The 288,358-nt window shown below is 41.9% G+C and overlaps 4 protein-coding genes and 1 long non-coding RNA gene across 9 annotated transcripts; 1 reads left to right on the top strand and 4 right to left on the bottom strand.

The window, feature by feature from the left end:
• Positions 1 to 14,489: 14,489 nt before the first annotated feature.
• LOC147599734 (uncharacterized) lies at positions 14,490 to 17,233 on the bottom strand. The gene is made up of 2 exons (XR_015259403.1): positions 16,564 to 17,233; positions 14,490 to 14,951 (listed from the first exon to the last, which is right to left on the bottom strand). It is a non-coding gene; the product is annotated as an uncharacterized LOC147599734 (long non-coding RNA).
• Positions 17,234 to 17,355: 122 nt separating this feature from the next.
• Positions 17,356 to 25,225, bottom strand: LOC104482502 (uncharacterized). Its single transcript, XM_086754893.1, has 7 exons — positions 25,204 to 25,225; positions 24,411 to 24,539; positions 22,288 to 22,416; positions 21,843 to 21,971; positions 21,012 to 21,137; positions 18,516 to 18,644; positions 17,356 to 17,469 (listed from the first exon to the last, which is right to left on the bottom strand). Exons 1-7 carry the CDS (start codon positions 25,223 to 25,225, stop codon positions 17,390 to 17,392), a joined length of 744 nt encoding a protein of 247 aa, XP_086611019.1. The 3' UTR covers positions 17,356 to 17,389.
• Positions 25,226 to 34,448: 9,223 nt separating this feature from the next.
• On the bottom strand, positions 34,449 to 184,827 carry LOC104473870 (multiple epidermal growth factor-like domains protein 6). Its single transcript, XM_086754894.1, has 23 exons — positions 184,661 to 184,827; positions 183,896 to 184,005; positions 99,808 to 99,930; positions 81,133 to 81,255; positions 74,613 to 74,738; positions 70,289 to 70,411; positions 67,545 to 67,667; positions 65,304 to 65,441; positions 63,153 to 63,275; positions 62,464 to 62,582; positions 61,404 to 61,545; positions 58,934 to 59,065; positions 56,667 to 56,795; positions 56,191 to 56,319; positions 55,199 to 55,333; positions 54,053 to 54,187; positions 52,359 to 52,490; positions 51,164 to 51,292; positions 49,413 to 49,544; positions 45,876 to 46,004; positions 40,562 to 40,690; positions 35,739 to 35,867; positions 34,449 to 34,552 (listed from the first exon to the last, which is right to left on the bottom strand). Exons 1-23 carry the CDS (start codon positions 184,825 to 184,827, stop codon positions 34,449 to 34,451), a joined length of 2,961 nt encoding a protein of 986 aa, XP_086611020.1.
• A 41,698-nt stretch (positions 184,828 to 226,525) lies between these two features.
• GOLIM4 (golgi integral membrane protein 4) lies at positions 226,526 to 258,791 on the top strand. Of its 4 annotated transcripts, none has more exons than XM_086754968.1 (16): positions 226,526 to 227,213; positions 240,543 to 240,617; positions 241,852 to 241,901; positions 242,641 to 242,694; positions 243,206 to 243,356; positions 244,679 to 244,761; positions 245,272 to 245,355; positions 248,153 to 248,320; positions 249,116 to 249,448; positions 250,686 to 250,915; positions 252,082 to 252,161; positions 252,614 to 252,726; positions 253,876 to 254,043; positions 254,770 to 254,838; positions 256,467 to 256,547; positions 256,884 to 258,791. In XM_086754968.1, exons 1-16 carry the CDS (start codon positions 227,027 to 227,029, stop codon positions 257,040 to 257,042), a joined length of 2,085 nt encoding a protein of 694 aa, XP_086611094.1. In that variant the 5' UTR covers positions 226,526 to 227,026; the 3' UTR covers positions 257,043 to 258,791. The 4 variants fall into 4 exon arrangements, with proteins under 4 accessions (XP_086611094.1, XP_010127282.2, XP_086611096.1 ...); XM_010128980.2 differs by having other exon boundaries at positions 256,887 to 258,791; XM_086754970.1 differs by lacking the exon at positions 245,272 to 245,355.
• Positions 258,792 to 275,312: 16,521 nt separating this feature from the next.
• LOC104486319 (uncharacterized) lies at positions 275,313 to 286,136 on the bottom strand. 2 transcript variants are annotated; one of them, XM_086754948.1, is made up of 7 exons: positions 286,008 to 286,136; positions 280,960 to 281,110; positions 280,237 to 280,330; positions 279,586 to 279,647; positions 279,011 to 279,153; positions 277,655 to 277,852; positions 275,313 to 275,669 (listed from the first exon to the last, which is right to left on the bottom strand). In XM_086754948.1, exons 1-7 carry the CDS (start codon positions 286,031 to 286,033, stop codon positions 275,558 to 275,560), a joined length of 786 nt encoding a protein of 261 aa, XP_086611074.1. In that variant the 5' UTR covers positions 286,034 to 286,136; the 3' UTR covers positions 275,313 to 275,557. The 2 variants fall into 2 exon arrangements, with proteins under 2 accessions (XP_086611074.1, XP_086611073.1); XM_086754947.1 differs by having other exon boundaries at positions 279,529 to 279,647.
• Positions 286,137 to 288,358: the final 2,222 nt, after the last annotated feature.

Below are 288,358 nucleotides of genomic sequence, written 5' to 3' on the forward strand. Positions count from 1 at the left end.
TATGCAGTCTAGAGACATCTAAAAGTAAGATAACTTTATAGCAAAATGAATATAAATCTGTCCTGCTAAAAGATTTTAAGGACTCTTTTGTGTTCAGGTGAAACATTATCAATGTGCTGTGTGTGGCTGTATTTATACAGTTTGCTTTTCATATTGCCATTAGAAAACCCTGTGCACATTCTTTCCATGTAAAATAATTTTCTAAAATAACTTAGTCCAACAGTTACACCTAGTCTGAGTATCAAAGATTTTTTTTTCCTTTATTTTTAATGTTTTGATTATAAGTGAGTAAATGAGCATATGTGCAATTATATTTTGGGTGCAATAGCTTCAGTCGCCACATTTTGGCATTTTATTTTATTAGCTAAAAGCTCACATATGGTTTCCATGTTTCCAATCTGGCTTTAAGGATGCAATGGCTGAATTAAGCAATGTTTCTCCTCACTCCAATTCCCTTAGATATACTTAAAAAGTCCATTCAGATTATAAAAAAAAGTAAATTAAGGTTTATAATATTCAGAAGGTGGGCCATGGTAGTGACTAATACAGTGCTATCTTGTAAGTGCCCTTGCACCCTGCAGAAACTGTTAAAAGCCATGTTTCATAGTTTAAAATATTAAATCACTTCTATGATCCTGTGGGGCAGAGTCACGCCTGAACGCCAAAATATTTCTTTTACGAACAATGATGCCATTATATCAGCGCAGGGACTGCTAGATAATGGGTCACCCCACGTGGCCGCCGGGATTTGCAGGTCTTCCAGCACCTCCTGACGTTGGACCCAGGGGATCTGGGGAGGACTTTGAGAGTCTCCATTCAACTCGGTCTGACAAAGCCTAGAAAAACGATCCAAGGGAAGGATCATGGGGTCATTTGATGTATAGCCATGAGGGTGAAACTCTTCAGTAGGGCCTGTACAGGACAAGGGGTAATGGTTTCAAAATAGAGGCAAGCAGATTTAGATTAGATATTAGGAAAAACTTTTTTAGAGTGAGGGTGGTAAAACACTGGCCCAGGTTGCCCAGAGAGGTGGTGGATGCCCCATCCCTGGAAACATTCAAGGCCAGGTTGGACGGGGCTCTGAGCAACCTGATCTGGTTGGAGATGTCCCTGCTCCTTGCAGGGGGGTGGGACTGGATGGCCTTTGAAGGTCCCTTCCAACTCTAACCGTTCTATGATTCTGTGACTCTATATATGTTAAGCTTGAGAAGAATTGAAAAGGTGCTTGTTTTGACATGGAAGATGTGCTAGCTATCTCCCAATGCACAAAGTGTGGTTATGAACAGGGTAATGAACAACTCTGTATCCCATGGGGAAAGAAAACGCCTGCGTTTGCAGCAGAGGTGATGTGGTTGGATGTTAGGCAAAGCTTCCCAACTGCAAAGGTTGGAGCACGTACTTAATGAAAAGAATGAAGTTAGTGAGTCCCTTGAGAAGAGGTTTCCAATAACTGTGCAGGCAAACACATGTCAGGGATGGTCTTGGCATCAGCGCAGCAGCTTGGCTATGCAACCTCCCAAAGCCCGATGTGAGGTGTTCAGAGACTGAAGTACTGCGACCCAATTGGTATTGCATCTTACAGACATAAGGAAAAATGGCTGGGCAGATACTGAGCTCAAATCTTTACCAGTTATCACTGCTAGGGTGGAACTGGTCTCCACCTTCAGTACTTACCTGAGTTTTTATTGACCAGTAAACAATCTGCCTGAAAAAAGACCGAAGGATCAGAAATACAGACCTGCTTCTCCAGATCTTCAAGTTTCCATCTAAATTCATCCTAATCCAGCAAAACATGTAAGTTTGAACACAAACCGTATCCATAGGTACACTTAAGTATGGGATTAAACAGTTTTCTGAATAGGGTCCCTATGTTACTAAGACATTGGCTGCTAGTCTTGGCTCTTTTTTCAGCTAAATCGAGATGGGAAAAGGTTTCCACGCTGGGATAAAGCCAAGTTCTTTTTCTCTCCCTTTCTCTTTTTTTTTTTTTTTTTTCTCTCCAGTAGAACAAGATAGATGCCTGACAACTGTTTCTATCTTGCTGGTTTCCTGAACTTAAAATCTTTGAGTGTGGGAAATTCAAGACCAAATCTCTCCTCAGATGCATTCAGCTGAGGCTTGTAGTCCCCGTTGCCACAACATGTGAGCTATCCTGACCACTGGGCTATTGAAAGCAGCAGCATTCTTGTGATTTGGGTAAATGACAGACTGAGAAGTGGAGACAGTGGAAGGTACGGTCTAAGTTCATCTGTTCCTCCACAGAGCTTTGGTGTTGACAAATTAAGTTTCTAAAATTCTACTTTAATTGAAGGTTCCTAACCAACTCTAAATATTCAACTAATATTTTAAAGAGTGGCCACTATTTCTTTTTTCAGTTCTTCAGCGATACTAAACTCCCATAACTGCCTGGAGTCATGGAGAAGAAGGTGACTTCAGCTTTTCAGAAAATCAGCTTTATGTATCATGTTTGTGAACAGAATTACTGTCTGCGATCACTTCTAAAGATGTAGATCTTGGAAGGCTTCCCTTCTTAGTACCAGTGAAATGAAATAATCAAAACATTGAGAGTTTGGAGAACAAGTGAATATTGTGTTGAAAAATTCCACATAGTGCCTGGACTGGTCCACACGGACATGCAATCTGCAAGATCAAGAGATGCTTCAGCCCTTCTGCTGACACTTGAAAAAACCATTACAAGGCTTAAGGAGGAAAACAAAGTAATGGAAACATCCGCTTTAAAGGAACGTTTCCAATCACTGGTACTCCATTCATTACAGGCCTGAGTGGTTCCAGAGACAACAGAAAACTATGCATTGTTGCAATGCCAAGAACAAGAGAGGCAATATGGATGTTGTGTTGCTTCTCACTCATGGCAATCTGAACATTTCCATGCCCTTCCTATCTTGCCCAGCTATGTTCATCGGTGAGGAGGTTACTGTCATCGTCTCACTCACGACCAAATGCGCGGTGACAAGCAGCGGGTGGTGGAGGGATTTTGGGGCTCTTCCAGCCAGACACAGGTTGGGTTGGGGCGCTGGTACTGAATCTACATCTGCTAGCGCAGCCCCAAGAGCAACATAAGGCATTTGCTCAAGAGCAGGCAGACACTGGGCAGGATTTCTGCCTAATGCACTATCAAGCTAAAAAGCTTTTATGGGAGGTAGAGTTTTTTTATGGGAGGTAAAAACACAGCAGTCATTTAATTAACAATACCTCAAAGTCTTTCCTTTAGAGAACCACATGGCTGAAGTTTTCCCCACTGTGATAACCTTGTTAAAATTGGGACAATATTATTTAATCTGTGCTCTGCAAGCCAGACTTTTGCTGTTTCCCCAGTGTCACTGCAGCGTGGCGGTTGCCTACAGTAGAGCACAGAATCTCCAGAACGGTGAATATTTGAAAATGTCACCAAATGTTACAGGTATCACAAGAGCACTTTCAAAAACTTCATCTCAAGGCCCATGAAACACACAGTAACGAAGCTCTTCACTTTTCAGAAAGTGAAGCAGCAGCACTTCATCAGAGCTTGCTTCCAACCTGTGTCTAATGGAGGGGAGCATGCCTCATTTCTGATTAGTACCCAAGGGACTTCTGCTCAAAATACTCACTGCTTCACCAGGTAAGGCAAAAATAACTCTACATTGTCCAATATTACCTGTGTTGAGTTCAACAGGCCAATGGACCACAACCAGGAATAGGACAACAGCTGCCACAGCCCCGTGTAAAGTCCGCTGCAGTCTACTGGAGCCATCGACTTCTGTTGAGTTTTGACCAAGCCAGAATGGGTTAAGAAATGGGTATGTGTGGTGAAATTGAGCAACTTGTATTGTTTTGGCACTACATATATTCTAAATTAATGATCTTGGCTGAGATAGGCTTTTAGGCTTTTTTTGTGATCTTTCCTTTTTGGCCTCTTGTAACTTAAGCCTACCCCAAAATTTATGGAAAGAATATATATATGCATTTTATGCCACACGGTGAAGATTAGCATTTGCAAAGACTATTTTTGTTGTGCTATTTTGCATCTTGCTGCAGTTTTCTAGCTCTCTTAAATGTAAAAATAAACAAATATCCATACATCTGGGAGCAGATTTCCAAGAGGAGCTCAGCGCCAGCTTTTTTTTTTCCTTTTCTGAGTGCTCAGCACCCACGATAGGGCCAGATTTTAAAGCCAGTTCAGCTAAACCAGGGCCAGGTTTCCACAGAAACACGGAGATCTGGAGGCTCCCATCGTGACAAATATGCACAGATTCATCGTTTAACTCATCCTCCCACCCAGGAATGATAAAAAGACATAGTAATATAGCAGTAATAACATCAGCTATCGATAACAACAGCAACGAACCCTACGATGGACGCGTAAACAGCTGGAAGGAATGTTGGCTGTGGATGGCGATTGCTCAAGTCCCCAGTGAAGACCTGAGTGTTTGCTTATGTTCTTGCTTGGCAAGATACGGCACTATCAAGATACTATTTAGTGTTTGAGTAAGAGTATCATTTCTGACATGCCACTGATTCCTTGAAACATAAGAAAGCCATTGGGAAGAGAGATATGCCGTTGGTAACTGCTCCTCCTTGCCGATTTACTGGGCCTGACGCTGATTTATGAAGTGCAGCGCTGGACAGGATGTTGCCAGTTGGGGCTGTATATAGCGTATCAGCTGCAGAATTTAGGGACGACCTACGTCCTGCAGGGAAATGGCTCTGCACTGGAGGGAAGATGATCTGAGCAGGTGTTTTCCATCTCCAGCTTCTATGGTGAAGTGAGTCTTCCAGTTTGATGGCTGCCAAGTGCATATCTAATTGGACAGGAGAGCTAGTTGGGTGAGCAAAGTGGGGAAGTCCTGCCCTTACTCATACGCATAGCCTGATTAATTTCTTTCTGCTACAACCCCTCCTGTTTTGCGTTTCCTTTCCACAAACAGTTGAGTGAACCGAGTTAATGGAAAAGCAATTCCGTGGCCTCATGCAAAGGAGTTATTGGAAATTATTTTTGCACACACAAATACTTGTGCTGGCAATCAGGGGACAATAATGTCCTGTGCCAGATAAGCTGCGTGGTCAGATGTTGGGTACCTGATCAACACCTGAGAATCAAACACAGGAGTAGAGAACAGTCATGCCAAAAAACACCTATTGGTTGAGAAATGAATGAGAAAAATAATAATGTTATAAAATAACAATTACATAGATCATCCTCTTTGTAATAAATTGTATAGCATAGTTAGAACCAACACTCACTGTGCGTGACTGCTTTGCACGCCACACCTTTTTCCCAAGACTTTTTTTCCAGCATTTTTAAAAAAAATATATATAGATACATAAAAAACCAACCCCCACTTACTTGCTTACTGTTTGTAACACTCTACAACTTTAAAAATTCTTCCTCCCCAGTGCAAACACACTTCCTCAGAAAGGCAGCAGCAGAGCCCCGCTAAGATGCTTAAGAGGAGGTCAAGAAAAAAGCCATTTACCAGGGGAATCTCTCTCACTCCTTAATACATTTTTATTACTACCTACACACACAGTGCTCTCTCAGAGGCTAGATGAATAAATATGCCTCTTTTGAGCAAACATTTATAATGCTATTTGAACATGGGGGAAAGAACAATTTCAGCTTAAAAATGATACCAGCACCATGTTTACATTTTTTTTTCCCAAGCTGCAGTTAAAATGAAAATATCCAGACAGACATTCAGCATGAGGCTTGGGAAAGCATGTTTCTTTTGGCCACTTGCACTACAGAATTTCACCTAAAAATGAAATACAAAAGATTGGGGTTGGGGGAAAAAAAAAATACAAAAGAAAGATTTGTTTGTAGATGAATTACTCTGTGCAGATCCATCCAAAAACATCAATGTGATTGTTCATTAATAATAGACTTGGAAGATACTTAGCAATGTTTCTCTTCCTTTGAACTTTCTGAAGGCAGAGTCCTCGAGCTGGCACTGCACTTGTGCTCCACTTGGAGCGAAGGGGTGCCCTTTGCCTCCCACTCCAGCACCCAAAGCCCAGCAGACAAGGTGCCGGCCCATTCTGGGGCGCTCTGGGCTCAGCCCTTGGTCGCAGATCTGCCCCTGGGTGAGGAGCTTTCTCCCACTTTTTCACCTCTTCACATCCAGATTTTAAATTCCCGAGGTCAGGGAGCAGCTCTTGTTTTCTGAGACGATGGAGGCATGAGCTGGACCTCTGGACACGCTCTCAGCAGCGTTAATAACACCGGTTTCATGAGGACTCCTCACATACTAAAAGTTAAGCAGTGCTTAAGGGTTTTCCTGGCCGGGGACCGAGGAGGGTAATTAGCCCCTGTAAGGATCCCCGTCCACCGAGCTGCAAGAAACTTCAAATCCCACTGACTTCACTGGCACTTCAGGGCACTCAGCACCTTCCAAGATTAATTCCTCAAGCAGGGAGAGGTCTAGAAACATATATTTTCGAGCACTTTACATCTTCAGCTGCAGTAGGGCTCTTTCTGGTGAGCCTGACAAAGGATGGATTATATATTACGCTGTGCCATAAACTGTAGCAATCTAAGAATTCAGAAAATACCCCGTTCTATTACTCTCCTTGCTCTGACGTGAAATATTAAACACCGCTTACCAAAGTAACGTTATTGGACACAGATGTCCGCTATCACGTTCAAATTGTTCAAGTCAATCTAGGTTTATATATTTTCTTTACTTAAGCGTTTGTATAAACCCAAGTGTGCCCTGACAGTAATGATTTCACAATATACAATATTCAATTAAGGAGACAAATATGCATTTACATTTTTACTGAACTTGCTTTGTGTACACAGAAACGCCAGCTCTGACTTATTTTTGACATTTGGTGGAAAATAAAGGAATAGAAAGGGTGCCACCTACTGAGTCACTCAGACATTTTTGGAGGCCAAAAAATCGTGCAAATGACCAAAATGCTTGTTCCAGTTAAAAATAAACAGAGGTTAAAGCTATATTTATAAGCCTGTGGGAAGATAGCCATAGATAGTGTTTTCCTTATCAAATCGCTCGGTGACTAGAGCACTTACCAGGATGTAGGAGATCCCAGCTCAAGCTCCCTCATTTCTCAGTGGGTTTGATTTCACATATTCCTCTGAGAAAACCAAGCAAAATGAATCAGTCTCCATCCTCGCAGTCCGTGAATATCTTTTGCAAGCAATGGATGCGACACTCAACGCATGAGAATCTAGAAGCGTTGCACCATCAACACCAACCGTTCCTCAGGACCTATGTCATGTAGCAATCTGTTACTAATTGGAAATGCATGCTGTTAAATATCTCGTATAGACTGTATCAAACAGATGGAATTTAACAGATACCTAAATCTGAAACCCCATTGAAAAGGGTTCATGAAGCCTGAAGATGATATTTGAACATCCTTGAAGGCTCAAGAATGAAGACAGGCTCTCTGTACAACTTTTCAAACTCCAACATCCCTTTTTGGTGTTCATCAAGGTATGATCCTGTCCTTAAGAGGTGCATTGAAAATGTTTTGCTAGTGCTATTGTTTCCTCACTTAAGGAGGACAAACTATGAAAATAAACTCCGATGTTGCCTTGATATCAGGCAGAGAAGCTGCCATTCACAGGTTTTTTTTAAGTGGCAAATGTACACAGCCTGGTCAGCCTTGACTTTCACAAGGAGAAGTCTGCTGTGCCTACTAAAGCTCTGTGATACACCGTGAAGCAGGATGCTCACACCTCTGATAAATCATGAGTTTGCGGCTGGTCTGAACTGAAGCCAGTGATGAAGCAAATACAAGAAATCTCCCTAAGCGGCCACCAGTGCAGCTCTCCTCCTTTCCCTTCCGTAGTCTCAGTACTGAAAAGTTAGGATGTGCCACACATGGTTTGTTGCTTAACTTTCTTCCACAAAAGAGGAGATGCTCGTGTTGATTTTCTTTGAAAAAGTTGTAGACATGACTGGCAGAGCCACAGCTTTTTATTCTTCCTGATTGCACACAAAGCAGGGGAGAGATGCTACCTCATGTCAGGCGTGCCCCATGTCAGGGGAAAAGCAAAAGTCTGAGATTTTTCATTTCTGATGAAAAGGATTGGCTTCGGGACTGAAGAAGGATCGATTGAAAACTAAGAATCACAAGACTGGGCAAACAAATAACGACAAGTAAGATGTTTAAAACTATGGCAAGGAGGCACTAGAACGGGTTATTTTTCATTTATGGATCACCTTCTCTTCCCTAGTGCCGGTTTCCAAAGGATTCCAAGCGTGTGCCCAACACACCCCACTAACCCCTCCCCACTGAGTCCTCACCAGACCCACAGATGCAGCTTTATCTTGGTCTTTGTGGATGCAGCCAGACCAGAGCTTTTCACAGGTATCATGTGTATTTAATGTTTGCCAATATTTCTTGTGTCAGGGGCTGGTGTAGCAATAACATACTTGGGAAAATAATTGTGAAACATTAACAAGTCCTTATTGTTAACAGGTGTTTCTGGCAGAGATTCCTTCAGGGCAACTTGGACAACACGCTATAGTTGAGTCGGTAATGGCATTTTTCCCAGAGGGACCTTCAAAGTCTCTTGTGTGGCGCTTTGTATTCCTGGCAGCAGAGTCAGGAAGAAAACTTGTTTTCAACATCCTCCTCCATGCCTACTCAAAATACAACATTCATTTACCGGCCGTAATGTTTTTCACATCTCCCGTGACCTGGCGCACACGTATCGCGTGGGAGCCGTAGCGCGGGGCACTGAAGCACCAGTTATGTACTCAAGATAACAGGCGCTGTGGATTCGCCCCTTTTTCAGCTCCTGAAGTGTTAGGGGCCGGTTTTTGCTTGCATAAGCACTCACTGAGATATGTATTAAAATGGATTTTTACTGCTGCCATGTTTATGTGAAATCATTCAAATCATTCTGTCACTTAGAGACCTAATTTTTTTTTTTTTTTTTTTTTTTTTTTTTTTTTTTTAGTTTTCCCGGGGAAGGCAGCCCTGGCTCTATGGAGGACCCTGTGTGGCAGTGGCATGGGCTGGAGCCCTGGGAGTAGCACTTTTTAGAAAAAAAAAAAAAAAGAAAAAAAAAAAAAAAAGGAATTGAAAAAAAAAAGAAAACAAGAAAAAGAAAAAAGAAAAAGAAGAAAAAACAAAAGAAAAAAGAAAAAGAAGGAAAAAAGCTAAGGCTTTTTTTTTTTTGAGCTAGAAATCATAATTAAAATTCACTACAAATTCACCATGACACTATACTTTACTTTAGGGTAAAAAACCTAGACTTAAAGGGCTGGATGCACTGCCCCAAGTCTCGCTTCTCCGTTATCCCTCGTAGATAGCACAGTATGAAACCAGTGCCACCGGACTGCCAAATTAATCTGCAAAGCTTCCCAAGGGAAGGAAGACTCCAGGTACCACTCCACAGCCAAGGGCTCACAACAAGAAAACAAACCAAACCAAACCCCATCAATCTTCTTTTCGAATACGTAAAATTTTCCAGGTGTTTGACTTCCACCTTAACTTTTTAAGTATCCTACCTTGGAGAGAAGATTCCCATCGGATCAGAGGGGAGACTTTGCTACAACAATAGCTGTGCTGGCAAACCAGCTCCTTTCAACACATTTTTGAGTTTGTATTTTAAGTGGTTTTGTCACATTGGCAGCCAAAAATAACTATTTTCTGATCAAATTTGCTAGCTCTTGTAAAAATTTTACCATGCTAAATGTGACTGTGAACAGATCTCACAGCCCTTCAAGGTGCCTGTTCAAACCTCTTGCTTTTGAGAGGGTGGAGAAGGGCTCCCCAAAAACCCTCGAGCGGAGCAGCGCCCTGGCCAGAGCCGCTTGTTGTGAAGCTGCTCCTGCAGCTCTCCCGTCCCTCGTTACCCAGGACCACAGCCGGAATTTAATGTAACGCTATTACGCTTGCTATTCTGTACTCCATATATACCCTCAAGGTTAAAGTAATAATTAAGAGCAGGCTTCTCATGTGCCTAGCAGTGCAAGGCCAAGATCCACAATGGCTACCACAAAGTAAATGTCAAATAGAAAAAAGGGAAAAAAAAGCAAATCGACAGGGCAGGAATTAGCCCCACAGCCTCTGCTCGCACCAATCTTATTATTTGCTGATGCCACACAGCAAAGAAACCTGCTGCGTATCTTACAGGGCACATAAATCACCTAAAACTGGATTTCTGGGTGAAAAAAAAAAAACAAAAAAACAACAAAAAAAAATCCAGCTGCAAAAACTAGAGAACTTTCATTAAGTCACTTTCTAGGTAATTTATAGCACGCTAAAACTTACAAAATAACAAAGAAATGACAGGCCAGTTTCTTGTTAATGAGAACTGGCACAACAAAGCAGAATCGGAGGGGATATGGAGCATTTCCACCCCAAATATGGCTTCGCTTAGCCAGGCGACGCCTGCTTGGCTAACTCCGGTGTCCCCACGCCAGAAAGCCTACACGCCATCTTCAGAGCAGGGGACAGAGACGAGACAACCTTTGATTTTCACAACAGGTTTCCTTCGTGTTTCTGGATGAATTAAGGACTTACAGGTGGAAAGAAAACTTCGATGCCAAGTACAAAAACTTCCGCAAATTGGAAAGCTGCCGATTTTGTATTACTTCTGGTAAGCTGTCTGTGCAAGCGCTAAGGGCACGTGAGCAGAGATGGATCTCAGCTGCTGTGTACAAACATGGGGGCTCAGGGTGGGACCACCATCTTGCTGCGTTTGTGCCACCTTTGCTCAGATGGGCCACGGTCTATGACTCATGCTAGCAGGCCGTACTTCACTATTTTCATTAATTAGCCAAGACTTGGGCTCTGAGAAGCAGCAAGCCTAACTCTTTGATCTCTTCCACCAAGAAATCACAGACCTTAAAATAATTAATTAGCTTAATTATCATTAGGCTCTTGGAGTCACTAGAGGGAGATGTGAGCACAGGCCTTAGGCCAAGATGTTACATCTGGACTGGAGAAAACACCCAGTAGACGATGGCACGAAGCATTTTAAACATTAACTATAATATCTACACCACATGCAGCTTCTCAAGATGTTTTGCTGTCATCAGCTTACTAAAAGATAAAGATTTATTGGGCTATTACTGAAAAGGAAGCTAGACTCTGCCAAATGGCATGGACAGTTAGATGACTAGTTGCTGACATCTTTATTCATATATAAAACAACACAACTGAGTTGTAGTTTAACTGCCATGCCTGAAGAAATCAACAAAGCAGTGCCTTGTCATACAGAACTTTTAAGTCATTTTAAAATCATTTATGGGCTTTATGGACTTTTTTTTTTTTTCCCCTGTGTGCATACAGAATACTCTGTTAGCACCCGGTGAACCTCTAAGTGCTGGCTGAAGTAAGAGACAAGCAGTGCTGGCTACAAACTGGTTCAACAGTGTCTGAAGATGCTGAAGGACCATACCATGGAGCAATGCTTTCTGGATCGTGGCCAGGATCACCCTCAAGTCCAGTGCCAGGTACCCATCGCAGGCACATGTAAACTGTTAAGTGCTACAAAGAGACAAAGACCTTTTTTAAAGGTTTAAGACATAGACCAGTGTAACTCAGCACAGGTTGGGAATATTAACCCACCACGTCTACTTTTTGATCAGCTCTTAATGGCAACCATTGGGACCGAAAGGTTAGTGCAACAACGGCAACAATTTAGTTGAATAGGTTAAATATTGCTTCTAATAAAGGAATTATTGAGTAAGTTGCAGTGATTATAGAGCTATCTGATAACGTATGTTAAAAAGATGACAAACCAAATGAATTTAATTATTCTAATCCTTGTTGAAAACTGTACGAACAATGAAGTAAATCACATATGACAAACTCGTGCAGTACTACAGAGCTCAATTTAAAATGTTTGCTCCAAAATTTAAAAGTCAGTCCAAGCCTGCAGAGCTGTTCTCCCAGAAGCCAGCTAGCCATGTCTGTCCAGTTTTCTCTGACAGCTTGATATACTGTCCCCGCTTTGTTACACATTTTGAATTCAATTTAGCATGCTACTTCCAATTAACCAGCACACACTTACTGCATTATTTGGCATTAAACAGGCACATGTGTTCCTTCAGCTCCTGCCAACATGAGAAGACAATACCCCTAAGGTGAACTGGGCTATTTGTTCGGAGAGTACTGGGCTCTGGGAAGCGTCCAAGAAGGCTGATGGAAGCCCGCAGGTGTGCAGCTTCAAATGCCTTCAAAGTGCTTCATGCCCAAGTCTTCCAGAAATGTTACACTTCATAACCATCCTCTTCCAGCAAGATTTACGCTGTGTTTTGAATATTTCTAATACTCTGGAGTCCGAGTGCCAGAAACCTCTATTTATCAGGCACGGTCACTGGATAAGCTGCTCTGGTCAGGAATTGTACATAAACCCATTTATGTAGAGGCCATTATTTATTCTATACAAACTACTAAAAGCAGGTGTGATTTCAGTGTTCTCTCTGAATGTGAATTAGTTTAACAGAGCAAAGTTTCATACACAACGTAAGCCACAGCATAAGCCTACTGAGACTCTCAATAAGGAGAAAACAAGAACAAGTTTTAAAGGCATGTTTATATAAAAAAATCTAGCATCCTTCCACTACGATACGTGTACAACACAACATACAGTACTTTTGAGATACATCCCACATATTCTTTGAAAGGGGTTACAAATTCACAAAAGACATAATATTGCTATGCAAGTGCTTATTAAAAGCAATAAAAAGGACAGAATAAACAATTTATGCTCTACAAGTCTGAGAATTGCTGCCTACCGCTGGAAATTGCTTTGCACAGTGTTTGAATTTAAAGCTTTGACCCTGCAAAAGAACTACCAGGCACAGTCACAGCTCGTGCACGGAGCTGCTGCAGTCAGCCACAGGTCATGGTGTAGGAAAAGTCCTTCAAGAACTGGGTTCTGAGAAGGTTTCTGGCCTAACTATTAAAAACATTAACGTGGGGATGGAAGGATGGAGGTTTCTTGGTCCACCAGTTCTCCCAAGGGCTCTTCCTAAGCTTTTCTTTGCTCTGATAAGAAGCTAAGCTCTAACAGAAACGTTATTTGTCACTGTTAGATCAACAGTACGAAGCCACGATGGCTCCGAAATGTGTCTTTGGCTCTTCTGGGAAGGACATAAAGGTATAATTTCCATGTTTGTCCCGTTGGCAACTCCTGATGCTATGATGGTTATTACTTACAAAAACAGAAATCTGCAGCCAATCAAAATAATATGGTTGGCAAGAAATCTGGGCAAACTTTAATAGCTACGGTTCTTCAACATAAAAAGGATAAAAGTAGAATAATAATTTTTGGCAGGAGAAGCGGGGAATTTTTAAAATTCTGATTGTTTTCCTATGAGGATAGTGTTATAAATACTGAAGTCTAACTGAAAACATGTTGTGCTGGTTTCAGGCATTCACATTGACTAAGGTTCTGCTGGGCCCGCTGAGTTACACTCAACCCACTTCCGCCCTTCCCAAACTGAAGTGATCTGGAATACACAAGAAGGTAAGAGAGGGGACTTGGCACCGAAACTGCATGGTCGAAATAATTTAAATGTCTGTCTGAAAGGAGTTATCTGTGCATGCAAGTGTGCTACCATGGAATACACAGCGCGCTCTTTTCAAGAAAGCATAATTAACTTCAGCCCTCTGGGAAACGGAGAGCCAAGAAAGGCATTTACCAAGTGGAAGATGGATATAAATTTAAACATAAAAAACATTTCTAGTGAAGTTTTCACTTTCATTTTCAACAAGCTCCAGTGCTATGTTCAGGACAGCATCAGCCCGACAGTGTTTCACTGGAATCTGATGAAGCAAGTAAGCAGAGTTATATTCTTTTAATAGCAATTACACTCACTTGCCACTTCATCTAGGGAAAAGCTGATTTCGTAGTTTTTCCCATTTAAAAAGTCCACATTGTCTAGTAAAGACTATTTTGTAGGCACAGACTTAGGCGAATTTGTAAATCTGCAGCAAGGAGCAGAAGCAAGACATATTAATGACATCATAAGCAAGTACATTTCCTTAATTAACAGCTAATGATGTAAAGTTTTGGCACTTGTAGAAAACAACATCCTGTAAACATTTCCCCTGCCTTGTGAAAAAAGTGAAAATCTTCACAAATAGAGAACCAAGACAAGACATTCAAAACTACCCCAATCAAAATTCATTTTTAAAATATTTTTTAAATATATAATTTTGATTTTTACCTTTCTATGATTGCACTTTGTTTCAAAACAAAAATCATATTGAGCCCCAAATCAGAATGATCTGTTTAATGGCACTGAAGTGAACTGCTTTCCCCAAGGCAATAACACAAACAAGCTAATAAGTATTTTGAAGGAAGGATGAACAAAAGAAGACTATTGCATGTGAATGGTTTTGTATGAATTGGCATTTTCTGATTTCAAAGAAGTTTGCTGAAGTCTTTCCCAGGTAGATCTACTTGGGCCTCTAATTCGTTGGTACAGGCTCAGTATCAGTCACTTAAAATACGTGTTTCATCATGTACCTAAAATTGTGACATTCTTTAAAAATACTTAATTCAAAAATCTTTTATTTCCTTTATACTACATATTTACAGTTCTAATATCAAGGTACTGCGGACAATGTAAACAAGTATACACAGGTGTAAAGGATATGGCTCGAGAAAGGTCCCCTCTTCGACTAGCTGTTCTCATCGCATGGCAGTATACATCGGTAAGAAAGCACCAGTACATTTTACAAACTGCTGTCAAACAGCAAAATGTAAGTTCTTGGATTTTGTCCCTTAGCTGCTGAGTGACCACACCAGACATCAGGCATCTTTCCCTCAACTCAGACGTCCAATGTATTGGAATGGGGCCAGTGGAGGGTCACTGAGGTAACCGAGGCTGATACAGGAGGGTCTGAGGGAGTAGGGTTTGCTCAGTCTGCAGAAGAGAAGACCTAGGGGAGGTCTTCTCTGCCCCATGGGGGCTGTAGATGAGATGAAGGCAAACACTTCTCAGAGATGCACACTGAAAGGATGAGAAGCGGCAGACAGGAGTTGAAACTCAGGAAATTCTGATTAGAAACTAGGGAAAAAACATTACGAGCATGACGTTTTAACTAAGACGCGGGCTCAAAAAGGTTGTGGGATCTCCATCCTTGCAGATATTCAGAACTCAGCTGGATTAATCTCTGAACAACCCCATTTAACTTGAAGTTGACCAGGCTTGGAAGAGCAGCCTGGACCTCCAGAGGTCTCTTACAACTTAACTTACTCTACGATTCTATGAAAAACCTTGAATATAATGCAATGCTTGCATTTCTATTGTAGTTTAGCTCTGCAGTAAACACACAGTTAAGATCAAAAAGATGACAATCGCTTGACTGGGGTCATTCTTCTCCAGCAGTTGCTAAGATTATATCTAATTGTCTCCCTCGAGATTTACCTTATCAGTTCCAATTCAATGAAATTGCCCCAAATTCACATAATTGTAGGATCAGACTCAGGCCAGGACATTTCCAAAAGAACATTTAAAATGTCACAGCTGATAGTAAAGCCCTGCTGAGAGCGACACAATTCTGACTAGTTTTGGGACAACAATTTTGTCGTATTTACATTGAATACCTTCACAGAGCTGTAAAGCAGAAATGACAAGGGATCAGCATCAGCCTCTGCAATTTTCTGCCTGAAAGCACAGTTGGTTAATTAATTTTGAGACCTTCATAAAATCATAGAATGGTTTGGGTTGGAAGGGACCTTAAAGACCATCTAGTTCCAAGCCCCCTGCCCTGGGCAGGTACACCTTCCACCAGACCAGGTCGCTCAAAGCCCCGTCCAACCTGGCCTTGAAATATTCAGAAAGACCTTCAGTGTGTTTAGGATGACTTTCAGTACCTATGAAGTGACGTATAACAAAAATAAGACTTCCATGAAGCTGAAAAATACCTACCAAACCTGTACTGCTTCCAATAGAAGCAATACTTTTCACAGTTTGAGTTACAGTCCCAGGTGAGCAACCGTCGCTTGCTTTGCACTGGACAGTTAGTGACTGCAGATATGTTTAAGACCTGAGGTGAACCATGGGTTAAAACTGCTACTGCATCTACTCTTTATCCAAATGCAATAACAAACAGCATCTTTAAAAATCACAAGGTAGCATCAATTATTGTCACTTTGTCCCTTCTAAGGGAAAAAAAATCTTCTCTTGCAGAGTTGCAATTTGTTAAGGTGTGAGAACGGCAGCTGAACGCAAGACCTGGAACGGCACGTACTACCACGTCTGCTGAGCCATGGTCCTGACGCCCCTTAGTAAGTGCACTTTTGATACAGTCAGACTCAAGAGGTTACCACACAGCTTTTGTAACTCTGAACCTAAAGAGAGGTATAAAGAGGCACTCTGAAATATGCTGTCCTGGTTAAGCAGAATATTAAACTAGAGAACATTATTTCTTTATAACAACTGAGTCCTATATTAAAGAACAACCTGTCTAACCAGAAAAAATAGCACCAAAATGTCTTTGTTCTATTAAGTGACCAACAGCAGCTGTTGAATGCTGTCAGGACTTTTTAAAGCTAACTTAAGCTATTGTGCAGTAAAAACACATTATAATCCCTTATATAAAGAACACAGATTATCTCACCCTTGCTTACTATCTGTTTTCTCCACCCAAGATTAAACTCCTTTCTGCATTAGAAGGTATTGTTTTACAGGAACTGCTGCACAGTTCGACTTGACAAACCTATGAGAAACCCAACTGACAAGATGGGAGAATGCAGAAAGCCAGAAGAGCCCGACAGACAACACCATGCTCTTTGGAAGACAGACTCAGATGTAAGCAAGAAACAGATGGAGAGCTTCCAATCAGTCAATCCACACTAGAAATGTGGTACATATTCTTAAACTAATGAACAACTTAGAGTACTGTGGTGGATTCTTCTTCAGTTGCAAGTTTAAAATTAGATTGGATGTTTTTCTACAACACACAACGCTATTCAAAGAGGAATTAACTTGGTGAATCCCACTAGTTTCTATGCAACGTGATTTTGCAGTGGCTCCGTATTGGCTTCATAATCCATGAACCACTCATTAAACTTCATGCCAGTTGTCAAGTGGGTTTAGAAAGGCACTTATACACGGTGTGGCTCACTGAACATTGATATGCTGCTTATCCTGATACTCTTCAGAGCTGCTCTTATTAAAAACATGTCCAATCTTTCAAACAATGAATTATATTATATATCAGAAAGAATGTCCAGAGCAGATTAACGGAGCGGTAAGAGGCTAGGAATAAATACATGAAACAGATTCAACTTTTTAAAAGGATCCAGCTACTAAATGGCCTCTGTAGTCTTCCATAAGAAGTGTGAATACTTCAGTACAATTCAAGCTGAATTGAATAACTGTTTTCATATCCAAATTCAAATACCGTCTGTGCATATAAAACAGTTCATTTATTAGTCCAAATGTTACTGTTGTAGAGCTCTTGGAAAAATATTCCCTTTTTCTTGAGTTTGCTCTTCATAAAAAGGAAGCTTTGGAGGGCCACCTAGAGAATTAAGTAGAAACACGGTTTCAGGTCTATATAACATAACACTGAAATATTGTATGGATTATACAATTTACACTTAAATAATTCAACAAATGGTACTCTTCAAAAGAAGGTAGAGGACTGAGTTACACTGGCCTCCTCATAGAAGCAGAGAGCAAACAAAACAATAAGATATCTCTCAAATGGAAGGTTTTCCAAGCGTTTCCTAAACTAAATGCAGAATTTCATGGTATCACCATCAAGCCAGCTGTGATTAGACTGTAAGTGGGAGGAAACTTTCACACAATACAATATCTTATTAAGAAAATAAATTATCTAAATTAAAAAAAAAAACAACAAAACCCTTTTGTGATAGAGCAACGAGCTCTTTTGTAACCTCACAGAGCAGTCTGAAACTATTTTCCAATGTCTTATCTACTCTCTTAGCTGATCACAACTCATCATGCTCTTCAAAATCTGACACCTCTACAAAAAGTAAGCGAATGCGATGGCATGCATAGCAAGTAAGCCTCCTTATTGATCTTACAGAGGCTGTGGACATCAACTGTTTCAGGGCAAGGTTTCATACTGGCAGGCACAGAAGAGCATACAGCTCTCCAGCACAGCTGTGCTGAGGCAGCATGGGAATCCCTGAGCAGGCTGTGCAAGATCTCCACTTCACAGCCTGCGCTGAGGGGAAACCACTGCACTGAATAAGTTCAGCTTGGCCAAGACCTTACAGCCACCTGGAACAACTCCTGGCATTTGCAGTGTCCCCTGGCATTTGCAACATCAGGCTGGCGGGCCCTTAGGAGGCCAGCACACATCAACACAACCCTGCAAGCAAAGTTGCTGCTATCACAGCCTTTGAGTTTTTCACCAGAGATTGAAATGCAGAACGGCTTCTGCCTCACAGCCTCACACAGAAGCTGTGGTGGCGGCTGCTGAGCACCGTGTTTGCACAGGGGGTTGATACTCCTGTCCAAACGGTCCACTGACCACCACCACGGTCAATGCATGATTTCCTCTACTAAGAAAGGCTGCACATGTCCAGCTTGTGTTACCTTCTTTGCAGGTTGGCCCCATCCACGTGGCTGGGCACACACAGTTCCCGTTGTATGGATTGCACTGGGATTTGCTTGCACACTGGCATCGCAGGGAGCAGTCGGGGCCGTACTGATCTGACCTGCAATCTGGAAGGACAGAAGTGTTTGAAAGAGGGTAAATGTCCCCTGCCAGTCTCCCTGTTCTCCAGGATCAGGAAGCTACTTATGCACCTACATCTGTTAACACTAAAACGGGACATTTTGGAAAGCCTTGCAGTCTTCAAGTTTCATCTACCGCATGGTCTGCCCAAACTGTAGCCCAGCTGTCCTAAAGAAGTTCCCAGAATGGAAATCATTACTGGTGTAACAGGGGTTGACAGCCCAACAGAAAAGGTCTTGGGATCTGCTCAGGAAAGTTACTGTCAGCATCCTGCATCTCTCCACTGCGCTGCTTGGCTGTCAGTGTGTGCCAGCAAAGAGCCTTCACTCAAAGAATGTGAAATTGAAATTAATCCATTTTACATACACTCTTATGTCTTACTCCTGTTGCACAATTCTGCTGCCTCCTGGCAAATTAAACTCCCAAATACAAATACATTTTATACCTAGGCTGATAAATTCTCATTGCAATTTTTTTTTTAATGCAGTCAGAGCACAGGCACGAAGGAAAAGTTAGCAGCAGGTCACAAGGCAGGGTGCTAAGTACACTGTAAACAACAGCCCTCTCTCCCTCACCTTGCTAGAAAATCCCGTAAATAACCAAGGCGCTCACTTTCTCACACAGGCACTCTTAGGTAAATAAAAGCGCGGCTGAGCCCTGCATCAGCTGCAGCCCCAACACGTGGGAGAACTCTCCCCGTGCGCTCAGAGCTTGGCCTTTTCAATTAGGAAATGTTATGAGAAAAGGTCTCCCCGAACACCTCTGGACCTGATTTTAATTTATATAATACCACATTTTCATGTTAATAACAATGTGTATTTAAGACATCTGTTTGAAAGTCTGCAATGTTAATTTACTACAAAAAAACAGCGCCCATAAAAGTCTGTTATATTCTCTCTCTCTTTTTTTTTTTTAATTAACATTTTGCCTGTTTAATGGGTGCTTTACCAGAGTTCAAATTAAAATCAGGCCTTTTATCTTTATGGCTGCTGCCCAGTCACAGCTGCTCACAGTTATATCACAGATGAACTGAGCCTAATTGAAAATAAAAATGCAAATAAAACCTACCCCATAACAGCTTTTCATGGACGGGGGCTACCCTAGCTGATTTAAGAAAAATAAAAATGACTCCTAGAGTTTGCAAGAAGCAAAAACTCAGTTCACATTTTTGGTGTTCAGCTTCCCCCTTGCGTTTCACTTCTGCCTAAAATTTTGCTGGAAAGGCCTCTGGATGCCGAGTGCCGTGCTGGCTGCGGGGGTGGCTGATGTCCCCCGTCAGACCAGTGCCTGCACACTGGGTGGCTTTGATTTCTGACCACAAGACAGTGCGGAGAGGGAAGCAAATCATTTTGCATTTTTGTTTTGCAGGTTGCACTAGCACTCAAAGCTCCCTGCAATTGCTTTGCCTTAATAACAGGCTGTTTAAAGTTGTTTCCTGCCCTATTCTAGAACAAAAAGAGAAATAATATTCCTCCACGGTTGTTCTGGGGCTCAGGAGGATTGTGGTTCCTGGTGTGAACCTCCGATAGTAGCACACAGAGGTTCACTCATTTTACCTTGTTTGCCATAGCATTAGGATCACAAATCTCCACTTACATTTGCTTAAACTGCTGCAACTGCTTTTATTCCAGTGATCACCCTAAATTTACTGTGTCACAACTGTGATCGGAGTCTGGCTCAAGAATCTTGCCTGCCATTGATGCCTCTCAACCCTGCAACCACCTCATCAGGGTACAGCGGTAGGAGCGGTTTTCCCTACAAGAGAATTTTCTCATCTACTTTTAAACTCTTGTTACAAAATAATTCTGCTTTCATGGGCCAGCCACTTCCTAAACACACAGCCTAAGTGCCTGGGCTTCCAATGAGGGAATTTTATTTGGATTAAATGTTCCTGGTCTACGCTGAACCCCTGAGGGAGGCATAGCTGCTGCAAACCCGGAGCTGGACATACTTTTGCATTGGTCTGAAAAGTGTCACAAATGTCCCTTTTCCCTCCCACATGGACAATCAGATCCTTTCATGCCCATCTGCACCCTCTTGAGTCTTCCCCACTACGTCTGCAAGACTGCAGGCTTCTCAGTATATTCTTTACCAGCGCGTGTTCTCTGAAACTCAGAACAAATGACATTTTACAGCTGACCCATAAGCAGTTTTCCTATCAGTGTATCAATTTAAATATTGATTAAATCAAGAGGTACAGCCTGTTGATAAAGCTGTTGATAACCTGTAAGAGTAATTTGCTACAAACAATGGGTTCTTGAATACCAGCAAATGTCCTTTCACAGTTATGCTTCAACCAACAGGTCATATTGGTCTGACTATAGAATCCAGCCCTTAGAAAATATTACCCTTACCAATGTCACATTTGTCTCCAGTCTTCCCAGGTGGGCAAAGGCACTTCCCAGTCTCTGGATCACAAGGAGCACCTCCGCAGTCACATCGACGCTGGCACCGCTCTCCAAACCAGCCCCTGTCGCAGCCTGATGGCAAGAGCGCTTTTTTAGACGCACATTTGAATGGCAAGATGTACATTAAGTGAGAGGAGTTTTTCCAGGATGTCTCAGAGGAAAGCTCATAAACTCTCCACTGAAGCTAGTGTAAACACCAAGTTTAATGAAGAACTGAACATAGTGGAAGAGGTATAATATTTATATGAACTCTCTTTATGTTGAGTTCATCTCATCTAACCTACCAAAGGTATCTGTAAATCTGTCCCAGAAACATAACTGGCACTTATTTTCAGTTTTAATTAGAACTCTCTAGAAGACCATTCCATAACACTCAACAGGTCTGACATGCACCTATTTAATAATCTTATTTGGAGTTTTAGAAGCAAATTTAAAATCAGTAAAAGGAACTTATTTTTAATAAACAACATGTGGAACTCATTGCTGCAAGACATCATGGAGACCAGGACTTTCAGCGTATTAATCGGAACCAGATTAGTTAATTTACAAGGAAATGAGAACACCCAGCTATAATAACAGGTAAACAATCCCAAATCTAGTGTTTCAGGATATTAATAAAGCTCAAAATACGGAATACATTACTCTCAACAAACATTAGAGTAATGACATGGGTTTTTTTGGGTTTTATTTTGGTTTTTTGGTTGTTCGGGGGTTTTGTGTGGTTTTTTTTTTTTCTTTTCTTTTTCTCTCTCTTTTACATCAGAGAGGTATAAATACCTTTTTCGCAGTGGACACCTTGATAACCCAAAGGACAAACACACTGTCCCGTCACTCCATCACAGCTTGCTCCATTTTTACAGGCACATGCATGAAGACAGCCTAGTCCATAAAACCCCTGGGGGCATCCTGAAAAATGAAAGGATCAAATGAGGAATGTTGATGAAGAAAAACATTCAGCTCTTTAAAATCCTCTATATTCTCAGCTACATTCCCTGGGAACCAACTAAAATTATATTTACCATTAACTCGAATAACATCACATGCTTTTAAACTTGTATTACCCAGCATCAGAGGTATGCAATTCCAGAGAGATCTGGAAGCAGCTGGGTGATCTGGGACACCGTAAAAATTTCAGGTGAACTGGCTAGGTGTTTACGTGACTACTCTGAAGCCTCACATCCCATCACTGCTGGAAAAGGCTGCCCAGGGTGCCTCCACTTACTGTGCTCACAGGAGTGGCCGTAGTAACCCTCGGGGCATCGGCAGCAGCCCGTGAACCTGTCGCAGGTGCCGTTGTGCTGGCACGAGCAGTCCAAGCCACAGCCAGAGCCATACTTCCCTGGGAGACATTCTGCTGGCAGGACATGGACAGAAAAATAGACAAAAAAAAATTAAAATCACTGATCTAACGTACAAAAGCTCTTACATTATAGCTGGTATAGCTGAGATACGATGCCCATACAATAACTGCCAGAAGCCAAGGAGTTTGTTATGAAGACACAGCATTTCTGCACAACTATGATGTATTTACCTACTTTGATGAGAAGCATTTTATTTTATACAGGTGTTAGAACAGCAATTTCCTTGTATTTTTTATAGTCTACCTTTTTAAATTTGTCTCTTCATGTGGTCAATGTCAAACCCACACCATGTGTTGTAAAGCCACATAGTAAATGGTATAAATGGTATCGTCTATTTTTTTTTTCTATATCTACAGCAATATTTTCTTTTAGGCACTCAGAAAGTGTGAAAGAAAACATGAAGTTTTTCCTCCTCTGTGTTATCATTGGAGTTCGCACTATTCCAATCCCTAATAAAACCGGGAGGATCTTTTTCACACATAGCAACAGACTTTCCATGTATAATGAGACATCTGCTTTTACAGAACTAAACATGCCTCAAATTACCGAAAGCCAAGTCATGCAAAAGTGACGGTGCCAATACAATTAACCCAGGCATCACTTCTGCGTAAGTTCACCTCCCGCTGCTGTCATAACTTGAATCTGCGCAGACCACTTAAACAAGTGTGGCCGTCCAAATAATCAGACTCGTAACTCCGCAAATGTCAGACAAAATCTTTCAAGAACATTGTATCTAATCACTAGAAAAAGCATGCCTGATTAGCTGTCTTTGATTTCAAGTCAAAACACACTTAAAACCACACTGCTGTGGAAATCAAGAGTCAAATTTCCAGTAACTTAGCTATCTCTGTCAAAAGAAACCAGTGAAGCTCGCTCTTGTCATCTAACACACAGTCCCTCATACGATGTGCGCGTCTGCCCTCTGTGCTTGACATCAGAGATGTTTTACCTAAGCACATCTATGAGAGACACCCATGATGCACTTCTCCACCTGGTGAGACCTCCATGACCCTACTGGGACTCTGCAACCCAAATGGGGTCTATGGGTGGTCACAGAGATTTCAAAGAACAGACAAACAGAGATGGACACTGGTGGCCTAGGCAACATGAAGTTAGCTGGTAATTGGTAAATTGCACGTTTTTAGTGCCTGTCCATAGCGATATTCAGATTGTGAGTGGCTCCATGTAGTTAGCATCTTTCCTGTTCTCCCCGCTCCTTCTCTGCACACAGGCAGTTACAATATAACGGTGACATTGTCTTGAATGTGAACCGGGAACTAACAATTTATTTGACATCATACCAGTAAACTCATTGTTTCCTGAACATTTAAGTCCATAACTGTACAGACATCTCTTCTCTGGAGAGATAAATTGGAACAGAAATGCAGAATGACTTTTGGGAGATGGACAGAAAGACGCAGAAAAACTCTGCTCTGGGCTGGAAGGAGGGTTTCCGGAGGGAAAACTGATCATATTCCGCTTTGTCTTGAGTATGGGAGAGCTGTCATGGAGAACAAGGGCAAGAAAGCAGAACAATCTCAATTGCTTTGGACAGATGTCAGAGCCATACTGGCAGGGAAATCAATATATGGGAAGTTCAACTGCAGTCCAGTGTCAAAGGGAAGGGAGTAACAAGAGAGAACATAAGAGAGGAGGGAGATGTGGGCTTCTGCTGACCTCAGAGAAGCACATGAAAGAAGATACAGAACAACAGTCCCATGAACAGAACAACACAAAAGTTGGACAGGTGAAGAAATACGAGTCTGTGCAAAATAATTTATGAGAGCTGCAGAGCAGGACTTACGAGGACATGGTTTCTGAAAAAAGACCTAAAAGGTCTAACTAGGGGGCAGTTCTGCCTGAGAAAAGCTAGAGAGACAAATGCAGTTGGGAGGGAGTCTACCTAAGCAAAAACTGTCCCCTCTTGTGGGTCTGTCGACACTGCTTAATGTACACATCCACTACCATCAAAGCCGAAAATCACCTTTCTCACACGATCTTCCCGTCCAGCCGAGCCCACAAGTGCAGTTGCCATCCACGTGGTCGCAGATACCACCGTTCTGACAGGTACACGTCAGGTGGCAGTTGGGGCCATATTGTCCCTGGGGACACACTACAGAGAATTAACACAGTTTGAAAAATAAATAAATTAGCATCCCCCAAAAGAATGAAGGTGACAGGGAATAAATACAAACACATGCTCCCCACAGGGTATCCCAAGGGCCCAGTGCCTCCCAAGGGCTGTAGGAACTCTACTCCATGGTTTTTAGCAGTTTCATCCAAACACTCCCTGTCTCATTGTGTCTCCTCACTTGGCTCCACTCCACACTTGATCCTCCTGCTCTCATCTCTCCACTCCTCTTCAGCAAATCCTCTCTCTTCTCTTTTTCAGCTCAATCAATCTGTTTCTAAATTTATTTCCACCCATCTCACACTGCTCATGTTGTGTGGTACGAACTCTTTCCCTATCTTTATCTTTGTGTTGTTTGGACTGAAGTCTCTGAAAACAGTGACTTCAGCTTTGTGGAGAAACCAGTGCAACGGCACCAAGCGTGTTGGAGCAAAGCAGTGAGATGCGGGCAGGAGGCTGGCGTAGTATAAAGGCAGAGTGATGGAGCAGAGAGGGACAGAGGCTGAGTACACAGCAAATTGCCATGTTATCAAGCAAAGGTGTGGGGAAACACAGCTATAAACAATGTTTGGCGCCGAGTTTTATTTGCTGGGTGTTTTAAGTACGTGCCCAACTGAAGAGATGACCTTGAGTCCCGCTTTGTTACCTTGCTGACAGCCGGGTCCCATTTGGCCGGGAGGACAGGTACACTTGCCAGTCCGTGGGTCACACTGACCTTTACCGCACGCACAGAACAGGGCGCAGTCCTTCCCGTATCGATTTTCAGGGCACGCTGAAGGAAAAGCAGCCTTTTGTTAAACACTCTCAGTATCCAATGCCAGTTCTCATTTTGAACATAGGTAGAGTTGGCTTCATTTTTATTCCAGCTAATGTGCTTCAAAACAACTATGGAACCAAAACACATCCAAAGACATGACTGCTTCATCCTCTGAAACTTTACATGAGGTTATAAATACAATCTGCAGTTTCACACTGAACATTTAGGAGGTTTCCTACCAAAAAGACGAATGTACAACTCATCAGCTGCTCATCCTTCCAGCTAAAAACATCTTTCCTTCCTTAATATTGATGCTGACCTAGGCTGAAAAGCAAAGCTACAGGGTACTAAACATGAAAGCCTTGCCTTTCTGTGAATAAGCTGAAGAGAACTTCATAGAGCTCACAGCTTTGGAAACAGCACAGAAATTCAGCCACACAATTTAGCTCAAAAACAGAGAAGTTAGAGTAGGGTTACCAAGGAGTCTTTACCAGTTTTGCCATGACAAAACTTGATCTTTTTCCCATTTATTGAAACTAATGGCACCATAGTGTGAAGCAAAATATTGAGATAATTTCTCAACCTCGAAATTTTGGACAGGAAGAAGGAACTTGAGCAATTCATGCTGAGCTGGCTCTAGAAATAAATTTGGGCAAGCAGGTTGTAATCCTGGGATGAGTGTCCTTGCTTCTACACACGCAGAAGAGAGGGAAAATATTTTGCAAGAGATTTTTTTACAAAGCTGGAATCCTGATTTACAATTCAAGGAGGAGGTAGCTGGGATCTGTCTGTTTTTCTACCAACAAGCTCTTATGCAGATTATTCTCTCTGCTGGTTTTTTTGAAAGAAGCAGAACACAAACGTTGGCTTACTTTTACTACAGTCGGCTCCAATGAAACCAGGCGCGCAATCACAAGTTCCCGATGCGGGGTCGCAATGGCCTCCATTCATGCATTTACAGGGGTTCTGGCAGCTCAAACCATAAGTACCTTTCGGACACCCTGTTTTAAAGGAACAAAATAGCAATCACGCTACCTTGCTACTGGGCCACTGCATTTCAAGTCATAAGCACTTTGTTGCTTTCAGCCAAAATTAGATTTTCATTTTCTAACTTTATTCACTTCTAGCAGACCAGGAGTAGGTATTGACAAGCAGATGGTTGCCTCGGGCAGCAAGGCAGTGCTGATTCGCAATATCAGACCCCTGGAGAGCTGGACTGACTGCTGCTGCCAAGCCTGGTCCGACTGCTCCTGGCTCTGCCAGCTCCTCCCATTCCTTGCACATGAAGGTACCAAGAAAAGCAAGCCCAGTTCTTCAGAGGTTTTCTTCCTGGATTTCTATTCCAAATCAGCCTGTACCCCCTTTTCCCTCCCACGGCAGAGATAGAGATGGGGCATTGGTCCCTCTTCCTTTGGGCAGCAACAGCCTGGTTCGAGCACGATGGCGAAAAGCTGTTAACTATCTCTGCCCCTTTTAGCGGTTGTTTTAACTGACCAGTTACAGGTAGCGGGGCAGGTCTCTTCTTTTAAAAATGTTTAAGTTGAAGAAAGTTTGTTTCCTCTATTATCTACTTCAAACTGGAGTTTAGATTGCTCTGACAAACCTAGTGGGCTGTGGGTGGAAGACATACAATAACAGGAAATTTCAGGAGACACCTTCTCAGGAGATAGATGTAGAAGAGAGACGCTTAAATGCACAGCCAGAAAATTCTCTGAGGGGAAAAGCAAAAAGGAAAAAAAGAAAAAAAAAGAAAAAACCCCCATTTTTATTTTGTAATAACCAGAAGAAATATTAGACCTGCATGGGTTGCTGAGCCAGTGTTACATGGAAATGAGCTGTCCATGAAGAGGTTTTCCAGGTGGCAGTGAGTATTTCTGGTTTCTTTTTGGACAGCTAATGTTGAAGGAGCACTGAATACAAGATCAGAAAGACATTAATGCATCTGCCACGCTTAGCTCATGTCTTCAAGATACTCTTTAGAATGACGGAGGCTGGAACTGAAGAAAAGAGCTGGGCAGAGCTGCTAGGCACGTGCCCCGGTCTGTCAGGGTTGCCTCCAGCGTGCCACCACCAACCTCTGGAGATGCAGGTTATTCTCCTAACTCTCCAGCGTACTGGAAGAGGGAGAAGCTGGTGCTTTTAGAGCAATGTGATCATCATGGTAGTTACACTAGTGTTACTACCTCTACACGCCATTTTTTTGCTCCTTCCTTCCTTCTCTTCCCCTGGCAGAAAGAAAGCCTATGGCTACTTTGGAAATCTGGTTGAATATATATTTGCACGTCTCTAAGCAACAGATCTCTCTCAGTCTGTGCATAAATAACTTTACATGTTTTCTCTTTTTTTTCTGAAGGCATGAAAGCACGGTCTGAATAGCTAGAGAAATCCCTAGATTTTTTTGAGCTGTTTGATAGAGAAGGAGAGCTTATGGTGAAGCTTTGAAGGTATGCCTTTTAAAATAAAACTGAAAATTGGCTTCTGCTCAATCAAGATAGCAGATCATCAGGGCTAAACAGATACACACTTTTACAACATGCAGATACTCTCCCCAGTCCTCCTCAACCATGGCTTCTTCTCAAGGAATACTTCGTCATTAGTGCTTCCATCTGTCAGTACAGAAAATGCGTTTCATGTGCAAACCCTGGCATCAAGGAGTGAGCCCTGCAACATCTATTTCATTTCCATCAAGACATGGAGTTAAGGACACACCCAGATTAAATTATTTAATTGGACTTTAAGTGAGTTTCTCTTTTCCTCCTCCCTTTCCTTTTGGTCATCGCTTGGCTTTTCTCTTTTTTAAATTGTTTCCCACGCTCCCAAACACATTGCTTCTCCCTGGCAAAGCTTTCAGAGCTGTTCCCCAGCTCAAGACCAGTAAGAGCTGCTCCATTACTGAAAGGGATGCAGTAATTCCCCCCTTACCAATTTATTTACCCTTGCAGCATTTTATTTATTTCAGTTCAACAGGGAGCAGCACAAGCAGGGCAAACACATCTGCTGCAACATTCACGTGATTATTAACAAAGCTGTCTCATCTGCTGGTACTCTGCAGAAGAGCCTCTATGCAGATAGCTCGGGCAATTTACACAGCGTCCTGCCATTTAAGTAGGCTCTGCCTTTATAAAGAGGGTTAGCCTCTAACCACCAGTTATCTCAAAAACATTTTCTAATTTAACAGTTTCCTTTGAATCTGACTTATGTTGGTTTTTTTTTCTGAGAACGGCAGGAGAAGCAGCCAGATTTCTAACTAATTTCCTGATTTTTTTCCTTCTGGTTTGGGTGGGTTTGCCATGACCAAGAGCTCCTAAATCTTTTCATACCAGCTACATACACTAGGGCTTTTCCTACCCGTGTTATTAATTGCATTGTCAAAAAGTCACTTCTGAAGCATCCTGTTACCTACAGCTTGAAGGTGAAGCTGGTGAGGTCTTTCTGGCTCAGGGTTCACCCAGGCCAGTAAATGTCACAGAGACATAGCATGAGGGTTTTTTTTATCCATTACAACACCGCTTACTGCTTTTTATTCATAACTTCACTCAAGTAGATGTGCCCATCCACCGCGTTATGGACAACTGATGGGAACCTTATTGCTAGTTTGTCTGCTTCCTCTGCATCCTGCCAAGAGACTATTTCAGCTCTTCACTCCAAAATTTGAGAACATGAAAGCCTCGTTGCTCTTGGCTCCTGGAAATATGGCTTCCCAGCCAACTACACCTTTTATAGATACTTTCTTGAACCTTTTTTCACAGTACTATAAATATAGCAATAGTTGCCAGAAACCATTTCCAGCAGCATCCAACCACATGTTGACTGGACTGAAGCCCATTTCACGTCTTTGGGAGCAGCTCCCTATGCTGTTTTTAATATTACATCGAAAGCTTCTTCATCCTGGAGCAGCCCTAGTTCTCTCTGTAGTGAGGATGGTGGGAACACGGAGTATTCCCACCAAGGTCACGCTAGCTATCCTTGGTTACCAGTCAGTCGGTTCAGAATTAAGGTTCATGATCCACTGACCTGAACCTAAAAATAACTCTAATTTAAACTGTTTTCCTTCCATTTTTGTGTTTGCCTATGCATTAGTCAGAGTGCCATAGGAAAGAATAAAAAAAAAAACCGAACAAAAAAAACCCCACCCCTATGTAGATGCAAGACAAATTCTCTCTCTGTGAAGCTCTACCATTCCATTAACTCCCCAGTAAACGCCTTAACAAAATAATAACTATTACGCGAGAATTTGCTGTGGAAGACATATTTTTAGAATCTGAGAGAACACGGCGCCATGAATGATCATGTCTCACACGCTATAGGTTTCACCCTGACTACACAGGAGCCCATGGCAAAATCCCTTCCGAAGGCAATGAAACACAGGTTTCAATTTGTAAGTCATTTCTTTTATATCAGAACTTTGGTGTAATTAGTAATGTTTTAAATTTTAAAATTCTGAAGTAAAATCTTAAGGATCTAAGCAAGCTGGAGGACATTTGCTATAATTTATAGATATTTAGTACTACACGCAGAGGTAATGACAACTGAAATATTACCACATAAAAGTAAGAGGCTAAGCATGATTAAGTCCTTTAAAATGATACTGTTAAATACTTCATCTCCACTACTGCTCTACTGTAACATTTATTATAATCTAATGTATAATGGATCCAGATGGCTCTAGCCTAGATTTTGAAGGCTGGATTTCGATCTTACTTACAGTGAAAAGTGACGATTCTGGTCTCCTTTGTACAATCCTTACATCTACATCTGTATTTTAAAGAAGAACTTATGATGACAGGATGGAAATACAAACGCCCATCTCTAAAATGAGCCTCTTTCCTGTTTCTACTCAAGGAATAAAGCACAGGTTTAACCCCTACTAGAGCCGCATTAATTGCGGCTGGCCTTTGTATCCAAACTGTCCCCCAAAAAAGCAAGCACACCAAACAGGGCCACACTGCATTTCTAGGAAAGGAAAATCAGCATTCACCACAGAGAAAGCTTTTTTTTTGTTTGTTTGGGTTTTTTTTTTTTTGTGGGTGGTTTTTTTTGGTTTTTTTTTTTGGTTTTTTTTTTTTTTTAATGACACTATTACAAGCCATGGAGTAAAAATAAAATTAAAGTTGTAAATAAAAAGCTAATGAATTGTCTCCTTTTTTGGATACTTTGGTATGTTTCTTATCAGTTGCCACATTCCACCAGGAACAGCTTAACAGATGTCCTTAAATACCAACATGAGACGTGTATCTGGGAATATTTTTTATGACGGAGCGTTCAGCCAACTGGCATTTTCTCCTCTACGCTAGTCACCATTTCTCAACTGAGAGTAACAATTTGTTTAATTTGATTGTTCCTCAGAAGGCCCTACAGCTTAACTGATTCTATGAATCAGATTTACTGTCAATTGCAGCTCCTTGTTTTCTAATAACCATTTGTCCTTATGCAGAGATTTTGGGAAGTATTTTAGCCTAGGTATTTGGAAACGAAAGAGCTACACAATATCCAGGTGTAGCTGAAGATGAGAGTTGTAAATGCAGAGAATGATATATACAGGTATTTTTATTATTGTAAATTAACCCAACCTGTGCTGATGCTATCTCAGTCAATGCTGAAGGTACTGACAGAGATGAACTCAAGTGCCAGCGCACGCTTCTGCATAACTCTGTCCTCACTCAGAAAGTGGGCAGCCCACAAAGATACTCACGGAGGTCGCAGCGGGTCCCGTGGTAGCCCGGGCGGCACGCACACTTGCCAGTCACTGGGTGACATTCCTCATTCTCTGAGCACTGACATGGGCGATTACAGTTCTTACCATACGTGCCCGGTGGACAAGCTTAGGGAAGAGGAAACGTAAACCAATAAATTAAATTTGTCTTGGCAAATATAGCACTCAAAGAGCGAGCTCAAATTTATTGAATAAAATCCCTGTCTACAGAACGATGCTCTCCTGCAGGACTTCGGATTTATTACATTTACTTGGGGGTTACTTCACTGCTTGATTTTGTTTCGTTCAGTCAATTTGTGCCCAACTGTCAAGGGCCAGGTACAATTTTCTTGTCACTAGAGAAAATCATAGGGAAATGTCAGGTAAAATTGACTAAAATAACAGTATAATTCACGGCGGACCAGGCAGATGGATAAAGACATTCTACCTTTTGCAGGGAGTTTAAACTTGCAAAGCTGCTGTAAGCACCATCACTTTTACAAGTTTCATTTTCCCTGTTGCTGGCCACATTGCCTACAGATTTTTGACTTCCCGTGTCTAGTTCTTACATCTCACTTCCATTAAGTTGCCCTTGCTGTGGGTCAGGATTTAGAGTCCTTTAGTAGAGGGTATGGGATACCAATGCCAGTTCTTTTAATTTTCTTTTCTTGTTTTTCTTTTTGCTAAAGCAGTGCTCAGGCAAAATGCTGCAAGCAAGAACTAAGTCAAAACCATGCAGCCGGGGCCACAGAATGAGCCTGCTTTCAAAGACAGCTCCAGATGGCCAAACTCAGCATCAAAGAAAAAACAGTGACATTTCCATGAGCTCTGACAGCAGAAACAGACTTTCACAAGGACAAGGCCAACAGAGAGCAGAGCTACTGTTTTACCCACAACATAGCGATGGCCACGCGCCGGAGTCGGGCTCACCTGGCACCTCCTCAGCCTATTTTGATCCAGTTCAGTCCCCGGCTGCCCCCCGTCAATCTGAGAGCTGCATACCTAGAGAGGGCAAACCTCGCCAGGCACAGAGGTCAGACCCCACCAAACCATCTGGGTGATTAACACGCAGCCCTCGCCCATCTTCACTGCTGTGAGGTTGTTGCCTCCTCCCTCTTCAGGTACTGATTACATCATCAGGTTTTTATTTAAGCAATTAATTTCTTCATTAATTTACAAGGAAAGTATTTGCATTCTTAAAACAAACTTACTTTTCTCACAGCCGTAGCCGGTGAACCCCGGAGGACAGCCGCACTCGCCCGTCAGGTGATGGCAGGGGGTACCCACAGGACACCAGCACCGTCGGGCACAGCCTGTGCCGTAGCGGCCGGGCAAGCAAGCTGCAACGGTGCAACCGATCGTCGTTAGGGCACGGGGCAGGGGCCAGGCAGGACGGTGCAATACTACCCCCCTCCAACAGATCTACTGCAACCATCCCCTGTGAACACTTCCAGACTGATCCCGTGAAGCAACACAGGAGTAAAAGGATCCTGTCACCAGCTCTAGGTCCAGGAGGAACGTACACACCAACCTGAACTTTCCTCCTTAAATGCCCAGCGGACACTCACGTTTGTCACAGTGCCTCCCTCGCCATCCCTTTGCACAGCGACACACTCCAGTTTGATGGTGGCAGGACAATCCGTGCATGCAGTCACATTGTTCCTCACACCGCTTGCCAAAAAATCCTGGGGGGCAGACTGGGAGGAGAAGCAGAGAGAGCAACGATTCTTCCTGCTGCACGGCAAGCATCCGTCATGGGCAAATGAGCCAATAGTGCTCCTATTGCACATGGCAATGTCTATTTAAAAGACTGCATGTCCAGAAAATATAATTGAAAGAGAATATATGAAAAATATTAAAAGCATTTCATGTTGTCTATTAATGAGTCTGCACATGAAAGTTTGCAAAGACTCAGCCATAGTCTGGAGTACAAATCCAGATGGTGTCTGTGGAGATGGCAATGCCATTCACTTTTACACAGTTATGCACAGACAAAGGGACAGCTGTTTGAACAGCGAAAATGCACTGTGTCCACGTACTGCCTTCCACCTCACAGGTCTCTGCAAAGCGATCAAAGAGAAAGCGAAGCCTGAGGAAAAGGAAGGTGGGGACTGCGAAGGCTTTACAGGCCGTATTGGGGGCTGAGGCTTTGCGAGTCCTCAGCACCTCAGGAGACATCAGAAAATTGCTCGTGGCTTGTAAAAGTCACATCATATCACTGGCAGAGCTGAAGGCACATTTCAAGTCATCTGATACCTACTGCTTATGAGATTTCTATTTCAGAGATTTACATGGCGCTAAACATGCCAGACAGCTACGTCAAACCTGAGCAGTCTGGATTACATGCAAGGCAGGGGCAACCTGAACCACCACAGGCCAATTTGCAGAGCTCCCCTCGATGACTTTCAGAGACGCAGCATCACATGGCTGATATCTGGCAAACTCTCCTTACAACTCACTCCCTTTCATATGTTCTTCCATCTACTCATAAGGTAGAGAAATACCTTCCTTTTTTTTAGCAGGCAGGGAAAAGAAGTAGGAGGAGATAAAATGATTTTGACAAGGGCACAAATGTGTGTTTGGGCTGAGACCTGCCTGAGGGGCTCCCCAGACACATGGTGAGCGCTCACATCAATGTTATTTCTTATTGGCCTACAGAATACTGGAAAATTAAGATACAAAATAGAAACAGACTTCATATTGTGGAGGCAGAAACGGCTGACCGCAGAAGAGAGTGTTAAAAGAAAGCATCCACAGAAGGAACTGCCCTTACCAACATCACAGCGGTCCCCAATCCAGCCAGCGTGGCAGATGCATTTCCCCGAGTGCTGGTCACAAATCCCATGGCGGCAGCTACAGTTCTGCTCACAACCCTCTCCGTACCTCCCGTCCCCACACTCTGAAATGAGACGGTGGGCACAGATGAGGGGCCAGGTTGGAGGTGCCCCAGGGCAAACACACTTACACGTCTGAAATACAGAGACATCTAAGCTGGTTCTAAAAACCTTCAGTGAGGGAGATTTGGAAGCCTCCCTTGGCAAAACTAAAAATACATTGTTTTCCTCTGGGAGATTTTCCTCCTCAAATCAAGTTCATTACTTATCTTCTCCATCCCCAGGGGACAGAGAATAGCTTATTCCTCTCCACTGTCCAGTAAGTTTATAGCACTACGGTGAGTTCAAGTGCCAACACCATATCTCCCCTCAGTCTTATCTCTCACTAAACAACCCCAACGTTTGAACCTCTCCACACCTGGTGCTCTCCAGCCCTCTGCCCCTCCTCTCTCTTTTTTTTCCTGGACCGTCTCATACGAGACCTCACCAGAAGTGTATTTCCTTGCAGAGTGACTGAAATGAGGCGCTGGAGGGATGGAGGACACGATGAGACTCACCCAGCTCACACGCTGTCCCCGTCCAACCCTGGGGACACCGGCACTCGCCCGTCACAGGGTCACATGTCGCCTGGCCGTGGCAGACGCAGCGCTGTAGACAGTTTGCTCCATACCATCCAGGAGGACAGGCTGCAAAGAGGAAGCAGGACAAAAGCCTGCCATTAAGAAGTGCAGGAGAAAGATGGACAAAACTTCATTTTTTGACATTAAAAAAATGCACACCTCTCATGTCAGTGGCACCTTTTTAAGATGGTAACAGGAGCAAGTTCTCACTCTGGAAAAGCACTGTCACCAGAGGATGGCTCACCCAGCCTTGGACACTTATCCTACCTCCTTACTTCCAAAAAAGAAACCCCTAAATGTACCATTAAACAAAAAGGGTATGTTTGGCAATGTCTTCACACTTAACAGCAGATTTTTTTAACTTTGGTTTTGTATTTGAGGTCTTTATGCAAACCAGAAAATTTTAGGTCATGTCATTCGTGTTATAATGAAAAACGGTTTGGTGTCTCTCAATTTTTTATTCCTTCATTGTATTAGGGCTTAAAGGGGCACTCACCTCATTCGTATGGTCCTCCACCCTCACCAGCTTTCACCCCCATTCCCTAACCGGTACGCTGAAGGGCAGTCGCTGCTCCCGTGGAGGTGCTGACTCCAAATCCCAGAAGCATCCGCAGCAGCAAGCGCCCCACAGCCCCGCAACCCCACCTCCACGGCACTGAGCCTTATGGGGAAGGCACAAAAAAAAGGAGCCTTCCGCAACGGGGATGGACAGAGTTTTTCTAATGGCTTGGATGCAGGGGATTAGGATGTGTAACGGAAGCCTCAGTGCAGCCTTTTTTGCCAGCCTCTTTCCTTAAGACTTCTTGGAGTTGGGCTTGTGTTTGAGTCGCACGAATCGGTCTAATTACCAAGGCTGGAAGTCCCAATGCCTTTCACGTGTTCTGGATTTAGCCTGTGTCTGGAACAGCGTATGGTAACGATGTGGATCAGTCAGGAGCATGGGGATGGGACGGTAAAGCAGGCCACAGAAAATAAATGGGTTTGTTTCAGTGTCATAAATGGGAGTTTTATGGACCATAATCAGATAGGCTTCAAAACCAGCTCTCTTTCCAGTTTATGACTCTGTTTCAGCCCACTCTGCCCTGCATACATCGAGCTCCCTGCAATGCAGCGTCACATTTATTTAATAGACCGAGCCCTGCTATTGTGCGGATATAAAACCAATGACACCACAGGGCAATGAACTGACAATTAGAATACCAAAGAAGCCCCCCTGAGTAGAAGTTTCATTTTTTCCTCCTATAATCATTCTGCAGGGGCCAGAATTCCCAACTGTACCTTCTTGGCAGGTGGCTCCTTTCCACCCAGGGTTACAAAGGCATATCCCCGTTACGGGATGACAGGGCGCTCCGTTGTGACAGTGACAAGTGTGGCTGCAGCCTGGCCCATAACTGTCTCCCTTGCAGGCTGCAACGAGAGAAGTCCATAAAATTCCATCAGGAAGTACCAAAGGAGGCATCGCACAGAGCAAACCTGAGACACAACCCAGCGCCAAGGAAATCAGTTTGAACCTGGCTTCCGATGACACACTTTTCACATCAGAAGGGCACCTAAGTCTGTATATTAACCACGCCTGACGCTAAATAGCATGGCTTAAAAATATCTATCATAGCACATTCTGAAGAGTTTTTTATCAAAGGATTGCTGGGGTGATGGATCAGCTGTCATCCCCTGTCCTGCGGAATGTCTTTGTGCTAAACTAATGGTCCAGCAGAAACGCCGGCTTGACAGCCCGGGTATTTATTTGCATCTTGGTGAGAGAACTGACAACTTCATTGTTTTCAGCGTTCATTTTTCACAGCTGGATGCCTTCGCTCACCCAGAGTCTCATTCTTTGGTCAGAGAGGGGTGATATTTTCAACACATTCGGTTAAGCAGCTGGCTCCCAGGTGAAAACTTAACACAGCCATCTCACAAGCATTCGCTCGCTGCAGCTGTTTTCAGTGTTGCTGCGCAGGAAAAATGGCAGTGATAAAATTCCTGTCGACTTCATTGCTCTAGAGATTTGGATAGCTTTAAATAGCGGAAAAGAGTACTGCTACCTTGTTTTCTTCAAATATCACCCCAAAAAATAGCAAATGAGTTGATGAAGCTGGATAGCTTCCTTGCAGTTTCTACGCCTGCCTTGTAGAGCCTTCCCTTTGCTTGTACGAAGCTGCCAGAGCCCCTCACCCCTGCAGCACTGCTGGCATGCACCAGAGAAGCAAAAAAGGCTGCGATCCCTGATCCAGAAGATCAGGGATCGCACTTGCTGACTGTGACACCTCCCAGGATCAGATCCGAACAATGACACTTCATCAAAACCTCTATGCTTTTGAGGGTATCAGCATGCAGAGTAAGATGCAGTGCTGCTGGAGGACACGTCCCTGGGGACCAAAGGCAGATGTGAAACCATCTTGACCTCAGGGGTCAACCTGGTTGACAGCATCTGACCCATTCTCAGCCCTTTTCTTCCCATCTGAGGACTTCCACAGCTTCCCAACACAGTTCTCTCAGACACCATCTCTCCCAGGACTTTTCAACAGCGTTCATTTTTGTCATCGCTTGGATCCCATCCACACTGAAACCACAAGAAAGTGTAGGAGCTCAGTCCCATCACAGTTAAAAGTTTATTCTGCAAATGAGGCTTGGTTGCCAAGTTAAAGGTTCAGCCCATCCTACAGAGCTCTGGCTCAGTTTTGGAAGCAGAACTAAATATTTCCACAATACTGACGAGAACTATATCATAACCAAGCCAAAGGAAAAACCAGCTCATAACCAGGTCCCCTGACTGGTTACTAGTGGTTCGTGTGAGGTTCCTGGAGCATGCATGCAAAGCTCTTGTTATGCTTACCGAGAAGACAAAAGAGTTTTCCAGTGAAAGTTCTGGTAAGAAGGCAGAAATTTCTGGAGAAGAAAGTCGTAATTGTTTTATTGGGCGCGTACAATCTTTTTTTAGCTTCTTGGTAGGACAACCCTGATTATTAAAGTACTTTTCTGAAGAATAAGATAACAAGCGATATATTTAAGCTATTTTATGAAGTTCCTCAACTGAATGTACAAATATCCCTTGGACTTTTCTCCTTTCTTCATTATGATTGCGAAGGAAAGAAGCAATAGAAAGGCTTAAATTATTAGAGTTTTTCTTGCTTAAAAATTTTCCTCTTGGTGCCCTTCCTCTGTAAGAGGAGGATTTATTCTTTTGCAGCCTTTAAAATTCTTTTTTGAATGCAGAGTAAGGAACACATGGAACTGAGATTTTCTTCCAGACTGGAAGTCAACAGCTATCAAAACATCGAGGAGCACAGTGATATGGTGGGCACTAAGACTCTACAGGGTACCCAGAAGCTTTGATTTCATGCAGCTTCTTTGGATTGTTCTCCCCAAAATGAAGCTTTGGCTTTAAAAGACAAGAGAATTTGCAAAGTCAAGAGCTCACACACTCAACGTCAAACCCCTGGTTATCAGTGCCTCTGAGCAGAGACTCTGGCAGAGCCAATCCTTCCATGCTCATTTATTTCACAAACCAATCTGGTCTCATTTTACCACAAAGAACTGCTTCTGTGAAGATCCTGCTGAGCCCCAACAGCTCCAGAGACATTTTTAGTACAAATAGAATCAAGGCAAAATGCAGATGTTGAATTGTGTTCAGCTTCTACAGTCCAGCCCATACACAGCAGGAGATCTTTTTCGGAGGGTGTGCATGTGTGTGCTTGGAAACTGCAAAATTTGGATGACTTTTCATACAGAAAGGAAGGTTACATCTCTAGCATAAAGAGATGCCAGATGTCAAGTCCTCACTTCTATATCTCCAAGGCATCACGACACTCAATGAAACAGTTTAATTTATTGTAAAGATAGGCAATACATCTGCCCTAAATCTCTTTCTTGGAAACCTAAAGTATCTTCAGCAGACACTCAAACCAACCCCCTCAAAATACAAAAAAATCACCAAACACAACCTTAAGCTGAGGCAGAGCTTGCTTGGCAGATTTCATCCCAGATTAATATAATTCATTTACAAGCGATTGAAAAACACAATCTTGTAATTGGAAGTGTTAGGCAGCTTCAACAAAAGGCATTACTGTCCGTATCACCCATAATTAGATAGCAGTGTATAAAATCCACTGCATGGCTGGTTTAAGATCAATTCAAATCCCATGATGTCAAAATTATTCCTCAATATCCTCCAGCGCATTGCCTGCAATCTGATTACTTGAACGCGAGTGCCGCCCTTCCAGCTGCTAGAGCTGGCGAGTCCCAGGAACCGGCAAGGTGAATATTAAACACCCAACACGGATGGGGAGTGGTGGGCTGGTGTCTCCAGCCCACAGTTGCCTTACTCCCAGCAGCTTCGGAGAGGTGTGGCTGAGGTCCAGTCTTAAAATCAAAATGAAGATTCATTGTTTAGCCAAGAGAAAAGCAGGTTACCCTTTGCACCTTTAACTGACCTTGCTCTTTTACTTAGAGGCAAAGGAGACCCGGGAGCCTTCGGCATCTTCACCAGCGTGAGGAATAAATCAACCCGGCATAAAGATCTAATGGCTGCAGCACAAGAGAACAAATAGGTTTTTTTTCCTCATGTGAGGAAAGGGAGGCACAGAAGGCCACTGAGAAAGAGCTGCATTTCTTAATTGAATGTAATGAAATATGTAACAAAGCTTCCCATCCTTAATACAGCCTAAGGAGTGGGAAAGAGCCAAGGTGACACATTGCTAACACCGTGGCTTGGCTGGAGGGCAGCAGAAGTGGGCTGTCACCAAGAAGCAAACACCATATCTGTTCAGCAGCACCTTTTCTGCCCTGAGGTACGATTACAAGTCTGGCTCTGCATTTATTTCACGGTCAGCTCATTAACCTACAGCCACAGGGGAGTATTACCACCACAACCTTCAGGCGGCGGGAGACAGGAGAGTCAAGCACTCCTATGGAGGGCCACGAGGAGGCAAAAAGAACTGCAATGGTGGAACGTTTGCAGAAATATCCCAAAAGTGGAAAGATACACCAGCATCGACCCTCCTGTAAATCAAAGAGCAAGGGATTTTGCAGGAGAAGCCCTTTCAGAAGACAAGCTATGTTGTGTGGTCGGGGCAAATAAGGGAAAAATATTATGAAGAGCAAGCACAGCCCTCAAACAGGGCTGACTACAATGTGGTCAGAGAATAGACCTGTTTCCATATAAATACCATTTCTCTCTATTTCTAAACTGAATTAATTTTCTATCGGAGAAGTCAGCAATCTACAGACTAAAGAACTCTCGTGAAAACGTTCAGTAACAACAAAAGTTGGCTCCTTGTAGAGTTGCTTTGGACCCTAACTCCACACCACAGTCCTGCAGACAGCAGTCATATTTTCAAAAGGAAGGACAGACCATGACATCATCCTAAAGGGAAACTAGGAAGCTGAGAGACTAAAGTCGGAAAAATCTTTTAAAAATCCCATATTTGCTAAATTTTGCAATTTTGTGATTGCCACATGTAATGCCATGCAGCTAAAGAAAATAATTTTATTGCCCATGAAATTTAGTGAGCAATTTATCAGAAGAGCCAATTTTACATATGCATGCATATAAATATACAAAAAACCCTATTAGCTTAAAGACTGTGGGAAAAATATACTCGAGAAAATCTAGGAAGTTGACTTTTTTTTTTTTTAAATAACTTTTCTAAGACTTAATTTTAAAACTATTTTGCCACGCTGAAATAACAAAAGTCTCAGCTCTGATTTTTCCACATTGCACATTTGTAACCTGCCACTTTATACTTGATAAGTAGCTGAGACACACCAGACAGAGATAGAACATTTCATCTCTTAATGCTGCACAAAAATAAAAAGCAGAGACTTGTCATATGGTAGGAGACAGCTCTGCTATTTAGAAACTGATGCTCATAACATTTGACAGCGCCAGCAGCAGTTTAAAAAAAAAAAAAAAAAAAAAAAAAAAAAAAGGAAGTTGATTTTATACACAGCTACCAAAAATCATTCCCTTTTTTAGCATCTTTGGAAAGGAATGTGACCTATCTAAAATTGTCCCCTGGTAGGTCATCCTACATTCCCAGAAGAAATCCATGTTAGTGCCGAAAGGGTTTGCAAGCGGGACGGTGCGCGCGGGCCGGACTTACGCTGCTCGCAGGTCTCTCCCAGCCAGCCGGGCAGGCAGCGGCAGGTTCCCCAGACGCGGTCGCAGCCAGCAGCATTCTTGCACTTGCACACCTGGTGGCAGTCAAGCCCAAAGAATCCATCTGGACAAGCTGAAAATGCAAAACATCCATTTTTAGCCGAATTCCTGTTTCTTTTTTTGTATGAACTCTAGCTCAGAGATCTGAAAACGTGGGGCACTGCTCATGTTTTCATGGATGCTTTGTCACACGTCACTCTGTGCCTACGCTTAAGAGTCAAATCTCTAAGCCTGCACAATTCTGCTATGTGTATCTCTGCAAAACGTGGACCAATTTACAAAAGCAAGAGTTTTCTGCATAGAAAAACACGGCTGAGAATACACTGAAAAGCCATAAAACAGGAGAGCAAATGGATTCACGCAAGCCAGCACTCGTGCTTCTGTAATGGACAGACGAAAAAGGAAATAATTCAACGTAATGCAAAACCGGGGGGGGGCACCCCTGCTGATCTCCCTGTCTTTTGAAATGCAAAACTTACGCTCCCATTTACTCTCCAGACACCTTGCTAAGGAATTTTTAACAGTGAACGTAAGCCATAGTGGTGTAGTTCAGTGCTGAAATGAAAACCTGGCAAAGAGAATGAGCAAACCAGACAAACTAAGTGTAGCAGAACAGCCCCAGGGAGCTTAAGGAGCTCAGCACCTACATCTAGGACACGAGAGCCAGAGCAGCCCCATGGATTCACTTTACATCTGTACCAGTGAAAATAAGCCACTGGTGGCTGTCACTGGGCCACATCACACCCCAAATGCTGCATTACAAGAATATTAAGACGACTATGTGGAGTTTAACAGAAAATATATATATATCAGGAGTTATGTTGTCTATATAGTCTTAATTTAACCTCTGTCTGCACATACATGTGTGTGGGTTACACTATGTAACTACATGTATAATTATGCTATACTGCTTGATAATACATCTGTAAACACACTTGTACATAATTCCTTCCACATAACCCCTCAATCAGTCAGTCTCTCAGTTTCAGGAGCACTGGTGCCCATTAAATAAACAGTTATTCAGTCCTCCTTGTTCAATATAAACTTATCTTTAAAACCCAATTCACACATTTCTACCATGGAATCAGAATGACTGGCTTCCCAACAGAGTTTTATGACAATTATCAGCATATCCACTACCCAGCCCTCCACACTAATTTCACAGCTCTCTACCAGGTCAGGGTGACACCATTAGTCATACACATGTCCTCCCTGTTGGACTCTTCTGTCCTGTTTCTTGCTCCGTCTCTTTTTCATGCCCAGGCTCTTTGTCCCAGTCTACTCTTACTGCCACTTCCACAAATGCAAATTCGGTGCTCTAACAGACAGCACTGCTGCCTGCTTTGCATACAAGGAGGGGGAAATTCAGTTATCTGTAGGTAGAGGCAAACCTGGACATTTAGGCAGCAACAGCAGCATAATACACTGCCACATCTGCTTTTGCTTCTTTACTCTCAGAGCTCCTGCTCAGCTTCTGACTACATGTGATTGCTTCTTCTGCTCCAAATCAAACGGCTGCTCTTCCCTTCATCCTGTCCAGACTGCAGCCCCTTCTCTGGCACACAAGATTTCAGGCTTACACCACTTTCCAAGTATGTGCTGCCTCAGAGAAACAGAAAAGTGCCTCATACCGACTGAAAACTCTAATGCATCCATCAGCCCCTCCTCAGTTTCTGCTGTGGAGAGAGCTGTTATCAAGTTGTAAGGAAGAGACATCAGCACGTGGTTTCGATCTTTATGTCCTTATTTATTATGCCTCAGCAGCGTGTATGGCACAGCATACAAGAGATGACTTCTGCTTAACCCTAGGCAGCTTCAGAGGCTGACAAAGTTTTTCTTTGTTTAACTCAGGGACTACATAGCATTGTCAGGTGTTCCTAGATATGCACAGTATTTATTTCTCCCTTTTATCTTATTAAAACAGAAATCTTGCTAGGCTACCTTATGATAACAGCTAACTGCTGAAATCCCAAGAGAGAAGCCCAGTCAGCCTGTCCTGCGGTAGGTGCTGATTCAGACGACAGTTCACATGCAAACTTTGAGTGCTGCACTTCACAAGGGCCACACGGTGCCGTAATTAATGCATTCATTAATAAACACACCGCAGAAAAAGTCTGAGACTCCTGCTGCCTCCAGAGTGTGGGCTGATTGTGTGGCATGTTGGGATATTCGGTCAGATCAAGCAGTGAAGTGGATAATTCTGTTGGCCTGATCCTGTAACTGGACACTTGCCTTGGGTCATACAAATACCAAGGCAGTGGGGAATGAAATTAAACGAAATTATGGTGAAGACAATCGGAACATTCAAAGCAGGAGCAGCAGATGCTTAGCACTTCACAGAATTAAATCAATTAAAACAATTGCCTGCCCAAACAGAAGCAGGGCAACCCTGGTGCAGGGCAGGGTGACCTGGTTCACTCGGCGTGGTTGTAGTAGGGCTGTGAGCACGGTCGGCGAACACAGACACACCTTGATTCCTTCTGGGTTTGCTAGGCGGGCAGTTGGGCTGCCTGCATGGGAAGGCTTCCTGCATGTCAGACGTTTACATATATTTGGAGTAAACATTGATATATTTATCTATTTATTGCAAGAAAGATTGTGTTTGGGGTTGGGTTTTGGATTTTTTTTTTTTTTCCACTTGCCTGTTTAGCTGTAACTGCATTAAAACGAAAGCCCTGCAGCAGTGGGTGATCACAGTAGGCATCTCTTCTGGAGAAAATGCTACTCACATTATCTGTGCTTTAACAGGATAGAGAAATGACTCATAAAGCCATCTTTTGCTACGATCACTGCCTTTGCACAGTCCAGGAATGCAGAAGAATTAATTGCTGCTTCAATTCGGGAAGAGCCAGAACTTCACGCGTGCCTCAAGCACCTTTTCCCCAGGCAGGTAACATGCTCTACTCGGATAGGAAAGATACCTTAGTGGCATTGCTAGTACCACCACTCTCAAGGGACCACCAGAAATTATTCATATTTCTTCAGTAATGCTAGACTTTGTAAAGAACTGTACAGTGTTTCTTCAAGTCTTCTAGTTGTATCACTTGCTGCTTTCAAGAAAATGCAAAGGATGCCTTTCCTAGGTTGTTCAGATGGCTGGTAAACATTTCTTAGCAGATTATTTTGTTTTCAGGCTTATTTGCAAATGTTAGCTACTTTGCAACTGAAACAGTTCTGCTCCTTTTGCAGCTCTTTTGAAAGAGTTACAAGATTCACAAGGTTCATTTTTCCAATGGACTGAGCAGAGCTGAAAGACGGAGCGGGCAGGTACCACCTTCAGAAACGTCTAATTTTCTTTCAGAAAGTGGCTTGATAGCTTTACTTCTACCCACTATTATTATATGTGCTCACACCACTACTGGAGAGGCAGCGGTAGGACTGAATGATACCAGGTGGAGATGAAGAACAGCTGATTGAAGCTGACTTCAAAGAACTCTGAATTGCCACTGAAGTGCCATTTTGCAACAGGGACTAGCATATAAACCTATGAAGCCCTACTTTAGACTGAAGGTAGAAAATTAATGAAAAGGAACAGCAATACTTTGTTCCCACACAGGGGGAAAAAAAAAAAAAAAATGTAGCCCCCAAAAAGCCCAAAGGCAAATTTTGGGACTTCTACAATTTCAGCTTGAATCGGGATCCCATGATGCCATAATGCAAAATACCAGAAGCGAGGACTGCAGGTTCAAACATGCTCATTATGCAAGGGTCCATTTCAATACTGAAATGGGTAAAGTACTGTCTTGTCCTAGGACTTTGAACTTGGAAGGCTGGAAAAATTTCAGTTCCAATGTTTCTGCCATGATGGAAAAGTCCTTCCCAGCCATGGGATTAAGCAGACTTCAGAGAAGTCCAAGGCAACGCAGCTGCACCTGGTCTCAATCTCTACGTTCTTGCCTGCAAGGCACAGAGCTTGGCCAACGTGGGTGGATTGCCAAGAGGACAGCAAAAAGCACATCCACGCCAGAAGGAAACCCTGCCAGTCTTCGAGTCACTAAAAAGAGAAGTGCTACAGCTCCTCAGAGAAAAGGTGCCAAGAAGGTTCTACCAAGGGCAAACCACCCACACGTTTTCCTCCCTCTTCATCTTCTGGAAGCAGCCAAACCATTCTGGCTAGAACTTTCTGAGCAAAAAGGTAGCGCAGGTCAGCTCAGAGCAAACACCCTGCCTGCTTAAGGAAAAGCATGTAGAAAATAGGGTCTTATGAACAGTAAGTGCTAAATTCCACTCTCCTCTCCACAATTTTCCTTAGGACTTTAGAAAGATTAAAACGTCCAACACGACTGATTTGGAAGCTAAGAATTTTTTTTTTCCCCCAACAGATGTCACCCAGGCTTCTCCATATTCCTCACACCTACTTTGGCGAAGGATATTTGCCTCTTTGTTCCCATTTTGATTCCTGCTGGAATGAACAGATTTACACCACAACACAGATAACTGTATTGCTTTTCCAATTAAAAAAAAATAAATAAATAAAGGACAGATGTACAAAACCAGAGTTCAACTAAATTTTTAAAAAGGGACATAGTGGAGATACCATAAATTTTGAGGCACATTTTGCAGCAGAAACTTGAAAAGAGTATTTATTCTGTTAATAAGTCCTGGTAAGAATGAGAGGGGAACAACAAGCAACATCTGCACTCCAGTCAGTTGGGTGCTTTGCCAGGTTAGGGGGTAAGCTGTGGAGCAGCTCCATTCCCATCAGAGGGCAGCAGCTGCTTGCAAGTGCCGCTGCTTCCCTCCATATCGTAGCTGTGAACACTAATTTTGTAAACTGGCTGACAAAGCTGCTTTCTAAGCAAAATAATTTTAACTTTGGTTTAATGATCATCATTGGTAGAATCTTCAATCATTTACATTTAAATAACTTTCATAACGTCTGACTATGTGCTGTTTCTGTTGTACTCAAGACTATTTTTTATGATCTGCAACCCTCCTTAGACAACGCCACACACTGACCCATAACGGTGTATCTAAGGAAGAGTTACAACTCTGCTTACAAAGAGTCTTCATAAAGATGTGATATGCAAGGGTCTTAAGCACGTATCTAATTTTAACCACACTACAACGTGCCCAACACTAGGCATTTAGTGAAACGCTTTGCTGAGTAAGGATGAAAGCGCACATTTCAGTATCATTTTCCATTTAAGTCCAATAGTTTCTTTAGATCAGATTCTGTAAATTGTAAAACTAGCTCTCTACATAAAAAAAAATCTGATCTGCATAAACCTGAAAAGGACCAGAGGGAGCAGCAGTACCTCTTTCACAAAAGGTTCCCATCCAGCCCGCCGTGCAAGTACAGGCTCCGCTCACGTGGTCGCAGGCAGCTCCGTTCTGGCACTGACAGCTGTGCTCACAGCTCGGGCCAAAGCTTCCCTCGGGGCATCCTGCAGTGGAGGAATCAAAACCAGACGACAGGTTAATTCTGGAGCAGATCAGGGATCAACGGGGAATTTTTAGATACATGGGAATTCTTATTATTCACAAGAGAAGAATCAGGGCGTAACGGTAATGCCCTAAAACTGCTGTGATTAAGTATTCTCCTTAAAGTCCAGGTAAGTTGGCCTGTTTTCATTAAGGTATATCGTAGAAAAATAGGTGTTGAAAGACTAAATTCTGCACAGAAAACTAATACCATCGGATAGACGCGAAGCCTGCAACTTCACAGGTTCTGCTCGATGACACCTCACACACTGGTCTGGAGCTGCTTACGTGCACATTTCCTCTGGGACTTCACCAGCCAGGAGGAGGAAACCTCCCAGCTTCTGCACCTCCTTCTGAGGCCCTATCCTCTATTTTCCTGCAAATCCTCTTTCCCCAGAAAGCTGCAGAAAATATGAAATGTGCCAGCTTCCTTTAGAAAGCTCCAAACTGAATGCTGCATACTTTACTTTCAGGCTCCACTTTGAAATATTCAAGTGAAAACATTACATCTGAGGGACAATTACACTTCCACAGGAGTTAATGTAAGGAGTTTTAATAGATTGGCATGGCACTCACTATCGGAAGAAAGAAAACAACACTTGAGAATGAAAATAATTTCTTCCAGGATTACAGGAAAATCAATTAGGAATAGGGCCAGTTGCCTAATTCGCATTAGACATTTTGGACAGGCTGAAATAGAGAGATATATTTGGCTGAACACAATATTACAGGGCCTCTACTCATGTTTGAAGATCTTGTGAATTCCCTTCTAAATGATTTCTGTAGATTATTGCCAGATCTCTCTTAAAAGTGTACAATTTTAGCATTTACATCAAAGTGATTTTCAGGCAACCTGGAAAGAATTACAGGGAACAGAAAAAAAAAAAAAAAAAAAGAGGATCCTCAAAGACAGCTCTGCATCTGGAATAAATGGGTGGGTTTGGTGCTGCCTGTTTGGTGCCATAGGTGGGCAGAGAGCCGAGCCGGCATGAGTTTGGTTGAAGGAAAACAGTATTCCAGGGCAGACTCGCAGCTGAGCTATCTTCAGACTTATGGCGTTTAGCCTGGAGCTGAGACTTTCAAGGTGATGGCAACAGGTCAGCACACTTCACAAACGATTTCGCAGTCCACACCACAGAGAATCTGCCCTCTGCTCAAGCAGGCACAGGCTGAGATACATCCACCCCGCCGGAGAACCTGAGCTGCCCGCAAAGCCGCAAAGGGAAAGAGCCCGACCTGCAGCAAAAGGCCAGAGATACGTCCGGAGCAGAGGAGCTCTCCAGGGATAGCAAAGATCTTACCTTCAAGGCAGCATAAATTAGCGTGGGGGCTACGGTGGCAGCTTCTGCAAGAAGCTGCTGGAAGTTTCCCCTTTGTTCAGTGGACTCGGCCATGTCTAGAACGGACCCGCTGCTGGCCAGGGCCGAGCCAATTAGTGACAGAATGTTCAGTGATAACGTATTTAAGAAGAGGAAAATTAAAAAAAAAAAAAAAAAAAGTAGCAGTAGGTGAAGCAGCAGAAGCAGGGGCAGAGAGGAGGAGGAGGCACAAGCCTTGTGGCCCTCACCCTCTGGCCTCCCCCCGGGCGGCCAACTGGGCCCGACTTGGCCCGGCCTGGCTGCAAGAAGTGGAGAGGAGAGGAGATGTGAAAAAAACCTGAGAGGCATCTGCCTGAACCGATTGTGAAGAATTTATTGTGAGAGGAACGGCTGCAGATGCCAAGGTCAGTGAAGAAGGAGGGGGAGCAGTAATGCGGCTCCCGACCAGAATCCCCGTGCAGCCTGTGGTGCAGCCCATGGTGGAGCAGGTTGTCCCCCTGCAGCCCATGGAGGTCCAGGGAGGAGCAGAGATCCCCCTGCAGCCCGTGGAGGACCCCACACTGGGGCAGAGGTGGAATGTGAGGAGTTCTTCCCCCGAGCAGGAAGGAGTGCGTAAAGCGACGTGTGATGAACTGACCGTAACCCCCATTCCCAATTCCCTCTGTGCCGCTCAGGGAGGGAAGGAGGTAGAGATAATTGAAATGAAAGTTAAGACTGGGAAGAGGGAGGGGTGAGGGAAGTTGTGTTGTTCCCTTTCTCATTATCCTGCTTTGGTTTTCTTAATAATAAACAGTTTCCCCAACTCGAGTCTGTTTTGTCCGTAATGGTAACTTCAGTGATTTCTCCATGTCCTTATCTCAAACCTCGAGCCTTTTTGTTTTATTATCTCTCTTCTGTTCTCTTGGAGGGTGGGGTCAGTGAGTGAGAGACTGCGTAGTCTGGTGCCGAGTAGGGCTGAACTATAATACCTTGCCAGAGAAGATGACAACCAGCTATTTGGCTGCTTTCTGTCTGCAGAGATGCTGTTTTGAGAGAAGTCAAGAGCAAAAGAGAAATGGATCTGGCAGCTTTTTCTTTTGGAGCTGGTCTTCCCAACTAACTGTCCTTCCATTCTCTCTGTGCCAATAGCAACAAGAGCCTTAAGACCAACTTTCCAGGGTTTTTGTTTTAGGTCATTCTTACAAATTGGTTTGACATTTCTGTGTGACACCAGCAGTTAATTCTGCCTACACTACTGAGACTCTGGTAGCTGCATCTATGCTACTGTAAGATTGTTAACCTAATAGATAAAATATTTATTTTATTTAACACCACCAAAATAATCAATAATAATAATAATAATAGCAGCTTAACTATGTAACTTATTGCCACAAGATGAAGTGGATATCAAATGTTTGCATGGAATGAAAAATGAAATAGGCACATTAACTGGAAAAAAAATCAAGTTATATTAAATATAGAGATATTGCTTCTGTCTCAAGAAGCTCTTGAGTGACAAATTGATGAAACCTGGGGAAACATATCAGGATTTACCTATATGCCTGTTTTTATCCTCTTTAAGGCATCTGCTATCGACCTCTGTTAGAAACAGATTAGTGGAGATCATGAGCCTCTGGTAAGACCATAGCACATTTTTGTTGTTAATAAATAGATGACCCTAAATCTTCCTGATGTTATTTCTGTTACGTACATGTGAAGCATTTCTATATGCCTGGCCTTGAAAAAAGATTTATGAAGAAAAATTGCAGATCTAGAACTGCATAAATAAAATTGATATGGAAACTTCTATGCCGCAAGCCAAATATACATCAATCTTATCACTAACACGAGGTTTGAACATTAAAAATAGCTGTTGAGTTCAAAACAAGTCTGAAAATAACTTTTCTGGAACCCAAATGAGGGAAAATATCTAACCCCACTGAAAGCAGAGAGCCCTGCGACGCTCAGGGCAGACCGGAGGCGGTACAGCCTGGAGGTCTTCCTGGAGGGAATGATCAGGAAAAATAACTTCTGGTTTTGCAAATTCCCTGCGTTGACAAAGTGGCAACTTACTCTGCTCACAGTGTTTCCCGGTGAATCCCGGCTCACAGAAGCAGGAGCCGGTGACCGGATCGCAGCTACCATCGCTGTTATGGCAGACACACGTGCTTTCACAGCGCTGTCCCCAACGGCCACTGTTGCAGGCTGCAATGTAAAGCAGGATCTACATTGAGAATGAACTTCAAGCTCTGCTAATGGATTATTTTACATCTAAAAGGGAGAATAGAAAAGATGCAAAATGGCTCCTTAAGATGCAAGTGCTCTGGACTAGACTCTCAGTTGCAGCATGGGGCACAAATCAATAGAAATAAATACAATTTCTGATGATTTATTTCAGCTGAAAGTAGGAATCCATAGGCAGATATTATGTCATCCACATAAAACTAATCATTCATAGTCAATCTATATCAATCAATCCACAGTCACAAACGCATAATTTAATGGAAATAAAATATCAGCTATTGACTAACTCAGCAAAAATCTGCAGAACCAGAACAGCTAAGGGATAAAACAAGACAGATTTGTGAGCCCCCTCCATATTTTCCGCAAAATACCGGGAAACGCAACACAGACAAAGATAGACAGATCTCAGTCTTTATTAAAGAAACATACTGCTTTCCTTCTAAAAAAAAATAAAAAAATTAAAAAATCGTAGAACACTAGCATGATTAGAGCAATGTACCACAGCATCTCCTTCCTTTCTTGTAAGGATAAAGATGAAAGTGCCAATTAGGGCAACAGAAACCTGGGTTTGGAGTTCGGCACCTGTTTCATGTCCGGTCTGCAACAGTTGGAAGAGGTGCCTTACTGAGACATCTCTGCAAAACAACTTTTCTCCTATCTTTTCCTGAACAGAAAGAAAAGCTTTTCTTTGTCATGGTCTCTCAATTCTTTAGACAGCCTAAAAAGTTATGGAAAGCTATCTAAACGGCTCCACACATTACCAGCTGGTTTGATTTTTAAAATATGAATACTGGTGGAAACTTGGCACATTCCCATTTCCGTCAGTACCAAGCCTCAGAAGCCAGGTCCAAAACTTACTGCGGTCAACACTGGCAACTAGTTTGTATGATTTTATGTGTCTAAGACCAAGTTTAGAATGAGGTTTATGTTCTGTTGGCTTTTTGCAAGAGGGATCATAACGAATCAAGCAGAAAAGATGTGAAATAGGAAAAGGAAAGAATCAAGCAGGATGGCTTAACGTTTACACAGCGCTATGCAAAAAGGGCAAATCTGTGCCCTTACATGGCCATCAATATGGAGAGCGATGCTAAAGTCAACAGGATGATGCTCTGCTCTTCCAGAGAACAGAATTTCACTCAGCATTTATATTCACAAGTTAATGAATGACCTTAAGACACACAACTGTACATGCCACTCACTTGTTGAATAAATCTCCCCTAAACAAAATGAAAAATTGAGAATTAATCTTAAAACTAATCTGTGCTGAAAATGAAAACCAAAGCTGTCTGTCAGTCACAATGCTGACAGGACAGATGGTATTGGGCTAAGGGATCCATAGTGTTGAAAAAAGAGCTTATATCAATGCTTTGTGCTTCACCAGCCATCTATTTCAATGCTTTGGACCTAGATAATTAAGGATTATAACCACCCAGGCTGTGCAAACCCATAAACACACCATTTCAGAAGGAATAAGATTAGCAGAAGTATATTAAAAAATACTGTAACAGATTAACAACAAACAGAGCCAGTTCTTACATTTGCAGTTAGGTCCCCATGGAGCAAATACGCGTTTGACTTACGGTGTTTGCAGCCGTGGCCAGTCCAGCCAGGGGGACACGCGCACTCTCCAGTGACAGGGTGACACTCAGCACTGCTGCTACAGCTGCATAACAGCAGGCAATTTTGTCCATAGTAACCATCGGGGCAGGCTGAAAACAGACGAACAGACTGCAATTTCACCTAGATAATAACTCAGACACAGACTGCTCTGTTCAAAGAAGACAGCAACAGCTTGCCCCCTAAAACATGCATTAGGTGAACGTGGAAATCAAAAAGCAAAATGAAAGAAACATCTGTAATTTGTATACCGTGTGTCTGGGGTGAGTCCTATAAAGTGGAAATAGCTTGAGAGACTTTTGGGTACTTCTCCTGCACATCAGGATCAATCAGTGGAGAGAGTGCTGAGGAAACCCTCATCAAAAGTGAATTTGTGTCTAACAAGGAGAACAAACATGCCACCACTGAGGTCTTGCACGAAGCAGTGCTGCTTGTGAGAGCCTGTCTACACTGCAAGCACAAAAGCCATACCCCAGCAGCCTTTAATATCCAGAGGCTGGGTAACGAACCACACCACGGCAGCAGAGAGCAGCTGCTTGATCATATTCCCATGGTCTCTTCTGGATCTGCAGAGACAGCACTGACGCTACTCCTTCAGCCTCACTACTATTTGATCTTAAATTATATACACCAAGGAGCGTTGCTGCACACATAACCCAAGAGTGATGCCACAATGGCCAACTGGTCAGCACCTCTTGCCATGCAACCAGGATTACAATGAAAGTATTGTGGCTATTAAACATGGTACTTCTAAGTACATATTGCCATAAATTAGGTCAAACAATAACATTGATTTGGGATGCAGTTTATCTGGTCATCTAAGAAGAGAAAGTGTAGGTGCCCCACCCCTGGAAGTGTTCAAGGCCAGGCTGGATGGGGCTTTGAGTAACCTGGTCTAGTGGAAGATGTCCCTGACCACAGCAACGCGGTTGGAACTAAATTATCTTAAAGGTCCCTTCTAACCCAAACCATTCTGTGATTTATCTGTAATCTCCCCCTTGTAAATAACGTCAAATCCCAACCAGGGAATTCCCGAAGCCGAAGGGTACTTTGTCTTGGACCAGTGTGCTTAACGTAACAAGCATCTCACAGAACAGCAACAAGGCAGAAATCAAAGTGACTTTTTTTTTCATAGGGAAGGCTGATGTAAGGACTTACACGCAGAGCAGGATGCCCCAGTGTAACCAGGGGGACAGTCACAGGCTCCAGTTTCTCTGTTGCACTGTCCCCCATTGGCGCAGGGCTCACAGGAGGATCGGCAGTCTGGTCCCCACCAACCTGCTGGGCAGTCTAGGAAAAAAAGGACAAAGATGTCCCCAGTGTCATTTTCTGTTTCAAGGCAATTACAGATTTCTGCTGTTACCTTGAAGAATTTAAAAATTACAGTAAAACTAAGCTGGATAAAGGATTGTTCCACTATCTCTCCAGACCTGGAGCGCTGTCACAGTAAGCCGCCTGAACAAGCCAACTCGCCCCAGCAAATGAGAACACATCTAAAGTCAGATCCAAAGGCTCTCTTCGGACAATACAGTAACATCTGGAGCATTTGGGCACATCTGAAAAAATTACTGCACTCAGTGAAGATAATCTGCAGACAGATGCAGGAGGGGAGGGTTGCTGCTGTATTCTTCCTGGGCTGAAGGGGCGACAGGACGGTCATCCAGTCCCGAGGAACGTGAGGTGGAGCCCAGGTCTCCATTCAGCTCCACTTCCTTCAGCAGAGGCTGAAGCTCCTTGAGCCATAACCCAGGTCCACGCAGGGCAGATGCTCCTCAGGCATGCAATAGCCAGAGCTCTGCAAGTGGAAGTGTCCCTGAGAGTTTTTTCATCCCCTTTATTTAATTATCCACAATAACACTCTCCTTTTTAATTCCTTCCTCTATTCCAGGTCCTTCACTTGCTGGTTCCACAATAGCTGTCTTGGGTCAAGGCCCTTCAACTGCTCCTGAGGCACGCACAGTCCCAACTCTGGGACTCAGAGCTGCTGCAATGCCCCAGTATCCTCTGCCCAACTCATGTAAACCCAGGCCAGTATACAAATCACTATTATTAACCACAGCAGAGAGTCGGGTCAGGGTAACTGAATCGCGCTGCCTCCTTTAGAAGTAATCCCATGTGGTGGACGTCATATGTTCTGCACCAAGACTTAGCCTTTAGCCATCCTGCAAATTAAGCCTATAGCACTGCAGCAGTTTTGGTGGGAAACAGAATAATTCCACTTCTTAACTTGTCTGTCAAAGCAAGACACGCTCACTACCCCAGCCCAGCACCCCACACACCTTGCTCACACGTAGCGCCAGTCTTCCCAGCTGGGCAAACACACCGCCCCGTCTCCGGATCGCATGGTGCTTCTCCACAGCTGCACCTCTGCCTGCAGTTCACCCCAAAGCTCCCAGGCTGACAAGCTTGTCAAAAGAAACCCAAAGACACAATCAGTAGAATGAAGCATTTTGTAGACATTAGGAGGCGCCACCAGCAGCGATTTTACATTGAGCTGTGCTGGTACAAAATGATCTATGTGAGCATCAGTGTTTCACCGACTGGTGGTCTGTAATTAACTGCAACAGAGCTCTAGAAAATCTCTGCCTGAAGCTTTAAAAGGAACTACAGTTACTTGGACAAATGCTAGTATTAGTAACCAGCCTCAGCCTTGTGCCTCAGTCTTTACAAGCAGAGCGACACAGCAGTTGCCAGGCTCCAGATATCAGTTTGGCTTCAGTAGGGAAGCACTAACTCATATCAACAACAAGTGTACCCTTTTATTTGCTGCTTCTGTGTCTGAACATAAGTTTCCTGAGTAAGCCTTCCCATCCAAAGAGCACCTCCCAGGGAAACATGCAGTGAGTACCTACATAAATGGCATTTTTCTCCATGAAACCCAGGTGGACACGGATGCTCGCAGACTCCCGTCTCATGATCGCACAAAACATCAGCAGAACAGTTGCACCTCAGTTTGCAACCGGCCCCATAAAAGCCAGGCGTGCACTCTGGAAAATGCAAGTAGACACAGAACACGGCGTAAGAAAAAGGAAGCGTTAAGAAAACTGAGCAAAAGTCAGAAAATAATTTGGCAGAAATTTGCAGAAAATTTATTATAATGTACACTTAAGAGCTGCTGATAATGGAGTGTAAATACTTATTAAACACTCGCACAGATGTTTCAAAGAGGTTATTGCTTAACTACAACCCAGAAACAGTGGCAGAATACTTAAGGAAATACTCAGTCACAGCCATTACAGAACTGCTGCTCTTATCTGTCTGTACCTTCTGCTGCTGTCTGCCTTGGTGCAAAGCCACTGCTGGGTGGGGGATGCTCTCCCAGAACGAAGCGTGTCACCAAGAATGCTAAAGCTATTAAATATCACAACTATTATTCTCCACCAACCCCTCCAGAACTTGTGTCATAAACCCAACGTGTTCCTGCCTGCCCAGAGAGGAATCTGAAGGGAGAATCTTTATTGCATTACTCCATTACTGTCTGGAGAGGGCTACTGAGACATGCAAACATGAATGTGCAATACAATTCTCTTTGAACTCCCCCCAAAAACTACAAAGAGTAAGTTGAATTCAAAGACCTAAAAATCTGAAGGAAAAGCAGCATTACTGCAACCGTCTACAAATCACCTCGCTGCCATAAAAAAACAGGTTTTGCCGCTTATTTACTGTCTGTGTGGAAAAAGGAAAGAAAAAAAGTGAAAACTCCCACAATCTTCATTATTCAGGGCTGTAATAGCATTTGGCTTCTGGGTTTCTGTTCTCATTTGATCAGGCTAAAACTCCTGCTTTCTTAAGCTGTATTCCCCTTGATGTCCCTCTAAGGCCTGTGATATCAGGCGTTCACGGAGTTTGTTGTATGAAAAACCGCAGACAAAATAATTAGTAGAATATGAATCTATTAGTAGCAGCAGCAGCCAAACAAAGCAAATGGGAGGAAGAATGAGAAATGATGCTAGGACAAAGGAATAAGCAGACACAGGGAATCTGGCTTTCCGTTATACCTTTCTGACACTTTTTGCCGTGATAACCAGGCTTGCAGGTGCAAGTCCCGCTCCTCACGCTGCATTCCAGCGTGTGCTCTTTCACGCACTGACACTCCTCCGAGCAGCCAGCTCCGAAGGCCCACCTGGGACAGGCTGCAGCCAGATGAAAAGGAATCGTTAGCTCTGCAATTATGCACGAGTTATTTGAAATTGCACACTGCTGCAGAATGCAACTGCTGCAAAAAGCAAAACATTCATTTCACTTTCAGCAAACACATCCACATTCCTATGACAGTGCCTATTGAAGTGTGGGGGTGTAAAATATAATTTACATGATTCCTATACTAAGTAATTCATTTCAAGCAATATGTGGTGAATGTAAGAACCAGAAACATTTCAAAGCGAACTTAGTTAAATTTCTGAATGAAAAAAAAAAATGTTTGGATACATTCCAAGACAAAAACTTTCAAGAGGGGGGGAAAGAAGAAAAAAAAAAAAAAAAAAAAAAAAAATCACACAACTACTTTTCAATCTTGTATGGATTTCACGAACAAAATCTGTGAGTGCAAAGAAAGTTTACTATCTCTTTTGTACATTTTTAGCTTGATTCCTTTTATTCCCATTGAACATTTTACCCTCATCCTGCCCCAGCCAGTCCTGCTCCTGGGCTTCTACTCCACCCATATCCACAGCCACTAACCAGCTCCGATCAGACTTCAACCTCACCAATATCTCTAATGTTAACCTGCCCATCCCAATCCAACCCTACCGATAGCCCTCACCTTCGTGCATTGGTAGATCTCAGTCCTTACAGCAAAGATTAATTGCTAGAGGAAAAGATTAATGAAGTTTCTGGGGCTTGCTGGCACACGTCAAAGGTCATGTCCTCCCGCTACTCCCAGCTCATTGCAGAACCCAAAGCCTTGCTCATTTTATATGCGATGTGGAGTCTTTTCAAGGCCTTTATGTTATGTATGTGTTAAACAGATCTGAAAATTATGGGGACTTACTAAGATGGCAGAAGCGCCCGTAGAGCCCGGGGTCACACAGGCAGGCTCCGTAGAGTCTGTGGCAATAGCCATTGTTGGCACAGTTGCACGGTTTGTCGCAGTTCTTCCCAAAGAGGCCTTTCGGGCAACCTTTTGAGTACACAAACACAGCAAGGCATCAGCTGTTAAGTATTAAAACACGAACACCAAAATCAGCTCTCTTTTAGTTGGCACTACAGAGAAGACTGCGCTGACTTGTCGCTGACCTGGGGCTCTGCACAGCCCATCCTCACACAACACTTGCTGTCTCTCGGCCTTTGTCTCGCCCATTATTTAAACAAAAGTCACTGCAGGGCAAGTTGCACGGTTATTGTACACCTTGCACAACAGAGACTGTTCTCATTTGGGCCCTTAAGATTTACCACGCACAATTACATCTAGGTAGAACCAAGGGGAAAGAAGCGGTGAGGTTTCCGGCAAGACGAGGAGAGCCGTACCATCTTCACAGAGCTTGCCGTGCACGCCGGGCGGGCAGCGGCACTGCCCCGTGACGGGGTCGCAGGAGCCTCCGTTCTGGCACTCGCAAACGCTGGCACAGCCTCTGCCGTACGTCCCGGGGGAGCAAGCTGCAGAGAAAGCAGGGAAGACGAATGGGCCAAGAAATCCTTTCCCTCTGCTAGAAATGAAGCCAAATAAGACTCCAGTCATCAAAACTGAGCAAGGAGAGAGTCCTTTTAGTGAAGTGAGCTCTAAACAAAGTCATATTCTTTCTATATAAGGTAATGCCAGTCCATCTCATATTTATTAGCTAATTTTAAAAGTACACCTGAATGAACCAAGCTTATTTATGTGAACTACTACCTGACATATCCAAATTCTCCCCTGCATGTGCTCCCCTCCACACAACACACAGGGCTCAAAAGACATTGCCTGTTAAGTACAAAGCTTGAAAATCAGAGCAGTTTTGATTATTTTAAACATTTTTTTTTTCTCCAAAATACAACTATAAAAATCATGTTGCGTCTTTCTAATATAGTCTCGGAAATTCCCCAGATGATCACGGCAGAAACGGATCCACACGAGCATGAGATTCCTTCCTAAAGCTCTCATCGCTCCAACACAAAACAAACTGCAAAATAAAGCCTTGCTCTGCTATTTGCAGCCTGAGTGAGCTGAGTAAATACAGTTGCTGGAGTCATCTGACTTAACTGACATTTTATCAATATACATTAAAAACCTGGACATTTCACATCAATTTCCATTTGGTTTCTTTCGTGCATTATTACAGAAATTTAATTCCACTTTTCTCAACTGTTTAGCTCACCCTAAACTCACGGACTATGCTGTATATTAAGAAAGTGAGAGAAAAGAGTGAAAGCAATGAGATTTGGCTAATTCATACAGATTATATATTGAATTTATCACTGTCAATGCCTGCTTTGTCGGACTGCAGGTTTGGGTCAACAACACAATCCCAATAAAGTTCTTTAAATTCCAGAGGTGAATTCCACCAGATTACATGCCTGGATATCAACTGTAAAGATAGAGCAAAAATGTTGTTATGATTTATGAAGCGAACTAAAGAATTTGTATCCTGAGTTAAAATTTTTATAATCTATCCTGAACCAGCAGAGCACCATGAATAGAAGAATATCCTAACTTGATAGCTTGAACTGTCTTAGGTAGTACCAGAAATTATCACTTTAATCATCTTCATTTCTACTCTCTCAGTTGTCCCCGCTGTTTACAAACCAAACCCCTGATCAGTCTCACAAAATAACTATGGGTAGACTGTTGGTTTCAATCATTTGGTGTTTTTTCTATATTTCTCTCCTTGTGGTGATGCCTTCTAAACAATGTTGATGGTGATTAATCTGAAGATTGCTGTCTACTGATGCTAAGCCACAGTTCATCATCTATTTGTCTCATTAGTGATAGCACAGACTTTCTGAGTATGATGGGCCATCAAGTCATACACCATGAAATGGAGGGACCCATCTCAAACACGCAGAGAGACTGTAGCGTGAAGTCTCAGACAAGCAATACAAGTATATAGTACATCAAGAAATTGCCACTCCATCTTTCCAGTTGGTTTTAAAATATACTTCTGAATCAGAAAGATCTTCTGCCAGGAGGCAGGAATAAGAAGAGTTGAAAGCTATTACAAAGGTCACTAGTCAAACTGGCAAGAGAATTCTGAAAAATACAATTTCCAGTATTAAAAATTAAGCATCCCAAGAAAATTATATTAATAATAAAAGAAGGATTAAAGAAAAACAGGCCCAAGTTTATCAACAAAGAGAAAAACAAACAAAAAAGCAATGTCTTGTGATGCTATAAAGGAAAAATCAAGTTTAACGTCGATGTCCACCCAGATTGTCACACCACCTGCCAGGACAGACTTCTGAAAGTCAGCGAGGCAAGTTGTGCAGCGAAGCACGGCAGGCAAGCCTTGGCACTCTTCTGCAGCAGAGCGAACAGGAGTGAGCACCAACACAAATACTCCGGACGGGGTATTGTACTGTACTGCACTGGAGGGCAGAGACCTCGCTGTTTCAGGGTTTGCATTGTACGCTGCAGCATCTCCTACAATTTCTATTTAATTTGCCACATTACAATAACATTTTATTTTGTCTATGAGGCATCTGTGCTCCTTAGAGAGCTGTACAGATTAAAAGTACAACAGGCTATTCCTACTTCCTACCCACCTGCATGGTGACAGCACTAGGACAAGGTCCCCTCCATTCAAACACCCGGTACTCACTTTCATTGCAGATAACGCCGGTCCACCCGGGTGGGCAAACACAGCCGCTGTGCTCACTGTTACATCTGCCTCCGTTCAGACAGTCCTCACAGCTTAAGCTACAGTCATTGCCAAAAGTGTTGTCAAGGCAAACTGAAATGGAAAAAAAAAAAAAAAAAAAATACAGGAAGCTTAGTGAGCGTCCAGACAAAAAATTCTACAAGCTGTCACCTATCGTTCCAGATGCACAAGTGCAAAAAGGAACCTGGACATTGAGAGTCTGAAAATAAATAAATAAATAAAGTATTCACGTTGTTAGAGTTAATGTTGGTAGCATTGCAGATCCCCCTGATTCATCACAAAAGATTGTCCCAAATGGAGATTCTCAAATTTGTAGACTCTAAATAAAAGGAAAGGTGCGACACTTACTCCCAATAAATGCTCTAATTCCCCATCAAAGAGCACTTAAAAATACTTAAGAAGCAAATATGTTTTCCTTCAGAAAAACTGAATTTGCACCTAGTGCCTGATAATATTGTATATAATTAAAAGTATTCCCTGGGGGAGAATCTCCTTTTCTCCTTGCTAGGCTCTCCTTTTTGTTCTTCTATCGCAGCAGGTGGATGTGATGCTAGTTAAGCACAGTTCAGTGATATTTTTCACAGCATAGTTGGAGTGTTATTCTAGGAAAACAAAGCATAATACACATTTATCACTTCCTTTTTTCTTCATGGATATGAAAAAAAGAGTTCGTTTATGTGGGAAACCTTATATAAAAATGCATTCCTCCCTCACCTTCCTCACCCTACTTTTCTCCCTTCACTTGCAGACACACACCCCCTCACGTTCTCTCTTTGTGGGGTATATTGAGCAAGGCATAGAAATTTAATTTCACTCTCTGCTAAAATACCTTGGTGACGTTAAGATCCTATGCACACGGTCACTTTGTTGCCTTCGAGGCTTTATGGCTGTGGCTGGAGGCTTTTTGGAAAGGGATTTTGAACGACACCTGAAAGCGAGCCGGCAGATTGTTTCAGCTAACTGTATGTCAGCAGGCTGGTTGCCTTTCACCAGCAATTTTCTATGTGAGGCCAGACTTCCTCTAGGTCTCAGCACCCAGCTGTTCCTTTTTCTGAAGCTGAATAAATAACCCAGGCTTTCTGGGACGTTCAGAATCCCAGTGCTCCCACTTGGAATGGGTTACACATTCATACTTCAGGAGAAGAATACAGATTAGCATTAAAAATGTTATGCTTCTACGCTAAAAAGTCATTCGATCTATAGAAAATAGTTACTTACTTACACCAGCTTATTGCTTAAAGCGATATTTTTATAATATAGGTAGCAGCACAAAAATATGTCGAAGTACAAGGAATAAATTAACATTTGGGAGGTAAAAGAACTTACTAAGCCATTCAAAGTTTCAGTCCTCCATCACCTTCTTCTACAAACCCTCACATGCTGCAAAACCTCAGCTTTAGAAAAAGTGCAGATGCTCAGCTTTGACTGATAATATCCAGGTTTATGTGGCTAAACATAAACATGCAAAAACTGGTCAATAAATATTTGATTGTGGTTTCTAGGCCTGATAATTGTGCCTGCGGTTATCTCATTTATCAGCTTCCCAGTTGGTTATCGGTGTTGTTGAGTCCAGCTGGACGCTATGTGATTTGGGAGGTCCTAACAGTTTTGTTCATAAAAATTAGTTAATTTTTTATTAAAGCCAAGACCAGTTCTTGATTTTTGCCTGCAGGGCAGTGTCTTTAGATGAATAATTAGAGCTCATAAAAATCACAGGACATAAATACATAACAAAAATAAGAAAACTTACTCCTTCCTGGCGACCCACCAGCATTTATCGTGCTCATCAGAAAGAAAGCACAAGGTTTCAACTCATAATACTCTTGAAGTGGTGAAGTTTCCACAAGAATACAAATATCTTCAGTGAACCCCCCTCCAATCATTAAAAAGGGGCTTGTGAGCCCCCACACCTCCTTCTCCTAGCTCTAGGAGGAAGGGAGCAATTCCCAAGGGCTTGTTCTCAGCAGAGCAGCTCTGGTGGATTTTGTGCACTGCAGTAACCCACACAATCCTCTCGCCCCTGGGATGAACAACATCCGTCTGTTGCCTCTGGGGCTTTGGGCTGACACCCTGTTTTTCCGAGGAGCCTCCCACTCTTTTCTTGCTGTGCTGCTCACTTTTCCCGTGCCTCCCTCTGCATCCCTCCCTACCACATCCAGGCAGGAGCAGCGGCAACCAGGGAGCCCTCCTGTTCCCCAAATACATCCCATTTGGGATGGGACATGTGGTGATGCCTCCTTCCCGCTGGTGAGGAGGACAGGCAGATAGCAGGATTAACACTCATCCCTCCTCTGCTCCTCTTGATGGATTGAGCCAGGCCAGCCCAGCAGCGCTCTCGCCCCAAATCCTCTTTCAAAGACTTTCCCCCCACATTGGCTGCAAATGCTAAAAGCGTTGCCCGTTCACTCACCGACCCTGTGCACCAGGGTGAGCTCTCCTCGCGGGTCTTCATCCTCGTACAGGGCACCGAGCGCGTAGCGAAGGAGCTGGGGGGAACCTCTGAACTGCAGCCCCGGAGCCCCGGCAAAGCCCACCGCCTCTTCCGCATCCACCTCCTCCCCATCTAGGGCTGACACACACACACACCATCAAGACCTGGCCCCTCCCTGACACTCTGCTTTCATTTACATCTTTTTTTTTCTTCGTTATGCCGGTAGATTTTTCAGCTACACCTCCGTGCAGTCTGCACAGCAGTCAGAGCTGTTTCATTTTCTCATCTGCTTTTACAAACAGAGTTTCTGCTAAAAGAGGGGGGAAAAAACCTGTCTCCTTTTCTTTCTGGAAATAAAATATGGTCTTAGAATCCAAAAAAAAATTAAATAAGGAGTTTAATTTTCCTCACTTGGAAGTTTGAGATTATTTTTAGTTAATGAAGGTCATTACTCTAGCTCATTCTGGAGATTACAAATATAGAGTGAGGTTGGCTGTCCAATTTATTTTCAGAAAAACTAAAATTGGAGCCTTTAAATTATGGGAAATCAGTTGGCTTTCTTTTTGGAGCCTGTTAAAGTATAAAACTCCACTCGAGGTTTAGCAAGTGCTAAACTTGGTTATAAAACGAAGTTGCTAGGCTAAACTCTGTACTGGTTACACTGGCAGAAATCCAGAATCACGCCACTGACTTCAGTGGAAAACTTGCCTTAGTTCATCAAAGCAGAATTTGGCTACCTTTTTTTCCACAGGACGTTAAACTTCTTCAAGTAGAGCAAGAAAATTGTTAAAATAGTATTTACTTCTAAACCACGAGGTTTAGGCTTTCAAACATGTCCAGGGCATTTAAGTGTTCATCTCCCACTAATCCTTGGCAAAGCCGATTACTTGAGCATGAACTTCGGATTCACCCTGGCCACGTTCAGAGATGGCCCAAGCTGGGCCCCCAAAATCCTAGGATCTGTGAAAGTCTCAGTTGAATTCACTTTTTTAATCAGTGGGAAATACTTTAATGACCTTCAAACGTAAAAATAACTTACCGATGCAGGACCATCTGTTAACACCGAGCCTGTAACCCTCCTTACACACACACTCGTACGACCCCAGAGAATTAACACATGGTCGCAGTTGCCATTATCAAGACGACATTCATCCACATCTAAAAAAAAAACAGATACAAATGTCAATTAGGTGCAAGTGTCTCTGCTCGGAGAGTGCACTCTGTGCCTGGCTGCATCTGAAAAACTATTCTGCGCATAAGAAAACTCCATTTTCTTAGTACTTCGAGGCTCTGCATTTCTCACTAGTATCAGAGATATTAAAACATTGCAGGGCACCACGGAATAGATTGTTTCACCTGTTTCTGTCTCAAGTGAAAACAGCTGCTTTAAGCTCAGTTGATCCTCTGGTTACTTTGAGGGCTCTCCTCTGGTAGAGGTAATCTTTAACACACATCAATATATAGTGTCCACAGAAAGAGAAGGAAAAGTTCCTCTCTGCTGGCTCGTCTCCCGCAGCCCCCCTTTTCTCTGTGCTGGGTTATTACTGTATTCCGGTCTCAAAAAGTGGAAATTACACATTTGTAACACCTTACCAGCAAAGCTGGCATGTGGTCACCGATTCCCTTATTAGGGAAATGCCCACAAAACGCTGCAATAAGCTTTGACAGTATTTCTTCTTCCCGCTACTGTGCTCAGTTAGACCGAGCCGTTGGTGTCAAAGGACTCACCGTCGCAGGCGCAGCCGTCGGCGTTCAGCTGGAACCCCGCTTTGCAGGCGCACTCGTAGCCGCCCGCATAGTTGATGCAGAATTGAGAGCAGCAGGACTCTCCGGTCTCACACTCGTCCAGCTCTGCAACGAAGGGGCAGCTCGTTCAGCCCTCGGACATGGTCCGAGCCACTGCCACAGTTCTCGCTAGCTACCGTGCTTTTCAGCACCGTGCCTTTCTATATCCTCCTCTCCCTTCTCCCACATCAACCATTGTCTGAATCCTGGCAGCGGCTGTCTTTTACCTTCTCCCACAGCAGCCAATACCCTCCGTGTCCAGAGAAAGGCATCTTTCCTGCAAATCTCAGGTGCCACGAGGTGATGTACAAAACAGACAACAACCAGGTCTCACCAGCCCACACATACCATCTATTTAATCCTCATTTAGCCATTTGCACTTCTGTAGGTTCATTTTTTTTCAATGCAAACTAACAGTGCAACAAAGCTCTGATCCAACGCCACGTTCGCTGGACATGGGCAGCCCGCTGGCTGCAATTGTAGTTTTTGATAACTAATTGCCCATTGCCTTATCCTGCCCTGTGTCCATTTGGAAATTGTTATCGTTGACACTGCTGTTCTAGTGATTAGAAAGGAGAATCAAGCTGTTATCTTTCCACTGCAGGCTTTCAGCTGATCTCAGCCCTTGCAGCCTGCCGAGCAGGTCGGTGGCCATTCGAGGGCCACCTTGTCAACGCTGAGTCTGCAAAACGCTTTTGAACGTCACCCAGACGAGCAGCCGCAGATGGGAAAGGGCAGTGTCTCAATTAACCTTGGAAGGAGCACCAACATTAGGAAACGCCGACAGGAGAAAGAGGAGAAAGAAAATGTAATTAATCAATTGAGGTGAGGAGGTCAGCATGAAAATGATTAAAGCAGGTTATTTGAACATGGAGTGTTTTCCAGAAATGTCACAAGCCGAGCTCCCCTGCAGTACATCGGGGAGGGGTCTAGCAACAGCCCTTTGTCTGTGCAGGAATGCAAAATGTGCATCCAACAAAAAGGACATTTTTGCTGTTAAGAGCAGCTTTTCACATCCCCAGCCTTGCCAAACCCTTCCCCTGCACTCTCACCTCTGCTTGCTGTGGCCAGAGTAACTGCTGGCCTCCGAAATCTCCATCAGCAGGTCGTGGAGCTGGGGCATGAGCAGGCGGCTGCTCTGCCCCTGCTCACCCAAACCCATCCCACCCCTGTGAGACGCTGGATCCCAATCTGCTTCCATCCCCTTCTTCTCTTCGGGTTTTAAGCTGCAGTGCCAACCGCCCCTGCAGAGTTCAGTGCTTCCCTCCTCCCTGCTCCTTCCTCTCCACCGCACTTGGCTTTTTTTGTTGCAAGACTCTTCTTGTCTGTAACGCCTCTCACATTCACCAGAGCTCTCGCTCTCTACTTTTCCTCACGTCTTACGAGACTGCTCTGTGATGCCTGCTCTTTTTTTTCCCTCCACTTCTTGGCTATTCTTTAAAACTGTAACAGCATAGTGACAGCAAGCCTAAACCAGAACGAAACACAGTTTTCACAGCAAAAGTTGTAAACAAAATAAATCATATCGTAAAATTGTTTAAAACATGAAGGAATTTTTAAGCACTTCTCTTGAAATAAAAACAAATCTAACTCGATTGCTTTCACTTCTTAAGTGAGACTTCTCATAGCCAGAAGTGCAATCTCATCACTGAGCAAATCTGATGGAAATAGAGCAGCTTCCACAACACCAAGTGGAGTTTGCGCATGAAGCACTTCAGAGCTCCCAGGCAGAGCCAGCCCTCGTCCCAGCCACCAGCTGAGGAAGGGAAGGAAAAAAAAATTCACCTAAGTTATGCCTGGGCTAGACAAAATGAGACACAGCAACAGGTGATGCATCCAAGTGTCATCTTCCATTTGGGAGGCAGAACTCCTTCCCATCATTAATTGATAATCCCAGCAAACACACAGAGCAAGGCAAGCTGGAGCAGCGGCTGAGGAAGCGCCAGAGGACACTATTAATTAAAACTTGTAGAAGAAGGGACGGGGATGGGAAGGTATTTCCTTGAGTGACAGCTCTCCCGCAGGCTCCCCTTGCAGAGACCCAGCACACCTCCTCCCTCCTCCCGCAGAGACGCGGCATTTGCCGTGAATTACCTGCACATGTTTTGCCATCAAAATCGAGGCGATAGCCGTCGTCGCAGGAGCAGCGCGGCCCCGTAGTCGTGTGCTCGCAGCGGTGAGAGCAGCCACCGTTGTTGTCCTGGCAGGTATCGACAATTTCCATTTCGATGCCTTGCGGAGAAATAAATCAAAAGGACGTTAAAAAGCAAGCACAGGGGGAGAGTCAGCGGAGAACAAGCCTTCTGTAAAAAAGCATCCGTAAGCTGACAGCTGTAGCAGGAAATATAAACTCAGCTCCCACACAGACCCAAGAAGAGCGTGTTGTGGAGTCACTGAACTCCAGGTATTTGGCTCCTTGTGTCATAACAGTGGATGCTCTCGTCTTCGGTAACGTGAAGCCGGCTCACTGTTTCAGCAGTCTGCCTACTACAGGAGCGTTCACAGGTTTCCTGAGATTTACGCTTTGTTTGAACACAACAGCCAGTTCTGTCCTTGTCCCAAAGGAGGAAAGGAACCATCTGAGGAGCCCAGGTGGTTCATCTCAACCCAGACCGCTCATGCTTTCCAAAAAGCAGCTTTTAGTTTTGCAGGCGAATGGGAAGGAGTTGGATTCCGAAACATCCAGCAAACACAAAAGCCTTAAAACTTCCATAGCAGAGTCCTGTTGGCGAGCCTGACACCTAACCACACTGCAAAACAATCTGCAGGTTTCAGTCCTTGGATATTCTTTAAGGGGGCACACAGCAGCTCCTTTGCTGAGACTTTGTCCCCCTACAATTAAGACAGGGTGCTGGTACAATGCCATTGCCAGCTCCCGGGCATATCTGTGTCGGTGGCTCTGACCCTACCCCTTTTGGTGTAGTATGATTATGTGCACCACAGAGAAGTGATCTAGTCTCCTGTCCAGTGTGTTAAGCTGGGATTTAGGAAACTCAGCAACCAAATGCAGAATCTGACTTTATACACTGCCTTCATCATTTACTTTGTCTCAGTTCTTCATCAGTAAAACTGGAACAGCAGCTCTTCCCCATGCCACTGGGGAAATAAAAGAATAAACAAGATAGTAAATTGCTCAAACACTGGGATAATCCTGATCATAAATATATGCAGAATGTTCTTATTTTTATTGTTTGTTCTGTAATATTTTACATAAGGCACAGAGAATCACCATCCCCTGAGATTTGCTGAACATCTAGAAAAAAATATTATCAGACAATCACTATGAAATCTAAGTGGTCTAAACCACTTTTTTATCCCCGTAACAGATAATTTTATATCTATATATTAATTGCATTTCCTCCACCAATGCACTACTCACAGCTCCCCATCACCTATGAAATAATTTTCCAGGATGTCTCTCACATAATTGGTTTTTGTTTTTAATATATATTAATGCTTTGAAACTGATTTTCATCCTTATTAAGTATTTCTTACCCAGACATTCTTAAAGCAATGCATGCATTCTCTGGCATGCAGCATATTTTCCTAAGGGAATTCTGCTGAAACTTCTTGCTCAGTATTATTAGATTGAACGATCTTTGCCCACCTCTTTGCTAAAACAGGTCCTGCTTTTGTCTGCATTCCAGTGAGCTTATATTAGGTCCCTAATAACACCAACTCTTCCACATCACCTCTTTTATTAATCTAAATTCCCCCTCAAGGACAGCCCAGAGATCACATATCAAGTAACAGCACCGGGAGTCAGTCTCCTCAAGAAAAGTGGCATTGATTAAGAAACCCCGCCAGCAAGAGGGAAGTATGCGAGGGAAGACAACAGGGCTCAGTACGGTTTTCGTTTGGGAAATTTTGGTTGTTCAAATATTTTTTGCATCCCCAATCAATAATTTCAACAATTCCCAGGAGAAGCATAAGCAAATCTAGACAGATAAAGACAAGGGCAGAACATAACGTTGGTTTTCTGTTGCATCAGATCCTGCTTATAAAAAAAATTGGGAAAAGGAGGGCAGGACTGAATACATTTCACAGAACAGCAATATTTTGGTAGCTCTGCAATAGAATTTGCCAGTCTCTGAAGATAAACCAAGAGGGCTATTTGCTCTTTGAAATGCAGTAATTAAAGTCTGTGAACACAGGCTTAGGAACGTATCAACCTGCAAACCCAGTAGTAGCAGAAGATGAAGAAAACAGTATTAAGCTTGAGCTTTTGCATACATTTATTTTGCTGGGAGTGCTAATCCAACTGAATTAAAAATGAAGCGTGGCAGTTTGCAGATAAGATAGCCCAAAACACACAGCTGTAAAAGCATCACTTACGGTAGCACTGTTTTCCATCAGCCCCCAGCTCGAAGCCGGGATTACAGACACAGGTGAAGGATCCCAGAGTGTTCACACAACGATGAGCACACCTGGCTCTCCCTTCTGCACACTCATCGATGTCTACGAAGCAGAGAGAAAGGCAAAGACATTCATTTAGATATTAAAACAAAACATAATACTGCTTTGCAGTTACATGCCTATATTTCCAAGCATCCACTGAGAAGAGCATCCTGATGTTAGTTTACGAAGGACAGCATCTGATGAATCCAGGAACATTGAACTTGCAACACTATTCTCCAAAATCATCTTTTTTTTCTAAACGTTGCTGCCCTTGAACCTCCTAGCATGAATATTTACAATATCAAACATTATATTTACTGTATCAGCCAAAGCAACTGGTTTATTACTCCTGTAAGAAGAGCAATGGCAAAAGTAGTCACAGGAAGAACTCTGAAGTCTTATCTCCCAGTACCCTAAAATTACCACAAGGTCCTAAATGGCATTATATTTACGTTTGTGGAGTCGGATCTGAGTGTCAAATGAATTGGATTAAGTGGTGGCTGGCTTTCAGCAGGTACGGAGACAGATCTTCTCTGCCACATCTCTGAATCCTGCAGCTTCACCTACAGAAATCCAGGCAGGGAGGCACCTACTCTCATCAGAGGAGTTTCACCCCATCTCTAAGAAAAGAAAAAAGGTGAAGAGCTATAGGTGGGGAGACTGTTCTTCACCCAGTCCTCTGTCAAGCAGTCTGTTCCTCAGCTTTACACTCACTACTCTGTATTTTGGAGTTAAATGTCAACAAAGGCATCCATCTTCCTAAAAATGTACTGGAAGAGCATGAAAATATTTTTAAGGAATAATAATTGGGGAAAAAAAACCTCAAAAAAAACTTACACTAAATATCGCTGCTGTGGAGCACAGCTGCAGAAAACACCAGCCTCCTTGCAAAGACTGGCATTACCTTACACACGGCAAACCCCTGACCAACCTCCTGCTCCTTCTCAAAGAGCAAAACACAGATTTACTGATCACAACGATCCTGGGTCAGTCTCTCACACAGGAGGGAACAGCCTGGTCTGCAGCTCCTCACCTTTTAGCACAGCAACCACTTTCCAACAAGTTTTTTTTTCCCTCCATATGTGCTGTAACCAGCGCCGTACTCGTGGCCCCTCGTACTTGAGCACAAGTAGACTTAGGAATGCAAGCAGCCTACTCGCAAAAAGAGGCCCCAGGCAGTGCAACCACCACGCACCGACTCATGAAAATTTCAAGATAAATGACAGCTTCTCTGAAGCAGCAATGTGAGTAGCTGCTGTTCAGAACAAAATGGGTTATTTCTCCTTTTTCTGTAATTAATTGTCAACTTTGCAAGAAGAGTATGTTGGCAAATGCTGTAAGTGTTCTTTCCTCTTTTTCTGCTTTTTCAAATAGAAAAATGGAAAGTGGGAGAACTGAAGCACAGCCACCATCCTGCGTGTGTTTCTCTGTCTCTTGTAAATACAGCTAACAGCTCAAGTAAAACACTTTAGTTGCCCTGTGTCTCCTTCTGGCTCAGTTTCCAAAGAGGCAAATACCAGCCTAAATTTTCCAAAAGATGTTAAATAATTTCTAGGAGAAAAAACAATAATTGTATATCCATGGTAAGACATGATATTTAATGATTCAAAAGATTGTTGCCATGAGGTTGGGAAGAAAATTTGTTCCAGTACATAAGATCACAAGTTACCAGTGCTTTAGTTTATACATAAATTAACAGCTTTGTCAATGTGTATCCGAGATAAAACGAGTAACACGCTGACCCTATTATTAAATCCACTGCTGTTTCCATCTATTCATCATCAGTGAAGCGTCTAGGCTACTTGAAAATACTTTGCTTTTTCAGTAACCTTACTCAAAAGTAATCCCAGTAAGAGAGGGGAATCGCTGAGGTGCACAACGCTACTCGCAGAAGGGCTTACAGGCAACTGAGTGAAATACTTAGAGTAGGAAACACGTATTTTGCAAAGCACCCTTTATACATAAGATAACAATTTAACCATTGGCAAAATGTTGGCCAAGTTTTCAAAAGGAGGAGTTTAAAATTACCGTCAGAATACACACCCTGATCCTGACAAGGCTGTTAGAAACCTGTGCACCACGAAGTCCACAAGTGCTTTTTACTTCATAAAACTTAGAAACCCTCCAGCTTCCAAGCATCGTATTGAAAGAGAAAAGCAGGTATTTTGGTCTCTAATTCCCCCACACTTCAGGTCAGAAATGCTTTAGATCTTTTTGAAAATCCCAGACTATAGGACTTTGGAATCACACTTTCAAAGTGCAAATCTCAGACTTCATGATTTCTTCTTTCAGAGCAGTTTCTCTATTAATATGGAAACAGTTCTCCAGCTAAAAAAGCCCTTTGAATTCCAAAGAGGTTTTCAGTGACCTGGTTCAGAGTGTGAGTTGAACCAGTTTTCCAGGAGCTGTATCTGGGGCATTATTTTAAAGGGACCCTACAAGAATAACACTGCAGCATCTACAAATCCAGTTGCTAGAAAGCATGTTTTAAGAGACCACAGAGTCATCTTCCTTATTAAAACAGTCCTTCAAGACTATCAGCTGACACCAATATCAGAGAGCACTGCTGTTCCAGAACGCATACATCTATTTGTGTAACATATCCCTCTCTGTTCAAAGCTCAGTAAGCCAGAGCACTCATTAATACCTTTCTTCCCAATAAATAGCCCATAGTTTCTTACCTAAACAGGACTTTTTGTCTGCAGAAAGATAATGCCCTGGATGACATTCGCATTTTGCGGTTCCTCGCTCATTTTGACAGATTTGTGAGCATCCTCCGTTCCCACTTGTGCAGGGGTCCATCACTGAAACCAATTAGAGCATGCTGTCAACTTAAAGGTCACAGTTTTGTCTGAAAACGCTCTTACCTGCCATCCTTACAACTAACAACAAAGACTGCTGTAGCAGTGAGAGATTAAACTGAAAAAAATAAAATATTTGACAGAATTTGATGTATAGTAAAGCTGTTGGTTTTCAATATGCTGTTTTCTCTCTTGCTGGACAGCATTTTTCACAGCAACGCTGTAAATAGTGGGAAACTGGGCTTGTATTACACCTTGGAAGCAGGACAAGAAAAGAACATTTTATCCTTATTTTGCTGTAACTGAGTAGATTTCACGAGTTGCTCTAAACAATAGCAATTAGCACTCCAACATGTGTGAACCCATAAACACATACAACAGTGATGTTTGCCACAGAACAATGTGTATTTACAAGTCTCTAGAGGACATAAATGCCGAAGAGCCCCAAAAGATCTCCTTCAGTCTAAAAATATACGCCACTCGAGTTGTAACATCAAGAATTTTTTCTTTTTTTGAACAACAACATACCATTTCAAGGATAAGCTGCTCTAAGTGGCAAGTACTTCAAAACACTATTTATAAAGTGCTTGCAGAAGTCCCCACCTCAAAGATTTCGCTGTGTTTTATAGGTTTATTTCAGGAACTCATACCTGCTGGAAGCATACTGATGTATTTTCCCAAATAAAGATTTCGCCCACACAAAAACAGACCTATTGGGACTGCTTGGATGTGTCTGATTTGGGTTAAGAGCCAGAGTTTTCATACCAAAATCTGGTATTCTGCACAACGTTGAGGTTTCAGTGTGGAGTACTAGTTATGCTAACACGTTGGTGAATAACATTATGCAGGTAGATTTGGAGGATACCTTTGAAGAACGTGTCCTCTAGAGTTCTGCTTAGTTTCAAATAAAGCTTTTCAAAAGTTAAGCAATTCGAGCTCTAACTCCGTTTCAGCGTTTTACTAATTACTGTTCAATTTGAGACATTTGACCAGTATTCCCCAATCGCCTCCAGCCTGACATCTCCTTCAGGGGCCATCTCAAGCTATATGCAAGTCAACTTCTATCAGGGCACCAGGAAGAAAGTCAACATCACTTCAACAGCACCGGCACCGGCGTCAGAGTTTCAATAACTCTGGGGAAGGGTTGAAGATGTTTTCCAACCTTGCTGCTTTGCTCTTCCAGTGGCTAACCACATACAGATCTATTGCTACGCAGGAGAAGCAAATGGGAGAGAAAGACCTTTATTTTACAGAAATTCATTTAAATATAGAGTGGGTCTTTTTTTTTTTTTCCCTCCAGTTTTTTTTTACCTCCTGGCATCTCGAGAATGCAACCATTCAAGTTTGCAGGCTGAGAGTTTGATTTGTAAAAAAAAAAAAAAAAAAAAAAAAAAAAAAAAAATCACTGTCAAGGACGTAGAATTTAAATTTTCTGTTGGACTTTCAACACAATAGGTTGCAAATAGGTTTCCAACAGCCAGCAGGACTTCATCCTACGTGACAATTTCAAGACTGACAACTTCACTCTGCAGTTCAACAACTTGTGCTCTACAAAGGATTTAGCTTCAAGCAAGAACTTGTTCCTTGCCAATATGGAATATTGAGTTATTTGCTAATTCTTCTTCTATTTGGATAAATTAAATGAAATCACTATCAAACAGCATCTGTTAAACCTGCATATTATAAAGGTTTTCAGAGCATCTAAAGCTTTAATTTGAGAATGGTTACAGTAGAGAGTAAAACTTGTAATACTCTGTGACATGCCAACAAGTAAACAACAAATTGTAGGGCAGATGTTAGTAAAACATAGTAATTTGAATAAAGGTAGCAGCCTTGGAATCCTCAGACAAAAGTTTGTGAATCAAAGGTCTTCTGGACTTAAGGCAACCACTGACTGACTTGTTTCCCACTGACATATCTGTTCCTTCCTCTTAAAAGCAGATTTCAGGAAAAGCTAAAAATAACTCATTAGTGTTCTTTTTCCTACACATTTTGCTCTTACTGTTTGACTTACTAACTTTAGCGGGTAACAGACTCCATCGCACAAAGCTCTATTCCAAGCTGATAAACACTATGGCAGAAAAATGAACTGGAACTGTTTCATTTCCTAGATGTCCCAGGACACCCAGGAACCTCATCTGAAAAAGCCATGGTGATGCATTGCTCTGGGATGGCAGCAACGTTCTTGGTGAAGTGTGAGCGTAGGCTCTGCATGTGCTGTGGACCTACCAGACCTTTGCTGCAAGGTTGTAAAGAACAGGGTCTCCAGTCCTATCTGCCACGACTTCTAGAGCACCTAAAGAGAGAGAACTGGGCCTTACCAAGTTAATTTCAGGGCTACAGGGTGCAGCACGACCTCCCAAGGAGTCAGTGGGCATGACTGCACACCCACAGCACAGCTATGCTTGCTGTAGAAAACATCCTCTTGATGCTGGAGATTCTGTGTTCAAACTAGTGCTACAGCAGCCATCCTTTCTGGGTGGAAATTAAAAGCAGTCCGGCTGACCTCCTCCCACCTTTTCTACTTAAAACATCCCTAATTACCAAGCCAAATGTATTCACGGCCACTTAATGCTCATTAGTTCCAGTAAAAATCTTGTCCATTGGCTTAACTAGCGCTTTTCTCTCCTAGGTGTTTATTCACTAAGGTATTTATGAAAAAAATCATCCTACTCAGTCTTCATCTTGCCAGCCGAGTTCCCCTTGCAGGACAAATTCTCCTTCCTCTGACCACAGCTGTCCTCCTGGGCAGGTTGTGCTGTTATATTTTGATTTACACCACCCTGAACACAGGTAACCAGGCATACAGGTGAACTCAGATAAGGTCTCACCCGCAGACAAAGCTGACCTTGCCCCTTCTCCACTGTTCCATAACTACTGGCTGGTGACGAACTGCTGCCTTTGGTGGGTGGCTGACCCTCATCAGCACCTCGATGCGAGAGAGCAAACGGACACAGCTGCCTGCACGGTGGCAAAGCCTCACCAGTTAAGAGATCGAGCCTGCTCGTTTTGCTGCTCAGCTGAACCAGCTGCTGGTGAAGTGGCACACAAAGGTTTTAATTGCTCCATGAGAGCCCTAGGACAACTTCCACGCCACACTCGGACCCTGCCAATCCAACCTCTGTCCCACCACACCACCACAAAAACCACCAAGAAGTTTTATGCAGGGGTCCGCACGCCCAGCTGGCTTGGCCAAGGACATTTGGAGTGCTAGAGGCAGAGGAGAAGCCACGGGAGGTTTGGAAACAGGCTGGAGAACAGCAGAGAAAGGTCTCTGACGTCCTGTCCCCACTAACGCTCTCCTCCTTCCAACTCTTTCTGATTATCGCAGGGACAAAATGCGGCCACCCCGCGAGAGACGGAGGAGAGGCAAGCGGACTGTGGATGCTTGCTGGAGCACAGTGTTTGCGGCTGCTGCGGAGGGCAGGACTCAGGGAGGCCAAAACCCAACCAAGGCCAAGCGCTCTTCGCGCACAGCATGAGCTGGAAGTAAGCTGAACAGCAGGATTTACTTACACTTTATACACAGCATATAAAATTTCTGAGCAGAAGAGGAGCCATATGGAAACGGTTTTGTGACAGGAATTTCAGCGCAATAAATCCATAAATTTGGCCCTATCTTTCTCTGGCATATTCAAAGGGTACCATGTGTGCACGCTCGTGTTGGGGAAGGGAAGGGGTGCCTTAAAAACTGATGAATATGTTAAGATATATAAGAAAAAAAAAAACAATAATCAAATCCAAAGGTAGCATTTCTGTTCTGCTTGTGAGAGTGTGTGCTTAGAAACCCGAAGGGGAGGACGAATGAATCAGATTGTGATCAACAGTGACATAAGCCAAAAGCAGACAAAGAAAAGGCTTTATGTAGAATAAAGCACGGTATACAGGCCAAATCTATATAGAACTTAATGAGTAATAAAATGCTGGAATTAAACCACGATTAAGTTCCTAACCTATGTCATCATTGTCAGTGCGCACTGAACAGCCGGAGGTCTATGAAACCAAAATCTTGTTCAAAGTTGTGAACCAACATGAACTGCACACCTCAAACGTGGGTCATTTTAATCCTGCTAATAAGTGACTCCTAAAGCCGCTGTGGGCAAGCAGGGTGAAACGTGAAGGAATACAGCAACCCAAAGCACCATCCTGGGGTCTTTGAAATTGCCTTTAATGCCTGCCCCCAGGCAGGCAGCACAGGACTCACCTTCACAGGACCTGGCATCCCTCTTCAGCTGGTAGCCCGGCTGGCACTGGCACCTGTAGCGGTCTTCATCGAGCTGGACGCACTCCTGCTCGCAGCCCCCCTTGTTAATGCTGCAGGAATTGATGGCTGGGGCCAAGGAAGCATTGAAGGAACGCATGTCAACAACCCAAGAAACTTATTTGCTATGTTAAGTACATCAATGACAGTAAAAATATGGAAATCTCGCCAAACAGCTTTGAGCAACGCACCTGTCCCCATCCCCTGTGTGATTACTCTCCTTGGCATTCATGGTGCCTGTCTGACACAGCATCCCACGTGGGGAAAAGCCCGCGATTCCAGCGAGAGGCAGGTGAGATCTAAGAGCTGCAATGCTGACTGAAGTGCAGCCACCCTTTGATCTGACAGCAGCAAAGCACTCCAGAATCCACTGAGGGGGAAAAAAAAAAAGAGCAGCCCCACTGGCACTTGCCCATTCCTTTTTTTCCTGTCCCTGCTACCATTGATTTTTAAAAAAAAAAAACAAACCAAGAAATTGTCTTTCAGGCTGATCTCCTCAGCCTCATGCATAGGAAGCCACAAACGACAGGAGTCACAGGCTCCTCAGGTCAGGCTTACAAAGGAAACCACACGGAACAAGAGGCTCCTTAGTACATCTCTGAAGATGATGCTTTTTCACCCAGGCAAATTAATATTCTTTTTTGTTCAACACGTATCTTTGGCCTCTGGAGAAACACTTCTCCTGCCAAAATACGTTAGCACACACCCACACCGATTCACACGCTGCATATAAAAATAAGATAGATGGTTTGAACCTGCTGCTGTGCTGTACGTACGTAAGCGTGAGCGCGTGCACGACTGCATCTATATATATTTTAACAGCAGCGGTGTGTTACGTTCTCTGTGAGTAGCTGGGAAGATTATTTGGTCCTTCACGGAAGGCACAAACTCTGGACCCAATGAAGCCAGGAAAGAGCTTTGATATTTATTTTAGGAATATTAATATTAATCCATTTATCTGTAAATAGGCATTAAGAAAACATTAGCCACAAAAGCTGCTGCAGGATGGATTTCACCCTATGCTACCAATTAGCAACTCCTTAGTTTGTGCAGTCAAGTATATGTTAAAAAGACTAAAAGGCAAGCAAATTTTTTACGTTATCACGGACGTGTACACAACAGTGGCCAGGAGACACCTTGCTGCATACGGGGCCTGACCTTGGCTTCTGATCCCCTCCTGTCTCTGCAAACCTCTGGCCTGGTCAGCCAGGTACCCTGAAAGCAGCTTGATTTCTACACGGGAGGCAGCAGACCCAACGCACTCAAAGCCTGCTGTACGTTCGTATCCAAAGAGCTGTTTTTCAGCAAAGAATATTCAAATAAGAGGAAAATATTTCAGAAGATGAAAAACGCCTTAAATAGGCTTCAAGCGACAGAACATACATCTTGGTGGTTTTTATTTTTTTAAGTGGCATTTTCTCCCTTTCTTTTCTGGGCGTAAGCCAAATTGGATGCAAGGGGAGATAAGAAGCAACCTGTTGTACCGAGAATTTTGGAGAAATTCTTCGGCAAAGCAGAAGAAAAGCGAGGAGTGTGAATTCCTGTGCCGAGAGCTCGCACCGGCGGGGCTGTACGGCCTGGCCCGGCATGGCTCTGCGGGCGGCTGGGCAGCCAAGGATTAACTCCAGAGCGGCTGCAACCAGCATGCCCTCCACTTTCAAAGATTTACTCATGAAATTTGGTAGAAAACCAGCCCCACTGCTGAGTCCTGACAGGCACAGCGGTACGGGCCGGCTCCGACCCTTCGCTGGGATGGCTGGGGATGACGCCTGGCCACGCTGAGCGAGGACGGCAGCAGCACAGGAAGGGGAATAGCAGCAGGAGACATCATGCAGGAAAGACAAGGATCTGCTGAGGGTTGAGAAATATACACTATTTTTTATAATAATGCTCACATGTTTACAAAAAAACTGAGTATGAAGCCACAGTTGGACGTATACATTGCAACTATGGGGTCAGAACATGCAGTTTCTCCAAGCCTATGTTTTCCATCACCCTAAATCCCACCTTATAAATGACAAGAAAAGTAAATTCAGACATACTGTACTTTTACTTATGTGGGAAAAAAAAAAGACAGATTATAGATTTGTAGAGATATTTTCTTTGGTATTTCCTCTATTAAGAGCCTTAGTGTGCAAAAGTCTCCATAAAAAGCCACACCTCAACAGCTTTTCTGCATAAAGTAGACATCAAAGATAACAGCTGGCACCAGAGATGAATCGGGCTCTGAAGACTGTGCTCTGCTTTCACCTCCAGGAGTTCAAACACGAATAAATTCCAGTGAAGACAATGAATTTATATCAATCCAAAAAAACACAGCCTGATACTACAATAAACATGTTCTCTGTCCGAGTTTCTGCTTTCCAGACATTAGTTGGTTAAACTTCAACAAAGTTAAATTCATTGCATTAACATAATCAAGGCATTAAAAACAAAACAAAACAAAAAAACTGGACAGCATTACCTTTGTTTATTCTAATTACCTGATTTGTAGTGAATGTTCAGTCTGGCACAGATATCTAAAAATGAATTCAATTCTGAGCAAAATCTGTGGGACCAAAAAGCTGAGAAAGAAAAGGAGCATTGAAAAAGATGGGATTCTGGCATGGCACAAAGTATCAGAGATCAGCAAAGGATTCAAGAAGAAAGTATTTTATTTTCGCAAGCTAGTTACCACGAAACAAGCCAATCCATTTTAGAGGTTGTTTGCCTTAGAGAGTACGAGCAGAATTCTCTAATGAGAGCAGGAGGAATGACAAAGAACAGGTAAATTTCTTCAAATCACGTATTTTGAGGCTCATAGTAGCGGTGGAGGGATGGACCACCAGTGGTTAGTCAGGATCCCAAACATACTGTGACGAAGTCGTAGGCGGACCGGACTCGCTGGAAAGAGCCTGTGACAAAAGCTCAGTAATCTTCCATGCAATCACACAAGAAAGTAGCTTATCCCAGGTTTTTGACTCTTCAGATATAGGCTGAATAGCTTATAAGAAGCTAGAACCACTTCCTTATGTATGGGAGACTTCCAAGCCATCCAGGCTGCAAAATCTGCTTCCCCTCAGGGGATTTTGGCACTTTTGCTCCCAGAAACATAGGGTTGCCAAAAAGAAAAAGACACGGAAAGAATTAACATTATAGAAATCTGGCCTGGGTCCATCTGAAAAGCCTGTCTAAAGGGATGCTTGTTTCTTATTTCTGCAGCTGAGATAAACCTTCCACAAACAGCTCATTTCCAGAACATAGTCCCTTTCTATTCTTCGTATGTGAGAGAAATCATTACATCCTGTAAAGTATCCATGGAAGAGACATTACTGCTAATGCAAGCCCTGTTTGAAACGCTAGATGTTCTGCGTAGCTGCACTAGGTCAAGCGATGTCCACTACTGGGTTTACCTCTTGATCACAGGGAATCATAGAATGGTTTGGGTGGGAAGGGACCTTTCCAGGCCATCCAGCCCAACCCCCCTGCAAGGAGCAGGGACATCTCCAACCAGATCAGGTTGCTCACAGCCCCGGCCAACATGGCCTTGAATGTTTCCAGGGATGGGGCATCCACCACCTCTCTGGGCAACCTGTGCCAGTGTTCCACCACCCTCAGCGTAAAAATGAGGAGTGCTCAAAACTGAAGGTATAAACTGGTGCAGCAGAAGAGGCAAACTCTCCATCCCCAGCAGCCAGTGCAAGCAGTCAGTGCCCAAATCCCAGCACTCCTGGATTATTGGTTTAGATGAAACGCTCCTCTCTGTCCTCATCAGTTAGTAACCGTCTTGTGCTCCAATGCGTGAAAGCTTATTATAACCATTTATTTTGGTGTCTGGTCTAAAGAGCTGAAACAGAACTCAATATCCTCTGCTCACTATTGTGTATATCCATTATCATGATAGCAGCTCTCCGAAACTTGCTCCTGTCTCTCATCTTAGGATTTGTTTCTGTTCCTTCTCGATAATTTCTGAGATACTGCAAACAGAACCGACCATTTTATGAAGTATTTTTAATAACTTCTTCAGAAAACTTATATTTGTGAAACGAAAACTTGCTCTCTGATAATGGTCATAGCTAGGACAGGTCCAAAGTGAGCTCACTGATTATTCGTACCATGAGAAAGCCTCGCTACTCTTTGTCCACAGAAGGTTTGACATATTACACAGTAAAATTCACTTAATTGCCACAACACCTACTTTTTGTGTTTATCATTCAGTCCTCTCACTCTTTCCCCCCCGCAAAGCCACTTTAGTACATTTTTATATAAAATTCCACCTTCGCCACAGCTGAAAATGAGACTTGACAGAGAGTAACACAACTCAAACATCTCATCTTTCACTTCTGGGTCCTCCCTGGTCAGATCTGATCAGAGCGAGACACAAATTTTTCTGTTTTCTTTTAATTCACAGAAAAACACTAGTGTTTCTAGTTAAATATGAACCACTCTGCTTTTACATTATGTTTTTTCTCTCACACCAGTGTTTCATTACCCATTTCTTCTCCAACTAACATAATTAAGACAAGATTGAGACTTGATAGCATTTTTAATTGCAGTTAATTACCAAAACACAAAGTCTCTGTATGTGGTAAACCCAACAAACCTAAAAGGGTAAGTTCTTTAAATAAAAACCACTATTCCCACAGCTTGAGCACTGGTACGTCTTGTGTTCCAGTTGCATCAGCAAATTTATTGCTGTGATAATACCAGGAATGACGGATGACATATTTGGCTGACGTTAAGCACAACCAAGGGACTTTGTGCAAGAACGGAGACAATGACCAAACTGTGAGTGAACTAATTCTGCAGATGTGGTCCAGTCACACTTGACTGTTCTTCTCATGTTACCTAAAATCAGGCTTGAAAATTTAAACAAATGACGTCCTTCTCTTCTTCCCAAATGACAGAATGTTTTAATCCTTTTTGCAGAATTCAACAACTTGACCTTTGTACTGATTTAAATGCAACACAAGGACAGTACTTTTTTTTTTTGTTATTATCAGCAACATTCAGAATTAACTCAGCACATCTCGTTTCAGGTCTCAGAGTCCAACCCAAGTAACACAGAGGAGTACGGCACGAGTTTTGCTGGCTGAGCAAGGGAAATTAGTTATCAGTTGTAACGGAGAAGTTACAAACAGGACTGCAGCAGATGAAGATGTACCCCTGATGTACAGGAACAGTCCAACCTTTTTAAGATCAATGTCGATAAAGGAATGGATCAAAGGGCACAGGACCACTGTGTCAACAAGGAGCTTTTGCAGATCTATAACACCCTAATTAGCAGCCAGCAGCACAAGCAGAATCGTAGGAAGAGTGCTCAAAACTCACAGCTTCACAAGCATGGGCATCTCCCGCGTGAGCTAAAAGGATTAGCACAAACTAAACATTCATGTAATATGCCTTGGAGGAGAGTTTTCACCCCACCCCATCCGTGCTGCTCACTGTGCCTAACAACTGAAATGTAAACCAGGCAATTCTGCATTACAGCTTTACCTAAAAAACTAAACATACAGCCAAGGCTGAAGAGAAGAGATGAAGGGCAAGGCTGCTTCTCTTCACGCGCTCTCTGAACACCAGAGAAGACCTCCAAGCACATACTTAAATATTTCATTAGCCTTTCAGAGCTCCCTCTCCAGCTACCAGCCCGTAGCACCATACTCTCAAATGTATCTTAGTAATTCACAATTTGGCCTCTGCTCTTGATCCTCCCAAGAGGATTTTCTGCTCTGCTCACTGTAGCACAGTCACAGAGATTTTACTTCATCATCTCACCCCTCCACCAAGTTAATTCTATCCTCTTGCCTGTGCTCATGCCGTCACCCGGGAAAGGCTACGGGGTCCCAGTCTGGGCAGTCTGATGGAGATGGTCACCTACTATAAGGTTAAATCCAAACTTCAGGGGGGGAACCACAAGCTTTTATTTTATCATCACTGAAGACAAAGGCTGCACTTTGGGACTGCTTGGTTGGAAGAGCAGTGTTCTGACCAGCACCCACGGACAGGAGATTTCACTATTTGCTGTTTGTGCCTCTTCAGAAAAAAAACAGGCAAAAAGACCAAGTAAGAGAAAGAGTAATGAGGGCAGGGAAGCCCAGGGCACGACTGGAACATGCAGGGGGATGTGACACACACAAAAAAAAAAATGCTCAGAATGAGAAAAACATTTTCACTGGAAACGAAGACCCCCTATTTCTTTAATGCCTGCTGCAAAACAAAATAAATTTTCCCAAGATTGCATCACAGAAACATGGGAAACCATCACTGCTTTGTTCTTGAAAAAAAAAAAAAAACAAACCAAAAAAACCCAAACAAATTTGGAAACACCTGAATTCTCACAAACTACTCGAACAGGAAGGGATACCAACATCCTTTGGGAATTAGGTAGAACTCAGACTGGAGAAGTCTACAAACCTTTGCACTTCTGCAAAGACAAGTTTAGCAGAGAAAAAACTATGCAAAGCGCTTGTTCACATTTACTTACCTATGCAGGTGCGCCCATCAGCATGGAGCCTGTATCCCGCCCGGCACTGGCAGTGGAAGGAGCCGTGCGTGTTGATGCAGCCTTGCTGGCAGCCACCGTTCACCACCGCACACTCGTCCACGTCTGGGGAAGGAAGGAAGAGGACGAGAGTTACCAGACAGCCTCAGCAGAGCCATACTCCGGTTCTCCTGGTCGGCGCACAGCTCGTACATAACGCAACCATTACACCCAGACTGGGTTTTCGCTTACTTTGCTTCTGCGCTGTAAACAGAGCGAAGAAAATGGAAGTTTTATGGTATTTTGCAAAGTTCCTGCAGGCACTGCCTCTGAAGCTCTCGTTAATTAGAGTGATCTATGACACGGCTGTTTCCTCAGGGCCAAGAGAAAAATACAGGGAAAGAATTAGGGTGAGATAACACATCTGAGCTCGTAGGTACCACTGGTCAAACACTTGGCTTTCTGTAAACATCTGCTGTATGAAGGCTTCCTTTGGCATCAGGTCTTTAAGCCTCTTAGCAAGGGCTCTTGAGGGTACAAGCACACAACTGACATAGACGGAAAAAAGCCACGCAAGAGCAGAGCCATGCTCTCAATCAAGATTACATGTTCAACCACTGAATACACAGAGAACTTAAGACATTCCATTTAAGAAGAATTAAGATTTCGTGCCACATTTTCTGGAAATCTTGACCCTCCAACTTCCTTGTGTTGACCTGAACTGCCTGTATCTTATTCTCAGATGATCTCACTGAAAAACTACCTAATTCCCTGATGATACCTTTTCCAAACCTAAGCAGGTATCTTTCCCATATTTCACATTTTAAGGGATTACACTCAGTCACATGAAGAGGGAAACCAGCTTAGGAACACTAAAAATGATGGACAATGATGGACAAAAAAAGGTTAGAAAAGTTTAATTAAACAGGTGAAGGTTTAAAACAGATCCACAAAACTGAATTTCCCAAAGTTGCAGTTTCTGCATCTTTTCAGCAACACCAGGCTACCGTAAATAGCATTTGATTGGCATGTTGACACCATTGCCTTAAAAATCAACACAGAAGTAAATGGAAATAAGGGTCAGTTAGTCCATTCCCTAACAAAGTTTCACCTGGTAGATGTTTGTCTAGAATTTGTCTGTCCTTTCCTTAACAGCCCTCAGGGATGGTAACTCCACGCCCCTCCACCTCAGCCAGGGGTGATGCTGGTACCAAATTATCCTGTCGCCGAAGACATTCTCCTCTTGCCGAAGCCAAGCCTCCCTCCTGCCACAGGCATCTATAAAGCACCTCCCTTCCAACATTCAAGACTCTCATTGATTTAATTGCTCTTCAGATGATGTTCTCAAATCATCAAAGGCATCTACCCACCCAAGGTATAGATGAGGAGACTGGGATTTAAAGAAATACAAGAGCGGCTGCAAGGACAGGCAAGTCTGCAATCGCTGCTGTGGGGAAGGGAGCTGGCAGCGGAGCAGAACTCAGCCACACAAAGAAGTGGTTTTTTTCCCCCTCCCATATTGCACTTGAGGAACAAGGAGTCTGGCTTTCATAGTTTTGCTGTTGATAGATCTGCTTTGCATTGCGCTTTCATGGATTACATTTTTGTTGTGCTTTTATGTTTCTCCTGCTTTAGAAGAGCTAATCAAAACTAAATGAAAAAGGAAGTTTTAAAGATCACTTGGAAACGCACAACGTCCTGGTCCTAAGGAAATGCATTTATAAAGCTAAATTTTAAAACTTCACATGTGACTTTCACTCACCTAAAATGAAGTCCTGGTGTTGACTAGTGTTTAAATTCAGACCATTTGCTAACGTGCGCCACTTTTTAATCCTTCTGGTACATTTCCTGTTTTATTAGACTGTATACTACATACATTTCCTACTGCCTGGAGACATTTGGAATCCTTTTTTTTAAACAGAAGTTTTACTTTTTAAATGTAAACAGTAAACAGAAAATGTTATTCATCTTGTTGAATGCTCTACTGTTAAGAAATAGCCAGCTGAAAAATGCCAGGATGAAATCAAAACCAGGAAACTATTTGTCTTGAGTATCACAGAAACAAAATAAGCAAAAAGGCTCAGAAAAATCTAACAAGGAAGCAGCTGAACTATACAGTACACTGCATTCTAGTATTTATACCTCAATAAAGTCAAATACTGGGAGCATCAGTATATTAATTTTATAGGGCACAATCAGCTGCAGAACTTCTCTAATATACCAAATGCAGTTTTAAGCTAGGATATCAGCACTTACAAAGGAGAAAAAATAGCCCAGCTAATAAAAACAACAACTTGGAGTTAGCTCTGTTTGTTAGTCCCTATTTGAGCATTTAAAGATGTGACTTGGTTTATGGGGAGCTCCGGCTCTTCTCTCAATGGCGTTTCCCTCGTGCTGGCACATCCCAAAAGGCCGTAAGGCAATTATATTTCTGAAAGCCAACTGAAAAGCTAAATGAAAAGATAAAAGACCTTAAAATGCTTGTATATATGTCTCCCTACAGCAAGCGGGGGAAAAAGAGAGGCGAGACCAAGGAGCCTGTAACGCAACTCCACGACCATCTTCCCAGGACGGCATGGGAGCCACAAGTTGAGGACAGACGAACCCTTCTAGTCTCAGGTTTTCTCTGCAAAATTGGTATTTTAAGGATTATATGTTGAAAGATTTCTTCACATACTACAGATATAATCAAGAAAAACACAATGCACAGTTGCCTTTCAACGTCTCCTACATTTCAAGGCCAGGAAACACCTTTGCCCCCAGTTACAGGAGAAAAATGCCTTAATTATTTTGTCTGGGGAGCAGCCTGCAAAGTAGACACTAATCTAAGTGCTTGCACGGCGCTTGAACGTCTTACAAGTCTAACCTACTCAGACTTTTATATTTAAATTGCTATACTAGCAAAGGATATATACATTAGGAAAACAACCGTTCATGCTGTTATAGGTACAGAAGTAGCCACTTATTTTTCTACATGAGAGTAACTATAGAAATATAAAATTATTCTAGAATTATGAAGTTATAAAAATATAAAAAATATTCTAGACATATACAGCCACTATAATGTAATTCTAGAATATTATGGGATTATGGAAGAATGTATCCTTTTAACAATACACCTTAATTAAATCTGGATTAGTTTCCACTGCAGATCAAACTAAAACACCTACGTGCTCAACTTTCTGTAGTTACAATTTAGGATGCTTATCAGAATAACCCGAATTTCAAGCCATTTATGGCTTGCCTATCGCAAGTCAGACTGTGATGAAAGCAACTGCACGTCCACAAAACAGGGGAGAGTAATCTGCTGAGACGAGGGGCGAGAAGAGAAATAAGAACGGTGTGGTGTCCCAAGGCTACCTTGAGAAGGGGATTATACTGCTGGGTGAATAGAACCGAGTCAATATATGAATATCCTCCTCTTTACCTACAGAAGATTTCAACAGAGATTCATTTTAGTGGGATTCTCCGATGAAAGCATCCCTGCTCTGCATGCCGTCCATACATGGCACATGCCACACCACGCACCCAGGATACACAGGGATTGGGTCCCCAGTCACCCACTTTTCATCAGGAACAAGCTGGCAGGAAGAACCTTATGGTCAGTATACAAGCCAAAAGTCAATCCTATGCGTTTCCAAGATTTCAGGCATCATCACGTGCACCTTTTTCAGCTCTTCATGCTTCTGAGCTCTGTGCATCGTGACTGCACACTGACCAAAGGATGCACATCTCAAGTCCCAAACACGGGAAAAGAGGATGTAGCCTACAAATACACAACCCTCTGCCAGCGCCGTGCCCTTTCCGAGGGCAGATCCTACTGATGGAGTTACAGATTTTGAAGTCCTCTATACTCCTGAATTGGGGCTCTGCCAATCTTCAAGGAAGTTTGTCTCCAATTGATTTGATGAGACATGTTGGCAACAGTGCAATATTCCTGCCCAAAATCTGTTTAAATACAGAGCTGTGTGATTGTTTGGAATTCAGGGTCATCACATCAGTGGCTTTTCTCAAATCATTACTAAAATGTTTAGGAATGGCTATGATCAATCAGTTCCTTACAAATAAACTGACAGCAGTGCTAAACACAGATAATTAGTGAACCTGCAATCACGTTTTCAGAGAGAAAAAATAAGGCAAGATGCTGCCAGATCAATTCCTTACTAACAAACAGCTCGGTTCTTTAGACCATTAAGAATCTAAACAATATGCAAAACTAAACTCCAAAAGAGGAAAGGCACTCGTGCTTATACCGCAAACCAGGTACATCCTTAAATCTGCATAGAAAAAATACCTGAATGGCTGTGAGCCTCCAAAGGGACTCGGAAATGTTTGCCCATTTTAACCCCTGGAGAGGCACTTCATGCAATCCCAAGTCCTTTTTGCTTTTAAATATTTTTTTTTCCCCCCAAGGAATCTGTCTAGCAATTTCTGCAGTGACTACTCCCACAATTAGTGCCTCGTCTGCTCTCCCGTCGGTCTGCAATGACCTCTTCACAGTGCCCAGGCACTGCTGGGGAAAAACCAGAACTGGACAGTACAGACCTCATCATTTGAGGGTCAGTTTTCAGTTTTGGCAAAAACTCTTTACTTTGGCAAATAAAGAACACTAGGAGGAGAGGCAGCGAGCAAACAGCTGTGAGCATCACCCACTCCACAAACACTGGCCCAGATGACTGTCCCAGAAGCGTAACTACACCCGTTTTACCAGATGCCTAAGAAATACCACACAGAACTGGAATGAGTGACACACACACGTTCCCATTTTCCAGTCACCGCAACCTGCCCAGCTCACCGCAGAAAGGATGCAACCACAGAAGCAGGGAAACACAAAACCCTACCAGCATTTACTTAGAGGACAGTTTTAAAGTCAGATTACAATTAAAAACAATTAGAGTAATTATTTATGAAAAATCACGACCAGAAGGAGGAAGTACGGTCTATCCTTTGCAGCATTATCTTAAATTTCAGTAAAACCAGGCTTTTGTTTCTCCTTTACTTTGGGAGCTCTGTGGGCTGTCGGTCCACACAACATTGCAAGGATCAGGCAGTACCAATGGTGACAGAGAAACTGGGAAAGAAGATTGGATCTTACGTAAAGAACCGCAACGAGAAATTTCAAGCGTCTATACTTAAAATTATCACAAGGGGATAAACTGTTCAACTCAAACATTTCTTTGGAAATAATTTAACAAAAATCTGGCTTACCCCTCCCTTGCTCTGACTCTTCAAGTCAAGTCTCTTCAGCTGCAGATCATTTAGCGCCTCTGACACGAAAACACCCTTATTGTTTGCTATTTAACACGATACTGAAAATCAACAAAGATGTATGACAGTGCTTTCCCTTCTGTCATTTGTAACAGCACTGCGATTAGCCTCCTTTATATGTTCCAAAGGATGCGTAAACCTCACACAAGCTACGCAGTGAAAATATCATATGCTCTTTCCCCACTAATTTACATGGCGGATCTTACACATTAATTTAGTGCGTTTCTAAATTAAATAATTTATAAACTTAAGGGAAAGAAAAGAAACAGGCTTGGTTCCCAGTCATTCATAAGCTGATCACAAAAGGCAGAAATTATTTTTATAAAAGTGAAAATCTGAACCTCTGTTGCTATAAGTGGATACATTTAGGACAGATTCAGCTCACAGCTTCCTTGCTGTCTCACATGGGATTCCCAAGTCTTGAGTTTGAAAATGTCCGTAATTTGACAACCAGTGTGAACCCACGCACAAATGTACCCACTATTAAGCACGACATCGTTTGCCCTTGCAGCAGAAGTTTTTTAAATGATCTGTCCTGATTTACTCACACTAAAGTGGTTTTCAGGGTTTGAAAGTTTGATTGCAGGAGTTTTGAAGCTCCTGTTGCTAGAAAAATATCTGTCCAGTTTTTCCACAGTGAAGGAAGTTTGACATTAGTATTGACTGTAGGAAGAAAAACACAAATTTAAAGTCTGGCCAAAAACAAAGCCTAAAATTCAACAAGAAAAAGCGGAATTTCGTTTTATTTTAATAGAGAATATACTTCTGTTTCATTGAACCAAACTGAGCAAAGAGGGATAAGAGCTGTTTCTGAGAGCTGTGAGATTTTAAATTGCAAAATCCCTAGTCTAGGGCTTTTTTTTATGCTTCACAAAAAAAAAAAAAAACAACAAATATGCTACAACTCTTTTGAGTGGTCTACTAGAACCTGATGTTAAAACCCCTCAGTGAAATAGCTTTCAGCATAGGGAACGCGCTCCCGCAGAACCAGCTGGGTCATTTTGAACGGTTAGCGCTCCGAGGCTTTTATTTTTGCCCCTCAGCTAGTTGTTTCTGCCCTTTTCTGGCCCCTCCGATGAATTATCTGAGCATCCATTGTCCGCTGCGGTTCAAAGCCAGCCAGGTTAGCTCCAGTCGCTGCTGAAGCTTACTGAAATTTCAGGAAAGTCACAGGTGTCTGAGGCAAGCCTGCTACAACAAAATTAATTAACGGAAGAGCTTCAGCACGCCGTACTGAAAGGAGCATGTCACATTTGATAAGAGATTGGTTAAAAGGCATGGTTAAGAGATTCCTTATCCAATTTAGTCCCTGCGAACCGACTCCCCAGTGAAAGAGGACCCTTGTTAGAGCAGTGAGTTTTCCACTACGCTTCTTTGCCCAGGATTAAGGACAAAGCAGCTTTAACCAGCACCCATTTCGGCAGGGCTATCCAATTAGCCGTGCACAGAAACAGGCTTTCCAAATTATCCGATTATTTACCTTACCCCAAAATTCGATGGCATTAAAAACCCAAAGCTTTTTGTACCAGATTCACTCTCTTTCAGCCCATCACCTTCCTGCAGAGCTCCCCGGTGGTTCAGTCACGTTGGAGAGAGGAATTTTCTGCCCGGTAGTTGGTACTTTGCCTCAGGTTTCAGATGTTTTTCCAGGTAGCTTCAATGACTTCTGCCTGGGCCTAGGGAGGTTTCCTCTCTCTCACACCCCTGGTTTATCTGTCTTTGTACCAAGAACACCAAAGGACAGGGAGCACGGCGCTGTGAAATGCTGAACAGCTTAGTGATCCATGGGACTGTGTGTGTTAGGGAATAAATATTCATGCCCAGGATGTGAAAGGAGAGGCATTTCTTCATGACTGTTTTCAAGGAGAGGAGAGGACAGAGGCATCTCTAAGATCTGGCTTTTTGGGAGGGAAAGGCAGCACGCGTGCCTGGTGCTAGCAGCCCTACAGCCGCAGCGGACGGGCTCAGTGGCAGCACTCCCTTTTGGGGAGAAGACATCGACAAGCACTGAAAAGGACAATCCACCCGATCAGGTCTTAAAGACCTGGATTTAATTTCCCAGTTCATCACTGGCCTTCCTGGAGAATAAAATACAGGAATAAATTGCTGTAAGACATCACACAACCTTGTTAGTGGGGTCCACAGATGATCTGAAGGAATGACATGGATTTGCTAAAGAACTTGGTAATATGAAATCATCGTTGGGACAGGGGAGGAAGGGAAGAAGATGCTCTAAGACTTGGGGTTTTTTTTAATATTGCTTTCATGCAAAGACTGGCACAACGCAACCATTGGAAGCGGTAACTTGTTGGATCCAGTTGCTGCTGAGGAACAATCACAGTTGTTTCTCAGATGTCCCTCAAGAGCTGGACTTGTCCCTGGACAGGGTGATGTGAAAAGACAATGGCCAATATCTGTACCACCAGTTTCTGCTCACTTTTACTGTCTGACATGCCAGGCTCTCCTGAGATACTTAACGGTGGTTCAGCTCAACAGACAAGAGCCCCTCGTCCACAACTCTATATGCAAACCATATGCTGCCGTTGAAAACTCCGAAGATCATAATTAGAACTGTCCATTCAATTTAAACAAGGTCAAGAATGAAAACTATTTCAAATTCAATAAACAGGCCATTTCAAAGCGTAGACGCTGTGGAGGACAAGCTTAACAACTTAATTGACAGGTAAAGCTTCATTTCTAATCCTCATTTTGGTACCGTCTGTAGCCTCGGGAGTCAAAACACATCACTGCTCAGTCCTCAAAATATGCAGAGAAAATGAAAATGTCAGTTGAAGGAAAAAAAAAGGAGAAGCATCTGTTTGATAGCTGTGTAAGCCTGTGATACGTAAACTGCTTTGGAGTCAAGCAGCCCTAATTACAGTTTCAAGGCATTCTTCATTAAATGTAACACACACAGACATATATATGAGTTTTAAGCAATTATTTGGACCGGATAATTTGCAAGAAAATCAGGGTACAGAATTAAAGTAAGGAATATTACAGTTTCACAGACCGATCTCAGACAACACCGTGACATTTTCACACAGCCATGAGGAAATACTTTTCCCCATCCTTTCACAAAGCAAATCTGTACATTCCTCTCCACTCTTAGCCTTTAAAACAAAAAAGAACAATCCATTTCCAAATCCTGGAGTAGTACACAGCATCTCAGCAAAGCAAAGCCAAAAAGGAAGCCTGATGGGGTTACCAGCCTCCGCAGTGGGGTTATGCTAACAGAGATTTTGGCAACTGTACCCCTCGAGGACTCCAGCTCACATCAATACGGAACCCACACAGACGGACACAGACTCTCAGTGGAAAACCTGAGCCAGGATAAGTGAGTGACCACATGAAATAACAAGGAAGCACAAGCTGAAGAATGACAATCCAGACAAACGTGTAACTTATGATCTTTAAAAGTGTTTATATGCCGAAGAAAACAGCCCCACTAATTTTACCGTTTCCTGCAGAACAGAAGTGAATGTACCGACTGTAAGCGGTGAAGCTGGAAGGGGATGTTCTGCCTGCGCACCGCAGCGGTGTGGGCTGAAACACAATAATTAAAGTTTTATGCAATTTCTGCTTAGGAAAGAGGCTTTGAGATCACTGGCATCAGCAGCTCCACTGCAACACTCTGGCAAGTTTTCCTGATGCGGGACAGAACAGCAGAAGGAAAATTTGTTAGGGGGCTATCAATTTTTAAACGCAGCTCCTCAGCACAATTCAGTTAGGCCATGCTGGGAGGAGAAGGGTGGCAAAGGGGGAAAGGATCTCTACGAGGAGATGTACTTAATAAGCACCAGCATGACACAGCCCAAATGCCTCGCGCGGATTCAGATCTGCAACGTACTAAGGAGGTTTACACATTGGGCCATCAGCAACTCCTCTCGGCAGGATACGACAGTTTGAAAAAAACCGTTACGGAATAAAAAGAGAGAAATGACTGATCTGAGGAGAACATCTGGTTTTTGTTAGCAGCAGTATTAATGCCCACTTGCTGAGCTCAGTCTTTACTACGGGATGCACAGAGAAATGTCTTTTCCACACACAGTAGGCAAAATATGCAAAAGAAAACGATAATCATGCAAATACCTTCTTGATCTGGTGTTTCCAGCTTACAACATATTCCTGTTTCTGCTGGTCAGAAACAGGAATGCTGTTTGTGACAAATGTCCTGCTTGGGTAAAAAGCTTTAAGACATCACATCGATAGACTCCTCTCGCAAGCTGACTGGAACATAAGCCAACATTGGTAATAAATGGCTTGGGAAGAGCAATTGTCAGTCAGAACTGTATTGTTCAACACGTTAAATGTGTGCAACGCTGGCACTGCTCACCTAGAGGAGACCACGGCATGATCCACTCAATTTCTCTACAGCCTTTAGTTCGCATGGTGCCTCCTCAAGAACCCTCCACAGGCATGGATCCCCCACCGGAGCTACGGCAGCTCCAGGCTGATCCGAAACAGAACTCGCCCGCGAGCAAAAGACAGCACATTACACAGGCTTTCTAGCTCTGCTTCCTTGTGACATATATTAGTCATGGCGCCGCAGAAATTCATCCATAAGGAGAGAGAAGTGGCATTGACACATTCCAAACCTGTCCACACCGACTTCCAGAGCTGAATCCTAATGAACAATGGCACCAAGCACAGAAGATTCCTGGGCTTGGTTTTTTTGTTTTTTCTTTCTCCCTGAGATTAAAAATGACATCAATTCAATCACTTGATTGCTCCATTTTTATTAGGTGATTTTGAACTCCTTGGCTGACACTGGATCTCTTTTGGGACAGGAACTGTTAACGAGGTTCTCAGGTGGGTCTTTCAAAGATGTGGTACGCAACAGCAGCAGGTTTATTTCAAGTTGATCTTCTAATAAATCCCAGTTAAAGCCCTTAGGTACTCGTGTAATTGAAGTTTGAGTAATCCAATACCATGTTGATCAAACCACTGATCTTTAAATAACGAGCCGTAGCCCTTCCAGCAGTTGCTGTCTTGCTGATGGTCATGTCTGGATCGCGTCCTTTGGGCCAAAGCTTTGAACAGAGAAGCTCACAGATTTCTGTTTGGTTTAGATTTTACCACAGATTCTTTTAAAGCTTTTTAAGGATATATCAGATGGCTCGTAAAATCCATCGGCTTTTCAATTAAAAATGGGATTTCTATTAGTTGTCCCAGTGAAGATTGGTATTAAATGCTTCTAATATAACATAAACACCACCCCAGATTTGTACTTCTTCCTACCTCTCTATCTGCCTTAGTCCTTGTTTACGTAGCCTGCAGGCAAAGCTTTAGAAAAAGCAGTTGTTACCCTGCACAATACTCTCCACTGAAAGGCAAATGCGCACATTTTTCCTCTCATAATTTCCATTTAAAGTACGAATTGAAGGTTTCTAAGCCTTGGCTCTTTACACAAGAATAATTCAGTTGCAATTTACATTTTCGATGTGCTCAAAATGAACACCGAGATGATTCATGTGCTGTTTATAAGATGCTTATATTTGCTGGTAAATGCCTTGCAACAAACAAGCTATAATTTAAGTATTCAAAAGTCTTGCTTCTGCATAAAATTACTACTAACCATAATTTTGGAGACCATGACCAGAGCTTCAATTTCAGGCTTGCAAAGATCTTCCTACACAATGATTCCTAAGAGTACGACCGTATTTTCTTCTCTGACAATGGCAATCATTGTATCTCTGTAATTGCGGAAGAGATTACCTAGCTTTTAATTCACATTAGTCAGCTGCAACAATGCCACGCTTCTCTCCTTGCCTAAGGAAAGGAAAAGAATAAACTAATTATTGTCAATCAGCCCAGTGGAATGTTAGCATTCTCCATAACCTGCCTTTCAGAGGTAGTCATAAATGCTAGAAACTAGCTGATATAAACTAATCAGAGCCCTAGAAATATCTCAAAACATATTTGTACTGCAGTCTATCATTTTTGTCATATTATTCCTAAATATTATATTTTGTCTGGGCAATAATAGTCCTTTCATACAGTTATACAGTGCTTTTCATCCAGCTATTCAAAGCTCTTGCATTAATTAAACCACATTAAATCCCTGACTGCTGTAGCAAATACTATAATCTTTCCAAACCTGAAATGTTCTCATCATCAAAAGGTGATCAATAAAACTTTATGCATCAAGCAGTTTGGACAAAGAAAACTTCTCAGGCCAGTGTGTCTGCTCACACCCAACTTTCTCCACAAACTCAATTGCAAGAGCTGGAGTCATGCGCAGAGAAACCATGAAGATGACCGTCCTCCCCACCCCGCGCTTTACACAACCACTCCTTTCCAAAGATAACAGCAAGTTCTGGTTCTCACTGAGTATCTCCTTCCAGCTGGTAGAGTCCACGTGAGGCTTTTCAGATCCTGGAGGAAGCCACAGGAGCTGGAAGCCTTGGGGAAGCAGCCCATGAGCTGAGTCTGTAACCAGCTGTGATGCACGGAGAGCCTTCGGGCGCCGTACGGACTAGGCCAGCAGACGCTGTAGAGATGGGACTCCTCGTTTGTTGTCACCTGGGAGGCCCGTGAGATCGAGAAACAAGTCTTCCCTTTCAGTCTGTGGCAGATGAGTGATCAGCAATTCATCTGGTAACTGAAATGCAGAACGGGGTGCCAGTTTTCTGTGGTTTATGAATAATACCATGCTTTTTAAAAAACACGCTGCTTTGGAACACAGCAGAAGATGTGCTGCAAGAAATGTGTGACACGTTGATACAGTGTGCTATACCCAACCCTCTGTAATCCTTACATAACCCAAAAATTAAACTATCAGTTACACAGGGTTTTTATGCAAAAGGTTGCTGTTAAAATGCTGCAGTTGAATTAAACATTCAAAGAGAAAAATCTGTACATCAAAAAAAAAAAAACCTCCATGAGAAAGATATTTTTTCCTCCACAGAAAAAGAGAGATGTACCAAGATTATCTTGAAATAATCACCAAATTATTGAAATCTAAGTGGCCTCATCCTGCCCAGAGAGCCAAGGTTGCTAACACAGGTAGGACTCCAACTGTTGTTTTGGAACCTGGGATTGGGATATCGCTCCTGATACCAGTCATTCCTACCCAACTGCTCTGCAGAAAACTTCTGCTTTTAAAAATGACTGAGAACTGACTGTGCCTGTCCTCTGCTCTAGTCCATAAAAACATGCATCCAGGGTAAACGAGCTCACTCTTCAATGGCAACGTTCACTTTGGAGGAAGCCGTCACAACTGTTAGTTCACCTGCCCTGAGGGATATCAGAGGTGAGGAATTTTGTGGCGTAGTTCACCGCCATCTTTGTTCGGTGTGTAAAGAGGGGAGCAGGGGCTTCAGCAGTAGACAAGCATGAATTAGGAAAAATCTAAACAAGTGCAATTAAAATTCAAAAATTAATCGATTATCAGAGCATAGTATGCTCTTCTTGGCTAAGACTGCTATATAAGAGCTCAAAAAATAGGCTGGCAGTGTCTGTTCTGGTCTGAGCGATGTGCTTACCCCTTCCCTGACTGAAGGGAACAGGTCAGACCCCAAATGACTCCGATTTTGCTGAATTCACTACATGACCCATTTTAATAAGACTGAAAGGGTCCGCATGTCCCCAGCGCGTAATTGAGCAGATTAGGCTTGGGAGGGTGCACAAAATGAGAGGGGACTGACCAAACCAACCCAACCCAACCCACTGCGAGCCTGAAATGAGCCCAGCGAAGTGTCACTCAGGCACCTGCCCGCCTTGGGCTTGCCATTAAATCAGGATTCAGGGAATCCATTTAAAAAAATTCAACAACTTACAGTTAGCATTACCCTTACTATGAATCTCTTGTAAGTTCTACCACTTTGAGCATGTTTCGCTGCACAAAGAGAGAGTTGCAGAAAGATGACACCACTTGCGTAGGAGCGTGCAACAGCTTCTCCTGTCTACTGACCCCAGCTGGCTCCGAACGCAGCGTGGGAGCGCGTAAAAGGTTTCTGAGGTTTGCAAACTCAGCTATGAGCTGTCTTAGGGTAGTTTCTGCCCGGATCTTCTCTGCAGCCATGCACAAACCTCACGCAGTTCTCCTCCAGAAAGCCGTGGAAGTCTGGCTGCATCATGCTAGCGTTTAAAACACACAATTAATCCTTAGTCTGAGTTAATGTATTTCCCTTCATATATTGGAGTAAGGGAACCCTTGATTTTTATCAGCCGGGATCTGAAATCAAAAGTAGTAATTATTTTATTTGTGAGCAAAGATACTGATTCGGCAGTTAGGAGCAACCGTAAGTAAACAATATTTAAATGTAAAAACAGCTATTGCTCCTTGTTAAACTCACTTCAAATGATCAGACATCTGCCAGTCTTCTGGATGTACTACTCCAAACTAATGGAGAAGAAAACATCTATTCTTCAGCCTCTGACAGAGTACTTCATGGTTTTTTTTATATTTTTAAACTTAAATACTTGGAGTTTTCTGACTCAGCTGTGAGAACCCACGTTGCAGCCCCAGGTTACCTAACGACAGGTTTGGAAATACCAGAAATTAGGTTTTGTCCTTATTTCTCACACAATTTTTTTCCTTTTGCCTGTTCTCTTTCTCTTCCTTTTTGAATCATTGTACAAAAGCAATACGTTAAAATATCTTAGTTATTGAGATCGTTCACCCAGGGTCTGTTACGGTCACAAGATGGAGTTGTCCGTTTCCCTCATTCTCTGAGGTGGACAGTAAGTGGGCATAGTAATTCAGTTACAAATAATTAAATAATCGTGATACAATTCCTGCAACTGGTTTTATTTCCATCTCTTAAGACAACGTCTTGACATAGAGAAAGATGAACAAGGCTGGGTGGCTTCACCTCATCTAGGAACGCCTTTACTCGATTGCTCAAAGATCTGAGTCTATGTGGAGTGGCACTTGTTGCACGTGTGATCAGAACTGGTATATTTTTCTTCTTGTAAAACACAATTTATTTTCCTTATTCTTCTTCTATTGATGGGTTCCTGAAAATAACTACCTCTGTGTTATGAGTGAAAATGCAACTTTCTCAGATGAGACAATGCAAAAGCATTCCAAATTTCTCCAATGGACTAATTTCTTCTCTTCTATTAAAAAAAAAAAATTAAAAAAACCCTGAACTTTCTTGGCATTAAGTTCTTCAGTTTTTCATTGGACACAGAAGCAGTCTGACGCATTGATTTGCTGGGCAGGAAAAACAGCTCAAATGTAGAATTAGCATGTCTGTGGCAAAAACCACAGAATTTGACAAGAATAAGTTACAACTGACACCTCAAATTTTACAGGCTAAATAAATGCTGAGGCCATGTTAATAAATACTTTCTTCCTCTCAGACAAATCCTTCAGTATTTCCAGCTATTAACTCTTCCATGGCAACCAACAGTGTCTGGAGAGTTCCAATCGAGTTGGTATCAGCCTAAACCAGTGACACCAGTGACTGCTACATCACCGGGGTAAACAGCGGTGGCCTTGCGAAGTCACACACTGGCTCTGGAGACAGCTGCTCTGAAATTCCCTCTGGCAAAGGTCAGGAGACCTGCCAGGGCTCCGCAGTTTGACTGAAACCCGCGGGATTTCATCTGTTGTGGGGATTGCAGTCTTACTCCAATCAGTAAAATCAAAGCTGCTTTTCATCAACGGCTGATCACAGGACTTCACTTGTCTCTAACTTCCTTCGGTTGCCTTGACAGGTGAGAGCACAAGAATATAAATAAGAAATGATGGTTTACCAAAGAAGGTTAACATAAGGTCCCGACCTTTTTTTTTTAACTTGACTTCTGGAGGTTATTCATGTGTGGAAACACACTTTTGGAGCTGTAGCCTCAGCATCCCTTACGGATCTGGACTTGTGCCAATAATTGAGTTTTTAAATGGTATTTATGTTGGGAAGTATCATTTTTACTTTCTGTGACGTTTGAGTAGAACTGTTTTGCATTGGTATAAAATATAAAATGAGAATATCTGTACATCTCGCAGAGTACCACGTAAGAAGGCAGCGGTACCTCTGCTTCGCAAGTAAGGAGGTACAGCAGCAAGGTAAAGCTGATGTGCGCATACACACACATTTCCTCCAAAATAAAGCTTTCTAGGCAAACCCACCCACGGACACTAACCAGAAACACTGAACGCCAGTACAGATGCACAGGGCATAGAATCAGGCCGACAGTCATATACTAATAAGTGTCAAATATTAATTTGTTGCATTATTTGTGCAGTGATTTAAATCCAAATGCCTTCTCATGACTAATTTCTATCAGACACACAAAGAGTGAGAGGTGAGCGTGAGCTTTATGTCAAAAGCTGTAATGCCTCCACGGCTGTCTGCCAGAGAATATTTCTCTGTCAGATAAGAGAACTGAAGTTCTGTCCAGGAACACTGGAGAGTAAAAACTGCAGTACAACATGTAGATAATTAGTTTTGAAAGGCTAATCAGTTCACTGCTCTTGCTGGCATTTCTCTACAGATGCACTTCACCTCACTACAACTCGCTTCTTGATGTAAGTATCCCTTAAGAAAGTGCAGCGAGACTTCAAATACCACGTAACTCCAAAGGATATCTCCCACTGCCAGAGCCCCCAGTTAGAAAAGATCCTTACAGGCCTTGGAAGCAGAACAGAGCCCACAGCACGGGGTCTCCTGGGCTGTGCCACAGAACCACCCAAAAAAGAGAAAGTTTAGTCAACGCTGACAGCAATAACGTATTTTAAGATTATCTTGCCTGTTTTACGCTGTTGTCTTGTTCATATTCATGGAGCCTTGTCTTCCACACACCTTTGCCACCCTCGACGACAGAGATGCTGAGCATCCTCAGCTCAGCTGTGAAATTCAGGCTGTCAGGTCTCCTAAAAGTGCACACAAACCCCCCAGCTGCTATTGATCAAATCAGCAGCACACTTCATTATCTTGTTGGATTAGTGAATTTTTATCCTCTTTTCCTTCCCTAGCATTAAACAGTTACAAATGGATAAAGGTATATTTAAAAAAAATACTGTTATTTCCTGACATCTTTTGTTTTTGTCAGAAGGATGTTTTATTTTGTTTCTGAAAAACAAGATCAATCTTTGCCCTAATAACGACTTACTGAATAAAATCTGTACTGTTTCCACGGTGCTTTTCTAATGATACACCTTATTTGTACCTCAGCTAATAAAAAAAAAAAAAAAAAACCCAAAACTCTGTACATCAGTTGATCATTTCAGTCACCAGTGAAATAAAACCAACCACGAGACAGATAATGGGAGAACGCTCTGGTTTAGACTAAGGGGTAACATAAAGCACAATGATGCTATAAAGAACGAACGAGTGTAACTACCCAGAACAGCTATAAGCTTTATTCCTGCAAAACCGCTGGCTAACCTGAAGGAGAAGCTGTTTTACTCTTGTCTGCAAAACGACTCCTTTGAGCAACGCAGAGCCATCAATAAAACACCAATTCAGCGTCATGCCCTGGAAGACTGGCACCTTCCAGCAGCACAGGCAGTTCTGTTTGGAAGCTCACTTTTCCCTCACATAGTAACCAACCACTAAGTTACTCAATATTGTAATATTTCATAGCTAGAATCTGGCTGAAGTTGGCCTTCTTGCAAGTCAGGACAGTCATATGCTCAGCACCATTATCATGTCCAAAGTCGAGGTGTCACCAGTGTCACCACTACGTTCACTTTCTTCCATGACTTGTGCGTTCCCAGTTTATTGTACCTTTCCATTTTTCTCTGAAGATTTCAAAAAGCAGCTGCAAAATGGCTAATAATACATTCTGTAATTCCTGGTTAGGTAGTATATGGTACAGGAATCAAATATCTTAAGCTCTATTTGAGCTTTTAAAGAATGTCAAAATACTAGAATTTAAAGTATATTTTAAGAAGGAACAACAATTTAACCACACTTACTAACACAAAACTATTTTAAAGGAAACAGGACTCTTGCATGCTAAGCAATTTCAGATTACAATGACCCTTGCTTTCTAAAACTTAGGTTTTTAGACAACTTTTACGCAAATCTGAAAGCAGCAAGTAGCCATCAACATCCAGACCCATACACTGGTTCCTAGGCACACCACCAGCTAGCCCCCAAAAAAGGTAAGATAAGGCTGAGGTGAAGTGGCAGGGATCTGTGAATCACACACAGTATTTCTGGTTTGAGCTCTTAAAAAGCCAAAATGAGAGCATAGACGACCATAATGAAAAACTTCAATCAAACCAAAATAACCATGTAGAGCTAATTTACACTGTCAAGTTGGATATCAAATGATAGCTTGCTGTGGAAAATAATTCTACCATCTTCTAGTGAAAGAAAAAAAAAAAAAAAAAAAAGAGAAAAATAAAAGGAGGCAGCCAAATAAATTCTATAGTTAGGATAAAGAATATGACCACAGCTAAGAAATACATTGCTTCATACAAAGCTTAAGAAAGGAGTTGAAGGACAGCGGTAAAATTAATTTCCAGAAGAATGGAATTAGTGAGATACTAGGCAACAGGAAAAACCAGAGATTGTTTCTTGTGAAAAGATCATAATACAGTTCATGAAAACCTACCTAGCACCTTTCATCTTGAGATAACAAAAAACATCAGCAATATACTTACTGCAGCAATGAAACCCAGTCGAGGGTGCAATGCAGGCACACAGCCCGTGCACACGAGATCGTACGGCAGTGAACACTCATTACCTGTGGCGGTGGAGGGTTCAGGAAGGAACTGCTCTGGCCTGCAATGCAGTACACCTTGGCTACTTTACACCTGATCTCCTCTACCTTTTACATCCCACGATGCAAAAAACCATAGTGACTCTAGGTCAACAGAAGAGATGGGCTTGTTTACACCCGCTCTACATTTACCAGTGTATCTTTAAGAAGTCTAACCATAATTCATGATACGTTCTAACATAAGCTTTGTGACGTTTTGCTTCTACACAATGACAAGCTTTTGCATCAGAACAAATTTTACCCCATAACGCACCAACTAGACTTATATTTCCCGTAGGAAGAAGACAAATGCGTTTACGTAGCATGTGGTTTTTAAATCCTTTTTTAGTCAGTTAATCTTTAGCTGTGGAATTGCGACTGAAATGCAAAAATGTATGTGAGTCTTCTGATAAGAACCCATTTTGTTTTAGAGACAGACGAAACGTTATCAAAAATATACGCTTCCTTCAGTTTTTTTAAATCGATGATGGAAATTCCATAATCAGAACATGGCACAGGCAATCCAGGTTAAGGGATAACATTTTTAAATAAAAAAGAAAACAAAACCACAACCCTTTGAAGTGTTCTTACAGTTACATCTTCATAATCCAGACATGAGAAGATCTGCACTCTTGACAACTCAGAGGATATGCTCTTCAGCTGGCTCCAGATAAAAGCTAATATTTCCTTTTCCTTTCCAATGTCTTCTCTGAGTTCGTAATAGCAGTGAGACACAGTACAAAACATTACCTCTACATGATTTTCCATCGTCCTCCAGCTTCTGGCCAGCTGGACATTTGCAGTGGTAGCTGCCGATGGTGTTACAGCACTGGTCATGACAGCCACCGTTCTCAGTGGTGCACTCGTTCACATCTGTCAGAAGAAAGTACAGGGCAGTCAGGAAAGGGTGGGCATTGACCACGTTACTTGGTTATTTGAGGACAATCGCATACGATTCCGATGTGACAAAGCAAGAAAGTTACTGAGACGTACAGCTAAGGACCCTGAAGGCAACCGCAGGAGCAGTGACTCCCAGCTACGTTGCGGTGCCTCCCAACTCAACCAAGAGGTGCAACGGTGGGAATTTTCCTCTTCCACTTCTGCACAAGGTAAGCTGCCGAGTCCACCCAGCTCCAGCTGCAGGCTATACCCAGCTCACCAGCCTCCCACTTCTGCACGCCGAGATCAGGAACCAGCTTTATGCTGTCATTGCCACCAGCTCATTTGTGCATTAGGTTGCAAGAAAAGCAGGAAGAGGAAGATTAAGCAACAGGAGATAGGCATCATCATTACTGTAAAAATCACAGGCAGTTACTTCATCTTAGCGGCATTCTGTCTCCAACGGGGAAATATGGCTTTTAAAAAAAAAAAACTTTAATTAGACTCTGGTCAAAAGAAAGTACTGTACAGACAAATAAAATAAATAAATAAATAATTTCATGTTCATGCAAGAAAGCTGAGAACCTTTCAACTGCAATCCTTGGTGCCAATGGCTAAGATTTACCAAGGTTTGTTCGTTCTATGATGAGCTTGAGCTCAACTTCACTAGCTTATTTATGATGCTGGCTAAAAACCAAAGAGGGTAAAATAAACTTTTGGGGAGGTTTCAGACTATTAAAAAGCTAAAAGAAAAGTGTATCATGAAACACCAATATTTACTGAAATGCAGCTGAAGAGGCACAATCTCACTAAACCCATCCCATTTATCTACGGCTCTAAATTCAAGCGTACGACCGACACAACAAAGCTTTCTTCATCCTTAGCAGTACTGAAACCACTGTCAAGCTATATTTAAAAAAAAAAAAAACCCCAAAAAAAAATCAACTCTGTTATTTCAAAGCTATACAACGAACTAAAACCTAACTCGCGTGAATTCAGCAAGGTTCTTTGTCATTTCATGGGGACACGATTAAGAGAGAAACTTCTCAGAAGAAAAACACTCCCCTCTGCAATAGCAAATTGTACCAAAATAAGACACTCGTCTGTTCCCTTCTCTTCAGCAAGAGATGGAGAGAACATATGACAAGCAACAGATTTTGGACATATTCCTTAAAGTACTGGAAGAAGGCACGCTAGCACTGAGCATTGTGCAGAAGACCGACAGAAGAGGCATGTTCCAAGTGATTTAGCCCCTCTAAGCAGCAGACATCTCAATGTCTCTTGAGGTAATCAACAGTAATGAGCCACGTAATAACCCTGCTCCACAGCTTCGCCTTCTATTTATACTAACAGTATTGTAAACTAATAAAAGCTCTTGCTCTTTTTATTTTTTAAATAAAATAATGGGAAGAACTACTGTATTCTTCTGCACTGTGTTTGGTGTCTACAATGCTACATGACCTCCTAGCATAAAATATTGACTAGGTGATGGGGTCTACGATACACAGCCCAATTTATTAACACCAGCGGCTGTAATTCGAACCAAAATATTGGAAGAAAACTTCCTGGCTGAGGAGCTAATCGCTATCCTCTTGATTCCACTGAGGTATAAAGCATTTGAAAGTGTATAGTGCTATTTTGCATACGAACGTATAGAATGTTTTTCCTTTTGATTGCCATGTGTTTCTATTAGCTATCAGAAATCTTTTTCTTTCTTGTTCAGTGTAAACTGATGTGGTCCACCTACGACTTTTGCCTCCAAAAGAAGTATTGGTGCTATGTGACTGACAACCTCATCATCTTCCAGCTCTCTCATCTTAATGCTCTGTCCAGGGTTTCCCTGTCCCTGCCTTAATATTTGTTTTTATCCTTTGATTAAATGTTTTCATCCATTTCACTGTTTTTTTTTCTGTTACATGCAGAAAACCTGAGTTTTCATCCACATCTATCTTTAAAACAAATATCTCATTTAAAGCTACTCAGCGTAACTCAGAAATTAAGTTACAGTTTATTGTTAAGACAGCAAAATAAGCTTTTGGATACAGCTTTATCCCTATTACACAGCACTCACATTTGAAGGCATGTCCTCATGAGGTATAAACAGTACGAGTTTTAACCTCAGTGTTATGAAAATTTGCTCTCTAAGCATCTGCTGAGCTCTCTCCATCGCCAGTCCCCTGCCAAGCTGTTTTGTACAAGCCAGTATTAAAGGTCAGAAGTTGCCCCAGTCCAAGAAGCACAAAAATAAATGACCTGAATGTGAAGTAATAAAGAATGTGGTTTACATTTGTAAAAAGATGGTTCTAAGCCACAATCAGCTGTTCACATTCCTAAAACACAGAGTAGTCAGAATTTTAAAATCCGATTACAGCTTTGACACCGTTAAAAAAAAAAAAAAAAAAAAAAAAAGGAAAAACCCACCAAAAACAATTCTGTCAAGCGATAAACTTCTGTGTGCTCTCCATATTCAATGTCACTCAAGGTGGCAAATACATTTGCCATCTGAATAGCAAGAAAAATGACAGAAAATTTCTGACGTGTAACAAGTCTGCCAGGTTAGGTCTGACAAAAGTTCAACGTTATCAGGTCTCTCAATCCATCTGTAATGACACGCTGCAGGCGCTTCAAAAAAAATAAATGTGGTGTTTGCTACTGCAATGCTTCACATTTATTTATAGAGCCAATGTTGCAACACAAAAACATTATCCATGGGACATGCTTTATGTGAGCTTTCAATCCTGCCACGTGAAGGGTTAAGGAAAAAAAAAAAAAAAAAAAAAAGAATTGAAAAGCCCCTTCTTCTAGATTAACTTGATATTAACTTTATATACGATCTGTCTACCGTACATGTGGGAAAAAAAAAATCCACAGCATATTTTAAATCCACTGCTATTCCAAATGTGGACTGTAGACATGTGTCTGTGTCCCACACTCCCTGCACACGTGGTACTACAGAAGCGCACTCCATAAAAAGGTATTATTTTCTATCTACAGATCTCATCAAATACTTGATGTGTAGGGGAGTATGCCTTTTGTTATGAAACGGACCACCTTTGCCCAATTAAATATGCCTAGGAGTTATATGCTAAGTGGAGAAGGACTGATTCCAATCCTTTTACTTTTGTATTCTTGTTTAATGTTACTCACTCTGTGTACAGAGGAGGAAAAAAAAAAAATCATCACACTGCAGTGCAAGTCAGAGACAACCCCGGCTCCAGGGAAAACAACCCTTCGCCAAGATTTTATGCAAGTCTAGGTGATTTCAGACTTCCTACAAATAAATGAAAACTTTATATAAAAGCAGATATGGGACAAAGTGTTTTTCATTGGCAATTCCAATTTTAAATCTAACAGAAGAGACCTGCACCATGACTAGATCTCAAATGTAGGGGAGGGGGAAGGAAAAAAAAAAAAAAAAACAGTCTTCTGTTGAAAAGTAGAAATACTTTAGGACAGAAGTCTCCTCTACAGATCTGCACCAAGCAGGAACAGCCCTGCAAGGAGAGGCCTTGCTCTGCAGCAGAAAAACAATGGGGTGAATCACCAACACAATCATCATAATGGGGTGCCCCCACCATCAGAAGGACATGGACCTGTTGGAGAGGGTCCAGAGGAGGCCACGAAGATGATCAGAGGGCTGGAGCACCTTTCCTGCGAGGACAGGCTGCAAGAGTTGGGGCTGTTCAGCCTGGAGAAGAGAAGGCTCTGAGGAGACCTTAGAGAGGCCTCCCAGCACCTAAAGGAGGTAGATTCAGGTTGGATATAATGAAGAAATTTTTTACACTGAGGGTGGTGGAACATTGGCACAGGTTGCCCGGAGAGGTGGTGGATGCCCCATCCCTGGAAACATTCCAGGCCAGGTTGGATGAGGCTCTGAGCAACCTGATCTGCTTGGAGATGTCCCTGCTCCTTGCAGGGGGGTTGGACTGGGTGGGCTTTGAAGGTCCCTTCCAACCCAAACCATTCTGTGATTCTATGATACATAGATTCCTAACTCAGAAAACATAACTCGTACACTTTCAAGTACAAACCCTCATAATGCTTAGAATCAAAGCCTAAATATAGTTTATGACGACACCCTAAAGGCACCTATATGTATACCTTCATATATCGGAGTGCCTGCTACGCAACCAAAGGAGTATACACACAACTGTATGACAACTTGCTTTTATAAAGAGATGTATATAGGCAAGTTTCTGCAAAATATAATGCACACTTGATAAACTTCTCATCTATAAATCTACATAATTTGATTCAATTTTTTAAAAGTACTAAAGATCCAGTGAATAGCTAGCTCCTTAGCTTACAGTTTCAGACACTTTTTTAAAATTACAACCCAGATGGTCTGCAACCAAAACCATATGTCTGAAAAAAATCCTGAAACCTGAGAAAGTTAATTTGAACTTTAAAGGCCGCTCACCGCTACGACACAACGTGCTTCATGCTAATGCATACTCACTACATCTCAGCAATATTATATGTAAATATAACATAACGAGCAAATACACCGGACAGGCTGGCGAGCACAATGCTCACACCCCAGAGACTGCATTTGTCTCTTCTTTCGTTTCGTGCAAGAGCTTTGTAACAGCCATCTCTGAACAGTATTTGTCTCTAAAACATAAATTACATCCATCACTTCCAGCGCCAACCATCAATTATCTGCCTGAATAGAAAACAAAGCTGCTCATTCCAATAGTCAAGCGCAACCCTATACGTGTATTGATTAAGCACTCTTAATGCTTTATTAGGTTTTCTTCCTCCACAAAGTCAGTAACAGGATGAATATTTCTTCTTGTGCTGTTACAAAGCATCGTAAATCCAAGCTGTTCTTAACAAGCAGCTGATCAGCGGAGCAAACTTCTCTGGGAGTTTGGCACGGGCTCTTTGTGCGTGAGCTCCCAGGAACACCCATCACTGCCACTGTCTCCGCTGGCAGCCATAGGACCTGTGCTTCCACGAGTTATCACCTCTTTTTATTTTTTTTTTCCTTTCTGCACTTATTCCCTCTTTATCCCCGTGTCACACTCATACGAAGAGAACGTCAGCCACGTAACGAACATGTGCACTGCCCGCGGTCCCCAGGGATGTGGGTGTCTGCCATGGTTTTCTTTTTTTTGCTACTGATACATTAAAAAATTCCATTTCATGAAACTCAGATGCGAAACCAAAATCAAACAAAGCCCCTTGTTAAACATCCTTTTCCAGTATTAATTTATCCTTATTAAAATCATCATCTGAAGAAAAAAAAAAAAAAAAAAAAAAAAAAAGACTCAAAGTTTAAGTTAAACAACAAGCTCTCAAAACCCAAGACGCCGGCAGACCCCGCTGTGTCGGACCAGGCCTGCGGTTCATCTCGTGCGATGGCGGAGGATGCTCCGTGCCCTGCTGCCCGTAGAGAGGTGGGCTGTTCCACTCCACTAGACTCCGTTCTGAAAGCTGGCGTGTAAAAATCCTTTTAAAATCCGTATCACTGGGGATGGCAGTCCTCTGTAACCATAGACATGGCTGCTCTCTCTTTCTTTTCTTTCCTCCTGTCCTGAGCATCAACAGCATTTTGCAACAATGACTCCCAAAACCAAACTGTGAAAAAATACCAGCTTTTATTTTATAAATTCCTCTTTAAAATTCTCTGTTAATAAAATTCTCTACTAAACAGGAACATCAATTCCCTAAAAGTGCAATGAAGGATGTGCATTTCACCTGAACCTGTGAAATGCAATTTTCCTTTCTACACCAACTAGAGTAACTAAAACCAGGGGGTGGGAAATCTACCACAGTACAATGAAATCCTGTAACAGTGCTCATTTTTAAAACATTTTCCTCGACAAGGTATGAATAATGCAACTGAACATCCCAGAGCATCTGAATTAAGCAACAACAGACTAACGGATGCTAATTGGCAGTGATTGGAGTTGATTGTGGAGTGCAGCTGGAGCTATGATTACAAACAGAGCTTACGCATCCAGCCCAAACCTCAAGAACCGTTGCTGCAATTAAAGATATTTTATCAAATTAGACAAGTGTTTGCCTTCGCCTGCTACGACGGTTACGAGCAAAACATAAAAGGAAAGCATTGTTTGTACTGCAACTCTCCTTAGATCAGAGAGCTCTGCCGATCTGGATTTCTTTCTGCTTGGACTTTTTATGCCACAAAATGGAGCCTTTTTAGAAAAGAATTCAGGACTCTGCAATGACATCGTTAAAAGCCTTGCTTTTGTCTAAAAGTGCTTTTGCCCTAAAAACGCATTCTCTTTGCGGTACATCTAAGTTCCAGTACCAACAAGTGCTGGTTATGCACACACAAACAGAAGAAAAGACTCTGAACTTGAAAAGTTTGATTTCACAATATCAGCCCTCACATATTTTGCAGGCAGGTAAACATTCTTTAAAGATAATTTCCAAAGCAGCAAGACTTCAGGGCTCTTAGCGATGGGATTTCTTTTACTCTTTGAGTGCTAAATCCCAAGCAGGAACCGCAGCACAAGCCAGGGTGCTGGCCCCAGCCAAGTCCTGGTGCCTGAAGGGGAGTTCACAAAGCGCACCTTGAACCCCAGACAGCCCTGCATCTTGCTGCCTTCTGCTTTCCCGGGTATGAAAATCAGAAGAAGATATCAGCCACTTGGTCACAAACTAAGGCTGGCTCTTTCTCAGTACTTCCTATTATTCCCAAGACGTCCAGCTTTTCTCTCTTGCTCACGTACCCCAAGAAAATTTGCATGCAGGACTTCGGCCTTTCCTCCAGCTTCCTATGATCTCCTATAAACCAGGCCATCAGAATTTAATTGAAAAAGGATGTAGAGAAAAAAAAAGTGTATGCTAGGTGATTTCTAAAAGCTTAGCATTCACAGTCATTAAAATTCAGTTTTATACATGTCCATAAGAACTAGTTGCTTCCAAAAATCAAGGCTATGCAAAATTACCAAAGTTCTCAGTCCCAGATAGCTGGAGAGGGACAGCCGGTATGTACCCGTAAATAACCTGAAGGTACCCACGGGTGCCAGCGTTTCCAGCACCAAGCACAAGCTCAGAGTCATACAGCACCGGCATCAAAAGAGCACAGCAAGGACACGGAGGCACCAGCTCCTGCACTCCGCTCAACCTCTATTTTTAAGAGATGTCACCTCCTATGAAGAGCACTGCAATGGTCCAACACATAAATAACAAAAACAGAGATAAAGATAGAACTGGATGCTGTTGATGCCTTTCAGGCTCACCAGGATAACAGGTGAACGAACAATTTCAAACAGAAATAAATCCGCTCGCTCCAGGAAAAACCCATAATGATGGGTCAGATTCCACCAGCTCAGCGGTGCCACACTTCGGTACCCATGTGCAACGTGGGATGTTTAAAAGCTCTGCTCTACTATTACTTGAAAATCTATGCACAGCAGCAATTTGAGTTTGCAGCAGCGGGAGTCTGGGCAGAGCAAGCCCCAGCCAGCAGGATGCGGGAACGGGGACCTGGGCGCTCCAAGAACGGCTTATTTGGGAAATTGCCTTCCAAACTTTCACGTAAAGGAAATTCAAATCATGGTTTTAGCTTCTACTTGCAGAAAAGACAAAGAAATGTACCATTGTAAGTTAGAATAAAGTAAGTGTTTTTTTCTGGCTTTGTCTCCTTTTCTGTCTTTATTCTGGGCTCAGAAAAAAACCTGATCAATCTGAACAAGCGTATGGCTCCTTTTCTCCAGCCTTTAAAACAAAACTCTCAAACCCAGGAGTGTCCTCGCTTCCACTGCAACGCTATGGAAAAGGGACAGCTGAAGCACTACACAGTAAACTTTGGTACTTCAGTTCACGTCAGGGCAGGCTCTCACGCGGCACAAACCACGATGTGATGCCACGCCAGCGTGACCAGAAGCGTTGGTGCAAAGCCACGGGTGCCGCTGCAGGAGGAACCCGCGCAGAGAGCACGGCAAAGCACCGCGCCTGCCTGCAGCCCCTGGCGCGGGACCGGAGCCACGAGTCCAACAGCTCCTGCTTCACATAGAAACAGGCTGATTATTGCGACGGCACCGCCGGAGCAAGCCAGCAAATTAAGGAGCTTAAATTTCAGGGCACTCCTATTGCAAAAAGCCAGTTCCTTACCAACTATTCTTTTTCATAATATAATTAACCCCAGGACTAAGCATGTGAGCAAATTAGTTCATTTTTCACATGAATAATGGCAACTTTCTTTTCTTTTTCTTTTCAAAACCATTACAAACCGAAATGAATGTAGATTTCTCAGCACAGAAAGGGTGATGTGTGCCCAGCTTCTGGTTTGGAATTGGAATTCGTTATTGAGATTTAAATGGAAGCTCCTGCTTTCTTTTCTTTCTTAATAGTTGTCCTTGCCAGTCAATGTCAATCACCAGTAGAACAGACTCTGCTCATCACCAGACACAGTCTGGGATTACATCAAACAGCAACGAACGGCACGCCTTCACTACTGACTTACACGGGTTAAATATTTCTTTCTTCCTGAATATTCTTCCCCATCTTTTGTTTTTCATTTCTAGAAGATTTTCCTAAGGGTTCTGTGGGCAGAATTACTCACCGCTCCGACAGAAAACCCGTGCCAACTATAGTTATCTCACTTTCTACTACAGAAAATAACTTTTCTGTAATCATTCCCCGCATGGCTGAAACACAGCCATGCAACCAGGTTACTCGTTTGCAACAGACGTAAATGAGACCTCGTTATTTGGTTTATGTAATTACCACTCAGCTGCACTCAGTCACTGTGTCTTCTACTAACTGATCTTGTGTGTCAAGGGCAAAGGAACCCACAGGGGAAAAAAAAAAAAGAGAAAAAAAATTAAATCTTCATCAGTTTAATTTGTAGAGAAACCCAAGGGAAGTCATTATTCCCACAGACTTTGTTGTCTAATTTGTCTTCTGAATTCTCCTAACTTATCTGACACCAATGGGTGCTTGCTCCCTATAGCTCACCGTGACGGCAGGGCAGGTTGGCTATGGAGCACAGCGAGCAAAGAGCAGCACCGTTCGGTGCCAAGCACCTCGATGAAGGGGAGTCGCTGGGTGCTTCAGGAAGGCAGCTACCGCATTTACTGCTACACGGGAGCTAAATATTTCAGAGAGGCCTGGATCCTTCTCATCAGAAACGGCAGTGAGGTCAGCATCCTCTAACTGGAAGGGAATTACCAGTAAGGAATTTGAGCAGGACACTTAAACTTGGACATGGAGCTATATTAAGCTTAGGAGAAAAAAAAAAAAAAAAAAAAAAAAAAAAAAAAAAAAGTATATATATATATATATATATACACACACACAAGCCATTAACTTGCTTGCAGGTTCTACCAGTGACAGGCTTGAAGCAAAGGACAGAAGAAATAAGATTTTCTTTCTGCAGTTAAATAGCAACAAGGAGCAGAGAACAGTTGTGACTTCTCAGAGCCTTTCCTAGCAGAACAGCACAGAAGTCTCCTTTAAAACAAATAAATCAGGCTCAGCATGATGGTGTAAAGCCAGGCACTCTGCAGAAAGAACAATTAGGCAGAAAGTTACCTCAGCCTGACATCGGCATCTGAACCCGGGACCTCCACCGCTTCACAACGCGCATGTGGTCACCACGTGCAGCAGCTGTCGTTAGCAGAGGTAGCAGACTCGGTTTTACAGCCTGGGAGTTCTGGTTATAAAAATAGGTGATCTCAAGGTTTTTAAACCATCAAATGCCAAAGGTGATCACAGGCAGAAATTAGAGAGCTGAAGTTGTTAATCCTGCACCGTTAAAATTGATTCATACCAGAGCCAGAGAGTGCCAGTTTATGTAACCCAAACCTTACACTCCGGTTCCCAGTACAAACTAAATTTGCCTTTTAAATCTATCTGGATGTCAGGCACCTGGTTTTGATGGAGAGCCATACCCAATTTTTTCAGGGGTTATAACCAAAAAGAAATTTGCATTTGCGTTTTCAGCAAGGCATCAGGGAGACGGCATAAATAATTCCAAAGTTCAAAGTTACTACACCAGCTGGTCTTTTCAAACACGATCATTTTACACTTTAAAGCATGTGTTCCTCTACCTCTCTCCCTGCAAACAGCAGATATATTTTTTTTATGTTCCTCCATCGTAAAATCTTAACACCACACTCCTATAAAACTGTTGGGGTCAGGATAACCAACCAGATTTTCTGCGCAGCAGCAAGGTCAGAGTATTAAACTTAATACTCTTAAACAGAACATGTATTAGAAATAAATTTAAAGTTCTTAATACCTGTTGTAGACATTCAATAAATCAAACACAGACATCAAAGGGCAAATACTATCGGGGTAGAAAAATGCAAACATGGCCATACAGGCTGTGCAGAAATAAATGCTGATCCACCCGGCACTCGTGCGCAGCACATCTCACTTGGGCAAAGACAAGTATATTCCACAGACACACTGATTGTTCAGAGTTAGAGCCCTTTTTTTTTTTTTCAGAAGAGTGAGGAAATAAATCACTAAATATGTTTACCTTGATCTTTAACTCACTCTTGCAGACCGCTCAGAGCGTCTAATTTAACCAAACCTCTTCAATCCAAACGCTGCCAGCTCTTCAGCGTGTGGAAAAACAGTTGTACAACGTACGTCAGAAGAATCCAAGGCTGAACAGCCTGGCCCGAACTCACTCCAGCCTGGATCGAGTGCTATTTTAAACCAAGACTTTTCTTGCTATATGCATACGTCCCTCCCAAGTGCGAGCATCTACGCGGGAGATGGCGGCGCCGGGGCCGTAGGTCGATGCCAGCTCACAGCTCCGGTTTCCACATTCGGAATTTCACCCTTCGGTTCCAATCAAAAAATAAATTCCTTACATTCAACCCAGTCTAATTACTTTTTTGCATGGAAGAGACAGCCAAATTCATTCTGACGCACAAAAGAGAAGTGTGATATATGAGCACAGTACGTGTAGTATAATGTTATGGATGGCTCTGAAAATCTAGCCAGAAACACACGTCGCTCCTAACATCATAGCTGTTGCCAACAGTTACCACCTAATGTTGTCTGAGAGACTGCAGTGATTTCCTCTTCAAAGGAAAAGGCAGAGTCTGGTACCTCAGATACCGCGCTGCCATCACCGATGGCAACGGTGAATTTTTAACTGGAGAACATTCCTAGAGAAGGCAGCGATCATCATCACGTGGGATGCATTCACCACACACACACATGTCCCTGCGTTAAAAAACAAACACACTGCCCCCAAATCCTTAGAGTTGGCAGTGAAGCTTTCCGGTGAAGGAACTGGCACAGTGAGGCCATCACGCTGACCTTCAATTAAGGTTACCTAAGTTGTGAATTTTACTTTTCCTGTGTGCACTGTACCAAATTCCTCGGCCCACCTAGAAGCTTAAAAGGCGTAATTCTGCCAAATACTTATTATACCTGTTCTCCAGGGTATCCCACACTATGAGCATTATCAGTTCTTTTTACTCGTCGTTAATGTGTGGATACTTCTGCACATTTATTTTAAAATATGGGAAAGGCGTGAACAGTGACCAAGACACGTAATGCAAAAACCTGGTTACTGCACTGCCAGAACAAAAGACCACAGGTTCAAAGACCAGAGAGGAGGAAATTAATGGTTTAACTTAACAGGCAATCTTCTACATAACAAGGTTAAGAAGGGTTATTTGGGAGTTTTAGACAACCCAAAATCACTACTGGAAACTGTGTTAGCACCTGGTCTTTTTACCTAGTAGCCAACCATGTTTTTCTGATAGCCCCCATGGGATGTTACGGGGGTTTAGCGATGTGCTCTGTGGTGACAGCTCCCAAAGCCTGGTGAGGCACAGCCCGGCCCCAGCGTACCCCTCTGCTGACCCACGCTGGCTCTGCGCAGCATCACGTCAGGCATCCCCGTTGCGGGGCAGTCACCAGGTCCAGGTGACGCTCTCGGTCTGTGCACCAGCACGGATGGGCTGTCAGCAGAAACAGGACGACGGGAGGACAGCTACAGCCCAGAGAGGGGAGACGGCAGGAAAGATGAGCTCAAAGGTAATCTGGCTCATTTTCTGTCACTTCTGTCCTCTGCGTTAAACACTGCGGGGTAGCCTCCCTGCAGCTGGATCTGTGGTATTCCAGAAATCTGGATAAGTCTCCCTATGTACTACTCAAGAGCAGTTTTGCAACATTTCTGGAAGAAAAGCCATACTTAAAACAAACTACACCTATGCCTAATCCAGTGTGAAAACAACACCACTCGGAGGCAGTCCTGCTTCTTCTGATGTGCACAGTCCAAAAAGACCCAGTAGGAAAACTCAAAAAAAAAAAAACAAACGTTAATAGACATGCCTATCAGAAGACACCTTTAATGAATGCTCCGGTTTTGCTGAAAATAATCTCACACTTTAAATGATGAAAAAAAATGAAAAGAAAAAGAAAATATCAAATTGGTGTTTAAGAACTGCACTGAGAACAGGAGCTTAAAACAGCAGACCAGGGGAGAGGCATGGCACGAAGGAGAAAACACGGTGAGATATGGCTCTTTTTCCTCTACCTTCCCCTCCCCACCTCCCTTTTTAAGTGACCACTTTCTGAAATCCCTCTTGTGCATCATTGTCACAGCAGGGACCAAGAGATAGCACGTCCAGGAAGAAAACACTTGGTTTGGGAGATCAACAACTCTTGTGAGGCCAGGATTTAGGCTGTGTTTTTAAATGGCCTCCTAAGCCTGCGACCCGGAGAGGTAACATTCCTCACACTTAATATACAATAACCTTCTGCGTGCTCATGTGAAAGTTCTTCGTGAAGTACTTTTATGTAATTTTGTCCTTATTCCTTCTTTCCCCCCGCCCCCATCTCAGCATCTGTACACTTCCACTTAAGTTACGAACTGGCTGACTACAGTTTTGTGGGGTTTTCCCCTCAAAAACTAAAGTATAATTATAAGATGGGGGAATAAAATTACAAATTCAACCAAGGTCATTAATGTACAAAATGCAAATTGTCTCCCATTTGTCAAAGACCCTGGGGAAGTCTAGAGATAATTGAAATGATAGATGAACAGAGGAGACTAACTGCTAATGGCCTGGATATCAATGAATCAATGTCATATTTATGAAGGGCTTTGGGAAATTATTTTAAATACTTCATCTATAGATGAAGTTTAGCCTACTTTTTCTTTTTAATGCTGAAAAATTAATGACAAAGTTTGGTTTATAGTTACACAAGTGTAAACTTGCTATTGAACTTAAATTACTGCAAGATGCTGAAAAACTACTTACGTTTGTGCCAGAAACAACCTAATTTCTCAATTCCCAGGGATTACGGTATAACTATGAGCAATATATACTTCAAAGATAACCAAACATAGGACCAGCCCTCAAAGCACTTGAACTCACCTATTTTCCTGTGCATCTTATTTCCTCCAGAATTTGAATAAATTGGAAAAAACAGGGAGTATACATACCACTGATTCTTGAGCTTACTTATTTTCCTTGTATTGTCAATTACAAACTGAACTGCTTAGAGCAGGGGCTATTTTCAGGTGGATTTATGGGGTACCGACCAAAGAGGACTTTCGTACAGCTGCACAGAAAAATCGTATTTCCACTTCAAAAGAGAAAACATGACAAACCGTAAGTCATTCGGCAGAGTCTTCTCCCAGTTGTGTAAGGGCACAGTACGTTAGTAAGTGACAGCAAGGACAAGGCACAAGTAAAAAGAAAGTTTCAAACATCAAGATGTCATTTGGGTCGAATCTTCAAGTAGTCTGGAGAGGGTGGTTGGTTTAGAGGATAACTTTTTCTTTACTATTACTTTTATTACTCCCCCTCCAGTATTTTTCTACTGTTTTCTGGCACAACAGGAAGCGTTCAGATGACGGGAAACCAGCAGGGTTTTTTTAATTAAAAAAAAAAAAAAGCTTTTTCTAGCAAAAAGAAATAAACCATCACATCCCATTTCAGTGGCAGACAGTAGCACGTGGAAACAGGTAGCATCACTACAAAATCACCCAAATTAAACCTCCTTTTCATTCTCACCCTCACTGAATGAAATCACATGGGGGGACAGGGAGAAGATCAAGTTTTTACGAACGGTCTGTAGGATTGAGAGAGATTTGCTTCATCTGAAAATAGTACTGTGATCGCTCAGCTTGTGGAAACATGAACTAATCTGGAAATTACATCTGGATTTCCCCAGAATTTGAATAAGCCGGTTATAAATAAAATCTACAGCTGATTCTCCTATTATAGGATTTAGTACATGAAGCAAGCCAGTGAATAAGGGTCTTGGGAAAACATCGCTGTTCAAGATGTTTCAGTTCGTTGGGAAGGCCTGAAAACACAAAAATAGCATCGGCCTGCTGCTGGATTCCTTATATGCGGGTCCTTTCTCCCCTCACCGCCCTTTAAAAAAAAAAAAATCTTAATTTCTCTGCCAGTCTTCCTTAGTGTGAGCTCATACGAACCACTCTAAAACCAGTAACGCAACGTCTTGCCGTAGTTACATGAACACGTATTTTTCTCTTTTATCTATTACCACACGTTTATCAGTTGAACAGGAAGCGCAGGAGCGCTCCCTCTCCAAGGCCTCAGAGCTGCCCTTCCCTCCTGCAGCCTCCCTTGTCCTCCCCAAATCCTTCCCCCGAGGAAAGGGGCACAGAGAAGAAAGTCTCCAAACAGTAAAAGCTCCACCAAAGAAACAAGGTTGAGCTTTAGAGAAAACTTTCACTTCCCAGTGGAGGTGAGTACCAAGTAATTTCTCTGAGCATCTCAGCTCTGCTGCTTTTCATCTGCGCTGAATTTCCACCTGAGGCTTCACGGAAACACAAAGGGAGCGAAAAGCCTGGCCTTTACAGATTTTCAGGGGAACAGCAACTCTCCATCACCGCGGACTCCAGTGCTGCGTAATGGGAAAAGGGATCTCAGTAATTCATTTCACCTCGCAGGTGTACCAGGAGGCTCAATTAACAACTCTTTATGAAGTGCTGTCTCTCCTTGCAGTTGTTGTCACTGCTTACTAAGTAGCCAATTAATAAAACATCCAATTCTTCCATTTGCTGAAGCACATTTGTTCTGCTAGGTTTTAATTTTTTGAATGAGTGAAATACAAGTGAGACAATTTACATGCCCTAATGACACAGCACAAGCTACCTGATCAGTTATTCTGCATGAAGAGATACTTACTTACGGGGAACAATTTATATGCAGCCTTGCAGGGACATCACCGCTGCAATACCGGAGTCCCAGCACACTCTCCCATTTTTATTTTTCACTCTTTTACAGATGTGTGTGTCTTAAAGTCCTAAGTGAAAGCAGATTACCTGCCACTAATCACCCAAAACATCCACAGATGAAAGGTAGGGGAACTGTCTCTCCCCTTCCCCTCTTAATTAAGCCATGCCTCATCCACTAACAAAGTCTTACGGAAAACCTGGGATAAATTTTCTTCTTTGTGGAGTAAGTTTTCCTCATGTCATATCCTCCACTTACTTTCTTCTTAATCCATTAAGATTTGGAATTATATATACAAACTGCTCATTTCAAACACTCATTATGGAAATGCTGCAAACCCAGAAGATGTCACAGCCATCTCTTCTACAGCTTTTCTTTTTGCAGGCGACATTCATATTGCAGAATAATTTAGACAGTAATTTAATCACAGGGTTTTAGAGGTCCAGCAAATGTTACATTTACATAATGTCAGTCTTTCAGCAGATAATTTGGTCCTTTGCATGTGTTAAAAGGCGACATGGCTTGTTAAGATCATGTTAGTACTTTTAACCCAACAGATGAATGGCTGGTTTGTTAATCTGCCATATATTTCTAATTTTCCTAAGGATGATTAGAAAATTCTATTTAGAGTAAATTCATGAGCACTTTCATTCCATCAGAGTGACAAATCAAAAAGATTATTAAATCTCAGGGTCCAGAAGTCTCCATGAAACGGTCATAAGTCCCCACTAAACAGCAAATACCAAAACTTCCTTTATATAAATACTACATCAGTTAATATTTTGCTTATACTTGCTTTGTGTACACGTGACTGAAGTTATTAAAGTGTGCCTCATAAGTTTTATAATATTCTCATTAGGAATTATGTGTATTTTGTAGTTTGGAAATGCAATATTATTCTTTCTCTTGTCAAATCCTGCTAAAGAAAATGAAATAGGATATAAGAAATAGGATTCAGTTTCAGTGTGGTAATACCCTGGACCCTCAAAAGATAAAATAAAAGGTGGCAAATCATTATTACTCAAAGAGAAATGGCATGTCTGTACAAGTGATTTTCAAAAAGTACTACTGTGTATTTAAATTTATAATAATAATAACCTAGTCAAACAGCATCTCAGGAGCCTTAACACTGAGTAACTACAGTTAATATTGTATTTCTGCCTGTTTATTTTGAAGCTACACATTTTATCCTCACTACTTACATTAAATGAAACCTTCTTTTTAAATTTAAACTTGTACAAGACCAGGATTTACAGCAGAAAAACTGTTGCACCACCTGGCCAGCCCATGCCGCTGTAAGATATTCCCCTATTTTCCATCGCATCACTTGTCTGGCTTTAAATGTACTGGAGCTAACCACCGACAAAAATCAATACACCAAAAATTACCCCTGGAGCTGATAGCACATTTTGATCGCTTACTTGTGTCTTGGAGCAATTTCACCACCCCTTAAAACAGAAATGTGTTTACCTGGAGGAAAAATTCATACAGTCTTAAACCAATGAAATATATAACAGACGTCCAGAGGGAGGGTCAGAAAGAAGCTGGAGAGCAGGGTAGCAGAACAATACCAGAAGAGAGACACTCATTGTTCTCCTCAATCCACTCAACTGACAATTGTTACCCATCCAACTTCTACAGCGCAGAGAAACACTCGCTTTCTCTCCTGGCATAGGATTTTGAAAGGATCATACTTCATTTCTGAAATAAGTTTATTTCTTCTCTTCATACACTCAGTAAATGGAAGTACTGCCACTTCCTCCATATCAGTGTGGTATCCTCCCTTGGTTAGGGTTAGGTCCTCCATACATAGTCCCCTTGTCAAATCCCAAATACATTTTGCTTACATGAAGGACAAACACTTCACAGGCTCTTCCCAGGGGGAAAGAGCCCATCTGGGTTTGTGTTGGCCGACCAAGAATTGCTTTACCTTTGAGGTGCAGCTGCAAGTTTCCAGGAGAATTACCTCTCCATTGGAAGACCCGGTGCGCAGTAGATCCAAACATAGGCTATCATCATTGTAATTTTTTATAGAAAGGCTATAGTCCAAGACACGTTCAGATACAGACACGACAATCAGCTTTTATGATACTTATGACTTTTGGGCCAAGTACTCTGCAGGCAGAGCTCCAAAGACTTCGGAGTTAAACCAAGAGAGAATACTTTAATTGTCTGGCCAAGAACATAAAAAAGTGTTCTTGTTGTTGTTGGAAATCAAATGACAAGCAATTCATTATTGCACTGTAATTCAGTGCAATTTATTGGTTGATTTGCTGTGAGGGATTTCAGCTACATACTAATACACACACTATAAAAAGAATGCAAATTCAGTAATGCAAGTCTAAATGAATGAGAAGTAACATTTTCTCACAGTTTGCAAGAAATTAACCTTTAACGTCTTTCCTATGCTTTGGGAACAGCACTTGGCCAAAAGCTCTTACAGTAATAAAGCAGTGACCCACAGCAAAGAATAAATGTCAGAGTGAAATGATAACAGCAAGCCTATTTGCCAGAAAGTGGTAATTTATAAGATTTTAATTTGAGATCATCATGGGGGGTCAGCCTTATCAAATAATTCAAAATGTAGGTCACAATTATAGCCCTTGAAGTGTGGTTCTGCTCTGAAATGTGACTGCAAAAATGGCATGTTTATTATTTCTAAATGATTTCTTTATCAGATATATTGAGTTTACAAGTAAAATGGCAATGGCACAGATTTGCTTTTTGCTTCCTCAATTTTTTACATCTGTGTAGCTCACTGATTTCAGCAGTTATTTCTGATTTGCATTACCCTAAAAGGAAAATCAGACCCCCCAGTTTCTCGCCTTCCTCCTTAAAGTTCTGCAGAGCCAAATTACATTCTTGTTGTTCCCCGTGTCACCAAAAGCTTTCAACAAATTTACACATTTCTAAGCTAAGTGGAATGTAAAAAACCCAATTCTCTTCAATAACAAGGAAAACAAACCACAATCCACCTCCCACTTCAGGCAAATTTTTTTTGGGTGGTGTCAGCCAGTGCAGCTCCATCAAACTCAATGGAGCTCACGGATGCACAGCTTCCTCTACAGAGCTGTCTCTTGACTTTGTTGGTTCTTGAAGTCTAAGGGCAGAAGGAGAAAAGGCATTTAACAGGTTTTTAAATCACCCTGCCTAAGTCAGTAAGTGAAATGCTAATACTTGTCTGGAGTAGATCACTAGGAATGGCTAGAATCCAGCATTTGTTTCAAAGTGAACCATACCAAGAAGATGGTCCAGGAAGAAGGAAAGAACCACCAAACACCTTTCTTACCTTCTCACAACATTCTCTCCTCCTGCGAACTCGCAATTCCAAATGGATTCTTAATGTAACACAGTGTATTTATTACTCCCAGCTCCTCAGCCTGTTTTCAGAGATGCATTTGGGCCACTTGTCAGTCCATTTCCAGAGAAACAACATTCATTCTGATGAAGCAACAGAATGAAACAGGAGAACGGCGAGCAAGGCCCATCGGCCAAAGACAAGGATGTTTGCTCCACCATCACCGGTGCAGAGGTATGGAGACAGGGATGATGTTTATGCCTGTCAGTAGCACGCACAGTGAGTCAATTTAATACTCTGCTGCTAAGCAGCAAGTCCTGTCCATGCCGTTTTGTCTTGAGAACCTGTGTCTTTGCTTTTTTCCTTTAAAACAATTGAAGTTATAAGGGCTGAAAAAGCCCTTACTCCTCTCTTTGGCAAAGCAAGCTGCAAACATAAAGAACGAATCCATCAAGAAAACGGGGCTGATTCTCCTTCCCATAACACAGCTTGGAATCAAAGTTTGAATAAATCAGACTTGAACACAGTGCAAGTGAGAAGATCACAGAATCACAGAATGGTTAGGGTTGGAAGGGACCTTCAAATGACATTTAGTCCAACCCCCCTGCAAGGAGCAGGGACATCTCCAACCAGATCAGGTTGCTCAGAGCCCCGGCCAACCTGGCCTTGAACGTTTCCAGGGATGGGACATCCACCACCTCTCTGGGCAACCCGGGCCAGTGCTCTACAACTCTAAGTGTAAAAAATTTTTTCCTTATATCTAATCTATCTCCCTCTATCTTGAAACCGTTAAAGATTACATGAAGCATCACCATTCAAAATAAGGTTGTATTCTAGTTTTGTCACATTGCCAATGTTATTTAATAATTTTATTCAATAATTACATTTCCTCAGTAATTGTCTGTTGACATTCTTCTTCTGCCACAACTTTCTGTAAGCCAGCATATGCATTCATAAAACTCCATACTGACAAGCAAGTAGACGTTCAAATCAGATTGAAGTCTGTTTGTCTATCCTAGAATGTGTCACGGACTAAAAACGAAACCCAACCATTAGAACACAGATTTCAAGGGACTGCTGAACTCCACTAGTAAAACTCAACAAGTAAAACTCTGCCATCGCTTCAAAATACTTTTAAAGTGATCGCATCTTTTCCAACGTATATTCCCAAGAGAGGAAATAACTGGGCAGTTACATAGACCAAAGAGCTGGTGGCATTGGCTGGGGGTGACAACTGAAGCCAAGGGAGCAGAACATTAAGTTTAATACCTTTCATTATAAAACAAGGTAGGAGAAATGCAACAAATTATTCCTTACAGATAATTTGCTGCTTAATGGCCTGAAGCAATACCAAGGGCTGTTAGAGCTGATAAGACAGTCCTCAACCACAGTAACAATCTATACACTAGGATTAATGCCATCATAAAGTTCAAGCAATGGTCTATAACTCCAAATATTGGCAGAAGCAACCAATTTTCTGTCTCTTGGAAAGCAGAACATCTTGCATTAAGTAAATCATAACTCAAAAGCAAGGAGGGGGGGAGAAAAACTCCTGCCCTCCAAATGAGTAGATTTCACTTATTATAGTACGTGTGTCTGAAAATATATATGTCAGGAAACAGAACATGAAGTAACGCACTGAAAATATCTTTCTGCTCTTTTCTCCCAGGTTGAGTCAGCGCTCAGACAGCATTTTAAGGCTGATGCACGTGGCTTAGCAGACACAGAGGAATGAGCCTGCTTTGAGGAGGCAAACGCCTGGCAGTACGCGCTTGGTCACAAACGCACATGAAGTGACTGGAGCTCTTCCAGAGGAAGAGGGTGTTTTGTCTAATAATCTATCAACAAAAATAGCCTGAAAAACACATCCTCTTTAATGGCACCTGTATCTTCAAAGCTTCCATAGGCAATCCAAATCTCTTGAAAGACAAAGCATGAAAACCTGAAGAGTGCCAGTGAGAGTCAAAATAAGCCCAGCCTCAGTCTTAATGAATATCGTGTACTATTCAAAGCTTTTAAGAAACGCCAGTGGGGTGCCAAATCCCACAAGAGCAAGCTCTCTCATTTAATTTTTAACCTTCAACTTCTGATCCAGACTGGAAAAAACTCAGAAATCATTTCTCTTCAAGTCACCTACCCCCTTTGAGTTTCCAGATGGGCACAGAACAAATGCAAGTTCGGGAGCAGCAAGGGCTGAACTATCAGAACAGCTTGCTTTTTCTTCAGGAGGATCAAAACCAGGTTAATTAATATTAGAACAATCTTTTAAGTTCTCCCATGCAATAAGCACTGTGAAATGAAAGCACAATATGTTTCTATTAGCATATCTGAATATTTTGTATTTTTGCACTGGAACACAACCGAGAGGGAGTTGGCAGCTGTTGCACCCGTTCATTTTATCTCTATCGCCTCTTCGGACAGTGCCTGCACTGGTGTCTGTCCATGATCTACGTACTGTTCAGATATGAAAGAAAAACAGGATTTTTTTTCCCCTTTGCTACTCTAATTTAAAAAAGAAAAAAAAAAAGAAAAGGAAAAAGACATTTTAAGTAGGAAGGTTTCAGAAAATATACTGGTTTTTTTGGCATTTCAATATCTTCTGCATCATCTTGCTACTTTCCTCTTATTAAGCAGCTGCATTACTCTTGCAAGCTAGCAACGGTTATTTATTATCGCACGTATTTTCTGTACGGATCATCAAAGGGTGGTGAAAATTGTCTGTGTGCAGAGAGGGCGAAAGAGAAATGTAATTACTCCTGCTTGATCTGCTCATTTCAGAAGTTGGACACAAGTCATTGCCGTGATGTTTTCATTTTCCTGAATACACGACCAGACTCTCATTTCATTTGCGCTGGTGTAACTGCGGGAGGATCAGGGAGCTCTCCCCCATTTACATTTTGGTAAGTAACTGCAGGAACCAGGCCGGTAACCCTTGATCGTTAATTCTGGTTCACCTCTTGCATGTAACAGCAGCTGTCAAAAAGATTTTGGAAAAATGTCAATCTCTGGGAAGAGATAAAATCTTGATTAACAAAAATAATTTAAAGCTGAGTTTGTTCTATTGAAAAGAGAGGTCACTGGCACTACGGTGTCAAGAAGCCAGTATTTTTCAAGCACATGGTATTCTTGGGGGAAATCAAAGCAAAGTCTGTACAGAGACTCCTGCCAAGTGAGCTAACAACTCCATTTAACAAAACAAAGTCATCCCCATGCTTAGAAGCACTCTTCCCTTAACAAATAAAAATCAAAGCAAAACGCAGACTGAAGTAAAATTACTTCCATGATCAAGGCAGAAGCTAAGGACCAAACTGTGCATGTTGAGGGAGGGGGATTGGGGGGGGGGGCGGATTTTTTACTTTTAACAAGCAAAAAGACTAATGGAAATGACCAACAGTGAAAACTCAGTTATCTGCGCTTCTGTTCAGCTGTTCTGTGATTTACCGAGAAGCTGCTTAACAGATTTGAGTCTACAAATCTGCTCAAACTGAGCAAGTCAAGAGAAAGACTCTGTAGGAGTTGAGATGATCTTACTCAGCCTGACTGTCCCTTTATTTGCATCCATCTCATAAGGATGTGCCTTCCTCTGGTCCTAGCTGCTCAGGTAACACTATTACAGCTCTTCTCGCGGCCAAAGACTCAACGCAAGGGTTGCAATAATCAGGTGACTCAGACTACTCACAATTTTAATTCAGAGAAACTACACCAGGGCTCCAACAGACGCAACGCAGCGTCAGCGCATCACCAAGCGCAGAGAGCGGCTCTGGTACCCCAAATTGTCAAATCGAAGCCTGAACTGCCTCTGCTTAAGTCTTCCTTATTCAAGTGACTAGCTGCTACGCCTAAGAAGAAGAGGAAAAAAAAAAAAAGTCAAGATTCATTCTGTGATTCTATGAAGATGTGATTCCATGGATACGAGTATTTGTATACGTTGCAGATAACTAACTAGCTACATGACAACATGCACTGGAGATGAAACCAAAATGCCAGCATGATATATTGTGTCAGCAACATCAAAAGAGAAGAGGAGGGAAAGCGAGTGTGAAAATCAAACGGAGTGCTTGGGAAAGAAAGCTGATTTTGAGTTTGATGTGCACGAGTGACACTCATTAAAAATTGACGAGCGCATGTGAGAGGATGCCACCTGGGATTATGCAACTGCTAATTAACATTTAACACCATTTTCTAACCTTATAAAATATTCTTAGCCTGCTGAAAGCTTCTTCATAACAAGCACAATAAAAAAAAAATTTTAAAAAAAAAAAAAACACCAAAACCAAAACCAACCCACCCAGCACCTAGCAACAGCAAACCGAACGGGAAAACTTTATGAACTTTTTAAAGCAACGTCAGAGACATGAAGGGCTGGCTTAAAGGGACGCTGCCCAGGCAAGCACGGTCGTCTGTGTCAACAGGTGAAAATCTGTCCCTGTGTCCCTGCTCCTTCTCGGATGCGGGCACACAGCTAAGCCCAGCAAAGGGACACTGCGCTGGTTACATGTACCACTGGGTGAACGTCCTCTCCTCAGTGCAAACAGACCCAGGTCCTGCCAGGCTCCCACCTTCCTGCTGCTTTCAGAGGCACTAATGCTCCCGTCTGCAGGATTTACTGCACATTTTCCAGCACAGCACCCAATTTCACCCTGAATGACACCCTCCTACTTACTGTAAGCCACAACTGAGAGCACCGACGGGAGGTCTCTCACCCTTGGAGCCTTGCAATAGCTGCCAGTTTTCCCCCAAAACTTGTCTCCTGGCTTCATGCCCCCATCCAACAGCCAAATCCTGGTTTCTAGTCCTTTTTGTAGCAGTGGCCAGAGGAAATAAGTACTCCGAGGCACCCAGCATCTGTCCTTGCTGTAAGTTCATATAGCACAGGGGTCCAACAAATAGTAATTTTGTGAAATTGAAATTACTGGAGAAAAGAGGAGAACTACTGAAAAGAGCAGGAGAAAGTAAGAGAGAAAGTAGATAGAAAGCAGACAAGATGACAGCACAACCCGAGCCTGGTGGAACAAATCATCGTGGTGAGGTGAAAGGGACACAATTGCCAATTCAGCACAAAGTTTAAGGAGCCTGGGAACTTGCACTTCAGAGCACTTAAAAAACCTAAGCCCAAAGTAAGAACATTTATAGATGACATTTGGTTTTGGCTATTTACCCCGCTGTTTACATTGTGCATTTCATAGTTTCAACAAGGAAAGGAGGCCAGACGGAGAAACCAAACAGAGCTCGCTTTTACAGGGCCCAACACAGGCATCTCGGGCGCGAAGGACAATATGGTTCTTCGCAGCTACGAGACATTTGTATAAACCCAGGAGCTTTCTAGGACTTTTATATGCCCCAGAAAGTGTTTTTGTAGAAGATAAACATCCAGTGCTGTATGTGTACACTTAACTTTATGAAAAAAGATGGCCCTGTGATATCTCAGATATGGCCCCAACTGCAGAATACTGACATATTTAGATAGATTTTAATTAATACACTGGTATTCATACAGCATGCCCAGGAGGGTTCTTGTGTCTTTCTTCACATGCTTCCAGATGAACTTGCTAATTTAAACGCTTTTCACTGGGAAAAGACAATGGGATTAACTCTTACAAATAATTCTTCACTACATATAATTTTTTTTTTAAAAAAACCCAGAGTAATACCTCCAGCACTTCCAGATTTGTTGCAGTTTACCCATGTTCCTTGAGTTTCAGACATACCAACAGCTACTGAAGTAATGTGATTTATACACAGGCAAAAGATGCGACGAGTTGCCTTGCAGTTCTCTGTTATAACAAACAGCTACTATGACACTTCTATCCTGGGTAAGGGATAACAAGAACAACACGCATTCAGGGAAGACAGAGCGTTCAGGAGATAATAAAGGATGTTTCTCTAAAGGAGAAGCATAAAAAAAGAGAAGAAAAAGGGGTCAGTAAACAAGCCACAGCAATGTTCCAGCTACAACAGAAGGCCAAATGAAAAGATCAAGACCAAGAGAAGAAAGGTGGGGGGCACGCAACATTAGATATCAGCTCTTGGTAGACGTGGCAGGGAAGCAAAGCAGGGAACTGGAAGAAAATTAATTTTTAAATACAAGGAGAGTTGTTTTTTTCTTGCAGAATTGGAAGAAGTGCACTTGCAGATGCTCTGCTTGGGACTGCGCACGCCTCCATCCGCAGGCTCTGCCCTCTTGGTCTCAGTGGGCAGCGATGGCTCCGGAGTTACCAGAGCTGTCTGGAGAGCCGGATGCTGGTGCCCATCCCAAATGAAAGGCTGTACCCTGTGTAACTGTACAGCAGATACAGGCGCTAAGCAGAAGATGAAAGGGTTGTCAACACATGAAAGAAGAACAAAGGATGCCTAGGATGTGTATTCTCTCAGTACCTAAGAACATTTTCCTTTTCATGGGCCCAATCCAACAAATCACCCCCAGAATTACAGTAAATAGTTCCCTGGACTACGGGAGAGCACCAGTTGGTCCCAGGGCAGGACTGTCTGGCAGCACTGGCATCCACACGCATTGCTGGGCACGCCTGCGCTCCAGTTTGGATTTACAAATCCCAGATACTATGCTGGCTTCCTCCTTACGAACTGCAAAACTTACATTGAGAAAGTGTAGAGAATGAAGTCTAGATTTTTTTTTTTCTTTTTTAGTATTTTCTTTTTTTTTTTTAGGATCAGTACACATCATTGTTTTAAAAATTTCACAAGGATGGCCTTTTCCTGAAGTGGTTCCAGTTTAAAACGTAAAAATCTATTTTTCACATTAAGAGGTACATATTTTTTCAGAAAACCCAGAGAGATAAAGCTTACTGATTGTCACAAAATGCCATCTTCATAGCAAAAAAAAAAAAAAAAAAAAAAAAAAAAACACCAGAGTTTGAAAAAAGTCTGCCCAAAGCTTATAATCCTTAAGCTAATAGAAGGAAAACAGTAAATCAGCTTTAAATATATACTATCCAAGACTTTATATTCCTAGAAGAGCATGTATCTGAAAATTATTACATTGCAAATATGAATTAAGAAAAAAAATGAAGACCCTGTATCTTACATGCCAGAAGGAAATAGCGTAATTAAAAAAAAAAAAAAAAAAAAAAAGAAACAGGCTTGAAAAGCCATTTCAGAGACTGGAGGAGTAGGTTCTCTTGATTGCCACTATGCAAATGAGAAAGGATACAGATAAATTGCATGCAGGGATGTGATTTTGTTTGTTTAAAAAAAAAAAAAATAGGAAAAAAAAACCACACCAAAACTCTTGCCAGAGCCTTCCAATACATGAACTTTCTGTTTATACTGTAAAATATCATTTTAGGGTTTTTCTTATTTCTTTCTTTATTTTCCAAGCATTTAGGTTTAGAAAGCCACCGGTCGTGACTTGTGTGGCATACTCAGAGCAGGTGGGTTCTTTTGTTTAAGATTATTGTCAACAACTGATCATAGAACAGATGATTGTATTTGTCCATACTTCCTTTATTTATGTTTCTCTCTGTACCCAGAGGCAAACAAAAACTCAAAAACACAGAGTGCATTTTCTGTAGCAAAGTGCTGATTACTTGGTCCAGTATATGTTTGCCAGCTGCTTCAAGGGGCACCACGTCCAAAATATACTGGAATAATTAATGCAGATTTGTCCAGACTTAAAACACTGAACAAGTTTTGGCATGGGAAAATAAAAAAGTTACAGCCATTATTGTAGGACACTTGATGGGTTTCTTGTATAAAACCAGTATTCCCAAAAGGAGAACAAATTTGAATTGTCAACTCTTCAAGAGGAAAGTGCAGGGAAAAGAAGACACAGCATTAAAAAAATGTGACTCTCAGCTCCTAAAACTACAGTAATACTAAAATCAAAACATGAATTTTTAAGTAGTAGGTTATGTAAAATTGAGAAGGAAACAAAATACAGCCAATAAAGCCAATACACTTTGTACAAAAATATATCCCATCTATGAAGAAGCAGCAGGGATAAATTTCATTTTGTTTCCGATCACCGTGCCTTAAAATTGCCCTCAGATTTATGACTAGTAGCTCAAAAAGGAGGGCAAGGGTTTAAACCCTCCCTGCTTTCCCTCTTCACCAACAAAAAGTAAACTTGACATTTGCTAATGCAAAAGGGCTCTTACAACAATTCGTTCAGCTTTCCATTGTCATAAACTTTGTTGCAAAAAGGGGAAAAGCAAAATTGTTCCCCACTTGCCACGCCTGGAGTATTTTGTGTAAGAAATCACAGCACATACGCACACATACTCATTGATACCCAGCGACGACGACAGCCACACAGCCCCTGAAACCAAGTATGGGTCGCCTTAAAGCTTGTGTACGAGGTCTTACCCACCCTTGATTTCCGGGGCCATGGGGGCGGCTTTGGGGCAGCTGCTGCACTTCTGTGGAACCCAGCGTGGGGCGACGACGACGAGCTCGACATCTGTCTGCACCAAATCCTTACGGATGGATTATAAAACAAAGGGGTTTTGGCCAAGAAACACATATGCCTGATCTAATGACTTACATTTCCTGCACAACATTCCTCTTACATCATTTGTGCTGTCTCCGCTGCACTTTACTGGGACTAATAAACATTCCACACTTACTCTGCAATGTATTTTCTCCCTGCAAGGCAGCCTACTTGCTATTAGCATGTAAACTGCACGCTTGCCAGTCAGGCCAACCTCATCAATCTTGCCCAAGGCAGAGGAGCTCGTACCTTACAGTATTTCTGGGATGGCACTTTTAAGTTATTCATCCATTTATTTGGGGGGAAAAAAAAAAAAATAACCTTAAAGACTTCATTTCTAGACTTCAAAACTAGGACATATTAATGGAAACAAAAAGGATCACTTGAGTTATTTTTAAACTCACACTTGAAGTTTTTAACCCAGAGGAATCAATTTCTGTGTTTCCCAGAAGAATGCATTACAATTTCATCCCTGCTCTGAATTAAGAAAGCAGAATGAAGGAATTAAGATTTTTTTTTTTAAATAACTATCAAAAACATCCCTTGGATTTCTGTGTTTATGCTCTCTCTCAATAATGACTAGCAATGTCTCCCTGCGGAGCAGAATAAATTAAGCGCGTACCAGATTAGCACAGCTTCTTACTGCGGGGCTGGCTTCAGTATTCCTGCACGTCCCTGCACCGCATGGGGAAGACGATCTCCTCGACGCCTTGAAGAACAGGGCTCTAACCACAAGCTGCCAGCACGCCCTGCGAGAAAGGCAGTCTCTGCAGTTGAAACGAGATGAAGGAAGAGGGAACTTGAAGTGTCCCTGATGGTCACGGTCTGACCTGGTTCAGCATCCTGGCTGGCCGACATCTGGGAAATCAGCACATCAGGAGGGAAAGGAAGGAGTTCTCACCTCTCTTCGTATTCTGTTGGGATTTCCTGAGACAAAAATTGCATCTGGGCCACAGGACACAACTGTTGCTGATGGGTATAGAATTTGTCTAGTCTTTCTGCATTAATCTGTACTTTTTTCGGGCTCCACACACTGTAGAGCCAAGTTCTCTCACTTCATGTTGCCTGAAAAAAATATTTTTTTTCACTTTCTGTGAAAAAGAAGCATATGGGTAGCTTTGTTTTGCAGTAAGAAGGGAAAGGCAGAGAAAGATTACCAGCCTTGCTCAAGACTGTATGAGAAAACCATCCAAAATAATAAAAAGACCTTTTAAATGTCACCTCTGATATTTTAGAACCAATTCCTGAGAACTGACCTGGAGTATCTGTGAATGAAAATGAAAAATTTCAGTATGTTGCCTATGCCCAAATTAACAGGAGCCTTCATTAAACAGAAGTCAAGATACAACTTGAAAGATTAGACCTCAAAGTGCAAAACCAGTTGCCATTTCGGAAGCTCCGTTCTTTACTAGCGCTGCTTCCTAGCAAAGCCTTTCCAGATGATCCTTCACAAACTGAACATCACTCATAACGTGAACAAAAGCTTTCACTAGTAGAAGCAAGGGGGGGGGGGGGGGGGAAGCATCTACATTATTTCAGTCTGAAGAGGGGCTGTTGTATAGCAATTACTTTGCATAAAATCTTTCATAATGAGTTAAGAACACTGAGTCAGTGCAGCAGCCTGTCTGACATAGCAGGCAATCCATCACAGAAAGGATTCACAAATTAAGCCATCCCCAACTAAGGCCTTCACACATCACCGTGTAATAGCTCCTAAGGAGTCACTATGGGTATTCTGTCAATAATGCATAAGCTTCATGACCCTTTTAACTCCTACCGCCCCTCAGATCCAAGCTGTAACAGCCCACCACTCCTCCCCGCGTCCATGACGGCTGCGCGGTGTTTCCTCACCCCCACGGAAGTCAACGAGAACGCCGTCATTGATTTCCAGCAACTCCATCTCCTTCCCCTCGCCTTAATTTTTACAAAGAAACTCAAACTCAGCGATGCTGCCAGGGCTGAAGCCGCGTGCAGAGGACACAGCGAAGCAAAGGAAGTTAAGGATTAAACATCCACTTTGCTGATGTGGCCAAGCTCTGCCCAAACCATCATTTGTGTGATGCACAACATGCACGCAGAAGTGGGCTGGTTCATTCAGTGTACCTGCTATCGATTTTATGAATCCTTCTCAATTTTCTGCTTCCACATCACGGTTTCATGTGCAATTTCACCAATAAGAACTGATGAAGCCAGAAGAGAAAGTCTCACTCAACACGGCCTATGTGACTTTGTGGTTTTCTGAAATATCCCGCCTCAGCACCACAATTACCACATTGACACGACCAACTATCTGCTAATCGCCAGTGCTGCCAAGGTGGAACCAGCTGGAAGGCACCTCCTGTAGCGTAAGGGACCCAGGAAGCATTTCAGCAGCTACTGCCAAGGAAAGGTGCTTTTCAAGTGAAATGTTTTGTGTCAGTAAGTACGCAGAAAAAAAGTCTCTAAAATCTGAGATCTATTGGTTAGGGAATAGAATAATTGAATGTGAAATTCAGGGTCTGACATTTTACAGTCCTTGCTTAAAGTGAGTTATTTTGCAGACATTTCTTTTGGTATAAGAAATATTATGGGGCCAAATTCAGAAATGAGTGCATTAGTAGTAAAAATCAGCATGATACCTTTATTAGTTTAAGGACTACTTCACAGAAGGAAACTATTCTTTTAAGAACTTGAATAAGTTAAGAAACCTGTTGTGTTATGTACAGGAAATCATTGTGCAACTTGGTAAAAAAAAAAAAAAACAACAAAAAAAACAAAACACAAAAGCAATGGTCCAAATACCACAGGGGTTTTGCTTAGGAGGAAGATTTATGAAAAGAGAAAAATCCCTTTTTAGCAGAATTCATGTAGAGGAGAATTTGTACCTCTGATAAAAATCTCTGCCCTAAAACACTAAACAGTTTGGAGATCTATTTAAAATAAAAGGAAAACCAAAATTCTGAGTTTACATGAGGATGCCCTTTACTATGCAGCACGGCTTAAGTCAGTGCACTTTGCAGCTGCACACACCTAGTAGAACAGACCAAAATACAGCCTGCCTTGTTACCGTAGCTTCTGCAATTTCCTTGCTATTCATCTTACACCTTGCAGAGTTCACTCGCGGATCAGTCACATCAATTACTGCTTTACGCTACGAGGCTCTGATACTACCCTTAAGGAAAGCTCTGTACATCCAAATTCAAAGGCTGCCAAGGTGCAGCCGTGACTTAAACATTATCATTTAGCTTTCACACACAAAAAGGAAACCTATCATTGGGAAAATGAGTAATCAGCCAAATAATCTTGCATTCACTCCAGTTACAGGTCCACAGTTTGCAGTTTTAACAACCGAGTGAAAGTGCTGGGATTTTTTCAGCAGCAAATATTATTTGTGGTTTACTGGAATTTTCAAGGAAAAAAAAAAAGAAGAATGAGAATGAAATGAAGAACACAAACTGCAAGGAATCACACATACTGGGTTTCTTTCCAGCATTACTCCTTAGGATGGTTCAGATATTTCTCTTCCAGGGATTTTATGCGTGGTAAGCAGGAACAGTAACCAGAAACATTTTCATTGCACCAACCTTCTGGATCCCCTGGGACAAATCACCTCTTGCAATAGTAGCACCAAATACCTCATGTCATTTTAAACCTCTGGATGCCTAAGCCCATCTTTACTTCACTAGTAATTACTTTTTTAGAAAAAAAGAAATACTACCTGCTTGACAATTTAAGCCAGCACAGACTCATTAATCTTTCTCTCCAGGCAGTGTCGCAGACCGAGCGCCCCTGCTAACAGCAAAGCCCTGGCCTGGGGGCCGGTGAGGCATCCTGACACCACGTCCAGTCCAGCACTGGGGAAGGTTAAAGAAAAGAGCACTCACACTGCTTCAGTCTGACAGTTGTTAGATTTGGTACAACTATTTATCTTTTTTTTCTACCACTTTACAAGACGGAAGGATTCAAACAGAAGTTTATTTTCAGTTTTTCTGTGCTGTTTCCACACCTGAACACCACGAGTCGAACTCTCCCACAGCTACTAACTGCATCTGTGCTGAGGCTGTCCCTGATGCCCTCAGCTGCATATACAAACATACACAAACACATTTTTTACGTGATATATAATATCCTGAAAACCATCATTTCCACTACCGGCATTTCTGAGAACTGTGAATTTTTCAGCTCCTTTAATTCCCATTAAAAACAAAGCCAGATTTCTCTTGTCGTGACACAAGAAGGACGCACCCTCAAGCGGTGCAAACAGTAACAGATGAACCTCAACACATGCAGCGAGGAGGATTTACAGGAGCCAAGCATCTTCCCAGCATTATGCATCAATGTGACAAACAAGGACACGGCCTTGGCTCCAGCTCTCCCACAGGACCTTTCCACCAGCACCACACCTCAAGTGATTTTGTGTGCTCCCCACGACTCTGCTTTTACATCTGCACAGGCACCGAAGTCTCTTAACTGCTGCCCTTAGAACATCAAGGCGGTGTCAGAGTACACGATCAAGAACTTTTTTAGGATTTTAAGTGGTGGGAGAAGCAGCCAGGAAGACGGCCATGCTTCAGGGGGAGCAGGTTTGGTGGCCGGGGCAGGGGGTTTGCTGTTGTTCTCCGTGTTGTTCAGTATACAAATATATGAATGTGGAACCCGTGCACTGATACGTCTGAGGAAAATAAGCTTCATACAGTCAGTATAATTTCAAGCATATTTGGTGAAAAATTATGTCTGCAATTCACCTGTGTGTTGAATTGAGTTTCCTGCAAACTCAGGTCAAAGAGATTATTTATGTATCTGAAACAGAAGGTACCCAGTTGCACTGGAACATAACCACTTGACACACACATGCCACTTGGGCTACTTAAAAGAACGAAGTAAGAACTCACCCAGAATAAGAGTTTTCCTTTCACCGAGTTTACCGTGTATCCAGGTGCACGGCAAATCTTCCTTGATCTCTGTGGCATGTGCACTGTTTCTTATTCAGATTAGAACCCAACTGCAATCCACTAGCTTCACACTTTTCCTTCTTACGTATTGGCTTTTTTTATACCCTTACCTGGCCCAGTTCCATTTATTAGGAGCACATAAAAAAAGATTGCCTTCTATAACTCTTCTTCTAACAATGCCTCCAGCCTGAAGGCTTCATGAAGTTATAAGCAAAGATTTATAGGTAAAAAATTATTGAAAATGAAAAAGGTCTTAAATAAGTTCTGACTTCAACAAAAGTAGTAGCATATTTCAAGTAACAATGACTTTTCTAGTGAAGGAGAAGATAAAAGTGTATTTAACAGGTCTTCTGATATAATAAACTAGAATACAATATATGCACGCTCACATATATTACAGGAAAAGATGCTAATTCAAGTCCTACATTAAGAAATAACTTACTATTGTAAATTTTAATTCAAAATAAAACAATAAACTTCACTACAGACTTACAGCTACACAGTCCAGCTGGCAAAGAGAATCCACTTAAAGACTTAATTAAAAAAAAAAAAAAACAAACAAAAAAAAAAACAAACAAAAAACACACAAGCATATTATTTAAAAAAAAAAAAAAAAACAGGAGGAAATACTAGAACAAGATTTCCTGCCTTTGTAGCACATACCTTCTCTCAAATATCCACTTCATCATTTCCCCATTGGAGTCCTACATCCACACCCCATCACTCAGGTCATAAAACAGACACAGCTTTCACACAGAGAAACTACTCAGTGGATTAAAGCTTATTTTTCACACGTGGCTTCCTGTGTTACCGTGTTTTGGCCCAGATTCCTCCTTGACCAAACTTGGCGTAATTCATATGTTATTTTAAGATAACTTTTTGTATACAAACATATAAATAGATCACAAAGCTATACCACTTACATTCATTATACTAGAAAATAATTCTTGAGACTCAAACTCCAAATAGAACTCTAAAAACTACTATCGTGTGCTTTTTACGTTTTTGTGTCACATTACAACAAATCCATTTTCACTGTACTGGCAGTTGACCTTCACTAGACAGTTTAGGATCAAATTAAGCTGGTTTTAGATAGTTTAAACCACTTCTGCGTCTTATGTTGCACGAACTACAACGTCCAAGTGGAATTTATGCCCACATTGCACAAATAACCTATCAAGCATGGAAGCCAAAGTGAGAACGGCACTTTCCCAACATAGAAATGAAATAATATTAAAATAATATAATGCAGAAACCTCATGGGCAGTTTCTTCTAAATTGCAAAGTCTTAAAAAGCTGTGCTATGGTTTTACTACAAAAAGCCTCAGTCTATCGTACTAACAGAAAACCTTAATAAAAATTTGTTTTCATTTTCAGTGCACAGAAGGAAGATGCTGGTATAAGACAAAGGTTACAAGATGGCTACAACAGGATAATTCCAGTATTTAATTCTCTTTAAAAAATATATATTAATTTCATTACTGCTAAAGAGCAAACCCTAGCATCAGGTGAAAAGGAACCACAAGGCTTTGATCTCAACCAGCGTGGGGGTGTGAAAAACTGAAAGCTGGCGCTTCACACATCTCTGCAAAGCCCTCAGAGAACCACAAAGAACGATTTCAAAAATTCCACCTAAACAACCAGTCCCCAGTTTATAAACACCGATAGGCACCTTCTACCAACTTAAATACACATTAAATGCAAACCAGAGGCCAAGGGAAGCATGCTGCTCAGGTTAACAACAGCCATGAGTGATGGCCATGCACCCAGAGCAGATTTCAGCTGCCTGGGGTACATCACTTCATTAATTTAAACAGGGAGATGGGAGCTCTGCATTGACTAGGACATCAGCTTCACGTGCCTGCTTCAATCAGTTCTACTGGAAATGAGAAACACTTCATACCTGAGAGGCTTCTCAGTAAGCTCCTGAAGACCACAGAAGGCATGGTGGCCAGACAGAAGGACTGGAACTGTGCCCTGTATCCCTGGTCACTTGTTTACAGAACAGGAAGGGGAAGAGAATGAAACTGAAAACACAAGAGGAGTTTGAAAACAAAAATATGCAAGGACTCATATGACACAGCTGGCCTACAGCAGCAGAAAATTGGACCTGATTACCCAGATTGGTCCAGCTACTTTCATTTCCTGTAAAACTGGAGCTTCTGGCTAGCCACCATGGCCTCACAAGGTCCATTCCGTCCCACCTCGGCACACTTGCATGGTTCCTAGGAATACATCAAAAGGACCGGTGTTCAGTTCAAGGCTTAGTTTTCCTTCCTAGCCCTGCATACTGCTGACTAGGCTCCATACAAAATTCCCTGCAAGCTAGATTTGCATTTTGCATTTGGGAAAGAAAAAAATTAAACCACAAAAACCCATTTTTCCCTAAAATTGTGCATTTTTGCAGCAAAGTAGTACACTTCCCTGCTAGCAGTAATTTTTTTAACATTGAAATTCTGTTTCTCTTTACAAATACAGTGCTCTCTGAGATGCCCAGGAGATTGCCCCACTTCCAGGAGAACTTCAGATTTATCTCTACCAGCTTATCGGCTTCCTCCCATTGATTTCCATCAGCCTAGCAACTTCATTTTGAAACTAAAAACCTCAAGGACTTTTTTTTTCCCTTGCTGAATATATCACTGGCCATGAAGATCCTGCTATCAGAGCGTTCCTAATGAGTATGGGTGGATTTGCTTAGCCCTGAGAAAAGCCCAACTCCCATTTCCAGGAGCGTGCTGACTGCAGAACTACCAGCAAGCAGAATTTATTTTAGTGTCTTCCATCAGCAGGTTGGACTGCAAATACACACAAGAAGTAGTAGACCTGTAGTAAGAAGGTGCAATCATTACGCACTTATTTTCAGGACAGTGCCAGGCATTAGTATCTTCATAATCACGATTTACCATTTAAAAGCTGCCCCAAGCTATTACTAATTTATAGTGCACACCCATGCTGAGCAATAATAGCTTGTCCTGTGATAAAATAGATTTATTCTCAATATAAATACACTTCCTGAAACAGCTTTTCTTAAATCTTTATTTATGAGACACATCAGATAGCCCAATAAATGAAAGGAAGTTTTTCTACGTATCAGACTTTTCACTTCATTTCCTAGAAAGATTACAGAACATCATTGACAGAAGGATTGCGCTAAAAGCTACGTATTCTAAACAATGATTTCAGAGAAAATAAAACACTATGAAGGACGATATCTCTGCAGAAACCCATGCAAATACCCATCAATATGCCCATGCTTGGCTCTAAAATGCACAAACACAGCTCAGACTTCAAAAGGAATGGAGTCTAGTTGACGGACTTTCTGAACATATTTATCTGACAAAAGACTCTCAAATTAACACTCTCCCTCAACATATTCTCTTTATAATGTCTAAAAAAACCCTGGCCTTCGATATTCACTGAGCAGTACACCAGCTTGTGCTGAAATTAATAAATAATAGAGCCACTAGCAACATGCTATTGATTTTCTGCTGGATTTGTCTATCTCCTCCGAATTTTAAGAACGGTTTAAACAGATATATCCATTATGTGTTGGAAAGAATTTTACGACTCCCCAGTAGGGCTGCAGTTGATGACATATTGACAGCGTCTCCGACTGAAATAATTTTGGACACGCCGCTTACGCAGTCTGCGGATACAGAGCCAAAACCTCCCGGCTGAAGGGCAAAGCAAAGGTCAAATGCCTCAAGCGCTCACAAAAACCGGCTCTACTCCAACACTATTCCTTCAACCCTCGGCCATCAGTTAGTGAAGACAGAAGCAATTCTTGTTATCAACTGTACAAATAAAATTATTAAAGCATCAGACTGCTTTTTCCATCGAAAAGAGTGCCCTAAGGAATGAGATTTTAACTCTGCTGCTAAAAAAACTGAGCAGTTCTTATCTTCAGTCGCTAATATAAACAGAATCCCTCACTAATTCCCCAGAGCAGCTCCCAGCTCCTTTGCAAGGCACTCCTGAAGTTCCTTCCCCTTGGTCTGCTCCTGTTGTGGCACAATTTAAGAGAACGTTTAATGCATTAAATCTTGAAGGCTTCAGATTTTCCATCTGAAACGTAGGGCATCAGAACATTGTCACCTCGCTACTAAAATGAAACGACGTGGTTTCTCATCCATTTACCAATCCCTTGGAAATGAAGGTTTTGGGGTTTTTTTTGTTTTTTTTTTTTTAACATTTTAATGCACTAGTTTAATAGAAAACTAAGTTTTGGTTCAACTTTGACAGAAGACTAAAACAAAAACATGTTAATCAGCAGTGTAAATACTCCTCCTTGTACCATTCCTATTTGCTGCTCCTTTGCTTGAATAGAAACTTCTTCCTCATTACGGACTTGATTAAGAAGTTTTGATGTGCTGACCTTGAATATCAAGTGGAGCTCCAGGCTGCAAGCGAAGCATCCTAACTTCTCCAGTGGCTTATAAACTCATTAGACACTTCAGACACAGCTTCAAAATTTGCTGACACTAAATTTGTTTAATATGGAACAGAGCCGTTAAGATTTATGAGGCAAATTTGCAGCTAGGTGAAATAGGCAATCTGCAGGTGATTTCCACCAGGAATCCCTTCCATCTAGGTTTTGCCTTGTTTCTACAACAATTCCCTATTAAATATCAGACTGTTAATTATCTTTTCATTTTCCAGTCAAACGATCAATAGAAAAGAAGAGACAGAAGCCCGACAGCTGTTGGTAGGATCGGAGCCAGAAAGGCTAGAGCACTGAAAGACGGAGTTTTCTCGGTGCCGTATGGCGTGAGACAGTTGTGTTGCACACCGCGCCGAAGTTCAAAAGGAATAATTTCAGCGCAAAAGTTCACTTGCTGCTATATAGTGAAAATAATTTATTTCAGATGCCATGGTTTTTGAAGCTGCTGGATCAGAATTTTAAATCTTTTTGCCACATATATTCCCCGAGGGCACGCAAAGTGAATCAAGGCTGTTTTCTGCTTTCATGAATTCTAGACTTTGACAAGAGTTCACAGAGAAGAAAAAAAAAAAAACAACTCCTGAATATCAGTCAAGCCCTGTGTGTCTGGTCTTTGCTTAACACGCTTTGTTTTCATTTTGGCAGGACATGTTTTGTTTGCATTTAAAGTGGCGCATTTGATATCAAATACAAGTCATTAGCCAAAAATCAGCTCCACCAACACCACCAATCTCGTCCAACACGCAGAATAAGAGCCACAAAAGAAAATTCATTCAGTTGTTTGTAAAGGCACTTCCAGGGAACGTCAGGACGTAAAGCCTACTCACAAGAGGAAGGAGGGATGAGGAGAGGAAGACACAGGGTAAAGTTTATTGGAGTAATATTCTCACCAGATTAATTTATCCGACATAAGGAAAAGTATTTGTCGCATACCCTCATGCTGACAAGCTTTAACTAAGCAGACACACTACAGAGAAAGGGTCAATATGAGGACAGAGAGGTACCTGAAATACCCAGCAGCCTTGCCTAAACACTCTGCTGAAATTATTCTCTCTCATCTTCCACATGGTGTGCGACACAACAGTCTCGAGCCGTATGGCACCAAGGATGCTGATGTGCACTCCTGCTGCCGTCCTGGCCAAGAATCCAGAACAGCAGCAGCTGCCACAGGGATGTCTCCTCTTTCACATTGATTATTTTTGCTAAATACTGAGGATCAGTGCAGCTGTACATATCGCAGCTCCAGGGTGGAGGCTGCGCAGCTCTTACCAAGACTTTCTTGGAAGTCTAATCAGTCTGAGTTTCTTGTGAGAAGATGATCCAGAGTCAGAGTGGTAGACAGGATGCTTAACCAACAGATGCAACCTTGAGCACAAAACCACTTTTTTTTTTTTTTTGTGGAGTTTCACTCAGAGCCAACTCTGCCTCAAATAAATATTTCAAAATTGAACACAATCACAGGTAAAAATTTGATATGCTAATAGAAATCATGTACAAATGATTGGGATGAAAATGTTTAGCTACAGAGTGATTTAAATTGCCCTGAAGAAAGTGAGTGGCATAAACAGAACTTGATATTCCTGCTCAGTTGATTTCTCTGCTTTACAGCTGTTCAAGAGGAAGCAGATATATCCAGTGTCGGCATTAATTGCTGGAGCTGCAATTCGGACCAGGATGGCAAAATGGAAAGAGGGGTCATTCGTTGACCTTGTACGTAAAGAAAATAGAGAGTGTAATTTCAGTCCACAAAAGACCAACATGCAAATATGGAAGGACAATAGAAAGCCTTTATCCTGCATTTAAATTGATATTTCTAAGATTAATTACTGAAATTAAGATTATTTTTTTTAAGTGCCACACAGCTAACAAGGAGTATGACCACAACTAATCCAAGTAAAAGTGAACCTAAATAAAATAGTCAATGAAAAGATGAGATGAGAAATGGGAAGAGATCACCATCCATTTCTGCTTCCTCTTAAACCAGAAAGGAAAAAACTAGGGAAAGAACTGCACTCAGCCCCTGAACTGGGGAAAAAATGCTAGCTAACATCTTCTATTGGAGCTAATCTTTCCCTGGGCAAGTACCATTGGCTTCCATGCAACAACGCAGCCTGTCTTTTGCCTTTTGGCCACTGCACATTTGATAAAGTACCAAGGAGCGTTTAATTAATACCACAAATCTGCTTTCTGAAAAGCAAAAATAATATGTTGTGGTTTAGTTACATGTAAAAGAAAACAAACAAAATAGCAAAACACAATATGAGAAGTTGTACCTTGTGTCCATGTTGTACAAAGCCATCAAACTTTTGCCTGTATTTTTTAAAATACGTGATCTACAGCAGTATGTCTAAAATTTTTAAATAAAATGTCCTAGTAACCAAAAATACCATCTTCAAACACAATTTTATGTTTGTCCTCTACCCCTTTTTCTTCTCTCCTATGTTATAGGGCTTATATTTGATATTCCTGTTATTGACCATCTGCTTTTGTTCTAAAATAACATCACAGGATTCACCTCTTCCATTGCTCCCTGTCCCAGATTCACTGCAACTTCACGCCCCAGCCCTCGCCCAGTGCCACACGCAAGGTGTACCTGTCCTGCCATGGCCTGCATTAGCATGAAGTCACATTTAAAATTTTTAATTGAAATTGAGATACAAAATTTGCTTGCAGAGTGTGGTGTATTTAAGAGAAGCTCATCGTTTTGCCCGGTTCTACAATAGAAGAGCAATTGCACCACGCCTTCTGCTCCGATATCAGAGGGCTGCTTTGTCCTGTTTCTGAAAACCTTTTCCTTGGCAGCCAACTCTACACACAGAAAAACGTTCCTACTTGCATGAAGGTAGACAAACTGGGCAGGGAAAGGAATAGGATTTCTTCCCCTCTTTCTTTTCACATTTTTCTGAGTTCCTGAAAAAGCAGAGACTTTGCACAAGAAGTCTAAGATCTATAATATTTTGTGCTCCAAAATGTTTAACTAAGCACAATAAAAAAAAGCAAAATTTCCATCATAACAGTGAAGATCCGGTCTATGTTTTAAATTAAAGCTGCCTGCACACTGGCAATAAAATAAGATAATTAATAGTGGTTTAGCCCCTCAGCTCTTCATTTCTTTGGATTTATGTCTGCTACCAAACTGGGAAACCAAAACCCAACAGGAAGAGATGAGGAAAATCTTGGAAAAACTAGAGATCTGCCTCCACTGCCAGATGGTTTAACAACAACAGCACTGAAAAAATATTTAATGACAGTAAGATCTGAAACAAAGATATAAATACTGGAACATAAGGTTCTTAAGCAATTACTTTAACGAGTTTATAGAGGGATTAATAAGACACATCTGCTCCTGCTAGCTGGAAATTCTGTCAGTGGCCCAAGAGCTTTCTTCCAGTCCTAGGTTTGTATGAGTCGATGGGAATCTCTTAACCATCAATGCATTTCCCATCAATGCTCTCCTGTGAGAAACCCCGCTCCTTCCATTTTGCCAAGGAAAGGGAGAGACCGAGGGCCCCGTCTGAGCTCATGAAGGAAGGAGAGACCTGCTGCCCCAACGAGTACACAGGCCACGCCATCAGCTCACAAGGCCTCATTTCAATCTTGCACATGCAGCTGAACTTTTCCTGGTTGAAACACTTTTTATTCTTTTACCTACAGTGAAGTCTCAAATTCCACACCTTCACTGCTGGCTGCTAGACATCTGCACACTGCATACGTTCAGAATTATCCATCACCTCCCTAAGTGTTAGAAACTTTAATAAGAGTTGCGCTTTCAAGTTCTTCCAGACCTTACCACCTAATTTCTATTACTATTTCAGATTCATTTCCTTTAGTATATATATCAGCTGCTTGTTTTTCCCTTCCCTGAGTTCGCACATTTTCAACCCCCTTCCAGCCTCCGAGAGGGATGTTGTATCCCTCTATCCCATGAACATGGATCTCATCCCACTACCCATTTTCCCCATGTGGTTTAATCTTCTCTGCAATGAAAATAGTTAGCTATTCTCTGTTTTCCAAGATCCACGAATCTCAGTCAGCCCTCATTACTATAAACTCTCTTATCATAACACACAATATGATTTTATCTGAATTATTTCCTGAATCCTTCCTACTCTTACTATAGAAGTCAACAGAGGCTTCTGGATGGAAGGGTTTTAGATACTGCTATGTAATGTGCAGTTTAGTTTTGCCTAATCAAATTCTTTATCAATTTAAGAAGGTACATGTACATAAAATATATGGTATAAATCATTTTTAAGTCTGTAAAGGGTGTGCCGCTCTGTTTATGGTGTGTAGTGTAGGGTACTGGATCAACAAGCAAGTATTGCCAAAAATCCAAACAGAAACAAAGGAAAACCAGCAAGGACCATTGTGAAATTCCCAACTTTCAAAAGAGGTCGTCTTTTTAGACTAATACCTGGATCTTGGGTTAATCTACAGCCACGTCTTAATTACTTGCAATTTAAAGACTCCAACACCACCAGTTGGGTTAAGGATGTACCACAGCATTGTTGAACGGTATCTTCCACCTTAACACACTAAAATGTCAACATACTGAAGGGCTTTGATTTTCACTGCATGCTGTTCCAACACTGCTGTCCTCTCTCAGGTTTCTCTGTTCTCATCTCTTCCCCTTCTCCAATGGGATGCCCAGAGAGGGACAAACAGGGGGAATTACAATAATGCTAAATGGTGTAGGCATTCAATTTCTACGCACAAACCTTAGGAATCAGTGCTTTGTATGCCGCTTCGCAAATCCCACAAGCCTAGGCCAACCGATATGAACTTATGCACACCAGGTTCTGCACTCAAAACCACCTCCTTCTGTCCCATCTCAAAAGAAGACAATTTTATTACAAGAAATAGCAGACTGGCTTAAACTAAACGTTAATTCCATGCTCTTTATATGGTAATCAATCAGGTATTAAAAATAGCAGAAAATTTCACTGCAAAATTATCTAGTCCTCCAGCTGCTGAGGATTCATAACCGCCTTCCTCTGTTTCACAACCTGATTCAAGCAGCGAGCTTCAAATCAGAGAAATTCATCTTCTGCCACTCAGGAACGTTAAAGCAAACCAGCCGCCCCTCCTCGCGCCGCAGGGCGGCCCGCGCGCCCACCCGGGACAGGCCTCGGCGCTCACCTTCCGCTCCTGCGCAGCAACGCTCTCACGGCAGCGCACAGAGATGGAGATCTTTAATAGCTGGCCCATTTTCACTGCTGGGTAGACCTGAATCTGCTAGGAAGGGTGGGTTTGTTTTTTTTTTTCTTCCCCTCCTCCAAGAGTCCTGCAAGAAAGTGCCGTATTTCCATGATCTCGTTTCTGCCCACATCAGAGATGCCTCGCAGGTTAACAAGAACCATGAATTTGACATCTCCACAGCTTTCTATGGCAGACTTGTCCAGCACAGACAGAGCAGACCTCCAAAAAGCCACAGAAACTTCAGCTAGCAAGTTCTGTTTCGATCAGAAATAAATCTTGCGTTTATCTGCAATTCGTTTTAATGCACAGACTAGATTTCAAGATGCCTAGGCATACTTTAAATGCAACAGATACAGTGTTGGTTTTTTCTCTTGAAGGAAAACAAAGTCTGATAAGGAGACAAAAAAAAAAAAAAAAATCAATGTTTATCATGAGGCAATTTTAAGTTAATTTAACAATATTTCAGGATGGCTGCACACAGATTTTCCGACTGACAACGATAAAAGTTATATTCCCTTTACAGTTTTATGCTGCACCTTGGGACCTGCTCATTGTTTTAGTCTCTTAAAATTAGTTTGAAAGCTGTGCTTGCACACGATTATTTTTTCTATTTGTCCTAATTTTACTTGAGAAGTTATCCCATAAATGCTTCTCACTGTGACCAGTACTTCCAATAAAATCAGAAGGCGCTTTGTTGTACGGTGGTTATTGTTTTAATTTTCTTGTAAGACCTAAACTTCCCTCTCCTAGTAATTAATTAATTCAGCAATAGGATTTTTTAGGTCTCCCGGAGGAAGGAGGATTCCTGGTAGCTCTCTGTCCTGCAAAAGACAGAGAGGCCTCACTGCTTCTACAGCTCCTCTTATCTACAGCTCAGGAGCGTGGTTTTTTTAGAACAACGAGTAACGCAGGCCTCAGTTACTGTATCTGCCTTTCTATTTTTTAAAATCGTGTATGATGCCTTTAGGAGCTGACGTACAACAAAGAAAATAAACTTGAAATAAGACGGTCCCATCCACGCAATAAAAGAGTTTATGTTTGAGGATATTCGTTTCCTCTTACATTAGTGACAGAGGGATAGAAAGAAAAATCTGCCAGCAATCAGCAACAGAGAGCTGGGGGGAGAGCCCAATTTGAATCCTCAGAGGAAATTTAGCTAGACAAATTACACATCCCAATTTAGCTGGTTAACACAGCATAAAAAGGCAACAAGAATAGAGTTTTGGGTTTAAAGGTGCCCAAAGCCCATCACCTACTACCATCCCATGCCTTTTACTTCCAGATGAGGCTTTTGTTCAGTACAGAACCAGACACAGTCTCTGCTCACACCCCACCTTTAAAAGCAATTTCTGACTCATCCTGCACTTTCCCATCTAACTGCTGATCAGATCTGACATAACTAAGCTTTAAAAAGCAAGGTCACTGTTCATTTGTTTGTCTGCACCAAGTCTTCCAAGCTCATGCAGTAAATTTTTTTGTTGCTGTTTAATTTTCCTGGATTTGAGATGTTTTTGTAACATGGTAAGTTTTTTTTTAAAAAAAAAAAAAAAAAAAAAGATTTGAGCTGTGGGACAAAAAGGAAGAATAATTCAAGTTAAATATTGTGCATTCCTTTTGAGATAAGTGATTTATTACTGGTTTTCTGTGAGGAGAACACCAGAGAGCCAGTGCCTTTCAAATGCACTTAATGGGATGATGGACATCTGAGAAAGAACAGTGGCCAGGGAAGAAATAGCGAGAAGCAGCAGCCCACAGGCAAGAGACTGCCACAGGCGGGATGAGTATGTGCTTGACTAGAGATCTATGTGTGCCACAAATCTGGTGACAGCACAATGGATTTCAGTAGAGGGAAAAAAAAAAAATTATTTAGCTAGTGAAATGATGTGCAGGAAGACCTGGAGACCTGACAACAGTCACGCAATAGGACAAAGGGCACTAACATGCACCAGAAGTACCAAAAGACTGGAAAAACAAAATCCCTGCTAACCAGAATTTCATCTTTCGCAACATACTCCATAGTCCTGAGAACTTCTAAGCACTTACAGAGTCTCTCAGAAAACAAATTTCAAAACAACAACAGGCATTGTACTTGATCAGGATAATGCTTTCACATCTGTCAATAGCCCCCTCACTTACTACTTAAAGATTAAGTTTTCTTTGGAATTTGCTCACAGATTGGTGGAAGAGGTGGCATTTAGAAGTTTGTGGCTCTCCACCAGGAAACATTCCTCTAATGACTTCAGAAAAAAGGCAAGCGGGTGTGAAACCACAGAGAAAGAAAGTGCACACAAAAATGACAGTATTCCATTTCAGGTCAGCAAAAAAAAAAAATTAAACTAGGTTTCAAAGTTTCACTTCTACAATTAAGATTTTAAAATAATTTCTGTCTTGATGAGAGAAAAGATTTCCATCTAAGTAACTCTACAGCAAGGTGCAAGTTGTTTCATATACTGATGCAACATTGAGCCTATTTAACATGAAATCCTCAGTTTTCAGGGGCAGTCTTAAGTGCCAGCGTTCCCCCAACTTTTATGTTCTTCTGTGCAGCGCTGGCTCAGTTCACTGGTATAAACCCATCAAGCGCATGAGAAAACTGTCAGGAGTTATTGCAGAGCCATACCTAGAAACCAGAAGCTGGGCATAACCGTTAGCCACAGACAATTGAGCTAATTGGGCATGTTTCACTTATCCTAGTACTCCAGAGCCAGAGATAGTGTGTGCTGGAGAATAAAGGAACATCTGCCCGGTAACATCCATTTCATATGCGAGTTACAAGTTTTAGAGAGCAATTACACAGCATTTTTGTTTCAACTCCAAATCAGATGTTTAAACCATTCTGTGATTGCACAATTATCTTGTTTTACGAGGCAACCCAAACATCATTTAAGAAGATTTGAGTACCACTGTGTATTTTCAATTTATCAACAAAAATGCAGAAGACAAGCCCCTCAAGACACCAGGGAGAAGCAATGGAAAAGGCATTTAACCAGGTAGTGGTGAGAAAAACTTGGCTGGGGCCGGCACCACTCCCCACCTTGACTGGAACAGAGATGCTCCCAGCTCTCCTGCTTCGTTATTGCAGTAGCTGCTGATGAAGCAGAGGCAGCTCATTGCTACACGTAATTTTCATCCAGTGAGGTAACGGCGAGAAGCAGAAGAGCCCACTCCCCACAGCGCAGCACAAATCCAACTCCCAGGAGAAGCTGCTGTGGTGAAAGCTCTCCTGGGTATTTGGTCCAGACTGGGCCTGTCATCTGCAAATCTAGACAAGCAATGCAGTAAATTCTCAAAGTCAGAAATTTAGAGAGACAAGAACATCAGCCCTCTATTTGGGTACTCATAGTGTCCAGGACCTGTTAGAGCAAGGAGCTAAGAGCGAGAAAAGGATCTAAGCAGGACTGGGTCCCTGAGTTACCTGGTAAACGGCAGTTCAGCCCAGAGTTTTCTTATTCGGACTTCATCCAAATGTAAAATTAGGAAGGAGAATAAGCCAGATGCTGCCTTGGAGAGGCTAGGGGCTGAGTAGACAAACATAATTCTGTTACTCAGGAATTAATTCTCACCAAAACATATTTCTGCCACATTGAAATTGTAATATTCAGCTTCCAAATCCACAAAACTCATTCCAAGAATATTCAGTCCAAATTACACCCTTAAAAAAAAAAGCTTTGATTTATCACGTCTCATTTATATAACCTCCTTCTACAGTCTAAAGCTAATTCAGTGTTTTCTAACAGAAGATTTGCAGTGTTACTGTGCCGAATTAAGCAAATTAAACCTGAAAAGTCAAAGCCAACTCTGAATTCCTAAAGCAAGTGAGTCTAAATGTTCATGTGTGCCTCCCAGGTTTCACAGACAACCCCATGCATGAGGGACCAGCCACCACCTTCACTTTTAAGGTGAATCTCATGTCCTTCTAGTCTTTAGCAAGGTATTTTTTGAAGACTAGGTTTTTTCTTAAGCAGTTATGAAATACATCATCTCTGCTATATAAGTTGCGCCCTTAGCAACAAACTACTAAGTTATGGGGTTTCAGTCTTCCATCCCCACCAGGACTTCTCTTTCCTTCTCACCACTGCCAAGGGCTGACAAACTCTGCCGAACCAGTCGCACCTGCAGTGAGAGAGCGGGAGAAGCCAGGAGCAGTGGCTAGCAGGTCAGACTGAACAGTGCACTGCAAAAATCTTGGCAAAGTCGAAGGATCACTGCTAAATCTGGCCACAGTCTGCCTAATTAGTCGACAGCACGTGATAAGAGACAAGCAGGGCTGCTGCCTGAAAAAAATATGTCAGAAATTGAGGACTGCAGACATAAGGTATTTGGAGAACAACAACCCCAAACCTCACAGATAATTGTAACTGAAAGTAGCTGCTTACTAATTTGTCTGCCATTAATACTCTTGGGTTTATGTAGAAAAAAAAAATAAAAGTCTTTATTGGAAGGAAAATAACTTAATCATTCCTTCACATTTAGGAGATCTGAGGTCCAAGGAACACAGAAGAGTGAGTAACAGTGCAAGACCTACAGCTTTCCTTTTGTTTCGCCGCTGAGTACATTTTAATGGGCAGCGTACTCAGACCTAATTTCTTTCCTCCAAGGACTTAACAGATGTATGCCACAGGAAATAATCCTGCATTAGCACAGGGACAGAGCAGAAGACTGAAAGGTCATCCAGAGCTCTAAATTTTAACACCCTGATTTTCTGGACTTTCGACAGAGGCTATTTGAGCGTACATAATTTGAAAACTCATTTCCTCCTGAGTCATCTTTCATTTACCTTTTTTCTTCTCGCTGACTTACAGAACTAGCTTTGTGACTAAACAATTTTGGTAAGCCTTGCAATCTACGATTAAAGAGCGTGTCATGGGTGAACTACAGACAGAATTCATTTGGCAGATCCCCAGCGCCCTGACTTTAATCAGGGGTAATAATAAAGCCAACAGTACTGCTAATCCAATCCGCAAGTCCAATAAAAAAATAAATTTGTAAATGCAGTTCAAAAACTACCCTTTCACTGTGCAAAGCAAAAGCGCAACGAAAATCTCTCCCTTTTTCTCTCTCATTCCAAGGGTCCCTAACGAATGAAAAAAAGGAAGGGGTACAGCAGGAGTTGCATATCAAAGCCCAGTTGTCCCTTGAAATCCCACTTTAATTATTAACATGTGATGTGCTGAGCAAAGAAAACATGCTTTAGGTGTTGCAAGCTTACATTGCAAAGCTACATCACATAAAACCAAGTAAAGCGCCTTTTCAAGAAATTTCTCTAGTGAACTGTTTACCTGAATATGGCCTTTTTCTACTCTTTTTCTGAAAACTTAAGATATTTATTTTTCCAGGAAATTGTTGTCAATGAACAGCTAGTTTTGTACTCTACTTGCAGAGGTACAGCACTGGAAACCCCAAAAAGCACAGACAGCAGCAGGAATTTTAAGAACACATGTCACAAGTAACATGAGTTAGGAGCAAACCCACATCTCACTACAACATTTGATGCTGTGAGACCATCACAAGTACCATCTTCTAGATCAGATTTTGAGGAGGTGCAGTCATTGTTTAAAATCACTAATGAGTGCGATGAAATGGTAAGAGGAGCTTGCAAGCTACAAGATGGTAACTGTAATGCCTTCTTGAGGTTTTTTTTTTTATTATTAGGAACTATATTCTCACCTATATCATTGTTACTTTAGCTGAATAGGTTGTTCTAGACAACTAAGCACCTGCTGTAAAAAAACCACTGCTAATACCTTAATTATAGCAATATCATCATTAACTTGTGCTCTCAATCTGTTGCCTCCACCTGTTATTGCTAAGTTTAAATTTATCTTATTATAATACCTGGGAAAGAAACTCTCATCCTGTTACGTAGTTGTACATTGCTCGGTAAAACGGGGCCCAGGTACAAGCAGGATCTTTATACACTACCAAAAGACAAGAATAAAATTTTTAAAATTATCTCTCAGTTTTCTCAACTGCTGCTGGCATGTGATGGAATAATCGAGGAGCTCCAGCCTGGAGGTTAATGCATTTTCATAACGAGAGAAGCAAAGAAGTTCATGAACACTTCATAAAGCCCACAGACATTGATGAAAAGCAGAGTACACATCAAATATAAAACGTTGTTCAGGATGCCAATTGCTTAGCAGGTAGGCACTACCTATTTGAACAGATATCCTTTGTACTGATGGCGGTTTAATGAAGGAACTTTTGCCAGTTGTTAAAAGAAAAATGGCTGTCTTCATTCTCTTATTATCAGAGCCTGTTGATCACTGAAGTGGATGCTGGTTTGGTCCTCTGAGGCACAGCAGGCAGCCAGCACGCCAGCCATGGGCTGGCTTTGGATCAGCTCTTGAACAAAGGTATATAGGTTTAGGAATTTATGAGAGAGTCTAAAGCTGAAAAAAAGTTCTGTCACACATGACAACCCCAACCCAAGTCCATGACATCCTACCTGTGAGCCTACATAAAACCAGGGAATAGCAAGAAAAGTTTCTGAAATGCTCTCTAGACAACATTACTTCAAATTTTCCCCAGACAAAATAACTTCAATTAATCTTTACCCTGATAGACTGCTTCAGAGCATACTTGTAAATGGCCTAGGGAACAATAATTAAGCATTCAACTTGATGAACAGCAGCACTTTTTTGAAACCAGTCATTAAAAGTAAGGACAGAGTTACCTGCCCCATTGTTTAACAAGATCTATTAAAATAAAAACATGAAATAGTAACCCTGGAGGAGAAATTATTCTTAAAGTATTAGATGGTTACATTTGGTTTCCCCACAGAGTTTCTTTCCTGGCTCCGAATTTCTTTGGGAAGAAGGCAGCATCTCATTACTGCACTTGCTCTTAAAAGAGCAATGCTTGTGATTTATCTAAACAGAAGACATTGCAAGGAAGCGGGTGACCTCTATATCCATCTTGGATATAAGGATCCAGAAAAGAAACATATGGGTCTCAGTTTCTTGGAATTCCCAATTAAAACAATATTACCTGAAGTATTAAGGTGTCACAGTTACAACAGAGGTGTGTTATTCAGAAAACATTTTTTTCTTAAGTGTTTTTCTAATGCTAAATTTAATTACTCAAATCTTTGTTCATTTATAAAAACTATACATTCATTAACACAACACAAGTTCTCCAAGATCTATCATCCTGTCAAGCTTCAAGGAAAAAAAAAAACAAAAACAAAAACCAACCCATGCTGTTGTTGGCTGGAATAAACAAATATTTTAGTCTCTTTAGAGCCAGTTGCTTTACCAATCTGCTCTATTATAGAAGAAAGAAAGTATCTGAAAATATAGTCAATCCTTAAGCTGCATGAAAAATTCTATTTATTTTTTGTATGACCTTGGTTAGGTTGATGAGAAGACTCTACTGACTCCCACTCGTGATTGCACCAGGATGTTCCAATAGAGCACATCCCAAGGATGGGCAAGAGAAGCTTCATTGGTATTATTACTATTATTATTATTTTTAAATCCCAGCTCCCTTTGTATAACAGTCACAATTCAGCAAAAGAAAAATCATTAGTCAAGACATCAACTTTCTCACTTAAGGGACAACTGGAACCTGGTATACTCCCAAAGCAGGCAATGGAAAGACTTATTTGGATCAAGCAGAACACAGGAGGAGTAAAGGCGGCCTGACCTGGATACACCATTCAGATTTGTTTCAGTTTATGGCGATGTTAATCTGGAGGGGGAGAGGAACTGTATTTTAGCTTCGGATTAGTTTGGTCTTTAAGATCTCACTTATGCCACGCTGAATTTTACTCAATACAAGCACTTTGACTAAACACTTGAATATTTACCATTTACACATTCCTGCACTGAGGCCTACAACTCACCTCCAAGAAAGAAGAGGCAGACAAAGACAACTTGGCAGTCGTCCCTGCAATTTCAGTGGCTCTGTGACAGCCTGCATTAACCGAGGAGCTGCAGCAGATGAAACCACATTCCGTACCATCCTTGTACCGGAGCTCTTAATGGAAAAAGCAAAACATCCTCGAAGCTCTAACCTTGTGTAAGCAGGAAAGGTTAACAGGCAAAAATCAGGCCACAAAGAGACTGAATGAATATAAAAAAAAAAAAAAAAAACAAAAAACCAACCCACTTTTCTAGCCAAAGTAGTTATCTGCTCCAGAAGCAGAAAGCAGTCAAAGATAACACAATTTGCCCCAGAAGATAAAGCTGCTGGTACCTGTTCAATGCAAAGGCTTGTGCTTGTTCAGCACAGTACTTTTCCTTGTATTTGTTTCCCTTAGACCTTGGTGATCTTTCCTGTATTCAATTTCTCGGCTCTATTTCTCATCACGCTGTGTGTAACAAAAGCAACTATTCAGGACTTGGAGGTGTTAAAAAACTCCTCATCTTGAATTTTAAGGACAGATTGCACTGACCTCACTCACAGTGAACAGCATTTTATAGAAAGTGTGCGCATCACCAGAGTCCCCGAGAACCCCAGCGCCACAGAGCATGCCACAACAGGAGCAGAGATACCACAAATGGTCAAAATGTTTCCTTGGCACTTCACGCTAGCTGACAAATATACCAAGGCAATACAAAATTTTATTGTTACTGGAAGTCTCTGCTATGTATTATCTCAGAAAATTTACCTACAAAAATCCATGTCTGCATCAGAACAATAGGAAAAGCTACATTTGTAGAAATCTGCTTGCATTAACTATTTTAAAAATATTTCTCTCTGCTTAGACTGAAAGCTCTTGTAATATTCTGACCAAATCCAAAGAGGAGGCTTGATCTTTCTTGCTGTGGAATCGATTCAGGTGCCAAAGCACAGGGGTTGCTTTGACTCTAGAGAACCAAGTCTTCTTTATTTCCTTTACTGCCAAGAACTACAAAAAGTAAATCAATCTCTATAGAAGAAAAAAAGGAAATACAATGTCATTTCTAAGAGAACAAAATTGCAGGACCTCATCTGTCATGTCAGAAAACTGAAGATGAGCAGTGTAAGCATCACGAGTCCAGAGAGACACAAACCTTCATCTCACAGATGGGGCTGGCTTGGAGATTGCCAGCCCCAACAAGGTCAAGCTGGCAATGGTCCCTGTGATGACCGGAGCGCAGTCCAGCCAAGCGTACTCTGAGCAAGCTGCCAAACAAAACTCACATTCTGACCTACGACTTGTGCCCACCCGTTGTCTGCAGGTGAAAAACTTTGCTGCAAAATTTCAGTCATTCTGTTAACTCATTACTATTTTACTCAAATTTGTCTACAAATTGTTTTCTCTTCACTCTTCATTGAATCAAAGGCTACAGTATCTTGTTATGTTTAAGATTAATTTCTGAAGACTTTGTACCTTACCTGTCCCTTCAATCCCATCAAGTCCCTCACAGATGTTTCTCTGAATACCAACAGCAACCTAAGGCACTCAGCAGCCCCGTACAGTGAGCAAAGCAAAGGCTTCAGCCAGCCAGAGTGAGCTAAAACAAACAAACAAAAAAAAATCAACCCAGCATTCCCAGCCCACCTATATACTGGGCATGACGTTTATGGCATGGAACACTCTCTCTGGTCAGTTTGGATGAATTATTCTGTCTGTCTTTCTCCCAGCTTCCTGCATCTGCACATTAACAAGATTCGGAAAGCAGGACGGTGTCCTTCGTCTCATTCACAATAACTCTTATCATCAGGGTGTTTTATCAACATTCTTCACACACAAAATTCAAAACACACGGGCTACTGAGAAGAAAATTAACTCCAATCCTGCCAAAACCAGGACAATCAGTTCAAACAAACCAGAAAGAAATGGTAGGAGGTGGAAAGCAGCAACACAGCAAAGCAAGAAACTCACCAAGACAGACTACGCAAAACAATCCTGCCGCAATGCAAGACAGAGCCGGCTCTCCGGACTGCCCCTGCTTGCCCTGTGTGTCGCTCCCATAACATACGGTGAAATTCTGCAGGAATACCAATAAGTTGTAAAAATAATGGTTCTTGAAGCTAATGTATTTCTGCACTTTGCAAAAGGGGCTTCGTGCAAGTACCTTCTGTTGGGCAGAAAGATCGTAGCATTCTTCACAGCTACAGATCACGATTGCAACCATTCCACAGCGGTTGCTTTCAGATGAAAAAGCACTTTCTAAAATGCCCACTTCTTCCCTCTCCAAAACATGAGAGGTTTTGGCTTGCAGGATTAGCAACCCCTGTTGCAACTGCTCAGATCCGTTGGCCCACGAAGCCTCCTGGGCCTGCCCTGCCCACCTCCTCCTCACCAGAAGCGGCCCGGAGCTTTCGGGGGACACTGCCCTTTTCTGCAGGCACTGCCCACGAGACAGAAAGCAGTCCTGTTTCCACCGCAAATAGCATTCGTGACTTGTCACCAAAGGCCAGCAATATTCCGTGCTGTGTAAACAAAAAGATACTTTCCTGATCAGAGAATGTGGACTCACTGGCTCTTCATGAATAGGAAAGATAAATAGATTTACTGAATATAGATGCTACCCTAAAGTAACCAAGCATTAATAGAGTGAAATAAGGACAAAACAATACCAAGCAGTGGCCTATACAGTTTTTTATCTATCATAAATAAGAAATGAAGGCCTTTGATATGTAAAATATACAAGAAACACTTTTGAAGACTTGAATTCATTTAAAACGGATTTTGTTTAGAGTCACTTTCAACTCCTACTGCTTTCTTATAAGCCTCAAGCCTCTATTTTCAAACAATGAACCCTTTGTATTCTGTCACACACTCGCAGTAGCAAAAGCCAGACGTGAACTACAGAGCCTCATTAAAAGCCTCGTTGCAAAGAGGTGATGGAAGCTTCGAGCACTTACAACCAAGCAGGGAGGTCTGAGATTTCGGTAATTCTTTCAGTGCAAGAAGGTATTTTCAGAGAATAAAGCTGTAAAATGTGAAACAGGCTTTGAGCTTTTACATAAGTGTAGCGCTGAGAGCACCACTGTTTGTAACACAGCGGTAGGAATTACTTAGAGATAACCAGCATTTGTTAGGTTTACATGGTTTTTGTTAAGTTCGTTAGGTTTTATTCTACACAAACTGAAAATAAGTATGGTTTCCAGTCAAGTTAGTCCTGTACTCCCAGTACCAGCTCCACACATAAATGGCATCAACCCAGATGACAGCTAATATCTCATCACACTGAAAACAACCCCAGTTTACACAAATTGCCTTATTAGAAGCTTGAAGGGGGAACAAAGACAAACAACTCTTTGCTTGGAAGGGTTTCCCCAGGGACAGCATGGTTGAGGCACATCGGTGATCCAGTAACTTGGAAGGCATTTCCATGTTGTAAAACTGCCACAAAAATATCAGAACCACTGTCACTCCCAGCAGCAGTGACAAGGCAGAGATTTCTAGTCAACCTTTGGCTTTGCTCTAGCAATCTAAAGTACTTAACATTTTCTTTCACTTTATGCTGCTTGGAAGGGAAAATAATTCACTGTTCTCAGAAAAAGAAAAAAAAACAACTGTATCTTATTACAGCAAATAATTTTTTTTTCATTAAAATGACTGCCTCTGAAGTTTCATACACAAAACCTATCCTGAAAGTATCACTATCAGGAACTACAGCAAAAAAAAAAAAAAAAAAAAAAAAAAAAAAAAAAAAAAAAAAAAAAAAAAAAAAAAGAGATTTAATTAGTGATTAAAATCCAAGGAAGACAGGACACAAAACCCTTGCTTTTCAGTAGATGTCATCTAGATCATATTTAAAATAAATAAAAAAAAAAAAGCCAAACAAACCAACCAAGACACACACACTCCCCCTAACCAGTTTACTGGCAAACGTGGATCAGACACCGCATTGTTATTGTTTGTTATTTAAAGCTTGCACAAAGTATATTAATATAGCATCCCCTTTGGTTTTTTGCAAGTGTTTGCATAATATTGCAATAGCTTGATTGAAAATACTGCAGAGGGAAGGGATCCCTGACCCGAACAACTGGACAAATTCCTCCTCCGGACTTCCCACACAACACAGAGTCATTCTGAAGCACCTGAGAAAACAGAGAGACATCCTTGGGTACTCAGAATAAGGGAGCATCGCTGACAAAGACATATTTCCTACCGATAACGTGTGAAAGGGAAAGCTACTTTCACAAGGGTGATGATCACAGGGCAGACTGAAAACGCTGAGCTAATCTCACCCAAGGCAGAACCACACTCCGCTGAGAAAAGGTGCATTTGTTTCTCAATAAACAAAGTGTTAGACATGCAACCAAAGCTTGCAATTAGCTACCAAGTATAATGTCTAGTAACTGGTCACAGCACAGTCACTGGACTGCACGACTGAGATTATCATCAAAAACATTTATAAAAAAAAAAAAAAAACCAGAATATTGGCACTTTCCGTTACCAAACAATAGCAATTAAAAGCAATTATAAACGGAGAATTTGCTTTCCTATATAATCATATTCATTCAAGGCTGTACGCTTGCCATATGAGAGGAGGGTCAGGCAAGAGAAACACGCAGAGCAGTGCACAGGTCAATTCAATTTATCTGAAAGTCTCTGTGGACTTCCAAAATAAAGAAACCTTATGGAGGGGGGATGTGTCAGGCACACAGGTCTGAAGCTAAACCTGTTTTAGCTTTAGAAAAGATACAAAAAAGATGAAGCACAAAAGATTAATAGTTCTGATCATTGCCAGGCATTCAATTAATTTTCTCAAACTGACAAGGTGGGGAAAAATGAAGATCATGAAAATTTTTAGCCACTAAAACCCAAAATAAGGAGAAATAAAACAAGAGAACAGACCCTTCTGCAGATGACAAAAAAGGAGCAAACACTTGACAGCAAAAAAAAACTCTAGATTAAGACCCATACAAATCCCCAGAGGTAGCTTTTCCAGTTTAATTAATTGCTTGAGATTTGGTTTATTGCTAGCTTCATTTGCATTTTTCTAATTCTCAAATGGTTTTGCTCAAAACAGGAGCTAGTTTACTGCTTGCTCTTACTTAGATTTAAAATTTTAAACCTATTTTTTTCCACAGAAACTGCAATTCCAGTTATTCACTAGACTCCTAGGTGTTTACCCTTGAATGGACAAGCTAATTAAGAAATTGGTTTGATGTTTTAATGAGTTAGTCTCCAGCTCCTTTAAGGACTAATCGCTCTGGGAAGAACAGGGTTGCATGTTTTCTGTCTGGGTGTTATTTGGAGAAAGGGAAAAAAAAAAACCAAACCAAAATTACTGCTACATCTTCTGTCACCTACTGGGTACCACATCGCCATCCTGTCAGGCGACTTCCTGATCTGCACATCATCTGGGTCTGCCTGCAGATCCCGACTGCCAGGTCTGGTCTGCCTACCCACTTCAGTGACAGAGCACTCATCTGGATAGCTTCACTTACGTTTCAGGCTCTTTTTTTTTGTTGTTGTTGTTGTTGAGCTTGAGTGTTGCAATTTCCCTTGCTCATTTCCTTACAGACTTGTTGAGACCACCAATCCAAACAAGTGGCATCTGCACCCAGTCTCAGTGCTGTTTCTTCTACCAGCTCCTCCTTCACAGCACCATCAAGCATATGTTCTCTTGCCTTACCTTACTTCCAAGGTCCCGTCAATCAAGACATCAGACTTCATTATCCATATGATAAAAAATAAAAGCAAACATCTCTCCTTGCATATTGTCTTACGTTGTCCCTCACCTTGCAGAACCAGGCAGGGACACAACTCTCCCTGAACAAAACTAAACCACTGCCCACTTTCAAAAACCCCTTTAACAACTTACTTTGCCATTAAGAAGCTCAACAATTCAGTCACAGATACAACCTAAAACAATAAATAATCTAAATTTGCATTGGTTTTCTACCTCTTTGTCTGTTAGTGTCTATTGTCTTTTACATTTAAGGTGTAATTCTTGAGTGGGGATGAGCAAATCTTCCTTGTATTCTCACCACTCTGAGAACCTCACCCATAACGAAACCCCACAGTAATAAAGTGAAATGCTGACAAAAAAGTAAAACACTTGGTTTAACTTGCAGGGATAAAAGAAACAAATCTACCATCTTGCATTTGTAATTTCAATTTAGATAGATGACCCCTGTGTTTTTGTCACTTTTTTCCTCAAATCACCAGGAACATGCTCCTCTTCCTTCTCCTTCTGGCCTCCGCCCAACCCTTCTGTATTGGCACTACCGCACGTTGATATATCAAGTATCATATTTCCCAGTGAACCATCTCAATCCTCTCCGATATCATGCTCTGCAGGACAGTACTTGCTTACGCTTATGTGGTTTTATTACCCTTACCACCATTTTCTAGTCTTTCAATGTTACTAACCATGCAGTACACAGAGCGTGCTGGTCAAGTCGTGTGCGGTAATCTTACTGCCAGAAAGAGCAGGAATTTCTCATTGGAAGCATGTGGTAAAAGCATACTAGAGGCCTCGAAATCATGACTGGTGTGCTTACTCTTCGCAAAAATGAGTAGAATTAGACACTAATTTGATTTCCCAGAACCTGTTTGCCCAATAGGAACCATCTGCTTCTATTTGACTCCTACAGACCCTGATCCAGAGTCCATCAATCCAGCAGCAATCATCCATCGTTTGTCTGCAATGCTCTTTGCACTGATCCAAAGCAGAAGACGAAATAAAGAATGCTAAAACGAGCTTTAACAAGCTATTAAATTCTTCCATCATGCAGTTTATGGCAAACTATTACCACTACACTTTGGATTCCCACAATGAGTTACTTTCTTAATTGCCTCCTGAGGGCATCATAGATCAGAGTCAATGGTTGAAAGTTTTACGGCAAGAAAGAGGCAGCTCCGAGTCGGCATTTTGATTCAACAGAGCTGTAAGTGGATTGACTTGGGCTCTGCATCCCGAGATGATTTCAATAACGAGCCTGAGTGAACGTAAGAGAACAATTAGCACAGTTCCTCTCAACTTCACTCCACAACGCCTGTATATTTTTGTCCTCTGAAAGTATTTATTTGAGCCATTTAAATAACAGCAGATAGAGCTGGTGCGGAGCAATGGATTTTCACAAAGAGGAGGAGCTGTGAAAACCCTACGTTCTGGCCAGCACACTGTTACTCATCACAGACAGCAGGAATGGAAATCAGAAGTACGTGAATCATCTGAGCTGCTCTCTAGGAACACACTGGACCATTCTGCATAGGCCATAACAACAATGTTCGTTATTCTACAGTGGACTTTTAGATTAACTGTCTTACCTGGCTGTGTGATTCTATGCTTGATGCATTTCAACTCGGCAGCCATACAGAACGTAAATCATTTCACTAGCTCTCTAACAAGAACGCTACGGTATATCGTTAAGGAAGTACATATTGATCAAACCCCTGTCATAATTACAGACTCTTCAGAACATCACATTATCACCAAGGAAATTCTGCCATTATTGGGGAAGACTATATATCTGCAATGAAATCTGTTATGTCTAAAGATTAAATTGGAGGAACAATTTCAACTGAAAGTCAAGTTAGTATGAGTACTGGTCAATATTTATTGCAGCTCTAAAACATGTCCTTTTGTAAATGATAACCAGTGAACAGATGTAGCGTTACCAAGTCAAAGCACAAATAAGAAAAAGCTGCAAATACGCACAAGGTCCTTGAGCATTTATTAGCTTAATTATTTATATTTTTCCTAAAATGCTGGGGAACTTACAGATGCAACACAACAAATGCTAACATGCAGAAAACTTTTCCAGATTTTTTTTTTTATAAAGAGGATGGCAACCACAAAGCAACAACCTTTGAAGAACCGTAAGAACATAAGCATATTAAGTGCAAGGTTAATAAATTTTCTAAATTTTTTTCAACAACTACCCTTTCTCATTCTGGTTAGCTGTGTAGCAGTTGTCAAACAGCTCATTACAAGATAAGCCCAGTTTTATTTCAGAAATTAAGGAACAGCCAAATTAACTTACTGCCAGTTTATTCTTGGGGTTGTCAGAAATGAGATCAGAAGCTACTTTTTATAATCCCATGAAATACAGATCTCAAAAAAAAGCATCATTAATGAATTTTCTCAGAAGCAACCTTTGAAACTTCCTTCCAAGAAGTGAGCAATACCAAAACTAAAAATAAAAATAAATGGGCACAAAACCTGAAATATCTTCAGCTATTTTCAAATCACCGGATAGAAGAGAAGATAAATAGAACACAGGAAGAGAAAGTATTCCAAGAACAAGTCAACAGACAAAGGTTTTAAAGGAATTGTTAATTTACAGAATGTTAGAAGAGCTGATGATTGTCTCTTTGAAATCCTGCACGAACTCCCATTCTGCTGCAAGAAATGCTGGGGGTGCAACCTCTCTATCAAATCTATCGATGTTCCCTCAAGTTGTTTAGAACGCAACTGCAGCCAAACAATGTCTAGCGACACGAGTCTTCCACGCACGCTTTCACAGGAACTGGTTGCTGAGGTTACCCAACAATGGAGTCAGTTGTACACCCAATTCCCTCTTTACAAAGGCGTTACAAAACCAGGGCTTTACGACAGAACAATGCTCGCTAAAGCAACTACTGTGCTTTATTTACCCTGGACACATTTAGAAAACATTGCCATCTGGTTTCTTCTAATACCTGTTGGCCACTGTAAGCAGAATCACTTCTTCAAAGACGACAAAAAAGCTTTTGCCAGGGAAGCAGAATACTACAGTTACAAAACAGGCTTCAACTCTGCCAACCACTTAAGAACTTATAGCATATGCTAAGTTCATTTTTAACTTCAGTAGGATGCTAGAGTGCTCAGAGAGACACCTAGGGTGAGGTCTTAAAGACTTATGTACACTGTAATACCTTTAGTCAGGAATACAGCTCCTTTGGCTTTCAGCAGCAATGCCAGGGATTCACAGATAACCTCAGTATATTCCTTCACACTTGTCCGTAGCACGTTCTACTTGCTGTCAGCATCAAATACTATCGGGCTACTTCTCTTCAAAATCTTCTAAGGGCACAAGAATTAAACAGGAAAAGTAGATCATGCAAAAGAAAGTTTGTTGCCATTCTTACAACACGCAAGCAAGAGCACTTCAACACGATGCAAGTGAGCAGGGATGGAAAGTCAAGCAAGGAGAGGAGAAGGCAAAGGAAAAAAGGGAAAGGTTTGTTTTCATAATTAAAAACAGATTCCAGAAGGAAAACTCAGCTCGCTACAGTCAATGAGAGTTTTTCCATCAGTTTTAAGGGAGCCATGACTTCACCCTGCGACAGTTATGAAGTGCAACCAGCTACTACATCATGTTGGGTTTTTGGTTTGTTTTTTTTTTTTTTTTTTTAAACAAGCAGAGAAATTGTAAAATGAGAAATCTTCGGATCTGGCAAATCCCAGAATAGCAGTTGAATATAAGTGAGGAGATAAATGATGAAAAGTGTGTTAAAGCTATTTTTCAATAGGTTGGAAAAAAAAGTTTGTAATCTCACTCCACATCCCCAACATTATTTTTGTGAAACTGGAACTAGAAAATCATGGTTAGCCGTGGGAAGGTGTCTCACTGGATGACTAACCGGTCTCAAAGGATTTGATAAGCAACTCCTACAGTACGTCTGTGAAGTGTACACGTGTGTGTTACACAAGCACAAGCACATTTGCCAGAAAGAGCCAATATTTAGACGAAGTGTCAAAACAAAGAACTCTGTGTAGAATTTATCATTTTTAAAGGGTTTTTTTTGCAATAAGGTCTCTACTTATACTCTCTGGGAAAAAAAACACAAACCAACAGCTGCAACTCTACATTTTATTTTTATTTAATTTTTTTACTTTAGCCTCTTAACAATTTAAGTTGTGATTACACGTGTTGTAGACACATTGTGACAGTTTATCACAGATGGAATTTCTGCCAGCCTTTTACTGTCATAGGATCATTATCATTGGAAAAGACCTCTAACATCATCAAGTCCAACTGTCAACCTAACACCACCATGCCTACTAAACCAAGTCCTGAAGTGCCACATCTACTCATTTTTAACACCTCCAGGGATGGTGACTCCACCACTTCCTTGGGCAGCCCATTCCAGTGCAGTAAATAAATTTTTCCTAATATCCAATCCAAACCTCCCCTGATACAGCCTGAGGCCATTTGCTGTCATCCTATTGCTAGTTACTTGGGAGAAGAAACCAACACTCACCTTACTACAACCTCCTTTCACATAGTTGTAGAGAAGTGATAAGGTCTCCCCTTAGCCTCTTCTCCAGACTGAACAATCCCAGTTCCCTCAGCCGCTCCTCATGAGACTTGTGCTCCAGACCCCTCACCAGCTTCGTTGCCCTTCTCTGGTCACGCTCCAGCAACTCAAAATCCTTCTTGTGCTGAGGGGCCCAAAAATGCACATGGTACTCAAGGTGTGGCCTCAGCAGTGTCAAGTACAGGGGCACAATCACTTCCCTACTCCTGCTGACACAAGCCAGGATGCTGTTGGCCTTCTTGGCCACTGCAAAGTCCTTCTGCACCTTCCTGGCCTTTACACTAGGCGAGTATGGACAGTAGGGCTACGCTGCCATTTTGTATCCAGCATCCTTTCAGATACTCCAGAAAGGCTTCCTTGCTAGTACAGTTGCACTGGGTCAAGAACATTCTACCTATGCAATTAAAGGAATTATTTACAACTCATTTATCCAAAGTTCTCAGTTCTGTATAGAAAGAAAGAGGTGACTGAATTTTAAAATGAAGAAACAAATGCTCAATAGAAGATGTTCTCAGTATACCTGGTCTCAAAAAGAAAATTAGTCTTTTCTCTTTGTAAGCCTTTTCTATTTGGACTATCTTTTTGCTCAGCATTTGCACCAGGAGGCTTGTGTTAAGAACTGGACATGTCACAATGCCCTAAAACTCCAGTTCGACACTAGGAAATGCAATTATCTGTTCAGAGCTCTAGAAGATTATTTTACAAAGCTAATTTTCACAGAAGTGGTATAAAGACAACTCAGTAATTCCATATAGATGAGTTGTGTATCATTTCTGCGTACATATCATTTATATGATTAAATCCGTAACAGCACGTGTCTAGAACTGGCAAGCTTCACTTACTGAAGGAAGATATTTAAAAAATTAAATGTTTTATTTTCATTATGCTATTCAGAGGGTGCTCTTGCCTCTTCTCCTTGCCAGTCTGACATCTAGATGAATCTCAAATAATTTCCTGTTGTAAACACCTGAACTATGGACTAGAAAGAAAATTTATCACAAGCTCTTTCCACCTATTGCGGCACTCTCAAATTCTCTAATGAAAAGATCCCGGGCTCCAAGAACAGCCTTTTATTTTCTTTAATGGTTACAGTTTAATAAAGCAGACATAATCCAGAAAGGCTTTAAAAGAAGACATCCACTGGATATGATCCATGTGTATTTCAGTGTTGTCCAATAAGTAAAAATTGTTTTCACTCTTCCATGATAAAATTTATGATGAAACTGTCTTGCAAACTATTCCTCACTAGAGCCTTAGGGAGTCTTGACAGCACGCCCATAACCAATATTATACTCATCCACGCAGATGACTGATGGTCATAAAAGGCTGCAAGTCCAGTGTGCCTTGCCTTACTGAACTTTAAACTCATCACAGCTATACAACTGCTCTGGAGATCTCATGGAATTTCTCTTCTTTTACTTCCAGACACTTATCAATAGGTTTGAACCAGTAATGAGGCTTCCACTGCCTTTTGCTGCTTTCTACTCCAGACGCTCAGGGACTCTGGGGACGGAGACCTGCCAGAGCACTAGGCGAAACGGCACTGGACCTGTTCAACCAGCAAACAGAGTTAGTGGGAGCTATCACGTCTACAGGAGATACTGAGGTATAACTCAACCGGGTTCTTCTCCTTGCTCCACAACATACAGGCGAGCTCCTTCACATAGTCTCTCACATCAAGAGAAAAAGTTCATTCTCTTAAAACAGTTTCTGCCACAAAACCTTTTGCAGACTGGTCCTCAAACTCTCCAGTTCTCCCTTCAATTACATAAAGTGACTTCAGACTGGGGCCAGTGAAGTTGGTCCTGATTTACCATGATGGCAACAAAGGAAAATTTAGCAGGAGAGTTCAGAAAGTTAATTGGCTGAACTTATAGACAGATAGTCTTTCTCCATTATGCTGATAAAGAAAAGTCAGAATTAAGAACAAATGATCCTTTTGAGCACCACTCAGTCTACAAGACAACAGAAAGGGAAACAACAGCAAGTGTTCAGCTCCAGCACTGAGTCAATTCCCACAACGATCATCCCCCAAGCTAAATGCAAAACTCACTGCCAGAGGACAGAGATCAACATACATTTTCCATAGACGCTCCCCTGCCCCTGCTGCATTCTCCCACCATCCTTCCAACATCTTCTTGCAGCCATTGTTGCCAGAACCTTAAGGTTTCCATGACTACTAGTGAGCCTGAGGAAGAGCAGAGGGCCTGCAGGGCAAAGGGGTAGAGGACTCAAATATTCAATGACATTATGGAGGAAAGCAAGCCACCAACCCCTGGACCCAACAGACAGGAGCTCCAGACGCCACAAAAATTGAGACATAGAACAGTCTTTCTTGAGCATTAATCTTTCTTGTACCTCCTCCTGTAATCCAGGACAGCTTCTAGATCTGCACCCTCTTCTGCTGCCACTTCCAGTACCAGTCCCTGGAAAACTGGATGAAATTGTATTCTAAAACCTCCACGTGCCACATTGAGGATAAGTGAAATTCCCACTAAAGTGAAACAGATGTTGGAATGCAGCAATGGAACCAAGAGTTGCATCACAGCACAGAAATTATTTTGAAGAATTATTTAAAAAGTGTTTGGAAGACATAATATTTCTAGAATCATGCCAACTTATTATAAGATGAACACTTAAGAATTAATGTAGAACAGACTCAAAGGCTCAACTCTCATTTCTATTGACTGTAACACACTTCTCCAGAAAATGGGTGATGAGAGAAGTGTTTTCTTTCCACGCCAGACGTGCACACGGATCTGCCAGTGAAGTGTTTCAGGATATTCCCCAGTGGCTGCAGGCACGATCCAAAAACCCATCCTGTAAGAGCATCTAGTCATAACCCTGGCACTCTGCAAATAAATTAAAAGCAAATCAAAGTGGCATTAGATAAGACATCAAATTATTTTGCTCAGGACCATATTTACTAGTGCTGGGAAGAGCCTACTCCACTCTTACTACAATTCCTTTGACTTCTAAAAGGACTGGAGTTTAGAGGGAAAAGTGGCTTTTATTTTTTCTTTCTTCTTTTTTTTTTTTTTCTGGTATAAAAGTGATGTTGTAATTCAAATCCTGGTAACCTTGGAAACAGCCTCTCTCCTCAGATATGTCTGTGTCAATTAAAGTAATTGGGACACTCCAGCTAATGGTGCCCAGATTTCAATATCCAGGCTAGGGCTGAAGCATTAGTCCTGAAGGAGCCTCGGCTGAGAAACAGACCCTCTGAAAAAAAATTGTCTTGGAAAGGTTCCTCTCTTTTAGTAAGCATTTGTCAGGTTAGCTGGGAAGAGGCTGGCTTTAAAGAATTTCTTTGTACGTATACAGGATGCACAGGGACTATTTAGTAATAGTGAACTGGGACTTGCAATTTATTTGTATATGTATGTAAACACAGCTCCCCAGGCAAAGCAGAGAAACACCATTTACTTAAAGATTTTTCACTAAAAAAAATTCCACAAATTTACAAAATTACCCTTCCTACCCTTTGTAAATGTATGTGTGCATACACACGCGCACACACACAAATCCCACTCAAAATTACGTATTCACTAAGAGACAGTTTCTATACGTGGCAGATTCACGAACAAGCTTTGACTTTACTGAGTGCCTCAGGCAATACTAAAAATTGGAATAAAACTTACAGATTTACCACTCTGTAACGCTGCTGGTTGGGGAAAAAAAAAAAAAAATTTAAAACCCTAAAAAGTTGATAGGAATTTCTCATAGCATCTAAAAAGCAGCTTGTTTCTTCTTCCTTTACTGAAACCAGAAAGACTTATTTAAAAAAAAAAAAAAAAAAGGAAGATTCTCTGATGTATTTTGAAAGCCGCATAGCCACCGATCAGTCAGTTCAATGACATGCATCACCACCTTTCTGCAAATATATCTACATACACTCTCAGAAAAGGGTTTTGCTCAAGTTTATCTTGTTCAGACCCACTCTACCTCCCCTGCCGCAAAAGGAGGCATTAAAAAAAAAAAATTATCTTTCTTGCAAGAATGAATATTGGCATGGACCATTGCTAATTAAAAGGTATAGCTATTTTAAAGATATTTGCTCATTTTTTTTGCATATTAAGTTAGTCTGGCAGAAAGGGGTTTTTAGTAGATGCTTTTGGTTGTAAGACAGATGGTAGAGCAACTAGACCGTATCTAACATCTCATTTCCATCCCTATCAATAGCACCGAAAGGAAATGAATTAAGTAGTATTTGGGAAAAGCTGTCTAAATAATGATGATTTGAAACTATTACTGTTACTAGGTATTTCAGCTGGCACTCGTAATACTGGCGAAGGGAATAAAATAAGAAGAGTCCAAGCTTCAAGGAATCCCTTCTTATATTAAAGATGTACTTTAAGTATTTCCTAAAGCCTAGATGATCCAGGCCTTCCAGGCTGAGAGACCACAAATGACCAGCAAACAGGGTATTCAGACCTAGGCTGAGGTGATTAAATTATTCTTTGATATTTTTAATAATGGAAAAGAAATGCCGTACACCAAACTCACAGCCAAAGCAGTGCGGTAGCTGAGTCAGGACCGACACACACATTCACTGCCAGCAAACGCATAAAAACATCAGAAAAATCACAGTCCAGAACTGGCCGCCGCAACTGGTGTTTCAGTCCCTTGGAGATTTAAAGTTATTTATGTAAGAAATCTGCACTGGAATATGGAATAATTCAATCAACAAGATTTAAAATGAGACGCATACAAGCCTACAGTGGAGCAGCTGCCAAACTGGACTTGGGACAGCTCAACTTTAGAAGGTCATTTGTCAGTTTAGAGACTACAGTAAGGAAAACCCTGGAATATTACGGCTATAAACCATTTGGGAAATATGCTGTACTACTCAGTAAAAACAGCGAAGGTAATGCAAGTTTCAACTTGTTACTCATTATGGTTTGAACAGGGAAAACCCATTCTAGTCACCGAAAACCTAGACAGGAAGGTTTTCTGTAACAATTTATTCTTATAAAGTAAAAGCTTGTGTATGTATTGCCACTCTAGAGAGGCAGGCTAAGGGTCCAGTTCTCCTTCTGAAGGAAGCCAAGTTTGACATTCACATCAACAGCGGCAGAACTAGGCTAGAAAGCACAATTGCATCTACACAGCTGTCTGACAGCCACACTGCAGAATAAACAGAAACTCTAAATTAATTCAGAGTAATTATTTATACGGGCTTAAGTGAGATCAGCACTGTGGACTTTTTTATTTGGTGAAGATAAAAGTTAACTTGGTTTTACTACTTCTTTTACATGACTAGATACTGCATACTATATCTTGCTTTAAAACATTTCATATCGTAGCCTAAATATCTACACTCAACTTCATCCTGAGGCAAAGTGGTTTACTTGGTGTTTTATTTTACCAGTTTCACATTTTAAAAAGTAGTTCTATTCTCAGCAGAAGATATTTCAATGCTGTACTATGTCCATTGTGTTGACCATCCTACAAGAGGCCCACTACAGTGGATCACGCCAATCAGATCTTCCAGAAACACCAGCAGGATTAGATACGCAATAAAAGCTATTGAGAATTTTCCAAGAAAAACAAGCTTGCTTGTTTCTAGATCATCCACTGAAATAAATATCTTATAGAAAACAGATGAGTTTAATTCAAATTCTGATGAGGCATGGAGGAGGCACATATTGGTGAATAGCACAGCTGCTCAGCAGCTCATGCAGATGGCTGCAGAGCTCCCTGGTCTGCACAACCTGCAAGAGCCCATTTGGAGGGGTTATGGACCCAGAAACCACAGGATTTTCCTTCAGCCACAGAACTGGGATATTCCTGGGTGTCAGATGTCCCGTGTCTAGAAGCCATTCTGGCCAGGGCCCCAAAACAGCCAAGCTGCAAGGCTTGTGCAGAACCAGGGACCATCACGCCGTACAACTGAACGGCTCTTCCTTTTATTGAGGAGTATAACGGACATTGCAAAGATCATTACAGGTTTATTCAGCACCTGCCACAGGAAGTGTCTTCTGAAGTTATACCTGTACTCTACCCGAAACAGAACAATGGAGATCTTCAGGTCCATAAACGCTTGAATTTTGGTGCTTTGTTCTGAATTAGAGCAAGATTAAAACCAAAACAACCCTCTGACCTTGAAAACAATCACAGAACAGAAATATTGTTGCCTGGCCAGCCCCACACCATGGCACATCTTCTCTGATGCTATTTGCAAAGGCATCTGCCATCTCAGCCCTCGCGGTCTCTACTATTCAGTATTTTGTTCACTTCAAACTAAGTGCAGGATGATGAAAACTCATGAAAGACGATGGTGCCAAAAGAAAAACCTGCACCACCATTAATTGCTACAGGAGTACATCAGATCTGTCACGAACAGTGACATGCCAGGCATAACAAGCATCCCTGAAGTCAAACTCCCAGTTTCACCCTGCCACAAAATAACGGACACTGATGACAGATGGGCAGAGTTAAGCAAGTTGTTCGGCCAAAATCCTAGATAGATGACTGTGGCTGCATTTCACTGCCAAGACCAAAACCTTAGTTTGTATCAGAAACCACTAACTTTCTGGCTTCAGCCAGGAAAAAGAAAACTCTATAAAAAATTAACGTTATAAATAATAAGAATAAAAGTGAAACAATTATCTGCTCTCCTGGCTCCTATTCCTAGTTTTCTCCTCTGGCTCCAGGACTATTCCCTCTGCCTACGCAGTCCCAGATCCATGTAACTGCAGAACTGTCATTCCACATCACTTAACACTGCTATCCTCATAAGACAAAACTCCTCTTTTCCTTTCTATCCAAATATTTTTTATCCTCTTCATCTACACTGGCATGTAGTTTTACTCCACCCTGCTGACTGGGCACCAGCTTGGAGTCACTGGACAGGAAGGTCCAGTCATGACTTCCTCCCAAAAGCAAAACAAATGAGAACAGAAATTCTACTAGGAGGTGATCATTTCTCATGTACTCCATAGTTATAGCACATCACTTGCCAAAATTATATTGAAGCTTCAAAACATGCTTAGGGTGCAGGCGGTCAGGTGGGACCCTGCCAGACAGATCCATCGTACCCACCATGGTATTGTACCACATTGCTCTGGCTCTCCCAAATTCTCCTGGAACAGCTTGTTTCGGGTTCGCACATCCTAACCTGAGGTTGCATTGCTTCTCATGAGGAGTTCCCAGAGATTTCAGTAGAAGATTGAAATATCTAAGAAGCAAGAAGATTCTTTACTTTGAGGTTAACCACGAGTCACGTCCTCTGCTGCTTCACATCCCTCCCTCAAAGTCAGCAGGGCTGAAAAGAGTCTAAGTCAGAATAATTTCAGCCAAAGCCTCCTGAAGTATTTGCAACATTCACTTTTGTCCTACTTATGGACAGCAAGTTAAAAGTACTGCCATTTATATAAACTTGCGTTTTAAGTTTAAATCTATTCTCAGTAAGATGACGACAATGTTTTACTCAAGTATGAGAAAGAAAGAAATCATTACAAGTATACTACAATCAGAAAATGGTAAGAAAGTTCTCAATTTTTTTTTTTGTTATTGGCAACTTCTGTAGACTTACTTTGCTGGTCGTTACTGTCTGGGCCAAACGAAAACAATCAATAATGCATTTCCACTAAAAGAGAAACCTAGCATAGCACAATACCGTATTGTTGAGCGCATTAAATCAATAGACCTCCTCAGTTTTAAGGTAGTCGCTGTAATACTTTAAAGAGAATTCTGAATTGAGTGGTTTTTAAACCACAGAATCTTACTTCCTTCATCGTGAACACAACAGGCTTTTAATGAGTGTTTCTCTGTACAGATAAAATTATTCATAAAAGGGAAATATATAAGATCAGAAAGGCTTTGCAGTCCTTAAAAAAAAATTTATAACATTTACTTCACAAATGGGTAAAATGAAGAAAAATATAGGGGCTGCTTGCCCACAGATATGAAACAAGCCAAGGACAAAGCCATGAAAAAAAAAAAAAAAAACCAACCTCAGATGTTTTAGGGAATCGTTTCAACCACTCTGTGCTCCAAAGTACAGTTTGCAGGGTCAGCCATCTATTTTTCAGCAATATTTGTTCCTGCCTGTAAGCCCAGATGCAGGGACCTTCTCTCTACCTCTTCATGAAGTGTTGCAAGAGCCCCACAGAACAGCTAAGGACACCTTCAGAGAGCCCAGGAGGAGAAGCAGGACGCAGAGAGGGTGCCCTGATGCACAGGCGGGACGGCTGGGAGCCTGGCCAGAACAGCCAGCATCCTCAACCGGCACTCAGAGCTCCGCTGGAGTTCCATGCAATTGCTCAGTCTCCTCCTTTTTAACCTCCAAGAAAAACCCTATTACTCCATACTTATAAAAGGAATACAAATTTCACTTGCTGCTATTTCTAGCAGTGGGGTGGGTGTCTGAGCTGCTCTGGAGTATCTGCCGTTATCCCCAGAAGTGCAACTACGCTACTTGAGAAAAGAAAGCAATCTGAAAAATATAGCATGTTTTGTACATCAAAACCTTCACATTTGTCCAAAACAAGAATGGACTGTTCAGGAGAAAAGGTCAAAAGAAACTTTGAGGAAGCCCAGTTTATATTTTGGCTTTTAAAGGCAGTATTATAAAAAGCGAAGAAAGAAGGATTAGTCTGATTGAGGATACTGAAGGGAGGGGGAGAAAGGCACACATGACCAGAACTAAAAATGGCTTGTTGTGCTCATCTAGCAACATCAGACAGTAATAAGACAGAAAAAGGAAGAAATATTCACCTACCTTCTCCTGAAGGTGGGCTGAACTACAACAACATGTATAGGTTCAGAATATTTTTGGTTGATATTCCTCACTGGGTTCATTGTGGGGGATGTTTGATTTCAATCACTGGTTTAATATTTGCTTTTTCTTTTAGAAAACAACATTGCAGTAGATTACACCTAATGAAGGAATGCTAACACCACACGCTAGTCCCAGCCATTAGAACCTATAAATCAGAAAGAAACTGAGCCAGGAAAAAAAAACAGTAAAAAGCCCTTAAAACATGCAGAAGTGCCTCACTCACCCTCACAGCTAGTCCAAGAGAGACTGTCTGTTACCAGCTCAGTTACTTCCACACAACCACGAGCCATTCTGTAACTATCCACGCGTGCAGAGGAAGGAGAAATGGGAAAAAATAGTAAGTCTTAGTCCTGGTAGGCACTACTGGCTCTGCATCTATCCAGACACATCAAGACATTTTCCACAGATGTTGACTTTCCATAAATTGCTTGTGGGGTTTCTGGATGAATACCAAAATATTCATTCTACACTTAAGTACCTACTTTTCAGAGGAGCAAGAAGAGTGAATCACGATCCTACTGAGATGATCTACCATCATCCTAAGGAAAACAAGAGCTAAACCAAAAAAGCACCACCATCCTTATGATCCTCCTTATCCTTTAGCTGTGGATTCTCAGCACAAAGCGTGTTCTGCTGCAGAAAAGTGCTGTCAACTTATCCTTCCCGCACCGCATTTGGACTGCGTCTTGGCTGCATTTGACATCGGCCTGATGCGCAACCCATGTATTGACATTCCCTCATGTCAATACACACATATGGTACTTTTGATCACCAAGATCTATTTTTGCAATTTAAATGCTGGCTGCAGATTGCAACAATCAGAAAAACATATTGGTTTTGATCTAATTTTCTTACATATGATTTGTTGAAAGGTCAAGTGCTCATTTTCTCTAGAAAAGTAAAATCAACTTGATGTAGAGTTTAAACAGGGCTAAACACCTGCCACACAAAACCTTCAGAGGGTATGGGAGGCCAAATGCAACGCAAATAGCTTCTGCTAGGCTGTGCAAAAGTGAAAAAAGGGGTAAAGAAGAAACACTTCAATGGTCCTGTCGGTGGGTACGCTCAAAAGCCATTGCTTCCTTCACAAGAGCTGTTGATTCTTTAAGGCCTGGTGACCTACAGTAAGGCCTATATAGTTCTCAGCTCCTCTGAGGAAGCACTTATGCATTAATCACAACGAGCTGAGGGACAGGAATACAAGAATAGGACAATCTCTTATAGCGGAAGGAAAGACTCAGGGAGGACCAGGCCAGAGGACACTATGCCATTTAGCATTTCCTTTGCAGAACTGAGCTGCTGGCACAGCAACAAGTCCTTCCTGGCAAGGTGCTTCACACATGCTCTCCAGAATTTCTGTACTGACTTGAATCATGCTCCAGTGCAAAAAAAAAAAAAAATGCAATGCAGAAGACATGCTCCACAGGAGACAGCAACACGCTCTGACGCGTCTCCTTGGGACTGTCAAATAAAGCTGCCTATCACCGCCTCATAGCTTATGCTAGCATCTTGCAAGATTAAACACAGAATGAAAGGGAGGAAAGACACTGCAGCGGATTAAAGGTGATCCTGAACTGCATTGGCTGCAAAAGGACTTCAGAAAGGTGCTGGATTCTTTCTAGACAGTGCTGGAGAAAGGAGGGACACTGCTCCTCAACTGGGATGCCAACACAACAGCTTTGGAGCAACCTCCAGTCACTCTGCTCCCGCACAGTGACGCTACATTTATCTCCTTTTCCCCAGGAAGGTGTACAATGTAAAACACGAGCCACATTGATGTGGTTGCTTGGTAAGTGTTGTAACACGTCCTTTGTCCTCATGCCTCAGTGCATCAAAGCTGTGTAAATCATCAACTGACTAAGCCTACAGACATCAGACTGTCATTACAAGAGACTGGCACATTTTTCAATATACCATCCTACTTAGGCAAGAGTTCTTCACCATCACTACTTAAAAATCTAACAGGTTTCCACTTAGCCCTGAACAGGGTTAATAACGACCGCACAGAAACCTTTGAAGTGGTGACAGAAATATGGGCTCCCAACAGAGCAAAAAATACAACCTGCTTAAAACCACAAAGTCAGGAAATTTGATACTGGAAGGGAACAAGCCCAATCAAATAAATCAGGTGATAGTAACTAAGTACCTGTGCCAGGATAAAGGGCAAAAAAACCTCAAGGCATTATATCCAACAAACTGTACAGCCAGAAGGAACTGCACTGCAGGTCAGCCAGGAGCGTCCGCGCGAGGTAGCGAGGCTACAACCTTCACTACGATGAGCCATACTTCAACTTCGGAATCCCAGAGCACAGTGACAGCATATTTGTATCTGGTTATACATTTGAATGTGCTGTTCCTACACAGACTTTCCACCCGAGACTCTGATTCTATTAAAAATAAAATAAAAATATACTGGCTTTGAATTTGTATTCTTGAAAGCTCACGTAGACAAACACTCATAAAGAGGGCATGAGAGCAGTACATCAATTAACACACGTACATCTGAACTCCACAAACATGAGGGACTGGATATTTTGGGGTAGTTCAAGCTTTTTTCTTTAGACAGTCTTCCTTATTTCTTTGAAGGCTGATGCACACGGAAAGAGTCATTCCTGGGATGCAGTAACTCTGCGAAGTGCTGGAGTTCACTAACTGCCCAGCTAGGCTTTTACAATAAAAGCATGCATGTAGCAAACCATAACCCAGACGAAAGTTTTTTGGTTTTTTTAATGCAGACAGCATGCTTATGTTACAAACATTTATTTAAGAGTACACAGGGATTTTGAGGAAATGGGAGAAGAGTCAGGTACCGACTGTTCTGGATGGACAACTAAAATTTTCTCTGAAATTTGAGTGTTACATCACCCTTCACACACTTTTCCAAATTGCTGGTTAGCTTTATCCTTCACCTCCAAAAATCCATCCATAGTCTATGACAGGATTGATGGCATTTCAGTTGCTGGGAAATTGTTTTATTTGCCATCCCATTTTCTTACAGAATTAGATGAAACCACAAGAAAAGTGTTTTCAGTGAAATTGAATTAGTTGCACAACCCCAAAATCCTAAAGTATTTATTCACGTATCCAGTAGCTCATCAGCTCTAAAACTCTCGGCTTGATTATGCGCTTGACAGAATAAATGATAATGCCAAGTGGCTGGCAGAATAATGAACAACTGCCACAATAAATGGATCGTCACACAAAGCTATCTGAAATACAAAGATGAGCTACACCTACAGTTTTTCCCTTTTTCCATTTTTCCCCACGAGTTGTGCAATTTTCTTCCGTCTCAGATTTACCTGGCTGGTGGAGGTGGAAATGAAGAGGTGGAAAATGAAACAAGTTGTAACTAAATTCTCTAGAGAAGTGAAATACAACTCCGCTGCAATCAACGGATAACTGTACAGTCATGCTACAGGTGAATTTGCCCTCCATGTGAAGAATTTAGCAAGCTTTGTTAATATAGTCACTTATTTCACAGTTATTAAATTCACCCTCTGAAGAACATCTGTCCGTTATCTGTTCTGTTAGCACATTCTCCTTCCTGTTGCTTCACACATCATAAAACTAAAGGAAGATTATTACAAGTGGATATTGTTGCTTTACGATGACAAGGTCTAAATAACTCCAAATTCAGTTCCCAAATACATTCATATTGTACCGCCTTCAAGCCAATGAAAGCGGGTTGTAAACCAGAGCTCCAAGTGCACAGCTCCAGTTCATATTTAACCACAAAGCAGAGAAATCAGGGAAAAGAGGATTTAATTGAACTCTCAACTTGTGGATCTTTGCAGAGTCAAAGAAGTAATACACTGCAGACCCCAGCTTGGAAACCATCACTCACAAACAGTCCCTAGTTCTACCAGTACCACAATGTGCAGACAAGGTTAAGCAAGCATTACACACACTTTCCAGACGATGTTCCATGGGGTACAAAGGTCAAAAAAAATGAGAAAAATATTCAGAAAGCTTAACATCAACTGGCCAGGAAATAACCTTGGCCTTTTCAACTGTGGTTGCACTTTGAAGAGACTATTAGAAAGTACCTGAAGAAGCAGAAAATAAGTTTGAAATAACTGGATCTGAAGTTTAAGTCACAACTTCTGGCTTGGAAGATCACAGATAAAAAAAAAAAAAAAAAAAAAAAAAAAAAAAGAAAAAGAAAAGAAGAATGATGATGACACACAATAAAAATAAAAGAATTTCAGAGAATCACAAGGCTAGCACCTCCAGAGAGCATCCCACCTGTAGCTACCTAGTCCTCCTCTGCAGCAGAGGTGACAAAGCAGAAGTGACAAGTTTTATTTGCCTAGACAGATAAAAGCTGCACATTCTGTGCTTTATTATTATTAGAGAAAAAAGAAAGGGAGGCACCTAAGAATAAGCTTAAAAAATGCCTCAAGTCTGGAATTTGATTGACTATCATAGTTTTTTTTGTGTCCAACAAAACACACCATAAAGAGTGTCTATTCAGAGAACAGCAGCTGCCTGTGGAGGTTGTAGCTTCTAGTTTTAGTTTTCAAGACTCATTCACTTTAGAATTTGAAATTTTCCATTCTAAAAAAAAAAAAAAAATTGAAAAATATCAACCAAAAAAAATGAAAATATAGTTTCAATAGCCACATGTTATTCCATAGCATGTCAGCTGTGGTAGTCTATTACTGACGTATCATTGAATAAAACAAATTGAGTGAAACATTACGGTGCCTTCAGCAAATGTTTAGCCTTCTCCCTCATGTTTCAGGCTGAGATACTGCTTACTTCACAAGACTGCTACAGAAACGCAACCAAATCCAGTGTTATTGCCTTTCGAACTTGTTTAGCCACATGTTAATCACAAAAGCCACGCTCAGCATTACTCAAGTCACTTGTAATAGAAAACACACATGCACACACATTGCTGTTCAGTATGTTTGGCTATTAGATACCCTAGGACTTTTGTTTGTGAATGGTCTCATATTTTTGGGTGGAAACATAGAAAAAAAAAAAAATACTGCATGCCTGACATATCTGAGCAAGAGCCAGATAGACCAAAAAAAAAAAAACCCCAAACAAACCTCATACTGCAACCTCCCTGGGGAAATCTTTGTTCATTTTAATACTTGTTCAGTCAGCTGTCTCTGTGAATGACAAGGTTTTATCTCTAACATGAATGGCTTCGAAGGCTACTTGCATTATCCATTCTTCAGCAGCTGCTGCCGAAACCACAGGGTTGCAAATTTATAATTAAATCCAGCCGCCACTGCTGCGAGTTCGGTTGTAGCGAAGTGAGCAGTAACGCCTCGTGGTTGCTGGCAAGATTCTGGCTCCATTTCTAGACAATGTAATTAACTCTTCTGCCCCTTTTAGATGAAATAAACATCAGCACTGAAGAACGCTGTTAAATGACTGTAAAATAGTATTTATACAGAAGAATTCTGCTGCGGTCATTACACCTGAGAAAACAAATTTCTAGGCTGTTTCCAGGAAAGCCCTGGGAGGACGCCCAAGGAGACACAGGATGGAAGGAAGTTTCCTGTAGAAAGGAGATGTGAGAGGATACACATTAACAGATCTACTCTTAAGCCTCAAAACATGGCCTCTAGAATAAAGCAAATATCAAGATCCAGCTTGAGAGAAATACAGGCAAGGGCTGGAAAGGAACCAGGAAAGGAATCAAAGATAATTTCTTGAAGGCCATTGTCCATGTCTTAAACCAGACTTTGAGATCCAGTCCTGACTGAATAGCTGCACATGCACACATCTAGAGGTATACTTCCTTTTACAGTCAAAAACTCTTCATGTGTCAGAGTGTTTAGGTCAGCAAAAGTAATTAGCTACCTAAATTTGACTTTCTCAGTCACAATCCTTGAAGTGCTGCTCAAGGCAGCTCCATTTTCTCACTTTTATAAGAAATGCTGCAATGACAACGCCTCAAAAATAACTAATGGGAGTAAAATGAATCAGCAACAACATGCTAGACAACTGCCACTGAAGGAGAACGTAGCTTTGTTTGTGAAGAGTTCTCTTATCAGTCCCTCTTTGGAAACATGAGGCAGTCCAGTCACCTCTGAGGATGGGTGAGAAAGCACAGCAGAATACAGAAGCACCTCATCTCTGACACCAAGCAGACAAGAAGGTTAAAGAAAGGGGAGAACTGTCCATTGAGAGGGGAATGAGGAGCATAGCACCACCTCAAAATTCACTCTGCAAACCCCCCAAAATGCAACATCAAAAAAATCCTGCTGGATATTCTACCAGATTGTAGTTAAACTTACAAGTTATCCAGATGCCTTTTTTTTTTTTTTAAATAAACATAGGTTGCATACAGGGCTATACGAAAAGTGCATGAACTGGGTGTTGGCAAGTCTAGCCGCAGAACCACAGGCTATTTAAACTCACCTCTATTACCTGACCTCATTGCTTGTGATCTGGTTCACGTACCTCTGTGCTGCACTGAAGCCGGCAGGATACCCCAATAAATTTGCCAGCAGTCACATAAAGACCAGCAGGAATCACGAAATACGATCCAGATGTTTCTAGAGACTTAGGGTCTGCTCACCCACCTTTTGACGGAAGGAATAAGTGCATCTGCAAGCATCTCCGCACAACATGCGTCTTCACTACGGTTTGCTACCACATTTCCTGAACCAACATCAAATAAATGCCAGCAGCTAGAAAGCAACTTTCCTTCCATTATTTTTTTTTTTCACTTTTTGCAGCAAGTACAAAGCAAACAGCCTTTTGTACCAAAGACAATGAGGGTGAATTTGCTCTCAAGCGGCTACTCTTGGGTTCATTTACTCGTGACATATTTGTTTGCTGTTTCACCGCTGCCGTCTGTCTCCCTGTCGCTTGGTACTAACGGCTGCGAAGCCCAGGCGCTCAGGAGCATTTCAGCAAGATGGGCTGATTATTATATGCTGTCATATCTGGGTGAGAGCCAGTCATGATTGTTTTCAATCAGCGTTTTACCATTCCCATTTTAAGATGGCAAAGCTTTATTCTTTCCTGGCTTTTTAGCAGCTACTTTAAAGGGCTTTTTATCTGCAGAGTTTTGCATCTTACCGATGCTGAAAGGCGTTCCTGTAGGAACCAGGTGTGCGGGGAGAGGGAAGTGAATGCAGGGGAAGGGCAAAGAGGAAAGAACGGGAAGGTTGGAGGAAGCCACGCTTTTGGGTTTGGTTTTTTTTTTTTTAATCCTTCATAGGATCTTGCTTGTAACTGGAATTTATCTCCAAATTAGCTGTTATCCATCACTGGAACAGATAACGTCCTTTTATCTTAACCATAACTGTTTTTCTTGAGACATTATAGATAGCGTGGACCTTCTGCAGTGTTTTGTGCACTACATTTGTCTTTTGCAAGACTCTGCACAGAAAACATTCAATTCATCTTTCTCACAGGTTTCTAATCAGCTCCAGCTCTGTGACATTTCATATTTAGGTCCAACATCACAGCTGTATTAATTTGTGACTATATGCGTCTATAATTTGTTACCCAAACCACAATCTGTTTTAAGTGTCAGGATACCCATCCGCTGCCATCAGAGGGCAGCACACAGGAGACAGAGTAGAGAAAAGTACATCACCAGAAGACCAAACCCAGAAGGCATTATTCAATGACACCACATCACTGGTTTGAGAGACCTACATGTAGGGGTTGACACTGTGCATTAGAAACAGGTTTGTTGTTTTTTTTTTTTTCCTTTTAAAACATTTTAAAATCTAATATGAAGTTTATATGCTACATTGAGGCTGGAGGTGGGGGCAGAAATCAACCAGTGCATATTTGTTTCTCAGATTTTCAAGGCAATTAGATCACTGAAGTGCTGAAGGTGACCAGAGAGAGACCAGAATTTGCCAAAAGGTTACGTCAGAAGAGTTTACCATGCCAGAAGTGTCGTTAAAGTTGATAAACTAATTATGGACTGAAAAAGCAAGACACCAGTGTTTTTCTCTTCTTCCTACAAGTAAGACAGGATGAGATCGATTGGTTCTAAGTAGTGTAGGACACCACAGAAAAAAACCCAATCAATTCAGTTCACTAACTATAAATAACTGCTCTGATTAATACAGTAATTTTAAACACCAAAGGTCTGTTGGCATGCTTTCTCTTGCAAATACTTTTGATTAACCACACGAAACTGCCTAAAGCATTTGGTTTATATAAAATCCTTTATAAACTCACTTTTTATGCAAGTTTACCCCTGACAAAGCATGAATTAAAATTATGCAGTAAAAAAAAAAAAAAGCCAAACAATCCACCATTTCCAAGCATAAGAAACAGGAAAGCATACTAGTAGGACTTGAAATCCAAAAACATCTGAAGTTAAATAAGGGGGATTTTTCAAACACACATTGGGTAGTAGAACACTCTTAATACGGAATAAGAATCACCTGAAACCTCTGAAACAGTTGTAAAGGAACTGTGAAGTCTTCATTGTTGGAAAGAATTACAGCAGAGAAATACTCACTGGATTTGCGAATCACTTAGTTTAAATCAAGGGCTTTTGCATTTGTAGTATGACCAACTCATATTAAGGTTGTTTAAAACCTAGACTGCCTGCTATTTCATTGAATTAAAACAGTTTGCTTTAGAACTGGCTGAGACGTCAGCAGTGACTACTTCCCTCACGCAGCATCAAGCTTTAGTTGCTGCCACAAACAGCCTTCCATATGAGAAGTAAAGACAGCAAAGCACCATCCCACGAAACTGCCTCACGCTGCTCATCTCTCCTGCGTGGTTCACACGTGACAAACAGAAAGGACGTGCCACAGCCTACTCTTCACTTTTGATGAGACGAAACCTATCAACGCACACTCACGTTTTCAAATTTCACTTCTTGGAAGGGTTTTTGGATACTCTAGTACAACAGCACTGTTATTACTTTGACAAGTGCTAAAAAATAAAAAAAAAGACACTCATTACCACAGCCCCTAACGCAGGCAGAAGTGGCTGCACCATCCCGAAGTGCTCCAGCACATACCAAGCCAACAAGATGCTCTCAAGCTGTCAAGAGCTCACATGACACCGATGCTCCTTTACCGCCGTATGAAGGACCAAAGGCATCTTCACCCTCGTATTTGCTGCCAGCCAGTGCTTCTCAATCAGAAGAGCAGCAGAGTACAGCAGCCGAAGAGAAAGACATAGGACTGACGGACCATTTTTCCACGTTAAAAATTTTGTCTTTGGTGGGTCTGCATGGGAAAGACTCAAAGCCAAGACATGAAAACAAAATACCAGAACTCCTGACGACACTGAGGGCCTTGCTATCAGCAGCACTGCATAAACATGTTGAGAATTAATCGACCCTCACAAATACTCAAACATTATCTAGTTCCACTAGAAAACAAAGAACCATGAAAACTAAAGACGTCTCCATGAGTAACAGATCCATGGGAGTTTTAAGCTTGCCAGCTGCTACTTTAAGGGATCTACAAAGAATGAAAATTTGTAGCACTGTTTCATGGATATATACTGCCCTGTAAGGCTTGTCGAGGTCTTCAGTCTCAAAGAAGAAAAAAAAAAGTATCTCTGCGAGACACCAGAATGGCAGACAGGACGTGAATCAGAAGTTTTATCAAATAACTCTTTGCAGGAAGAAATATTCCCTAGAGGAAAATGAACAGAAGTTCTTTTTCACAGTGAATGAGAAACTATTTTTGGTTGCAAGAAGATCCATCAGACTTCATGCCATTTTAATCAACGGTTAAAAAAAAAAAAAAAAAACCAAAACAAACCCCACACCTTTGTTTTAAATAGTTCTGTAGTGTAAACTCCAATCTACTTGGACTAGGAGGCAGTGGCATTTTTCCGTTTGCTAGACTCTTTACTTAGTTCAATATCTTAATAGCGTGTGACTAGAGCTAAGGATGAGAGTGACAGCCAGTCAATGAACTGATGAGTATCTCTCATAAGCATTTCATTTTAGCTACCCATGCCGTGTGCATTTTGCCTTTATATACGCATTCCAATGCTATTAATTACTTAGGTCTCAAAGCACTTTACAAAAGGAACGAGCTATCATTATCAACATTTCATATACAAAGAAATGGAAGCACAGTGGTATAGTTTGCTAAAGTTATTGAACTCGTATCCAAGGTCAGTGGCAGGCGAAAACCAAAGCTCTTATCTCAGACATCAGGTGAGCTCTGCATTCAGCAGATCACACTGCCCCTCAAAGAGGTGGTAAACAAATCTAAAATACAACCTGCTGTACAGCAAAAATTTCACTACGGTGTAAAATTTAAATACATTGACACTTATTCTGTTAAAGACAAATATTGTGTTCGGCTTTCTTCAAACGGTTAAGCTAAGATGACAAACATCATGTCATCATGAGATTATTTTCCTGGCAAGTCCGCCCTGGCCGTTCCTTGCCTACTTTTAAACATCTTCAGAGAACACCCAGCTTCTCAGAGATGCTCAGTCGTAGTCACTCTTTCGCAATTACAGCAGTCTCTTGCCAAACATTTGGGGTTTTGTTTCAGACAAAATTATAAAGTTTGTTCAGGTTCTCACTTTTGCATTAAAAACAGCAGGTGGTGTTTGTAAAACCAGTAATAACTTGATGTTTGATGACAAAATGTGTAAGAGTCAAAACTAACCCCTCATTTTGCATTGAGCAATTTTATGTGCAAAGAGTAAATAAAGTTACCCTTGTTTGTAGTATGTGGAATGCTTTCACTAGCTGCGTGTTCAAGTACAAGTCCCAGGGCTGAATTAAACAAGCTAAGTGAAATTAATTTACCTCCATGTCCAGCTCAGGTGGCTAGCAGGGCTGAAACAAGATTACCAGGACAACTGGTGAATAACAACGAAACAGCACTGCAATAGATTTTACTCTAGGCGCTGGGTTTTACCATTTCTCTTTTTGGTTAGGAGCCTTCCCTCCCTTTCAATGCTCAAGAGAAATGGGAATCTCAACTTCCAAACAAGTTTTTTAAAAAATAGAAACAAATACATCTTGCAAGTTTACATTGTAATTGATATAAGTCTATTATTACATGACAAACTGCAGCAGACAGCGAAGCAGACAGCTCAATCTGTTACCGAATCCTTGTAATGGTTATATGAAGAGCTCGACCATTTCACTCATAAATCTTTCTTCTAAGTTTTTATTGCTGCTTGTGTGGGTAAAATAATAACACGATGGAGCAAAGTACACAAGAGATGCAATAATTCATTTCGAGTCACAATTCCATAAAGTTTGGTACAGGAACCATAACCCTTTTCAGCATCTAATCAGAAATAACATGGTGTTACAGGCTGCTAAAGCCCCATGATATCTTTAAAGAGTCATTAGATGCGACCGCACCATTTGTGAATAATCACCTCTGCTACAGACTGCTATGATGCACTGGGCTGTCAGAAGTCATCCTCAACGACTTTCTGCAGGACAGACCAGCACAAAGCAACCTCATTTCCAGCAGGCTGACGTACTCACTAACTTAATGGCAAATATAAACACAACAAAAAGGAAGAGTCAAATTAGAAGATTCTCACGGTGTATGTTCCCATTTCTTCTTCAGAGTAACTGGTTTTGGCATGATTTATTTCTTGTCTGTTGTCTGTGGATTGTAGTGCCCAGCAGGGAGATCGTGAGAGCCACTGCACAAGTGAAACTTTAGAATTAACTGTCAATACCGAACTAGAAAGAAGATAAGCAAAGAGGCTGGAGAGGGAGGATAGACAAATCAGGTACACGCAAAAATTTTTGCACAAATGAGCGCAGGTACAGTTATGAAATGCCCATGGTTCCTTCCTCTGCCCAGAGACTGACAAGCGGCCACAACATCAAAACTGACAGAAACCAAGATTACAACCAAGGATGCCCAGCAAACAGCTTTCTGCCTGTAGTTTGTGGTCTCATACCCAGTCAGAGCCCCCCTTCCCCTGAGAGGGCTACCTGAACACTCCTGCCACAGAGACAAAGGAGGGATGCAGCCCAGAGGTGCAAGGAAGTGTGCGTCTGTACCAAAGCCTGTCCCCTTTGACAGCTTCACACATCACGGTATAATCTTTTCCACTAACATTTTACAGCACACGTTCCAAAAACATAAACTGTTGTTTTCCTGGCACTCATCCATCCCACTGAATCAAAGCAAAAGCTGCTGGTAGGAGAGACTCCTTTTCCTTTGGGTTAAGTGTGGTAAGGAAACAGTTTATTTTACAGTAAAATTGCACAGGTAAGTAAGGAGAAGGTGACAGACTGACTTAATGATCATTTAAAACCACAATATATTACCATCGAGTAATGCAGTCCTATTAAATCCAAGCTGCTTTGAGAAAACCAGTATTCCAACACTGGCCAGAAAAAACAGAGGCGATAGCTGCTGGTTCCACAGTACACTTCCTTTAGTTTCGCTCGCAGCAAATACGATACAAACCTCATAAGCATCTGACTGGAGACACCAGCAATGGTTAAGGGGTCTGACACTCTAAGTTACCTCGCTTTTGTTAGGCAGGTGAATTGTCCCTAACATCCTTTCTGAAAGGAGGTTTTACCCTGCAGAATTTAATTTATAAACTCACTCCTGTCGGGCTGCGATAGCAGCTACTGTATAAACCTGAAAATGATGACTACTGAAAATCCATTCAAACCTCAGGAATCAATACAAAGAAGACAAACCACCAAGATAAAGTTGCACCCAACTGCAGGATACCTCACATTGTTTTTACAGTGTCTGCAGTCACCAGCCTGTGAAATAGAGACTGCACAATCTCATTTCCGTTTGAAAATCTGACCTGTGCTATCCACGCGCTGCACCCACATAATCTGCCTGTTGGGAATCCGTCACGGGTATTTCCAGGTGACAGAAGGAGGCTCAAAAGACTAGCAAAGACAATTTAGAATTTGCTGAGACTTACATTGCATTTGGTGAAAACTTATTGTACAGGCTCCTCAAATCCTGATCCTGCTTACCTTGAAGCAGCAGCTCCACTGTAAGTCAGCAACGAAGCAATCTGCATTGGCATCACTCTGCCTGGTACCAAGTTACACAAATAAACTTGTTGTTTCTACGGGCAGTAAGGAAATACACAACTACAGCATCACGCCTGGAGTCTGCTTAACTGAGCCGATACTGTCTGAAGGAAGATGTTGGCACATGCAGTCTGATGTCAGCAGAAGTTACATTGCAGAGCTCTGCATTTTATTTAAATGCTTGCTAATAAATGAAAAATATTATCTATGACCAGGCTTCCGTGAAAAAAACCCTGCTGCAATGTTTGCTGACATTTTGCATTTCCCACTTACCACACCTGCTGCAACTCCAGCGGCTTTATTACCTCCCCTGAGGGAGGCTGCTACCCACACACACAGCTGCTTTGGTGCAGGGAGCCCAAACAAGACCCAGTCCGTCACAGAAGCCATGGTGGAGCCCAGAGATCAGAATACGACGGAAGTTACCAAGCAAGCACGATACATGCCACGTGTCCAGCACAGAGCTTAGCTTTTCAGCTCTCAAAGGGATTGTTGTAAACAACTATGTTCCTTCTCACTTGTACTTCATGATGGACAAGCCAGGTGAGGATGTGAACATATTAGAATTTAAAAGCAAAAAACCTAAATGTTCAGAAATCTGCCTTTCTTTGAACAAAATACAACATGCTTCAGTTGAAAAGGAAATTATCATTTGTCTAATACAAAAGAAATTCTTTGTCCCAATGACAGCCTACTCTGAAGGAATGACTTTCCCCCTCCTCACTTAAGCCAAACAGATACAGTTCTAAAATTTCGGAGAGCTTTACACAGTATGTGATTATCTTATTTCACAGACTACAAAACAACCCATTGTGGACCTATGAGATTGTCAACCAATGTATGAAACAAAAAGATTACCATTGAGAGTAGACGATAGCCTAAGTCACACAGGATTTAGTCTATAACATGCCAGAACATAGTTACAGAAATGAAAGACCAGTGCATCACTTATTTCAAGAACAGTAGGAAATATTTGGCAGCGATTTGTAAAACCAGCCTTCCTCCTTTCAGATGCACCAAAAGTAATCTCATGAATAAACACATTTGGTTCATTTGCTACATTCTTTACCTACTGACTCAGAATTTGCTCTCACAAGGGTAAAAGCAACGCTGAGAAATTTAGCAAGAGTGCCACAAGAACGTGCGAGTTCAGAAGCAACAGGAAGATACTCCACTGGACACCACTGCTGATATTCAATGGCATCATCTACAACAGAAACCCATCTGATATCAATAAATCAATGTTTCATCTTGTTTTATTAGAATTCAATATCAAAAAAGACAAATTTTGGAAAATAAGAGAAAAATCAAAGAACAAGTTAGAGTGCAGCAGAGGCAACTTCAAGTCAGCATTAATGAAATATTCAAGTTTCAACAAATATTGCTAAACATGCGTTTTACCCCAAAACCAGAAGCAGTTGAGACGATTCACATTTGACTCACCATACTGGCAGCGAGGACCCTGAAATCCTGCAGGACACTGGCACACCCGGGATCCTGCTTCAGAACACTTCCCTCCATTGAAGCAAGTGCCAACAGAACACAGCACTAGCAGACACAAAAAGAATGACACGGGTTTTTTGTTGGTTTTGTACCAAGGATCCTCCAAATTGCCTCTTTCTGTCACAGTCCTGCTGTAACAGGAACTTCCAAATAAGAAATCCAGCTTTTTATTTAAGTGGAAAGATTAGAGTGCAACAGAACTTGCCAGAACTTTATATCGCCACTGGTGCTCAAATACATTTAACTCCTTTACACCAGCGACTAAAATACAGATTGTAAACATATTTGACCTCTTGCAACAAAACATGAGCAAACTAAATATGTAGATTCAGGCTGAAATTAACAGGAATATCTCTCTGGCTTGTTTTTGTTTTTCCAAATACAAAGAGAATCATAAAGGCAAGCTCTCTGAATGCATCCCTCAAGTTGGTATGAAGATTAAAAAATACACTTTCATACAGAAAATACAATTACTGACAAAACAGCATCAAAACCAAGCAGTGACTAAATTGCTGTCTTCTGCTCATGTCTTATAAACAATGGCTAAAGTGGTTCCTTATCATTTAAATTCCATCTTTTAGGAAAACATCCGATCACCATTAGAAATTCCTCATAGGAACAGGTTCTCACCAGGTGGAGAACCACAGGGTAGAAACACAATTGCTTCAATGGCAACAGCAGCAGTGAAAAAGCCAAAACCAGTTGACTACATGGTGAGTGCTTCGTCCAAGAAACAAGTGCCTTACAGCAGACTTCTTGGCATAATTTGGGTAACAGTAATAAATTTGGTTGGCCTGTAAAAGTCAGGGTGGCACAAAAATACTGCAACAACTGTAACCAAAAATTCAGTTTCCACTGTTCTGATTAAAATTAGAGATACTTGGTACTTTCACAAATGACAGCTTTTGAATTTTTAAAAGAAGTTTCTTTCTACATCACTAGGTTGCCTCCATGTAACTGGAAATCCCAGTTACAAATAGCAAGAAACATAAATCCATCTTTCTAGAAGGAAGCATCAGTAGGAAAGGAAGGCCTAAGGATCTCATCCCTCTTGGTTTGTCAGTTTTGCCATCAACTTACAGTGCAAACAGCCAGGTTCATTGTCACGCTGGACCCATCCAGGGCAGCACTTGTAGGCAGTCTGACGCTCCATTCTGTACACCTGCTTGTAAACGGTGTAGTACCCAGACCTTTGAGGACAGCAAGTTTAAGAGAATGATCACAAGTTTATTCAGCTTATTTACACCTCATCAGTAACAAACTGCATGTATACATCATACCTACTATACATTTTTTCAGCCTCTATCAGTAGTTCTTGTTAAAAATGAAACATTCTTGTTAAAATACAGCAAAATGCATCCTGATTACATCCAATAGCTTTAATATACTAGGTCCACATATTTTCCCATTAATTTGTATTCAGACTAGTCAAAGGTGAGTAATTTTGTTTTTCAATCAATCAATTTCGGTTTTAGCTGTAGAGGGAGTCAGACCTCCCATCAGTTCTAAATATCTGACAGAAATAGAAAGAAGTTCAATTTTTCAAGTAGATGACTTGACAGCTGGACTTCACCTGAAACAGGAGGAGACAGGAGCATTTTCTAATAATACAAAATTGTCATCTCAAGTCAGCCAAGTTTACAATATACCCAAAACACAGGAAAAAGTTGCATTTTCTGCTCAGCAATAACAGACTAAAAGTAAAGTCTCAGCAGGACACGATATATCCATGCCCAAGTCACACATATTTCAGGAAATGAAATAGTTTACAACTTCTCTCAAAAAAAAAAGTTTTGCACTAAGTTCAGTGCCAGAATTCATTTATAACGATAGATAATGCATTACCTTCTCTCATAGCCCATACACCACCTCCTCCCTGCGCAACCCTGCTTCCACATCTTGACCATACGGCTAAAGGCTTGAACGCAGGGCTGCTGGTGTCCCACCAGCACCAGCTCAAACACTGGGCAGACGTTTGGCCTTGAGGGAAAGAAAGAGATACGCTTTATCATTTCTAACACAAAATTTAGAAGTCTAGAGAAATAGCATAATTTTATATATATTTTATATATATTCAGACTATTATGTCAAAATACCACGCAAGGTAGCCTTCCCAATTAACAGAGTACATCTTTCATCTGCAGGTCTTCAGGCAGTTTACAAACATCATTAAACTAAGCCTGTGCAGAAAAGGCAAATACTGAAAGTGTGACCATTTTTACTGCTGAGCTAAATACTCAGAAGAAACCCCGCCTGCCTAGATCAAAGCCACTCCACAATATTCCCAGCACTGTGCAGAAGGCTCTCAGTATTCTGCAGAGGCCAGCGGTCCTGCAAATAACACCCGGAACGGGAAACCCAGCCAGGTGTCCCAAAGGTACAGCAGCTCCCCAGCTAAGGGAACACTTTGGATGTCCACCTCAGGGTAACGAGGACCTTTGCCCAACAAGGACACTCCAGTAGAAAAACAGATCAGACTTCAACCAACCAACCAACCCCAGAAGGAATTCCAGGTAGCCTAGGTAAAGGAAGTTAGGAAAAAAAGTCCGCAAGTGCATGCTATGGTTGTCCTATCTCACCACGGAAAGTCATAAAGAATACGTTTGTATTAGAAAACCTTACATTGACAGAAATTAGTTTTCTGAACTAGAACGCCTATTTCTCCCAGGCTTTGGAGGAACTAATCTCCACCACCCTAAACCACGCTTTCAGTAGACATCCCTCCCACGTTGCTCCATGTTCTTCCTCCTCCACGGCAGAGTCCATTTTCTATATTGCTCCTTCTTTCCCATCCCTTGAGGCTGCCCCAGCTGCAGCTGCCAACACCACGAAGCCAGGCAGACGACGGTAGCAGTGTAGTTTCAGATTGCCTTAAATTCCTCCAGAAACCACTTTCCCTCCGCATTCCCATGTCATCTCCAATACTTCACAATCCTTCCCGCGTGTCCCAGCCACCCCTTCCCTCTCAAGTTACCTCACCATTTAACATATTTAGCTTACGTTCAGAGCAATTGTTCCCAAGCCATTCTTAGCGCGAAGCCTGCTGTTTGTTTCACGTCCAAAGGAGGTCTTTCTAGGCCCAAAATCTTGCCTGCTTTTTTTTCCGTTACGTCAGTCGGTCTAATAAAACCCTCGCCTTACTTAGCAACCATGCCTCACTTAGCAGGCTTTTTAAAATTACTCTCCCTCTAGTGAATAGAACATCACGTACTGATAATTCATGCATATCTCCTTTTATTAGAATTGCCTAAAACTTTCCAGATAAAAGTACATTCATACGCATCCCTCTTCCATAAATAAAGAGAGAAGTTGACAATTGTGATGACATACTGAGCCCACCCTGTAAATTCTTACTCGTGTGATATTGCCATGTTTCCAGGAATAGCTCTATTGACTTCTATAATATAGTTAATAGGAACAAAGCAAGCCAGCAGCATAAAGTCATATGTTTATTAAGATTTATTCAAAGTAAGCCATTCCTCCTAGATGCCCTTGGGATAAATTTAAAGGCAGATATCAAAGCCTCTGCTACACGATAATTAAATCACAGCAATTGCGTAACATGCCATCCTCCGCTGGCAAAGCTGGGAAACGAGACGTGCCCTCTCCAACTATTCACCATCTTCACAACTACCCCCACACATACACACCACACCAGTTTTGAAGCCATCTAATTCATTGCTCTTTGACGTGTTACCTCTGAACTTAAGAGTTTCTTGACCAAGACTAGAGCTATTGAAAACAGAGTTTTTCATTCCAGCATTCTATGAGTTAGAGGCCATCCAAGACCAACCTGAAACCTCAAGTGGATGTAAAGGTACGTGCAGAGAAGGAGAGATCCATTTTCACCTCCCATGCCCTTTGCATTCAGAAGATATTCCTTAATGGGAGTTTAAGTGTTAAAGCAAGCAAACCACAGGAATGCGTATTATGTTCTATGATTTGATTGATGCACCAGTCGCTTAAAACCTTTTTACGCCGATGCTCTCTGTTAGCCAAGACTAACACCAAGGCTATTATTAGCTTGTCAATCTGACTCGGGCGAGCCAGAAAGCTCTCTTAATATTTGCATTAGGAGACTGCCCTTTAAACAAAGACACCCTACACACTTCCAGCTCAAGACTTAAGATTCTGATGAACAGATAATTAGACCAACGCGAAGCGAGAGCGGCCTTGGCTAATCGTACGGCTGCGATGCCCGTGAACCGCTGCACAACGGGAACAGTTCAGAGAAAATTAAAAGCATCTCTAGGCGGGATATAATTCACTTCTGTGTTTCAAATTTAAGAAGATAGCCCTTTTTACAAAAATGCAGTAAAAAAAAGCACCTGTGGACGTGGATTAAACACAGAGATGGCAAACTTGGCTCAGGAGGTCCCTGAGCCTCAAGCAGTTATTCAGGCAAAGTCTCACTGCATGTTCACCCCTTTTCTTAATTCTCCTTGCTAGCCACTTGCTGCCCATTCCAGGAAGCAGCCCACAAGCTCAATGGCTTTTGGTCTCACTCACCCAGCATCTCACAGCGTTTGGACGTACAGGGAGCATCCTTGAAGTCCTCAATGAATCACTGCCAATTGTGGTCACTTTCTTGAGCTGCCATTCTACATCTTCCACCTCAAGCTGTCACCACCACCACTAGTATCACCTTAACCGACCTCCTGAGAAGGGACTGCAGCCCTTCCCATAACTCGTGGCAGAGAACAGATGAGTTTTATCCCAGCTCATGATTCTGCAAGTCTGAGAAGGATATCAGTGCAGCCACCTCTTTTACGCACACTAATACAAGCATAATTAATTTTATATAGCAATAGATGAGCTCTTATGATGAAGTGGACACGGTTTTCACATTACAAAAGGAAAAGACAGTTACACGTACAGGCTATCTGCTTGTGGGAGCAGAGAGGCAGTTTTCCACAGACACTCCCAGCACGTGTGGTCCAAAAAGTGACAAACAGAGGTCAGGAGATGGGAGGACAACGAAACACGCAAGCGCTAGAAAGGGAACAGCTCCACCATTTCAAGAGGTACATCATATCTCTGCGACAGGGATGTCTTCTTATTCCGCCTAGCAAGATCCTAACACCTGGCTCTCTGAATGACAGTTCAAGTAAATCGCTCATTCTATCAATCCACTTTTTTTCCAGCTCAAATCAAGACGCTAAAGGTTGGTAGATTTAATGGCAGCGAGAGAGCAAACACACATTAAGACATCCCCAAAGGTTTCTTTCAACAGCGCAAACTTTAAATCAAAACATTAATGAGTACGCAGCAAAGAATGACTTGGCTGTCTGATTTTAGGCCTTTCCACAGAGACTAAGTGAATGACACCACTTGCACGCTAAGCCAGAAGGCTGTTAACATCTTCCTAAAAATGAGATGCAGCAGCGTGCATTGCCTCAGCTGAAGAATTTGCAGCCTGCACGCTATTGATCTCCCTAAGAAACAGTCAATAGTTGAAACCTGTCATAAGCAGCAACTTGCTGGAATCCTCTGTTTCCAGAACACTAATTGGTCAGGGCTCCTTCCCTTTATGCTGTTATTAAAAGTTTAGAAAAAGCACAGTCTATAGGCTTTTCCAGACGTAGTTTGAAAAGATCAAATGAGAACTTTCCTTAAAGAAACCGAGATTACAGTCAGGGCTAAATTCTCCACTGCTGTGATGGCAACTAGTGGTTTTGCTCTAGAGATACACTGATGTTCATCAGAACATAGCTGAACATTGGTACCACGGCTTTGGCTAGAAAATGGTCTGAATCTCCTCACACCTCCAGTCACCCAAGCAAAACACCTCTATCTCCTCACAAAAGAGATCTCTAGAAAGACAGGTGGGCATCATGCAGAAACACGCTGCACAGTATAGAAGAAGAGGTCAGCAACGTGATGCTGTATGCAAATAGGATGTGGATTTGAAGTCTGCTATAAATATTATCTCAAGTGGAAACGACAGAAAAGCAAATATAATCTGAATGCAGAAAACAAAAGACAAAGTTAGAAAATAGGCCACAGAAACAAAAGGTCCAAAGAACACGTTACATTTATTTATTTATTTACATAAAAGCAAAGATATAGATAAATTTTGTCTGCAGATCAGCAGCAATAATAATTCACAGCAACAATAATTCACAAAGGCTGGAATGACAGAAAAGGCTTTTCTTGCTTTTTAAACTGCCAAACTCCCCTTTCTTCCTTCAATCTATTTTAAGGCTCATTTCCCCACATTTCCCAGATAAAATTCACCAGCACTGCCAGAGACAATTAGGACATCCTGCTCCCTTGACCACTAATCAATCCCTGCTCTCTCCTGATCCCGTATCAATATCGGTGATGGTTATATGCCCTCTGGGACACGGACTGTAAGCACCGAGCTCATTTAGATTAGGTCTCATTATCACTACTGTTCTCCGGATCCGCGGACGGAGGTCCACCACAGAAGACTCTCCTAACCCCACAGGTTACTAATGCACTGCTGTGTCTTCTTCACATCCTCTCTCTGATTAGACAGAGCACCTAAATAACACCAGAGTTCTTTCAGCCTTTGTGCACTCCACCTAAAGTAAGAGCAAATCGATACAAGATGATTAATTACAGACTCAGCTATTACAACAATAAGATTTTTTTAGTTCCTACTGCTATCAAAGTGTAGCGTCTGTCGTTTAGCTTCTATTTAGCTATCTTCCTTCCTCCCTCAAGACACAATAATCTATTTTGGTTAGCAAGAAAAGCAGAAGATAAACACGCACATCAGGATCATTTAGCTACGATTTGCCAAGTCATCTTTTTTTGCATTTTAAATCAAGCAGCGATCAAAAAAAACCAAAACGACAGCGTCACATAGCCTCTGTTCCCAGCAACATCCAGTTTTATGGTTTCTTCTACTGGCTGACCTCTGCAGGCACCAAGTGGCATCTGCAGTATCAGGTAAGTCATCCAGCAAAGCACAAACCCACAGCACGGCAAATACAGCACCAGCGTTGAACACACAACGCTGATGACCTCCAAATACCTGTCTGCATGCGTGTGCATTACTGGTATCCACTGCACCAACAAACCCTGCTAGCACAGGGATCACTTTACAGACAATTTATGGACCTTTGTGTCCCAGGGATCCAACTCCAATGTAATTGGAAAGCCACAGCAAAGGTCACATATAAGGAGGCTAAGAATCAGTTTGCATGTACTCATTGTTAAGACAAAGGAAATAATTGTCCAGAATTCAGGCAAAACTGAGTGTTAAAAATCATGAAATTATAAGAGGAAAGCATCAAGTAGCAGCAGTCATCTCTAGATGAAATTTCACATTAACTACACTCATCTCAGTTATCATTCCACTGCAGAAGAATGAATAATAAAAGTCACTCCAGTAAATCTGCCAGGTACACACACTTGAGCTTCTTTTGGCAAAAAGGTACAGGAAGACATAATACCAAAATATTAAAATAAAAATCACTGAAGAACATCCTACCACTGGCATCATAAGGAGAAAAAAAGCTCACTGTGGTTTACAGCAAGCATCGCTCTGCGTGACAGTGAAACTAGTTAGAAGGTATGAAATCCTCAGTCTCGCTTTGGCACCCAGGATGTAGGAATTGTTCCCTGCCTTTCTGGTGGATGTCAGATTTTAACAGCTTAGAGCCAAAGTCTCTTTTTTTTGAAAGCTCACTTTTGAAGTAACACATAATATATGCAAGAGAAGTCCCTACATGCCAATGTTTTAAGTGTTAAAACATTCCAAGTCTTTTACCCCCTGTAAATCCTTAGCTTGATACCATTGAGGCAAATGCCCACTTTATTTTTTTTTTTTTTAAACAAAATACTTTAATGTTACAAATTTGAGATACACTTTTTGTTACAAAACAATACGGTGCACCTTAAAAACCCTTTTTATCAGACACAGCCTGAGATATTATATATTTTCAATACTGAAATTAATTAGCGTACATAAAAACAGAGGCTGGACATGGCATTCTCTACTAAGCAACAATTTGCCTCAAGTTCTGTTCTGACTTACAAATGGGAAGTCAGCATGGTGTTTCTAATAAAGAATACAAAAAAAAAAAAACCCCTCCAAATGTCAGCACCCTGACTTAAATAACTTTCCTCTTTTCACACACGAGAGCAAATATTCACCCATAGGTCAAAGGCACTGAGAGAAATACAACTGAGTGTACAGCTCAGCTTGCCTACATATTATATCTGAAGACATACATCTTCTTACACAAAAGGCAAAAATCCCAGGTTTACCTCCAGAACAGTTAATGACTAGTTTTAAGCCAAGACCAGCACAGAATCCAAAGTATAAAACCAAGACTACATACGTTCAGTATGCAATTTTAAAGTGCTTTGATTTCGCAGTAATGAAAGGAAATTTCTTTCGCCTCAGAAATAAATTAAAAGCAATAGATTTTTAGTGAGAGCATAAGCAATAACAGGCTTGAATTTCAGAAGGAGGAAATCTATTACCTGTGTTCAAAGAGAGAAAGTATTTAATTGGGGAATAACACAAGCCTGCAATACGGTCTGTTAACTCTCCGAGAGCCAAAGCGTTGCTTCCATCAAAGGAGGTTCTGCTGACGAGGAAGCCAAAGGCCAGGTTTTACATTACCAGATAATCTTACCCATCCTCACCAGGAGGTTTCTTCAAACTTATTAAAAATATCGCACGTTCTGTGTCATATCTAGATCATGGCATGCCTAGAACTGTGATCAATAAGCAGCGCTGGATACAAACAACGCTCTTAGGCTGGTTGCTCTTTTCAAGAGTAACTTCAGAACTCAAATCCCAGTAGAAGCGAATGGGAGCAGGGACTGACCTACCTTAAAGTTGCAGATTTCAGACCCATACGCTACATATAAGCTGCTGTAATTATGTGTAGCAAGTTTCTAAACCTCTTGCAGGTACATTATGTGATATCTCTGATATGAAAACAGATACTTATAAAACTGGAAGATACCTTACAGTCAATCACGAGATCAAGCTCATCTTTTACAAACACAGCAACTTCAGGCTATTACATTCTATGCCCACGTATTTTCATAGTCTTATGGCTATTTCACAGTTTAGGAGAAAGTCTTGATCTCATTTTTCTCCTAAAGAACAGGAAAACACATCATAAATGAGGAAAAGAGCTACAGCATGATGACACTCATTCATTACCTTAAAGTCTCTTGTCAATGAATACACTGGGGGAGTAAAAAAAGAGCCCTTTAGCATCTGTTAAAAGACTAAATTCAAAATTAATTTTCTTCTAGAAACTCCGAAACAGAAGCTTTAAGTGCAAACTCTTAAAAAATGTGATTCTGTGTTACAATGCTGACCAGCATGAGCTCTATCTGGTGGCAAGATATTGTAGTGCAGAGGCTGGAGTGACTATTTCACGTTCAGCACGATGTTCACATTCACAAAGAGGAGAAACATCTCAGTCTTCAATATTTATTTTTCTTTCCTAACAACACCTACCAGATATTAAAGGACGGGAAAGGAGGAGGACACGGGTACAGGATGATGGGACAAGATTGCCGTAACTTTTCAGTCACAGCCTTTAAACCATGCTTACTAAAATCACGTTATCCAAACCTCACAGGCTGGAGGTAGCTACTGTTCCTCAACACTGAGGGTTTACTGCAACCCCACAGATCCCAGGCACACAGGGCTGTGAAGAAGTACTTCAGGTTTCAGCTGAAAAAAAAAAAGGTTAGGTAAAATTCGGTAGTCTAAATCAGAATTTGGCAGTGACTTTGGGTTGCCAGCGTCACTTCAATCAAGGTTTAAAAAGAGCTGATAAAGACTTAACTTGATGGAAGATACACATTTAAATACACCACAATGGCAAATGAGGTCCTTGTTTTCACTAGGAAGCCTGCAATCTTTTTCTCACTATCTAATCTGTGAAGATATGACATTCCGTTCAAAGAAGCGGAAGGAGATTCTACTACGTTACTCATTTCAGCTCCAGCAAATAAACCTACCTCAAACTCTTATTTAACACTAGGAATACAAACTTTCCTCACACCCGCAAATTGGCATCGCTGGAGGTGAAAATAAACAGCCAATATACCGAGACAATTTCTCACCAATAAATGATTACGCAACCTACTTTTCACATCATTTGGACAGTATTATGACAGAACTCCAGGCTCCAAGTTTAAGCTGTACCACCATATACTTTACAGAAGCATCTTTTTGCATTCCTTTGTTTTCTGCACTGTATTCCAACATATTCAAAGTGACATTCAATTTGCACTGTAGCAATCAAAATTCAGAAGCATCTCTTCGTATGGAAATGCCTTGTACACCAGCAGCTGATTTTGAAATGCATTCCAGTCGTCGCAAAAATGCGGACTTCACATTTTTATTACACATACTTGCCTAAAAAAAAAAATATATTTTTATTATATTACTTTGAAATATTGTCCATGACCACACCTGTTTGCAGTGAGACATGGTGCAACAATATTCCTGTATTTCTGTAATCCAATCACTGGTACAGTTAAAGGACAAAGTTTTCTTGAGTGTTGCAAATGTAGATACCATCTGAACGCCAGATTTTGCTTTTGGGAATACAATTTCTCTGGAGAAGCACAAGTAAACCTGCAGTGCCCCACAGAATTGAAAAAGCTGGAAAACAGTTACTGACCCAGGAATTCAGCTCTCAATCCAGGTGTTCCTTGGAACGTGACCAAATTTACTTGCTTATGGATAGAGTGAAAATATGCAGCTGCAACATCTGAGCAGTCAAAAAACCTGAACAAAATAGTTTTAATGCAAGACTGTGACTGGATCCTCTAAAATCAAATCAGAACTTGCAACGCCATCCTGGACCTGCAAAACCACAGAGCAAGTCAACGGGCTTCATGTTGACAGGGAGAAAGTTCATCCCATGGCTTTTCAAACAAGTCCTTGCTCATATGTCACTTGGGAACAGAAGAATCCATTCCTGAGGGCTGTTCTCAGTCCTTACCATGAAAACTAATGTTTATTGCACAAAGGGGGTTCCGAGCACATACCTCACAACCGCTCCTGCCTTTTGCTCTGTGCTGTATCGCCAGCTGTGAGCTAACATCTGTACTTTGAAAAGTGGCAGTGGAAAAGTGTATTTCTCTGGGAAAGGATTTACCGCTTCTGACAGCAACTCAAGCCATCTACTCTTAATTCTTATTTCTGCATTGTCCCACAACTACCCCCAGCCTTCTGTCGAGCACAATCCTGAAAAACTCAATGACAACCACACATCGCACTTACGGTGTCATTATACACCTCAATTTTGAACTACAAAGCTCACCACAAAGTGAGCTGCTAAAACGTGCTTTTTATGATGAGAGGTGGTTAATTCCTCATTTCAAGGTCTAAATAGCATGCTCTTCTGATGAAAACGGTATTTGCACTCTGGTTGTTCCGGTGTTCTCTAAAGTTCTAATAGAAGATCATCAAGGGCTAATTGTCTGGAAACACAGTTGATGGAAACAGCTAGTCATCCTGTAATCTGTTCTACATTAAATCTCCTCAGGGGGCCTGGAAGCAGAATACCAACAGCCACACAGATCCCTTGCATTTTTAGCTAGCAGCCAATACTCAAGTTTGCAGCAGAAGAAAAACAACTCCGAAAAATATCCTGTATATCCTCAGCCCCATAAGATCTCAATCAAAACAACGGTAAACGCTAAAGAAGAAAGCGTTTGGCATGGTATGTTTCAAGGGATACCTTTGTTGTTCTTATCCCATTGACTGCAAACAATCAATGTGAAACGAACAAAACAGAATTACTAGAAAAAGGTGACTGTCCTTTCGGACATCTCACTGTTTCTTGGTGAAAGCTGGCAGGCTTTTTCCCAAGGAATACATCTTGTATTTCCGCTTACATCAAAGGTAAAATCCTTAAGTAGCATAAAGAAAGTTGGGAGTAATATTTTTACTTGCCCTAGCTCAGGAAAAGCAGTAGGAATTAGAGTAATTGCAGGAATATTTTTTGATTGCTGCCGGCTAACAGTGCACTGCTGCTCCCAACGACTTGAGCCCAACGGTAATATCCTCACACAGTGTCATTTCCAGAATGGAATGTTTCCTGAACTCTTTCAGTGACACTCTTTAAAAAGGTGAGAGCAAACAAGAATTGTTTCAAGGCAATCTGCAGTTAGCACCACCTCCAGCTTCAAAAGCGCACAATCATAATTACTACCGATGTCGAAAGCAAACACATTAATGTAGGCCAATGGCATTCTTCCCCATAGTAGAGTAATTGCTTATAAAGAGAGCAAGAAGCACGCCTGAAAGAAACAGAGCACTTTTAAAAGAGAAAAATGCTTCACCAGAAAGTGAACTTGACTTCTCCAAACATTGTGATGGATACTCAGTGCTCTAGCAAAATGCAGTAAGACAAACCACCTTCAAAGCACTTCTAGCGAATACATCTTTACGTGACACTGCATAGGGGGGAAAGAAAAAGAAAAAAAAAAAAATCAATGAGCAATAGGCTTAGAAATTTCAATTTTGTGACAGAAGAAATAACTAAATTGAAACCAAACACAAGACAATTGAATTACAAAAGGATGGGGTGAAGTTGATTAAGAAAAATAATAGGAAGAGAAAAGAAGTTAGAAAATAGGGTATCTGAAGAGGCTCTCGTCAGGCTGTTGGGGGTGGGGGGAGGCGATATTCCTTAAAAATACAAGGGAAGATCTGCAGAGAAAAGGTGCCTGACACAAAGGAGGGAACAGCTTCCAGGAATTTTATTCTCTATTTCAACGAGCGAAAACTCGAACCAAAGGATTCCGTGCACGCTGTCCGCTATTCTGCTTCAGAATGCGACCCCGGGACCAAACCGTCACGTCGCCTTCGCAACAAAGGGCAGTTTTACCGTGGAAAACCCCTCACAGAAACTTCCCTCCGCGCCCGCACGCGTGGACCCAGCTCCTTTGTGCCTGCGAGCCAGCTGTGCTCCAGCTGCGGGGGATGCGCTCCACCGCCCCCCCACCTCCGCTCCTCCCGACCGGATTTCGGGGCCGTGCCTCCCGATCTTCCCGCCCGGCACCAGGTCGGGCTCGCCGCGGCCCCTCGGGGTGCAGCCGCGCACGGCTCAGCTCCGCCACCCGCTCGCTCGTCGTACGAGAAGGAAGAATCGCGCCCCGCGCCGCTCTCCGAAGCTTCAGCTCCGGATCTCGAACCCAAGCGGAGCCCGCCCGCCCGCCGTCCCCTCACGGGTAACCACTCCGAACCCACTCCGCGGCTCGGAGACCCACGCTGCAATTCGGGCGAGCGAAAGGGGCACCCAGCTAAACTTTCTCTGCCGCGGGGTTGAATCGCGATGAACGCCGAGCTGCCTTCGGGCGGAGGGGAAGCCTGCCAGGAGCCCAGGACCCTGCCCCGCCAGCCCCCCGCCCCACTCACATGCCCCGCTGCAGCCGCGGCTCCGTCGCCCCGCTCGCCCGGGCGGCCAGCGCCCAGCACAGGCAGAGTCCCAACGCCAGGCCCAGGCCCTCCGGCCCCGCTCCCATCGCGCCGCCGAGGGAAGGGAGGTGGGAAGAGAAACGCACGGGGCGACCGCGGCACCGGCAGCATCAGCCACAAGCCGCCCTCCCAAGCATTTAAAGCGGCGGCGAGGCGCGCCACGGGCTGGGCGGCCCCGGCCCGCCCTCCCCTCCCGCTGCGGGGGCGGGCCCGCTGCTGCCGGCCCGGCCCTCCCGCCGCCCGCAGGCCGCACTGCCTGGGCTCTCGATCTGTGCTTTCGAGGGACTTCCCGCCGGGTCCAAAGCCGGTCAGAGAGGGGCTAACACCACTGCTGCTGAGGGTTAGAGACAGCACGAATGCAAAGCTGGGAACCGAGGAGGGGTTTCTTCGCACACTGCCCTCCAGGCCATCCATCCTCCCCTCTTCGTGATCCCTCCAGACCTTCACTGCTGGCAGAAGGCAATGCTTTCCCCTTTACTGGCAAGAAAAGGGAGATCGACTGACCTGGAAAGGGAACTGTGCACAGTAGCAAATAAAAAATGGGGAAAAAACCACACCTTAAGCATTTTGTCATCTAATGTAGGGCTCAGGGTCCGTTACACCACGATTCTCCTCTCCCTCTCGAGACCCGTGACTAACCAACCACTGGGCCGTGAACGGGCAGGGGGCCTTGAGCCAACCGACCCTAAAGAAAACTGCGATTTCCTTCCACTCCAGTGGAACCGGCTTGGTCTCCAGTTGCTCCAGATTAGCTCCCCAACGAATCCGTGACAGAGAGAACCGCATGGGTATGCTAGCATCCTCAGGGGTTAGGGGTCAGGCCCAGTTTTACAGTGCATTAATTTGTCTTCCTTTCAGTCCTGTAACAAGATACACCGGCTTCTCCTTCACACACACTTCACAAGCAGTTTCCTGTATGGTTTTTATTTTCCAAGGCTTTTGCTAAAGTAGGTAAACATTTAACAGTCATAACAAGAGAGCTGTTTTTATATTGCCCATTGCTTTGAAGCTTGCATTGACATGATTCCCTTGAGATTCATCAACTGGTTTATTTTTCATAGTAAAGAAAGCATATAGCCCTTTCCTGACCCTAGAGTAGATTCATTGTACCCTGAAATTTCATTGAACGGCTAAGCCTTTCTTGCATCTGGAGTAGTTTTAACTCTGCAGGACCTTGTCTTGAGCTAATCTTGTTACCTCCTGCAGAGCACATAGTTTTCTAATAATTTCATTGCTTAAACCCTAGAAAAAATCTTTCTTCATAAAATAATAGACCTTCATTATGTCAAGGCCGAGTGTTAATTACGTCCTGAGATGTCATCCCAACTTGGATTATTTTCAGGATCACATCATGGCAAAATAGCAAAAGATCTTATTACTCAGCTGTTCTTTTTCCCAGGAGAGGTAAACTAGTCTTTCAAAAATATTTTAATTTTTTCCATCCTAAGGAACCTTAAGAATAAACTCATCAACATTAGTTTTCAAACCTGTGATCAGTACAAATTATACACAACATTTATTACACCCAGTTACTAAGAATTACAAAAGAGTAACACACAGAGTATCTTAATTGGCGAAGGTCACTTAATGGATGAGACCTCTGCCTGAGGGCTGGCGCCCCCCGCAGCAGAATGAAGCTGCAGCTGAATTCTGAAGATGGAGCAGTGCAAAATCTCCTTGCAATCTGCGCAGAAAGCCTTGCAGGCCTCACTTCAGCAACTGGCATTGACTTCCTCCTGAACTGAAATGTAAACCCAGTCCGTGCAATGCGCCCTTCTTACAAATACCATCTCATGTTTTATCCTCAGCTGCGTTTTAATTGAGAATATCCTGCAAAGCTGTTGACTTTAATGGGACAATTCGCTCGAGTAAGAGTTGCAGGGAACCAGCACTGGTGAAAGCCGTTTCAAAAGCCTACTGGGATAATTGATCCGGCTGTGCCCGGGTCAGTTACATCTTCACACCTCACACAGCTAATACAGAGGTAAAAGCAAACTCATTTATTTTGGTTCTTACAGTGGTTACAGTGGGCTATGTCAGGAAAAAAAGGGTAGTGGGTAGAGCACTAGTGACTTCTTTATATTCTGCATCCCTGCCATGACCAACTAGACACATGCCTACTGTCAGGAAACTTATTTGCTATACAATCATATGCCTTTGATCTTGATATCTAGAAACCACATCGTGCCCACCACCAAACCAAGCACTGAACATGTGGATAAAAGAGTTCCCTTCCTGACTGGTGAAAGGAGTAAATTAAATTGCATTTTGTTCTGCTAAACCAGCTTTTGAACTGAGCAGCTAGAGTACCAGTTCCCCTTGGTGCCTTTCTGCAGGTGAGCTATAATCTAATCCGATTGTATAGAACACAAATGGTCAGGAAAAAACAGCTCATGCCCTCCCTGTAGTACTGAAGGACTTTCTATAGGATGGAAAGTACATGATTTTCATAATTCTCCTCTCCTGATTAGAAAATTGTTCTGACATGTTCCAGTGCAATTCAAATTCAGCACATTGTTTACAGCACTGTCCAGATCATGAATCCTGTACAAAAGTGGTTCTCTCTCATGAAGTCCCATCCTATCCTCTCCATTTTAAAGCATATTTCCTTCTGCATTAACGTTTCCTTTTTCATTTATGATTTTGTCCTCCCACAAAGATGTCATGAAAGATGTTGTGTATCCCCAAGCGTGAATGACTGTGCCACAACTCTGACTCAGTAACACACCACCCTCCTCTATTTTCATTTTTCTGTCTAATCTTCCATATCTCTATTTCCAGTCTTTTTAAATCGTAGCTAGTTACAGGATTTAACATTCCCTTCTGATAGAAAGAACTTTTCGTGCAGAGATTGTAATTAGGAAGGCTGTGCTGTGTTCTGTTATTAGCAGGAATTGTGATTTTTGGAGTGGTGGGTTAATTGCTAATAACCATATGCAATGCTTCTCTCAAGATGTTTCCCATTACAGTAATTAACTTAGCAGCTGGGGTAACAGACAATTACCATTTGTCTTCACAGTATCCCTGATTTAGGATTGTTCCAAAAACCTATTTGGACGTGGTTTGTTCAATTCCCAGGTGTAAGATGAAAAAGAGGGGATGCTGAGAAAGAGAGATTTGGAAAGAAAAAGTTGCAGGGATAGTACCTGTTTTCAGATGTGGACTGCCTATCAGTGTATCCTCAAAGATTCTGAATTTTTCTTCACTAGTCTTAGTCTTTGACTGTCATTCTCTTCAGTGCTAACTGGATGGAGAGCATGGCAGACCAGCCTGAATCAGAGAATGTTTTTAAACATTTATTGATTACTCTGTTGCTCAAATTAATCTGATTAATCTTTAGCCTTCTTGAGGATTTATTAATCAAAAAGTGTAGAAATTTATTGTTGCCTACTCATGTCCTTAACTTCAAAATCCCTATGGTTTGTGATTTTTTTTTCTTCATGTTTCATAGTCAACTATGCAGATATAAACATTTTTAAGTCATTATTTCCTTTCTATGTTGCCTCAATGGAGTTCATCCTCCACAATACTACGCTAGAATTGCAGTAATATTTTTAAGTACATAGCTAATATGAAATTTAAGAAGAAAATAAAGTTGATCTACAAAGCCAGACCACATGACAGAGTAATAGTAATTTGGTTGATTTAATTCATCAACAGAATACATTGAAAAGATTAATTTTGCTTACATGGTAATTGCAAAGACTTTTAGGAACATGATGCTAGATTTATCCTTTTTTTAAGTTCGTTCTGGCCAAACAGAGTCAATTCTGTATGGTACTGTACTAAAGAAGGTTCGTTCATACCCTTGAAGGTGCAAAGCAGCACACCGAGGCCATTGGGAGCTTCCTCTGTTGCAATGAACTGGCATTGCTCCATTGCAGCGAAGGGGGGAATGCTAATTTACAGCAACCGAGGATCCAGCCTGCGTAGTTAATCGTAATTATGGACTTTCTTCAGGAGGTGTATTTTCTAGAGCAGTTGGGTAAGACAAGAAAATTAAGTTCAAATTATTTTCTTCCACAGGAAGTAAAAAAGTAGTACATAAATAAATACTTGGTGTTGCACTAGATCTTTAAAACATATAATAGCTTTCTGGCACTGCATCACTCTCCGATATTTTTTCCTACAGCACATAATAGTAAGTTTCTGATAATAGTGCTCACAGACAGCTTTGATTATAACCACTTGTCAGGGAATGGATAACTAGGAAAATAACACCGTATTCAACTGTAAAAAATGCTGCCAGAAGCACATTAATACAGTGATAATTTCTGCTAATAGAAGCCTCCGAACCCCATCCATTAGCTCTGAACTGAATTCCCTGCTTCACTTCTGTCTTTCTGAGCATTTCTGCCCTCTGACCCCTCTTCCATTACTTGCTAGCAACACAGCCATCCACGGACATTAGCTGCCACAAAGGGCCAAACCCCTGCACGAAGCGTAAGGAGAAACTCGCCGTGTGTTCGAGCAAACCTGGCTGGGACTGGAAACTGGGACCCTCGCGGTGGCTCTGCCCGCAGCGGGCGTTGCTTTGCAAGTGCCAGGACAGGCGATGAGGAGAGGCAGGGCACAGGTGGTTCAATAGGTTTGCTTTGTGTGTGAAGTGACTGTCACCATCCTACTCCTTCCCCAGTCAGTTCCCCCCTACCCATCCAACAGTCACCAGCTACGCTCTCCCATTTGCCCAGTATAACAGAAACTTGGGTTTTCATTGATGTCTGAGGCTCACTCAGAGGAGGGGGCAGGAGGGGTTGGAAGGGAGGGAAATTAGAAAGGGTCTGAACAATCTGACCCCATAGCAGTCTCTCTAAAAGGGAAAAAATGTTCAGATAAAGTATTTCTTTTTGACAAAGTAAGTAGAAATCCATTGATATTCAAGTCAGGAGTATATTTCTGTAGGGAGCTATTATGTCTGATTGAGAAAATAAAATGTTACCCACATTCACAATTACTTATATAAAGGCCACTGATCTTATTTTTTAGCTTTTCTCTTCAGCATTAGTTAACCAAAACCCTAGCAAGAACACGCTATTGACAATATAATCCTAAAGTAAGTTTTATGTTGGCAGGCAGGAACAACTGGGAGTGCTTTTATCTATTTCTAGATTCGACACTCCAAGGAATGGCTAATCTGGCGTACTTACGTACATTCAAATTAAAATCACACGTTTGGGGGGGACTTGCATCTTCTCTGACCTACACAGGTGAGAGACAGATGTAACTCAAATAAACTTAGTGGAGCTACTCCAACCTCATCTCAATACAAATAAAATAATGAGGTTTTAGAAACTTCAGAGCAATCTACTATTTTGCAGAGCAGCGCAAATATATTTAAAAAAATATTTTCTAGGAGGAAATCGGTTTTAATTTTTGACAATTCTTTTCTCAATGTTTTTCTTTTGGCCACGCTATTACCCTCCTGAAAATCTGCAAAGAACTGAACAAACAACTCATTCAAAAACTCGGCAGAGTATCTGCACGCTTATGTGTTCACAGAAATCAAATTTTGGGTATTCGTGCTAGGAGTGTTTAGAAGCTCATCAAATCAGGAAGTACAGAGAGCCCTTTGAGACTTAGCCGACTAACACAACCTGATTTTCAAATATTCTTGATCTATCCAGAGGGGAGGAAATTTCAAAGTTATTCTCTTAAAAAATGGAAACAAATGCAAAAAAAAAAATTAAAATATGTGCTAAAACAGGTCTGTTTCACCTAATGAGTTTTTTTGTTAGTTCATAGCATAGTTCAGTGAGTGCCAAGGCTAAAGGGATGAACTCGATCACACAAAACAGGCAATAATAACACTCCAGCAACCGCTGCATGTAAAACTACAGTCTTAACGAGCGCTAATACTTCAAACCTTCTGATTTGTCCTCTGGGGTAGGCAGCCCCCTCAAAATTTGGTTTTTAGATGTTAAAACTAGTAACTCTCATCTACATCACCGAAAATGCAGTTGCAAAATGCATCAAAGAAAAAAGTGCTCAGAAGTAGAATTCACCTCAGGGTTTCCCCGTCCCTTTGGAATTGCACGTGTATTTCAGATGTGTGCTGCTTGGAAAGCCTGTGTTCCCTCCTTTGTCTAATACAGCGCTAAGCACACCACTGGTACTTAAAATACTAAAATTCAAAGGAATAAATGCTTTGTTTGTTTGCTTCCAATTAGGAGCTAATGAAATCCCAGGAATACACTTTCAGGTAATTTGTCACGGAAGAACCGAAACTCAATAGCTTGTTTCTCTCTATAACTTTCCTCTCTCTCAGTTCTGCTGACACAACTAGACCACACTTCATTCTCAGAAAGACATTAGAGCATTACTTTACTGTTTTTTCCTCTAAATTACCTGCCTGGCTACTGTCACCATTGATCTCTTAAGTCCTTGACTGAGTAATCAGTCAGACAGCTAATTAATGTTGTGGCTTGCAGGGAAAGAGGGAGGGAAGGATGAAATGAAAGAGGAGAGTTTTTTCCTTATTCTTCATGTTTTTATTGCCTTTGAAAGGTGCTTTATCCATAGCACAATGGAGCATTTGTCTGTGCTTTTTTCTTTTGAGAGACAGTTTACCTACTATAAATCTATTTACCAACTATTAACAGAAACCAGGAGATGTAATGGGAATGATGAAACTGAAATCTAAGCAAAAAAAAAAGAAAAAAAAATCCAAGATTTTGTATTTATTTTTGCCCTATTAAGACTTATGGACTGCAGTATGTATTTTGAATGAGCAGGAACTGCAAGACCTGACCGATATTTTCAGATGTTTTTAGAACTAAACCAGATGTTTTAAAATTCAGATAACTTTCTCGTATTTTGACAGAAAGAGAAGGTTTTTTCCCCTCCTTCCCTCCTCCTGAGTCCCCTCCCCATAGACAAGAATGACCCATGTGATCTACAAGCCCAAAAATGTATCCGGATTTATTTTTAGCTAAAGTGGGTCAAACTCAAGTGCCCGAACTTATTGGTTTGACTTTACTCTGAGACTCAGACATGAGGAAGGGGAATCGTATTCTCAAGGAATCACACGTATTCTGGTACAGCTCTTTTAATCCATAGAGTTAACCTCATACTCCCATGCACATGTATATAGGTATTTACCTATTACAAGGCAAGATTTAAACACTCTTGTCTACAGGGAGCTGAGGAACTGAAAATGGTTTAATAAGCTTTCTTCTTGAATTCTTAAGGGAGACAGATATTAGCATCAGCAGTATTTGTTGCTAAATGCAAATAAAATCATTCCAAATATAGGAATTGCGCTGACCATGCTTGATGAAACAGAACGCACAGAACTGCAGCCAAAAAAAAAAAAAAGTGGCAATTAAATATTTCACATGTGCCTACATGTCTGTTTATCTGCAGCTTAATGGGTCAGATGTGACCATATCCACCACCAACAACATGGTGTTGGAATGGAATCCCCAAGTAATAATTCTGTGCCTGTTATTAACTTGTGGAGAAATGCACATTGCTGCAAAGACTTACACGTGTCTGGGAAGAGTATGTAACAGTCAGAAAAGCAGTCTTCACTCCAACAAAATCAGCATTAAGTGGACCAGGTACTGCAAACCAAGCATGTTTTATTAATTCAAGTATCAAGACAATAATAAATTAAGCACCCAGATATATGGAGGGAAAAGGCAATGTCAGCAGCTACAGGCTTTTTAGACTGACCTCAAAATTTGTCTAAAACTCAAAAATATTTCTGAAGGTTACTGTAATTAAAGATTAATGGAAATGGCATAAAATTCTAAAAAGTTTATGAAGCTAAGTCATGCCAAACTAACTCAACATTCTTCTTTTATTATTGACTTTTTAGATGCAAACTCTAGTCTGTACAGACCAATGAAGCATTTATTACATGTGGAAAATTAATAGTTTAACCTCAAGCAGCTTACTGTACAAGAAAAGCTAAGGAGGATATAATGGTGAGTGGTGTTCAAAAGGGAATTGTTTGGTTATGGGAAGCTCACTAATTAATCTCTCAAGGATGAGTCTTGGGGAAAAAAAAATAGTACTGTCTCTGCACGCGGCACAAATGATAGGCATAACTTATGAAGTTTGCTGGTGAAAAGGTGAAAAGTGTTGAAGAGAATGAGAATATCATGCTGGAAAAACAAGATGACTTTGAGGCTGAAGTAAGACACGGATGAAATCTAAAACCACAAGAAGCTAGACGATACACTTGGGGACTAATAATAACAACAATCTTTGCTGCATTTGCCATGACACACAAAAAGAAGAAAGGGAGTCACTCACACGGTTCTGTAAGCCAGTAAAGTGATAAAGCAGTAAAAAGAAAAAAAAACAAGAAAACCGAGGATTAGCATGCTCCTAGAATATAGCAATACATTAGCAGTAAAGATATATTGCTTCTGCTAGGAGGCCTTCTGAGATACCACATTCAATTTTGATTATTCAGGGGTATGAAGAAAAGAATTCGACGTCATGCAGGCATGGAGTGGAGCAGGGGTAGTAGGATGAACAGAAGCCAGGAAACTGGAAAGAATTTGATCTGAGCAAAAATAAGCTTGTTTAAACTAGCAGGTTGGGGCAGAAAGAGGGATTGTGATGTGACTGCTCGCTCTCTTAAAGCACACTGTGAGAAGGGGGATGGGACAGGATAAATACAGCGACACTCAAGAATGTCGGCAAAGCTAAAAGACAATGCTGGCATAAGAACACCCCAGTCCAAACTAGCCATACACATAGGCAGGAAATTATGAGGGAGTTTTTAAGTGTTTAAGGAGTGAGTGTCTGGACTAGCTTCCTAATACAAGCAATAGGAACAAAATAAAAAACTAGCTACACTAGCTAGCTTCTAAGTTCATGAAAAGAAATGTAAAATATGTTTTTACGTGGTAACAGGGAACTGGATTTGGTCACCAGGCAGTGCCTTTCAATCCTATGTTCCTAGCTGGTTTTCAGCCTTTTAGTTACGAATCCTGTCACTATAGGACAGTGTGCTGCAGCCTCGGGCGCAACAATAACACATTCATCTTTTTGTAGCAACTCCTCTGCTAGAAGTGGGGTTCTACCGTAATGATATGAAATAGCATTGGAGGTTGCCAATTTAACTAACTTTCAGTGACTTCCAACGACCAAGCCTTTTGCTCCTTGAAGTGAGAACAATCTATTTGGTTTGTGTTTTGATGCATTAGAATCTTGAACCTTGCTTGAGGATCTTTAGCCTTATGGTAATGTAAGTAATAACCAAAAAATGGCAAACAAACCCTGACATTACAGCACGCTATGATGTTTTCTCTTAGGAGGAGAGAAATATATTTGTCTTTTAGATCACAGAAAAACATCTAGAGGCTGAATAAAAGCAAAGGCCAGCTACAATTTCAAAACCCAAATGTGCATGCACCCATTTACTGTCATAGCATGGGTCATTACACCGTGTCAAGGTGTCAAGGTACCAAACCTGCTAGCTGAGTTTATTTGCAATGTTACTGACAATGGGAAATGATCCATTTTTATAGCTTAGTTAGAACTAGAAAAATAATGTGTGTCAACTTTTTTTTCTCAGTATAGCAGCACGTTCTTTTGTAACCATATATTTTCTGATAAGCCAGACATACCAAGGTTAGCACGCAGGCCTAAGAGAAGAACAGGATAGGTTCTGTTATTGTACACCATCAGCAAGTTGCCTCCTAAATTTTCTTTACAAGACCTTTATTTCCAGCAATGATGCCTGCAGGAAAAAGACTGGAGATTGATCAGCAATTGCAAAGTTGATTCTGCATATCTAAACGATTGCAGAAGAACAAAATCTCCCTCCTACTATGTCATTCCCTGCAACAGCATTTTTCCCGCTTTTATACTGAACTCATGGTAGGAAAATACGACAAAAACATTTAATTTCATTAAACTGATATGGTAGACAACATTCACTTAACATCAATTAGCTTGTATTACAGCTAATAATTTGGACCAGGGCAATATGCAATTGACATTCAGAGCTTGGTCTGGACATGATAGGGATGAAGGGGGATGCCTCTGCAGCTGTGTTGCTCCTCCCCTGTCACTTAACTATGTGTGTGTTGAATTAAATAGCAGCCCCCCAGGACATCTGCTCCTGCTATTAGGAATTACAGCAATGTACTAAAAGCTAGTTTGAAAGGCAGTTTCGCTTTGTATACATTTTCTTATAATTCTCAGTGAAAATGGAATTTGCTTCCTGAGCTGCTACGATGTATTTTGGCCGTTGCAGCATTGCTAAAGCTGGAATCTTCAAATTTATGGTGTTTTTTATATTTGCTCTCTTTGAGAGTTGAGCACAGCAGTGATGTCATTCAGATATACATTATTAACTGATATAATATTCTGTCCATCTTAAGGCTTATTTTCACTTACTTGAAAGTCAGTAAATGCAGCACAGGAACCAGAAATTGATAGCTTAGGCATTAAAATTATATGGGACATTGGGTTTATTTTCTTGCTCTCGATGCTCTCTTGCTCTCGAAAGAAGTAATGAGAAGAGTTGTAAAGTTGTAAACAAAATAACTTTAGGCTGTTTAGCTCCTAATCTTGCAGCAGAGAAGAAATGGATCCTCAACGTCATCAAGAAGGAAGCTATATATAAACTATCCTATAGAAAAATAGAAAAGACAAAGACGTGTCTTAAATCTCACCCTCCTCTGGGTTTAAATGCTGGCCTATGAAAAAAATAACTATGTCTGTTTGGAGTTTGCAATCTGGGATTATCCTGATTTTTACATCAAGCAATCAGTAGATAAATCAGCAATCTTTAGAAGAGGGATCAAGACCAAGTCATCTTTTTCAGCTCAATGCTGCCTTCTGCTCCTGCATCGCACTGCACTGCGCCGAGGAGCCAGAGCCTGCTCAACGTGGCTCCATCCATCTACATTCCCGTCTTGGCTTCCTTTCTCCCAGCATTTCTCCAGAAATCCCTCATTTCTCATCCCTATTTCTCCTTCATCAGATGCTTCCATAGAGGAAGACTGGCAGAAGTATAGGAAACACTGAGGAAAATATATATATATATTTTTTTAACTACTGGGCAAGAATGGAGACCTGTATCCTCCAGGATAATTTCTAATGAAGATAGATACTGGCTCCATGTCTTCTGCAGAGGTTATCTCAGGTAGCAGTCTGCACAGAGGGATGTCAGCATGGGACAGGCAAAGCTGCTGAGCCCTGCTAAGACAGAGACAGTGCTGGACACAAGCAGAAGCAGAACGTTAAGCATTAGGGAAACATCACTATCAAACCCATAGCCGTTACGAGCTTTAGGCTTGCAATTCTCACCGTGCTGCCAGGATTTAAGTACTTGTAGTTCACCTCAATGTCCTGAGGCACTGGGGGGTTGTGTTTTAATTTCAAATTTCCCTTTTAAATCTCCCTGCCTTGCCAAGGTGGCCTAAGGACAAATCCATTAATGCGTGTGATATGCAGGTATATTTATGTTATGTAAGCAGGTAGATCTCATCAATAATTAAAGGCTTTGTGGGTAAAGTAAGATCTGACCATTTTCTTATTCTAGCTGCTCGGGGTTTCTGTACAAGTCACACAGTTCATATGCTTTTCTTATGAATAATTTTAAGGGACAATGTTTTAAGCAATCATGGTTCCAATCCTTCCATCTGCAAAAGGTAGCGTGAGCCTCTCTCACTTATTTCTTTCAGAAACAAGCTAGAGGAATTACCAATGTAAAACAGGAATTAGTAAGGGAAGGATCAGGCGCTCTAGTTCTATTTTAATGACAGTCTGTACAAGGTGTAATAAAACCAATAGTTTATCTTGCTGAAAGATTTCTTTCTATCTGCAACAATGACAAGAGGATGGTGGGCAAAGCGCTCGACTAGCTTTTCTTTAAGAATCAAGTACACTTAAAAACAGTAGCCTGTATGACAACAAGTGCACACTGGACTATTAATTTATTGACACAAATATCCTGACTTTCAGAGAAGAGAGGTACTTTTAAAGAGATAGGAAATAAAATGTCTGTTTCTCTAAAAATCAAGAAAATACTATGCATTTGTTACTAAAGACACTGAAACAAAATTGCTTAGCTCCTTAAGGAATAAAATGCAAACATACAAATTTAGTCCCCCTGAACACAAACAACAGATAATGATCAAGATTCACTTGACGCAAAATTTTAAAAGTCCCATCAGGAAGTTCAAAATTCAGGAAGCTGCACTCCTAGAAGGAAGCCACCATGGCTGTGTCACTTCTACTGTCAAACAGGGACTGCCCCTCATCAACCCTCCACCAAGCCCCTGATCCTCAGCGTCTGGTGACAGATGTGAGCGGATCCAGCACAGAGCCGTTGGCTTACACCAGCTGAGACACCGCGGCGTTACGCATCTCTGTTGTATCTGGAAACAAGATGCATCATAAAGATGTAATTGGCAATTACAAGGTCAGGTTAAATGGTATGCAGCGAGCTATTTAAATACATCAGAAGCATGTAGAACAGCAGCAAAAAATAAAACCAGATCAGATAAAAGGCCATATTCATGCATAAATAATGAGGGGGAAAGATCATAAATCCGTTTGTTCTGTTGTATCACATTGAAATTTCCGTACAGTCTCAGTAGTGTGGAAGAGCCAGTGAAAGCCAGCGCAAAGAAAGGAACTGTGCTTGGAGAATTATTCCTTGTTGACACGGGGTGAGCTTATTGTGGTTCGATGGCAAGCATGAAGGCATGATCAAGACCAAAAGGAACTCTGGATAACATGCCCAGACTTCTGTCTGAGGTGCAGGGTTTTTTGTTACGGAACACTGTCAGTTACTTTGAGAAAAAAAAGAGACAATAGATGTGTGTTGGAGTTACAGACAGAATGACTTTGCAAATGAGGACAGCGGACTGTACGCTGCCTTTTCATGCCGTCATGTTTCTTTGTTGATGGCTCTGTTTTAAGATCAGTTTGCTCCATGCATCACCAATGGTCTTTTGTTTCCTCACAGCAGGGAAGGCTCAGTTAATCCATATGTCACAACAAAAAATTCAGGCTTCTCTTTGATAGGAACCAACCCTGACAGCAATCTATTGAAAAGGTGTTTTGGACTATCATTTCTTCCAAGCTAATTTATTGACTGGATGCCTTTCAAAAACAATAGGTCTGTTTCCCAAGATAATGAGCTGAGATGTGACTCATGAAGTCCATGTGAGCACATAGACAGACTAATTACGAGAAATAAACTAATAATAAACTATCAGTCTCTAGAAATCAGTCTCTGTTGTGATATACCAGTCTAAACTTCAGAGAATATGAATGTTTCCACGTGTTTCCCGTTGCAATGATTTTGTTTTATTAGCCTCAGAGATGTAAAACAAGTTTCTTCTTACAAAGCCTTAGACAGATCAGGATGCTAAGAAAGTAGCTGGTCTTTGGAGGTAGGGGATGACAGTTCTGCTGAGCAAACTCCAGTTCTAGCACGTGGTTATATGGGAGCAATGCTATCCCACTAATATTTAGTTAGGGTTCCAGAATCCATAAATGAGAGCTGGCAAAGTGAAACATCAATGAATACAAAAGACCTTTAATGCACCCCACTGACCAATTTTTTTTTTCCCAGTACATTTTCCTTTAAGTATATACACCACAGTGCAACTACAGAAACAATGCATCATTCCTGTGGCATTTGTGGAATAACTTTAACATTTTTTAACAAATAGTTTCTGTCACTCATTTTTCCATTTCTAGGACAGATGGCGGACAGCACACAGCCACATTTCAAGTGTAGCAAAGGCATACTGAAGAAATGTGGCATACTCGGGAAACATGAATTATTCTCACACAATGAAACGTCTTCCAACGAACAAAATGCCCATAATCTTATCTTCCAGAAGAAGGGACTATGTCCAACTTCTGCTGAAGCTGTAAGAAAGACTGTCACTACCTAGTCCAGCCTTTTCTTAACTCCCAGACTCCAGAAGAAATTTTCATACCGCAAAGACCTTTTCTGGCATGTTTATGACATACCCGAAAACAGGTATTCAAAAAAACCTTCACAATGTTCTCCTCCCTTTAGGTGTAAACTCAACAGGACTTTTTATGATTGCCAACTCCCTATGCTCACTCCGGAGTCATCAGCTATAAAAAGAGTTGAACAGTAGAAAATTGTGTGCCATTGTGTGTTTATAACTCTTTTAAGGCTAGCACTTTTAAGGCTGACCCTGAATCATCCTGACCCTTACTTAGCTGTTGAAACGTCTTTGCCTTAGGTTACCAAGGAAAGAAATTGCTGCCTTAAAATGTTCTTGACCTTGTTCAGCACATTCCTCATGCCATAACTGACTTGCTTTTAGTTGCCAATAAAGCACAGTCAATGAGTTTAGAGATGACAAACAAAAGTTGCAGAAGCTGCATTCCAGGAGCATTTATAATTTCTTCTAAGAACTGAGAGCTCCCTTCTAGCACTGTGAACTCCAGACTGCTGGGGATGTCTGTCTTTTGCTTATATTTGTATGAATTATTATGTGATTTCTACAAGCACACTTCAGCATATTGTACTTACATCAACACTTACTAATGCTTAGCAAAACTTTTGACAAATACGGTCTGTTCCGGGTATGTACAAGCAGTGAAAATAATATGGAGCTACAAAGTCATCATTATTTTCTAAGCCCTGTTTTCCCTTTAGCACAACAGATGTCCACTGAAAAGAAAAATATGTTTCCAATGCTTTTAAAATTACTAGGATTTTTCCTCCACAAACATTTCCTATAAAAGCTGTTCCTGAGAAAAAATGAGTGACCCCCCATTTGGAGCTGCCCTTCTGAGCCCCCGTGTACACAGATTTCCACTTTCCTCTCCTTTTAGGGCCCTGAATAAGGCCTCCAGTTTGAGCACTTCCCAGTAAATGTGGGACTGCGCCGTCATAAAACGTCCATTCAGCAGAAATGAACAGATGCATTTTTATTTGTGAAATAAAACCTGGATTTTAAGGGGTGAAATTCTGAGACATAAATAAACCCATGGTGCCACAGCGACTCTGTTACAATAGGTTTTAAAGCAATTTGCCATAAATATTTGCGTACAAGCCAAAAAAAGCAGTCCAAGCCTACTAAATTGATACCTAGTAGGTCATTTCTAACTAGTGCAGGTCAGACACTTACCTGTTGGTTTCAATTAAGCTTTGCAAAAACACCCTCGTGTCGTGGTGTACCGTGAAGAGAAATAACGAGGCAACATAAACCAAAGTGCTTCGCTTACAATGCAGACTTTGGGCTGCCTGAATTGAGTTTGCACAGAAAATAAGCAACTCAGCGGCACACTGAGAACAGCACGTCAGTGAAAAACAGGATGAAGAGCCAGGTTGGGGGGAAGAAGGGAATTAGAAAGTTTTGTAAGACCTCAGTTGGGTACAAGCAATTTATGACTTGTTTCCACTGAAGCTCTAAGAGTTGCATCACAGTAATAAACATAGGCTGTTATCATTTTGCTTTGCACCTCTTTAGCATGTTCATCCCACAACTCTCAAAACACTTTACAAACCTCTGGCAAAGGCTGCCTTAAAATTCTAGAAAAGTTTTCCTGAATGTTATCAGTAATTTATAGACAGAAAGAAAAAAAAAAACCAAAACCACCCCACATGAAAAATCATAGCAGTCAAATACTTCTTCCATTATATTAACATCTAGGGATACTCACTGAGGGAAAAGCAGTTCTGCAAAAGCATACAGTAAGAGATTTAAATTTTATAGTATAAATAAACAAGACATGGGAAGAAGCAAGTGACCACCCCTAATTCACAGAGAAGAAAAAGGCAATATGTAACATGTCCAAAGTGAAGCAGAAGCAGAGACAGGACGCTCGGAGCATAGTTATCTTCATGCCCATGCCAGTGCCCGAGGCACAAGTACAGTACAATATCATGTTATTTTTTTAAGATAGTAAAGAGCATGTAGTTAATACGTGAAAGTGTATCAGCTGATGAGAAGTTTAAATGAATGTTAACATACAGTTACAGTTTCTTGTTTAGTGGCATAGTGAACATCTTTGAACTCTATGATGAAACCTTCACCAAATGGGGAAGGAATTTTTTTTTCTATTTCCTATTCACCATTTCTTTTTTGGCTCTGGAATAAAACTGGAACATGTGGACAGGTGGCCTCAGCTAGCTTTTCTTTTTCTTAGACAGAGCCTACTTTCACACAAAGCAGAAGAAGAATGTCAATATAGTATTTACTACTTTGTGGAGGAGGAAATGCTGTTGCTCCAAGTAGCTAATCTCTTCTGCCAAACTGCCTGCCTAAAATGCCAGAATTTGCCCAATGCAAATAATGAAAAGATCATAAAAAACAAAAATCCTAGTTTATTTACTTGTGTACCAAGTGGTCACACTCTGAAGATAGTACACTTTTGTGACAGCACACTGGTTAATTCAACTCCAAACCCACAAGCCAGCTCAAGCCAGTAAAAACCAGATGTACATTTTAAAACTAGGATTTTTTTCTGAGGCTGTTAGAAACAGATCAGAGCAGTGCAGAACAGAAGCACTAACACATTACAGCATCTTGCAGGTCGTCTCCCAAGAGCTGCCAAATGTTCCCTATACACCTGGAACTGCACAGCTCAGTAGGTGTGTGGAGAGAGGAACAGAAACCCAAGAAGAGCAAGCAGCTGTTCTGCAGGGCAGACGCAACCCACCTAGAGAGAAGAATTCATTCAGCTTCAGCTCTGCAGGAAACCTGTGGCATATGAGGGAATGAGGAAGCCAGGGACAGGTTGATGAGAGCAACTAGCTTTCCACAAAGGCGTCTTGGAATACAAAGGGTGGCTGGGTTGAAAGATCCTCTCACAAAGAACTAGGAGATTTTTTTTTCAGGAAGTTTGAATATTTGGTGTTTAGTTCAATCTCCGCAGTCAGCTTCTGGAAAGCTTTTCATTTTATTAAGTCTGAAATCTAAATCAAAGTGAGGTTTTGTTTGTTTGTTTTGTTTTTTTTTTTTCAAAGGACTTAGTTTTGTCAGGCAAGAGGAAGACACAGATGAAGCCCTAGCCCACTTGTCCAGTTCAGCCACCCCCTCGCTGATTCAGACATGGCTATCGCGTGGGTCTGGGGGACCAAGGGCCAGGGAGGCCCAGGAGCTTTTCACCAGCATCAGTGACCTGGTGCCATCTTGCGGAGAAGACACCAAGTGCCCACAGCATCCCCTGCAAGGTGGGCACTGCGCGCAGCCAGGGAGCAAGCAGCCCAGGGCGGAAGGGACATCAACAGCCCACCTGGTCCAACCTTTCCATTTCTTCTCCAAACTGTATTTTGTGACAGAAGGACATCTGTGTTACTCCTTTGTCTTCTGTAGCGCACAGGAACAATATACAAGATCCCTGGGGCTGCGTGAAGGTCCAAAATGTCATTGACGGAACAGAAAAATAAAACAGTGTTTTCAGAATTATGTCTGCTTGACCCTTAGGATTATATTCCTTACAGCACTAAACTGAAGCAGAACACATGCTGTTGCTGTTGAGGAATCACAGAGGGGGGATAGAACAGAAATTTAAAGAAGTCATAGTTAAAGATTGTCGAACAAGGAGAGAAGAAAGGAGAGGAAGGATGAATCTCAAACTGGTTCCCAGCTCGGATGCCTGAATGGCAGCAAACAGAATTACTGGCAAAAACCTTGCGTCAGAGAGAAGGACCAGATGGAACAGAGTAGTTTCTTCTCCAGTGAGCAGGAATTGTTGGATTTGTTTCTGCAAATACTGCCACAAATATACTTGAGTCATTTACTTTTGTGGTACTTGTTGTCATGAAAAGATGAAATTACAGGTCATGCACCTCTCAGTCCAAATGGAGATTCCTAAAAAAACTATGGTAAGCTTCATGGTGATGAATATGCATCAGAAACATACAACATGGCACAACACAGGTGGTCTTTGTCCAGAAGGCAGCTGCATTCTGGAAGGAACATAGAAAATAAGACACACCAGGGATGTTGGAGTAAGGATTCTTTCAGTGTGTTTTCCTCCTTCTGAAAAGCTTGCTAATGAGCTGAGTATCATCAATTAGCCTGTTTGCCTCTGCTTTCTGTCTCCCTCATAATCCTCTTTTTTTCAGTTGTATCAGCATTATTGGCCGTTACTAGATAGGCTCTAGTGATGGAGATACACTAGTTAAAAGCTCTTTACTGCACATTTATCATGTCCAAAATGAAGTGCTCGTACCCTGTATTTTGTAACCCCTTTTGTAAATTCGGTTCAACAGCAGGGTCCTGATCTCAGGGATCTATATGCCCTCAAAGTAAAGTCTGCATAAACTCCTTTTTAAGTGAAAAAAAAAAACCAAAAACAATTATTATCATTAGCCTGTGGCTTTGCAGTCTGGCATAATACCTGGGTAAGCACCAGCCAACTGGGACACACTGCAGTTTTTTACATGTTTGCATACAGAAGCTGTGACTAGTGGTAGCAGCTCTGGCACCTTCAATAGTGTTTATTACTGCCACAAGAAATCCTGTACTAACTAAAAATATTGGGTGCATGCCACTTAGAGGTTTATCATCAGGGGATGCTCTACGTATGCCTTTTAGAAGGCAAATGGTATCTATGTGCTTGCTTCTTTACTGCTTCTCATGTAACTGAGTTCCATGTCTTGCGTGTCTTCCATTTTCTTCGTGTGCTAAGCCAGAAGCACCAACCTTTGAGCCGACATAAAACCAATTTGTCTATTAGAACCAGGAAATGTGAATGTTCCAGGCTAGCTTTTGAAGCAACTTCTAGATTGTCTGTGAGGATTTGAACTGAGAAGCCACAGATGGAGGGGTGTTGGGGGCAGCCTGCTTTCTCCCAGCAAGGAAGTGTCTGCATGCCCAGTTGTGCTTTGGTCCCCCAACAGCGCCAAGCATAACAACATGCCGGACGCTGCAGCTTCCATACCTGCACATGCAGGTCACCCGGAGCGCTCTGCTATCTCACAAAGTTTACTGGCCAATATTCGCCAAGCAGGAATTTTAGAGGAGTACCAGCTTGCCTGAGAAGGTAGTTAATATGCCAAACATCAAGTTTAAATCAAATCCTGCTCTTCTGGGACAACAGTTTTCCCCAGCTGCTGCAAACCTCTAAGATTTCAGCTGTTTGTTGCATCACACAGAAATGAGTTAACATGAGATATCTGTGAGCTGTACAAAGTACATTGCTAGCAATGGGAAGCTAGTTAAAGACAGGGGTTTAGCTATTCCCTTCAAATAAGGAAAGGATCCTGTTTTGAAGCAAAATATCCTAGATACCATAATTCCCACTTAAAAAAAAAATTGGAAACTTATTTTCCATTTTGTAAAATTACTTTGTTTCAGACCAGGCCGTGTGCCTTTGCTATTTATAGAGAAATATTGGCATATTTGTGTACAAGTGATGTGTCCACAGAGGATGGGTAATCCTGGCTGATCTCGAGGCTTCACGTCTTCAGAAAATCATATAAAACCTACCTCTTGAACTAGTTTCAAAATTTGCACTGAAACACAAGAACAGAGCCCTAAAAGACAGCATATGCTGACCTGAGGGAAAAAAAAAAACCCAGATCCATAGAGTTCACTAAGCCCACTTTGAAACCTAATATGTCTCCAAATACCATTGTGCTAAATGCAGTAAAAAATTCAGGTTTTGAGGAAGAACAAATCAAAGTGGGGTATGAAACTTACAGAGTGATCTAATCGATGGTTACTGTAGTCCATTAACCAAACTTCATTTATGTGTCCCAAAACAGAGACAACTCTCTTCCCTTAAAATACCCTGCAGAAGTGAAAAAGTGAGAGTCTGACTTCAAAAGCTCCTCAACGCTGTTAACAGTAAATCAAGTGTATTTTAATCAGAAAAAGATTCAGACTGCAGAATGCAGGTCTGGCTCTGGACCTAAACTGCTCCAAAATGCAGTCTGGCTGTCATATTTCAGCTGGAGCCTCTTACTTTTATTGTGGAAATAAAGACGAAAAAATTCTCCTCTCTAACATTGGTGTGAGTCCAAATCGACAACAACATTACGAGAGCGTCTCGGGATTTACTCTAACAGGAAGTTTTATCACTGCAGATCAGCATTAGTCATGCATTAAGTTGGAAGTCAAGTCAAAACAAAGTAATCACATATTAAATTGTGAAGTCAAAAGAAAGTAAAAGTGAAATCTTGAGTATACTACATTCAATAATCTGATGTTGACATTAATAGAGCCAGTGTTGTGGTTTAATCCCAGCTGGCGACTAAGTACCACGCTGCTGCTTGCTCACTCCTTCCCCTCTCCCCGGGATTTGGGAGGAGAATTGAAAAATCAAGGTGAAACTCCTCGGTAAAGAAAGTGTAATAGGACAGCAAAGGAAGAAAAAAAAAAAAAGAAGAAAATCCTAATAATAATAGAATATACAAAACCAAGTGATGCAGAGTGCAGTTGCTCACCACCTGCTGACCGATGCCCAGCCTGTCCTCGAGCAGTGATTGCAGCCTCCTGGAGCTGACCATGAGGCTGCTCAGTTTATACACTGAGCATGACGTTACATGGTATGGAATACTCTGTTGGGTCAGCTGTCCTGGCTATGCTCCCTCCCAACTTCTTGTGCACCTCCCCACTGACAGAGCATGGGAAGCTGAAAAGTCCTTGAGATAGTGTAAGCCCTACTCAGCAACAACTAAAAACATCGGTGTGTTATCAACATTATCCTCATACTACATCCAAAACACAGCACTCTACCAGCTACCAGGAAGAAAATTAACTCTGTCCCAACTGAAACCAGGACAACCAGTACATCACCCAGAAAACTGTCTGTAGGAATTCAAGTCTTTGTTTTATATACGTAATACGCATGACGTAGTATGCTTCTCTTCTGAGAAATGAAGAACTTAGGTAAATATACACGCATACTTGATTTGATTAGGAATTGCATTTTTAATCAACCACTCATAAGGGTAGAGAGCAGGAATTTTTTTACCTAACTGTAACCTTCAGATTTGGACATTTCTGCTGTCTGAAACTGGAGAAAAACATTAGCTTCCTAGCAGCATGTTTACTTTACATGTGCGATATGAACTCAAAAGCCAAGCTGCTTTGTTACAGCAGCCTTCTCCATTCTTTGAGGCACTTTACAGATAAAACAAGTTAATTTTAAACAACCAAGAAGTTCACCTGAGTCACTGTAGAAAGCTCACCATAGTAAAATATTATTTTACCAAAATTTGGCAAATTCGCTCTCCTCATTGCTAGTATTTGACTGCTAAAATATCCAATAATGTATTTTGATTTCCAATTGTTTTGGTTATTTTACCCCTTGTAATAACACAGCTCTACTCCAGATGTACTTTAATCTTCCTTACTGCTTCTGCCAAATTTCTGTTTTCTGTTTTCCATTTGCTTAGTGCTCTAATCGTGAGCAATATGTCTGTGTCACTTCCTCCATATATGTTCAAGCTTTTTCTTGAACCATGAAATATCTAAGAAGAAAAGCCAAAAGGAGAATGCAACCTCTTTACGGTTGCTATTTTTAAACACAGGAATTTCTGTGGGGCTGCTTGAAAAGGAGATTCCTTTTGAAGAGCAGATAATAAACAAGAACAAGATAGAAATAGCATGCATGTACAACTAGTCCTACAAAATCGCATGTCCTCGACCTCTAGCAGGTCAGCGTAAGTGCGACTCCAAAAAGCACAAAATATCCAAAGAACAGAGAATCAGGTTCCCAAGTGCACCTGATTCTGTGGGGATTTGGGATATTCACTGAAATGCACGGACTGTCACCAGGGATCTGGGCCACCGGGCCACTGGTATCTATTCTCTCTCCCCTGTCCTCCTCAAGTGTCAGCCTGACTTATGGTAAATACAACTTTGATTCTGACAGATGTGAGGCTAATTGCCCTGCAAATCAAAACCTGCCCTTTTCAGATCAAGGGCTGAATAGGTGGGGAGGAAGGGAGAGCCCCTTCGAGCCTGGAGACGAGAGAGGCAAAGGAGTCCCAGGGGCAGCATAGAGACAGGGAGCTCAGTCCATTCCTATTTGTTCTTCCTAGGAATATGTGACTTGCCACCCTCTTCTAAATCACCGCAGAGTGCCTTCTTGAGGGACCATCAGTTCCTCAGTCTGCTGGCAGTCACATATTGTAGTTCTGAACCCCACCTGGGGACGAGGTTATCTTACATTTAAAAAAGAATGAGTGGAAAATAGCAAGAATATGTTCACAGTGTACTAGGGTATTCTACTTACGAAACAGCAAAAGAGATCTAGGTAAGACAAATGCTGTCTTTGGGTTTCTGCCAGGATAGAAATGTATTCCCGTTAAGAATTCGTGCAGCATTAAATGGTGCCGTGGTACCAGGCAGCGTGCTGGGGTGTGATGATGACTGTACTCCTACTCTAGCAATGTGATTCCACTTCAGAGAGGGTAATCGGGAGTAAAACCACCGGTGCTGCTTAATACCCTAATCCCGTTCACATTCCTGCTTTACCACCAGTTTTCTGTTACCTTTGCCTAAATAAATAGTTCCAACAGAAGCTTATCCTTGAAAATATTGTGGTTTATAGCTTACGATGAAAAGTAATGGTAGCATTTCCTGTGTTTCCAGTATTTATAAAGTATTTTTCCATGTTATTAGATGCTAGTTGATACCACATTTCAGCCTTTCCCTCACGGCGCGTTCTCCTCTACCCAGCCACCGATTTGCATGAAACTTTCAGGAATGTAATATCTGAGACGGCTGCCCTCTGATAAATCTGCCTGAATCAGCCAATGAATTGCAAGGCTTTAAAGAGGACAACACACAAACAGAACACCTTTGGCTGACTACAGCATGATTTCCTAAGCAAACCAAATGAAATTATATATATAAAAAAAAAAAATCCAAACCAAAAAAGTCATGCTCTGAGCTGGACTTTGTGCCTCTTTGAGGCTTGTTCATCATCATGGCCAGAACACAAAAATGTCTGGTAACACAGATGAGTAGGTTTTACTCTCAAGGCTCATTATTTGTTATGCAGTAATTCTATACAAAGGTTCTTAACAGCAGCTACAGCACTTCTTTATTCACAGTGTAAATGTGCTGTGTAAATGCTTGTAAAACTTTATGAGCTCCATTGCCTCAAAGCACTTACAATTCAGGTATGATTAATAAATCATGCATGTACACGCTGTCTCCTGTCTCTCCCTAACCTTTCAGTGTCACATCACAGGCAAAGAGCTCCTCTACACCGACTGAGCAGTGGTGTTAGGGGTTTTTTGTTAGCTAACTGAAAGACATGAGTCCCATTTAAAAGAAGCTGTATCAGAGACTTAATTAACTTTATTTTTTTCACCCACACGTGGTCCACCAGCTATTGCCTTCACTTCGCACGCTTCTTGCCTTGCTTACTGATGCTGCTGAGCAGCCACACCCTCATCTGTGATGGCTTTATTTCACAGCCTGACCTCTGTGAGCTTCTCCAGGCTGTAAAGCAGCAGCCTGGTTTTGCTCGCTCTTCTGGAGAGCTCCCACTAGGTGGCACCGACCGCCTGACATTCTTCTCTCCACCCTGCACGGGAATTTCCCTTGCCTTGCTCCAGGTCTCCTCTCCCTTTCTGTAGCATTTCCAAACAGTGAGCTCATCGGTTTTAATAACTGCAAAAACAAACAGCTCCTGGGATCTTTTTTCCTGTCCTTACAGTGCTGCATGGATTCAAGCCAAAAGACAAGCTTTGCTTTTTCACAGACAAGAAGTTCAATTTGCAATGTAATTTCTACAGCTAGTTCAAGAACCTTACTGGTATAACTATTCATTACTTCTTTCAGGATGACCTTCATACAAGCCCTTAGTGGTTCTTTACGTTGTCATCCTCACTTAGATGTGCATGCATAATAAACCTAACCTCGGCAAGAATACTCGTTATCCCAGACAGACTGAGGACCTGAACAAACAGGGAAAGCCGTCAGGAACACTGATGTGGCAGCGAGAGCCGCAAGCAGGCATTTATCTCCTGGGAAATGGGAGGAGGAGGAGAGAGTCCTACACAAAACCCTTTGGAGGGAACTCAGACTGAATCGGGCAAAATGTGGCTCTGTGAGGTTTTGGTAGCAAAGAAAAAAATAATAATTCTCTCAACAGGAAGAAGTCAAGAGTAATTCCTCACCAATAGGACTGAAGAAATTTTGGATATCTCAGACAAAAAGTACTCACAGTACACAAAGATGTACAATTTAAGACATAGTGAAGAGCTGTACTTGTATCAGTGAAATGGAGAAAAGGTTTGCAAACCTGGGGACTGGATTCATCATATCTATTAAGTTGTCCAGTCACATGCATGGAGCCATCTGAACACCGGGACCACATTAACCCTACAGCAGCTCACGTGGTAAAGAAGAATTCCACTCAAATTCCTCAAGGCATCTGAGCTACCGGTAAGACAAATACTTGCACAAAAAGTAAACACTAACCAAAAAAACAACCAAAAAACACACCACAGAATGAAGTCCTAAAGACTAGGGGAAAAAAAAAAAAAGAGGGAAATTGCAGAATTTTCTGAAACACAACAAATGAATAGGATTTAAGTTAAAGACGTCTTTTCTTTAGCAAGAGCTCAGCAAGCTCCTAGAGCTTACAAATTGAGGCCTAGACACTGCAAACAAGTACGGATGTGTTCTAAGCACAACCACTCCTACCAAGTTCAACAGTGACACTTGAAAGACAAAATGTCACAGATCTTTCAGGAGAAGAGCGTAAGATTTTTCTGACAGGTCCTTCTCAAATTCAGCTGTTTTCTCCACTCTTCTATACTCTTTTATGTTCCAAACCAAATCTGTAAAATTCCTTTGCGCTGGAACTAATTTTAATTTGTAATGTAACAGCAAAGCAGTTCCAAGACTAACAATTAGGATGGATAGTCATGCTTTGTGAGAGAAGCCTGCCCACATTTTCCGGTGTGTAAGAGCAGCACAAAAGCTAGAAGTAAATAACTAAAATGAAATTAAAACTACAATCCAGGGATAACCCTGTAACTCACTGGAAAAACAGTTTCTATTTCTGAGTCTGGCAGGCTACGATGGTATCACTAACGGCAATCCCATGAAGATGAAAATGAATGTGAATATGGCTGTTAAAGTCCTGGGTTCGTTTTAAACTCATTTAAAGTTCTTTATCTACATGTCTTCAGATTTTAGACATAAATCCCTGAATGCTTGTTTTCTCTCCTCGAATTAACTCTACAACGTAAACAGTTCTTTCCAAACTCTGCTTAAAAGTCTTCACTTCAGATCCTTAAAAAAATCACAAAGGTACCACAGATATAAACATCAATGGAATTTACATCAGTTCATCAGTCACTACCTTATCTTAAAGTGCAATGATAATGGAAATAGTTGTGAAAATTAGATGTCTCTCCTGGAAGGCCAGAGAGTTTTACAGCTGTAGGGTATCAGACCCTGGCTTTTATTCAGGTGCTGGAAAACCAAGAGACGCTGAAAAAATAGACAAGGCCGACAAGACTGGAAAAAGCAGGGGATGGAACAATTCAAAATTCACTGACCTATTTACTCGTCCATCTGCCGTGGCCTCCTCCAAGTCTGGACAGCCCAATGGGAAATGCACCAGGAAAATGTAATCACTGGGGATTATTCTATGTATCAGAAAAAACAATGTCTGTAGTCAGCGTTCCCAAGTTCAACATTTTCCTCTAACTCATAAAATACGGAATGCAACTGCTATCTTTTGAAACAGTAAAATGGGGAAGCACACTTCCCTCGCAGAATTTTTCAGCTAGGACACGGGATTCCCCACCGCTCTCCCACATGGAAAAAAACCACCGGGGTTCTGTGTCCAAACGGTTCTTATGTTTGCATGGTGCTCTCCCAGGAGTTCGATTTTTCTCCTGTTTCCACCTCACAGCAGGCACAGCCCCATGCCTTTTATGTGTAGTTGCTCATGGTACAAAACACACCCACCAGCGTGGGGCAGACGGAGCGTTATTGTTGTTTGCATTTCACTGAGTGGTTGGGATTGATCTGTAGTATCAACAAAACACACCAAACCAAAATACACACAGATCCCTGCCTTGGAGCACTTCTGTTCTACGTAAATCACTCGTGGTTAGGTAAGTGCCTAAAGGCTCAAATATCCAACCCCTTAATCATAAAAGTATTCACATCATCATCAACACTCAAGTATTATTATTTTTCTTTTTCATAAAACTTCAGCCCTCAGGAACACAGGGGTTTCCAATTGCAGGTTTCTCATAAGGTGGATCATCTGGCTGTTGTTTAAAGTCAATTCATGACTTAACATGGTATTTGAATGATTTGGGATCCTAATATTTAAGTGTTTACTATCCATTTTTATGGTAGCTGTCATGTTAAGAACAATGGAGCATGTAATGGTATGAGGAGGTTTTTTTTTTTCTGGGGATCACAGCAAAAGGTTGAGCAAATTCCAGTGTTAGAAGTTGTTCTGCCCGACAGGCAACTAATAGCTCCAACGCAGGATACACAGCAGCACTGCCCCTTCAAGTTCACCTGTGGTGACTGTATGGCAATGACGTAAAGTCATCTGGGGCAATCCCACGTGCGTCCTAGATGTATCACACTCACAGGGAATTTGTGGATCTGTGACATACACAGCTCCATTACTTCCTAGTCCTGTTAAAACAACGGTACATTTTAATGCATCTGCTTACCTACATTAATTATTTACAAAGGATCATGTTTTGGAGCCAGTAAAATGACAAGACTATTTAAGTCAGGAAGCACCAGAACAAGATATTCAAACTCTGACTGAAAGCTTCCTTACTCATCTCCACACTTTCTCTCCTCAGTACGAACGCTGTTTAGATTATTCTGGGTACCTACGCAGAATGTTCTGACCAGTGCTTTATTCCCATTCTTACCACGAATGCTAAGTGATGTAGAAAAATGTATCTTTATACACATCCATGAGGTAGAGGTCAGTCATCATCTCCTGGTCTACAGCCAGAACTGAGGCCGTGTTAGCTTTGAACTTTGGGAAAAAAAAACCCTTATGTTTGATTTTTTTTTTTTCAGAATATTAAGTAGCATAGCACTTTATTAAAACACAGCCCTCCTTGTCTTCACCTGAAATGAGGACATCAGCAAACAGAGTTCAACTGATTACTTAAGCTGGACACTCAGACACAGGCAGCTGATATGTCAGCTATAAAAATCCTGGCTTCCCGTAATGTCACACACTATGACCTCAGGCAAGGATAAATTCAATTTTCCCAGGAGCATTCACCTCTTCAAGTCCAACCTTTTTATTCTTTCAGTTCCTGACCACTAATAAATGACAGTGACTGTTAAAACAATCTTTGTACGCATTAGTGAGCTTCAGTCACTGGACAGAAAGGTCACTCTTGCCTAAACAGCTGCAGCTGGAATGTACTTTGTAGCTGGAGAGGTAATAACACATGCCTTGCCAGTACATTCCTTAACTTCTGGCAACCAAATGAATGGGCTGTGACTTGTACGGGACAACCTTCACCATACATTTCCATCACTTTGGATCCCCGATCCATTCATTGGTAGGATTAAAAAAAAAAAAAAAAAAAAGACCTAGAGACCTGCTGCATGATCTATTTCACTGCTGTGTTCATTGGGTCATTCTGGAAAAACTCAAAGCTATTCAATTATCGTTTTTATTAGAAATTGGTCTCTCTAGCTTCAAAATAATCATGGACTCAAGCTTAGTAAAACTGGCAGTGAAAAAATGAAAGAAAATACAAGGTAATTACATTAAGAGGAGGAAAACAAACAAAGGAAACTAAAATCCACGTAGTTCTGTGATGTCCAAACTTACTGAGGACTGGCTTCCCACATCTTGTGGTTGTTGAAGGTGAGAACCCATGTCCAGAGAAACGGGATATTTCTAACATTTCTCCCCTGAACAGGTTCTCTGTCATCCAAATGAGTCTGAGCACACATAGCTTTTCCTTCTGTTAGGGAACTTACAGGGTTATACTTTATATACTGCTCCTCTAATTTCTTAAAACGTGTAGAAACTTCATTTTACTCAACATTTCTACAACCCAGATAAATCTGTCTGAAATTGGCCAATGAGTTGACCAACGGTTTGTTCTTACGAGGCACAAACTGACAGACGGTTTGATTGCACAAGCTTCATTTGCTTAGGAAACTAAGCTGAAGACGACAAATAGGTGTGTGTAACTGCCTGCCCACAAATTCCCTGTTGCAGCCTCCGAGCATGCTTCCCATGGTACAAGATGGCTCAGAAAGCACTTATCTCCCATCTTTCCTGATTATATCGGTAACTTATTCAGTGATTAGCCAAAGCAACATTCCTCTCCTAGCAACTAATTTAATGCTTTTAATATACTACAAGCTCTTTTAGGTCCAAACCTTTCTATTTTGGGACTTCCAATTTAAATTTGCCTAATAGCTTCACATAATAGTCCCTTGCTCCCAATAAATTCCTCATTTTAACTCTAATTGGTTTGCTCATGAAGAATCACAATTTACATAAGCTGAAGAGGAGATGTATCACCAGCTATTACCGAATAGAAGTAATATTTGATTAAGCAAAAGGAGAGACTCATTTGCTTTTTGCTCAGCATTTGTTAATGATATTGCCACTTCCTACAAGCAGATAAAGTATATTTACAACATAATCAATTAGATGTATTTGGAATAGGTATTAAATAAAAATATCAATTCAGTGCCCTCTTAAATTTATGATGTCTATTCATCATAACGATAACCCAAAGTGACTTCCACGGTCAGATGAAGTTGCTGGTGAGCCAATCGTTCTCCAGTGCAAAGAGATCAAAACTGAAGGCGCAGACCAGCTTTATGAAAGGTAATGAAAGCAACAAGTGGAAACACAAGAAATCAAGTAACTTGAAGAGCTGCCATACCGAAGCATAAATCATCTTCAGGGATCCTGAAATCTTAGTCTAGAAGTAAAGAACTGTCTCATTCTACTTAACTGAGCGCAGCCTGAGGAGCCTGGCAAGGCAGGAACACACAGGACACCTCTGAAGGAGTCTGGGAGAGGGAGGGAAGCTGGAGTTTGGGTGATGCTAAGAAACTCACTGGGACTACTCTGTGGAAGAAATGGATACTGTAAACCTACACAAAGATAAATAATTCGAAACACTCACAGTTTTGAAAAAAAAGTTTTAAAATATAACTTAAAGAGCTTCAGGAAGCTTCTTAAAGGCAAGTGAAAATAACACTTTTTTAAAAAGTATCACTATTTCAAAGCAATTACAATTTATTCCTTGGTGTCTAACTCATAATTTTGAACACTTTGGTCCTCAAACGGAGAGGAAGGCATTCGTTTCATTAAGACAACAAACATGAATTTGAAATACAATTAGATGGAAGTCATACTACGTTGTGGTACTGACTGCTATTAATTACTGGTGTATGTAGAATATTTGAATATTTTAAAAGTCTCTTTGATGTAGTTTTTCTTTTAAGGCTAGAATGATGCCTTTGAAAAACACAGACCAACAAGTTAGATGTATTTAGACAAAATAACTTTGGAGTATGTCTTTGATTGTTTTTTTTTCTTATTATTACTTCTAGTTTAGTTTGGTTCTTGGTTGGGTTTCTTTTTTTTCCCCATAATGAAAGACAGTAGTACAGAGGCCTTTCGTTACACTAATTCTGAAATCACGCTGGGTAAGGCAAGCGCCGTAGTTCCTGTCTCACCTTTTTTTCCGCACAACAGTGGAATCTGGGAGCGTTGCAGGAGCACAGCCAGACTCTGCACCTGAATTAAGACACACCAGAGGCCTGAGCTCGACTCCAGGGCCAGGAAAAGGCACAGAGCAGCCAAGGCCATGGCGGGCAGCACCTCTGGGGTGCGGCCGGCGCCCCGAAACAAAGTACGGTCAGTGACCTATAAAAAAGATAAAATTAATGTGATGGAAAGTGTAAATAAATCAGGCACTCTGTTATACAAACAGGCTCTTTGGGACTTTGCCTTCTCAGTACGAGACCCCCTCGCCCCCAGAGGCCGGGCGTCCCTCAAGCCCACCCTGGGCCCTGGCGCGGCTGCGGGGGCCGGGGACCCCCAACCGCCACCGGCCTTGTCACCCCTGCCCGGGCCGCTGTCCCAGGCTGTGTCACCCCCGCTTCCCACGGGGCCTGGCCGGGCCCACGGAGCTCCCCGCACCGGGCCGGGCAGGAGGGGAGGGGGCGGGCGTCGGGAAGCGGCAGCGCCCGGCGGGCCGGACGGACGCGGCGGGCACCCAATGCGCTCCGGCGCTGCCGCCCCGAAGGGGAGGGGAGAGACCGGCGGTTGGGCCCAATGAGGCCGCACTCGGAGCGGGACTTCCTCCGGGGATCCCGCGGCGGGTAGCGGCGGGCGGTGACACGTAAGTGCGGGGGTCGGGGGAGTTGCCTTTGTTCCCCTCAGGTGGCGACGGAGCCACACGGCCGGGCGGGTCCCCGCGGCGGGGCCGGGCTGAAGCCGCCGCAGCCCCTCTTCCGCAGGCCGCGGTAGCCAGCGCCGCTGCCCGCCCCTGCCGCGGGGAGCCGGGGCCGTCAGGCAGTCAGCCGGGGGGGCCGCCGCCGGAGGGCCGGGCAGCACCGGGCAGCCCCGCGGCCGCAGCATGCGGCTGGGGGCCCGGCTCCGCGCCGCGCAGAGTCCCGCCGGCTCCGCTCCGACGCGCAGGGCCCGCACGCAGGGGGCAGGGAAGCCCAGGGGCTGAGGCGCTCGGCCAGCCCCTCCCTCCCGCCGTCCCTCCTCCTCCTCCTCCTCCTCCTCCTCCTGCCGGGGCCTCCGATGTCGCCTTCTCGTCGTTCGCCGCCTCCAGCTCTGCCCGCTGCCAAGCCGTGAGGGGCGGGGGCCCTCGGGACCCCGCCGGGGACATGGGCAACGGGATGTGCTCCCGAAAACAGAAGCGGATTTTCCAGACCCTCCTGCTCTTGACCGTGGTGTTCGGCTTCCTCTACGGGGCGATGCTCTACTACGAGCTGCAGGGCCAGCTGAGGAAGGCTGAGGCCACGGCGCTCAAGTACCAGCAGCATCAAGAGTCCCTCTCAGCTCAGTTACAAGGTACTTCCCTCGGCCAGGCTTTCCTAAGGCTTGCAGAATATCTTCCTCCTCCTCCTCCTCCTCTTCTGCTGGGGAAGCCTGGGCTGTCCAGCCTCTCACAAAGTTCTGCTCCTTATGCGCTTCTTCCCCTTCTCTGTGGGGTTTTGATATCTGACCGTGGGAAGGATCCTAGCCCCGCTGGAATCAGTGTGAGGTTTTGGTCGAGGACTCCTAGAGAGCTCTTAATTCCCCCTCGCATTTTCTAGAGTGACTCTTACTCCCAAAGGACTGCACATCACTCTGCAATTCCTGGTGTAAATGGAAAAGTTAGGCATACAGCTTGCCACTCACCTAGCAGTACAGACTGCCCAGTTCTGAGACTTTTGCGTGCTTCTGTGTTGTCTTAGCAGTATTAATTTCATGCTGCTGAGAGAACATTCTGCTGCAAAAATGCAAGGCTGCAGCTCCTGGGCAGCATAAACCTTAAATAACTCCAGGAGGGGGAGGAGTATTCTGATAAAGCATTTTTTTAAAGGGTAATTTGAAAGTAAAGCTCAAATAAGTTATTTGGATAAGGCTGTTCTATTACTTTTGGAATAACTTTGAGTTTCTTGGCTTAAAGCTGGCACATAAATACAGATTCTTGTGTGTCTTGGTTTAAGGACGTACCAAATGTGGGCGTTGCGTACTTGAAGGTGAAAAGGGGCCAGTGTCTGGCATCTGCATGTCCAGAAGTCAGATGCAAAGCAGCAGATGTGTACGTGAAGCATCAGTGCTCTGGCAAGTGCAAGACCTCAGCACCTCTCTCATTGTCAAGTGCAGGGTTATCAGGCTGGCATATACAAAGTCCAGAGCCAACTTTCAAAACTCTTTCGACTTTCATTTCTCAAAACTGTGTAAAACAACAATAGGAGTGGTCTGCTCTTGCAGCTGTAACGGTACTGAATTTCAGGTGATCTTGAACCGTACTTTTCACTGTGGAAGAATACGTAAAAGCATGTCTGGAACCATATAGATTTTATGCAGGGAGCACAGAATCGGTTTTATGCTGTTAGATTCTTATAGTGATTTGTTACTTAAACATATATGACTCTGAACTGAGACCATCATTACTTAGTATTTCAGTTTCAGGCCATTTCCAGGTAATGCCATGGAAAAATTTGACAAAAAGCTTCATTTTAGTAATGCAAAAGGTGTAAATGTTTGGCTGGGAGATGGGTATGTGGCAGATGGCTGAAGGGCTACTTTTGCTAGTCTGTATGTGTGCCAGCAGTATTTGAGGAGGACACAGGAACATCTTGTTCTCAAGCTAAAATTCAACAAGTTAGCTTTTCCTGTTGCTCTGGCTATACCAAAGAGGAGCATGCCACAAACTTTATCCTGACACAGAGGAGAGATTCTGTTAATCAGATTTATTGGATCTGGGCTTCTCGTTTAAACTTTCCGTATCTGCAACATTATTTTGAGTAGCCCTCATCTGTCCAAGCAAGTTCACAGAAGCAACAGGCAACTAGTAGTTGATAAATGCTGCGGCGACGCTGCATTTTGATGAAAGTATCCTCTTGCTTGTTTCAGTGTATCAATGAGAAATGTAAAATAGGGACCAGAATCGGAAAACACTAATACATTTGGTTATCAATGCAATCAATTGACATGATTCTGGGACCCATGCCGATGTCTCAAGCCTGTTAAGCAGGAGATCTTATCTGTGCCTAGTATGGTAGCAGTAAGCCTTGTTTAAATAAAAAAATAATTGCTAGCAATTAAGTCACAAAAATACAAGGAAAAATATAGTGTAACAATAAAATTGGTTCTTTGAAATTTTCCTGGATTATGGCAATAGCTAATGGACCTAAAAGAGGGTGAGGCTGAGAGCTCGGAAAGTTGGGCCTAGTGAGCTAGAAAGAAACTTTTCTTCCCTGTCTTTCATCTAATGTACATCTAATGACTCTCTCCGGGATGGCCTGCCCCGTATAATCACTTGGATTTTTGCAGTAGCAGTTTATTAGTGAGGAGAACGTAGAGAATTCAGAACCTGCGCCCAGCTCACCTGGAGATACACAAGCACCGTGCTAACTGATGATGTACACCACCGAGACCGTTTCTGAGCCTTTCCTGTTTAACTCTTTGATACAGAACAACAGGAAGGAATTTTCTTTCAACAGAGACTTTGAAACAAGATAAAATGCTGACAGAAAATCCTGTGTTTACAGGTGCAGTATCTGACTGCACTTTGAACGTTTGATTTTAAATGGCCTGGATTTTAAATCAACAATGTTTCTGTTGCCAAACAAACAAACAAAAAAAACTCTAAGAATATCTAGACTACATCCCATCATGACAGATGACTCTTTGAGTTTATTCTTTTAGGAGAACAACAAAATGTATCACTGCTAAAGCAGTGTGACTTACCTTTTCCACGCAGCATAATCGGTTTCTCTGTAGCTACTGGTCTAGAGATAACTTTGGGGCCTGAAGGAGGATGGGTGATTAAATAAGACTTTAAAGGTCGTTATAAGCTAAGGAGAGAACTGAACCTTGGACTTTTATTTCCTGAACAAATATTTCATCAGTAAGCTTTTGTTGTTTTAAATTATTTAAAAAAAAAAAAAAAAGGCAGAAAAAAAAGGCAACTTCTTAAAGTTATCCTTTTCAGGATCCTGAGGCTGTATTGTGCCAGGCTGGCTCTGCTCCTGGAAGGCTGACTGGATTGATGACAGTGAAATAGCACCTGTTTTCTGAGTTTTGGTTGAGTTTTCTTGTGAGTGGTGGGGCCTATAAAGACGGTTGCTTTCCTAATTGTACACAGAGGAACACTGTTAGGTCTTCTGCATGAAACTTGAGTCAGTTTGTGAAATGCTTAAGGATCAATTGTCATCTCCTAAGTTTGTGTATAAGGTAACAGTTTTGGACCTGAATGCCTTTGGTCTGCCCAGAATCTTAAGAAAGATCCTCAGATGTAGCTCGGAGTGTAGCTTCCCTTCACTTCCTACACTCCCTTCTACTATTTTTCTCTCTCTGCACACATTTTAGGTTTTTCATCTACGTAGGTAATAAGAACCTTCTTTTTGGTACTTGCTAGTTCTTCATGCCTGAATGAGCAGTGCTTTCTGTTTTTGTTTGAAAAGCCACCCGTCTTAGATTTTTATCTTTTTCATTACCTCCAACGAAGCACGTGAAGCAGGAAAAATCTTCTGTACACGTGGGAAAATAGTGCTCTCATCTACCAAGGCAGAATGTAGAGATCACTGAAAAACGGTGCAGGAAGAGATCTCAAAATCGTTTAGCCCATGCGCCTAATCTGAAGATTAGCTGCAGACAGCTGTTCTTATGGGAAGTTCTGCTTTTTCTGGTGTTCACAGCTTTACGTCCTCAGCTGAGAAGTATTCGCGCCTCTTGCAGTAAGACCAGGGTGTGACTGGAAGGATCACGGACTTGGGGAACACAATAAGAAAAACTGGTTTGGAGAGGCTGGGATCTTAAGAGCTCATTCCCTGTTAGATAGCTCAAGTTGTAGAAGATTTTGTATTTGAAAGCTAAACTTCTTACAAAAGAATGTCAAACTTTGGCATTTTTATCTCTTTAGCAAAGTTCTGATGAGCATGGAGACAGTAGTGCTGCTTTTGTGACTTGCAATGGGAATACTGGAGGCAAAATTTAGAGATGACACAAAATTTCTTGGCTGCTAAGAAAACCTAAAGTCATTGTTATCTGTAAGGTCTTCCATAGAGAAGCTGATCTTCCCAATAAGCTGATTATTTTTAAATCTCATTCTCTGAGCATTATCTGTTCAAAACATGAAGATAATCTTATTTAGTATTTCTTAAAATGATAAAAACTAAGCTTGACGCTCTTTGCCTCCTACGAAGATGTGTCAAACTAGGTCTTAAGCTATTTGCCATGTAGGAACAGACTTTGGTTGCTAGAACATACGCGCATTGACAGCTGTAGATGAACCTTGTTGTATCTTTGTCTGCTTCAAGATTAAACGTATCTACAAATGTCTTTTTAGCCCTTACAGCTTCTGTCTTCTCATCCTCTGGGTATTAAGTAACTCCTTGTGTACTGTTTTAATCTGTTTTAATCCCTAATCCTAATAACAGCCTACATTTAGTGCCTTTTACTACCTTCACTTTCCTGCTCTTTCTCTTAGAGTCTTAACGTATCTGATGGCTTCGGGCAGTCTCTGTGCAGGCTGAGACTATACTGTGATGATGGGAGCCAACTCAGCAGGGACTCTGGAAGTCCAGAGTGTGCCCTGCTGTAGACAAGGTGTGGGTTCCCTCAAAGCTCTCTGATCCAGTGCTAGAAAGCACCAGCTGAAGAGCAAATGTAGAATTCCTCTGTGCCTGTTGTGCCCCTCTTTTAAGGTACAAGTTTAAATGGAGTACTATTTAACAGAGCTAGGAAGAACTAACAGGACTTTTGATAACATATTTTTCACATGTATCATGTAAATACAGCTACGCCAACGCAGCTGCTATATGGTTTGGTTGTTCCCCGTAACAGCAGCCTGAATTCCTGTGATTCCTATTCGTTTCAGATGATTACACGTAAGGCCGCAGCACTTACTTTGATTGTCTTTTGCTGCTACCTGAGGTCTGAAAGATCTGCAAATTTTCATAGAATCATAGAATGGTTAGGGTTGGAAGGGACCTTCAAAGGTCATCTAGTCCAACCCCCCTGCAAGGAGCAGGGACATCCCCGACCAGATCAGGTTGCTCAGAGCCTCATCCAGCCTGGCCTTGAACGTTTCCAGGGAATAATTTTATTATGGAAGATCTATGTACTATAAATGTATATTCTTATATGCATCTGTATGTGCATATATGTATGTATAAAATGTGTATTTAGATAGATATATGTCTGTTTTGAAGCTCAACCTGAAGATTGCACGTTACCTGCAATTATCAAGATTTCTTCATAATCCGAGTACAGGAAGGGTGCTGGAGCTTTGTTCGGTTCAGTTAACCCAGGGAGCTGGTTTGTTGCCTCCAGTTCTATAGTAAGAGTCCCAGCAGCTGAATTCTATGTCTGGAATGATAAAGTGAGCAAATGTCCTTATTTAGATATATTTTTTTTCATTCCTGTAATCGGTGCCTGAATGTCCTTAAATCACTTTCCCTGTGGACGTAATACTTCAGGATAAATTTCTACCAGTGCTGCAGTGTTACGTCTACACGTGAGCTGGAATCTAGGCTGAAGATCGCAGAGCATGTAGTCTGCATCAAGAGAAGCGTGGCCAGCAGGTCGAGGGAGGTGATTCTGCCCCTCTACTCTGCCCTGGTGAGACCCCACCTGGAGTACTGTGTCCAGTTCTGGAGTCCCCAACACAAGAAGGACATGGACCAGTTGGAAAGGGTCCAGAGGAGGCCACAAAGATGATTAGAGGGCTGGAGCACCTTTCCTATGAGGACAGGCTGAGAGAGTTGGGGCTGTTCAGCCTGGAGAAGAGGAGGCTCCGGGGAGACCTGATAGCGGTCTTCCAATACCTCAAGGGGGCCTACAGGAAAGATGGGGAGAAGCTGTTCAGTAGGGCCTGTTGTGATAGAACAAGGGGTAATGGGTTTAAATTAGAAGGAGGTAGGTTTAGATTAGATATGAGAAAAAAAATTTTTACAATGAGAGTTGTAGAGCACTGGAACAGGTTGCCCAGAAAGGTGGTGGAGGCCCCATCCCTGGAATCGTTCAAGGCCAGGCTGGATGAGGCTCTGAGCAACCTGATCTAGTCAGGGATGTCCCTGGTCCTTGCAGGGGGGTTGGACTAGATGACCGTTGAAGGTCCCTTCCAACTCTAACTATTCTATGATTCTATGAGGTAATACAGTGGTTTTGTTCCCTGGGTTTTGTTGTTCCCCCCTCCCTGGTTTAATATTAGGCCTGGTAGCTAACAGATTGATGCAAGATAGAGCCAATATCCTGAAACTGTTTGTTACTGATGATGCTTTAAGGCTTTTAAAGGTTGTGAGTGATTGATCTATCTGGGTTTATGAACCCTTCAGAGCTGAGAGAGGAGGAGGGAGGCAAGATGAATAGATGCTTTGGTGAGTTTGCATTCTGGCTTCTTCAACAGTCATCTTCTGTCACGTATCCCCAGCAGGCAGAGGTTTGACGGCAGCCTCTGCGTCACCTAAAACGTCATCAGCTAGGCAAACCGGTGGAGACGCAGAGGATGAAACACCAACGACCACGATCTGACAATTGTAGCTGCAAACTGAAATCCTGCGGTCAACAGCATAGTTTAAGTGATACCTGACTCCGCTAAGCACGCAATGCGGGAAGAGTTTTAGGATGGTTGAGACTCTGCAATCGTACTGACAAAACTTTAAGGTTAATATCTGAGAGTTAGGAGCTCCTGTGTCTCTTTGGGTCCATTGTTTTTGCTGGGCGGGATGCAGGCTTGTCAGCCAGTGTGTCTGGGTGGGACAACCTTATATGAGTAATGTTTCCACCCACAGTCACATCTGAGTAAGCGTTATAGCGTCTCTTATATAGTGGCGAGGATCCTGCCAGCACTTTGTGGCTAATATAGTTCATTTTGCTCATTTTAGAATAGGGTCCTTGCATACAAAAAGTAATTAAATCTGTCCTGCTAAAAGGCAGCTGCTGTTTTGAGGTTTCATAGCAATGAAAGCTAAATAATTCAGATGACTGAAAAAATGACCTATACGGAACAACTAGTTACGGCAGAATCTTTTGTTGGGTGATGTTTTTTCTTGGGAATTTTTAGGATTCAGGGGCATGACTTTCTAGTCTTGTTGGAGCCTGAGCTAAGCACTTAAGGAATTCAGCCTGTTTGGATGCTGTTCCTTGTTTAAAGAAGGGTCTTCCGAGCTGGATGCAATTCTCATCTTTTTCTGGTGATAAACCAAACCTCCCAAGATTTCATACGATGTATCTTTAATTAAGAAATAAAAGAAATTGCAATTGCTCCACCTCTTCCTCTGCATTTTTCCACCCCTAAGGTATCTGAAATTAGCCTACTGTCTTGTTTTCCTGAGGTGACTCAGATCCCTGAGTTTGGCAGTCATTACTAGAGATTACTTACAGAGATGTTGAGAGAAGTATGGAGTGCTTGTGCTCCTGGAGGGCATGGTAAGCAGTTGATTCCTATCCATGCCACCATGCTGAACAATGCCATTTTCAGGGTTTCAGTTAATCTATTGTATTCGGATGTGTATTTTGAGATTTATCAGTGATCTTATGTTAAAAAAAAAAAAATCACAAAAAAAAATCACTTGATTTGTGTATGCTGTTTTTTGAAACGTACAACTGGAGCTGACTCCAAGTCTCCTGTGTTAGAGCTGTCGAGAACTAATTTGAGGAAGCGGTTTAGCAGTTGTGTAAGGTGATAACCATAGCTATTACATCAGTTTTTGCCATATGCCATTATGATAAAAATGCAAATGTATGTTTCAGTTAGGAGAGATGGTTAAAACTAAGTTTGTGTGTGTGTGTGTATAGATTACCTTGTTTTTCCTCAATGTCAATTTTGTGCTAGCTTCTGAATATATGTATATTTCTATAGATCCTAACACCACATAGAATCACTAGACTTCTGTGTAAAATTGTAAAAAAAAAAAAAAAGTCTAAAACAATTTGTATCTGAAAAAACAGGCCCTTGTTTCTAGGAGCTGAGAACTGAGCAGACCTAGGCATTCAGAGGTGATCTGAGAAGGAAACTGTCGTCTCTGCAGCTCTTCTGAAAGTTTGTGGGTTTTCTTCAAAAGGGTCTGGTGTGTCGTGACAAAGGCAGAATGACGGAGAGAAGAAAGTCATGAAAAGGGAATGGAATTTTTTTAGAAGTAAATCTGCTAACTTGAAGAATTTGTCTGAAATTGCTAAACAGGTTTTGTTTGAACTATTTGACTTATCATAACTTAAAAAAAAAAAATCTTTAGTATAGAATAGCAGAGTAGAACACCGCATGTGCAAGGTGAGATGCTAATCCATCCCAGCGTGTCATAACTGTGGGTAGCACCAAAGATTGGAAGAAATCTTTTGTGGAGTGCACAGGAAATCTTTTCTGGGATGGAAAACGTGAGCGCCTTCCTAAGAAGTCATGTCTGAAGCCTAACTGTTAGGGATTATAATATTTAATCCCATTTAATACTCCTTCTCAAACTTTTGTTTTTAGCAGCAGCTATTACAGTTTACTACTTCAACGTGATAAATACTTTCCTGGATCCCAGCCTATCATTCTGTTTTACTTGCAATTTGTTTTTAAATCTATTGTTTCCTAGAGGTGTTACTGACTTCTAAGAAAGGGAGTACGTAAGGCAGGGTGGAATAAAAAGATTCTATTAAATCTAGAGGTTTACTCCAGTTTAGAAATTAATTTTCATCCTTGAATAGAGGCCACAACTATTTCTTGGAAATATAAGCATGTGGTTCTGGAGCAAACCGCACTAGTGTGCTAAATTCCTCAGCATTCCCCCTGTTTCTCCAACTGCAGTCAAAGCAAAACTTTTAAGATCTGCAACACTTCTTCATGTTGTGGTTCAGATTTTTCTTTTTGAGGATGCACAGCTGAAGGTGTGATAAGCATGTGAATTTTCTTGCATGCTTACCTGAACTCTCCACACATTCCAGAGCTCTTTAAAGGTCTCTGATGATTAGTTCTGATACCTTGTCTGACCTATTACCAAGCCCTGCAATGTTAGAAAGCCCTTTGACAGAAGGCAAGCATCATGGAGAGCATCAGTGGTAATTCTTGTCCTGAGGGAGACAGCAGGGAGTGAGTTGGAGTTTGTACAGCCAAAATGAGGAGTATCACAACTTTAGCTGAGGAGTCAGCTGTCAGCTTTAACGGATTCCCAACACTCAGCATCACATCAACTACTAGGATACAGGAAATTCCCAAACTATTCTTCGGTTTTTCAGATATATTCAAATTTACCCCAAAAAAAAGATTCCAGTCTTGTTTGAAGCCAGATTCACTGACTTAATCATGTACAGAGCTGGAAGCTTGGGGAGCAGGTCTTGCTGTATTAATAACGTGTTCTCCCAGCATGAAATGTTAGCATTGGATGAGTCAAATCTCTTCTGAGATAAAAATTTTAATTATTGTTGTTGGACTAGAAAAATCTACCCTGCATCTCATATTTGAAGGGATTCTTCCTTGGCTCATGGAAATACTTTACTCTCAGCAGAAAAGCTGCTTGCATGGGTTCACATTTTAAATAGTTCTAGTTGCAGTGACAGGAATTGGAAATTAACTGCATTTTTATAACAAGTTTATGTTCTACAGACCTTCATAGTGTTACTAGAAAAGTGCCAGTCTGCCTTACCACACACTGCTGGTTCAGTTCAACTCTGCCACAGTCTGAGAGAAAATAACACTGGATGTTGCCAAGACTGCTGAAATCTGCTGGTTTTAAGCGAAAGGTATTACTGTAAGCTCAGAGAAAGATTGCAGAATTGCATAAGAAACAATAACATGGAAATTAATACCATTTATTGCATCGTGTAATTTAAATCTCAGTGTAATCTTAATTTTTCAGTCTGTAAGGCAGTGGGAGCTGGGGTGTGTTAGACTCTGACAGACCAAAACACCAAAGTCACACAGCTGCAACATTGCTCATAATGTAAAATAGGAAATACTTTCTTCTAAATAGACAATAATGGCTTATTTTCCTTAATAATAGATGTACTGCTTAGAGGTGCAAAGCAAAGAGAAGAGAAACAGCCATGGCTGTTAAAGAGGCTTGCTTTCATCACATGGGCTGGCTCCGGTGTTGCAATTAACGTTCAGCAATGGTCAGAGTGGTGTAATCGTCTGCGAACCAATGCAGGATCGCAGCCCACCCTCCCACCTTTTCCTCCACTTTCATTTCTGTATGAGAAAAATCTTGAATCAAGGACTTGATTTAACTGAGATCGATTCAAGAATTCAAGTATTTCCTTGCGGAAGGCGGTTTAACTAGCTGTGGTGGTTCTGGGCTTTGCCCTTTGGGACTGGATCACCTCCCTGCGGATTCATGCTGTGTTTTGTTCCTTCACGTAGGTTACAATGTATAGGTAACTGAAAGAATTAAGCTGATAACCTGCAGTTATTCCAGCTTTGGAATAGTGCGTGCTAATGATTAGATGGCAATGTTTTTTCCCCTTCTTTGTACCATTCCATTAAATATAACATAGAAACAACGTTCAGTTATTTGTGCAAAGATCAGTACAAAATTAAGAACTTACCCTAGGAAAAAATCACTAGTGCATCACGCTAGTAGGAATTTGTCAGGTTCCTTATGTAGGTTCCGCCCCCCGCAACTGGGGCACCTGTTATAAAAACCATGGGTTTCAGTGTATTTATTTCTTTGAGATGCTTGCTCAGACATCTTTTATCCAGGCTGGTAGCGAAGAGAAAGAATCCTTCGCTGCAGTAACAAGAGCCTTGTAGTTTGGGCTCTTGCCTAGGAAGCTCCTGACTGGTGGGAATAATTTATATTTACGGCAGACAAACTCCTATATGTACCTACAAAATCTGACCTGCAACCAACTCCCCGAAAGAGCAAGTGAGGAAAATACGGAAGCTGTGCTTTCTTAATAATTGTTCTTCTTTACAATCTTCATTACGTTGCACATTATAGACTTTTATCAGAGAAAAGCATTGCTGAACCCACGAGTAAATGAACTAGAAGGGGAGAGGTGTAGGAGGAAGTTTTTCTTAACCTTTTTTGCCCATCTGAAGGGCTGTTTCCGGCACTGCCAGCTTTTTTTTTGTTTGTTTTTTTTTTTTTTCCAGTGTTTAAAAGGTCAGCACAGAGAAGGTAGCAGTGAGGATGCATGACCTGGGAGGGGTTAGAGACATTGCTTGGAAGTGCAGGGCGAGGACAGGGAAGCCCAAACTCAGCAGAAATGGAATTTGCTGTGAAAGGTACAAAGCGGCGCAGTCCCTAACACCCAAACTGCTGCGTTCTCTCTCTCCTTTCTTCCTGTCCTTATTATGGGATTGTTGTGCAGGGTTTTCCCCCCACCCTGTGTTAAAACTCCAGGAGGAGCTAAGGAAGGTTCGCTTGCAGACAAATAAGTGAAATGGAAAATGTTACCTCTGAATCCGTTTGTGGTTCAGTCTGTTTGCCAAAAAGCCTACTTCCACCCCTGATTGCATGGGAGGGGAAATCCATTATGGATTTTCATTTCTCCCCTGAGTTGCTATGCTACAGCCGCTGTTCCCTTTGTAATGTGCTTTGGCATTCACAACCTTCAGTGCCTAAATAAAACCATTACTGTAGTGCTGCCATTTCTTTTTTTTTTTTTTTTTTTTTTTTTCCTTCTCTGAAAGCTTCCTTGCTGGTGACTTTGTGAACATTCATTACGTGCTTGTTTTGTTGCAGAGGATGTTGATACGTTAGTTCATCTTGACTGATGCCCTTGACTTTAAAAGATAAATAGCAAAGTAGAGATAGGTGACAGGGATTGATTAGCAATCCAGCTTCTAAGCCAAAATGTAAATACTTGTAGATAAGCCGGTACCTAAAGAGCCTGCAGAATGCACCTTGGTGGAATTAAGAGCGTGTTTTAAGGTGCAAGAGGAGTTTTCTGTGGCTGCCAAGATACCAATCTTTATGTGATGCTTCCTGTTGAAGGCTTGTGTTCACCAATGGTTTACTTCTCAGAAAATGAATTTCCTAGTTTTGAAGGAAAAATCACCCACTCCATTAATACAAGTTAATAACTCTTAAGAGTGGAAATTATAATTTGGACAGTGGAAAGTGCTGGTGTTAAACTGAGCTTGAGCAAATACAATTGTACATTTGCAGGAGTTTTAAATTAATATCTTTCCTTTGCTGCAAACTTGGTAGGCCATTTCAGGTAAAGATTTTTCAGTGTGGTGAGTGCTGAGGAAAGGGTGAATGGGGACTGATGTGCCCCACCGCTTGTGAGACACATCCGAAATTAGATACTCAAAAGGCAAGCCTGAATGAAATGTTGCTTTACTGGCAGCTAAAGGATATTAGATGTCCTAAATATGCATGGATACAACAAACAATTAGACAAATTTGTAAATGTAAAATCCATTTTGGAATTGTGTACGTAAAGGAGCTGCGGTCACCTTGGTCAGTCTTTAGGAGTCATAAATTGCTGGGAGAATGCCAAAGAAATATTGTAAACTCATTGTGTCTGTTCTGTATTGGTCATCTGCTCTTGTCAGGTCTGGAGAGATGGCACGCTCCTCAGAGAACCACCTCTTCTGGTAGCAGTGTCAGCTCAAAGGGTTTGTAGAGTTTGGCAGATGTGTCAGGGCATCTTTCTAAAACAACGCATGCATTTTTTTCATAGAATGGTTTGGCCTGGAAGGGACCTTCAAAGCCCACCCAGTCCAACCCCCCTGCAAGGAGCAGGGACATCTCCAACCAGATCAGGTTGCTCAGAGCCCCGTCCAACCTGGCCTGGAATGTTTCCAGGGATGGGGCATCCACCACCTGTCTGGGCAACCTGGGCCAGTGTTCTACCACCCTCAGTGTAAAACATTTTTTCCTAATATCTAATCTGAATCTACCTCATTCTGTTTAAAACCATTACCCCTCATCCTATCACAACAGGCCCAACTGAAGAGTTTCTCCCCGCCTTTCTTCCCTTTAGGCACTGGAAGGCTGCTCTAAGGTCTCCCTGGAGCCTCCTCTTCTCCAGGCTGAACAGCCCCAGCTCTCCCAGCCTGTTCTCATAGGAGAGGTGCTCCAGCCCTCTGAGCATCTCCATGGCCCATTTCTGTAGTTGGTGACCCTGCTGAAGGGACAATGACACGCTGCGTGACTGCTGTACCTGGTCTGCTGAGAATGTTGTGGGTTGTGCTGAGCGGTGTCCCAAAAACCTCAGCTTGTTGCTTTTTAATCTCTAGACTATTGTGTGGGTGTTTTGACTCAACTGAAGAAAAGGTATGAATGGATTTAAAATCCAGTGAAGATTAAATTTTACTTTCAAACAGAAATGACTTCCTGATGAGCAGTCTCTGATACCTTACAGAGAAACATCCAGTTTAGCTTGATACCTCAGCGACCCTAGCCCTTCAGGTGATTTATTTTGTTCTTCCTGCCTCATCTCTTTAACTGAAGGGTGAAAAAAACCCTTCAAAATCCTTCTCAGATTATGTGGATATTGGGAGTACAGTGAGCTTTAGCATACGTATACTTGCTGTCAGCACGTGCTTACTGAGAAATGCAGGCATACCTGAGCATGGCAAGAAAGGAATAAAAGATACTGTCCCAAATGGTACAAACGGTTCTTTATCCTGTGACCTCATTCCAGTTGTATTTTCCTGGTACACTCCGTGCCAGTGCTCTCTGGGGGTGGGTGGTGGGTGTTGTGTGTGTCACTCTTAAAATGAATTGTGTACAAAATTTCTCTTTTCAGTTGTGTATGAGCACAGGTCAAGATTAGAAAAGTCATTACAGAAGGAGAGGCTTGAACATAAGAAAGCGAAAGAAGGTAAAAATAAACTTTTCACTTTGACATTTAAGATAACTTGATTATTTTAGAAAGTACCTTCAGATGTATTTTGTTCAATTTTAAACAAGTTATCAATGTATAACACGTTAGCAGAACCATCGTGGCAGATCTGTGGTGGTCTTTTTAGTGCATCTTTTTAATAGATTTTTAAATTGATTTTTTTAATCTAATATTTTTTAAAAGTAATAATCTTTTTACTACTGTTTACAGATCACTGCAACATGGTGTTGTATACACAGAGAATATGTGTTTATCCATGTCCATAAACCTAACACGTACGTGGAACATGGGCATGTGTAAATCCCGGTCTGGCGTGCTGACAATTTAACACTTGTACCAAAACATGGGACCTCTTCCTGCATTCCATCAATGTGCAATTAGACTCTGAATTAGTATTTTTACACATGCTTAAGGGTAAACACATGCTTACATACCTTTTTCTGGTTAAAGCTAAGTTCTAGGTGTGTGTGAGCAGGAGATGTTGGTGCACGTTGTATTTCTTGCACATCTGCCCTCTATGAAACTTCAGTGGAATGCAATCCTCTGAGTTTTCTCTGCGTCTTTTGTTGTTCTAGATTAACAACAATTTTCAGAATAAACCCTATATTCTTCCTAAAACTGAGGACTCAGCCAGTAAATTAAAACATCTACTTTAGCAATGATTACGAACCTGTAAGAAATTTATTCTCACCATGTGGCTCTGGATAGCTTTCTGGTGCCATCTAGTGCAGAGCTGTCCCGTTGCTGTGCCATTGTGAGTCTGCATTTTCAAATCCTGAAAAGAGGATCAAGGAACAAAAGGGGAAAAATTTTGTTTTATTCAAACTTAGTCTAGACTTTCATGCTTCTTTAAAGTACATAATTTTTTTTTGTCCTAATACAAGAATACACCATTTATAAATGTCCTTTCCCTTTTGAATGATGCTACTGTGCCTCTCCAGAGAGATTTTGTGTAATAGATTTAATTACCCATCCGTACTCTTGAGCCTGTACCCCACACTAAGATATGAAACTTTTAAATGGAAATATTTTATAAAACTATTAAACTTTTTAATGCAAATATTTGTCAAAAATTGAGAGATTTAAAAAAAAAAAAACAACTGCATAAATATTCAGTTCTTAAGAGAAATTACGTATGCAACAGTTATGTTATTTAAGTACAGATTCTAATCTTACTGGTTTTTTCATCAGTATTTTCCCTTTTATTTTGCAGATTTTCTTGTTTATAAACTAGAAGCACAGGAAACCCTAAATAAAGGAAGGGTAAGTCATCATTCCTGGTAGAAGTTTTTAATAGTTGATGCTATTTGAGTTGCAGGAAAAAGGAAATGCTTTGCAGTTATAGCTGTTCAAAGAGGTGTCACAAAATACTAATTGAGAGAGCGCTCACTTACTCAATTTCTGCTCTGCATGTGTAAGTGCTCTGCAGTTCCTAATTATTTGAGCTGTAATAGGAGATCCAAATATCTTTCCTAAAAATTAATTTAGAAAATATCCTCCTGTTTATATTGTAGTAGTTCAAACATTATGTTAACATTTTTAATGGGAAGGGGGAGTAATAAGGAATTATAAATCTTTTTGTAGCTTAATCCACAGGGAAAAGGACAGTGACAACTTTCTAACACGTGGTCTTTGAACTGGAAGGTATAAAAACATCAAGAAACTTTGTTTTATATACCAGGTGCCAGAAGGAAAGCTGTATCTGGCAAAGGACCCAGAGACCTGTAGAGAACTCTTTATAAAGCGAGTAAATTAGGATTTTATGGCTACTTCATGTTGAAACTGGGGAGCAGTTTGTGAGCTGAGTAATGTAAGTTAAAATACGTTGTTGCCGCAGGAAGCGCGCAGTATATATGCTGGCTATGTTCCAAAGCAAGGGGAGAGATTAATTTGTTTCCTAGGGAGTCAGGTCCCTTGGCTTGTGACTCCTAAATAACAGCATTACGGAGGCTGGAGGAATGACAGCATGGTTCTGTTTAACACTGCTTTTTTCGTTTTACAGCAAGACTCAAATAGCCGGTACAGCGCGCTGAGCGTACAGCACCAGATGTTGAAGGTAGGTAACCCAGACATCCAGTTTCCCAGGATGCTGGTATACTGTGTCAGGGAGATGTGGCCTCACTGGCTTCTGGTGCTCCAGAACTTCAGCACGTTGATGGTGCTTCCTCTTACAACAGTACCGTTAAAAGGTGACTTGCTGCAGTTTTTCCTAGTCAGGCTTTCCAGTGGGTGATTTAATCTTATCAAATGCAATTAGTTGCATGGAACGCTGACTTATCAGACTTGGCATAGCTTGGCATGTAGGGAATTTCTTAGACACGCATTCCACAGCTCCCAACGGGACAGTGCAACTGCAGGGTGAGGCGACATAGCTCTCAAACAGGAGACTGCTCATCACAGAGATCATTTTGCGACTGAAAGGAGCTGCAATATGCATGCTTTGAATAATAGAATTGTTGTTATGAATGCTTCCTGTTCATCTGGACTGACTTAACAAATTGCCAAAGACAACATGAGCCAGATATGCAGATACAGAACCGTTCCAGTGTCCAACTTGGTATTTGCAGAGTCAACATGAAGAACTAAAGAAGCAGCATGCTGACCTTGAGGAAGATCATCGCAAACAGGGAGAAGAGTTCAGCAGAACGTTCAGTGATCACAAGGAGCGATACTTACAACTGCAGCAGGAGAAAGAGCAGGAGATCTCGAAGCTGAAGGGTATGTGCAACCTGTATCTGGCTGCCCATGTTAAAATGTGTATTTGTCACTGTGTATTGTGTGCTGTGAGACAGAAATGCATTGTCTCTGTTCTCACTGAAAGGTCACTCGTGCATCTTTACGCCTCCTGATAAGTTACCTGTTATTGATGATTTTCTGTGGCCTCTTTCTGAAATCCGTTCATGCGTGAGCTTCGTGTTTCTATCTAGATTAGAGAAATAGTAAGAAGCACAGCACTTAAAAGCCTGTCAAGTGTCAGTTTATCCTGTCTTTCATTTTTAGTTTTAAGACTTGTATAAACCTGGAAAAATCGATTTAGCTCTTTACTCTTTTCTTGTAAATGAAAGGCAATCTAAGAACGTTAGCCACATCTATTGGAGATTTAATTGTGCCCTTTTGACTTTATATACATTTTAGACCTCATTTTCTCTATACGTATCAGCTTCTCTGAAACATGTTGCACCTGTATACTTGGATGATGAAGTGTTCTTTTTCTACTCTTAGCTTCTGGTTTCGTGTTAAAGAGATTCTTTGCAGTTTGCAGACCTCTTCAGTTCTAATTACAGAGCTGCATAGCACAAAGGGATGAGGCTCTCCCCATCGAGGGCCTTCAGCCACTTTCTGCCATGTGTCACTAACACACGAGTTCGTTTTGGAGCTGTCTGCGGTTTTGTCTGTGCTGTATTCTGCAGGCAGAGGCTGTGTTTGTTAGTTCTGCCTTGGCATCACACCAGTGAAGTCGTACAGCTAGCTCTTGGGCTGAGCTGGATCGCAGCCGAGCGGCTTGGAGTGTGGGAAGAGCTTGCCTGTGTCTGCTTGCAGCGTTCCACATCAACATAATGTCAGGAGGGGGAGGAGAAGGCCCTCTCCCTGGTCCCAGCACGTAAAGCTTTTTCAGTATGCTGGCCATCTGGGCACCTCTTCCAAAAGAGTAGCTTAGTCCTACGACATATAATTCTCACTCACCACATGCAATGTTGGGGAAGAGAGCAGGGTGCCTCTCTGCCATTCGGTTTACCCTGCTGAATTTTGCTGTCTGCAGTCCCCAGCATGAACAGCGATGCATAATTCCAGTTGCAGGCTGGGTGCGCTAATATAAAATTTAACCAAATTTGAGAATTTTCTGCTTGAAAACATAAAGCATTTTATAGTGCTGGGGAGAAATGTAATGTAAACAAACCACACAGTTACTCTAAACCATTCTTACTACAGCAAGCGTGTAGGATTTTATGTTGTTTGTGTTATAGTCTTAATTTTGGTGCTTAATCTAGCATTGTAACTCTGACCAGGTTTAAATTCTGTATGTCACTTCTTTTGAACAGAATCCCTGTATAACTTACGGGAGGAGAACAGACAGTTGAGAAAAGCTCACCAAGACATTCACACCCAGCTGCAAGATGTCAAGGTAGGCTTTGCTTAGTGGAGAACTCTCAAGACCATTAGGAAAAAGAAAAACTTTCTCAAGTTTTAACAAGCCAGAAATGGACTATGCTGAAGACTTGGCATTTCTGTTATGTGGCAAAAAGGGGAGAAATATGGCTGACCTGGATTTCTTGCTTTTTACCACCTGCACTTCAGGTACATGGTCATTTCAAAAAAAAAAAAAAAAAAAAAAAAAGGAAGAGACATATTAAGTATAGAAATTGGAATTGGAAATTTGATTTTGAAAGTTAAGAATTGTGTTTTGGCAAACTAAGTTTCCTGAAATTAATATTTTTCTGCCCTCCAAATTTTCTTTCCTGGCGTGCTCGCTTTCTCTGTTTAATATGCATTCCATGCTAAATAAATAAATGCTGTCATTCCAACTCAGGATTTTCTTTTCGAAATAAATGGAATTATCTTCCTAGTTCAAAATCCCCCGGGTTACCTTGAGAATGAACTTTATGAAACATGTACTGTTCTTCTTTTTGTGTAGCAACAGCATAAGAACTTACTCTCCCAACACAACCAGCTTGTAGTGACATTGGAAGACCACAAGAGTGCACTAGCTGCTGCACAGGTCAGAAGGAAAGCAGCTTCTGCTAGCTCTAAACCTTCCTAAAACTTGTTTCTCCTAGTTCAGCTGTCGTGTTGTGCATGTAGCCTTTCGCATGAGGAATTGGCGGTTAGCGCTGTGCTGCATACGGCAGGGAAATGCATGAGTTGAGGGGTTGCTCTTGAGAAGAAGCTGCAACAAATCATAGGGCTGTGGGAAGATGAAGAGCTGTACTGTAGGCCCAGGAATGCATGTTTTACTGATAAGAAGAGCACCTCTGCTTCCATGAGAGCTGTCAAATACCTTTCTTTCTCTGTCTTCTCTGACACAACTTCTATTAGTTTAACATCCCACACTGACGTTCACGTATATCACTTAGAGACCTGGATGCTAGTATACTATACAGTTTATTTTTGTGTATGACTGGAAGGTTTGTAAGGCTATATACATCAGCGCAACAGAAATACAGTATGTGCGGAGGAATGTCAACTCAAATTATTTAAACAGCAGCAGAATTACCTTTCTTAAATGTAATTTTCAAGTGAACTATCCATGAAGTGCAAACTTTACTAGGCTATTGCACATTGAGGCAGCTGTGCCAGTACAAGCTGTGTATGCCACAGGGAACCTGAAGTTATTTTTATTCCTGACTAATTTTCTTCATGTAAGTATTTTCACAATGCACAAAATCATTAGCAGCATTAGAAGCATTGTATGTTCCCCCTCCCCAGTTCTGCTCATTGTGCATGTCAGTATGTGTAGATATTAAAAAAAAAAAAAAAAAATAGGGAAAGACCAGGAAAGTCCCTCATAGACTAAGTATATGAAGAATCGTAATTTCTAGTACTAAAGTAAGCTGGCAGATGATTTTAAGCTCTTCTCCCATTGGCCACGTTTGCTGCTTGGTATGTACTTGCTAACATCTGAAATTCCACAAGGGCAGAGGCAGGATCTGATTTAAGGTTCACCAAATCCGAAGGGAAGCTCCATACACTTCTGGCTTTGATTCAGTTCTTTAATTAGAAAACCTGTGTCACACAAAGCCTTTCTCTCTGCAATCGGAACGTGGCATTTATCATATGGAGAGCCTTTCCTCCAAGAGAAGGGCCTTGCACGTTCTTTGGGAACAGAAGGTATTTAGCACAGTTGTGTAGTTTCTGCTACAAACCCACTGCAGAAAGCTCACAAGGGGTTATCACTTAGAAACACAGCTCAATAAACGACCCCTCTATTTCTAAGTGCACTCTAGACGTTGAATATCAGTAGTCAATACTGCACTAATGGATTTGTGACCTGAATCTTTAAGGTACTGTAATCTTTGTGCTTTTCCGTAGCTTAAACGGCCAGATATTAATTATATATTTTTATAAACCCTATCATTCTGTCAGTATTAATACCTTTTGGGCTGCGGCCTTGAATCACAACGTTCAGCTTTGTGAGTCGTGCAGCAGAACAGAGTACTTGAATTCTGATCTGGACGTGCATTCTTTAAATATCCTAGCGCACTCTTCTCTGCATGGGAGAGAAAAAATCTGAGACCTGCATATTAGCCTTATGTTAAGTAAATACTATTTTTTTTTTCCTCTTAAAATTTCTTATTAGACTCTCCAGCAGTTAATCAGGAGAAGTATCCCTCTGGAATGACAAGAGTAATTACTGTGCATTCTGCTTTGCTTTTAGGCCCGTCTGTTTTAATGGATGCCATAGTCTTTTGAAGATGCTTCGAGGTGCGTCTAGCTTCGGAGCTGTTACACATTGCATCATGTCAATCTGTAGCACTGTGGATATTGTTTTGTATGAGTATTATGCATTGTCCATCAATGCATTGTGCCTGTCTGCTGTACTATTGATTGCTATGATACTACATAACACACAAAACGAGATACGCAGTCGCTGAGTGTCAACTGTAGCCAGTTTTTAACCTGAATTATAAAAAGGATTATGAAATGCACCTCTGACTTCAAAATGGGTAGTAAATACACCCACCACCTCCACTGGCGCAACAGAGAAATCCTCTCCTGGGGCACCACCTTTTGTATATGCAGCTGGTCAGCTTTTATAAATGCTGTCCGTCTCAAAAATTTTACTTTATGAGACAGTCTGTCTTGTACATCTGCTGTAGAGTCAGGGACGAATGTACCAGCCAGTCTGGATTCTCACACTGGACTTTTAAAGCTTTTTGAAAGTATTCTGATCTTGTACAAAGCTAAACAGCAGGTCAAATTACAACATTTTACTGTTGCATTTCAGGAAGACTTTAAAAATTTATATTTTCTTTTTTTTTCTTCTTGCTTTTCACCAAAGATGTACTATGACTTTCTTTGCCTCAGTTCTGTATGTTGGCTGTTGTCTTGTGTAACACCTGTCTAAGTGTTGAGGATTTGGCATTTTCATGACGTGTGTATATACTTTAAAGCAACTGTTTCCGAAAGAGCTGCACTTCTTTCTACCAGTAACAGAGAAGTTGTGGTGCTTTCGATTTCCCTCGCTTTAGTCTGCCAAGAAAACTGCATCATCCTCTTTGACAATTCTCCTGCTTGGCATGAATAAAACAAATCTTCGTCTTTGTCGCACAGAGATTTTTCTAATATACTTTATATGCATGTGCACTTTGGCTGAAAAGATTGTGATGACTCGATGCTATCTAGTGTGTGGAAACAAGAGATTTTAAAAGCTCCCATCCCTTCTCCTCCCTGGTTTTTGCTCCGATGTCAATATCAAGTCTTTCTGCCATATGTTTTGCCAGCAAGTTCACTATGAGGTGATGACATTTGATTAAGCAATTGATTTGGACACACTGTAATAAATGTGTTGACTTTAGTCCCAGGTGGAGGAATACAAACAGCTGAAGGACACACTCAACAAAATGCCCAGTTTCCGACAGCCTGAGAAGTTAGACCGAGCAAACGAGCGACCGGAGGTGCGAGCACCGACTCCCCGCAGCGACCTCCCAGTGCACCAGGAAGCTGTGGCTGAAGAGCATCAGGAGGTATAGAGTACTGAGCGGCTACAGATGCTGTAGGAAATGGTTCTCATCCAGCTAAATCCTGGCCATGTGCTCAACTTCCGTTAGAAGCCTGTGTTTAAGTGTACGAGTTTGTCAGTTCTTGAGTAGAGTAGTAAGGAACAGCTTAATCCTATTGAGCAGTATAAAAATCTGTTCATGGTGCCCTCTTCTCACATGCCTGTAAACGCACTGAAAATTGGTTTCTGTAAGCTCTTTTAAGAAGTTGCTAAAAATCTTACTTTTTCTGAATAACAAGCAGTCATCTAAAATTTTAGATGTCTCATGTAACAGAAAAGCTTTAACAAGTTCTGAAGAAATTGTTTTGTTGTGTGTTTTGTAAAGTTTCAATGGCACACGTAAAGTCAGTGTATTTAAAATTGGCACGCTATCTGATGCTCGAAAAGAAAAAAAGCTAAGTTGTGGGTAAATTCTAGAGGTTACAAAATCAGTTGTGGTTTTATTTTATGAGAGTCCTTGGCCAGTAGAACTTACAGGAAATAAAAATACAAAGCTCCCTTTGGAGGTACAGAGTTGTAAGAGTGTTTTGTTCCACCTCAAATAAAATGAGGCTTCACCTACTTCATGATGCAATTGTACAACGCCTTGCGTAGCTGTGCAGAGCTGAGAATCAGGAATTGATGCTTTGGCAGGAGGGCAGGCATTTGGCTCTCCTGACTACAGCTGGAGTAAAGGCTTCCATGTCTGGTCCATGGCTCGCTTGAAAACACAAAATCCATAATAAGTTGTGCATATATAATCTTGTTGTATGTTTTGCAGAGTGAGAAGCCAAAAGAGAGAGAAGTAGTAAATACCCAGGAGAAAGAAGACAGAGCTGAGCCGTTTCATCTGCAAAGAAGGGCTAATGAGGGCCAGCATGCCAAAGAACTAAATATTCAGGAACAACAAGAAGCTGGCGAGGACGATGAGCAACGTGTTGATCAAGTTGAAGAGGAACGCAAAAAAGAACTTGAAGAGGAAGAAATGGAGCAGGCAGGTCAGCCTGAGCACTTGGAGGAGGAACAGGATCAAGTACCAGAAGAGCATGAGTGGAAAAAACAGGAACAGAAAGAAGAAGAAACCAATATGTTGGGTGATCATCTTCATTCAGAGGTATGGAGCTCTCTTCTCTTCTACTAATTAATTAGATTTGCCTTTTAAATTGAGGCATTTCTTATAATTGATGGCCCTGTATCACACTCACCTATTTCTAGATAAAATCAGTGTCATATTTATAGCAAGTGCTCTGAATCCCAAACGTTATGGTTTTTAGATAAAATTGTCATATTTATAGAAAATTTGGTGTTCAAAGCACTTGGTTGCTTAGGATTCAGGCTTAACTTCAGCACACACTTACTGTAGTGCTTGCCAGGTGCAGCTTAATGAACATTAATTCTGCTGATAAAAGCAACAGATGGAAAAAAAAAAAAAGAGCAATCAGGTTGGATCCCATCTCCTGCTTTAAGTTTGAAGCCTGTGGTAGCTCATGGGAAGAAGACAGAGAAGGAAACTTTTCTTCAGCACTTTGATGGAGAGCTGTCCTGCCTTACTAACTTGCTGCTTCTCGGCAAACTGCAGTGTTTTTCCTTGTCAGGTACACCTGCCCTCTGTTAACACGTTTCCATCTGAACGTTCGCTGGCGTTTGCCAGGAAATTGTAACTGCAGGATGAACATGACTAACATAGCCAGGGGAAATCAGCGCGCAGCAGTGGCAAGTCTTGCTCTGTGGAGCTCTAAATAAAAGCAGCAAGTCCTGAATTTACATTTTAGAGTGGATCTCCGGTGGAAAATATATTTTACTGATCTCACCTTGGGCTTTGAAACACGTACTCTCCTAGCAAATTAATTCTGTAACTCCAGTGTGGTGAGAAGCTGTCGTTGAAGCGGTACAGTGGTTTAGAACAGCAGCAATAGGTTAAGTTGTGAAACCGGAGTTAGTTTAAGTTACTGCTGACTGTAAAAAAATATCCAGTGTTTCACTTAAGGCTCGCAGCAACCCCTACTGAAATTACCAGTTAAATCAATGGAAACATATTTGCTGTCTTAATGGTCAGCCATCAAAATTTCCTTTGCTGGTAATTTGTTGGGGGTGGTTTATTATTATTTATGTGTAAAAGGCATGGTTTCCCCTAGCCCATTATCTCTTTTTCCACCCCAACACCTCCAGTCTGTGTTCAAAAGCATAATTAAACTTCAAGCAGAGACAAGAAAACTTAAAATAACTGTTCTGGAATTTTGCCTGTTGCGTGTAGCGTCTGCGTAACTTTGCCCCGTGTCAGAGGCTTCTGCGTGCTTGTTTCTGATCCCTGAAATGATGATTAATCTATGACTAACACATTGCTTTGACAGGTAATATCAACAAAAGCTGTAACAAAAAGACAGAAGCCAGCTTATGAACAACAGCTAGAGCAGCAACATCTTGCAGCCCAAAGAGCAGAGGAAGCCAGTCAGCTACGAGAGCATCAGGAATCCCTACACCAGCAAAGGCTGCGGGGACAGCTATTACGGCAGCAACAGCTTCAAGAAAAAGAGCTTCAGCTGCAGAAACAAGGAGAAAAACTCTATAAAAACAGGCTAAGGTTAAATTCTTTTCCATGGGTTTGTTGTGGTCTGAGCTCTGGGTTTTATGGCTTCCAACATAACTCTTTTGAAAAGAGGCTGGTTTAGTGCTATAAACCTAGACTGCCCAGAAACTAAATTCAGTGAGTCTCATCTCCTTCTTCCAAGGATAAATTTGATTGCTATTTTAAGGGTTTTTTTCCCTTCTTCCCCCCACCCCTTAATATGGAAGCCTCTGAACTCTGGAGTAATGAGCACACATGGCTGTGCACATCCTTGGGAGAGGTTAAGGGCTCCTGGTATACAATGTCCCTTGTCTTAAAGCTTGCTTTAAATTAGTAATTATTTTCCACTAAGCAGCAATTACAATCTTGTAGTACTGAGGAGCTCCAGTATCAGATATGCATTGAGTACCTAAGCTGAAGTTCCTCTTAAATGTGAGATGCTGTTTTTAAGTAATTCCATGAGGACTTTCGGGACAAGAGTGACTAGTATTATTTGCGTTGTAGAGACATAAGTATGACTTCAGGGGAAACCAACACCCTGTTAGTATCATAAAGTTACTGTGAGTGCAGCTATATTCATATTTTAGTTTCTACGTGCCTTCCACTCTCCATGTCATTATCTTCTGCTTCTGCTTAGTTTAAAATTATTAGTGACGATTTTTTGTCTTTTGGAATCTTAAACCCATTGAAATTTTTTTTGCTGAAACATTGAAATATTAATTATCTTGACTGTTGTTCTAAAAGGATTTTGGTATGAGAAAGCCTTTCATAAATTGATAGTAAAAATATTCAGTCCTGCAACTGTGCAAGTAAACCGCTGTTTATTCAACAAAATAACTGATCTACATAGTCTGTCTTTAAGACCCTTTATCTGAGAGGTTCTTTGCTTCCAGTTCATTGTCCGTGCTTTGACTATGGAATATGTTAGCTTGCGTAGATCCTGTTGACATACAGTTAAATACAAGCACAGAAGTTAGTACAGTAGGACAAGCAAGTCTTTGTTCTATAAAGTCTGTTTCGGGAAGGATGATGTGAGAGAACACTAGGTAATAGAAAGCTAAACTGGGACCCATTCTGGCAGGTGCTGGGAGAGGCAGAGATGCAGTAGGATGGTTTGTTTATTAAAGCAAAACCACACCTTTTTGAAAGTGAAATGATATATTTGCATTTCGTTTTCTCAGCCAACAGGCTCATTATGATAACAGGGACCATGATATCGTACAAGGGGAAGAAGAGCAAGGTGTTCAGGAAGAGGAAGGAGGTAAGATCCAATTTATGTCCCTACCCTCATTCACAGGTTCCCTGTGTACTGCCTTTCGTGCGAGATTTTAATATTCATTTCATACTCAGTTTGGATTAAGGTGAAACATAAACTTGCAATTTAAAACCAGAAGCTCAGATAACACTGGCTGAAGTGACTGACTGAAATACAGGTATTATTAATGATCATATCCACATTCCTGAAAGGAAAAGTGTCCCTTTGATTAAGCTACAGGGCTTTTTTGTTTGATCTCTTCAAATGGTATTATCTTTCAGCGTTGGTTTCCTACCAGCAGTAAAACAATTCTGTTAGCATACTATGTTTGGGTAAGCTCTTCAGGTAAAGGCTGCCTACTGCTAAAAGCACGTATGGAAGCTAGGATACAGGAGATTTTCTTAAAAAAGCTAACTAGAAACTGCTGTAATATAATAGTAATATCAACAATTTGTCAGCCTACGAACGTGACAACCAGCGCCAGGATGAAGGTGAAGACGATGATCAAAATAATGCAGATGAGCAGCAAGAACCTGAACATCAAGTCGAAAATCAGCAGGCTGATGAATCGGTGAGTATGAATTAAGATGCTATGGATTGCAGTCGTTACTGAAGTGAAAACCCAGAAGTCTCATCAAACATAATTGCGCATTACAGAAATAAGGTGAACCAGAGGTCTGCTAGAAAGACAAGTTTGACAGTTAGAAACTACATCTAAGGTCTATTTAAAGTTGTCCTTGCTGATCTGGGAAGAAAGCAAAAAAAGCTTCCTTGTTGGAAGCAAGTTGCTTTTCTACACTCCTGTGATCTGTGCTGTAGGTGGAAAAAAGGATTTAGACTTAGCTAGGGCTTGAACAGGTAAACTTGGATTAAAAAAAATAACAAGAGTAACTCATTGGTGGTCAGTCAAAAAGAGTGGTGACAGTATCCTTCATGTTCTTGTTAGGTAAGAGCCAACTCAATAGCCAGTGAAACCAGCTGGAGTCAGTACAGAAGTAGTGTGAGATCTTGAAAGAGAGCATACCTCAGTGCTGAACGCAGCTGGGGTACCCGTTGCACAGAGATCTGGATGCAGGAGACAGTTCTGTGCCCTTCATCCAAGTTCCATCTTGATATGTTTGATGTTCCACACCACCAACTATCTTCACTGCCCTTGCTCTCAGCAAATTAAGTTGTATAGTAAATATTTCTAAAGGATGTTTAACTTGTCAGCTATAAACATATCGGAAATGCTTTTACTGAATGATAAGCAGAAGGAAAATGCTTGTTTTCTGAATGGCAAATATCATGAAAAGTGGGCATTGTTTTCTTCTATTATAAAGGTAGACAAGGTCAATATTGCAAGACAGACTGGTACAGAAGGATGGCATCAGCTCTTTTGAGCCATGAGCATTTAAACTCTTATCTTTTTTCACCTGGTCTTATCAGGCATTGTCAGTTGTCAGTAGACGTTAAACAAGAGGAGTTCAACAGCGTATGTGAAATAAGTGCAGTTGTGTCTGTGCCCAGTGCTGAAGTGCTCCTCCTTTCAGGAACTGACACTTCTCTGTTGGCTGGGCTTTGGGCTGGTGGCCCCTGACGCCTGCAGAGAGATTCCAGCTGGTTCCAGTGCGTATGGAGTTGGCTCTAACCTGGCTCGAGCTAGGGCAGCTTTCAAGTGAAACGGAATTTGACTGTGAGATAAAAATACATATTTAACATACACTCCTGAAAATTACAGAAGGCAGCCATGGAAGATGTAAACCCTGCTGATGACCCCAACAATCAAGGGGAAGATGAATTTGAGGAAGCTGAGCAAGAGAGAGAAGAAAATCTACCGGATGAAAATGAAAAGCACAAGGAAGCCAGTCAGAAACAAGGACATCCAGGAATGGAAGAGCACCTTGTGGTCAGTAAAGGGAAAGGAAGCATCTGTAGGTCCTGTCTCAGGACAGTGTAGCACAGCTTGGTGAGAGAATGCTGACCTTTGAGTTTTAAAGATCTCTTTTAAGCCACGACACAAGCAGGTAGAAGTGTGGAGTTACTCCTGGTGATACACTGGTATGTCTCTCATCATTGGCTCCACTCAGTGAGGTTCTGTAGTCCCACAGCTGAGGGCCCCTGCATTTACCTTCACACAAGCCCCTGCAGAGCAATCCTCATGTTCATAGTCTGCATGTCTTTCCACAAATCCCTTCTTTGCCACTTCCATGCCATTGACACTCAGTCAGCTGCGAGCAGTGGTGTCACTTCTTTCCGTGGGCATTCCAGCGAGTGCTGTGCATTTCAACCGTAAGCTCCTCTGGGCAGAGATAATCTGTATTTTGATGGCATTGGTGTTGTAATGCTGTGAATATTTCACTGCCTTCCTGCTTGGTATGGAAAGTCTTGCTTTATTCTGTAAAGTGATTTTTCTTATCATCTTTCTGCTGCCTGTTTTTTAATTTAGGGCAGTTACAAATCATGTAGCCAGGCTACCATTAATTCTAATAAGCGCACTATAACTTCTTATGCTATTGTTGTTACTTTAGCTTTACATAAAGCTTTTGTTCCAGAACAAGAAGCTTTAACCTTCGGTCTTCTAAAGTTAACAAGCATGCACATAGAACTGAACTTTTATATAATCTTTCTGCAGATGGCAGGAAATCCAGACCAGCAGGAAGATAATGTGGATGAACAGTACCAGGAAGAGGGAGAAGAGGAGGTAAGGAGACAGACACAAGGCACACGTGGACTCGGGCAGCGTGGCACATCTCCATTAACCGTCAGCATTGGTGTCTTTTAGAACTGCAAACTTTTGTCTTGACTTTGTGAAACCCAGCATTACCCTGCTGTCCACTTCTGGACATATTTAGTGTTACTTATGCTTATCTGCTGCAATCTGTTAGTCTTCCATGCAACATGGTATTAATTGTGCAATAATTGAAGAGATTAAGCCACTCACAACACAAAGAAAAATTCCTGAAAACCTCAAGCCCTCTGAAGGTCACTGAAAACCTCATTAACTTTGCGTCTCTAATCGTACACTGCTGTTCTGGGTAAACTTTCTCAGCCAGTTACTTACTCTTTTGCTCTGACTTTGATTTATCTGTGTTCCTCCTAAGCAATCAAAGTGATGTAAGCCCCTACTATTTGTGGAGTCAAGTAAGGAAGCTTTGAACTGGAGGAGAAAAGGAGGGGAAGGGACTTGTTCCTTCCTATGTTGAATGGCACGCTCGTTATGCATGCGCGAGCGTAACTGACCTGCAGTTCTTCAGCAGGGACCTAAGCAATTGGTGTTTTCTACTTCATACATAATGATTTACAAAAAGCAATAGAAACTGCTCCTGATTACTCCCTTATGGGGAACACTTTGTCTAGATTAGCTGGTGTGCACTGAGAATTAATCAGTTTGAAATACAGTTACTTAAATCAAACCAGGTCATTAGGAACTGGGAGTAGTTGGCCTTTGGCAAGCTCTCTTTGGCTTACAGGAAGTAATTTCATACACGATTCATAAAGGGCTATGACCAGTGTGCTTACTGGAAGTAAGCACTGGGTGCCGAATGCTTCCCAGCCAGGTGAAGAGAGGTTTTTTCTATGGGGAGAGCTGTACGGCCTTAGGGAAGCATCTTACCCAGCTTGCAGGACGCCATTTGGACCAGACGTGCGTAACAGCGTTCGCCAAAAGAAAAACAAGCACGCCTCTTTCAAATTTGCACCTAACCATAAAAAGACATGGACGTGAGGGAAAGTGCTGACATAAATAAAGCAGTGATAGATCAAGATCTGAACATGTGGAGAACAGATCTAGTGTGGCCTGCTCTCTCTTCGAGGATAGAGTTGGAAGAGATTATTCTTTGCTCCTGATCCCGCCTTGCTCTTTTGTGGTTTTCCAGGAGCAGTTGGCAGAAGCATCGCTCAACTGCTGGGAAAATGTGGACAAAGTTCCCATTAAATACCTGCGTCGCATGCTGGAACTGAAATAGTTCTAGGAGTCCGCAGTGGAAGTGTCAGCAATGACACTCTGCTGTGTCGTGGCACTCTCACTGCGCAGGATAAGGAGAAGATAATATCTCTGTAAAGTGAAAACATGGACTGGAAATCTGAACGTGTTAGCTGATGATGGGAGGGTCTGTGAAAATTGTAGTGAAGTATGCTCTCAGAGGAAGTGAGTTTCCCCATTGCTGGGTGGTTTGGGGTTTTTTCCCTCCTTTAACCTCTCCATGTCCTCTCCTCCTTTTCTTCTGAGTCTTCATTCTGGAAAAGCGTAGCTGTGGAAATGCGTACATTTATGCCACAGACTACTTTTTTAATGGAAATTAAAACATACACTACATCTGTGCTTTGCAGATCCAGGAAGATTTGACTGAAGAAAAGAAACGAGAACTGGAACGCAATGCGGAAGAGCCGTATGGTGAAAACGATGAGAACGTAAGTACTGTGGAAACCCGCAGACTCGCTGATGGGATTAAACACCCAACATAGCCGTGATCACGTCACAGCAATGTTACGTAATAACGGCTGTACTTTATTTAGGTCTTAGACCTCAAAATTTCACACTGTCCCAACTCCCTTTTGCTCATCCTTCCACCCCCACATCCATTCTTGCTGCCTGGAGGCCTTTGGAAATCTTTTCCTGTTCTGTCCATCAGCTCCAACAACTCCAGCTGACAGTCATCTTTCCTTAACTTCATCTCATGGCCCCAAAATAAACCGTAAGGGAACTGGTACGTGCGCTGAATCTGATTTTATTCCCCTCCCCTGAAGCAGGCAGATGAAAAGAATAATGGAGGAGCAGATCAAGAGCAAGAAATGCAAGAAGAAAACAACCAGAAAGAAGTTCATGAAGAAAATTATGAAGAGGAAGAGGAGGAGGAAGAAGGCAGAGCTGTTGCAGCAAAAACTCGTAGACGAGGGGAGATGTAGTTCTCTTCATTTCTTTGGCAGCACACAAATTCCTGTTGTGTTTTGGGTTTTTTTAAGAACTTTTTTTTAGGCTATTTAATTTCAAAAAAAAGTTTGTGTCTTACACTTTTTACTTTTCTATTAGATGCTCTCCTATGTTTATATGAACACGGTATTTTGATACTCTAGGTTAGGATTTCTTTTCTATCAAAGCTGTACATAAACAGGTATCATACAGGTTTAATTTTTCATCATTCTGGGCATGTTTTATAAAGGCCATTTTGGAATACGCTTCCACCTTGTCCACCTCTGACAGATGTTTGGTCTCATTTCAGCTCCATTCAACATCTGTGAGAATCTATCTAGTGCCTAAACCCAGCCGACGTTAGTCGCTCCATCTCTCCTCGTCTTCCTTGACACGACGTCTGTGACTAACGGCTGGCCACGCTGCCTGTTCCAGGCGCGACCTGCGGCACCCGTAGAGGCCCGGGGTAGTTTAATTTATTACAATCTCCTGAGATTCTTCAAATCCTTGAAGATAAGCACGTGCCTAGCTATTCGCAGGACCAGGCCTTTTACAGGTGCACAATAGTTATAAAATATGCAAGTTTTACAAGCCTTCAAAATGCAGCCAGGTTAATAGCTGTTAATTTTAGCAGCTGTTTATATACAGTTAGATTATGCATTTATTTTAATGAGTAGACCTAGGTACTTCAATTACATGCACTACACAGCACATGATGCAAATGGTGGTACGCCGAGACGAGATGTGAGCTAGAAACCCATTTAGACTTGAAGATCCATTCTGCCAAATCAAAACACTACAGCTGTCAGGTGAATGAAGATTTCCAGAAGGAACAACTTTGCCATCCTTGTTAACAGATAAAATATTTTACCGGGCAAATGTAATTACATCACCTCAGTGCCAGTGACACGCTTCTTGGAGACTGTAGAGAGAGTTAAGGCATCTTAACTGAGCAGCATGATCTGTGCAAGATGTTGAACTAAGGCCTTTACCTTCTGTTACTTATTTATTTATAAGTCTAGACTGGAAGGATTTCTCTGTCCCCTAGTCTGGAAAGCAGGCTAGAGCCAAATTCCACAGGATTTTTTTTTTTTTTTTTTTTTAACAGCAAACATCTCCAGTACTGCATGCTGAAATGTAAGCGTTGGGGGGAAAAGACACAGAAACAGTGCCTTGCTAGGCCATGATCGTAATCCCAGTGCATGAGTACGTACAGTATCTGTGTTGGTACAGCCCCCGGTTATTTAATGTATATTGGAAGAATTCCCATCCAGAATGGGAATCTGGATTTCCTAGGCTACGCCCCATTGCTGGAAATGAGGCGCACAGTAGCTCCCCACAAAAGTGTGTTAATATATAAAAGGAGAGGGGTTGGGATTTTTTTCCCTTTTTTAATACTGATGCATAGCAACGGTTTTAGTTTAACTTTTTATATGAATGTAATTTAATTCATTTTTCTACTAACTCAATTATATTATGTTTTATAGCTGGTTTCCATTCTTTGCAATTTTCCTAAATGTCCCAGACACAGTGCTTATGTTTCATAGGAATATTTTTGTCAGCAAGTATTTTGGGTTTTTTAGTTATCATACAGATTTACCTTATGTATAAAAAATACTGTAAAATGTATAATATGTACATAATCTTCAGAATACAATTATTTTGGTAAGTTGGCCTGTATTTTTAATGTCACGGTTGCCGTATTTAATTATTTGAGGCATAATAAAACTTGACTGCAGTCAATACACTAGAATATGGTTATTGATCTTTCAGGAGCGCGATGCTTTGCTGTAGTTCTAATGACGCGTTCGTGCTCCGATTTAATGTAGCACAGCAGAGGTGCCAAAGGGAGGGAGCTAGGAGCCAGCATGGCGCTTTCCATGAAGTGGAGCAGGCCAACATCTGCAGTCGTTGCAGCTGAGGCCCTTCTCCAGCTGCAGCTCTCCTGGGGAGGGAGAAGACCATAGCTGAAGGTACAGGTACCTACAGCATGCAAAGGGCTCTGTCTTTTCACAGTCTCTCACAGCCGTAACGAGCCACACGCTTCAATCGGTTATGGTAATGGTACAGCATTGCCCATGGAGAACATGGTCTGTCTCCTGCCACACTTCCAGCATGGAAAAAGCCACTTCCAGAGTTATTTGCAGGTACAAACTATCTACCAGCACCTGATCTTCACACCAAAGTAAGCTGCTGCTTAGTTCTCTCCGATTGCTGAGAGATGACGGTAAGCAGGTGCTCTGCAGGCTTGTGGGCCCTGCTGCTCCCAGGCAGCTTTGGCGATGTCCTTTTGGTTACTGTCAGGCTGCGCAGCTTCACTTGGATAACTTGTGGCTCCAGCAAGAGGCCAGAGAGACAACAAAACTGACCAGAACGAGAAGCTGCAGAATAAAGGCTCCTATTGTGCGTTGTCCGAGCCGGTATTCACTGCAGATGCAATGTTTACTTCAGCAAGCATAACAAGTCCGCATCTAGTGTGAATCAGCCAAGAAAGTCTCAGTGAAAGCCTGTTCTGTCCTTAATCAAGGGCCTGTTCACTGCAGACAAGAGTTACTTGACTGAAGATCAACTTTCCAAGAGACTCTGGGCTTGGCTGACAATAGCAGTGTGCAATCTCCGTAATGCGCTCCAGCAACCATTTGTGGGGCTTTCCCATGACTCCCTGCCAGCCTCTTGGAGCTCAGGTTGGCGTGATGCAAACCCTGATTCCTCAGGGGCTTCCAGTATTTTTTTGCAAAGGCTAAGGGCAAACCACGCAAGGCCTTGGGGAACCGCTTGCTCTGCAGCTGCTCACCCCGAACCAATTCTGATCTCTGCCTGGCACGCGTCGCTTAGTGCCAGATTCTGTGGTCCCTTGTGGTAGATGAGCTGGTGGTGGGAAGGAGGACCCACACGGCAGGTCCTCATTGCCATAGGATGTCTTCTAGGATACAGGGAATGCAGGATGCTTAGCTAAATCAATAAATTAATGTGTTTATGTGAGCTAAAAATAAACTGAAGATGGCCCACAGCTCCAGCCTTGTGGGTGTACAGGAAGAGCAGCAGAGGGAAATGCTCTTTCTTGGTTTTCCTGCTCCCAGAGTGCAGCTCCCATCACGACGCTGTGGCAAAGAGGGATAATGAGAGTGACACCATGGGAGAGAAAGTATGAACTCAAAGGGAGACGTTACATCACTCCTGGATTTGGCAGCAGCAAGCAGCTGTTGGCATTCCGTGACAGCCTAGCATCCACTCATCAAAACACTGGAGACCATTCAGGGAACAGGGTGAGCGATGGGAAAACTCAAGTTATAGAAAGAAAGTTCAGGCCACAGTCAGCTCCGGAGGGCAACGGCAGGGTGATGCGATTGCAGGCTGGGAGACCCCGCAGAGGCAGCCAGCTGGTGGGAGACGAGTCCTCAGCATCCCAGTGAAAACCAGAAGAAAACTCCACAATAAAATGCAGGCCAGAAATATGGTGTAAACCTTTAGTGATTGAGTTAATTAGTCATTGCAGCAATTATTTTAAAAGCTGTCGGGAATTCTGGATTGCTAGACGTCTTTTAAAGGTCTTCCCAGTTCAGCCCCAGCGCGGGCATCATGAGAGAAGTCCTACTGCCTGCAATAAACTGCGAGGTCAGCCAAGAGGATCATAACAGTATGCTCTGGCCATAAAAAAATACATGAAACAATAACACTCAAATTTTTCCACTGGAAAAAAAAAAATAAAACTCAGTGGAATTCATTCTGCAGGTCAGGAAATCCTCCAACAGCTCAGATACGATATTACAGCTCCTGTACACGAAGCTGAGATGGTTTATAGCACTAAACCGTGTCCTCACACCCAAACAAATCCTGCCTGGACTTGGCTTTACTAGTAATTTGATACGGAAAGCCAGAGAGTCACACCAGTATCTGGGAGGACGCAGAGGGATCGAGCCATTCATTTAAAGTCAGCGCAGAGTGCAAACGGGAGGCGGGCCGCTGCCAGGCGCCTCGGCACACCTCCAGCGCGGTCTGTGACGGGCAGTGGTGGTGCCAACGAAAACTGCTGTGGTTCAGTCACAGCTAAGCAAGGTCTTGATATTAAACAAGGATTAAAGGCGTGTTCTATTTTACCACAGGAACAACCACCAGGTACTAGAAATGAACGTATGCTCTAGAAGAAAAAAGTGGGAAGTGTTCCACTTCTTGTTCTCCTGATATGTCAGACGACCACGTTATTGGATCGATTTCCTTGTAAAATGAGAGGATGTAATGCAATAATGAAAAACATTGAGATGTTTCTAATCTCAAGATCAATATTTTGATGGGTTTTTAAAAAATTGTTGAAAATAATGCTGTAATTGAAGAAAGTCTTTGTAGAAGCGTTATAATTCAGTGATAAATGTGCAAAGCCATGAACCATATCATTCCTGAAAAGACGCAGAGATCTGTTCTGGAGAAAGCTTCTTTACAATTAGAATATTGGACAGCCTGATACTCTGCTGTAGTTTAAAAATAACAGAAAAGTTATTTAGAAAGCAGTTTCACATTGGTGTTTTTGTATAGAGGTTCATAAACTTTGCCAGGAGACACATCCAGCTCTGCTAGTCCAAAACAAAACAAAACAAAAAAACCAACTAAGAGATGGCGTGGGTTATTTGGTGGTTCTGTTACAAAGCAAGGTGACTCAGTGCAAGGATGAGGAAAGAATATGTCAAAACTCCTAGCCTTGCTTCGATTTTCCACATTGATTTTGACTGTAATGTCATTAGCAGTTCACCAGGTTATTCTGCATGGTGGCTCCACGCTGTCAGACATTCCCCTCAGGGCTTGTCCTCACAGCAAACGGCATTAAATTCACAATTTACCTTACTACCCGCTACCTTCCCCATCCAGACAGACCGTCATGCCATATTGCCTCAGTTAACGTGAAGAACTGTTGGTTTACCGCTACTTAAACGTGACCCAGTTCTCCTATCCTTCCTTACCCTGTTTTTATTTATGCTCTTTAGGTCTCCAGCCTTTAACAGTCGTTCGTAGGAGGACTGGGCTTCCACATCTTCACGTAAATCCACACGAATGGCATCGCCACCTCAGATCTCCCCGTTACACCCTCATGGGTTTGAGCCCTTTGCAGACAATATCACCATTGAATTAACCTGAACTCAAAGCCTGAGCTGCACATCTAACCCACGTTGTTGGTGGGACACCTGCATTAGAGGGATTACAGTCAGTGCTGTAAGGAGAGAAGGAAAAAGGGGCATTTTCATCCCGTTGAGTAGCAAAGGTTTCACATCTCAAACTATTAAAAGTTATAGGATGGAAAAAAAGAAGAGATTGTTTGAAATTCCTCTATCTTAGGAAACTGCTAAGGAGTCATGGATATTCTGAAGAGCCCTGGCTTTCTAGAAAAGTTCCTTGGTTCTCTTTGGCGTGCCACAGATGTGGCTTTTTTCATAGCAGGATGCACAGTTTGAGATGTAGCATGGGTCAACCGCATTTTAAGCATCTGGAGGTGGGGAAGGGAAATCGTCATTGTTCTTTCTATGTGGCTGTCCCACACCTTGCTCGTTTGGTTCATGTGAGCACAGAAAACCTGCAATTTCATAAATTGCTAATTCTTTTTGCAATTAACACTTTCTATAGCCAAATACACACAGACACAGAACACGGTCGGTGTGACCTGCTCATACTGCGCAGTCTCTTACTCTGGTCACAGGCAGCTGAGTTTTGTACTACACGCCTCTTACAGAAAGCGGTATTTGTCTTGAATAAAATTAGAGAGTCAAGTTCTGATTTTCAGTACTTGCTTTCATAAATGCTATTTTTCCTCCTGGTGCTGCGTTCTTGGGACAGCTGTGCCCAGAAGCCGAGGCAGCTGCCCGGTTCGGTTTCCAGGGCTCTGTTTCTGGTCACTCAGCCACCCATTTTCACCCCGTCTCCACAGCCACCCATTTTCACCCCGTCTCCACAGCCACCCAACACCACGCTGCCTTCCCATCGCAAGCCTGGCGTGAGCGGCTGGGCGCACGCTGCCGCCGAGTTCAGCTCTGCCTCTAAAGCCCACGCACTTCACCGCAGTGACCGCACGCGAGGAAGACAGAGGAACAAAGCAGCAAGGCTTCGGCCCTCCCAGAGAGGCTTGGTTTGTCCAGTTCTTTCCAAATGCATAGGGAGATAAAAGCCTTCCACATTTTCTATCACTGTATTCAATAATTCAGCTGCCAGCAAGCAAACTGCATTCATCCTCTGTGAGACAGCACATACGTCTCGCTGTCAGAGGCAGAAAATGGTAAACCTGTCATAAATTTTCCCCATCCCTCACAGGGTTTGGGCCCGTATGGGCATCATCTCTTTCACAGTATCGCCACAAATTGACCGATACATCATCCCTTCTTGCACAAATCATTGACAACGTTCTCCTAAAATGACAGATCACTTCATTACTCGCTCTTACCAACGGGCTGCGAACACGCCAGCAGCTGGAGTAACACAATACCTAATAAGAGGATTAAGTAGAGAGGATTTCTGTTTAATATTGCATTAGCAATCGCAGATACCTTCCCGGCCAGTTCCAGCTCCCTCACAGGATACCATGTCCAGGCTTGTAAGGAAAGCTTAGCGACATCTGATCAGTCAATAAATCTGTGTTCCCTTCCTGTGTTTCAGTTTCCTGGCTGTGTAAATGAGGAGGGCAGTACTCTGTTACCATACAAGGCCTTGATCAATAAATATATATTAAAGATTCATCTATAAATGCATTAAAGCATCCATGCTATGCTAATGTCTCCCATTTAAATACTGTAAAAAGCTCAGTGGGCTTCTGACTGAACCATTAAGTGAACAATAGGCGAATCAGAAAGGTCCAAGAGAAAAAACAGAATTACATTCTGCTATGAAACACCGGGCAACTCCTATAAAAATCAATGGGACCGCACAGCAGTAAATTGCCGGGGAGATGAGCTTTATTTCACGGCTCATAAGTGAAAACAAATCTCTAACAACCTGTCAGTCCTGACAGCTTTGCCTCTGGAAAAAAATGGCTTCTCAGGTGCTGCTGCCACCACAGCCTCCATCCCCTGGACCGGCAGCTCCTCTCCCCGCGCACAGCAGCCCTGTGATTCCACAAGGAACCGCAAGCTGGAGAGTCAGCCGAGGGCGGGAACACGCGCCCACATGATATCTACTTCCCAAAGTACCCTGCGATGGCAGAGAGTCTCTCAAGTTTCACAGGGCCGACCCCACCAAAAGCTGCGGTGCCTTGAAATTTGTGTCCCAGTCCACGGCCCAACCAGAGCAGAAAGATGCGGTGTTAGCTCGCTGGCTTTATGTTAGGAAAATTGTTAACACACAGCAGTCATCAAATGAGATTGGCAGCAACTGCGGTGCTACAACACACATCACGAGAGGAGAAGATGCTTATTTCAGAGATGTGGACTTCGGTAACCGCGCTGCGCTCACTAAACTGGTAGCACGGATGAACTTGAAGGAAAATCTGTATTAATATGCAAGATGTCCTGCAAACATGAGTAGCTTTGCTGCTCCCTTAGCTTGCTGGCAGAACATTTACCTACTCTTCTGTGCCAGGAACCTGGCATGTGCCAATAAATTATCTCTTTTTGGATTACCATACAAATGACTTGTTTTGATGCTGGCTGTTCACTTAGGGAGCACAATGCCATCCTCCAAATTCAACAATAGGAGACAGCAGGGGATCTACACAAATTAACGCCTTGTGGCCATATCTAGAGGTAAAGGTCTATGGGAACAAGAGATAAAATCAAATAAATTACATAGATCTCTGAGGCTCAGGAGAAAAAAAAAAAAACAAAAAAAAAACAGACTCAGATTTAACAATTCTCCCCAACTTCTTCACATACGGAAATTGAAACAGGCCTTTTTGTCTGACAGTGAAAAGCACAAACTGCTGAAACCTTGAGACAACAATCAAGCCTAAAACCACAATGTATTTTCCCTGAAGCCAAGTTCTTCACCTTATCCCCTCCCCAGATACCACACTTGCCTTCACCTCCCCCCTTCAGGTCGCCAACCTCCTTACACAACCCACGTCAGGCAGGCACTTCCATCTCTCTCCTCTGCCTCATCTTTCAACTATTTTCTTTTTCCATAGTGTTTGGGTTTTTTTTCCCCTGATAATGATTTCTTATTACCCTCCAAAAGGCGTTTGAATCTGTTTTCCCAACTCATGCAGCACAATAAATAACCAGGAATTAAATTAGCTATCAAAAGGATAATAGACTTGCTCCTTCAAGGGCTAAAGCAGTTTTATCACACTTTATCTGGAAGGGGGAAGGTTTGAAAGCGTGCTCTTCCAACACATTTTGTTCCTCATTATGTATACTGAAGCCTATCTTCACCAGCCACTCAAGGGACCAAGAGAAGTCTGCTGCTCAGCACAGATGGCCTTGAACTAAAGGTCAAAGAGAAGAGCATAAAAACATGGAAGCACTTTAAAACAGCACTTGAAACTCCAGTCGCTGGCTGGAGTTACCTTTCTGTATCGGCTTCACCGTCTTTGAAATGCCTTCTCAGTATTACTGCATTCTATTTAATTTTACAAGAATTTTTTTTTTTTTTTGTTCAGCCTTGCTGTGTGTTTTAAGTGGGTTTTCTGGTATCTCTCAAGAAATTAAAAACATATTTGCTTCATTGTGGAAGGATTAGGAAATATGGGCAGCTGAATTAGCTAGGACACTAGCTAATAATATTAAAGCAGCCTAGACTCTCCGTTATACAATAAAAACTTAACAAAAAAGCTCTTCAAAACAGACTGTGAGAATTATTTTTCCCTGTACAGAACATCCTGATCCCCACTGGCAGCTGAATGGATGAAAAAGCTGTACTGGACATTATTACATCCAGGAAAAACACTGGGTAAATACCTATTGTCAGCTTGTCAACCGATATCCCAGCAAAATAAAATATATCTTTTTTTTTACATTACTGCTTGAATACTGCTCTCAAGTCACAGCTTAGCACTGCACTCTGCAGAGTTTATTTCTAACACTCTCATTAATACAGCGATTATATAAAAACAGAGATCCCTGGTGTAACCGGTACTGAATCTCAAACATTCGTAAGACCCATCAGTTGGTGCTACCAAGCCAAACAGACACCTTTTGGGGACGGGATCGTCCCTTACCTGCGTGATGCTGGGCCAGCTGACCTCCAGAAGGGTCCGTTCCAAGCTGAAGCTATCCTGCAGCACGACATCCACCACAGCCTTTCCCCAGTCCCCTTCTCCAGGCCACCACAAAGCATTCCAGCAACCAGCTGCACCTGGGAGGCAGGCGCTCACACCCAGCTGCCTCGGGTGAGGAACGAAGACGCTCGATTACAGGAGGGGTGCAAACATGGGGCTGTTTGCTAGCACACATCCAAACTGAGGAATGGAAATCTCTATATGACTTCCTTCAAAGGGGAAATTTGTGGAGGGAAACTTAAATTTCATAATTTTGTAGGAAGAAATGGTTAAATAAAGTGCAATAGGAATAGATTGTGACAGACGTGAGGTGATTTGGGGAGCGAATGTGCTCAGCTCCACAGAATTTCTGGGGACCTAAGTATCTCTGCACAGAAATGGCATCTTGTGAGTCTAAAGAGAGACCTTTAAAATGAACATCTAGTTAATTTTAAGAAGCACTGTAATAAAGATATTTTATTCGTTTGGGCATCCTATGAAACAGAATTCTTTGAGGCCGTTGAAAAGTAATTTGCATAACCCAAAAAATCAGCACAAAGAGGAAAAAAAAAGCACTTTAAGCCCAAGGCCTAAAGGCAGCTGCCTCAGGTAGGCTCTTTCAGGCATGCTGGAGACAACAGACTGCACTTCCAGCAAAAAGTCAACAAGTGGGACACCTGGAACGGCTTAAGGAAAACACAGCAGCAAATCGCAGCTGATTATCGTTGTCAAAAAGTTCTGTGTTTCTCTACGAAATCTGCGTTTCTTTTGGCTGCAGTTCATTCCACTGGAAAAAAAAAAAATTTATTTTTCTAATTAATTTTCACTTCCAGGGTTTTGTGGCTGCTCTGCTCTCTACAGTTCTTGGCACTGCATAGCTCAGGTCATATTATTTTGCCCAAGACAATATTAATTGCCGTGACAGTTTTCAGCGCTCATGCAGACATCTGTTGAATAGGCAAGACACTAATTCTGTGAATATCTTCTTTTCCAATCGGTGGGCTTCGTTAAAAGAGGATTATACAGTGATAATAAAAGGAGGTTCTATAGTGCGGGACTAAAATCAGTCCTAAGGGAGCTGCAGAGCCTGTGCTTCAGGAATGACCCACGTACCGGCTGGTGACAGGCAGACTCACCCTTCACCTATCTCTGGAAAAGGGCAGGAGCAAAGCGCATCTGAGAAACCCCGTTCATTTTCTTTGAAAGGTTGCAGCTTGGCTGTACTGCAAACAGCGTGCCATCCGTGTAGCCCTATCTGAAATTAAAGGATGCGTCTCCGAGTAAATTAGGAAAACGATTTGTTTTAAAGAAATAGATGAATTACAGCTCAATTAAAACTACACAGGAAGGCTGGAGAAGGAAGGATCAATTCAGACCAGTCCTAGGGGAACTCCAGTCCTAGTAGCGCTTTGAAAGAAGACGTTTGGGTACCATACATCATCCGCAGGAGAATTTCCATTCGTTATTCCCAGGAGGAACGACTCTGCTCAGATAGATGGCTTCACAAATATACCTCTTTACCACAGCACACTTCGCAAGCACAGAAATCGCTCACTCCAAAGTCAGTTTGTGTTCAGAAACAAAAGGGAAGAGAGGTTGAAGAGGAACACAGCAGCAGTCTGCAGCTGAAAGGTTTAAAAGTTGCAGCAGACGGAACAAAAACCACAGCACTTCCATAGCACGAAATGCACCCATATTTTATAGTGCAGTAGCCAAGAAGGGTGCTTCAGCATGCTGTCCCATGCTGGAAAGCAGGTAGGACTCTTGGAAAGTAGATAAATGCAAGGAGAGTGTTACCCTTCAGCAATATACGGTCTTTCAAGAAACCTGTTCACCAGCTGCTTTTCTCCAGCAAAGTCTCATTCAGTAATTAATAACCCAGGCTTTATGGCCTACGAAAAGGTGTGTCACAATTAGCTTACCTTGCTCAGCACCACGTTGTCTCTTTTGTTTCCACTCGTAGTTTGCTAGTTGCCCTCAGACTTCGGCAAATCTGCCAGGGCTGGAGAGGCAAATCACAGTCAGTCCTGTGGGGCAAGCACTAACAAACCAAATTCAGCCTCAGCGATCCCCCCTCGCCATGCACACGCTGGCCTTTCATCTACTCTTTCTTCAGAGGCTCCAAAGTTCAGTTCACCAAGTTTTACCTTGTCAGGCAGAGCCCACGGATGTCTTGGTCCACTGGCTGTCGCTGGCCACGTTTCTTATCTGGGCTTTATTTATACGCCTGTCACCCGTTCTGCTTTGTAGGGAGACCGTTGAGCTCCGTCCTCAGCTTCCCCGCGAGCCTAACAGACCCCCTTCCGCTTTAGCAGGGCTGCCGTATATCTGGAGATAGCCGCTCGGGCCCCAGGCCTGGAGGGCAGCGGGTTTTTTAATTTACAGGCAGGGGAAGGAGGAGAGGGAGTAACAGGAAGACCGGTAGCAACTGGAATATGAGCATGTTGGCAGTCCGGTTCACTTTGTGGTCGGCCTTACAGCATCCATACCGGATTTCTGTCCTTCAGGAGTCAGGCGCACGGAGGAGATGTTCTTATAGAGGGAGAAGTGGCTTTCGTTTACACACAGATGTTTGTAATTAGAAACAGGAACCAAGATTTTTCTTCTCTCCTGATTTTGTCATGTAATACTTTTTGCAGTAGTTGTTTTTAAAAACACCTAGTTTCTTTCAGGGATGACTATTCACATACATTTACAAACCAGAACACCCCACCTTCCCCAAACCCCGCTCCTCCTCTTCCCCCATGAACTGCCCTATCTAGCTGCACACACTGTCCAGTTCCTTGACATTAAGCACACACACATTTATTATGTCACATTATATTTTGGGATATCTGGGGCTTTTGTTACTCACCTGCACTTCTTCCTCTGGTACATACAACAGAAGACATTAGCTTTCCAGTCACGTTTATAGTTCTAAACTGGAAGATAGCTCTGCACTGAGCACTGCATCAGTCACAATGAAAGCATTGCAATACATCTTCCAGACCACGGAGGCATTACCTTGTAAAGCTCCCGCTGAAATGTGCCTCCAGCTTCCTCGTAACACTGCATTTCCAGCCCTTGCCTGGGCTCGCTCCTCTCTTCCCGGCCTACGTGGTCCTCGGCCACCTGCCCCTCCGGTGCGTCCCCATGGCCCAGCCGCTTTCTCCCCAGCACACATCCTCTCACCAGCCCTTTCCCGGTCAGAAACGTCTGGTCTTGGAGGACAAGCACTACTCCACAGCAGTAATTCGTACCCAGTTCCCAGCAGGGCTGGTTAAAAAAGGAGTTCCTTTTTCTTCTCTTGAAACACCCGTTATGGCCAGGATAGAGACCTGCACACGCTGTTATATCCCCTAGACAGAGATGAGCAGGAATGCCGTCCTGGAATTATTCTAGTACCTTCAAGCTGACGGATATTAGACACCGATTATAATAACTAGACACTCTGTCACTGAGAGGCTTTTGGTTCAGAGTGCTTGAGTGTGATACTGCCACAATAAATAACTTAGGGCATTTGTACCTCATCTTTGTGGCACAGGACATGATAAGCACTCTGAGCTCTTCTTTAGTCAGAACCAACATTATGTTACATTTTCTCTACAGGCATATATCTACTCTTTTGAGCTTAAGCGGGGATTTTATGGTTGTATCTGTTGTAGTGTTTAAAGGAAGACAACAATTTTTTTTTTTAAAAAAAAGGAAACAGCAGAGGAAACCAAACTGCCAATACTTCCAGTGGTAAAACATTAAGCTGAGTGAAGTGCAGCAGGTCTAAGCTCCTCATCATCAGTCTTTAGGCACTGCTGGTTTCAAATGCCCTCCAAGCTGAACACATTCCTCTATAACCGGTACTCTGATTTGGATATCTGTCCTCACAAAGAAATCTGCCTTTTAAAGATTAAATAGGGATAGTTTATACAAAATGGACATCATTTGACTGATTTATTTAAATCCACAGAACATCTTGCTCCGCCAACAGCTTTGCTTTGCTTACACAATGCCAAACACACCAAACGCTGTGGTGGACCTGGAGGTGGAGCCGGGAGAAACCGCAGGGCAGGACCAGAGAGACGAGCAAGGAGAGAACAGCTAGGACTGGGAGGCAACGGAAGGTTTTCAGCAGCCCAAGGGATCAGAGGCATCCTGGGCCAGAGTTTCAGGCTCACGGGAAACCTTCGCCCAATGAGTTGAAGGTCTTTGCAGCCACAAGAGTGTGACTGAGCTAACACAGAAAAAGAAGCAAGATAACACCGAGGAGAGTAAAGCTCACAGATGCATGATGCTGAGACACGGTGAGAGCTAAGTAAGTACTGGCTGAAGTGCTGGAGACCCGAGCACAGATGCAGTCTCCTGTTTGATTTTCCTTGAGCTGAGAAAAATGGGACTTTGAAGATTTTGCACAGAAAATTAAAATTGCGTGAAACAAACATCTGACTTCATCATCCATGGCTCTTAACAGGAGCATCCTTAAACTGGCTTAGAGCTCGTGTCATAAAGCATAAATAGCAATCTATTAGAAAGAAAACAGACTGTATGTAGAGTAGGAATGGGAAATGTATTGTGTTAACACATAGTAAAAATAAAATGAACAGTATGAAAACGAAAAAAAAAATTGGCTTAGATTTCACAACCCAAAGCTGACCACACCATTTCCTGTAGTGTGACTATTCATGAACTTTCTGGTCATTCCCAATCTGTTACTGTCCGTGCTTGTCTCGTCCTTGTTGTGGTCATTACCTTTATTTTTATAGCTGCTTTTATCCAAAGCATGTGTTGTCAATGGCCCTCTCTCCTTATCTTCAGTGCTTTCGATTACAGAACGTAGCGTGGTACCTGGCAATTCCAAAGCAAATGTATCTTGGATGATAGATTACAAATGAAAAATGAATGCTCTGGGACACCTTAATAGCTTATTTCCCCCCACGCTTCCTGCCAGTGCGCCTCTGCATGCCTCATACATGTAGCCAAAGAGATCAAAACATCAGTCCGCGTATTCACTAAAATATTTTTTTTTCTTTTAGTGCTGAAATAATAAAAAATGCTGAAGGTTGGTTATTGAACAGCAAAGCTTAAATGGCAGTGATTGAAAGCTGCCTCACGCAGACCATAGGTATTTGATTTTAATTGGTCAGGAAGGAAATGATAAAACAAAGGAATATACTCTGATCTTCAGAAAAAGGTTCTCCAGGGAAAGCGGAGAGTGTTCTGCCTCTCAAAGGTTAACAGCCTCATAGCGCCCTTCTTGGTAACCTGATCTGGGAATTGTGAGCCATTTCTTTCCTTCCTTCCTTCCACACAGAAGAGCAAAGCTGTGCTGCTGCAGCTTTGAAGTCACTGGAAGTTTTGCTGCTGGATTAAATGCGGGAAGGGCTTTGGTAGTCGCTTGTGTTCGGTGAGGGAACAAGCGAGCACTGAAGGCACCGCTGCCCTGGCGTCACTAATGCATGAATACCGCGAACAGACGCCAGGGCAGACCGAGCGAAGAAAACAATCCCCTTCCCAGCCACAGGAAGATGCAAGCTGGTCCGTGGAGGAAGAGCTACGCTGTCTCCAGCAGCAGCCAAAGCCGAGCCCGCTGTGGAGCGAGATGCCAGCCAAGTGTCAGAGCACAGCCCTCCGCGCTGGCTGTTGTGTGGTTTGTGATGACCATGACCTACCACGTCACACAGAGCCTCTCCCACAGCGTATTTCAAAGCGCATGCCAGACAAATTTCTTCCAGGGACAGCGACCTGAGAGCTGACAAGGACCTCAGGAAGTCGTTTGTGATGTCCTTGTAGCCGTTCTGTGCTCCAGCGCTACCAGGCTGAACTCCAGGGAACCATTAACAGGTTCTTTACTCCACATAGGTGTACACATTTGGGCTCGAGCCACTTGCATTAACATTCATGATGACGAATGACAGGCTTAACTGCTCCGCTCCGGTTCGCCTCGGATGCACTCTCTCAGCCTCTGAAGCTCGGTGTCAGGAACTAAAAGACATTTTTTGCAAGGTCTCTTTTTGCAAGGAAAGCCACTGCTTTCCTCCTCACTGCATTCACATCCAATACCAATGCTGCAATGCACAGCTCTGCGTAAGGATATTGGCTCAAACTCTTTATTTCCTGCGTAATTTAAATAATTTGGACCAATATGAACATTACATTTGTGCTTCATGTTCCACAAGGCTAATGTGTATATGAGCAAAGGGTCTTCTTTGAAACACTCATTAGTAGCAGACAATTTATTTTCTATTACAGCTTTCGTTGCTTCCATGATCCATGTACTGTAATACTTTCAGATGTTTTAAAACCTGCTCTGGAATTCCTGGGATGAAAATGGATTAAAGGAAAAGTAATGTTTTCTCTCTGTTCCTTTAAGGGATCTGTCTTTTGATTTGTTATTGCTCACTTTTTATTTTGTATTGAGAGGTTTAGATGCAATGACAAATGAATGGAGAGTTAAAATGAGATGTGGGTACTCAGTTTTGAGCTCTGTCAGCCCTGAACCTGTCCCATGACGTTAGGCAAGACTTTGAGAACGCTCTGCTAAATTTTCAACGAAATGGTTTAGATTAGACCACTCCATAACATAACTGTGGAAAAGCAAGTGAGTAAAACTCAAGAGTAACTTGCCGCAGGCTCGTTTTTTCTTGAGTGAAGCTGAGTGTAAGTCTGGCAGGAAAAGAAAGTTAGATAGTAATAATCTAATTTAGAACCCAAAATGTATGTTAATTTATCCCTGGTTTGGCATGAACCTGAAGCCAGTTTCAAAAGGTTCCCGCTGCTGGGGTTTCTACTTGACCGGTAATGTTGAAACGGAGCCAATGTGCTTCCTCTGTCTGATGGCTGTTGTCCAGTCAACCAGCTGGAACCTAATTGCTCTTTTTTCCCAGTTTCCCATGTGACATTGCTAATAGCAAACATCTCATTTAAAGCTCATTGGAGCAAAGTGACTCAAACATTACCAGTATGTTCTTGCTCCTGGATGCACTTTAAATAAAATCAGCCAGGGTCCCCGGATATTACCGTGTACTTCTCTGGATTTCCAAAGCCAGACCATTAAAATAATGAAAGGAAAAATTATGAGAGTAGAACCAGCTTCCTGTTTGGAAAGAATAAATCACTGTCTGTGCCTCTTTCTTGTGACTGTCTCAGGATGCAGGTCGAAAGAGCAAAGCCTCTGAGCGTGTTCCCAGGAGACACCAGACCAGCTCCTAATCACGTGTGCGAGAAGTGGGTGGTAGCTTCACTAGGAGCTTGTCACTGAAATGTCTGCCCGCAGGAATGGGGCAATTTCCCAGATCAGTCTCAGCTCCTAATGCCAAATTCTGGGAAGAGAGCCTAGTCCTCAAGTGCTTTTCCTTGTGATTTGAACATTGCTGATTTGAATGGTCCCTAATGTCTGTTACCTTGGGAAAAGACTGTTTCTCTTTCCCGTCCCTAGACACAGAGCCTCACGGCAGTCAGCATCCAGCTGCTCGCAGCTGCCTGTCAGTCTCTGGCTGGGTGGGTAAGGGTGGTCCTTCAGGCTATTTCCCCTCTGCTTTTGCTCCCTGCCCTGCTTCTGAGGAGATGGTGTTTTCTCACACACATCCTCAGTTGAGAAGAAAATATTTCATCCTTTGTTTTTACCCTTTCCGTTCCCAAACGCAACAATGTTGATTACTTGTGTTATACTATATCTGGATGAGTTTCTAGATCTGAGGTAGAATACTAACCTCAGTCCTCAGAAAGCTTTCGTGTTTTCAGTTCTTATCCTTCTCGCATGAAAGGCTGCCATTCTTCTGGACAAATTTGTGATGTTGTACAGCACACAATGTTCTGCTTTTCCTGTTTCAAAGCTCTGGTTGCTTTGTTGTTGCTGTGTGAACCACATCATCTCTTCTCTGAATCCGTAAAAGCTCGTTGCCGTGTATCGTGATGATTCTGCAGTATGGTTATGGAGGGGTTTGTCACAGCGTGGTCTGTTCCCATTGCTGGGGTGGACCACACTGACTGGACCTGGTTATCAAACCCTGTGAGCATGTAAACACTGGGAAGGAATTGGCCTGCTTCTACGAATTGCAGGAATATTTCCTGAGTGTGAGCCCTCAACCTGACACCTCTTTGCAGTGGTCTTTTCCCTTTCACAGCTGTAGAAAATACCTTCAGTTAGATACTGTTATGCATTCAAAATCTTGTGATCTAGTTCATGCAATATTTTGATCGACTGTTTTGACTGCTAGGCTGTAGGAGAGGTAAGGAGGGTCTTAAGGGAGAGCCTGGAAACTTTTCAAGCTGGTCATTTCTCTTCCCCTGTTCCGATACAACCATTATACAGAGCCGCTGTGTCCTTTCTGCTGGTAAGTCATTGCACCGCAGAGCTCTACAAGGCTGAGCAGTCATTACTCCTCCCCATGTAACTGAACCAAACCGCGCCTGCAGCCAAGACATGGCAGAGAATTTATTGACTGTCTCTGGAATTAGGCAATTCTGTTAATTGTCTTCATTTTCCAAGACTCTGTCATTCTTTTTCTGAACCATTAGAACAACAGCTATTTGTATGCCAGCATGAGCTGCCTGGAAAAAAATGCTAAAACTGAACAGCAAATGAATCAAAGACAAGGACAGATACCTCTCAAAGTTCATTGCATTCAGATATCCTGGGCAGCCTTTACAAATCCCTTTTCAGCTTCCACAGCTCTTTTCCCACATTGTGGCTTTGGTTTGAGGAACCTCTATTAAGGAACAAGACATTCCTAAACAATAACAGCAATGAGTCAAAAGACTTCTTTCCTTTTTCATGATTTACCTCCTCAGTGCTCTCTAGCCATACCAAACACGCAAGGAAGGGCTTCTTGCTTTTTTTTTTTTTTGGTTTGTTTCTAAGGGCCAAAATGATCGGAGTGGCTCTGCCTTTCCCATCTACGAAGCCCATTAAAGAGCACCGGGACATTGGTGGGACATAAAGAAGGAAACTGCATAGCCTGTTCTTTTATTGAGGGCTTTTTTCCCTTTTTCTTTGCAGCCTGGATGCTAATCCCTGTACCATTTCCCACAATGAACATGTGGTCTGAACTTGGAGATGTTTTAGGTAAATGCAGTGGGAGTCAATAATGGTGAGCTGTTGTCTACATAGAGTTCCTAGACAAGAAAGTCACCCAATATTTTTTTTAATACACCAAACTCATGACACTCGGTATATACATTATGTCTTATTTACATGTCATTTATCCATTCTCACTTGAAGTCTGTGGTATCACAAATGCATTAAAAAAAATTATAATTCTCCTCCAATATGTCTTTGATCAGAAAAAAAATAGTAACTTCCATACGCAGGATTTATTGGAACTTCTATGTGAGATAATTCTTGCACAGCTGTGATCCTACAAAAGTACGGTGCTAGAGTATAGTACACATTTTGAAAAAAAACCTGATATCTGGGGGCGAACAGTCCTCTGGCAGTTTTGGGATACCATCCAGCGTTTTCAGATTTGGCAAACTGGAGAATACACTTAAAGAGAGACAAAAGAAAAACAGAAATTGAGAGAAATAATCCTGGGAAATGTTGAGACACTGATAAAAAACAAATAGTGGATTCAAACATATCCAAAATATATTTGTATTGTTGGAAATCTTGATTTGTCATTTCTTGCAGAATTTATCTGATAAAGACCTAATTAAGAATTTTCAGGTTTCACTCTGTTGCATGAATTTTATATCCTCAGATTCAGTAAAGCACTGCAAGTAGCTACATTTTTAATAGAACAGAACCAAACCAGTGGTCTAATGCAGATGAGAGGACTCGGTGTTAGGCTAGACTGAATTTCCTAGGCTGTTGAAGAGCAAAGATTCAGACTGCAAGGAGTGCAACTCAACTTTTATCCTCTGCAACAGAGAAGCCGGGCTCTCTGCAAACCTCTTTGCACTTCTGTTTCTCCCAAAGAAATGAAGTGCCTGTTTGTGTGGGCATGATGTGGGCAGAACAAATGGCTCTGCCTCCCAATATATTGTCCCTTCCGAACAGCACATCAGTATCTCTACCCTCGGTCATGACAACTGCTGTTTTCCAATTCAGAAGAGTTTGCTGGAGCTGTAACCCCTCCATAAGTACGGCACAGGGTGTTAACCCACACGCCGTGGTATTTGCTCCTGCACTTTTTCAGGTGAGCACAGACTTCTCAGCGTGTAATTCAGGGCTTTATCTATGCTCGAGCATTATTCATTCTATCTTTCAGCACCGGCAGTGAAAGTAATACCAGAGTAATACCAATTTAATTGCCTTAAGAACTGGTAGGATTGGGAGCAGAAACATAATTAGTCATTGCTAAAAAGCGCTTTTCAGCTTTTGTTCTCCTGAACCTTTTGATATGCAAATTAAATGTGAAATCCAGCATTTCAAATTTGCTTTTTAACTTTCACTTTGATATCTGCCTATCTACCTTTAGAAAGTACAAGCATCACCATCACACCGTCAAAGGGATGCCTGCTAGACTGAAGGAAAAAGCAGACTGCAAACTCAGAAAGGTTTTCATTAAACATTTGCTTTTAAACTTCTCCTTTTTTTTCTCCCTTCCCAGGAAGAGATGACTTCGTAGACACATGCTGTAAGTTTTATCTCAAAAATATCAACAATGCCTTCAGTAGATGGCTGACACGACTCTGTGATGGTAGTGGGGAAAAACACGCAACCATGCAGATTTCTGGAATTCAGAAGGAACAGGTTTCGCTCCCCTTTCTGACCTGTGTGTAATTTTTTTTTTCCTGGCAACAGGGTTTTGGAATCAAAGCAGCTGGGGAAGAACAGAATAGGGGTGTGAGTGTATGCATGAAACTTAGAGTAAATCATCTTCCCCTGAATTCTCTACTTTGTCACAGATCTAAATTTTCCTTTCCAGTATCCGAGACTGCTCTGTGAAGTCACACTCCACTGCACTGCCTGAAACACATACGTACACCGAGCGGGGTGTTCAAGGCAGCGCGACTTCCACAGCGCTGCCACAGAGAGAGGAGAGAATCCAGAAAAATCAAGGGAAGGTAACTTAGTTTTCTCTTGCTTCAGCTTCCATCTTTCAACATATGCTCCTGATTCCATCTCAGACACGTAATGCAGTTCAGACTCCTTCCAGAATACACGAGGGATGCAACAAGACTGAAGGGAGTTTGAGTAATAGGTAGCTTCTATTAATAAAAGGGAATAAAATTTATCTGCCCTATTCACTGTCTGTAAACTGGATCCATGGACTTAGCTCAGTTCAAGAACTGCCAGTCATGTGATTTTAAAGCCTCCTAGGCAGTTTCTGAATATTTTGGGGCTGTTACCAGATACTGGCTCACCAGCCCGTGTTCCTGGAGCATTTGTGGTAGTTAAGACTACGGGAAAAGAAAAAGGTTGCTGGGGAGAACTTGTTGTATTTGAGATCCTATTCCTTTTGAACTCTCTCACAAATATTTCTTGTGTTGATCAACTTTTGTTGGCAATGAGATGGTAAGACTTACAGTTGTCTGTATCTTTCTTGAAACTCACAGGGATTCCTCTTGAGTACAAGGGATTCCAGTGGAGTGTGTCGGAAGTCTGATATTCCACTCAGTGTCATAATGTTATTTTCAGCGAGTGATAAGTGCTGAATCTGAGGTATCTTTGGCAGCTGTTTGAAGGATGTAAAGTGGTTTTTATTGACATTTAGTTCTCTGCATCTGTAAAGCACAAAGTGCATGATATCATTGACCACATCCATAAAAGTATAAACCTGTGAGCCAACACAGGGATGGCTCTTCATGTAGGGAAAGTTGTGGCAACTTAGGGCTTCCAATGAGAGGCAGAAGAATTTGATCCCTTGAGACGTGCTTTCATGCTAGTTTCCTATTTGTGCTAGTTTTGCCTACCCAGGGACTGCAAGATCAGATCCCTACACTTTATACTCTCAACTTTCTTCGTACAAAGGACGCATCATTATTCCCATTCTCAATATTACAACTTTCCATACACCTAGACACAACAACATAGTAGCAATAGATGGATTGTAAAAATATAGCCATCATGGTCATACTTGGCCTCTCTGCTTGGGTTATGGTCCACTGTCTCTTCATATAGATTCCTCCAGTGTTCAACAACTTTCTCTTTTAGCACAAATATCACTGAACTTGAAGAGACTCATTAATTATTCACTAGGAATAAAGGGGACATCATCTGATCTCCTGAGTATTTACAACTTGGGAATGACATGAACTCAGAACATACTAGCAACATACTGATGGACTCACAATATAATACCCCCAAAATACCATATTTTGTCAGTTCTCAAGACCCTGTCCCAGCTATTACTTAAGTATATAGTAATTTTGATTTCTATGATGTCGTAGTTTACCCTCAGTTGCGGCCAGACTACGCAGTCTCTCTCTCACAAGAAAAATTCTTCACAACAGGCTGGCAGACGCCTCTCAGGATCTCATTCACATCTCATCTCCTCTCCACTTCTTGCAGCCGGGCCGGGCCAAGTCGGGCCCAGTTGGCTGCCCGGCGGGAGGCCAGAGGGTGAGGCCTGCAAGGCCCACAAGGCTCATACCTCCCCCTCTCTGCCCCCGCTTCAGCTTCTTCACATCTTCACTTCTCTTTTATTTCTGTTTTCCCCTTCTTAAATACTTTATCACAGAGGCGTTATCAGGGAACATTCTGCTACCAATTGGCTTGGCCTTGGCCAGCAGCAGGTCTGCCCTAGGCCCGGCTGAGTCCACTGAACAAAGGGGAGCAACTTCTAGCAGTTTCCTACAGAAGCTACCACCGTAGCCCCCCCTCACTAACAAAACCAGAACGTATGATATTGCATAAAAATCGAAACAGGACATTTGGTCTACCTTGGCAACCTTATGGCACTTAGGTCTGTCAAGGAATTGTCCACCAACCAAAGTTTTTCCACCCGAATTAATGTTTGGAGAATCCTTTTGAAGTTTTCCACCTGATAACGATCACCCAGGTCCTGAAAGGAAAGGTTCAACTCCTAGGAAGGGAAAAAACAGAGAAATTACTTACTATTTTTTTCTTGCTTTCTAATAACTGTATCATTAAATCTTTTCAATGTCAGAAATAGTTAAAAGGTGAATCTATTCTATTACGCTGCTCTTATAACAATTGGTGATGCCAATTGCCAAATTCACCTTACAATCGTAACTGCATAATTCATTGAAAGAAAAGAAGAAAGAAATAATCTCTTAAGCATCTAAACCTTACTGTCCAGCCCCTCCTTCCTCTTTGAGTGGGGATGCCAGTGTGTGCCAACCTGAGCTTTAAAACTCCCTACTGCAATGAGCAGCCAGCACGGTATTGTTTGGCTTATTTACTGCTAAAATACAAAAGGTTAATGAGAAAGTTTTACAGCACAGTTTTCCCAGTTCTCCTGCAGTTTCCTTTGCCACTTTTCTGTGTCAGTTACTTGTTTTCTTTTTTTCAAAGTATGTTCTTCTCCTCTGAAAAATAGCTCTTCTTCTGAAGGCCCTGCTCAGAAAAAAAAAAAAGATTTACAATAGTGGATGCGATATGGAACTGGCACTTAGTTACTTGCTTAAAGATTGTATATACAGCTAGGAAGATATTTGAAAGGAAGAAATTTCCAGGCTTCTAAGAAGTAAATTAATGTGAAGACTTTTCTACCATTTCTAGGCCCATAAATCAGCAAGCAATCTAAGGTCGTGCTGCCCCTTGCAGGGGGGTTGGACTGGATGACCTTTAAAGGTCCCTCCCAACCCAAATCGCTCTGTGATTCTATGATTTGGTACATGGTTAGTAAATGACATTCCTTCTACAGCTCCGAATAAAACTTTTTTTTTAGCGGTTGAGCATAAACATCTGAGTTCTAAAATACTGTTTCTCTATATTCTTTCACATGCTGTGAGTTTATATAATGGTTATGTACTTATCCTTTAACTGTCCTGAGAAAGGGATACATTTGTAACTTCCAGTCCACTGACAACAACTGCAACTGGGATTAACAACCAGATAGATTTAACCTCCTAACATTTAAGGAGGTGCTGTTTGCATAATTAGAGTTAAGCCTTAAGTGTGAACATGTGTTTTTGATCTTTACCTTCTCTCACTCGGGGACAATGAAGCTGATTTCCTCGAACATCATGGTCCTCTATGTCGCACCAGCCGAGATACTTGAAGGAATCAGAAGGAAGCTTTAAAAAAGCAAAATTAAGATATGAAAGAAGCAGTTAAGGGTTTTCAGTTTCTGGCATTGTATTTTCTCATATTTCTGGCCTTATTAGAGTAGACTATTCATATATGTTTACAATGTCTTCTGCTTAATACCATCTGGTGAATAGCACAATGATGTGTAGAAGTGAAGATATAACGGCATGCATTTGTGTATGCATATAACATAAACACATTTCTGGATAAACTTACATAGAATATATCCTGAATGCAACAGAGGCACTAAATCTAAATAGACAAAACCTTCTGGTTTACTTCTACAAATTGGCTCAAATATCAGAGAGAGATATTCTGACAGAATATCTGTATTGTTACCTTTCACAGCACTCCTGGTTATATTTTATAGCAAATGTACACAGCCTCTTCAGGATTTATTATATACTTGCCCATTGCACCCAGTTCCGTGCATAGTGCTCAAAGGCTTCCTGGGCCACTGGGTCAAACCCCTCGCCGCTGCTGACATCACACCATATAATATTATTTATAATCTGATCTAGCTTTGGAAGATAAAAGGAGACAGCAGCCTTAGGTACTCTTTGTCAGTGTCTCTCTTCCATAAATTTGTAATCAAACTGGTAAGGCAAACACTTACTGGGGAAGATAGCCCAGAATCACAGTTCTGCCTGATGAATCCTCTGTTTTGTGATAAAACCGGTGGAACAGCGTGTGTATCACTGAGGATGGAGCAGCAGGCTGAATAGGTTTTACAGAGTTTTTGATTGCTTGTAGTCAGACCTGAGGAACTAGAGAGAAGGTGTTAAACCAGTAATCAATCCTGTTCAGAGAAATGCAGACTATTTTATGATATCAGAAGATGCAGAGTACCAAGGGGTAGGACTTACCACCAAAGAGCCACAGGATCTTGAGGTCAAACCATAGGTAGGGCAGTCCTACATCCCCTTCCAGTCCCTTAATGGGACCTCCCACCTAGGTACTATTTACGTAGACATAGGAGGCTTTCACAGTATGCCCAGATATTAGAAAGAGGAACTTACTGGCAGTTCGTTAGAAAAACCCAGTCTTGATGAAAATTAAGAACGGAACTTGTTCAACAGCATGATGTGTTCCCTTGTATCCTGTATAGCCCTGCTTTTATGGATCCAGGTTGTACGACAAATACATCAATTGCATATTTATTTTAATCCCTTGATTATGTTTTGGTGCAATATCAAGGCTCCAGGAAAGAGTTGAACTTTGTTCAATAGAGTCTTGAAGACATGTGCTTGTGTGCTTTGCTAGTTCATTGCCTAAGAACACTTTCAAAAGCACATTTTATATACCGCAAATGATGCAATTTCTCCAATTGTGCTTCAGAGGGATTGAATAATTTGCAGACTGGCAGCTGCAATTTAGAAATTTAGCATGGAATACTAAAAAAAAAAATAAAATTTAACTTGCTGTGTGCATACAGCACAGTAATTTGACGTTTACTGTACAAGCTTGGTGAGAGCTTGCCAGGAAGTATCAGCTGTCAGTAAGCATCATTAAAACAATTACAGTCAGGAGCAGGAACGGTGAATAAAAATGCAGCTTTAAAGCGGTCTAGTGAGGATGGTAACAACAGTTTTGTATTGAGTGTAACAGACAAGCTAAATAGAACATCAGTTGGAACTTACAATTACAGATTACTGGCAAATAATCATGAATATTCTGTTGACCTTACTAAGATTGTTTTGCCTTTTTAAAACATCATCAAAACCCAATATTCCATCTTTCCTAGGTTTTGCCTGAAAGTGCATACAGACTGCACAGAACAGTGCTGACACACAGAACTACTCCTCCCTTCATGATGATGATTTTTTTTTTTACGGGATCAAACCAGCCACAATAAACTGTAAATAACTTATAGGGCAGCTGAGCAAGCTCAGCATATCTGAAAATAACAGCTATTTACTTAGGCATTGCTTAGCCCTGTCTTGGTATTTGTTTTGCTTCTCCTTCCTTGTATGTTAAATGAGGTTGTACCAGAGAAATATGTAGACATTATTTCATATTTAAGAAAAAAAAATCTGTTATTCTTCTCAGTTTTGGAAGTGATTTGTTAGGACGCATTCAAATGGCTATTTATAACTGCAAGACTTTTCAAACCTACCTCCCTCTCAGCTAAATACTAATCCTTTGCCGAGATGTGAATATAGACTCCTAGTCCCTATGTGGGATAAAACATTTAAGCTCACCCATTTAACGCGATATCTATTCTGATCTTTTGGCAGAAGCCCACTCACAAAATTCTCTGTGAGCGATAGAAAATAAAACATAAAGTTCCAGAATCAATATGCGATAGATAAGACTTCTCCAATCAGGTGGGTAGTGAGATTTCTGTTGGAAAGAGTGACAGAAGGAAGCATTTTTCATCTCAAAACTGCTTGAGTTTAACAAGCACCAGCTGGACCCTCACATTGTGTCACAGAAGATTTTCCTGAAGGAGCGAGCGCAACACCGCTTTTCTCTCCCTCGCTTTGTTTTCCTTACTCTTTTGCTGCAAAATTGATGCAAAAGAAATGGCAATGAATGAGGCAGGATGCAATTCCTAACAATTACAGATCACACAATACATGAAAGTAACACAATTTTCTGCCTTGATTGCGAGGCCCTTCGGCTGGATATGAATCTCCAATGACACCTCTGGGAGCAGCGCACTAGATTATGTCAAGCATTAGGAGGAAAAAAATTAGATTCATGATGTCTGCCCAGGCTGAGTCATTTCCTCTCACTTTGCCTGCAGTGAGAAATTGGTGGTTATCATAAATCATAGACCTAAATTCTTTTGAGAGAGGAATTAATTTCACTAATGGAAACCCTCTGTGGCAATAGCATTCCTCCATTCTGTCTCTTCTTGGAGTGGGGGCTGTATCTATGATGTCTTTTAAGCAGAGATACTTGAATATTTTAAGAATCCTGTAAATGAGAATTGGGAAGGAAACTTAAAATGGTAAGGGGGAAAAATCTTGTGTGTGACCAGCTTCCAATTTCTGAGGCTGGCCCTCAGTTTAGTTGTTCGTACCATGGCTACAGCTTTGCCACTGGTATCAAATCTGCGTACAAAATTTCAGAATACTCAAGTCAACATTAAACATCTAAAGCCTCCATCCGGTTAAAGTGTGATTTCTCCCACCTAGCTGTAGTTGCCAGCCTGCAAAGCCAGGCTTAGAAATTTTCTTGGCTCCCTCTACAGCCAGTGGATACAAGTGGGTATGTCCAGGTACCCACGTACTCAGCCCAGGCTTGATGCCTTATTATTTTCAGCTGGAGTGAACCACTGCCCACGCTGCCTGCAGGAGGACATGACAGGCTTTCCTCAATAGACAGAACTTCAAGGCATCTGAAGTTTGATGAGGAGGATCCCATCTTAAGTGCCTAAAGGATGTTTGAAATGGAAAGACTTCTGATAATTTCAAAAAAGCTCAAGGAAATCATTCTGTTCCATGTAGAATCATTGAAATGTATAAAATAGCTATTTCATCTAAATAATTAAACAAACAAAAGAAATGTTACAAAGCAATTCTTTGCTAGCACTTTGAAATCTAGAGTGCTGCACATAAGCTGAATAGAGGTGGCACGGGCTGTGGGCGTAAGTGAAAGTACTCATGAGTAACCCCATGTATTTTATGCATTTTTCTCAGTGGAAGTCTCAGTGGGGAGTTAAGTGGCTGAAAGATTTTGTAAACTGGAAGGAATGAGTACAGAATAGCTACTGCATTTTTCAAAGCATGATTTATGAGATATCAGGCTGTATCTTGGAAGATCATGCACTCCTACAGGGTTCACTGATAGAAGTCTCACTTTATCAAGATGTCAGTGTCAGCCGTGTGGCCGAGAAATGGATCTGCTTCCCCTCCTATTGACATCTTGGCAAAATTTTCACAGGCAACAAAATACTGCATGCACATTTGAGTCCAGCTGACTTTAAAGGTAGAATATATTAAAAGCCCATGAAAGATTTCAAAGAGCAATAGCTGAGTTATTTCTGAAACTACACCACTGAAAGATATTCTGAGTGAAAAACATTCCTCCTGTGTATTATTTTAGATATTTGGCTGTTAAGAAAAGACTGTCAATCAAAAGACTTCTTTCTCTTGATATAACTGGCAGCCTTGATAAACATTTTAGACTCTACAGTGCAGGTTCAGCTTTACCTCATGGAAAATGGCAAACGGAAAGCTTAGGGGAAGAAGAGTAAAGATAAAGAAGGTTATAAGAAAACTCTTGCACTGGGATTTGGAAGGCTTTTGTCCCAGTGTTTTGAGCAGTTTTGGGGTCTGGTCTACTTTCCAATAATCTTATCCCCAGGTACTTGTCATGAATCAGCAGCCCCAGGCAGGCTTAGCTTTCCCTGGACCGTGGCTGCTTTCCCCCTAGATCTGAAATGCCCTTGATAACAGATTTGGGAACAAGAATTAGGGTTATTTATACTACCTCTTACACATATTCTGTCAGAATTCCTCTGGTGCTCACCACAGCTTCACATCCCACCAACCCAGAGCACACACATGATGGAAAGGCCCTCGTGCTCCTGCGCGGTTGACCTCAGTTGAAGTCTGCTCATTGAACAGTGAAGTGCTCCAAGCTCTTTCCATCCTGCTACTATGGAAGTGAAAAACATGGACCATTCTAAAGGAAGCAAAACTAATGTATTTAGGATCATCTTTAAGAAAAAGAACAAAAAACCAAATAAACTAAGAGAAGGGTGACAAACCCTCCCAAAGAGAAGAGTTCTTATATCTAGGCTCTCTATCTAGTTCCTATATCACATAGGCTCTGAGAGAGCTGGTTATGGATCTGTCCAAACCACTTGCACAAATAGCTGTTTGCTTGTACGATACGAGCACCTAGGTATTTATGTTGTCTCAGTCAATTGCACATGCCAAAATTGATCAACAGAAGTGAATTGCAGGGTTAATTTACAAACGCAATTAGTATAGGTTTTTAAAGGACAGCAAACTCAGAATTCAGGCTGTGCTTTGTTCCAAACGCACACAATTCGCTGCTATGGAGCAGCTGCTGCTTGTATGCAAACATTTGTTATGAGAACTCTCTGAACTTAAAATTGAAAGACTTAAATTAAAAAGACTTGGACGTAGTGTTTCTATGCTCTATTACCTTTCAATTATTTTTTATAGGAGTTTTATGAGACATTAGCAACATTTTGAGCAGTTCTTTTGAGCATCATTTACTGACAAACACACCTGTAAGTTAAGGTTACAATGCATCCTTGCTGTTAGCTGTACCATCATTATCTTGCCTTATGCATCATAAAATTGCCCCCCACAAATGACACAATTAACATAATTAGGTCTTATCACCATAATTATACATTCCTAGTATGTCAACTAACATTCCATGCAGCTCTTCAAGGATCTAACTTGCAACAATACAAATTCCACATCTCAACCCTTTCACACATTTTTACAAAAAATCACACATTTTTGTGGAGACACCATTTGTCCTTCAATAATCAGCCAATGATACCAAGAAAAATCCATTTTTCCTCCTGTTTTCACTGCACAACCATCTCCATCAGCAATACAGGTCGGTACATTTTAAAAAGACACTCAATCCTGTAACACTATCTTTGTTGTCAAAGCGTGTCAAGCCAGCTGTGCAACGACTACCGTTACTTCTCCTCTTTCACCCTCCTACCTTTCAGACATGTCTTGCTTTTGCATAAAATCCTCACATCTTGCGTAAGGCTATTTGTCTACAGTCAGAGCTTATCTTCCCATCTTTGCCCCTGCATAGAGAGGCGGTTCTACATCCTCTGAAGAGAGGTAACCTGCAAGGATCCTGGCTGGGGCTGTACGGATTCACCGTCTCCAAGGAAACACTGTCACCTCGCAACGCAGTCACGTTAGGAGCTATCGTTACCAATCTCTTAAGCACATCAAACAAATTCCTGTGCTGATCTAGCTGGTGTCAGTGAACCGTCTTTCCAGGAGGTGGCTAAAGATAGGGTGGTGATACCTGTAGTAAGATACGTGATCATCCAGATGAATCTCCGGTGTGCTTACTTCAGCAACTTCACTTTTCTGAATTGCTTTCACAGTTTTGCCCACATTAAGTTTTTTCTTTGCTTAAAAGATCCCCTGCTTCATTAATGGCTGTTTAATGCCGTATTTGTTTATCCAAGAACTTAACAGATACTTAGAGAGTCTCATATTTTATGTAAAATTCATGAAAGTTCTTTGTGACATCTCTTCACTCTGTTGAATGTACTTGCCTCATTTGAATGTGCTCAGCCGTTTTATAAACAATCTCCCAGGCTTCCTTCTTCGACTTTGCATCCAGGAATGAACACAAGAGACTCTTCTCTTGCTGGGAACTGACAGGTCAGTTGTGTGTCTATTTTTTATGTTATATTTTTCTTAAAACATTAAAGCTATAGATTCTGAGAATATGTCTAGTGAAGCTATTTGCTTCAAAATGTGCTTAGTGTAATGTTTGTTTGGTTCACTCAAAGTGTAGACGCTGGCAGCGTGCCACAGATGGAACTGCAGCAACTCAGTATTGTTACGGGCGTTGGCTGCTCCCTGCTGAAGTTTACAGATGGCTTTTAAACTCTAACAGCAGTTACAGGAGCCAGGCTTCAGTGGTGTGCTGTGTAAGGTTGCAATGGAGCAGGCAATCACGCCCTATTGATCTGCATCTCCCACATTGCAGGCATAGCTCCTTCTTCATTGGAGCTCCTGGGCTCCGTACTGAAAGAAGATGGGATAAATAGATTAAGATCAATGTGGAAAAAAGTACACAGCAAACCTCTCTGCCCAGGGATATTCAACTGGAAATATCATAGAGTCACAAACCTCTATGGTTCAGCCTTCCTACCTTCCAATTTCTCCACAGAAAAAAATTTCCTTATCCTCCCTTTCCTTCAGATTTCTCTTTTCTCTTCTTCTTGGTCGTTGCGGATCATTATAAATTCTTTCTGTATAGAAAGTGACTGAAGTCTCCAAAACATTCTCTTAGAAATTCTGCTGGCAAACTTCCCTGTGCCAGTAAAGTATAGGAGTGTAACATTTATCAGAAAACTTCAGCTCCTACGCAAAGGCTTTTTGTGGTTCCAAATGTTCAATTGTCAGATCATTATCTGAAATTTAACGAGGCAGTCGTTCCACACAGGTTTCGCTAAAAATTTAGGTGGTACAAACTGTGTTTATTACCAGTTGGGCAGAGAATGGGGTATTAGGAGTTTCATCAGGTCACTTCAACATATCTTTTCTCTCCCTGCTAAGAAAAAAAAAAATTAATATTTATTTCTAAATTAAACAAGACTGTAATTTAGGGCCTTTCTACTTACCATTTATTCCTCTCTATAGAATGAAAGGTATTAGTCCACATCACAGCCTAAGGGGCTGCAGTTCTTCTATGGTAAATGCATTCCTCACAAAGCGTATGACAAATTATCGATGTGCTATTTCAGTGAAATGACATATTTAAGATGGTGTCGGCCTTTCCATTATAAACACTATTTTTCAGATCTTTACAACCTGCCCATAAAAATGAGCTTCTGCCAAGAAATTCAGCAGCACGTCCCGTCCCTGCAAGAAAGAAATAATTTTTCCTACTTTATCTAATTTTAACCAGAAATTCTGTCTTTGAAATGGCTGAGTGGGGCAAATATAGGGTGGGCATTAGTCTCAACCACGTGCCTCTCACATCTGTGTTTGACCGATCAGACGCTTCCCCGCATGTCATAGCGATTCAGATGGTGCGCTCCTGAAATATGTATGACCTGGGCAGAGCACGTCTCGTCCTGAGATCTGATTAATGATGGAAACAATTCAAATTATTATGACTGCTGTAGGCCACAAGAGGCCCTGTTGTTCTGGGCACCATAGAAATTCAGTAAAATAGAGTTTGCTCCAGAGAGTTTGTAGTCAAATTGAACAGAGCAGACAGACAGCGAGTAGGAGAAAGGAAATAATATTATCCCTCTCTCTTTTATACAGAAATAACTGAAATGCTCAGACCGTGAAATCCTGGCGCTGTGGAAG

The sequence above is a fragment of the Chlamydotis macqueenii genome, chromosome 9, assembly GCF_036417535.1.
Source record: "Chlamydotis macqueenii isolate bChlMac1 chromosome 9, bChlMac1.mat, whole genome shotgun sequence".
NCBI lineage: Eukaryota > Metazoa > Chordata > Aves > Otidiformes > Otididae > Chlamydotis > Chlamydotis macqueenii.

Excerpts from the sequence above, each read along its gene's own strand:
- GOLIM4 (XM_086754968.1), top strand. The coding sequence starts at position 227,027 with ATGGGCAACGGGATGTGCTCCCGAAAACAGAAGCGGATTTTCCAGACC. Across the intron at positions 243,357-244,678 it reads GGAGATCTCGAAGCTGAAGG|AATCCCTGTATAACTTACGG; the intron begins GTATGTGCAACC and ends TCTTTTGAACAG. Across the intron at positions 250,916-252,081 it reads CTCTATAAAAACAGGCTAAG|CCAACAGGCTCATTATGATA; the intron begins GTTAAATTCTTT and ends TCGTTTTCTCAG.
- LOC104473870 (XM_086754894.1), bottom strand. The coding sequence starts at position 184,827 with ATGATAAAGCGTATCTCTTTCTTTCCCTCAAGGCCAAACGTCTGCCCA. Across the intron at positions 70,412-74,612 it reads GGATGCCAGGTCCTGTGAAG|TGATGGACCCCTGCACAAGT; the intron begins GTGAGTCCTGTG and ends AATTGGTTTCAG. Across the intron at positions 40,691-45,875 it reads GGGAACCTTTTGTGAAAGAG|CTTGTCCAGATGGATTCTTT; the intron begins GTACTGCTGCTC and ends TTGCATTTTCAG.
- LOC104486319 (XM_086754947.1), bottom strand. The coding sequence starts at position 286,033 with ATGCAAAAGCAAGACATGTCTGAAAG. Across the intron at positions 279,154-279,528 it reads AGAACTGGGAAAACTGTGCT|GAGTTGAACCTTTCCTTTCA; the intron begins GTAAAACTTTCT and ends TTCCCTTCCTAG. Across the intron at positions 275,670-277,654 it reads CAAGAAAGATACAGACAACT|TGTATTCTCCAGTTTGCCAA; the intron begins GTAAGTCTTACC and ends TCTCTCTTTAAG.
- LOC104482502 (XM_086754893.1), bottom strand. The coding sequence starts at position 25,225 with ATGGGACCCGGCTGTCAGCAAG. Across the intron at positions 18,645-21,011 it reads TGGAGACAAATGTGACATTG|ATTGCAGGTCAGATCAGTAC; the intron begins GTAAGGGTAATA and ends CTGTCCTTCCAG. Across the intron at positions 17,470-18,515 it reads GGGGCCAACCTGCAAAGAAG|GTGGCCCTCCAAAGCTTCCT; the intron begins GTAACACAAGCT and ends TTAATTCTCTAG.